Source organism: Psittacula echo (genome assembly GCF_963264785.1).
Source record: "Psittacula echo genome assembly, chromosome: Z".
NCBI classification, from domain to species: Eukaryota; Metazoa; Chordata; class Aves; order Psittaciformes; family Psittacidae; genus Psittacula; species Psittacula echo.
This window is the reverse complement of record NC_137742.1, coordinates 82,399,398-82,687,755: the sequence shown is the minus strand read 5'-3', so window position 1 is coordinate 82,687,755 and position 288,358 is coordinate 82,399,398. Positions and strand designations below refer to the sequence as shown.

General features: G+C 46.6%; 2 protein-coding genes across 10 annotated transcripts in view; one reads left to right on the top strand and one right to left on the bottom strand.

The window, feature by feature from the left end:
• Positions 1 to 36,588, bottom strand: part of ZCCHC7 (zinc finger CCHC-type containing 7) — a gene marked incomplete at its 3' end in the record, with an annotated part of 119,778 nt that extends 83,190 nt beyond the window's left edge. Inside the window, exons 1-2 of the mRNA XM_080638352.1 lie at positions 36,584 to 36,588; positions 32,551 to 33,255 (exon numbers count right to left, since the gene is read on the bottom strand). Of these exons, the coding sequence (XP_080494478.1) occupies positions 32,551 to 33,238 (688 nt within the window). The 5' untranslated portion in view covers positions 33,239 to 33,255; positions 36,584 to 36,588. The remainder of the gene's footprint in view (positions 1 to 32,550; positions 33,256 to 36,583) is intronic.
• Positions 36,589 to 71,715: 35,127 nt separating this feature from the next.
• Positions 71,716 to 211,229, top strand: PAX5 (paired box 5; the record flags this gene model as incomplete). 9 transcript variants are annotated; one of them, XM_080638016.1, is made up of 11 exons in its annotated part: positions 71,716 to 72,159; positions 79,007 to 79,172; positions 83,699 to 83,896; positions 87,924 to 87,988; positions 89,999 to 90,127; positions 127,621 to 127,796; positions 145,274 to 145,330; positions 148,857 to 148,986; positions 178,164 to 178,265; positions 202,984 to 203,070; positions 211,153 to 211,229. In XM_080638016.1, the coding sequence occupies exons 1-11, from the start codon at positions 72,114 to 72,116 to the stop codon at positions 211,227 to 211,229; spliced, it is 1,233 nt and encodes a 410-aa protein (XP_080494142.1). In that variant the 5' UTR covers positions 71,716 to 72,113. The 9 variants fall into 9 exon arrangements, with proteins under 9 accessions (XP_080494142.1, XP_080494143.1, XP_080494148.1 ...); XM_080638017.1 differs by lacking the exon at positions 145,274 to 145,330; XM_080638022.1 differs by lacking the exons at positions 89,999 to 90,127; positions 145,274 to 145,330.
• Between the last annotated feature and the right edge of the window lie 77,129 nt (positions 211,230 to 288,358).

Sequence of the window (288,358 nt, the reverse complement as noted above, 5' to 3'; positions counted from 1 at the left end):
AAATACTAATATTCCATGGTCTGACTTCCAATCCAATGGCTGCAGAAGTTGGTTGCATGACTGACAGATAAGTGGATCCACATTTGGCTCTGTTTATTTGGTGCCACTTACTTTAGCATTTTAACCTTCAGGTCCCATTTTATGGCTCTGTGACTGGTCAAATAACTGTTCATCCCACACATTTTCTTTATCAGCTACCCTAACAACATTCTAGGGTGGGACCAGCAATATTTTTGCTGGTCTGATTTGCTTTTTTTCTCTTTTATAATTAAGTCTTACTGGCAGCTTTATGCAGCATGTAGTTAGATTCTAGGTCCTTGAAAAAATCAAAAGCAATGACATCTACAGAGCATCCTCTCTTCCATGCACTATGAACAGGCTAAAGCTTTCAATTAAAAATGGTGGTAAAATGATGTTCTTCCAGTCACCATTAGAGACAGATGACATTTCTCAGTTACCCACAAACAGCTCAAGTTGACCTTGCATGGCTGCTTCTGCAGAAATGTCCCGTTGCCTTCCATCACTGGCATGTGGTTCAAAGCACTGTGTGAAGTCTTGTCTCAGGTAAACTTGTCTCTCGCTAGGTTACAAAAACACAGTAAATCCAGAGGAAACTCTGATGAACACATCTCTGGAGCTCCTTAACACTGATGCCTGACCCACATGTTCACTGAGCAGTGCAGACACCCGCTAGGGAAGAGGACTTGGTCCTCTGCTGACCCCCACACTGGGAGCCCAGCACGCTTCACAGACCAGCTGTGGCAGAGGTGGTCTGGTTGGCTGCTGGGTGAAGCTGAAGTAACAGAATCCGCACTGGAAGCACAACCTGTTGCTGCCCAGCCACAGCTGTAACACAGGCCAGGAGGGCTGTGATGTGAGTGGAAGACCCAAGGATAGCAGGCCCAGCTCTGCTGCACAGAGCTGACACATGGGTAATTTATCCTGTACTTTTGTGTAATCTTAACACAGCTGTGCTATGACAGCCAGTTTTTCACCCCTTCTTCCAAAAAAAGGACTGTGTGACAGCAGGGAGGACTGATGGAAACCAGCATAGCCATTATCTTCTTCACTTCTCCAGCTGGGCTCTGTTTGCTTCCCAAAGCTGTATATTTTTCATGGAAGCATGAGGCCATCCTCAAGGTTCTTTACGTTTCTCTGGGGCTTCTTCATGGCAATAGTGGGAATCATCCAGTTCAACACCCTGCCATGGGCAGGGACACCTTCCACTAGAGCAGGTTGCTCTAAGCCCTGTCCAACCCAGCCTTGAACACTGCCAGGAATAGGGCAGCCACAGCTCCTCTGGGCAAACTGTGCCAATGGCTCACCACCCTCATACTGAAATTATTTTTCCTAATATTCAATCTCAATTTCCCCTCTGGCAGGTTAAAGCCATTCCCCTTTGTCCTGTCCCTACATGCTCTTGTAAAAGGCCATCTCCAGATTTCTTCTAGGCCCCCTTTAGGCACTTTTTAGTACCCCTTTAGGTACTGCAAGACTGTTCTGACATGGTACGGCAGCTGGCAGGTGCCTGCAAGGCACTGTGACCACCAGCACTCACTGAGTTTTCCATGTGACCTGTAGGCAGCTCGAACCTGCAACCAGGGGCGGCAGGACCTGCCATGCACCTCAGCAATCACAACACTGTTGGTGGTGAGGACTTCCCACATGGATCAAGCAGAAGAATAAGCAAGGAGTAAGACTCCGCCAAAAGATAGTTTCACTGGTTTTTAACTAGTGTTAACTGAAAAAGGAAGCAAACACATTTCAAAAAATTATAACTGAACCCCAAACACTAACTGAAGACTAATTATGGATTGTATGAGGCTGCTTGAAGTTTTTAACATCATCAATAAAATATAAACACTATTACAAAAATAAATAGTGAAGCAGCAAACTTTGTAATTTTTTTTTTTTCAGTGTTAAGCATACAAAGTACAACATAGATGTATTTGTTTAACTTTGACTTTATGACTTATGCAAAGCATCACCTATTATTCCAGTGCAAGTCTCCTTAAACAAACTTTTCTAAGACATTGTGAAAATGGAGGTTGTGGATTAGCGAGCAGGGAAAGATGAGGTCATCTAGGCCTATTGAAACTGTGTTTTGAGACCTAACGGACCAACAATAGCGGAACTTCAACAAATCCTCTGAAGTACACCCCCTTGTTTTCCACGCAGCCTGGATTAGTTCTGAGCTTCTAGATCTGAAAATACAATAACCCTTTCACTCATATATAATAAAGAGAAATAGACTATACCAGGAAAAAAAACCAAATGGTTTATTTACATGCCCAGCACATAGAATTCTTCTTTATTTACAATATAGCCACCAAAACAATACAAAACAAATGGTAATTTAAAAGAAAAAAAAAAGTGTTTGGGTTTTTTCTTTCCCCAAGCTGTTTGGATGTGGTTTGCCACTTTCACAGTGGTGTCAAATAAGAGGCATTCATGTCTGGAACTGACAAATGCATAGGCCTCTACTACTATGAAGACTGTATCTTAACAAACCTAATTTTTATGAGAACACATTAGTCTAAGAATAAACAAATTCACATGTGCAATTAGGTCCACCAAAAATTCCTGAACTAATGCAGGAGAAGGTGAACAACAAGGGCTGCTCTCCCAATTACAGGTTACTTTTACCAGAAAGAGAGGTGTGCCTGGAGGCATATCCCGCAAGTGGGGAAGGAAGAATTTTGCTACCGATCTCAGTGACAGGAATGTCAAGCTTGTAACAGATCGTGATTTTTATACAAATGCGTATTTGACATTTCAAAGCCACTGGAAAAAAATCAAACCTAAGACTTGAGTTTTCCAAGGTGCTCTGGCAACAGGAATAAAAGGAAAATAACTCCACAGGTAAGTTATTATATAAGTTAATATATTATATGTAACTTCTAAGTATGTAAGTTATTATATTATTATACTATATATGACACTCAGTTTGTGCCATTGAAGAGGACAAGGGGCTCCACTGAGCACAAGAAAACATGACGGTAAGGCATTTCGCACCACATACAGACCTTTACTTTACAATTTTAGCACTTGATTCCTTTGCATTGTTGTCATAACTTTATGCTGTGGGAACAATGTAATGGGGTCTTCAAAGGCTGGGAATACCCAGCCTGGCTAAGAATAAGTGGGGAAAAAAACCTGCATTACTGCTTTCTATGTCAGCTGCCCTTAGCCTTGAACAAAAAAGAGGAGGGAACATGGAGAAAAGAGTAGATTACCACTGTATTTATTTATTGCCACAATAAATAGCCCGCTACAGGCTTTATAGCAAACTCACCAGTTTTAAATCACACCATGGCTGAAAACCAGGGGCCACAAGCACCATCTCACGGATGCCATCTAGATGTAACAGGATGGCCTTGTGTACTGTTTGGTTTCAGTTAGACAAGACAAAAACGTTACAGTATTTTCTTCAGCTACCTTACTATGAAAATAATTTAAATACATCTTGATTATTCATAGAATAAAAGTATTTTTTCATAGTTTTAGGACAGAAGCAAGATGAAATAACTGTAGATCTTCCATAATATATCATTTCTGCATTAAGAAAAAAAAAAAAAAAAGCCAAAAACCAAAACAAACCCCACAAACCCAAACCCAAACCTGAAGAAACTGTCCTTTTACCAGTAAAACCAAAACAATGTACATGGGCTTTGCAACTCTGGGCTTTGTTAGAGGTTGGGAAATGGGCCTGGGCTCACGGAGAAATCAGTCTCACAAACCAGCACTATCTCAGCTTTTGCAATTCTCCATATTGGCCCAGGTACCATTTTGGGGGTGGAATTTGCATGCAGCTCTCTTTTTCTGAGAAAGAACAGGTGCTGGCTAAGGAACAACCATCCCAAGCCAGAAGGCAGCTGCACAGCAGCAGCATTCTGACCCCCATTTTCAGTCCTGAACACCTATCACATACATAGGGACCCAGATCTGCTCCTACCCTTCAAAGCTGCAGCATTCACGTTCCAGCATCTCTCCTGGAGGTGTGAAGGCACTGCTGGTGTGGTGCATGGCGGCAGCGCATTCCAGGAGCAAGGGGCTTGCCAAAGAGCAGGCACAGAAGGCTGGGCAGAGCTGTGGCCAGTGGCTGGGACAGGCTAGAGGTGGCTGGGACTAACACAGCCAGCACCTGGAAAATCTGTGTGGAAATGGATGCCTTTCCAGCTGGAAGGAGCTTCCTTGGTTTTGCTTGGCAGCATAAACAAGCATCACTTCATGAGAAACAGCCACAGAATTGCCCTTCTGTTTCTTGGACACCCACCTCCCTCTATGTCCCACTGGGCTCATGCCAAGCTTGAGCCTCCCTTTGGCGCGATTACAATGAAAGTTGGAAGTCAAAAATCCTGGAAATCTGTTCTCTTCTGCAAAGCACTTATCACTTAGAGGTAAATTCCTCTTGTGTATGCCAAGAAGGAAAACCTTTTTCTATGTTGCTGGCAAAACTGTCAATCACCTTGATGAGCAGCAAATAAATTAATGCCCAATGATGGGATTCTATATTATCCTTAAAAAAGAAATCCATCACATAAACATCAACAGGTAAATGCTTATACCCGACAGCCATCAATTTCAGCTATCCATGCAAAGAGACAGGTGAGCTGGACTGGTAAACCTCGAAATTAGAGAGGTATTAATCATCTGCTCCCAGCCAATATAAACAGATGTTATTTTTAAACAGGCAAAATCATCTCTTCCTCTGAAATTTATTTGCAACAGATAATGTTCTGTTACATTTTTAATCAAGCAGATGAAGTTACATTTAAATTGAAAATCTGCTGCACTCAACTAATCAGGCAAGTAAAATTCTGAGATGATTGAATGGCTGTACAGAGCACACTATTACAGAAGGTAAATTGTGAAATTTACCTGTCACACCACACAGCTTATTGTTCAGCCACGGCACCTGCAAGTTAGGAGCAAAGAACTAAGGCAAACAAAAGAAAGGCATGTTAAACATATTTATAAATCCATCATGTTTTAGGAAAACACCATTAACAGGGACAGGAGAAAAAACAAGCTCCACCTCTTTCCTACAAAAAAGCCAATAAAAATTTACACAGGTTGCTCCTATCTGCTTCATACTAGTCTAAACTGCATGTCTGGATATGCTGAGATCAAGTCACATCATGAAAAACCTCTCATATTTTTCTCATAATAAATAAAAATCAAGGCAAAAGAAAAACAAAAATTCTAAAATATCTTACAGAAGAAGCACTGTGATTTTTCTGTTAATATATTTCCCAGCTCTCCTACAGACGTGTTGGTAAGCTCTGTTCCACCACCCAACTTCTTTGTACCTTAGCTCACCACTATTAAAAACTGGTATCCATGTCCTTACTTGGCACAGACCATAGAATCCTAGGTGGTTTGCATTGGAGAGGACTTTAAGGATCACCTAAATCCAACCCCTTGTCCTTGGGCATGATACACTTATTTATGTAAATGCATTTATATACATTTGTTTATGTAAATAAATAAAATGGTACACTTATTTATGTAAATGCTGGTCTGATAGAAGCAGCACTCATCTAAATAGATGAAATTAGTTCAGCTACTTACTCTCTACAGAAATGCTCTAAGATACTTAGTTACAAGAAAGTGCCATAAACCAGTAGCTTTCGTCTTTATTTTAAAATGAGAGCCGTATAGTCTCATGCATGACATTTATAAACTAAGCATAGCTACCATATTTTTTTTTTTTACAGGATGAATAGAAACTGACAGCAGACATCCGGAAGATTGTCAATTACTACAGTTTTAAAGCACCCACAACTTTTAGCTGATTGCAGATGTAAACATACAGACACTGAGGAGCAGCATCTAGTGCCTGGGCGCTCAAACCCCACACCCTTCTGCGAATAAAACATTGCTACTAAAAACCAAAACAAACCAGATAGTAAATCTAATAATCATGTTAATCTGTCTCTGTGAGTAGCAACAATTACTGTGTGGTACTGGAGTACACACACGTGGCATAAAGTCTTCAGTGCGCAGCTCTGCAGCACATTTCCACATCCTCAGCCATACTATGCCAGTGCTTCCCAGGCTGCAGCTAAAATTTGCTATTCTTTTTAAGAACACGCTATTTTTGAAACCTGAAAATGACACAGAGACCCTAATGTGCCAGGGTAAGTGCTGACTATATGTGAAAGACCATAAGAAAGTCAGGTTTAAAAGCAGAACACTTGTGAATTTGTTTCACTTCTGTTACTATTAATAAAATGGTAATTAAGAAACATGTCTCCCTTTTTTCCTCTAGGAATTCACAAAGTGTATAAAAATAATACAGTTTACATTTGTTAAACAGCTGCTCCTAGAACAACAGAAAGTTTAATGGTTAGTTCAGCATGGGGTATTCGTGCAAGGGTTACACCCTGCAGTTTAGAATCCAGGAAAGCTAAAGTTGTTTTAAAAAAAGATCAGTATGTTAACTGTACATTGCCATATTTTAAACAATGCAATAGCTTAGGTAGTGCAGCATCTTTAAAACTAAAAACCTTTAATTAAGACCTTTAATTTCAAGTTAGAGTATACAACCATGAATTCTGAAGGTCTCATGATTAAAGTTTGGTTCATCATGGACCAGGAACACGTGGCAACATCACTGCAATTACCTACAGCACTTACACAGGAGAGATTGCTGCCCTGTTTCGGATAGGGCAAGGTCCATCTACAAGCATCTGAAGGGACATGGCTGGGACTTCTCACAAATGGGACTCAGCCTGTCTCCTGCATGAGGATCACATGTTTGCACAGGTGTGCTAGATCGGAAGAGCAACATACAGCAGGAATTGCAGAAGGAAGGTGCTGCTGCCTTCACCAATGCTACCAGCTGCATTTACAAAGTAATGCATGCACGTCTGTGTCAGATGGGAATTTATATTCTCTTTTTCCAGTATTTTCCACAGCTTCACTCTAAAGTCACAGGATCTCTGCCTGCTGGGGAACTGGCTTATTGTTATTAGAGGAGAATGTCCTGCAAGGCTGCGGAGAATGTTCATAATCTCTTGTGCAACCTTCTTCAGCAGCAGCTGGAAATCAAAGATTTACTTCCCATGCTGCTGACATTCAGGCAGCAATCTAACATGGACAAAAGAGCAGAGTATTTAGATTTCCTTTAACTCTCGGTGAAAAGCTGATAAAAATGTGATTTTTCTTAAGTGAGGAAAGTAATTCTTCACTGACCAGGTGAAAGATTTCTGTCCAAATTTTTGAAAGAACTGTGCTTATGTGTCTTCAAGAGGTAAGGCAAGATACATCACCCAAGACAGAAATGGTTTGGAAAAGACAGAAAAATTACAATACAGTTTCTGATTTCACTAATACCACTCTGTATCAACTATACCAAGCAGTGAAAAGAAAACAAATATTATCAAGACAGTAGTATGGCCTGGATCCTATTAATACAATTCGTCCAGTGTAAAAAAGGAAGCATAATACCTTAATGCTGACTAAGCAGCTGCCCTAGAATGTGGTCCTATGCTGCATGGAAGAGTTTTTGATAGTTAGTGCTAATCAAAACCAGAGCACCTCACCTTTATCTATTCTATGATCTGGGTGAGATTTTTCTTTATTTTTTTTTTAGAATATCTTATCTGACCCCCCTAGAAGCTATAGATGAATGCTACATTAGAATTTAAAACAGGCCATCAAAAGCCAAGATCCCCCAAAACCTGAGCCTGCCCATCTGGCTGTCACCTTGCTGCCTTATGCAGCACACAAGGACATGCAGTTTCCCATGATACGGCTGACACAGTGGCATCTGGACATTTGCAGGCCTGCAGCAAATACTCTCCTTGAAAATTACTGCCCCATGCTCTTTTGCTCATACATGGTTCACTACGAACCAAAGTATTCCTTGTTGCAGTGATACGTGCCCCTCTGATAACTCAAAGCCAGCTCTGGGAGTGCCAGCCAGTGTGTGCCCATAAGCAAGGCTGAATGCCCCGGCCACCACCTGGTGAAGATTTAAGCTGTGCTTAGCTTTAAATGAGAATAATCCTAAATCTAGAGGACATAAGCATGCATTTGACGTTAAGCACATGTTTGAGTGTTTTGCTGAACCAAAGCTTTCCTGCATATTTCCGTCTCATTCACTGCACACTGTTCAAATTATTAATTAAATGCCTGGGCAATTTTAACATTGGGTTTTATTGTTCTAAGTAGTTCAATTTTTCTCTTTAGAGCTAGTTATTTCTGTGATTTTTCCCAGGATTTAAAAAAACACTCTATCATGTTAAAACTGTATAGCAACTATATAAAGCTATACACTGAAATGGATCATGGAAAAAAAAAATCCTTTTCATAACTGCCCTACATCCAGTCTTTAAACCAGATTTTATGTTGAGTTGAGACGTAAGATATAAACACAGTCCAAAACAAAGTAGTGCTTGAATTTTAAATATACATAGTACAGACTGAATCATTGATAGCACTGTAGTATTGCATTGCAAGTAAAAAAGTCTGTAATTGTCCAAATCTAGATTTTCATCCAACGAATACTGTTCCATCAGCCTTATTCAGGAATCCAAAATTCCTCCATGGTTTGAAACAGAGGTGTCTGTTCACTGAGTGTCCCTGAGGACCTCACTGCAGTCAGACAGTACCAGGCACCGAGACCCTTGCGGAGCTCAGCTCTTCTGGGTTCAGACTCGCTTCTAGCCCCTGACTTCAAATACTGCATTCACGTTAAACCCACCTAAGATCACAGTTTTCACACCACCAAGTTTCCCTTCCCACCCAGACAGCTTTTAGAATTGAGACTTGGAAAATATCCAAGTCTGAAACAAGGAACACTATGCGCTAATGCTTATTTTAAAGGTTTTTTAGAAGTAACTTGCAACAGAATATAGTGATACATTATTTAAAACTAATATATTATTAAAGATGAGCATTTAATGTTATAACTGCACTGCCTAACTTCTAAATACTTGATCCTTCAACCTTTTCTATATTAAAAGATTATTTTTGCACATAATTTCCCCTTTAAAGGAAACAGAATTATTGATAACACCTTCATATATTAGAAAGCTAAAAATTCAGATGCTGTAAGCCCATGTAGTCAATAAAACTAAAAATTTCTTTCAAATGATATGCAATTAATTTATAATCTTTCACACATCTGCAAGTATTGCAATATTGCACTAATTAAATGTTGCATATATTCTAGTTTCTTTCGTATTTAATGTGTCTTAAAATTGGTTTCTTCTCAAAAGCTGGAAATAGTCTTTGAAAAAAACAGTACAGCATTATAGTGACACAAACAGAAAAACTTTTATTAACATCAAAGTTAAATAAAAGCAACTGGCAACAAATTTTACAATTCATTTATTTAAATGAAGTCCTCTGTCTTCGCAGTGATGCTTCCTCAACTGAGTATTTGACTGAAAGAGACCACTGTGCAGGAGCTGCTCTGATTTCATTTATATTCCCATGCAGTAAACAAGAACTTTGTCTTTTTCTTAAACTGGGCAGGAATAGGGAAATGGGCCTGAGTTGCCCAAGCTCAGAAACACTGCCCAAATTGCAGAAGGCCACAGCAGGGGCTAGATCTCAATTGCAGCAGTCACAGTTTAGAAAAACTCTTCCTGCTCAAAATGAGTTTGATGTGTTTCTGGAAAACTGGGAAGCACACGGCCTGCCCAGGGCTTTCGCATCTATACCTCGTTCTCAGAAATGCAGCACTTGTTCAGAAAAGCGTTTTGGATGCCAGCTAAAACCACCCACACCCTTCTATCCTGCGCTTCCTTTCTATCAGTCTGCTCCACTCAGAAGAACACAAAACCAAGAGGGAGGTATGGTACTTTTGCTCTGGCTGTGACCTAGAAATTATACACATGGAGTAACATCGAGAGCAAGCAGCATGTGCTGTGTAGTACAGGTGCACTTACACCTCTATGCCAACAACTGGTGTAAATCAGCAGACCATGTAAGACATGCTACAGAGCTTTCCCGTCCCCTTTTTTAAGTAAAGGAAAGCCGCCATGTTGAAGACAGGCAACTTACTGTAATTAAGGCTTCTAGAATCTGTTCTTGACTATCATAATACAGCAGAAAATGGTTTCCTAAGATTTTGAAGGTCAGTTTTGCATAGTATGTGACTGTTTGACTTCACAGTTACAGCTGAGGCTGAAAGAGCATCACTCCATGCAAGCTGTTCATCAAAACCTGTACATCGTCTGCTGTGCAGGCCTTTCCTGAGCTCCTCTCATCCTTTCCATCACACAAAGTGTTTTCTTTCCATAAAGCAGCATAGTACTTTTACTTCCTAAATCCAACAGTATCTGCTGAGTTTAAGGGGATCTCTGCAATAGAGAACTATATAATAAAAACTTCACTCAGTTCTCTGATTTAATAGTTCATGCCATCATTGGACCCTGCTGTTACCTGAATAAACTATTCTGGTTTTTAATTGTGCATTTTTTACTTATCTATATGGTCACACTTCAAGCATGGTAGCCAGGATTTCAGAAATAATAGCAAATATAACAGAAAAAAGATACACACTGAAGTTTTTTGCACTAGATTTTCCTCTTGCAGGGGTAACAGAAGCCAAGAGAAGAATTCAAATAAATGTTACAATGAAAACCTGAATCTAACTCTGCTCCTCAGATTACTACCTTTTCCATTTCAGGGACAAGTTTGTTTTCAACATTTTTAGTAATGCACTGAAGATTATAAAGTCAAATTGTGCTTTGAGTAAACAGTGCAACTTGGGAAACAATCCAACAGGTCCTGTATGTGAGCAATAAAGAAATTACACTATTTACACCAATAAAAATGGTGCACTTTATAATCTGTAACTTCCCCTCCACTTCCAAAAGCAGCAAATGATTGCTATCTCTTAGCCTCTAGCTATGGAAACAGTGGCCTATCCTGGCTTTGCTGGATAGCTGCACACCCAGCCTCAAGAGCAGAGCACCTGCTGCTGCTGGACCACCAGGGCTCTATCCTCAGCCCACTTAAATGACTCATAAGATTGAGACGACATGATGGATCAAATGGCATATGAGTTATTACCATGACTGCATCATAAATGGGGCTTATGATTGCATGAACTCGCTATCAGGGATTTATAAAGTGCCAGAAACTTTTGGCCTTTGTAATTTCTGTCACTAAAATTAATCACATTAAGACTTACTTACTATGAAAAGCTTTTCAACATTTTAGTACTGTTTTGCTAATTTAAAAAAAAAATAGAACTAGCGCATTTAGCTCTGTGTGTTATGTATCTTTGCTAGAATTAAGGAAGCCTTGTTATTAAATAACCAAATTAACTTTTTAAAGCATCATGTAAGCATCATAACCAGCAGCTTGAGGTATCACTGAAACTCACTTCAAACTCAGACAATGAACTCTTGCCCCACAAATTAGAAAGCATACCAAAATACACACACCAGCTCTGCTAGCCTCCAATGAGGACTTCCCCATGCACCATGGCTTGAGGTAGGGCTACGGCATGGCAAGATAAACTTGTGCTCCTGCAGCACTGGTACATGGCCCATGTCTGCTGAAGCTCTGTACCATCACCCTCAAGGTGGTGGCCTGTGCTTAAAACAAAATCTGTAATTCACTGTAACAGCGATGTACTTCCCAAGTAACGCCATGACAGGATTTGAAATGAAACGCAGCTGAGGAAGGGCTGCTGTCAGAAAGGAGACAGAAAGGACAAGGGCTGTGGGACCCTTCTCCCAGCAGCCCCTGAGCCACAGTGTCTTTGGTGGCGTATCTGCAATGAGAGACAGAGCACCCACCCTACTTGTGGTCCTCCTTCGGGGCAGGCTAGTGGGTGACCTGGGCCACATCGGGTGCTGCTAAGCCCCTGGAGTGCAGAGCTGAAGCTCTGCCAGGTGCTGGCTCTGCCTCCTCCAGGGTGGGATTGCGGGGTGAGCCAAGAGCTGGAGGTGAAAGCTCTTCATCAGATCTGCTGCTTTCTCCTCTCCTCAGATCAAGTGATGCTGACATCTTTTCTTCTGGCTATCTGGCCACTAGCTCATGGTGAAACACAGGTCTTTCTCCTCACTCCTCCTCACCACCCTGTGCAGTACTGCTACCCAGGCAGCAGCCCTCTCCAGGTTGTGCCCAATGTCCTCCCCATGCCCTCCTTACACAGTGCACTTCTCCCTCCCTGCCTCCCTCCCTCCACACAGATAGAGGAATTGTCCAAACCCTCAGCATTCCCATCTGTCAGACAGCTCCTCTTCTGACCTTGCCACACCTGGTCTGTTATCTCCACCTTCTATGCTTCTGCCCAGGTAACTTTCCCATGCCATAACTGCGCATCTTGCATGTGTCTCTTTGTGTCACCAGCTGTGGGTTCCCAGAGGGTGAAGCCTCTCTGCTTTTCTCCACAGACTTCTAACAGTTCATTTCTGGCAAGGAACAGGTAGTGTGGGAAGAGGGTGGACGGCTGTGCAAAGGATGAACGAAGCATGCACACATCACACCAGCCATTTTGGAAGATGGTGACGACTCTGCGTGCCATGGGGAGGAACAGTGGGCCACCACAACATGGAGAGCTATGTCAGCAAGGGCTTAGCTCAAGCGGTGCAAAATGTACCCATCATGATCACAGGCAAATTAGAAGTTGCCCAACTTTACCCAACATTCTCACTATGCTTCTTTACCAGAAGATTTACCATACATGCAATGTTGGCTGTACTGAAGTCAGGACTCCAGCAATATTTCTTACAAGAAAAAAACAGAAAGGTGCAAGTGAGACAGGCTGAGGTACCATCTTAAATAAAGTGATTGCATATACAGAAGACAGCTGGAAGATAATGCTGTGGAAAGTGGTTTCCTAAAAATTAAAAAACGGTGACATAGATTTTACTAACATCCATGAAATGCAGATGTTGTGAACAGACTGACCTCACCACTCTAACTGCACAGGTTAGGCTGTTCCATGAAGGATAACAAATATTAGCATGTATGCAACCAAAATGCCCCTGAGAATACTCCAAATTCCTATTTAAATGTAGGACTTGTTGACAGAATGCAGTATCTCAATCACATTCTTACTTAAAGTTCATCCTGTAAAAAAATGTGAGTAAGATAACACATTCTATTTCTCTCTGACTTTACTACAAAGTTTTTCTTCTGGGTAGTGCATGTCTTCTCTCCACAAGTCTTAAATGCCACCACAGTTTCTGTATGAGCCTCCATGCTGCTCCAGTGATGCTCACCACAAATGCACCATGAAGTTTTGCACTGTAGGATATTAATTACTGAGGTAATAGAATCCTCAAATTTCTTTGAATTACAATCCTGGAACCTTAAAATCCCACCTACTCTGCAGGGATTTCCTACATTGCAGGCTCATCTCCATTTAATAACAAGACACCCCAGCCAAATGCTCTTCCTTTCTAAGATGTGTGAGATTACTGACTTGGATTTCTGCTTTTCCAAACATAAATGAATGCAAGAAATTTGATGCGGTCTAAGCCTCTTGTGTTCAAAATCTGAGCCTGATAACAAAACCTCTTGAGCTGCTGCCTTTGTTTACTTGACCAAATGCTGTAATGGCTGGTGGCAGGAAATTCTCCAATTCATAATTTTACAAAGGTATGAAGTTTAGATATCTTCTTATTTATCCCACTTTTGTTCTTAAGCATGACCCATTAGCAACCCACATATGCAATGCACACTAAAATAAAAAAAACCTAGGCTAAATTGGTTAACACTGAAGACCCCCAAGATTCAATTTCAAGTCACAGCTGCTTGCATCATCCGGAGGCTGGGGAATAGCCTGTCTGTCTCCACATGGTCAGACTGTCCACACGGTGGCACTGACCACATAAGCCCGCAGAAGACCACATGGCTGCAAGCAGCTAGACATTTGTCCTCCAAGCCCAGTGGGAGGAGAGCCCCATGCAGAATGAGGCAGCGCAAATGACAACTGCCAAAGACAGGGCTTGACACTGTTATGAATCCTGTGCCTAAGCACAAGTTAGCTGCCACTTACCACCAGACCCCTTCCTCTGGCCAGGAACTAATCCCATCAGAAGTGTGGGTACACACATCGAGCCACCAAAGCTCAGGATTGCCAAGGTTTATTCAGGTTGGGCACAAGACTATGCAATCACCCAAGCCACTATGTCCATTTCAGGCCATCATAAAGTGTGGTACCCCAGCAGCATATGTTGGTTGACACAGAGGCACTGGGATGCTTCTCTCCTGCTGCATGCCAGCTGCTGGAGGGCTCACCTCTCTTGCTGGCTCAAGCACTTGTGTACACTTGCACTCTGAGCAGGCAGTCATCTTAAACCCAGATCTCCAAGGAGCATGGCATAGAGACACAAGTAGCTCAGAGGCCAGTGTGGCTCTGGCACGTCTACAGACTTCTGCCAGAGCTCATGAATCCCGCAGGGACTGAGCTATATTTCAGAGGCCATGGGCTGGCACTTAAGTTTCCAAAACATCTTGTAGTATGTGACCATCTGGCTTTTCTGCTGATTTGGTTACCTCATTTCTTACCTAATGCAAAATAAATGAGCATCATCACACACACCTATCTGTGCTCACATGGGTAAGAAAAGGCACTACCTGTGAAAACCTTTCAACTCTCTGGATTGCCATGCTTGCCATTGCCAGATAACCCTTGCTTTAGAGCAGTGATAGGATCTTCTCCTTCCCATCTGAGGTTATTCCTTCTGCAGCCAGCCTTCAGACTATCTGATGGTTGGCATAGGGTCTCCCAGGAAGATAAAGAAAAGCCTTGCTTGTGGTGCTGGTTGCAAATGCCTCCAATCTTCTAACTTCATACTTGCTGACTTTAACTGCCTGTTGCAGGGGGGATTGAAAGAGGCAGAGTGGCAAAGCAAACCCAACTCAGCTGCTAGCACGCACAGATGTCTAAGTTTCTGCCTCCTACCCCAACACCAAATTCAGTTCTGTTCTCATCTTCCACCTCATTCTCCATAAGGAGGGTGTAAAAAAAATCTATAGATAAGGTGAGCAGAATTCAGAATTATTTGAAGAGTGGTAGCATTTTGTTGGCTGGGGGTCTCTTTAAATCCTGTATAATAACGAAATGACCAGCACAGACTAACACTAAGATGACAGTCTAGACAGAAACACTACTCAGCGAGCATCAAGAACCAAGCCCAATGCACCACTAGTGTCAGCATTCAGACATTCAATGCCACCTCATAAATTCACATAAGTCAGAAGATTCTCTTTCCTAAGCCATGGAAATTATCCTATGCCTGTAAAACAGCATTTAACAGCTGTTTTTTCTGTCTTTTGTTTGGTGTGGTAACTAAGATATACTTTAAGGCCACTATACAGCTGTTTGGTTTCTAGCTCTCATCATAGTTTTCAAAATGTATGAATAGTTTAAAAATACAACATTGACGGTATTCCAATTAAATAAAAATTTGACAGTATCTTTCAAACTATTGTACGTGCCATCAAAAATATTATCTGTGTAATTCCAAAGATGAGTTCCTTACTATTGAAATTATGTCAAGGGATTACTTTGGAGTCAGGGAAGTATAGGGCAAAAAGGCCAAGAAGGGTAATCTGAATTCTCAAAGATGGCAATGCAGAGTTATTGGCAAGACAACAACAGGCCCTTCTTCTGTACTTCAGATGATACTGTAACTTGCTGGTGGAACCTGGAAGAGGTGCATAAATTATTAATCAGAAAAATAGTGGGAAAAGGAGCACACTAGAGAAACAGTAATATTTTGTCTCTTTTAGGATCAAAAATAAGTGTTCCACATTTATGAGGAGGCAGTAAGACTGATTGTGTCCCACTGTGTCTGCCAGTCAGCAGTCCTTACACCTGTAATGCTGCTCATATGTGTCCAAGCTCTAGCACATGACGAAAGATGCACATCTTGTATTAATCAAACAGTTCAATCTAAGACTCATGTTTAGAGAAGAATAATTAAAACATGACAGATGTGCAAGGTATCTGTTAGAAAGCAGCATTCAGGAAAAAAACAAGCTTCGGCAACTGAAGAGCTTGCTGCTTGGAGGAACTGATAGTGGCAGAGGAGCACCACGAGAAAAGATGCTGTTTGGGCAATGTTCGGTGCAGCACGCCTGTCCTTTCTGGCCCACAGAATACTTCATCAGTGAAAACCAAGTAAACTAAAAGCATACCTGTTATCAATACTTACTATAAGAGGAAGCACACAAGTTAGACTAAGGGAGATCAGTGACCCAGGTTACCATTTTGCATCTCTTGACACACATGGCAAAATTTACCCTGAGTTCTCTTTAAAGCAGCCTTGGCTTTTTGTGGGGAAGATGATCAGGGATTAAAGCAATCAGAATCCAGGCAACAAACTGGTTAAAATGCCACCCTTGAAAAGGCATTAAAAAAGCAACAGTAATCTCACTTTAAAGGAAGTCAGAGAGAACAGAATGCTTTGTAAGGGTTCAGGAAATTGCAAACGAAAACATGAACCGTGGCAGGAATTCAGTCCAACAGGATGGTGTGCTTACAAACCCCCTTGTGTCTGAGTAAGGAGAGCCTACTTTACTGCCCCTGGAAGCCAGCCGTTGTTTGCTTGATATCTAAAGCAGATTCTTCTCCATCCCTTAAACACACCCCTGCCCTACAACCTCTCATCTGGCAGTGACATTAGGCCTTTAACATTTGGATTTAGTACATCCCATTCAAGGCACAGAAATCTTCAAGAAAAAGTAACCTGCCTACAGAACCCAGTAACTTTTACTATTCTTTCTTTCCCTCAGCTTGTTTATTTACTTTCAAACACAAAGATAAAGCACTGCAGTATCAAAATGAAGAAAGCAGTTATCTTGATACCACACGTTAACACTAAAGTATCTTTCCAAAGGTAAATCTTGCTACTGCACTAAAAAGGACTGTAAAATTAAATTTCTCCAATATAGAGTAGACATATTAGAATTTATTTTTCAGCTTTCAAAATACTTGTGCTAATGTGAATTATTCACTAATTTATTACTTGTTATCCTCCCCTCCACAAAAGGAGAGTCTTGTGTTACAGATAGAAACCACTACCACGAGTGTTTTTTACGACTTGAAATCAAACAAGGTTTTTTTCTGTTTCCTTCCAACTTATTTATAAAGATATATTTATATCTTTAAAAAGATCATCATATACTGTAAGGAATCTCTCCCTTTCTCTCTCAAAAATAAAAGGAGTTAAACTGAAGAAGAAATAGCAAATGTTACTTTAAAAGTTGTGCTACAGTAGTTGCCATGCAGTCACATTCTGATTTCTGCAAAGCTTCTGCAAGGTCACTATCTCCTACAGCATAAAGATTAGCTTTGAAGGAGCAGCTTTCAATAGACAAGTGTTAAAGGTGAAAAAATCCAAAATGCAGCTATTTCAGCTGTGAATCACAGCTGTATTCCCACCCTATAACAACATTTCCTTCATAGACTCATCTTTCTGCCTCAGAAAACAGGAATGAAATAAATTTGGAAATAATATTTCTATATTTTTGCTGGTTTAAGAAGATTATTTAAATGCAAGAAGCTTATTATTTTGCAAATTCATTTCATCTGTTTTTCTTATGCATTTCAGAAATTGATATTGAGGGTCCAGGACAGAACACAACAGAAGTTACTAGTGCTAATATTTTATTAGCAGTCTCTGGCATTAGCAACTTAGCACAACTGTAGGATTTTTTTTTAATTGTTATTAGCTATTGTACATTTAAATTTCAGAAATAACTAATACGTATCTCTTCACAGATACTCCATCCAAAAATGTTTTATTTAACATTTGTGTAATTAGAGATACTATATGTACATAAATGTAATAAAAATACAGCAATGGGTTTTGTTAAATAGAATTTGTGTGTACAGAGCTGAAATGCATATAGGTAGTGTATTTGTTTCTGGAAAGATACAATGAAAGTTTATTTTGAAGCTCTATCTTTATACTACATTTTGCATAAATGTTTCAGAAATTGCCCTATTAACCAAACACAAACCAAAACAGTCTTCAGAAAACTCCATGCTAAAATGTAAATGAGTCAGGACCATGCCTTTCTGGCTGCTGTAAGATGAGCCATTGCCCCCTTTTCTCTGATGTCTCTTTCAGACCACTCCCCCCTCAGTTCTACAAGGGTAAAATAACCTTAACTTCTAAATTAAACACATATTCTTAAATCACTGATTGTTTCACATTTACTTCCCCAGATACCTTGCAACATTCTTTATTCTGTGACGTGCAGTGCCTAGGACACAATGCATTCTGCACAAATCACTGAGAGAAGAGCAATAGCAGTGATTTTAATTACTGTCGTATCTCATACAGTACTTGTGAAAACATTGTACTATATTGCTGTAATTGTTCCACTGCTTATAAAATATAATAGAAAATAGAGGACTAACTATTTTTATCTCAAAAACCCCTGTATTCCACTGCTTAGAGCAAAAAGCTGAGAAATCATGGGGTTTTTTAATCAAGATGCATATGTGGGGTTAGGATGCTTGCACTATGCAGCTGAATATGGAGGTTCAGCACTGTCACTTGTATACTAATTTAATTAAACAAGTCATTAGTCAACTGTTTTCAGCCCTAAGCAACAGTAGTATTTATGCTCGGGTCACTTGTCCTAATTTCTTCTCACTGAACCACAGTGACATTGTCGTAATTAAACTGTAGAATTTTAAGTGTGGGGGCAGCTGAAGAAATGGCATCTGCTATTGATTTCTTGATGTCATTTTAATTTTTCCTCCTTCTTTTATCCTTTTTTCTTTTCTTTGATGAGAATTGTTTGCACAGACTGATTTTTTATTCATTCCATACAGAATTGTGTCCTATATGGCATTTCAGTTTATTAATAAACTTCAAAATCACAATAATAGTTAAATTTTGGAAAACAAACTGAAAATAACTTGCTGACCATCTAAATCACAATTCAGACCAGAAGAACATTTTTTATTCTTCTGCTCATTCTTGAATTAGCTGACAGTAACAATAATTTTCATGTTTTTCTCATTAAGTATATAACTTTTTTTAAAAAAACAGCTATTATATTAATAGTTAACATAACTACTGTATTAAACCAGCTATCCATTTCCTCTAGAACAGAAGAGCCACTTAGACCTCAGTCATTTCCCAGTCTGGTTTATTCTGGAAACTCCTGATCAGCCCACCGTGGTCAGTCCTATCAGGAGGAGATGGCAAGAAGCCAATTCCAGTCAGGGTGACCGTCAGATTTAACGCTAACACTAGATGTTAGCAATCCTGTCCAGCCTCTCCTTTGGATTTCAAGTGGCACACCCAAAGTTATAGCCAACATAATTACCAAAGAGTAAGATGAATTACAAAAAACATCCCACTTATGACGGTTAACCTTAAAAACATAAACCCCCATGACTTTACTGCAGCATGCTTCCCACTGTTTGTACTGGGAAAGCACAGTTTTTGATACCTGTGCTGTGTTCAAGCTGCTGTGTACAATGGAGTTCTGCACTGGAAAACCTACAGTTTCCACAGTGGGGACATTCAGGTTTTTGCTGTGTGATTGCAGGGCATCTGAGCAGCTGTGCTCTCTGGCAAGGGTACTGCCGATATTATAATCCACCTGCGCTGGGAAACTATCATGTTTCCTTCATGTACTTACATTCTCAGAGAACCTAGAGAGAGCTACATCAGAATTAAAAATTGTTCCTGCAACTGTAACATTTCTGAACTACTGATAATGATTTTTTTTTTCGGGTGTATTTTTCATTTATGCCTATTTTAAGAGTAGATGTCCTCTGATACAAACTGGAATGGTCATACAGGAACATCAACTGGGAAAAGGTCTCAGTTTTACTGATTAAAAAAAAAATCAGATATTTGCCAAGTTGAAAATAAATAAAAGTTTCAATGAAGTTATCCTGAATAACCATTATTTTTCTGATGCTTTTTATAACACCAAAGTAAGGCTACAAAAAATCTCTTTCGGGAAGAATTCAGTTCCCAAAGAGCCTGCTTGCTCCTTCAAAGTCCCACAGATTTTTAGCTTCACAAAGCAACTCCAGACTAATCAAGCTTTGACATGGCTTTGAAGGTGCATTCTCTGTGGTGATGAATTGGTATACTAAACAAACTGAGTAGGCTTTAAATTAACTAAATATGTTACACGAAGTGACTTACAGGCTCAACAGCGCAAGTACCACTATCTCATCAATAAGGGCAGTCACTCCAATTTCAAGGCAGTCCTATTTTTCTGTTCATGTGAGCAGCCTCAGGTCCAAGCAACTGCTGTTTTCCACCCTGTGACAGAGCGCTATGTGGCTGCTGGCAGACAGCTGCCAGGCTTCCTCATCTCTGTTTATTTTCCTTTTCAGTGCTAAAAACACAGGCTGAAAAGCAGTTACAGCCAGGTTTTAGTTTCTTTCCATTTTGATGCCATTGTGTTTCTCTGCCTCACCAAGTACCTGGAACATTTTCACACGGTCCTTTTAATTATTTGAGTCTGCTAAAAAATGTATTTCAAATGTGTATTTGCATACAAGGGAAAGTACTATCCAGCTTTTGTTCCTCAGAGATTGCACATGTGTGCCATAAAAAATTACATCAGTGACAAACGTCACTGAAGTGTCATTCATGTTTAAAAACACACTGCACTTTGGACATGAAGACTAAGACACATAACTAAAGTGCAAACTCCCCACTTAAGACCTGAGGGAAAGAGAGATTACATAAAGCCTGCCAAAAAGGACTTTTGCTATTTTACAGTTTCTTGAAGTTGGTAACCTTATGGCTGTTAAAAAAAAAAAAAAAAAAAAAATTACAAAAGAAAATCACAAATATTTGGGTTCAGACTGGCCCACAGCTACTGTAAAAGCGGGCAAGGAGACAACAGCGGGCTGGGTTCCAGAAATGCTTCCCTCCACTCCCCACAAATGTAGTCAAACAGTGAAAAAATATGACAACGAGAGACAAAAGCCATCACGAACCTCTCCGATGAGAAACTAATTGGTGCTAAACACACAACGCCTTACATTTAATCCCGTTAATCACCAGACACGGAAAGAAGCGGGATACTCGCTCTTCGCCACAGCCCTGGCCAGCCGGGCTGAGGGGGTGACCGCGGCTGCCCCTGACATTGACCCAATCCCTGCGATGCGGCTCGCTCGCCCCGCCCACGGCGAAGCCCCTTCTCCCCGCGCACCGGTGGCCTTGGCTCCCGCCCATCTACCGCTGACCGACGCTCCCCTCGCGGCGGCCTGGCCGTCGAGGACGAGGGCGGGCCCGAGAGCAGCGGCGGACCGTCCAGCCGTGAGGGGAACGGCGGGAGGGGAAAGAACGGCGGCGTCCGGCGATCTCTGCGCGGGCTCCCCTCAGAGCTGCAGCGAAAGAAGCTGGAGCCCTGTGGACCGTGACCGTACCTCATTACCTCACCCGTTCGCCGGGGAGTTATGAGGGAAATGGCATCGTTCCCCTGCACAGAGTGCTTGGAAAGAAACATACAAAAACATGGGTGAAGGCCCGAGTCCTGGGTGTGGGGCTTCACTTTGACAAACGAGTGTAGCACTGGGTCATTTTAAATACCAGGGTTTGCTCTCTGGATAGCCAAAAGTTTCCAAAACTTTTTTTTCTTTTTTAAGAAGAGTATATCAAAAATTAAATTACATAAAAGCATACAAACTAAACCCACTACTGCATGAAAAGCAAAGGTAGCACGGACATATCTCACAAAAACACTTCAGGGAACAAACTGCTTTCATCACTGCCCTAGAGAAACCCCATGGAACCATGCACGGGAGGCGTAGGACTAAGCCCTACACACCACGAGTGCCTCTGCTCTGACTGCTTTCCTAAACTGCTGACAGATTTCCTAAACTGATCCTCTTTTTAAATATTATGCCAAAACATATCTGTAGCCATTAAAAGGTTGGATGAGGCAGTCCCTCCAACACATGCCCACTCCACCTTAGCTGCACCAGCAGCAAAAGTATGGTTAAATGACACAGAAATTGTATACACCCTGAAAAGCATGTCTCGGGGAGCAGTTCTGTTTCATGCTGAGCCCATCACACAGACTTCAGCCATTCCAGCAGCAGGTGAAGGCCAGAAACACTGCTGCCCCTCTCATATTTTGGAATGTCAGAAATCCCTATTTGAAGTTGTCCACTTGCTTCACTTTAGTTTTCTTTGTGACACTGCGTGCCAGAAATCCTGCCTGAACACAGTGCAAGTGGAAAAGCTGAACCCTCGCATACGCATCTGTAAACAGACATATAAACACATATATGTGCATATGCTGACATGGCATGCATATGCACATCCTTACACATGCTTACAAGCAGTCCTTAACAGGGAGGGAGCCCCTCACATCACGGATTGGCAGCCGGATGCCCCCACAGCTCCCGGAGGAGGGGGAAGTCCCCACACCTCTGCAGCTAAAGTTTTAAACCTACAAGGTGCAGTTACCGGCTCAGTGCTTACCTTCAAGCAGTGTCTAGACCGGGAAGTGCGCACAACAAGAACGCAATTCCTGTCACCACAGAGGTTTTGCTGCCTCCGCTTAGAAGGGCAGAGAAAACTCTGGTGTTTCACCATGCATAGAGAGTTTCAAAAAGAGACTGAAGAAAGCATCTGGCAGCCTCCCCCATTCCCCCTCCCCCCCTTTGGTTGTTGGGGCTTTAAAGGAGTTGATGAAGGGAGATTTATCCACTACTGAGGGTGTCTGGTTCAGACCTTGCTGCTTCTGGCACTTCAGGACTCTGAGGAAGGACAAGCACAACACAACAGCCTGTGCACTGATAAAGGAAGTGAAAGCAAGGGCAGGATTCAGTCAGCCTAGGACACCTGGACAGTGGCTGAAGGACCAGCGAACAACTCCAGGTCTACACTGACACCGCGAGCTTCTTGCCTGCGTATGCCACAGTTCTCGCCTGGCAAGCCTCTGAAATAAAATCACAAAAGGCGCACAATACTTTGATAAGGAAGAGCTCTGGAAATATCAGTTATATACACTAGCAGAGTACAAAGGCAACCATTATAAGCATGCCAGGACTCGTTAGCTTGTGTTACAGATACTGTCTGTGTACATCTGCATATGCACAGACACTACAAAGTCCAAGGATCTATTTTTGTATCTCCTCTAGATTAGAAAATTACCACTGAATACCAGCTGTCACAAGATTAATGGTCACTGTGGTGGTATCACACTACACATTTTCCATGCTTTTCAGTGAGAAACCTACACATTACCTAATGTGCTGCATGTGTCCCCATTCTGACAACACAGCAGTTCAACCCACTTGCAGCTCAAACTTTCACAGCAAATCCCATCCATACCAGAAGGTAACAGAGTGAGCTCTCTGCAGTGGAAGAGACCAAATTTGTCATTTCTTCGTGAGAAGGATAGCACATACATACTCTACATTGCTCTGAATGTCAATTTTGCCCACAGCTTTGAAGCACAAAACCACTTCTGCTAGGTGCTCCTATGAATAGGAAGGCACAAAATACAGCATTAACAAGCCATCTTATTCCTCCTATAAGTCCTCCTCTAGGTTTTTGTTCTAAAATCCACTAATAAAAACTTTTTCCTTTGTGCTTATTCATGCACGTATCTGCATGATTTATATTCCTTTGTAGCAGAACCCAAACTTTATTTTTTCCCTTTTTAAACCCTTAAGTCATTTATTTCCAGGATATTACCTGCTGTGTTTTTTAATTACTTAAAAATCTTGAGCTTCTCCTTCAGAAGAGTTAAATTAGTTTCCCACCAGTGTTCAAAAATTCAACTGCAATATGAGTTTTTCCCCACCTGTAAGAAACCCAAAGAAATAGGGGCAAGGAAGAAAGATCAAACTGGTGACAGAAGTGAAAAAAAAAGTCCCCTTGTAACAATCAACAGAATAGCAAAAAAAAAAAAAAAAAAAAAAAAAGGAGAAAGTGAAAAAGTCACCCAGAATATATGACCATGTAAGCATGGGCACTCTTGCAGAAAACCTAGTCAGCAATCCAGAGCCATAGGAAATTTAAATTAGAGCTAAGGTACACAATAGCAGAGAAATCTGTGCAGATAAAAGACCTGCTCAGGTTGCAGGTATACTTAGTCTAGATCTCTTCAGCTTTGCAAAGGAACTTTATTAGTTTTATTAATTTTTTTCTTAAATAATTAAGAGATTCGAGAGTATCCACACTACATGGTAAAGAAGATTAAGTTTTTTTCATTAATCAAACTATCCATATGCATATGCTGTATCTTCCAAATGGTAGGTGTACTTCCACTGCTTATTACCGCCCCGGGGTGCATTCTGCTATAGTAACTCATACACAAAATTCTCCTGCTACATTTAAGGAACATTAAGGCTGTAGCAGAAACAAGCAAGAACCCCCTGCATTGCAGTAAAAGCCCAAGTGTTTAGCCAGGGCAGTTCTGAGGACCATATGCTGATAAAGGGTTTCAGCAAACACACAAACTTTGTGCTTGGTGACATCAACCTCCACTTTCTGTGCAGCTGGCCTGACCAGGCACCACTCTGTTGGTTCATCCTTCTGAGTGGGCACAAGCAGGCAACCCCCAGCCCCACATGCCTGGCACTGCTTGGGAGGAGGGATGGGACTAGGAAGCACAGGCAGGGCCCTAGCATGGGTGCGGGCACAGCCTGGGCAGGAGCACTGTGGGCCATGGGCTTGCACCCTCTTCCAGAAGCCCCTCAATCTCTAGGCTTCGGAGCAGGTGACGGACAGCACGGCTCCATGTGCATGGCTTACCAGCCCGCATGAACACAATTTCCAATACTGGCTATTTCCAAACACACATTAATTTTACACTGAGACATCTTTTCCGCCAGCCAACCCCTCCAGCTGCTCAGCACCCCACGCTCGGCCTCCCCGAGGAGATGCCGTGCTCCAGGTAGCACAGCAGCTTTGCTGGGGACAAGGAAACCCCTCGAAAGGGGACGCAGAGCCACCAATGGTGTGACATGGCTGCAGCAGCAACGTGAAGCGTCCCAGTGGCCTCCCCCCCCTCAAGAAGAGGCAGATGCAAGAGGAGAAGCTGCCATTTGTATGCGGCAGCGTGCAGACATGAACAGCCAAGACATAAAACCTGGCTTTGCAGGGAGGGTGTCTGTTACACAGAAATTTGTGCATGAACTACACTAATAAGTCTTGCTGCTTTAAAGAAATGCACTAGATACCATTAGGTATTAATAATAAAAAATATTTAAATTGCTAAACTGATTTTCACCAAGAAGTTGTGGGGTTTTTTTGTTTGGTTGTTTTTTGTGGGGTTTTTTTTGTATGTTTTTTTTGTGGGTTTTTTTTTTTTTTTTACTTTTAAAAGCAGCTTTTGCTGAAATTGAATTCAGCAATTCCACAACCTAGGCATCCAAAAAGTACATGGAAGTATGGCTCTTTAAATAGTTCTTCTGTGGCCTAACACAATGAAAAATGTCTTTTAAATATTTTCGTAGACAAACTAACTTGGTGCTACAAATATCAAGATTCTAGCACAAAAACATACGATCTCGTACAAAGGTTGTGTTCAAAAATAGCTGTCAAGGGAAAAAGTAAAGAAGTGTGACTAAGTATTTTTTTGTAATTTTAGAAATAATGCTTTTCATTGTTTAAAAATACACAAATGGATTTCAGTAACACAGAGCACAGAAAGAAAAAGAAATACAGATGCTGTCAGATTTTTTAATAGTTTCTGTGGTACCCCACATAGATAAGAAAAGAGTAAGTCACGCATCTAGAAGAAGCCATTTAAAACACTGATACTTAACAAAGGGTATTTCCTTTTTGAGCATGGCTGACACAGATAAAACAATAAGCTGAATTTATCAGACTGCTATTTTCATTTTGACTCTATAAGCTGTAGTTACTGCTGCTGAACAGAAAATTCCTTCCTCCACTGTTTTTTTAGGGAAAAGGCAAAATTAAAATGCTTTCAAATTATTTTTTTTTTTCATTTTTTAGACATTTTTTAAAATGGTTTTATTCACTAAATATTCAAATTATTTTCTTCAGCTCTTTTTCATTCGCAGGTGTATTTCTGTTATGGTTTCTTTGACTACATGAGAAAACTTGATTACTAAGGCTATAAGCCAGTATACAAAAAGACCTCTAAACTTGGAAAACAAGATTGAAATGGGTGGTAAAGTGGAAGAAAAAACTGCTTTGGAAATACTAGCTTGCATTTTGTTTATGTCTTTTTGTACAGGGCAGTTTTACAAGACACTAAGAGCAGAATCATAGAATCAAAGAATGGTTTGGGTTGGAAAGGACCTTAAGATCATCTAGTTCCAACGCCCTTGCCATGGGTCTAAAATCCTGTGCTTCAAGTGAAATGATTTACCCCTTGATGCTAGCTTCCTTTCATTACTACTGTCCACACAGGAGATTTAAAATAGTTGTATTTTACCAACTTCAGTAAGTCAGTCTGATAGGAAACACAACAATTACTTCATCTCTTCAGATAGCTAGAAGATCATGTGATAAACAGATTTAAAAATGCCTCCCAAGACCCCTAAAGCCCCAGCTGAGCTTTGCACTTTCTGCTCACAGTCTACTGCTCTTCGTCTGCATGTGATCACCACTACAGGCAAAACTACACCAAGAACGGCTTCTATGCAGTTAAAAAAATTTCTGACATCAGAGCACAGCGTCATCCTTAGTATGGAGCTTCTCTGTGCCCCAGGCTGGAGTGAACATCCACTGAAAAGGCACTGCACCTGAGCAGAAGCTAAGTTGGTCCTTGGTTTGGGGGCTCTGCTGCGGAGGGCAGGACCCCTGGGACACCAGTGCTGCAGCTGTGCCCAGCAGCACACATGGGAACTGTTCAAACCGTCGCATGTCTGAACATGTCATGAAAACACAGCCAGAGCTGTGAAGGAAGCCATGTCAGGGCTTCTGATGAGGCTCACAGTTTCCAGAGCAAGGACCATGAAGGGCATCTGAACACAACACTTTACTAGGGGAAGCCAATACCCAGTGACAGTTACTTCTAAGGGCAACTTCTTCTGCCAGAAATAATGTCTCTAGTGATGCTCTTGGAAAAACCTCACTTCTGTGTTAGTAAGATAAAAATCAGAGCAGAGATGAAAACCACCATCCTCTCTCTGGGGCCCCAGCAGAGTACATATGTGCTGTTTAATAGAAACTTTGGATTCAAAACCAAACACACTCACCACACTCCACAAACCTGCCAAACCAAGAGTGTGGCCACCTTAGCCTGTTGTCTCTGAGGGAAGTACTAGGTGGGCAGAGGATGGAACAGGAAGATAAATCAGTTTCTGTACCCCTTAGGGGCTGGGCATCAATGCTGCAGCTTTGAAAGCTGTCTTTCCAAAAGTCACAAGATAAGAAAAAAACAGACATTAGGATTGCAGCTATATGTGGGCGAGCAAATATGTTAAAAGGTAGCTTTTAATGAAGAAATGGATGAAAGACTTTCAATGACAGGAGATTAACATTCTTATCATATATACTCTTACTGGAAAGCAGAGAAGAGTGGAGAATCCTTGAAGGATCTGGAAATGCTCCGACACTAAAAATTAATTCACTACATTTAGTACACAGTACAGTTTGTAATGATTCTCTTTACACACCTTCTTCTGTACTCTAAATGTTTTAAAAATCAGGTAAATCCTACCAAAGACCCAGATCTGTTAAATTACCCATTTCTGAAACACAACGTGAAGCAGGCAGGAAGGACCCTTTTTGCAAAATAACAAGCAGCAGCAACAGCATGCACTTTTCCAAATGCCACACAAGGAAACCCACCGATGGCCAGGTGGGGCAAGTAACACACGCAGGGATGTGGTCGCCATTTTTCCGATTAGCCAGCCCATCTATAGGTCAAGTGCCTGCTTCACTTCCAAGTCATGCACAGTCTCACACAGAAAAACAAAGTCAGGATAAGGAGGGACACAGTCACTACAGACACACAGAGTGCTTTCCCTGATATCCCGCTATGTGAAACAAGAAAGTCAATGCCCATTTTCATACCCCAGTTAATGAAAGGCTGTCAACCAGCTCTGTGTGCTTAGAAACCAGCAGACGCATGATGAAAAGTTGTATTTTACAGAAATATGGGCACAAGTATGGTGTTGCTTAATGTGGTGTTACAGAAGCAGAAATAAGAAGTGCAAGGCATCCAAAGCCACTTGAAAAGAGGGCAGAAAAGGGAGGAAAGGTTTTCAACTGTGTACTGAACAGCAGGGTTTGTGGACCAGCTATAACTTTCAAGATGCCAGCTGGAGGAAGAAGGGTACAGGTGATTCTTTGTTTACCATCAGGAACTAGAGGTCATTTCCCAAGGCAAATGGACATCTCTTCCTGTCACATATGGTGGTGACTGAAGCTTTCTGGCTGTATGGGGAGAGGATGCTCTGAGCATTGGAGGCACTAAGAAAGCATTATTTGTTTATACAGAATATTAAAAATTATAAGTCTGCTAGAGAAAAGCAGGCAAGTAAGATGTACAAGAGTTACCAGAATAAGAGGATACACTTAATTCCTTTCCTTGAGGAGTTATTTCTGACTCCAGTGGAACCTCAGCATCTCTATTTCAGGGCCTCAGACATGAAAACTCAATGAAGACTCATCCAACAACTGACACAAACAGCTACTCTTAGCGTCAGAGAATTGTTCACATTTCAGTTCCCTTTTTAACGTGTAGCAAACTGGACACTAAGCACACCATGACACTGTCACGGGAGATCTATCCCACTTACATAGTCACTGGCAGTGCTGGGGGAGAAAAGTCTTCACCAGTCACTACACTTTCTGTCCAGCCTTTCTGATACTACAAGCCCTAAAATAGTAATTTACATACTGTGCACTCACCTAAATACGCTATCTCGTTCTTTAGAAATCCTGAAAACAGAACTGTGTTTGTCTCAAAATAATTTAAATGAATTAGCAGATAATATCTTCGAGAGGATAATTTGCTAACACACATTTTTAAAGTGCATTTCTTCCTTCAGATTTAATAGGTTTATGTTTCAGCAAAGGAGTCCTTTATAGTCTATAGAACTGGAGATACAATGCTGCATGAGCTTAGTGAACAAATTATGATTACATTAAAAAGATTTATGGTGTTTGTTCTCTAAAACTATTCTGATGCTGCTTCAGCTTTTCATTACATACACACACATGTACAACACCAATTTATTTTAAGCCTGTGCTTTGCATCCCTATCACCATACATAAGAGAAACAGAGCAGCTGAAACAAACTTTTGCATGCCAGAGTCACCAAGTAACAATTGCTGGAATTTGGAATGTGACAGAGCCACAGGGGTTTGGTCAAAACTCAGCCCTGCAGTGCCCTCAGGTGATCCCTGTACCAGAGCCAGCACCAGGGCATAAGGGTTCTGCTCTGCTCACTGCATACACATCAAATGGATCATCATCAGCTTGTTCATAGTCAGAGGAAATGCGTCAAGGTGAGGTTTTCTGCTATGTCTTATATACATAGAAAGGCAAAAGCTAAAGTGAAAAGGAAGATGTGTGTGTACAACAGCACTTGCTGCCTGTGCCTGATGCATGTTGCATACATCTCACATTGCCAGGTACAAGGCTGCTGCTGGCAAAACCACTACTGATGTGAGGCAAGGTGCAAGAACGGGTTTTGAAAAAGTTCTGACGTAGCTTGAGAATAATAATCAGAGTAAGACAAGAACAACTATATTTACTAGCCTCTAGTGTGGCTGTCTGACTTCCCATTCCAGCATCTCAAAACATACCTATATTGCCTACATTTAATGAAACAACTTTAATTCTGAACAGTTGCACAAGCTATAAAGCACAGGAAAATTCTGTTCATTACCTGCTTTGAATGTGGCTTGCTTATTGTCAGCATCTATGAATATATGTATATATGAATAAGAAAAATTACTACACTTGTTACAAAAACATAACGTAAGTTAGCACAATTAATTTTTAAAAGCCTCTCTTGATTAGCACTATCACACCTTCATAAAATATCATGAAGAATGAAGAAATGAATTTTCATTTTCATGTTACACCTAGTAAGCATAATTACTCTGATAAATTAATTACAGAATGTTTCCCAAAATGTGTATGTGTAATTTTGAAATAAGCTTAAAGTCTTAAGCAGTGTTTCTTCTGAGGGTTTTTGGGTAATCTTTAGCACTACCATCAGCAATTTTGGTACATAAATCCAAGGAGATACACAGAGTAAACTGAGCAAAAGAAACCTAGATCCAAGATATTTGCCTGCCCAGCAGTTATAAGAAAAATAGCCACTACCCAGAAAACATATTAACTGTGCTATGTGGTCACCACACAACACCAAACATTTGCTCCCCAAGAAGCATAGTAACTTAAGAAGGACAAGCTAATTAGCCCTAGAAAGGCTTCAAAGAAAAGGGCAGTATATGAAAATACAAAAAAGAAAGAGAATGAAATTTAGCTACTTCAAGTTAATTCTTAGAAACTGCATTTGAAGAGATCTATACAGAGCAGAAAATCACATTAATTCCTAATATAATATGGCTATCTGGGGCTCTGACATGGCAACTGAATGTTCTGCCACTTTTCTGGCATGGCACTGGGAATAGGGAAAGCCTTTCTTAGATCTCTGAAGCTTGGGCAAGCACACTGGCATCATTAATCAATATGCAAAGTGGATAGCTGTGCAAAAACAAACAGGAACAATCCTAAGAAAAAATTATTGGACACTTACAGGTGAGAAGCAGGCATTTTACCAGAAAAGAAGGCAAAGACTATTTCTCGGCTTGCCCCTCACAAACAGCTTAGTAGCAGCATATGAACAGTAGCCCTGTTTAAACAGCCACCCTGACAAAAAACTTCACTGGTGTCAGCCTGGAAGTCAGCGCTGCAGAACTCTCCATTTCCCTGAAACCAAAACCACCTCATTTACATGCTCACCAAGTAAAACTGTTGTATGAAAAATTATGTAATTGAAAAATTCAATTAAAATTTTTACTAAAAATAAAACCAAGCAATAAAAATCTTGCCCAAGGTCCCCAGTGATGTAGCTGGCCAGGCTAGCCCTGTTACCACAGCAGCCAATCTTCCAGTAACATTTTCTCTCAGACTGGCAGGGGACGCTGTTTCTGGAAATGATCTTTGTGCTTCGTGGAAACCAGTGGGCAAGAAAAATGCATGACTGATCATCTAACAACATTTTTAGTTGCTCGTGACAAGGTATGTATTACCTAGTGTGTTTATTACAAACACACATCTAAAATCTCATCTGAAAACTGTCTTGCTAACCACCACATTTACTAACTTTCTGCACCATAAAGTGGAAGATTAATTTACAGAATACCAAAGTGTTACATGTTAAATCTTAGCAGCTGATAATCTCTCTGAGAAACCATACAAGAAGTTACAGTCAAGTTTAGGTCAACAACCCGAACTGCCAGACCCTGAATGAGCAGTTGCAGAACCTGCTTCAGCAGAGGGAACCAGCTCAGGTCTCCCTCTGTTCTTGGCCTCTGTCCTGAGTTCAGCTGCAACAGTTATTTTTCTCCTTCCTAGTAGGTGATGCAGTGCTGTGTTTTGGCTTTAGTCCAAGAACAGTGATGGTAACACACGGATGTTTTAGTTTTGCTCAGTAGCACTTACCCTGATCAAGGACTTTTCAGTCTCATGCTCTGCCAGTGAGGAGGGGCGCAAGAAGCCGGGAGGAAGCAGAAACAGGACACCTCACCTAAACTAGCCAAAGGGGTATTCCATACCACAGCACATCATGCTGCTCTGGTCAGGCTGGGTATTGGTTTGCCGGTGGTGGGCAATTGCATTGGGCCTCACTTGTGTTTATTGGTTTTTTCCCTTTCCCTTTTTAGTTTTATATTCTCTTCCCTTGTAATTTCCCTTATAATTATTATTAGTAATAGTAGTAGTTTTGTATTATACTTTAGTTACTGAACTGCTCTTATGCCAGCCCATGGGGTTTACATTCTTTCAGTTCTCCTCCCCATCCCACCCGGAGGGGGAGGGGAAAAAAAGGGGGTGTGAGTGAATGGCTACAACAAGCAAGGGTGTTTGCACCGAAGTGAGGCAGAACGGACAGGGGGCAGAAATCTTCTCACACAGAAACAGGAATGAGACTGCTTTCTGGATTATGAGCACTAATTACTTTCCTATCCTGCAGCACTTTTCAGCAAACTTTTTATTGTTACACACTTCCTAATCTTCCACACTTCTGATCTTCCTTATGTCTTTAGTTCTCAGACTGTTTGGAAGTTTTTTTTCTGCTTACTTTGTTTACAGTAAGAAACCATTGTACTCCCTCTTTATTTCGCTCCCTCTTCCCCTTGCTCCCCTTAACTTCTTATATGCTTTTAGGAATACTAAATATATGGGAAAGTTCGAAAGTTGACAGGAGTTACTCTGATATTGCTTCTAAATTTCTACCAGCAAAAATAATGTCTTTCCATACATGATACGACTGGAATAATGGTATTGAAGTGGTATAAATAAATGGCTATTTCTTTCATCATAGTTCCATACCCATCATTACACACTTCCATTTGCTTTCTGTTTATCTTTCTTTTCAGACATTGACATTAGTATTGTTGCAGACAAATCCTCATGCATACAGAAAAACAAGGGATTAAATAAAGTACTAACCTTCACTGACAGGACTTGCACAGTCTTCAAGGTTCAACAATATGTTTTCATCTCTGTCATCTGCACCTGCTCCCAGAAGCATCCAGCTCTCGACGTTATCACTTTCAGATGCCAAACTCTCCTCTGAGCTATCATCTATTACCAGCACTTCTTGGACGGCATGAGCTCCAGGAGAACTAACTGGGTTATGCTTCCCACTAGTGCTTTTCATTTGCCTTGAAATGTCTATGCCTGACCCAGCAGGATACAAGGTATTACGTCCAGCAGCTTTGGCATGATACAGCATGGAAGATCTTGGATGCGTATGTATTTCACCTTGCGCTACAAAACTTCTTGACTTCGTTGCTTTGCTTTTGTAAACACTGTCTTCATCTGATGTATCAGACAAGACAATGATCTCAGAGTCATCTGAAACTTGAATACAAGGCACAGACTCAGTGATGTTCTTGTTTGCATGCTGTTTGTCAGTTAGAACTGAACTATGACCAGTAACTCCTGAAGGTCCTGAAACTTCAGCTTCCTCATCCATTTCCATCGTGCCGATTTCCTCAAGATTCTGGGAATAGTGGATCTGGCTGTAGAGATGAAATTCCACCTCACTGTCAATGCCATCACTGGATGACTCCTCGTGATAAAGTTCATCTTCATACATTTTAATAGCCTCAGCATCTTCATATCCGACAAACATTCTGGAAGGTGAATAGTCTGTATCCACAAAAATCACAAAGGTTATATCAGAATGATCACAAATGTATGCCCAAAACCCTATTTCAAATTATACCTTTCTGAAATTGCTACAGTTAGTCATAGAGTTCTGCATACAGAACATAAAACTGAGCAGATTTAACAGCTACAACAATCAACGCTCAAATTCATAATAGCAAAAGCTACTTAAGGGTGCATCTGCTTTAATCTTAGCTATTGCTTTAAACTCAACTACTTTGTCTTCTAAAAGTTGCCCCTGATATGTTCTCAGCCTCCAGAGTTTCTCTCCGTCCTGTGTTCAAAACCAGGGTACCTTCATGGATTGGGAGCCAAATGAGTGTCTGAATCAGAATTTTGATTGTTCCACCAACTAGTATTAATTCTGAGTACTTCACAACTCCATAACTTACTTACTTTGTAAGTAAGGTCTTATACACATACCTGAAAGACAGAGAAGGAACAGTCAGCAGTATTTGGCAGAAGCAACTTGGAGCCTACCTACACCTGGGCTGTGGATTCACACGTATACTTCAGGATTTATTCCTATGATGAGAAGTGCTAGGGCTATGATACAGAAACACCCAGACACACTCTACATAAGCTCAGGTGTGAATATAGCATAAAGAAAAAAAAAAGGATAGTAAAGACAGTATGGAAATCTGCAGCCTTCATACTGACAACCATGTCACACTGTCCCATCATGACTTAAGAACTGAGTTACAATGCCATGAAAATTCAATTACAATTCTTTTAGAACTGGGGAAAGTAAACCTGCAAACAGCATTTGCCCAGCACAGCATTAGCTATGACATCTCTGTGCTGCTACCAGTTAAGCAATAATTATCTAGAACCTTTAAAGGCCCTGGTGTATCTAGGACTAAAGCCCCTGTTTCCCTGCTCAGGTATGCAGCAAGACTCCTTTTTAAACACATGCACTTTAAGAGCTGGCTGATGGGACAAAGTTCACCCTCAGCAAGTTTGCAGATGATGCAAAACTGTCAGGAGCAGCTGATGCACCAGATGGTTGTGCTGCCATTCAGAGGTTCATTAGAAGGCTGGAGAGGTGAGCAGAGAGGGTCCTCATGGAGGCCAACAAAGGTAAATGTAAAGTCATACAAACTGCTGCCAGGAGAGCAGGTTTGTAAAAAAAGACATGGAGATGGGGCAAGTTGACCAGAAGCCAGTACATTTCTGGGACAAAAAGCATCCTGGGCCCTTGAAGAACATTGCAAGCAGAGTGAGGGAAGTTATCTTTCTGCCCTAGTCAGTGCTCGTGGGACCACATCTGAAGTGCTGTGTACAGCTCTGGGCACTCCAGTGCTAGAAAAGATGGACATACTGGAGTGTGGCAAGGGACTATTAAAACCATCAAGAAACTGGACAATCAGTCATATGAGGCCATGCTTCTGCTGGACTGTTCAACTGTTCATCCTCAAGAAGAGGAGGCTCAGGAAGATCTTATCAATGTACATAAATACCTGGGGAGGGGGCGTAAATAAGACAGAGCCAGGGCCTTCTGAGCAGTGTCCAGCAACATGATGAAAGGCAACAAACCAAAAAAAAAAAAAAAAAGGAAATTCCATTTACACATAAGAAAACCCCTTTTAACTCTGCTGCACAAAAAGACTGTGGAGCCTCTGCCCTTAAAGATGTTCAAACCTTAGCTGGATACGGCCCTCAACACTCAGCTCTAGGTCACCTCGCTTTGAGTCAAGGGGGTTGGATGAGACAACTGCTAGAGGTTCCTTCCAATCTCAGCTATCCTGTGATCCCAACCAAATGGCGAATGTCTCTAGAGTTCGCTCCCTGCTCCCTAGCAAGAAAGGCAATCCGGGGACATTCTAAAGTTACTGTGTCTAATTCACAGGATACCTTATTTCATTGCCATGATCACATCATGCATGGAGGAGACAAAAGGAAATACTTTCTCTGAAAAGCCTATCTTTATTTCTGTATTACAGTTACTCCTAGGGAAGCCAACAAGCTTTTTTAGAAAGGAAAATTATCAGATGGAAGTTCAGTTTTTTAGTTGTAGAAGTAAGTTGTGTGGTATTGTTTAAATTCACATACTGATACACAAGTACGAAGACCCAGATTCAGGAGCTTCGTATAGAAGTAATTTGTGTGATGATGGTATTTAAAGAACCCAGAAGCTGTTATTGACAGCTTTCTGTGCACACCCTGCAAAAGGCCTTCCCTGATCTTGATGGATTTAACGTCATTTGTATTTCTGTTATACCAGCAGTCAAACTAAAGAGGAAAACACTTCTCCCAAGGAAATAAACAAAGCAAAACCACATAAAACATGAGCATGCAAGCAGGAAAATACAATGCCAGCCATATGCTGTACTCTTTTCTGTTTAGGCTTCCAGTAGGTCAGCATACCTCATTCAATCTCACCTGCCCAGCTAAAGAAGTCACTCTCGTAATCACTGGTTTGAGACCACATCTAAAGACCATCAGAACCCTAGTCATCCATGCACATGCTTAGCTCTGCTATCTCCTAATACACTCAAACTGGTTTCTAACCTACAAACACAGTCCTAAAAGTGGAGGTTACAGAATCTGTTTTAAAAGCTCTCCTATCCACAGAGCAACTGTAACCTGAAAACTTTTGCACTTGCCAACACAGAATTCAGCAACAACATGGGGATAAAGTGGATAGATCTTTATTTGCTAGACTCTTTTCCAGAGTTTTTATTTGTTCTTAGATAAATATAATATCTATTATGCCAAATAAAATACAAAAGAATGAGGTCAGACCTTTATGGTAATAGACACAACAAACCTATTTTATACCAGTACTTAGGTTTAGACAGTGTAGATAAGAGGAAAAGCTAAAACACTGGTCAGCTGAATGATTGTACATAGTTAAAAATAAACAAGACAGAAAAGCATCTGACAGACCAAAGCACCCATATTTAAAAATTTCTCTCAACTTTAGGTGGGATCACTCATTCAAACAGGTCTTGGCCTATTCCCACCCATGGGGTGAGAATAAAAGCAGAGATGGCTCCAATCAAACACATTTACAAAATAAAAAGAGAGAAAAGAGACCTTTAGTAATGTAGGAATTTAAAGAATCCCCCTGAAGCATTCTGCAGTTTCAGTGATACTCAAAAAGCCAAGTTCATTTAAGCACTCCTTCCTTACCATTCTGTCACCCACTGGATAAAGTTACACAAAGTAGGTACATGACAATGACTGAAAACATGCAGCTAAACAAGACTGCTGGATCACAAGTGTCAAAGAGCCCCCGAGGAGCTGACTCACAGACACTTCACAGCAAAGACAAGAGTAAGAAGAAGCAGCATGGCACTACACTCACTTTGATCTATCCTCCCCAGAAGCTCAGGTCAAACAATGGCTCCTCCTCTCAGGTCCATGTACATCTGGAATGACGAAGGGCTCCTCCTCTTGCTCAGTAGGTATGGCAGGCCACTGGAAACAGGAATAATCAAACCATCAGCATCACAACGCAGTCTGTTGAGAGAGTTCCACTATTCACCAGCCTCAGACCTGGGCAATAGCTATTCCCTATCTCTTCATCACAGAGTGAGAAACACCTTTTTCAGGTGTCTGGCACCAAAGCAGACAAAAACACTGCCTCTAGGAAAGGAAGAGGAGCTTGACAGACAAAGGTTTGCTGTTTTCAGACTGTCAAACTGAAACGGTCCCTTACTGTATTCCTGCTGATACTCAGAGAGAGAAAGATGTATGTGACTGTCAGTCTTCAGCAATTCAGACTTCCTTTCACCAGTGAAAGGCTTAGACTATGGGCAACTGCCATCTTTGCTACCAGTCAGACTATAGCAAAGATATTCCTCATATCTGAGTGTTAAAACCACATTAAAAATAATAGTCCTGCACATACTAGCCAATCTGATAGGTAATACAGGCTGCAGGGAGCGTAACAAACTGATGCATCATAGTTTGGAATTGGCCTGCCTTACTTTCAAACAAGTCCCAAAATTTCAAATCCTAGGTGATGGGAGACCTACATCCCTTCATCAAGAGAAATCTCATTCCTATATGAACCCAGAGCACAACTTTCCTCAGACGTACCTGACTGTTTCTCTGGTAGGCCATAAGTAAGAACAGTTTAGATAAGGTGCTACTCTTATTAAAATAAAATTAAAAAAACACAGCTACCTGAGTTTCTTTTAACCATTTCTGAACAAAACACCATATGGCTATAGGTGGAAATAGCAGGAGATAATTTTCCCAGATCATATACAAAGACTTCTTGCCAGCACTTCTCATCTAGTCCCTTAAAACAACAATATCCCACAGTTGGATAAAGTAACCAAAGTTGGCAAAGCACAACGCAATCAGAAGGGAGGTGTGGATGGCAACTTGCAGGCAGGGAGAAAATGCACAGACAAGTTAATCAGTACAACAATTTACAAGTTGCATGTGGGCAGCTACATCCTCAACCAAAACCTCAGTGCAGTTTGGGATACTCAGATGTAACCTACATGCAGAAGGGCCTTGGCATAAGAGGCAGTGAGATGCCCAGGCCAGTCTTTCCCATGCCATTCCTGCTTCACAACCTTTGTTTCTCCCTTCTCACTCCTCTTTGCTGCTGCTTAACTTCTTTGCTTCTGTTGACGTTATTTTTCAACTCTTACGATCTGTCAGAGCTTAAAAGAAAAAGATTACTTTTTCATCCTTTGCAAATATGACTTTTCAGACAAGAGTACTATTCTCATCACAAGTCATCAGTGAATTCCAAATATTTCTCATTTTTCTTGCTCTCTGCTTGATCTTTGCAGTAATGTAAAATCTAACACTTCATGACATAGGCTACATAGAAAATACAGTAACAAATATACTCTCTGCTGTCTTAGGCGGTAAAAAGACAAACAAACATCAGACTTTGTAACAGGCAGGAACAACAGTAAAATGGAAAAGAAAGCCATTTTAAAGGAATCACCATCAGCTTCCTAAACCCACAAGCATCTACCAGAGCAGAGGTTCACACACCAGAACAGCAGGACACATCAAAAGACTTCAGAGCGGTGTGCAGACTAGACCTTTTCTTTTTAGTCCTATTTATGATACATTAACTGCCCAGTGCTTGCTTCAGACTGTTAGAATACTGCACAGGTTCAACCAACAGGAAACTGATAAAGAACTTTAATGTTCAAATGCAGTTAAAGGAAATCTTTCATGTCAGCTGCTGTAACTGCTTTTGCACCCTTCATCAGAAATGGCATAGTTGTACTTTGTGAGAGACAAGCAATCAAAACTATTAATTGTTATGAAGCGCAGCACCAAAATGAAAATCACATCTTTGTTCTTCTTGCTATCATAGGAACATATACAAATGTCAAATGTGAATGCATTAAAAAAAAAAACAAAAACAAACCAAAAACCAAAACAAAAACAAAAAACAAACAAACCAAAGACCAAAAACCACAACAATATATTTTCATTATCAAAGGTCAATGTCCAGAGACAGTTTTTGCCTTCACCTGTGTTGCACTTCTGGACCGAACTCAAAGCACATGAGAAAGTAGCAGTTTTTATGTGCTACCCGAGGCCAGACATGCAGTCATCAGAAACCTAGAGCTACTCCCTGCACTTATGTGCTCTACCTACAGCATCACTCTCACAGTGAAACATTTTAACATGTCATGAAGAAGATTCAGGGCAGGCACACCCTCGGTTTTCACACAGAAAACCCTGACAAGTATGTACAGTAACCATCACCTCAGCTTCAAGTAACCAGAAAAAGGCAGGGAGCACCATAAAGCTGATCTAATGGTGACATTTGCTGTTAGTTAATTTTGGCTAAACTTTGTTACTTGTTTCTTCCAAGGATAACTTGTCTGGATAAGTTAGTTATCCTTGTCAAGGACAAACTGACACACAAAACTCATTTTCATGTCAAATTGCTGTGTGTTTGAGAAAATGTTTCTTTTTTGTATTCTCTTTAAATACAGAGCAAGTAAGTGTAAAGGAAAGCAAAGCTTTGAAGAAGAGGTTAGTGTTTTTCTAGTGACAAGTTATACCTTCAGGAGATCACGGGAAAAAATCTTCTACGCCCAAACCCTGGAAAATAACAAAATATTGCAAGTTTATTTCAAGCATTTTGGGAGATTTTCTCCCCTGTAGCGATTTTAAAGGTAGCTGCGCAAACATCCTCAAGTTAACAAGTTCGCTTTTCCTTAGACCAGCACCGAGTTTAGTCTGGTGTCCTAGACGCATCTGTGCCAGTGGAAAACACCGACCCCGAGTACCCGGAACTGTGAGCGGGACAAAATGAGGACCCGGCTCACGCCGCTGCCGTCCTGCCCCGAACAGGTCTGGACGGCACCGTTCCGCTGTCGGACGCAGGGCCTTCACCTGCCACCGAGGGCCGGGACACGCTATACCGAAGAGACACGACACTAACGCAGTGGCTCTCACATATCTTTAATGGCACGGAGGTTCCGGACACCGAGCCGAGCAGGCGGGCGGGCACGGACCTGCACCCCGTGGAGAGGCGGAACCAGGGGCGGCACAGGCCGCGAGTAGGCCGCATCGGCGGCGGGACGGGCACCGTGCTGAGAGGCGGCGGGAGCAGAGCGGCCCTCACAGAAGCGCGGCGCGGGCGGGCTCGGCAGGCGCTCGGGCAGCAGCACTCCCGGCCGCGCAGGATGGCGGGGAAAAGCTTAGGGGAAAGGGGCAGTGGCCGGGAGGGGGGCCGGCAGGGCACCGCGAAGCAGCAGGAACGGGGTTAGGGAGGGAGGAGGTGGCAGCCGCCGCGGCAGCCCGGGGGCCGGCCGGGCAGACCCGGCACCGATCACTTACTGCCTGCCGCACCCAGACACGCCGCGCAGGAACCCGTGGCTCTGCGCTCCGCCAGCCAGCCGCGTGCTTCCGGCCACGCCCCGGGAAAAGGGGCGGGACTAGCATCTGGACCGGGGTCTGCGGCGAGCTGCCAGTGGCCTAGCGCACAGGCCGGGCCTCACTGTACCACCTGCGTGGGACTTGGTTCGGGCGAACGTGGCCGGGTGTGGCCCGGCCGCGGCACACCCTGCCTGAGCGGCCGCGCGGTACCTAGTCCTGCCTGGCTTCTCATGGAGGGCGAGAGGGGAGCGGGGCTGGGTCTCGGTGGGGACAGCATGACACTGAGGAGGATTCACGGTGAATTGGGTGCGTTACAGTTCCCCACGTGGTCGGAGGGGCTTCCACTGGTCCCTCCTTGTACTTGAGCTCCGGTCTCTTGAAGGCCTGTGGGGAGCCCCATCGATGGACAGGAGAGAGTGAGGACAAGGGAGGAATCTCACAGGTGGGGAAAACAACGGAGCACGCAGTGTCACTTCTTGCGGTTTCCTGCTAGTAAACAACCCCTGGCCCAGCTGGCTTCATCACCACCATGCTGTGCCACCACCTGCTTCTACACCTTTATTTCTGTTCCCTGCATGTGACTGTGTGGACTACAGGTCCATCGCAAGCAGGAATGGGGTCCTTGCACACTTCCATGTGCTTGCACCATGGCAGATGCACCAGGAGGAGTTGGTGAGGAAGATGAGGTGTCTTTGAGGCCAACCAGGGAAAGGAATTGCACTCAGGCACGACTGCCTGGGGGAAACAGAAGGCTGGTTCTAATAAATGGTTTTGAATGTCATAGAATCAGCCAGGTTGGAAAAGACCTTTAAGATCAAGTCCAACCATTACCCCAGCACTGCCAAGGCCACCACTGAACCAACCATGTCACTGAGGGCCTCATCTACATGTTTTCTGAACACTTCCAGGGATGGTGATTCAACCACTTCCTTGAGAAGCCTGTTCCAATGCGTGACCACCCTGTCTGTGAAGAAAATTTTCCTAGTCTCCAGCCTAAATATACCAGGCACAGCTTGAGTCTGTTTCCTCTTGTCCTATCACTTGTTGCTTGTGAAAAGAGACCAGCCATCTCCTGGCTCCATCCTCCTTTCAGGTAGTTGTAGAGAGAGATAAGGTTGCCCCTGAGCCTTCTCCAGACTAAACAACACCAGTTCCTCCAGTTGTTCCTCATCAAACTTGTGCCCCAGGCACTTCACCAGCTCCGTTGTCCTTCTCTGGGCCCCCTCCAGCACCTCAATGTCTCTCTTGTACTGAGGGGCCCAGAACTGAACACAGGATTCGAGGTGTGGCCTCACCAGTGCTCAGTCCAGGGGGGTCATCACTGCCCTGGCCCTGCCGGCCACTCTATTGCTGATACAGACCAGGATGCTGTTGGCCTTCTTGGCTGCCTGGGCACAAGCTGGCTCATGTTCAGTTCTGTCAATCAGCAGCCCCAGGTCCTTTTCCATGAGCAGCTTTGCAGTCACTCTTTCCCAAGCCTGGAGTGTTGTATGGGGTTGTTGTGGACCAAGTGTAGGACCCGGCACTTTGCCGTGTTAAACCTCATAACACTCGCCACAGCCCATCGATCCAGCTTGTCCAGATCCCTCTGCAGAGCGTTCCTATCCTCCAGCAGATAGTTTCATAAAAATACTCTGTAATCTGAATTTCTGCACAGGACTTCTTTACCTGCTGCTGTGATGGTGGTAGTTGAAAGGTTCTTCTGTGCAGCTTACTGCACAAGATGAATAAAAATGGATGTAAATAAAAACTCCTAAGGGTGCTAAAGTCAACATCTGAGGTAAAAATTCTGTCTGTGTAAAAGCAGACATCTTGTTTCAGGAACAAAATCCAAATGATTGCTAGAAATTCTCAGTAATGCCCTAGTACTCATGTGGAGTCTATTCAGAAATTTAACAAGTTTTCTTTTAATTGTGTTTTGATTTCTTGTTCCAATACAATGACTAGGGAAAATAAGCAGTTTTCACATTGATTCGGAGAAAACTCCAGGAACTCGCCAACAAAGTTTTAAGTTGACAAGCAGGTATTCTTTATTGCGGTGCCGGGAGACATGGGGGATAGCTCCTCCAAGCGTGTCTCTCCCAGGCATCAACCAGGCTATGATTGTATTGTCCTTAAACATACATATTCATTAGATTACGTACATTACATCATACTTTATTAGAGAATGCCTGCTGTATGCATACAAAAATATGGTAGTGGGTTTTCGGACCCCTGGTGGTTATTTCTTCATCACTTTGTTTTAGAATCGTTGTCATATCAGTAACCACCAGGTGGTTCTGGCAAAGCTTATCTTAGTAATTTCCTTTTCTCTATAGTGGCTAAAAAAGCCTAACATTCTTGAAGTTACTTATTTACAACCCTGTTCTTCAATCAACCCCATTCTTCAACATGAACAACAAATTGTTTAATGCACCATGGATTTCCAATAACTATCTTTTTCCTTTTTCTCTTGAAAGCAAAACTCTATAGATATCATGATGATGATGAATAATTTGGTAAAAATATTACCATGGAAATCTTCTTGGTTTTACCAAGAACTGCTCTTGTTATTCACTTTATCAAATCATAGAATCATAGAATAGTTAAGGTTGAAACAGACATTAGAGGTGATCAGTTCCAACCTCCCTGCCATGGCCAGGGACGCCTTCCACTAGACCAGGTTGCTCTAAGCCGCATCCAGCCTGGCCTGGAATACTGCCAGGGATGGGGCAGCCACAGCTTCTCTGGGCAACCTGTGCCAGGGCCTCACCACCCTCACAGGGAAGAACTTCTGCCTAAAATCTCATCTCAATCTCTCCTCTGTCAGGTTAAAACCATTCCTCGTTATGCTGTCACTCTAGCCCTTGTAATAGCCCTTGTAAAAGCCTCTCTCTAGATTTCTTATAGGCTCCCTTCAGGTACTGGAATTCTCTTAAAAGGTCTTGATGCAGTGCTGGAGGGGACTGTGTTTTGCTCAGTGGCCCAGCTGCAGTTGCCAGTGGCTCTGGGCTGGTTCATGCTGTGTAGAGCAGAGCTCGCTGACAGGCATCTCTTCTGTGATTAGGAATGCGATGACAGCAAAGGCCTTGGAAGATACAGGCACTGGTTGGGAGTGGATACCCCGGAGACCAGTAAAGATAGTGTACCAGTGGTCAATTGCCAGTCTTTGGAAAAGCACAAGCTCGAAAGCTGGAAAGCCTGCTCTGGCTTTGCGGGAAGAGGCAACAGCTAAGCAGGGGAAGAAATATGTCAAGCGGCCACATGTCCCATGGAGTCAGCTGTCTGCCTGTCAGCACCCTGCAGCATCCAGTTCCCACAGGCTGTGCATGGACATGGTCCCAGGCTGCTGGGAAAGGGAAGATGCCCAGCTTGGCTCTAGGCTTGTCTCCGGGAGTGGCCTGCTCACTTCTGCTGCTGCAGTCAGACCTGGCAAGCTCCGGCCCTGCTGCCTCCTGCACTCACAAGACTGTGAAGGGCTGGCTGCCTTGAACACATAGTGGTTCAGCACCAGCTACAAGCATAAGGGTGATGTTAATGAGTATGTGCTGCTAATGAACATCAGTCATGTTCTAAAGTTCAAACTAGCCTGATTTTTTGTTCTGAATGCCCTCATCACAGTGATCTCCAGTTCCCTCATACACACACCTATATGTGCATTCAGTTGCAGCACTGCTCCTCTTGCTTGTGCAAAAGCCATCTGACCTCGCATAGCAGCAGGTGGCTGCTCCTTCTTGACCCTTGGTGGAAACCCCAGCATGCTCTGAGGGTGCATTGTCACTACTCTGTAACACTGGGTGCCCAAGTCTTCTGTTCTGCTTGCTGGCCAGCACAGCCTTAGGTTTGGTAGTGGTTGCCCTTGCTGGCATGCAACACACAGGAGGGATGCACCTGCAGGATGAAGCTCCTCTGGCCAGCTCCATGACCTCCACACAAAGATGTGCACACAGCATAGAAAGCCCCTTAACCTGGGAAAAGTTGTCCCATTTAATATTGTCAAACAAGCTCCTATTTGAGCCTGCATATCATGCTTCTGTTCTCATGAGCATAACAAACCTGATTTGCTACAGCAGCTAGTAGCAGGGTGTCTTGCAGGGCACCAGAGAAGTGGGAGAGGTGAGCAGGAACAAGCAAGTAGATGCAGGGAGCCGTGAGAGACACAAGACAGACATCTGCTGCAGGAATAGTTGTGTGCCCGGTAACCCTGCAGCTGTGGAGCATCTCCTGCATCCTGCCCTGGGACCTGTGCCCGCACAGGTCCCTTGAGGCAGGCAGCACTGCAGACCCTGCATGAAGGGTGCATGGAGACATGTATATGTTGGCTACAGAAGTGCCTCTCGAAGGGCAAAATGATCTGATTCTCTGATCTTCTAGGCTTTGATCTTGTAGGTCAAGAAAGAAGTGAACAAAAAATTATGCACAAGTATGAAAGTTTTATGTTCTAGCACACAGCAAGCATACTCTGGCAAGAGTCAGAAACACAGCCATGACACCTAATACTTGCAACAGGTACTTTGGTCTAATCGTGGTACCATTCAAAACAAAAATGTTTTTACTGTCTCTGGATATCACAAAACTTTCTCAAGTGTATCAGATAATTAATTGTTGTAAAACACATGCAGTTGTTATGATTAAAGGATGAACTAGAATTGAAAAATTTTACATAACTGTTAGGGCTCTGAGGACTGTATTGACCTGGAGCTGTGTCTGACCACAGTTCTGCTCTCCAGATGTGGTTCTGACCCCTACCTGCAGGCTGCCATCCAGTCCCAGCCTTGGTTTGACACAGTCCTTGCCTTGGTTTGACACAGTCCCCATGGACGTGCCTGATGCCTGGAACTGGGGCTGCCTCCATGACCCCCACCTATCCTGCTCCTGGCTGGGGTGGTGGGGTGAACACTGGCCACCAGGCCTGCCCTGTCAGCCTCTGCTGGGACACCAAATGAAATGGTGTAAAATACAAGTTTGAAGAGAGACCTCAGTACCTTTCCTCACAGTATTTCCAGGAAAGAAAATTCCATATTTCTAGAATAAGCAGCAGAAAGATTCAAGGATTTGGGTTTAGCATTGACTACAGTAGTATTTTATGCTTGCAAGAGCTTATTCTTGCCAAATTTGACCTTGAAAGGAAGTTTCCTTTTGGTGGCCTCATTGTGGAAAAGTCAGCAATGGCTTCTGATGCACCCTACACACAGTCACCTGTTCCCACAGGCTGTGCTTTCCTGCAGCACACTGGGGCCACCACTGCTCTGGGACACAGGGGGAGCGGACAGCCACCTCCTCAGCCCACCAGTGACTAGTTCTCCTCCTTACTGTTAGTTCATGAGCCCAGTCTGGGCCATAGGTATATATATGGGTCTACCTTGTGATGAATGCTTGAAGGTAGGTCTTCATATGGTCTGTATTGCTCTGGTTTGCATCAGTGTAGATGGGTGCAAACAAACCAGTGTAACTTCTTCCACCAAATGCATGCCAACTGCATTCACTATTAGCCTTACCCAGAAAGAACTGGTGTCCTCTGCAGCTTCTCTAGTCCAGCCAGTTCAGGGTGCAGATAAGGTTGTCAGGGGCCAGAATGTCTTCCATTAGGCCTGACTTGAAAGCAGTCACCACTTTAGGAGAGCGCCAAAGCATACTGGTTGAGGTATAGCACTGAATTTCTGAATGTGGTAGGAAATGGCATAGGAAAAGCAAAGCCACATGTTTGCCATCATCTTGTTTGTCTCTCCTTGAAGAAACTGCCCTGTCAGAGCTTTTAGTTCATATTGTTCAAGTGCATCCATCCTAGGTGGGGAAGTGACATGGCTCTTATTTAGTTGTGCTACAGGGTACTTTGCTTGCTGCAGAGAAGCAGACTAGAGTTTCCAGCATTCAGAGCAATGGTGCTTTTGTGACACCTTTTGTATGATCCTCAGGCACTGGTGTTTTCACACTTGCACTCCCTCTCTGGAGAAAGTCCTCTCTTCCTCCACAGCTTGTGGCTTTCCAAGCTGTTCAAGGTGGAAAGAGGTATCTTTCTGCTTCCCAGAACTGGGTTCTAAGGCTGCAGAGAGTAGCAGGGTTGAAAACAACCCTTTCTCCTTCCCACCCAACACCACCTGCTGCAGCTGACTGCTCAAGGCGTCTCTTGCAAAGGCAGTGTGACACAGCCCAGCCTGTCCAGGCTGTGCCTGCAGCACAGGATGGGCATCCTCCACAGTGAGCCCCAGCCAGCGGATTACCCTGCAGGAAAGGAGGTGATGGTGTTTTGGCTGCCACAGTGCCATCTTCCTGCTGCTATTTTCCCAGAGCCCTCCAGAAGTCACCATCTGTGCGGGGAAAGGAGCATCCCTTCTCCCATGACCACAGTACTGCCCTGCACCCCTGCAGTGGCCTTCCCCTCCTCACCTGCCTGCACTTTGAGAGCAGCCAAATGACTGCACAAGCCCAGCAAGAAGAGACAGGCATGCCAGTGTCTGTAGAAAAATCTGTGTGGGTTGCAGAGAGGGAGGTTCTGCCGCATCTCCAGCTGCTTCGGGATGGTCTGGGTCCCCCTGAGTCTTCCAGATTGCAGGAGTCCAATGGAGACCGTCGTTCTTCCACCATAACCTGACTACATAATTATGCCTACAAAAGAAAAGGGACGAAAGGATATTTTTCCGTCTATCTAAACTTTCAATTTACAGTCCCAATGCCAGTAGGTGGCACCCAAGAATGTGCAGCATTGTTCGTAGCCTTTGTGGAAGCCTCGCGGCTTGCTCACCAGGGAGGTCTTCAGCAGCCACTCTCCTCAGAACTCCGGGGAAGCCTCTGGCACAAGTGGGCAGCTCTCCAAAAGGACCCCGGGCAAGAGAAACCTAGATTTTCCTTTCGCTCCTTTTCATAGTATGTTTCTGAGTGCTGTTTGAAACAGCCTGTAGGAATTCAGAATTAGTCTTAGCGGCACTACTTGGCAATAAGGTGTCCATGTCAGGATGCTGGTTTCTGTTGCTTGAAACTTTGCTATGTAGCCTCGTAGAAGTGCTGTTTCACCTGGCATTCCTTTGAGAATTTACAGCTGGAAGGAGCTACCTTGTCCAAGAGCATCCCTGAAGAAAGTCATAGCAGTCTTGGCCACATTGTCAACTTGGTGTTATGTTTCTTCTGGTCTGGAGCAATGTTGGAATGTGACTGAAGAATGCAAGGAGGTCAATTAAATGTGTGCAGGCAATCATCTCCTCATTTTTAAGAGATTAATTTTGCAATCTTGTAGAATATTATTTTTACCTGGACTCGTTGAATGAGATGGTCTCTACTTGGTTTTGGTTACCTGTGCTAAGGGAGGTTGCCTCTGACCTAGAGTAGGCCGTTTCCTGACAGTCACAACGTTTCCAGTCAGTAGCTGCAACCAGTGGTATTTTTTGTATTGTGTATCTGGGCATATGGACTCCACCTTATCTGTCCTGATCCAGTTAAATATGTAAACGTTGAGGTGATGAACCATTCCTCCTCCTTGAAGTGAATCTGCCCTGATGTGCCAGGCAGGAGGAGGCAGCCATGTCTGCACCAGCTTCACACAGAAGCTGTCAGGTTACAGCTGCAGGAGGTCTGAAATTGTTCATGAAATGCTGGGCAAGGAGGCAGGGAAAGGCAAGGCAGAGGAGGGAGACAGAGAAGAGGAACAGCTAAGAAAGAACAGGGAAGAGGAGGGAGACATCTGACATTGCAGTTGCTGTTTTCCCACCTTGCCTCCCATTTCAGCATCTGAAAGCTGCATTGCCAAGGTCACAGGAATGGTGCTTTCAAAAGGCTTTGCACTGAAATAGTATGAAAATCATAGATGCTGAACCCTGACAGACCTCAGGGTACTCACTGGCCTGCCCTGGCAGGGCCCCACTTAGAAGACCTTAGTAACAGCATGCCTCCTACTGCCACTGCCTATGGGTGCAGACCACAGGGACATTTATCACTACACTGCATTTGAACCTGTGCAACCTCTTGAGCTGCAGCCCAGCCAAGTGTAGCAGGGACAGGAGCACTCAAGAAGTTAATTAAATTCCCACACACACACCCCCCTGCCCCGATCTGCTCCTCCTCTTCCCAGTGCTCCACTTTGCTGCTTCGAACTGAGCAGTGGGAGAAGGGAGGGAGCATAATTATTTAGCTCCTTAGAGCGAACTCTACAGTGCTTCATAGCTTCTTAATTACAGTTTCAGCTGTGCTAGTCAGTGGAGAACAAGAAGAACATGTGGGGGGGTGGGCATGGGTAGAGGGATGGGAGGGACTTGGTGAAATTGGGAAGAAGGCTCAAGGGCTAACAGCCAGAGTGAAATGGGGGAGTGGGCCAAGGGTGCTGGCAGCTAGGAACCTGGGCAAGAGCAGCAGGGAATGAGAAGCAGCTGGGAAGCAGAGGGACATGGAGAAAAGAGGAGAAATATAGAGCTGTGGAGGGGTAGCAGTGTGGTTTATGTGTGGAGGGTGATGGGAACACAGGTTAGGCACCAAGGGGTGCAGCGCACTGGCATCACTGAAGCATGTCCTTCATGCCCACCTGCCTTCTCTAGCAAAGCAGATAAATGCCCAGGCTCTAAGTCCAAATACTGCTAGTGACCACCCTGCAGTGGTCCCCAAGTGGGTGGTGATTGGTTTCTGGAGGACAGAATGGCTTTCACTACATATTGACCCTTGCCTGAGAAAGTATTTCATTTCCTCAAGCATCCTAATTTTCTCACTAATTGAGCAAAATAATTGCAACAATGCTCTCTCCCAATTCCAGCAAGTAAGAATCCTCAGCATTTCAAGGGCCAAAAAACCTAACATCTGTCCTTCAGTAAAGAGCTGAAGCTCTCTGAGGGACATGGAGGGGAGCCCAGTCTGCTTGGTGCATGCAGCACTGCCAGCACTGCAGAGCCTCTGCCAGCTGCCAAACGCCAGAGCTCAGGCAGGAACTGTGGACAAGCAAGGCAGCTGCTTTCCTGCTGTATGCGAGGTTGGTGGTGGGGTGCCATGGCATGCTGCGGGGTGAGCCGTGCCCTCAGAGCGGGCAGAAGCAGAGTGGCTCTGGCATGTGCTGTGCTGAGGGCTGCTTTGTAAGCCTTGGGAAGGCAGGTCCTGTTGTCCTGTCAGAGGGGACATGGACCAAACAAGTGAGAACATGGCTGTCCGTGCACTCCCGTTGCCCCTGGGGCTGCTGTCTAACACAGAACAGTGTTTCTGCTGCTGCCCCGTGCTCTGAGGTTCCTGGGCTTAAGGGAAAAAATTGCCTTTCTGGACATCCACAGTTTCAAAAACCAGGTTATTTAAAAGAATGTGGTGGAGGGAAGAACGTGCAGGTCCTCTGCGGAAAACCATTTGGGGTTAATCTACAGCTTCTGAAATGAGCACATGTGAATATCCTCTTTTGACAGAAGTAAAAGGACAGTTCAGAGCCAGAAAAGACCTGGTGCTCAAAGACTTGGTGCTGCACTGCTGTTAGTTTTTAACTCCTAATTCATTATTTCCATTTGTTCTGGCAGTTCCCGGTCTCTGTTTCTTTCCGTTTTCTGGAGGATTTCCCTTAAGGAACCAATGATGGCCCAGAAGACAGTGTGCGAATGTTTTGACATTTGGCATTCCCATGGTATTATCCCCATTATTCCTCATCAATGCAGAATAAGTTGTCAGAGCATGAAATTGGTATTTTTACATATTCTTAATGTACAGATGTCAATCTGAAAGCCATGCACAAGTAGTACGATTAAATTCTCTATTTCACACTCTGCCTATGCAAGAATCTTTTTGGAAGATTTCTTTCCTTTTGGAGAGTTACAGGGAAAAGACACAACCCTAAAAAGTAATAATTCTACTTAATAGCACTATTAAAAGGTGAAAGCTAAGTTTAAGACATTGCGTAGTGCATGCAGTGTAAACTCCTAAATCCTGAGCAATAGTGTTCAGATTTTAGCACCTGTGTTCCTGGCATGGTAGCAAGAAGTGAACAACAAGTACCAGATGCATGGAGGGAATATAATCAGTGACCCAGTTTCTGGTGCCAAATATATCAACATGTTCCAAATCAAATCTGCTCACAGTTTACAAGTTTGTTATTCTATGTTAATTACCATGTAAGAATGGCAGACCCTTATGGGAGGATTTATATGCCTAAACATAATGTACATGGAGAAAGAGGAAGAAGGGGACAACTGAGGATCCACCTAGGCTCCAAATTGCTTGTTTTGGCTTGTTTAATGACAAATAAAGAAGGGGGGTTCTTGATAGTCACCTGTTTGGAAACAGATCAGCTGCTCCACCCTCTGCTGTCAGCCACTGCCTCAAGGGTCTGTTCTGTAACAGAAGGCAATATTGATGCAAAATTATATGGGAGACCATACAGTATCTATTGTTGGGAGCTTACAAGACCAGGCTGGGTGGAGCCCAGAGCATCCTGATCTTGTTACATAGCTGACCCCACTGCAAGCAGAGGGTTGAACTATAGAGACCCTGAGGTCTTTTGCAGCCTGAATTGTCCCATGATCCCATTCTCTGTCAGGCAGAAGGTTAGAGCAAGAGGATTTCCAGCTCTTGCATGGCAGACCTTCCTGCTGGAGTTCTTAGTGTTTGTTCAAACAGCTTTTGAGGTTTTGCAGACCTGCATCCTGGAGCTGCTGTTCGCTGTGCTTTGATGTGTGTCAAGAGTCCACGAGCATCCACAGGGTTATAGCAGAAGCCTACCTGCCCAGCCAGGATTCCAGTCTACAGTGAAATCAGGAGTGACACCAAAGGCCCAACTTCTCTTCACGTATACCAGAAAACAGCCTAGGGGGTAGATTTAGCTGGATTTCCCTACAAATGAGCACCTGTTGTACTCTTGACAAGCATTGTCTGAGTTTCACATCTGCTGTAAGCTGTGTCTTCTATAGAGACACTCACAGGAAATGAATACTTTTCTTAAGGGAAGGGCTCATATAACAATGGGGGAGAAGGCAATCACTGGACAGTGACAGAAAATTAAATATCAGTCAGTCCTTTGTTCAGGAACAGTACCCTGGGTGAAGCAGGGATCCCACCACCAACATGGGTTTGTATAATTAACTACCTGGAGAAGAGAAGGCTCTGGGGAGGCTTTAGAGCAGCTTTCAGTGCCTAAAAGGGCGATAATAAAGCTGGAGAGAGGCTTTTGACAAGGATCTGTAGGGATAGGACGAGGGGGAATGGCTTCAAGCTGAAAGAGGCGAGATTTAGTTTAGATCTTAGGCAGAAGCTCTTCCCTGTGAGGGTGCTGAGGCCCTGGCACAGGTTGCCCAGAGAAGCTGTGGCTGCCCCATCCCTGGCAGTGTTCAAGGCCAGGTTGGACGGGGCTTGGAGCAACCTGGCCTAGGGAAGGTATCCCTGCCCATGGCAGGGGGTTGGAACTGGATAATGTGTAATATCCCTTCCAAACCAAACCATTCTATGAATCTATGATTCTGAAGGATTGAACATGGATTTTCAAGGGAAGTCTCGTGGATGACTGAAGAGGCATTACCCAAGGAAAGCCACTTTTTCACCCCAAAGTGAATGTGTTTGTCTTCTTACTTCCTCTGCTCAGCTTCCTGCCTGAACATCAGTCTGACTGGGAAACAGAGCAACCAGGAATTCAGGTTACTACTGTCAAGTCCATGGAGTTCACCAGACTGCATCCAGCCAGAGTCCTTTGAGCAGATGGTGTGCCTCTAGTGGTACCTGCCATCAGAAGTGTTGTAAGCAGAGGAGAATAATCTGCATGCCAGTATCTTCACTTTGTTGCTGAAGCCAGTCTCATATGGAATATCTGAATGAGGCCCTTCTGGGAAGTGAACCAAAGCCAACTAGTTTCAGCCATGCTTAAGCAATGCTCCGAGGCTGTGGCAAGACCACTGTCTTGCACATTTGCTCCAGGAAGCAATGGGCAAGACAGTCTTTGACTATAAGCATGAGTTACAGTGATCTGTTGTATAACCCTTGAGGTTCTCCTCGACTGCACTCCACAATGCAGCAGGTCTTCACTAGGTCCAGAAAAAAATGTGAAACAGATTGTTTTGCCTAAAAAAGAAAGACACCTTGGAACTTCTGCATGAAGTGGGCTATCATTGCAAGGACATCAGGGCCTTGTTACCAATGAGTCTGTACATTCAGATATGAATATGTGCTTTGTCACTAGGAGCAGGCCAGCAGAGGATAGAATAATACATGCAGTGACTGTAAAATGATATCCCAAGCTAGTGGGCAACTTCCATTTACTGAAGAAAATGTTTGTTTTCCCAAACAGGGGTATGAAGTTAATCCTCAAAAGGAGAAATCTAAGTCCTGTGCTACTCTCTGCAGCATTTCTCCTACTTCATTAAATTCTGACATCTCAGAGGGCAAATCCGCATTGTCACATGTCGCTTGTGCTTGAAAAAAAGTGTGTGTATCAATGCTTAATACAAGCTTATTTTTCCTTCTTATTTTGCAAGTGTAATTGTGTAGTAAATCGAACTGCAGTCTTTTATTTACTTGTTAGCATTAAGTGTGTGTCAGGCCATATGTAAACAAGGGAATTAGCACAGATCTGGAGTAGCGTCAGCCTGTGGCAGCTGAAGATGTCGTCCATGTCTCTTTGCTTTACCAGGAGGGTTTGAGGGAAAGGCAACCAGAAGGAGCAATGACTTCACCTTGGGTTGATAGACTGGTAAATGCCCTTATTCGCAAAGACAGTTGTATAATATTCCTGGCTGGCTATTTCACCACAGAGATTTTAGTCTAATCTAACATTGCTTTTCCTGCAAATCTTCTGTCCAGGCTGATGAAATATTCTAATGCTTGTGCGAACAAAATTTCCAGGAGGTCTCTGAAGTGTGACTCCTTGCTGCAAGGTGAGAGGAGGCAAACACTGGAAACCTGGGAAGTACCAGGACTGCAGCCTGTGGCAGGGGAACAGGCTGCTCCTCAGATGCTGCCCCACAGAACAGATTTCTGTTCCTAGCTGCCTGAGAATTGACCTGAAATGCTTTCTTCTATTCCTGGGGGATCCTCATAGACCTCATTTTGGTATTTACAAATTTGGTATTTACAAATGTGGGAAGAGAGTGTATCTCATGAGCAGGAGACAGCACAGACCGTGCAATGTCCCTAAATGGTTTTGTGGTGGCAACTGATGAAAACACCCTATTTGGGTAAAAATGTAGCACACAACAAAATCAATCTTCCTGTAACATTTTCCATCACTACTCAGTAAATCATCATGGTGTTGTTCAAAACTGTATGCCTGATTTCCAGTCTGGGTTTATCTGGCATCTGCTCCAGAGGCCAGGCTGTGCTCTGAGCTCATCTTCTGCACCCAGCAGCCTCCTCTGTCAGATTTCTTCTTCCCTTACAGATAGTGCTCACAATCTCCTTTATAACTGATAAAGCCTGCACAGCCTGGCCCCACATCATTTCCAATCCCTTCACCTTGTGTGCTTCCTTCCTGTACCCCTTCTGTACCCCTTCCCCCAAGTTTCTGTCCTTGAACACTGCCAGGGAGGGAGCGTTCACCACTTCTCTGGGCAATCTGTTCCAGTGCCTCACCACCCTCACAGTAAAGAACTTCTTCCTAATATTTAATCTGAACTTCTCCTGTTTAAGTTTGAACCCATTAACCCTTGTCCTATCATTACAGTCCCTGATGAAGAGTCCCTCTCTGGCATCCTTGTAGGCCCCCTTCAGATATTGGAGGGCTGCTCTGAGATCTGCACACAGCTTCTCTACTCCAGACTTAGCAACCCAAATTTTCTCAGCCTGTCTTTGTATGGGAGGTGCTCCAGCGCCCTGATCACCCTTGTGGCCTCCTCTGGACTTGCTGCAGCAGCTCCATGTCCAATGGTTCTTCCTTTTTTCCCTTGCACCATGACCTGCACTCCTCACCCTAGAGCAACTTTGGCTGTACCACAAGCTTTGTTGCTCGCTCACACACAATTTACCAAGCATACTCTCTGCCTTTCTACCAGACATTCATGACTGTTCACCTCACTCCCATTATGGGATCAGCTTCAGCAGAGATTTTACCTGTTCTGTCACAAAACTGTCACGTCTCTGCAGAGATGAAGGTTTTCTTGTAGTCCAGCTTAACTTCTTTCTGTGTACAAGGATTTCCAGTACAGCAAGTTTTCCAGCTTATTCCATAGCTGCTTTTGCAACAAGGTGAACCCCTCTTCTGTTTCCCATATCCCCCACTTTGGCAGTGGGGTCTGGCTAAGCCAAGAGGTGTGGCTGTGAAGGAACACACCATGTCCAGCCCTCAGTGGATACTGCAGCCTCTGCAAGGAACTGGCAGTGAAGAGAAGGGTGGTGATAAAGGGGCTCTAAGTTGGGGGTTGTTCAGAACAGCCAGACCTCACCAGGCAGAACTCAGGGAAGGAAACACATTTGCAGCAGACCAGGGCAGAAAACCACTTGTCCCATTCTATGCAACTCCAGAACCTGCTCCCAGCACCACATTTCTTTTTGGTGGCCTTCATGGTGCTTATTCATGGGAAGAAGATCCCACCAGAGAACTACTCATCATTCTCTGAGGATAGGTGGACCAGAAGAGATGATTCTGGGAGTTAGGGAAGGCAGACCTAGCTCTCAGGTTCTCACTCACATGCCCATTTCTGCAGATGTTCAACACTCCAGGGTGCTCTCTGCCCTGCAGCCACAGGCAGAATAGCAGTTCATACAGAGCCACCTGGGCAAAACAGCTTGACCCCAGAGCATACAGCACACAGCATGTGAAATGCTGCAGTGTGGATGCACCAGAATCCTGATAAAAACCTGGGGCTACACTGTGCTGGCCTCTGAGCTGCAGGTCAGCACTACTGAACGTCGCAGGAGTTGCTGAGGTCAGTATTGCCAGGCTGTGTGTTTCTCTAGGTGTGCTTTGCAGACTTGCCCATCGTCTTTCCCCATGCACAGGGTTTACAGAGCACAGAGCCCTGCCAGGAAGTGCCACTTCAGCCCTGACCCCTTGCAGCACCCTGCAGAGCTCAGCTACCATTCCCTTGGGCATTGTGAAGTGATGTTTGATTTGAATGGCATTCAGGAGAAGCTGGCTGTTGACAGTGCCAAGCCCCAGGTGTCTCACACGAGGGGTACAGCAGATAGGGGTAACACAGCCAGTGAGGCAAATGCAGAGGTAAGACAAGCCCAAAGTAGTCTGAGCAGTGCTGCATACAAATGTGACAGCCAACGCACTGCCAGAGCCACCAGCTGCTAATGCAGATGCAGCAACTTTAACCACAAGGCCACTGCACAGCCCTCTCCCTTTAATTTTTGTTTCAGGAGGATAGAACGGAGCAGGAACTCTGTCATTAAAAGTGTCCAGTCAGCCTTAGCCACACTTCATTCCTTCTGCCTTAGGCTACAGAGGTGGCCTTTCAGGAGAGCTACAGCTTGTCACCAGCTGCAAGGATGGACGTCCCACAGGGGCAGCCCACAGGATGTTTCCAGGCTTGATACTTGGGCATAGTCTTTGGCATTCATGACCACAGATTGCTGTCTGTGCCAACTATGGATGTGAAAAGCTGGCATGCAAGTGTGTTTTCTGTGCATAAAGAATAAACTTTCTATGGTAGTGAGGTGTCCATGTGAGAGCAGTTGTGGCTGCCTTGGGGTGTTTGCTCTCTGCTACAGAGGCCATAGAGGCAAATCCCCAGGGACACTGCAGGAGCAAAACACCATGTCTCCTGTGAAGGCACATGGGTCATACTAAGCCTAGGCAAAGCAGGCAGTTGCTCAGGGTAGCATGTGGCTGGGGAGGCAAAACTCTGTTCTTCGCCAGGGCAATGGGAAGGCAGCCAGTGATGGCTGATGCGAGGTATCAGGGAGCACAGGCTGGAGCCACGCCTTACCTGGTGGGAAGAGCAGAACATCTTGGTCATAATGATGTATGTAGAGCTATTTTCAATACTGCAATTTTAGCTAATTCCATTGCTGAAATAAGTAGTGGATACCTAGTCAACGTCCTGTTGTGCATTCTGTTGAGCAGCTCCTTCTTTCAGCTGCTTTTTCAGAATTAGCTGAAATTGCTGATCTCTTCATCCACCAAGCCTGTCTGGGTATTGCAAGTTGATAAGAGCAGGGTGGTCCAGAATAGCACAAATGGAAGGGTTTCATACAGCAGCACTGGAGCAAGGTGATGGAGAGGAGATCACAGTATCACAGTATCACAGTATGTTAGAGATTGGAAGGGACCTCAAAAGATCATCTAGTCCAATCCCCCTGCCGGAGCAGGAACACCTAGATAAGGTTACAAATGTAAATGTCTCTACTCAATGATCTTCAAGGTGTTTTCCAACCTAAATCATTCTATGATTCTTGGAGCAGCTGGAGGAAGCAAATAGTGGGGCTGTTGAGTTGAATCCCCTGCATTGAGTAGACAAGAAATGTCTCTGAAAGCTTCTTAGGCATGTCTTTCCTTGTGCTGGAGAGACAGACTGGCTGCTCGCTAATGGGCAGACAGGCTACACTGAGTGTAACTAACATGACAGCCTGTTTTGGGTTCAGCTGTAACAGTTATTTTTCTCCTTATTAGTAGCTGGTGCCATGCTATGTTTTTTACTTTAGTCTGAGAATAATGCTGATAACACATCGATGTTTTCAGTTGTTGCTAAGTAATACTTACTTTGATCAAGGACTTTTCAGTCTCATGTTCTGCCAGTGAGGAGGGGCACAGGGAATGGGGAGAAAGCAGACAGGACACCTGACCCAAATTAGCCAAAGGGGTATTCTATACCACAGCACAACATGCCCAGTGTATAAACTGGAGGGAGTTACTCAGAAGGCCAGATCGCTGCTCTGGCTAGGCTGGGTATTGGTCAGTGGGTGGTGAGCAATTGTATTGTGCATCACTTGTGGTTGTTTTCTTTTCCTTTTCCCCTTTCAGTTTTATATTCTCTTCCCTTTTTTTTCCCTTATCATTATTATTATTGGTGGTAGCAGCAGTGATTTGTGTTATACCTTAGTTACTGGACTGTTCTTATCTCAACCCATGGGAGTTACATTCTTTTGATTCTCCTCCCCATCCCTCTTGGAGCAGGGGGATGAGAAAAGGAGGGGAGTGAGTGAGCGGCTGCGTGGTTCTGAGTCACTGGCTGGGCTTAAACCGGAACAGTCCTGATGTCATGTTCTTTAGGAAGGGTGTTTAGGAAAAGACCCAAATTCTGGTGATGTGCTGAATCTCCCTTCTTGGCCTAGGAGGCCAAAGCCAAGGCTGAAGGGAAAGGCTTTCCCAGAATGCCGTGCTCAGACCAGGCTGAAACAGACTACTCACTGACCTTATGAAACCAACGCATGGCTGGGCCAGGGAGAGGAAGTAAGCAAAAGGAAGACAAGATGCCGCTCAATGTAGATGGAAATTGTGTGTTTGAGCAGCCAGTTGCTGATTATATACAAGCCAGCAGTTTACAGTGTCCTCAAGTATGTATGGCTTTCTGCAGGGAAAAGCAGATGTGTAAGCCTGAAGAATTCCCTACTGCAAAAGTGTGATGTTCTCATGGTAAAAAAAGGTCAAAGTAGTGCTCCAAAGCAAATAATTCTGGGGAAAAAAAACCAAAGTGGTATGAATACAGCAGTGATTGCTATATTAGTAAGAAATGGTTACTTTTTACCAAAACTTTTTCAGAAAAAAAAAAAACCCAAGACCAAACACACACAAAACAAAAAACAAAACCAACCAACCAACCAAAAACAAACAATAAAACAAAAAAAAAACCCCAAAACAACAACAACCCCCCAGAAAAAGAACAAACCACAAACCCAAATCAAAACCAAGGCACAGCTGGAGTCAAATACATGATGTGGAAAACTTCAGCCCTAACTCTTAAAATCCAGTGAAGGTGTAAGCAACTGAAGGTCTTATGGGAAGTGATGGCCACACTCAGTTAGGCAGTGAACCTTGAATCACCCATAATTAGGCAAAGAACCATGTGTGTATACCGGAAACTATACAAACAGGCTATTAATAGCTGCTTTATTTTCACCATTCTCCAGTCACCAGTTAGGGCCAGACTGGTCTGGGAGATGCTGGCGATGCTCAGGCTGGCCCCTGCTGTGGGGCACAGCCACCCTCAGACCCTGCCCTGCTGTGGTTGCAAGGAGTCTCTCTTCGTTCTCACCAGTTCCTGCAGTCACGTGGCATTTCTCCATGCAGCCGAGAACCAGAGGCTTTCTGTGGATGGCAGAAAGGAAGCAGACATAGGGACACTGAGCACTGTTTCCCATAGTAAAGCAGATGTCCAAAGGAGCCTGTAACCCAGTATTTTCCCTAGGTGATGCATCCCTTCCATTTTGGCTTCCCCAGCAGCCTCAAAATCATGGCCAAGGTAGGACAGCCTGCTGCAAAAGGCTTGCTCTGGAATTTTGACCCAGATGTTGATAACCCATTACCCATACGGAAAGGCCAGGAGATATTTGTGGTTGTGAGTGGCTTGAGTCTGCTTTGCTATGATGCTTCTTGTGGATCCTCCAAATTCATGTGAGCTGAATTATGTCAGTTCCCAAGCAATGGGAGTTGGGAGAGAGAGCTGCCATCTCTGCCTCCCATGTGCTGGGCATCAGGCAGGCAAAGATCTTGCCAGGTCTGGGATCATTCACTGGACCTCCTGCCTACCTCCATGACCAAATCTGGTCCAAGGTTAGCATGAAGAGAGCTTTGATAAAAATATGTTCATCAAATATCAGCATGTCCCAAGGAATAACAGAAGGAAAGGCAAGAAGTCTGCAGTGTGGGGAGCTGGAGGGCCATCATCAGGGCCTAGGACAGACCTGCCTGTGTGTAGGGACTGGTGTAGTCCCATGTCTGCAGGGACATCCCCAGGGAGGCGGAAAATGCAACTGGTGCTGATGGTGGATTCAGTCACTCCTGTGCAGGACCTATCCTGTTTGCAGGACCCAGGATGCAGGTCTTCGGTGGCACATGACACCCGCAGGTTTCGGTTCTCTCAGTTCTCTCTCTGCTTCAGCTGCAGCTACATCAAGTATCCACGGCTTCCTAGTGGGCCCATAGTCTGCCTCTGGGCAGGGGCTCTCCTGCACCCAGCACAAGTAGCCCACCTCTGCAACAGCACCACAGTCACACTCAGGGCACAGGAGGGAAGAGGCTGCACATTAGGGATGAGAACCAAGGAGGAGAGAGGGATGCGTTTGTAGATCACATAGGATGTAAAGGATAAAGGACAAAATCCTTGACACTGGCTGGAAAAATATCTTCCTTTGCTGTTCAGTGGAGATGCAATCAGAGAAACTTCTTTATAAGAAACCCTCATCTCGCCTTTCTGAACAGCTCCTGGGGGGTGTGAGGAGATGCCAGAAGTTTTGTCTGAGTTAACTATGAAGAAACATGCCCTGCTGCGGTAGTGTTGAATAAAGTGTCTTCACTCTATGCAAGAATCCTGCCCCAGGAAGATGCAAGGGGTTTGCCTAGTAATAGAGGACATCATTTATGTTCAACAGATTTAGAGGCATCTCCTGCCCTGTATCGCAACACACAGTGCATGGCTTCCTAGAATATAAAACATGGCGGAGACCTGCTGCTGCTTTGGTACCAAGTTCCCTATAGCGGAAAGGCAGATGGACGCCCCGAAGTGTTAGTACATAAATGGTCAAGTAAAATTACTCATTCACATGCTTTGCAGAAATACATCCGTCACCTTGTTACTGAGAGGCACAGGCTTAAGTGGGAGTCCTGGAAAAAGGACTGTTAGGATAAATCCTGGAGGTTTAGGTCCAGAGAGTCACTACAGTGAATTTTAGCACTATCTCTTCAGTGAATATCAATTTCTAGAAAGAACTGAAAATCTCTCTAATCTTTTTCTTAGTTAGGATTCATTGATTTCTGCTAGTGTTTAAACATTTTCCTTTAAAAGGCAAATTTTACAGCCCTATTGACAAAAAGAAGCTTCTTTGATATATGCCTGTTTTATGAGTGGATCTTTTAAAATAGAGCATTTAAGAATTATTTTGAAATCAAGCTGTGCTTGATGTCAGCTTTCTCTGTGTGAAGAATTCATGCAGTGTGGCCTCCTATTTAGTATATTGTATCTGTTGAAACACCCTATAGTTTCCAAGATGTTTTCTAAGGTATTTAAATTTATTTCAATGTTTACAATGTATTTGTTGTTCATTAAACATATTTACTCAGGCTAACCCAACATGAAAGAAATAATCTTATTTACAGTGGAATCTTGACAAAAATACATGCAGGAAAGATAGACAAACACACATAAACCTGGACTGCTGAGTGGAACATTGATTTGCTGCCACTTCCAATTTTTCTCATTAGAACTTATTTTATTTGAACATAACTCAGTACCCCGTGTAAATGTGAAGTTGTTAATCTTATTACTAGACAGAAAACAAATTAATTATTATGCATGATATTGGCAATGGGTTGTTAGGTTGGCATTGGGAAGATTAGAAAAATACACTCATTACTTCAAATGGTATCTGATATATATATGTACAACTCTGTTTTTTAAAATAATTTGCAATACTTGGATAGCAAATACAGCAGGTGGAAAAGCCCTTCCTCTGTGTGATTGTAAAATTTCATGCCCGTGTTATTAAGGTTGGATTAAAGACTGTATTTTGCAGTTAGACTTTCACATTTCAAAATGCCACTGTTGAGCCAGAGCAAATGAAGTTGTTAGATTGAATTTCATCCAGCTGCAATCATACATCACTATGTTGATATAATTAACTACTATAAGATCCAGGTGGATTACCTAGACAGTACAAAGATCTGCATTTCAGGTCTGCTATCTCACCATGACTGCTTCTTACAAACACTTGGATGTAGATGGAGGAGGCCCACTAGTGATACTCTTGTTTTAACAAATAGTTAACACTAGGAGTAGGAAAGGGAGCTTGTATGTATGGTGCCTTAGTTGTGAAGCTTGCGTAGCTGCTGGTGTAATGGGGACCCAGGCTGCGGTCTAGAACTCTAGTTACATGGTAGTAATAGTGTTTGCTAGTTAGCAATTGTGTGAGTGAGGAGGTTTGGGCTGGAGGTGAAGCTGTCCTGCTCATATTCTGTCTGTCTGGAGCATCTAATTTTCTTGCTGTCAAGGCAGTGAGAATGGCTTGGGTGACATGTCTCCTCCAAGTGGTGCTGGTGGTGCCAGCCTCCTGGCTGAGTGGTGAAGAGCATGGGCACGAACAGACAAGACTCACACCACCCTGAAAGGCTCCTGTGCTCCCTCCCGAAATCTCTAGTCACAGTAGACTTCACAACATTTGTTGTGCTTTAAGTGCCACTCCTGCGGATAAGGTGGTACCAACAACCCTCAGCAATCAAAACTGTCAGGTCATGAGAATGGTAACATAGTGGGCAAAATAGTAAGTTTTTTACTTTTAACATGGAGCCTTCGTACTCGCTGTTAGCTTTGTGTGTCCTGGAGGTGCCTCTTGCAGCTTCATCTCAACCTTGCATTGCAAAAATCTTGGTTTTTTCCAAGGACAGCCATGAGCCCAGGGAGTTTCACATGAACCCAAGTGGTGGAGCTTTCAGCAAAAAACGTATGTCAAAAGAGCAAGATAACAGCAGTGGAGAGTTTCCACAGGTCTTTGTCTTGCTCATCACCTGGATTCCTGCTGCAGCCTTTTTTCCCTTATCACATAGATCTTGCAGATCCTAAGACACATCAAGCTGTGCCCTCCAATACAAATGCCCATCCACGTACCACTGTTGAAAGGTTATGCTGGAGCCTCTTCATTTTTCAGACTGAGTCCTTTCTTCTCCCTGTAGAATTCTCTCATTGCCCATCTACTTCCCTTCTCAGGCTTGGGCAGACCATCTTTTCATGCATCCTTTAATCTCTCTGCTGGGCCAGATGGTGGGACAGAAACACAGGGAATTACCTGCTGATCACCCATGCCAAGCAGCAAAGCATAAACCCAGCTGGGTTAACAACCCTCCTGACCAGATTATGACAGTCATCAACAGAGCTGCTGGCATCTTCCTCCACAGCGGTGACAGGTTCCACCCTGGGGGTGACAAGTTCCAAACTGGGATGAGGTTGGGCTATGAGATAAGGTGGTATTTTTAACTCCTAAAGCTAAGGAGGGGACTAGAGAAAGGCAGCCCTGTCAAAGAGCAAAATCTTTGTCACACCTTGAGTGTCGAGGGGTGTAACCAACAGCACGCCCTCAAGAAGCAAAGGTTTAACAAAGTCCCATGTGCCTTGCTGCAGAACTTCTGAAAAACTGAGCTGAAATCCATTGCTATACACAAAATAATGCATATCGTACAGGGCAAGAAATAGAGACAGAACTAAAATAGCAGCATTAATGAGTGAAGTAAGTATCAGAGCAGAGCTGTAAAAGCAGTGAATTCCCCTGAAGAATGTTTTGTTCCGCTTTAGCAGCTCTAGATACGAGTGTTTGTCTTCCCCATCTCCGTCATCCTGGAGGCTGACAGGAGCACATGCTGTGTGAGCAGGAGGGTTGTTTCCCCGAACCCACATGCCTGGGCTCAGCCGGGCACTCATCAGACACCATTTTATCCCTGGAGCCACAGCTCCACCAAATAATATGCTAGGATCTTTAACCCGAGAAAAGAGAGAGGCTAGATGTTAGCAGAAAACGAGCCTTTTCTTTCCGTTTGAGCTGCTGAGCGAGCAATGACGCTGTGCTCCCTGGGGAGCATCGTGCAGCAGGCAGAGCTGGCGCTGCCCCTTGGGACATCAGAGAGTGCCTGCCCACAGCCGATCCCTTCCTGATCAGGCAGGTGGATCTCCCGGCAGCTCACTTCGAGGCATGTCCAGGCCTACAGCCAGCGTCTGCTGTGTGAGCGTGGTTTTGCACACGATTTCTGCCTGTGGGGTGGCAGAGTAGCCCTGCTGCTCAGCTGGGACCACCAGAGTTTTGTCCTTTTGGTGGTGCATCCTGCATTTTTGCTGGCACATGTTGCCTCATCTTGTGCTTAACTGAAATACAGTGTTTTAAAGCAATCAAGGAAACTCTTCAGTTTTTCTTCCTGCAGAATGTATCACTGGGTAAATTGCTTTTCATGGTGGTTATAGCTGTATATTAAGCAAACAGGGTGTTATCAAACCACTCTTCTTTAATTTTCTTCTTACTGATTTCAAAATTTAACTAAATAAGTTTCAATTACAAGACAACCTTTTTATATTTCACACTTAGTAATTCTCATACAGCTGTATAATTGGAGGTAAGCAGTATCTGGAGTTAATGAAATAGATTTCTGTATTGTTCTTAAAGTCTCCAGTTAACTACAATTCGCTGCGTGATGATAAAGAGCAAAGCTCTTTGTCATCTGCTCTAAACACAGCTCCTGGCCTGCAGAACTGAAGTGAATGCAAATAAAGAATAAGAAATTACACCAAAAATACCTAAGGAGAGGAAAAAAAAAACCCCCTGTCTCTTGTGGTAATTGTTCTCAATGGAACACAAGGACTGAAAACAGCCATGATGTGTTGGTGTATATATATGAAACAGTACACATTGCTCACATCCCACATGGACCATTCTTTTGCAGCTCCTCTGTGTGATAGGTTCCACCCAAGATCAGTATGTATGGCACTGGGGAGCAGTTGATGGGGGGAGGTGAATGAAACTCCCAGCTTTGGAAACAGCAGAGGTGAAAGAAAGGATCCCTGGGTCAGCCAGGGTTTGCTCACACAGCACTGGACCCACAGCAGCTTGAGGCTGCTGCTGCCTTTTTGAGCATTTTTTTAAGCCTGGTGGTTTGAAACACTGCCCAAGAGCATATCCAGGGGAAAAAAAAATGTTTTATTTTATGTAAGTTATGAGGAGGCTAGTGGTTCGCGTGCAGGCAAAATGCATTGAGAGCAAAAGGAGAGAAGTTGATTCTTGAAATAAAAAGGCAAGAAACATTCCTGACCTTTTTAACTAAAATAACTGATAAAGTACAGATAGCAAATGTGGTAAAACTTTTTTGGTTTTATGTTTTTTTCCTTGCTGGGCAATGGACTTTTTTCTCAGCCTGCTGTTAGGCAGAGAGCACCACAGAGTGCTGCACCGTACAGCCCAGAGGGTGAGGGGCAGTATTTTTGCCAAAAGTGGGAGAGCAGAGACAACGAGGAGCAGGAGGCAGCTGTTCCAGCCTGTGAGTATGCTGGCAGAAGCCAAAACAAGAGAAATGGTCCCTGGAAAAATACCTGTGCTGAGCAGAGGTGGTGTTGCAGTGAGAAGCAGTCGGCAGGCTGGCATTACTGCAGACCAAACCATCCACTGGCCAACTATCGTGGAGTCATCTTGACGATGGTGCAATTCACAGGGCCCGTCCTGCTGCCACAGTATGGACATTTCCAGTTGGCCAGCTTATCCAGCTGGATCCAAGGAGGATGTGGTGATGGAAACCCTGAGCAGCAAAACAGAGGAAGGAGAGCAGAGCTGGCAAGAGACATAATTACCTTTTTGAGCACCACAGCCAGAACATGTGACCTCGGCATGGGCCCAGCCAATATCATTTGCTCTTTCCTGGCATCTGAGTGAGCCTGGCTGCAGGTGCTGCACAGGGAAGCCCCAGATTGCCCCTGTGAGCTGCTCTGCTACAGCCCTGCATGGCTCATCACTGCCAACAGATAGCCCCCTCCACCCTTCCCCAGACCCCCTCCCTAGCCATGTGCCCCTGTGTTTTCCCTTCCAACAGTATTTGTATTTGTCCAGTGCAGCATGGGCAAGTTAAGGGGGTTATTGCACAGGGCAGGCTTTCCAGGATGGGTATAAATGATATGTCTTCTGACAGTTCAGCTCCCTGGAGACCACTGCAGTGCAGAGGTGATGGGACAGAAGGGTGCAAGACCTGCTTTTTTTGCTGCATCTCATTCCTGAATGTGCATGGCCATGACGTGCAACTGTGCATGTGAAAGGCAGACCCACTGTGAGAAAACTTACTCTGCCATGCAGGGGCCTATGGAAGTGTGTTTGGGTATACATATGAACAGAGATAAACAGCAAGAGAGGTTCAGCCTCTCTCTCAAAAAGGTGTCAAAAAGACATCTGCTTGTTCACAGTAATGGGGGGAGCATCTGAGTTACTCTTGGTGATGCTCTGCAATACTGAAATCTGGCAAATTGCTGTGGATAAATCATAGAGTCATACAATCATACAATAGTTAGAGTTGGAAAGGACCTTAAGATCATCTAGTTCCAACTCCCCTGCCATGGGCAGGGATGCCTCACACTAAACCATGTCACTCAAGGCTCTGTCCAGCCCAGCTCTGAACACCACCAGGGATGGAGCATTCACAGCTTCCTTGGGCAACCCATTCCAGTGCCTCACCACCCTCACAGTAAAGAATTTCTTCCTTATATCCAATCTAAACTTCCCCTGTTTAAGTTTGAACCCGTTACCCCTTGTCCTATCACTACAGTCCCTAATGAAGAGTCCCTCCCCAGCATCCTTGTAGGCCCCCTTCAGATACTGGAAGGCTGCTCTGAGGTCTCCACGCAGCCTTCTCTTCTCCAGGCTGAACAGCCCCAACTTTCTCAGCCTGTCTTCATACAGGAGGTGCTCCAGTCCCCTGATCATCCTTGTGGCCCTCCTCTGGACTTGTTCCAACAGTTCCATGTCCTTTTTATGTTGAGGACACCAGAACTGCACCCAATACTCCAAGTGAGGTCTCACGAGAGCAGAGTAGAGGGGCAGGATCACCTCCTTTGACCTGCTGGTCACGCTTCTTTTGATGAAGCCCAGGATACGGTTGGCTTTCTGGGCTGCGAGCGCACACTGAAGCTGGCTCATGTTCATTTTCTCATCGACCAAGTCCTTCTCCGCAGGGCTGCTCTGAATCTCTTCTCTGCCCAATCTGTAGCTGTGAAGGTTGTCTTGTGCTTGTCCCAGGTCCTGGTCACAGCACTCAGTTAAGAGATAAGTCCAGTACCCCAGGGTGTGCATCCCACCTTGCTCTGCACAAACCCTCCCCAGCCTATGTGTCTAACCAGGGTTTTACCCAGAGCTGCTGTGAATGAAAAACTTCCTGGGCTGTAATTGCATGGCCTGTGGCTTGAAAGTGTACAAACAATTTCATCCAAGCTAGTGCACTGTTGCTTTGAATATCTGCTCTGAGTGTATAGTCCTTGCTGCACAAGGGCTCTGGTGAATAGCATGATAAAATGCATATTCAAATGCTCCTGCATTTTTCAGTCATGGTTCCTAAAACTATGGAAGGAAACCTCTCCACCAGCCATTGAAAGGTGGTGGTGAAAACACCTACCTGAAGCACATGCTATGATGTATCTAATAAATATTCAAGGGAAAATTTGAAATCTCTTTAGAAGCAAAGTATGTTAAGACAAAAAGTCTTTTGGCAGCTGGGATTTACAGTGGCATCTATTTATGTACATGGCAGCATGTTGACTGAGAGATTTACTTAACAATCAACCAGCTAGCCAAGGAGGAGCAGGAGAATATTATACTGTTTCTGTAGGTTTTAAACACCCAACCTAGAGAGATTCTGGACAGAGCGGGACTCTGAATGCTGTCCAGTTTCTTATTTTGGCCATTTACTTGAGCAGAGTTAATTATGTGTTTGGGGGCTGTGATCCAATACCCTTTTTTTAATCAATAGGGGAGAAATGGGTTATTAACATGAAATCTAATCTAGGAAAGATAACAGGTAATATCCTGGTTATGTCTCCTTTTGAGCTTTTGATTTCTTAACCTCCTATTTTCTGCTTGCAGTTTCTGGACACTTTTATGTCTAGCAAAGGGCTCTCTTAATCAGCTGTATTTTCCTCTTCGCTGGCAGTTGTTGGAAGAAGACTATTCAGTGATTTAACTTCTATCCTCCAATCTACAACTTCTCCCAGCAGTTTCTCAAGGCAAAGGGATCAATTTGACCTTTGTCAATGTTTTAATAGCAGGAAACACAAAAGTTACAGCACAGGATGAACTTGGGTTGAAATTTTTATTCTTGGCTTTCTCAAGAGAAGCTGGAAAAGCAAGCATTGCATAGTAGAGTCAATTGCTTTCCAGCTAGAGCTCCCATTAAAGAATACTCGTTCTTGGTGATTTTATTTATTTGTGGCATAGACAAAATGGACCCCTCTTTTCAAAATATCCATGGGAGGATGCATTCAGAGAGAGGGAAGCGAGGCTTGTACCTGAGCAAGCTGTTCCTTCAAGCAGAGCAGTAGCCTGTAGCAAGCTTCTCCACTGCGCTCCATGCAGAAGTTAGGTTACAACCTGCCCCTGAGGGCATCTCATTTGCCAGGTACCCAGGGGCACTGTTAAAGTTCAAGCTCAGCGACAAAGGGTGGACTTTGAGGGTGCTTTTTCACAAAAGGTCATTACTACAGCTGCAAAGGTCTGATTCCTGCTCCGTGCTCTGCACAGACCTGTGCATTCCCTGGGCGCACTGCTGCACCTCCCCATACCTCCCATGTGGCAAAAGGGCTCAGCAACCCTTCCCTTACCCCACTTTCCCCTGGCTCGGCTGTGGTCTCCAAATTAGGTAGGAGATTCCACTGCATCTGAAACAAGCGCTTTGCCTTCCCAATGAGGCTACTGGGATGCCTTGCAGGCTGGAGGATGCCAGCTTTGCTGCTGACAACAGATCACACTCTTCCGCTGGATTCAAATGAGGAGCCATCATGCAGGAGCCGAAGAAGCTCTACAGCCCAGCATGCTGCACCCCCAGGAGGCCAGGCCTCTGCTCTACCATGTCACTGCAGTAATCTCAGATGATACAGTGGGGTTTCTCACAGAGCTCTTAGGAAGAGGCAGAAGCTAGCATCTGGTGTGGGTTGGCCTCTCTCAGATGCTGGTTCATTTTCAGCTGTGCACATAAGCGTGTCACCAGGCAGAAAGTTCTGCAAAGTTGACTCTTAAAACCATGTCTTTTTAACTATCAAAATAACCGCACTCCAGATCAGTGAAAGTGACTGAGAGAAGGGACTGAAACATTCACTGTGGCCCTGAACCCTTCCACACTAGACCGATAAAACAGGTTTAGGCTATTCATTGCTTTGATAAACCAGGATGGTCTTCTGCTTTGACATAAATTCATTGCTGAAAACACAAGCCCTGGTCACTGTATGGCTGTGGGCTGGAGGAAAAAAGTGCCGGAGGCACAGCAGCAGGGTGGTGAGGAGCTGTCCTCAGAGTGTGGGACAGCAGAGCTGTAGCTGCTCTTTCAGAAAAGCCTTTCATCCCACGTGGTGCTCCCTGCTGCAGCACAGCAGCAGTTCTCCCTGCTGAATACACCCAGCAAGGCCCTCCAGCATGCTGCTCACCACCATGTACCACCGGCAGCATTTTTGAGTCAGCAGTTAGTGGTAGGTGAGGGGAGAGCAAAAGCTGTAATGCATACTGACTGAAAAAGAGAAGTCTCTCTGCATTTCCTGCCCTCTCATGTTCTCAAAAATACAACCCCCTGGTTTTGTCAGCTCTGCCACTTTTGCTCTGCCCCCTCACTGGACTGACCAGACAGGGATACAGAGTGCTGACAAGACTGTCAGCATCTCTCCCCATTAATCTCCAGTTGCTAGATTGTCATCTTGAGGGAACAGAGCACATCTTCCATGTGGGCCATCAAGCAAACTCCGCTGCTGATGGGACACCTCTTCTCCACACTATCATCTTTCAAGCTTTATTTTCTGACGCCTTCCCAGCGACAGCTCTCTAAAGATTGGTATTACATGATGCTACCCCAAGTGCTCTCAACTTTACAGGACTGCTCATCTAACATCTTTTAAATTACTTCAGTCTAATTAGCACACCCATCTGAGAGCTCTCTTTTACCTTTGGGAACATACTGGGCCGCATCGTCACTAGATCTCCCACACTGTGAATTTAAAATGTCAGACCTCGGAGGAGCAGCAGACTGTGGCACTGAAGAGAATCAGCGGCTATTTCTAAAACAGAAATCCCCCTCTCCTGTAATCCTGCAGAGACTGAGTGGCAGATCATCACTTGTAGCAGTGCTCCCCCTCTTCCACATTTGGCACTGGCATGTCATAAAGAAATGTGAGAAAACGCAAAAAACTTTAAAGGTAGCAGGAGGCTGCAGATGCTCTGTGCTCCTCTCTGCCTTTCCACTTCCCCCAGATCACGATTAACAGGGCCTCGGGAAACAGAGGCTGTCCAAGAGCAGACAGGTTGTCGGGGTCAAGGAAACTCCCAGGCAGTGCTTCGGTGCTTTGGCTGTTGGGCCGAGCCTCGAGCCATGCCTGGCTTTGCAATACACACCTTTGGGGGTTATCCTTCTCTGTCCCAAAGGGATGCGTTGGAGATAAAAGGACAAAAGGTTAGGCCGTATTCACGATCCCCTGATCACTTTTGAGAACGCAGGCAACAACAGCAGCCCTTGGAAAACTCCAAAGAGATTGCTGCTGCCCCCACCGTTTCTCTCCACTCAGCTTTCATCTCCCTTCGCGGTTCCGAAGGCGGAGCACTACTTCGGAACACAGTCTGGGACGCGCCGGGCCCGGGGTCTCTCTGGTTGCCGCCGTGCTGGGTGGTGGTATTCCCCCTCCTGCGTCCTCCCTCCGGGGGTCCCGACGCGACGTTGCACAACGCGGAGACCCGCCTGAGCATCCCGGCAGCATCCCGGCTGCGTGGGGTTAGCGGGGGGCTTTTCCCGGACGTCCGTGGGGCGCAGGTTTTTCATGTCCAGTCTTAAATCACACCTCGGTGTCGGGGTAGGGGTGGCAGGACGAGCACCGGCGCCCCGCGGAGTCGCTCCGCGGCCCCTGTGCTGCGGGAATGCTGCAGTCCGGAGTCCCGCTCCCGGGAAGGGGCGCCGGGCTGGGCCCGGGAAAGTCTCATCGCCGGCGTTGCACGCCGGGACGGGCCTCCGTAGCTGCCCGCGGCAGCCTTAGCTCTGTTTTCGTTAAAGCGATCGCGGGGATGTCCGATTTGCCCCGGGACCGAGTCCCTGCAGCCGGGGAGCGGCCTGGAGTCAGAGCCCTCACAGCCCTCAGGGCAACGTGCCGCCGCCGAGTCGGGGCAGCACCGGAGCGGGAGAGGATCCCGCGGAGCCCACCTGAGTCGGCGCCGTGCACGGCCCTGGCACGCGCGTAGAGCTAGGCTGGGCACCGCAGCAGCCCCTCGACCCCTCTCCCCGCGCTTCTCCTCTGGCCAGGGCCAGCGGGAGGGTCCGCTGCCGAGGCGGGAGCCCCGCGGCCTGTTTTTAGGATAATAAAGTGGTTTTCGTTCATTTCTTTGAGTGAGGGCGGAGAACTCCCGGCTCCTCTCTGCTCCGGGGCTGGCATGGCCAGGAGAGGCTAGGAGCGGGCAGCGTGCGGAGGGACAGGGGTTGCTGCTCATTCCCCCGGTTTGGGGAGCTGTCCTCTGGCCAAGGAGCAGGGCCGGGCCGTCCCAGGCGGCTGTTCTCACGGCGCTCCGCAGTTGGGGCAATACCGGCGCAAAGCGGACCCCGGCCGCTGGCTATTTCTGTGTAAGCAAATAACTGTGGAGAAAAGTTGGCGAAAAAGGAAGCAGAAGGGAGAGAAGCAGGAGCCGGGCTCCCTCCAGTAGGGCGGGCGGTATTCCGGTGGGCGAAAGAGCTGCCCGGAGCAGCCGTGCCGCAGGTCCTCAGATGCGACGGAGTTCGAAGAGGAGGGATGAACAGAAAGGAAAAGGAAGGTTTTAAAGACAGTCGCGCCCATGTCAGCTCTCGGGGATCGCGGGAAGAGGCGGCCGGGAGAGCCGTTACAGGCCCCACGCCCGCAAATCCGGCCCCGTCCCACCGTCCTGGCAGGGCCAGGGCCGAGATGACCCGCCCCCACCCGCCTTGTCTGCCCGCAGCCGTGGTCCCCCCTCAAGCTGCCGCCGCTCGCCCCTGCCGCGGCCACTCCGGTAAGGGAGAGAACCCACCCGCGTCCCCGACGGCGGCCTCCTTGTGTGCGCGGGATCCGTGGGAGAGGGGCGGGGCGGTGGCTTGGAAGGCCGCGGGTGCGGTGGGTGCACATCTGCGGGCAGAGGAGGGCGAGGGGCGCAGCGCGGGCAGGGAGCCGCCGGCGGGACCTCCCGCCGGTCGCGATTCACGGGAGGCGCCACGGGGCCGGTTTGTTTTGTCCTTTGGGAAGGGGAGCGCCGTTAGTTTTTCCTCGAGTGCTTTACTGAAAAATAAATCTGTGAGCGATCGAGGCCTCGTGAATTCTCCCCTTTCCCTCTCCCCGCCCTCACCGGAGCCTCCGAGGTCCGCAGTACGCGGCCGTGGGTCCGCCGCGGGGAGGTTACCGGCTGGAGGCCTGTGCGCAAAAGGGAGGTACAGCGGGAGCCCGAGCTGACGCCCCCCGCACCTGCTCCTGGGTCGGGAAAGAGCCGTTGCGGCCCCTCAACACCCCCGTTGGGCCGCTGGCCCCGGCCATTGAGCTCCGCTTCGGCCCGAAGGCTGTCCGTCAGGCGGGGGTCTGCTCTCCGCCGCCCCCCCCCCCGTCACTGGCGGCCAAGTCACTATCCCGCCCAGGCGGGGAGCGCGGCCTCGCGGCTGCGGCGCCACCCCGGCCCGGGAAGAGGAAGTAGGTTCCGCTGAAAAGTTGGTGACGGGCTGTGGCTGGCGGGTCAGAGCGGGCAAGTGCGGCTGCCGCAGCAGGTGCTATCGCTGCCGGTGCTGCCGCTCTGCAGCAGCCGGCGGAGAGCTCGGGGGGCGGCTGGCTGCGAGCAAACTTTGGTTCCTGCTACAACAGATGTCAGAGTTTTCTTGGATTTTGGCTGCGTCTGGGGACATCTTGTGATGTTTTAGAGAACAGGACATGATCTCACATGGCGAGGAGCTCTTTAGTTTCTTAATCATTTCACGGTTCCTTCAGAGGCTGTTTTCCACCTAAAACGTTTAGTTTCAGCTCAGTGATCAGCTGCAAAAGCTCGGCGGGGAGCGGAAGAGTTGAATTATTCCAACCTGCGAAAGACCCTAAAAAAAAAAAAAAAAAAAAAGGAGTGGGGGGAAGGAAAAAAAAAAGGGGAAGAAAAAAAGAGAAAATAAAGAAGGAGAAGAAGAAAAAAGAGCAAATAAAGAAGAAAAGAAGAAAAAAGGAAAAGAAAAATAGAAGAGAAAACAAAACAAGAAAAGAGAAGGGGTAAAAGGCAAAAGGAAGACGATAGTAACACGACGTGGGAACTTTTCTCCCTGTCCGCCTCCCAAGTCCTGAAAAGCCGGGATGGATTTGGAGAAAACCTACGCGACCTCCCGGGCCGGCCGCACAGGTGGGACTCGGGGGCTCCAGGGGCTCCGCGACACGGGGGACGCCTATACCCGGCGCGGCCCGTCACGCGGGAGCCGCGCCACGGGACCCGGTTGGGTGCGGCGGGGCCAGGGTCGGGCCGGGTCCGGGGAGGGCGGATGGGCCGGTGCCCTGTGGGGAGCTGCCGAGATACTCCTCGATCTCCGCGGGGCCTCTCGGTGTCTGCCTGGCACCGGGACTGGAGAGCGGCCGCGAGAGACCCATTTTGGCGGACCCGCGAGGAACGCGGCTGTGGCGTGCCCGCGAGGCCGGCGGCGGGCGCCGTGGCGGCCTGGCGGCGCGGTGGCGGAATGCGATTTCGAAGCGATCGATGGGGCCTTTTATTGGTTAAATCACCTGAATAATCGTTTAATCGATAAAGCATTTTATGGTTGCGCAGCGTACGCCCCGTGCGGCGGGGCGGCCGGGAGGGATGCCCGCGGTGGCAGCTCTGCCCAGGTGGGGCAGCGCGGGGCCGTGAGGGCTCTCTCGCCGCTGGCAGCGGTCACCGCCGGCGCCACCGCACCCCTGCGGGTGTCGGGCCGGGAGAACTTCACCCGCGGTACCCCACGAGGGAGGAGGGGCGGATGGAAGGATGAGGACACGGTCGAAGACCAACAGGGAGCGGTGTCTACCCTGCCCGTCCTCGCTTGCCCTTCCCTCAACTGCTGAGGCCGGCGCGTCCTCTCCAGTCCTTGTCCCCACCAACCTCGGGGTGACTCCCCCCGGACCAAGGTCCGAGCGGCGCCGGGGCCGAACGGCCGGACAGTCCCTTGCTGCGCTGTGGGGCTACAGAGGAAACCCCGCTGGCCACCTCCGGCCCCGCTCTCCGCGCCCCCGGAATGGCCGGATTACCCTGTCCTGGCCCCGCCGTGGCTGCTCTACCGCAGCGGCGGGAGTTTCGCCTTCAACGAAAACTCGCTGGCGGCTGCAGCTACCGCCATCCCCCGTCGCCGACGGGGGGGCCGTTCGGCCTCCGAGAGCGCGGCGGGGGACTGGCCCGGGGAGGGCGGGCAGAGTTCTCTCTGCGCCCCCTTCCAGCGGCGGCTGTGGGCCCATAGCCGGGTGCCGGACGCTCCCGGCGGTGTGGCAGCCAGAGGGTATGGACGAAGGCGGGGGCTCGGCTCCGTGGACTTCCCCGCGCCCCTATGATCACCCGCAGTGGCGCGGGTGCGGCCCGCGGAGACCAGCCAGACCTGGAACTCGGTCTAGAGGCCGCGTCACCGGGGCCGGGAGCTGTATCTCGGCGGCCGGAGCGGGAACCCGTCGGCCTAGGACGCGGTGGACCCCGCCCTCCTGCGCGACCTTTCCCGGGGCCGCCGCGCTCCACCGCTACCGCGGACAGCGCGGCAGGGGAGACCTCGGCCCGCCTCCTTCGCGCCTTCACGCAGTATTCAGGCTCCCGGGCCGGCGGCGACCCACGGCCCCGTGCCGCGCCGTCCGGCCGCCGGGGAGACTGGCGGTCCCGGTAACCTCCGTCAGGACGTGGGGAAACCGACGCCCTTCGAGGGTCCCGTGGAGCCGATATACGCCGCGCGCCCGTCGGTCGTACCGCGGCTGAGGCGGCCGTCGGAGGTGCCGGGCCACACCTCCCCCACCCCCGACCCCTAACCAGGATCCCGCACGCACACGGTCTCGCGTGGCTGCGGCCCCGCCCTCAATGGCTTGCGGCCACGCCCTCCACCGCGATTGGCCCGGTGCCCGCCAATCGGGCTTGGCACCGCCCGGCGGCCAATGAGGGGCGCCGGCAAGTTAACTTTTGCGATTGGCCGCTGCTGTGAGTGACGGCCGATCCCCGCCCGCCGCCGCCCGCCGCTGTCCTCCCGCGCGGTGCTGAAGCACCGCCCTCCGCAGCTCCTCCGCGGGCCGCGCGCGGAGGGCCGGAGGCGCGGGCGCGGTCCCGGAGGCGGGGCCTGCGGCTGCACAGAAGCCCCGCCCCGCCCCGCGCGCCCCCGCTTGGCCCGCCCCTGCCCCCGCCCCGCCGCCCGCCACAACCCCCGCCGCCCGCGGAGGGCCGGCAGCGCGCCGGGCGCAGCGCCCGAGCCGGGCAGAGCCGCGCCGCCCGAGACCCGCTGCCCTCGGCGGCGGCAGGGGGCGGCGGCGGCGGGCCGGCGGGGGCGATGGCCGCGCTGCGCCAGCGCCCCAGGTCGAACGGCGGCCGCTGACGGGGCGCCCTGGTCCCGCGGGGCCGCTGTGAGGCGAGGCGAGCCCGGCCCCCGCCCCGCTCCCCGCCCTCTCGCACACCTTCCCCCGCCGCTGCCCTCGCCCACCGCCGCCCCTCCTGGCTCCGCGAGTTGCTGCGAGCGGCGCGGCGGGGGGCGGCACAGCTGGAGCGCGCCGCCGCCCCGGGACCGAGCCCTTCCGACGGACGGACCGACGGACAGACGGGGCGCCCGCCGCCACCCACCCGCCCGCCAGCTCGCCCGCCCCGGCCGCCGCCGCGCAGCCGCCGGCGCAACCAGCACAAAGAGCCGTCGGGCAGGCAGCGCTGGGATCCCGCTGCCGAACCGAGACGCTTGCCCGCCCCGCGCCGCCCCGGAGCCAGGTGCCGCGATTCGGCGGTCGCCCGGAGAGCGGCCGGGGGTAAACGCGCAGCCATAGGCTGAGGGTGCTGTCTGCCCCCGACGGAGTGGCTGGACGCTGCGGGCGGCGCGGGGAGCCGCTCTGTCAGATACCGGGCCCCGCTCGGGGCGGGACTCGATTATTTTTTTTTTTCTTATCCTTTTTGGGTTGAGTGATTTTTGCGGTGTTTTTTTTTTTTTTTTTTTTTTTTATTTTATTTTATTTTTATTTTATTTTTTCTTTTTTTTTCTTTTCTTATTTTTGTGTTGGTTGGTTTTATTTTTCGTCGCCTCGGCTGTTTCCTGGGCTTCCCTCTCCAGCCCGCGAGCCGGTGGCGAATCGGGACTTACTCGGCGAAGCAGCCCCGCTCGGACCGCCCCGATGGAAATTCACTGTAAGCACGACCCGTTCGCAGCGATGCACAGTAAGTGGCCGCCACTCCAACTTCACCAACACGCCGCGACGGGCCCTGCGAGATCGCGGACAGCGCTGCCGCGCCGGGGTTTTGGTTCATTGCTGTCCGCGGGGCGGACCAAGATTCGCAGCAGCCGTGCTCCGTGGGGAGGGCGGCTGTGTGTGTGGGCACTTTGCTGATGGACGGACAGCGGTGGGATGCGGCATGACCACGCACTCCCATTTAGACCGTTTAGTACTCTCAGTTGTAGCCGCCACCGAAATGTGCTTGTGCACGGAGACGGATGTACACACGCATTTGCGTGTCCGTCTGCGGTGTCCACGCGCGTTCGTTTCTATCGATAAGCGTGTGTATTTATGTAGTTTTTTCCGTCCTAAATCGAATCTCCGGGAAAAAAGTCGCCCGGTGTTACCGACGAACGGAAAAGTTTTGTCTATGATACTCTCCCTCTATGTCGACATTTTGCTATTCGTTAATTCAAACTAACGAAACAAAAACCAATTATAATAGTAATGAAAATAAAGAAGCAAACAGGCACCACAAAGGGCGCGCAGCGTCGCTGGAGGGAGGTTTTTGTTCCGTGTTACCGGTACATCATGGGTAGGCGCAGCGGCTTCGCGGAGCTCGGCCGCGGAGGAGCGGACGGGAAGACGCGGCTGAGGTAACAGGTCGCGGACTGCCGAGATGCGTCGTGCTTGAGAGGTCGGGCAAGACTTGTCCATTAGCACAGTGTTATGTGAAATGACATCTTCTCTCACGGTGAGTTAAACGCTGCATTACGGCTGCAGATGGCGAGGGAATTTAAGGTAGAACTAATCTCATTTCCTGGTGCACCGCACCCCTGGAGTTAAAATAAATTTGTTTGCAGGATAAACCACCCAGCCGCAGGGCTGGAGATCTCCCTCCCTCCGTCTTCCTCCGTTGGTCTCTCCGCGCCCCTGTGCCTCTGCCCGCCGTTTCAGAGGGTGCCTGGGCGATAACGGGCTGCGGCAGTCCTCGAGTAAACGGATTGTCCTTCCCGCGGCATGCGGTGCGTCCCTCCCAGCATCTACCCGAATTTCGTTTTTTACAGCAAACTTTACGGATGGGGAGCCCGCGGGGGGGGAGGGCGGGGGGGGGGAGCCTCTGCCCGCCCCGCCGCGGGGCCCGCGGACTGCAACCCACGGAGGACAGGGTACCCAGGCGGGAGAAGCCGCGGCGCGTTTCGCCGCCGCTTCCGTCATCCGCAGCCCTGGAAAATCGATGCCCGTCGCTGGAATTTAGGAGCAAAACAGAAGTCAAGTCACCGCCACCCCTCCACTCCCCCACCCTCTATCACGTTCCGGACCCCGGCAGAATGGGGAGAGAGCCCAGGGCCGTTCGCCGCCTAGGGACCCCCGGACCCGCGGCTCCCCAAGGCAGGGACGGGGCATAACGCCAGTGGAAGAGGAGCGGGGAGCCGGGCATCGGGGAGGGCTGCCGCCGGCGGGGAACCAGAGCTGGCGGCCAGGAACGGACCGTCCCGGGCTAGACCTCGGCCTCTCCTAGCGCCGGCATGGTCCCCGCGGCTTCGCCCCCGCGCGTGAATAGAGCCCGGGCCCGGGGGGCAGCTCCCGGGGATCGGCCGCCCCTCAGACCAGCTCGTCCGCTGCCCCGAGGCTCCCGCCACCACGACGGATTGTGGGTAGTCCCGGCCTGCGGAGCGGGAAGCGGAGCCACGCATCTGCCCCGCTCCCTCTTCCACGACCCGGGCCGGGGCCCAGGGCCCAGAGCCCAGTGCCCGCCGCTTTCCGCAGCCCACTGGCCCGACGGGGCCCCCGGTGCCCGCCCGCAGCCGTGCTGGGAGCGCCGCGGCCAGCTGAGCGGGACCCGGCGCAGGTAGGGAAATGCTCTTGGCGCCGGAGCCGATTCTCGAAGCAGTGGCAGGTTTGGGGAGCGGTCCCTCGGCGCGGCTGGGAAGAGGCGGCGGTCCCAGCCTTTGTTTCCCCAGAGCTGGAGGGTCGGTGTGTCGCCTTGGGCAGACCCGGGCTCTGCCGGCCTCCTTGGGCTGGAAACAGCCTACGGCGAGAAAATCAGCCTTTTCCCTAAGGAAACGCATGCCTCAATGCTCCCTTTTCTTTATTTCTCCCCCTCCCCCCCTTCTTTTTGTCTGTCTTTCTCTCTTTCCTTTCTCTCTTCGTCTCTTTCTCCCAGCGAGTTTCTCTGTTCTACTTTCCTTTCGTTCCTTTCCTTCCTCTCCTTCCTCCCTTCCTTCTCCTCTTGCTTCCTTTCCTCTCTTGCTTCCTTTCCTCTTCTGCTGCCTTTACTCTCGTGCTTCCTTCCGCTCTTCCTTCGTCTCTTCTCCCATTTTCCCTTTCCCTTTCCATCTCCTTTCCCCTCCGCCCCCCCATCATCGCCCGTTCCCTGACCACCACCACTGGATCTTCCCAGTCATATTGGATGCACAGTGTGTGATTTTGCACAGCTAAAGCCGCTGATGGGTGACAGTTCGCCACAGCCTTAAGGAGTTGTTCCCCTACACCGTCTTCTTGTCCCCGTTCTGGCCGCGGCATAATCACAGCCCCGGTGTGATCTTACCGCTGCCGGCATTTCCCCGGCCCTCACCGGGGTCTGCTCCCCTGCCCGGGGCTGCAGGAGGGGCGCACCAGCCCAAGGCCAACTCTGTCTGTCTCTTGCAGCGATGCAGGCAGAGCAGACACTTGTCGGCTCTCCACAGGCTGAAGCTACCTTTAGCAATCACATATTTCATGTGGATTCATTATGTGTCCTGACAGTTTTAGAAGGTGTTTGCAAAGTTTGACAGCAGTTTATCAACGGTAAAATAACTAGATTTAAATAAAAATAGCCTATATATATATATTTTTTTTTTTTTTTTGTAACACCAAGGCATTTGGCTTGTCATCTTATTCAGTACCATTCAAGCCCTGTGCAAATAGAGTTTTTGTATTATTTTTATTCCAGAATTGGCATCTGTACTGCCTCTGTTGCTTGTTTTCAGCTTCTCTACTCCCCTGTAATCAAAGTAGTTTGGATGATAAACAACACGAAGTTTAATTGTATTACTTCACTTGGTACATGGGATTATTACATGTTCCTGAGTTTTACGCAGTTTCATTGCTTACTTCCTTCCGTGTTAATCCAAGTGGGTCCTGTTTCCCACAAGATACATGGTTCACTTTGTTAAAAGTGAACAGTGAAAATCTGCTTGAAAAGGAATAGTATACTGGGCTTGCCTGAATGTTCATGTTTCGTTTGTGGGATCATAGTATCTGCCAGGACTGCTGTAAATTATAAGAGCAGAAATCATGCTCTGACATATTTATTTCCTTTTTTTTTCTCTTGATTGAGTCAAGGTACCTGGGAAAAAAAAAAAACCCAACAAAAAACCCATGTATGTAATTTAAGGTATCGCCTTCTGTGCTTAGATACAGTGTACTTGCTGAGCGATCACCCAGGTGTGTTTTCAGCTGGTTTCCTAGCCTCAGACTTATGAGCTGCCTCTTCTCCATGGGGCAGCACTGGGCTTGCCCCCAGAGTTGCGGTCGGGTGAACGTGGCAGCTGGCATTGGGAGGAGGGTGGTGGATGTCCAGAGAGCTGGGCACCTCTGCGTGTGGCTTTCTGGGGCCATTTTCCTACAAGGGACCTGACCTGCATTCTGGCGGGAGAGTCCTCTGTCTGGCGAGTGACATTACGGCAATGCAGACTGCTGCCTCCATGCTTCATGTCCGGGGAAGATCGGCTGGACAGATGCTGGGGAGGTGATACCGAGTGCTGGGCGGTGCTGGGGGTGGGAAGTCTGGCCTGCAGAAACGTCTGAAACACTCACATAGCTCTTTTTCTCATGCCCTTCTCCCCCTTCCCTGTGTGTTTCAGGACATGGAGGCGTGAATCAGCTGGGGGGTGTTTTTGTGAATGGCCGCCCCCTCCCAGATGTTGTTCGCCAAAGGATCGTGGAGCTCGCCCACCAAGGGGTCCGACCGTGTGACATCTCCCGGCAGCTCCGTGTCAGCCACGGCTGCGTCAGCAAAATACTTGGCAGGTAAAGGGGGGACTACGAGTCTGCTGTGTCCATCAAAAGTGTTAGTGCCGGTCTCTGAACTGAAGGCTGCAGGCAAATGGAGAACAGTAGAAACCTCAGGAAACCAGCCCAGTGAGTCGAGGGGCTTCCTGACCACTGGTGGTTTTTACGTACCTGATGTGAAGGGAAAGTGATACTCTTCATATGTGTGGTTTGCCCCTTCCACAGTTTCTTATAGGTAATTCTACAGCAAAGCACAAAATGCTATGTGATGTGTATTCACTGTATATACAGCATGTATCCTTTGTCTGTCTGTTCTGAATGAGTAGAGACATCTGGGAGTCATCCTCAAAAAATGCAAAAAAGAAATAGAAGTTGTGGAAATCACTTGTTTTACTTTCTGAAGACAACTCTCTTTTAACAGTAATACTATGTATTACTTCAACATTGCAGGGTGTTCATTCACACAGGCTATTTGGCAATCTGTCCCACTGTTTAGTTCAACATCTTTTTCTACTTTTGTGCTGGACTATGTTCTTAATCAGAGCACAGAATACCATAAGTAACTATTAACCATCTTATTTTTGGCTATTTTGGGAGTAGTGCTCTGATCAGGCTGGAGCCGTTCGAACCACTGAGGCAACAAGAAATGAAAACTCTGATTTTGTATGATTTCCTGATTTTGTTTTAAAATTTGACATAGATACAGGTCAAAAATACCGTTATTTCTTCCCTGTATCTCATGGAAAAATCTGAACATAGTCTGTATAAACTACAGTGTTAAAATGGTTTTGGGCACCAGGTATTCTGAGGTACTTGGGCATCTAAAAAAATATTTTGTTGTTAGAACATGTTTTTTTGATAATCTGGAAAGTTAATTCCTGAACTATTTGCTAAACTTTCACAGTTCATTGTTTAGAATTTTACTGTTTTATTTTTACCTTTTGCTTCTCCAATTTTTAGAGAACTTGCTTTTCAGGATATAGCATAGCTGCAAAGACTGTTAAAGCAAATTTTTTTGTTGTATCATGCGGAGGATCTGCTTGGATTAGCAGCATTTACGGTCTCTCAAAGGCCATTTAAGTGTTCGGGATCAGACTGACTTGCCATAGTCATAGGCCCGTGATTTTGTAGCTGTTGGCACTCTTTTCCCCACAGCCCCTTCTCATCTCTACTCACACGGAGCCTTCACAGCCCTGCATGGCGCACTTTGAGAGAGCTGTGTGAGCCCTTGTGCAGGTTACACTCAGCATCCCTGCTTTTTCCCTCCTGCTTCCATTGCAAGGAGGTATGTTCCCCTGCAAGCTATGTGTGTGCCTGCCAGTGTAGTTTTAAGGTCATTGATGCCTTTGCTATTCTAGAGAGAAAAACTTTCCATGGGCTTTACGTGAGACCGACCTGCCCATCATGGGCTGTTTAACTCAGTTACTGGTTTACATCTGCTGCCGGCACATTGCTGGCGTGGTTCGGCTGGTGATGCTCTCTGCTGCAGCAGAATCACCTGAATTTCCCGCCAGGATCAGTGCACAACTAAGAAGCAGACAATTTATTTACTTACCAGGCAAATGTCCAATTATTTCACTTTTGATAGTTTGAATAGATCTACCACTAGATGTATTTGTACTATATAGCTAAGAGTGAGGCTCCAGAGCTTTGTCATTAAAGTTGTCAACAATAAATTGGAATTTCATAGCTCATTATTTTCATAACTAATAATTACAGTGGATAAAATGTCACTGTAATTGCAGCTCTCTGTGTGTGTGTGTGTGTGTGTGTGTGTGTGTGAAAGATGGGGATCCTTGTGATGATAAATCCCCACATTTAGGATTCTATAGTCAGAATTTGTCAGTCCTTGACAGAGTCTTGAAAAACCTCCAGAGGCAGGGAACTAGCAGGTGCAGGGCAAGTGAAACTCCCACCCTCATAGAAGGGTACCGCAGGGTGCTCATTTTTCCCCTGCATTGGCAGCTTGCTGGGAGCAAAGGGCCTGGACCTGATGTGCGTAAAATGAAGCCAACTACGACCATCCTTGCCTTTAAGATGGAGATGGGAGTCAGGGATGTCCATGCTGTGCATCCTTGCAGGCCTTCTGAATGTACCCAGGTGCATTGTTCAGGTGGAGGGAGGTGTCAATGGCACCACTGGGTGAGAGTTGTCCCCTGTTGCAGGGAGCTCTCCTGACTGCCTAGGGAGAAGGGCTTGGGCCTGATCCGGCACCCTCCCTAGCGAGGCAGGTCTTTTCTGCTGATGTGCGAGTGCCTTTGCAGGGCTGAGGTGGGGAGGGCTGGCAGGTGGGCAGTGATTTCAGGATTTGGGAGTGGAACCCCTGCTGTCCAGAGGGCACCAGAGCTTTGTCCCCTGGTGAGCTCACCGCTGCCACAGTATTGTGTCGGTGAGGGCCTTTGCCGTTGTGGCGTTACCTACCAGGGTGAGTCAGCTGCGGGAAATGCCGTTTCACCTGTGCAGCCATGGCTTCCCGAACTGCTGCTCTACTCTGCTGGGCTGCCCTGCATTGTGGGGTAGTTACCAGAGGTACCATGCCATGGGGCAGTAGGGCACTGTTGGAGAAAACACTAAAGAACATTTGTATAACATCCATCGTTTTTGACCAGAACTAAGAAAATTGCAAGATATTGTTTGGAAGCATTCATGGTATTTTCTGGCTTCCTTTAACACCATCCTGAAAGGAGAAACAACAGCAGGAAAGATTTTGAAGCCAGAGGTGTGAGGTTTTAATAGGTTTCTTCTAGTATATTTACATTTCATAGGTTTATGTTCAGTAGATCTGTGCTTGCCACCATGTTGTCATGTCCTCAGGAAGCACAGGGGGAGCTGAATTTTACCCCTTCTGCTCTAAAGCTCACTACCAGGCTGTGTTTAGAGGCACCAGGAGGGTTATAATCCATCTCTGACACTTGACGCTTTCCCTTGCTATTACTGGTTAAATGTATTAAAACTGGTGTTAAAACTGGTTAAGATGGCTCATGGATACAGGTAGATCTGAGTCCACATCTGCATCCAGAATATTTGAAAACATGTACAAACAATGCAGTGTCAGTCTCTTTCAAGGAATTTTAGGCCCTGCACACAGAGTCCTCCCCGAAAAATTGAAAACAGGTAGCCTGGCAAGTAGCCTGGCAATTTGATGAACATGGTTGTGTGTTACAGTGAGACAGACACTGGCTGTGCAGCCTGTTTGTGTTCTGCTCATGTTGGACCGATTGGAGAATTTTATTTTTTTTTTCATATGATGGGCATGTCAAGTAGCTGCAGAGAAAACACATTAATCGGCACTCTTTAGTTTCTTACTTCGGGGGTCTTTTCTGCGCTCCCTACTAGAAATACAGGCATAGAGCACTGAGTGGACACATTTAGGCTGCTGAAAGTGTGTGGCTTGGTGGGCGCCTGGTTGAAAGTCTCATGGATCCATGTCCTGCTCTGTGCAGAAGGGATGTGCCAGATCGGTGGGGCAGTTGCTGCAGGTAGGCACAGGGTTTATTTATTTCTTGTTTGCTCGTGAGAAAATTCACAAGATGCAAAGATGATGCATGTCAGAGAGAGCGCCTTATGCACTGTGCTCCCTGGCAGCACAGCACAGAGGAGCACGATCTCACTCTTGGTCTCCATTCCAGCCTTCAGTGGGTAAGATATGCTGCTCTTAGCAGCATGTTCAAGGCCTCGTTTATTAAAAGGAAATACTTGTGGGGCTGGAGATCTCAGCTGCAATTTAGTGTTCTTTCAGTGCTTTCAAAAGCACTGTGTGATTTACATGTGAACAAATACGGCAGATTTCTGTCAGTGGGGGGGTCCAGTCTTCTGCCTTCCCCAGCATGGCATCAACAGAGCTGCTTGTGTGGGTAAAGATGCTAAACCTGAGGAAAGGCTGCAGGACTGGTCACAGAAACCAACCCACATCAAAGCGGGGACAGCTCTCTTTTCCTTGAAGTTTGCAACTGAATCTACTGAAAACATAATGTTAAAAAGAATGCATTTTAAATATGTCAACTATTAAAACCATAACATGCATGTTAAAACCATAAAATAGGGAAGAGATATGCTGGCATATTTATTCTGGAGATGCATATAAAATACAATACCTGGCCTTCATTTCACTATGAAATGATAACAAACTGTAGACGTTAATGACAGAGAATTTTTGTATAAACTGTAATTTACTACAAAAGAGTCCACCACAGAAAGTGGTCTTGGGGGAGATTTGTTTCTATTATTGTGAGTACCACTGATTAATAACATACATTTTCAGTTAATTTTGGATTCTGGCATGCCCTTTAATCTTGCATTGTTTCTTTTGTCTTGCTGTTACAGAAAAATATATATTGTAATCCGAGGGCCCAGTTCCAATTAATATAAGTTAATCTATTAGGTGATAAAGCGCTACATAGGCAGAAAATATGTGTGTGAAAGTGAAGATGTATCTCAGGATTTACTGGGGTTTGGTTACCTTGAAATTATGTTCTGTGTAAATTGCAAGGCATGTTCTTTGCCTGTCTGTGATAACTAAAGCTTTGTTTTGGATATTGTCCCAGGTATTATGAAACCGGGAGTATTAAGCCTGGAGTGATTGGAGGATCAAAACCAAAGGTCGCCACACCCAAAGTTGTCGAAAAAATTGCGGAGTACAAGCGCCAAAATCCCACCATGTTTGCCTGGGAGATCAGGGATAGACTCCTTGCTGAGCGAGTGTGTGACAATGACACTGTGCCCAGCGTCAGTTCAATTAACAGGTAAAGATCTGTCTGGTCCTGGAGAGGGACGCTCCTCAAAGTGCTGCCACTGTATACTCATTTAGTTAGGAGGACTGGGTGTTTGGGCTGTTTGCAAGACAGCAAACATTAGCTGCGTTAGCCCTCCTGTGTTCTCCTGATGTGTTTGATGCTGGGGAGCAGCTATGGGCTCACTTCAGCAGCCAAAGCATCACAGATTACAAGCATTTGCTAGGAGTGGGCAGGTTCTGTTGCAGGCCTTTGCTTCTTTCCCGTCCTTTCTCCAGTCTGTGAGTTGCAGTCCTCACTGGTAATGATCCTGTGTGTTTGCTCCAAATGAGTCTCCAGTTCTGCTTGATGGCGTGGGGGTTTGTCAGGATGTGCTTTTCGGGGGGGAAGCTGAGACGGCCATTGAGAGAGGTGGCAGTAACCTGGAAAAAGGGGGTGCCCAGTGCCTGGAAGAGGGTACCAATGGTATGTGCCTGAGGTACCACTTCTGTCTTTCTGATGTCTGCTTAGTGTTGCTGAAGTTGGCCCAGAAACATGCTGGCTGCTGCCTGCTACTGTCAGTGTGGTATTGCTGAGGCAATTTGGTCAGTAGCTTTCAAGTGACTTGGCCGTCTGCTTGTTACATGGAAGCACTTAAGTGGCCTTGAGTTCGTTTTCTAAAAATGCAGGAGAATCTCATTTGGAGCCTCAGTCCTGCCTTTGGCAGTTTTTCCATGACCTTGCTCAGCAGGACTGGGCTCACAGAGAGGTCTGGAGCTGCACTAACCTGCTGCCATCTCAGTTACACCTTCTGTACTCACTCGCTTCCTTCTGAGTTGAACGATGCCTAAAGCTGGTGCTGGAAAAACACTGAAATACTCTGTGATGTCTCCACCCCTGACAGGCCGATAATAAGGGATTAATACTTGGAAGCAGGAGCGCTTGGGCAGTCTCATGCAGACCCACACCCTTGGCAAGTAGTGTCCTTCCATTTTTGCTCAGAGGTGTGCCCTATGCTGGGCTCCGTCCTCTCCACGCTGGTGAGATGGTTTTCACTTGCGTGATTGCATGCAAATTCTTTGAATGCAGCTAGCCATAAAGTCCCATTTGTGTCCATGTACGTGAAATAAATTCATGTAATATTCTTTTATTGGCTATCCCAACCTGATTTGCATTCATGGAGTTGCTGCTTGGATAGCTGGAGTGGCTTCTCCAGTGTCAGCAGAGAGCAGTGTCTCTGCTTTGCTGAACTGAACGTAGAGTCATCCATTCACATGTTCAAGAGCAAAAATGGGTCAGTTAACATGCAGCTGCTGCCTGGGAGCTCCTGACTTTCTGAGGTTCCAGAGAAGCATTCTGTAACCCTACAGACATGGCATTTTTGGTTTTAGAAAGGATTTGGAAAAATAATGTAGATACCAGGGAAACTGAAGGAAAACACCACTCTGCCTGACCTCAAATAACTGAGGGCAAGCTCTGCTTCCATTAAAGCCAGTGCACATCCGGCCATGTGAGAATCATTGCTGCTGTGAGCAGTCCTGTGTTTGTGTATTAGGGCTTTCATCATCTTCCAAAAAAAAAACCTACCAAAAAGACCATTGTAGCACTAGGAAAAAGGGAGATTAAGTGGCTTCCAGTCATGTTTCGAGCCAATTTCCATATTCTACCTCTTGCTGTGTTCTTGTGTGTTTCCACATGGACAGTGTCCACACTCCCGCTGCCATTGCATCAGAAACCCATTTTGTGATCTGGCACAAAAGTTTTTTGGCTGGAAATCTCATTCTTTCTCATATGCTTGTGATGGTGCTTAAGATCTTTTCCTTTTTTTGAGGGTGCGCAGTCCTTTTTTTAGAAATACACACAATCTCTTTGAATCAGTCTGTTTAGCTGGAGAATTGTTTTTGGCCAGCCTAGGAGCTCATCTTGAAAACTCAAACCAAACTATCATGATAAGAAACCTGGAATTCACATCAAAATACTTGGCTTTAATATTAAGTCCTCCCAGTTCCATGATGTAGCGTGTGGATTTTATCCTTCAATTTAAAATCAGGCGTATGCTTCCAAGGCTTCGCCAGTAGGGATGTTACACACCAAGGATGCAGACCCTTATGATGCCCTTATAAGGTCATGATGCCCTTATTCACCACTGACATGCAAATCAGGAGCTGCACTGTTGTTGCAGACCTGAGCCCATTTGAAATGGCACAGTGAGGTTCCTGTCCTGCTGCAGGTAGGGTGAAGCCAAGCAATAGGCATTCCTGCACGGGGAGATGCGGAGCCGCCACACTGCTCCCCTAGTTTCTGCCTCTCATTGGAGAAGGGGGATCCCCTGGGGCCATACTATTCCCTTCAGGGGAATGTCTACTGCTGGAGAATGTCGGGGCTACTGGGACAGACTGCACTCAGCACATCCCTGCTGCTGCGCATGGCTTTTCGCAGATGAATTTGAGCTGCTGCTTTATAGTGAGTGAATAATAACTATTATTATTAATTAATAAAATGAATTAATAATAGGCCACTCTTCCGCAACAGGGGCAAGTCTGTGTGATTAAGGCTTAATTAATCGTTGTGATTAGTTTTGCTCAAATAAGCTGAGAAATGCTCAGCTGCTTCGAAGTGCTCCAGTCCTCCGTCCATCCAGAGATGAAGATGTTTATGTGTCAGAAGGCCCTGGGCATCCTTCCCTTGCCGCAGTGCAGGGAGGCCTTGTGCAGGTGCTCATGCAGGGTCCCAGGTCCTTGGCTGTGCTCCTACATTGAAACTCTCCCTGACCCCTGCACCAGGCTGGCTGCTTCAGTCCTTGGCTGGGAATTTTGCTGCTGAGGACCCATCCATCAAAGAGGTGTAACACCCAGCAGCTTTGCTTTGGGGCTGGCTGCCAAAAAGGTGGCTTACTAACATACCAAGCTCCTGCCAGCCTCCATCAGACCCTGCAGATGGATGGTAGGGGAAGAGGATGGCAGTGTGTCCTGGAATGGGGACAGGCGTCACCAGTGGTGGTTCCCATACCAGCTCATGGGGTGACTTTCCATCAGGCAACTGATGCTTGTTCCCATGAATGCAGTGCCAGCTGTCTCTCACCTCCCCTCTGCTCCCCACTTCCAAATTCATGGCAGGCAGAAATGGGGGAAGACTTTGTTAGGTAAAGAGGAGAAACACAGCATTACTGCCGTGTAAACAGCATGTCGGGCTAAGAGATGTGCTGTGGGTGAGCAGCGTGCCTCCCTCAAGCCTGTTTCAATTCTGCTGCAGTCGGTGGCAGACCTGTGTTATCTCCAGGGGTGTTCCAGACCCTGTCTTTCTTTTTTCAGTGTGTCAGCAGGTGAAATCTTGGTGTAGCATCTCCTCATTCTTCTTAGGAGCTGCTCTCTGCCCTGCAACGTGACCCATGCCTTCTTCTTTATCTGCATCCCTGATTTTTACCAGATCGACATCATTATAAGTCAGATCAGTGGCTGTCTCCAGTGATGACAATGTAGTTATTCAGCTCATTACGTTAGCATTTAATCCAACAAATTTTTGTTTTAATATTAATTTGACTGAGCAGGTCCTTTGCTGAGGTGCCCAAGTTCTCTAGCTGTGTGAGTGCTGTACCCAGTAAAGTGTAGACTAGGGTACAGTCTGGTCTAGTGTGGCCTTGCAGATGTGTCCCAGCACCCAAGGGCGCAGATCACAGCCTGCTGGGATGTCTAGACTCAGAAGTGTCCAGCTCCCTGAGGAGGAGGAGGTGTTGGGTGCTGCACCCAACAGGTGCCAAAATAGCAATGGGTATCCTTTGCCTAGGCAGCAAGGACTAGGTCCTCAAGGCACTGAAGCTGCAGCACCCTGACGAGGGTGTTTTGAGTCAGTCACCTGAAAGTTCCTAGTGACAGGGGCTGGAGGCAAAAACACGGTCCTGAACCCACCTACCAAACTTTGATCTTTCAGCGAGTGCCAAAGGGATAATACACAGAAAGGCATTTTTGTATTGTATTGTGTGTGTCCTGAACTGAAAAAAACAGTGCTTGGTGCCCCCTGCAATCGTGTGCTTAATATTAAGTAGTCTTTTCTATTCATGCAGGATCATTCGGACGAAGGTGCAGCAGCCACCCAACCAGCAGGTCCCAGCTTCCAGTCACAGCATAGGTAAGGAAAACTCTTAAAAAAAAAAAAAATTAAAAAATAGCATAATGGATAACAAATATTCTAAAGAACTTTTAATCATTCTTATGGACAGATAATTCTGCATAAAACACTTCAGCACATGTGCTAATGCACCTTCTTTGTCATTCTCCAAGGGCTGAACATAGTAAATGAATTTTATAAATACTGCTAAAAGGTTTTGAATTTTACTGATTATTATGATAAATAGCTTTCACCATGAGACAGAAAATTGAAATCTAAACCAAAAAAACCCCACTAATGGGGGTCTATAGAATGTCAGATAATTAAAGTAATAAATCAAGAAAGGGATACTTATTCATAACATTTTCTGCATCATTAGTCAGTAAGTAGTTTTGAATGTGTTTTTTTCATCTATCAGCCATCCCTTCCACAATTCTTTGTGCACTTGCAGTCTTGAGTGGAGAGGTGGGAAAACTTTCTGAAACTTTAATTCAACCACAGACCAATGATGCTGTGCCCTGAGGCGGGCAGAGCGGATCCCAGGGAGGGTGGCCTGGCTCCTGGGGCATCCTCAGCCCTTCCTGAGGCTGACGGTAGCCACTCTGTCATGCCACAACAGGGATGGAGCAGCTCAGTCAGGGCTCAGGGCTCCTTTCTTGATGTCCTTGTTCCCTGAAAGCCATGGGGGCATGGGTATGTCCTTGCTCTGTAAGCAGAAGGGAGTGGGATGGTGGCTCTGGTTCCTCTCTGTCTTTATGGTGTCACCTCTGAAATGGGAAAATGCTTGCTGTCCCTGCCTTGGCAGAGTGGGCTGGCACTGTGACACTCGAGTGTGAGTGCAGAGCTATGTGGTCTCTTTGGTCTTGTCAAAAATGTCACACTGCAGAACTGTGTCCTGAGCCTTTCTCTCCAGGAAATGCCAAGACAATCTCAAGAGGAGGAAAAGCATCCCTCATTTTGCTATTGTAGCTTACGAGCTGTCTCCCCCTGAGGAAAGCAAGAGCAGAGAAGGCAAATCTTGTTTCTCAGGGCTTGGGGTTGATAAAGGCAGCAGGTTTTGACACAGGTTTGCTGTGTGTGGGCTGGGGCTCTTCACTGTGGTCCTGCAGTGGACCCCCTGTGCTTGAGGGCTGCATGGTGATTTCTGGGATTGCGTGCCAGCACAGGCTCAGCTTGTGAGCTGATGGAGGTTACAGCGGTGCTCCCTCCTCTGCTTGCTTCTATACAGCTTCGACTCCCACAGCATCACACAAACACAGTGTCTGCATCCCTGGCGGGCATCTCCAGGCTTTTGTTGGCTGTGATGAATGAACCCCTCCCTGAGCTGAATGTAGCTATCACCCTTTCCTGAGGGCTCTGCCAAAGCAAACTTGATTTAATTGATACTTTGGAGAGCCTTGGGACCTTTCAGCCACGTGGCGCACAGCTGGCTGTCCTTGGGTCCCTGGGCAGTACCAGCCTCTCTGGGCTCTTCACTGACTGGAAGCTGGTGGCTTGTGCCAGCGGGATGTTGGCAGCAAACCCAGAACGGTGAGCACAGGCTGCTGTGCTCCCATGAGGTTCCTGAGCCAGGAGGCTGGCAGCCTGCCCTGAGACCTCGCTGGGGAGCCAGTTTGGGGAGGGTCCTCTCTCTGCATGGCTGTGTTCCCAGCAGCTCCATCCACCTGACTGGTGACATGGCCTGTTGTGGCCTGATGGCATCTGCTGACCCGAGAAATGTGCCTTCCCACTGTGCCTCACTTGGGATGGAGCATTTGAATGCTTAAGAAAAGCATCCTCCATCCAGCAGCATGTGGCTTCGTCCCCTCATGGTGGGGCAAGGGGTGACCATGTCACTGCTCCCACCCTCACACAGGGCTCTAGTGGCACACTGATGGGCAGGGGTCCTTCCCAAGTCAGGAGGGGTCCCAGGGGCCAGCAGATCCCCAGCTCTGTGGCCAGCCAGCCATGGTCATGCCACAGAGGCTGGTGGCTTCTGAGTAGGCTGGCACTCGTGACACTGTGTGCTAACCTCCTGGCCTTGCCTTGCAGCCTCCACGGGGTCTGTGACCCAGGTGTCCTCGGTCAGCACTGACACTGCCGGCTCATCTTACTCCATCAGTGGGATCCTGGGAATCACCTCCCCTGGCACTGAGAGCAACAAGCGCAAGCGGGATGAAGGTAGCGGGAGCTGTTTTCTAGGCGGGGGGTGTGCACTGATGCATGACCTGGAAAGATGGTACAGGGATGGGGTGGATGCTGTGTGCCTGTGGCATGATGGAGCTGCAGAGATATCCCATTGCTGTCTGCTGCGGTGGGGTTTGGTCCTGTTTCATCAGGCCTTTGCCAAGGTCCCAGCCAAGCTGGAGACCTTTGGTGTGACCTGGTGGCCAGAGGCAAGATTTTTTTGAAGAGTAGGGGTTTGTCTAGGTGTTCCAGAACGCGCTGGCGGGGTGTCACAGGTTTAACCAGAACCTCCTCCTGACCGAGAAACAATCCCCTCCTGCCACTGAAAAGAGAAAGAGTGGCCATCATCTTAATCATCTGGCCACCTGAAATGAAAGGTGTCAGAGGGGTGTCCCCATCCACAGAAACACACAGAGTTAATGGCAGAGCTGTTTGCCATACTGTATCTCTGCAGGTCCCCCCAGCACTGAAAGGCTTTTGTTGGTCTGGGAGGTGGAAACAAGCATGATCTGGTTATGGCTGGATATTGCCAGTGCTCCTCAGACCCATTGTAGGGTTTATGGTCCTGTTTCATTCTGTGTCCTTGGCATTTTTGTAATGAAAACACTGCTATGAAGAGAAGGACATGAGGAATAGAGTGGAACGGAAAAGATGGGAAATTCTTTGTTGGTGTCTTATAAAAGCATCTTTAGTCTAGAGCATCCCTTTTGTTTAGTAAGAGCTTGCAGAGAGGGGTTGGGGCCAAGATTGTGGACACGTGTGGTAATGGAGGGGACATGAGAGCTTCAGTGGGGATGCTGCAGCTGAGGCTGTGGAGAGCACTGAGAAGATGTGTGGCTGCCCACCTCACAGCAGCACTGGTGGGCTAGGGGTCCCTTTTGCTCTTGGAGGGGATGAAACCCTCTCCTGCCTGCCAGGTCAGGCTCCTGCCCTGTGCTGTGGAGCACCCATGGTCCCCGGCTCTTGTGCTGCTGGTGTGGGTCCAGTGGGGCCCTGCATCCGTGTACCCCACAGGAATAGAGAGTGGGGCGAGCAGATGGGGGGAAGCCATAGTAACATTAACCAAACCTGTGGGAAAACCCAGCTGAAACTGAATGAGCAGCCTGGTGCCTGAGCTGTGCAGACAGAGTTGGGCTGGAAATGCCGAGTCAGGTTGCAGAGCAGTGCTTGGTTTACTGAAACGGGAGAAAACTATGAGAAGTTTGTCAGGCCAAAGTAGCCACGCAGGGACTAGTCCAATGGTGGGAGTGTAAAACTCCTTGTACTTGCTGAATATGCCATTGTTAGTTAACTCTGCTTCATACATCTGATACTTTTTTCCAAGTCAAGGCCACAGGTGCATAGATGCATAAATGCATTAAAGAAGGTAGGGTAGAAATTTTGTATTTTACCAGCCAGGTCAGGAGACAGGCCACCTGTAGTGAAGGCACTCTGATCTGTTATAGCCCTGTCCTGATGGCCTAGTTCTTGGGTGCCTTGGTCACAGAAGCCTTTGGTTTAATTGTAGAGAAAATAATTAAATGTTTCCTTGACAAGATCAGAAGCAGAGCTGAGAAATTCCCCAGCTTTTGCCAGTTCACGTTTGGAAGAGAGCATGAGATTTCTAAAACAACCCCCATTGTTGTGGCAGGATGAGTTACGATTTTCCAGCTCCTAAGCTGGACAGTAATGCTGTCCTCAGAAGGCCATTTAAGCTGCTTTTGTAATAGGCTCAGGGCTGCAGATTTGGAGAGATATAAACAGGTACTTCAACATCTCTGTCTGTTTGAGGGGATCCCTGGGATCGTCTGTAACCTGTCTCTGTCCTACACAGCACAAGGCCCCTCTGCATGGGTAGGTACGAGGTGCCCATGGAAGTGTCCCAAGGCTTCATGCTGCAGGTGACAGGGAGGTGGGTCATATATGTTAGCCTCTAATGTGAAGAAGAGAAGCATGTCATCTAATTATGGCCTGTATCATGATGCAGTTGCACAAGGGGGCAGAGTTAACTTTGTCATTTCTCGACTTCAGGGAGCCAGAGAGCGGCTACTTATGCAGCAAGCCGCTTGCACCGTGTCTTTGCCATGTCGTGCTGTTTCTCACTAGCTGTTGTAAGGTGTGTGCCTGCTGCTGTACCTCCCCACTTACGTCTCCTGGAGCCACAGGCTGTGCACCTCATACCTAGTGGTCCTGGCTCCCCTTGGCCAAGGGAGTGAAGTGGGGTGGGCTTGCCCCTCTGGCTTCCAGCTGCATTGAGCGCTCCACCTGATTCATTACTTTATTTTGTTCCACTCACTCTTGACATTTTTTTAGCAGATGTCACCAGTCTTTAACCCAGTGGGGAGCTTCCTGGGTAGCAACAGGGGCAAACCAAATCAGACATTCTTTATTGGTTTATATAGCTGAAGGTGTCATTTTTTTCACTGCTGCAATATGGCCTTGAAGCAGATGTGCCTTCGTGGGGGATCGGTTGCTTTCACTTGTGGTTAAAGGACATGCTAGTGACACAAGAAACAGGCTGTTCTTTAACAAGGCAGAGAGATACAGCCAATGCCAAAGCCTCAAGTAGCGGGGGTTCCTGGGCAGCAGGCTCGCTGTTTGGCTTGCAGATCACCTCCTTCGAGTTCTGTGGCTGCACATTTGCCTGTCCCCGCAGCTCAGGACAAAGTGTAGAGGTGCAGGGGGGTGGCAGAGATATGCAGAATGATCTTGCTGAAGCTGCCTGCTAGTGAATTGGATGTGTTTTAGGGAAGCCAAAGGTGGGCAGTGAGACCCTGAGTCAGGGTGGGCTGAGTGCTCTGTCCTGTGCTTGCAGCTAGTGGCAGTGCAGGCACGGGTTTCACTGTACTGCTGACAGCTGCTGGCTGGTGATGGTCCCATAACGGGCACCTGACAGGGTCTGCGTTTTGGGAAGTGCTGACATCCTCTGCCTGGGAGTCAGAGCTGTCGGAAATGGTATTAAATAATCCTTGAGGAGTAGTAAGAGAAAGGCAAAAGAGAGCTGTGTCCCCAGGCAGGTGTGCACACTAGAGATGGGATGGCAGAGGTCGCTGGGCTGTGAGCGCTCTGGAAGAGGATCTGAGGATCTTAAGATAGGTCAGGAAGGAAGGGCCAAAGCACAGCCAGGTAGAGAGCCCACCCTTCCTTCTCCCTTCACTCCTTTTGTCCAGCCTTGGTTTCCAGCCTGAGTGCTGCAGAGCTCTGCAGGTATGGGAGAGCCAGCAGAAGGGCTTAAGACAAACAGAGCAATGCTTCTGTCATGTTTGAGCTGTCCTGGCTGAGAGGGATTGTGAAGCAGGCACACGGCCAATGGCATGGGATGTGGCTCTTGCCTGAGATCTCGGGAGCTGGTGCTGTCCCTTCGAGAGTGGCATCCCTCCATCAAAGCAAGGCAAAGTCCAGGGCTCCTGCTTTCACAAGAGCCCTGCACTCTGTACGAGGCACTCTGTGTCTGCTGCTCATTTCTAAGCATGTTCACTTCCTGTGTGTTCTCCTCCCCAAGATGAGGGAAGCGCATGGGGTGATGCTGGCTGTCACAGGGATAAGCTGCACCTTGTGCAGAGAACTCTGCTTGCTAGCCAGTGGGGAGCTCGAGCCGCTTGGTCTGAGCACATCCTGCCTGTACACGAATTTTCCCTCTGTCACGGGCAGCTGCTGCTGTGCTCTGCTCCAGCCAGCGTCGCTGTCAGGGCTGGCCTATGGGCGGGGGGGGAGGCTTGGTTCTGTATCCACAGAGAGAGATGCAACTGTCTCCCAGTGGATTTACGAACAGGGATTGGAAGAGTTATGTGAATCTCTGTTCCCATGGCTTTTCCCTGCTTTATGTCATCATGGTTTAAGCCCAGCCAGTAACTCAGCACCGTGCAGCCACTTGGTCCCTTGCCTCTTTTTCCCCCTTTCCAGGCAGGATGAGGGGGAGAATCGAAAGGATGTAAACCCCATGGGCTGAGATAAGAACAGTTTAAGTAAAGTACAACATACTACCAGTGATGATAAGGGGAATAACAAGGGGAGAGAATATAAAACTAAAAAGGGGAAAGAAAAACACTAACCAGCAGTGATGCCCAATACAATTGCTCAAGACCCACTGACCAATACCCAGCCCAACTTGAGCAGCAATTGGTCCCTTCTGGGGAACTTGCCCCAGTTTATGTACCAAGAGCAGTGTGCTGTGGTATGGAATATCCCTTTGGCTAGTTTAGGTCAGGTGTCCTGTCTCTGCTCCCTTCTAGCTTTTTCTGCCTCTCCTCACTGGCAGAGCAGGAGACTGGAAAGTCCTTGATCAGGATAAGCGCTACTTAGCAACAACTGAAATACTGGTGTGTTATCAGCATTGTTCTCACACTAAAGAGGGGGTCTCACACTAACCTGGGGGTCCTAGTGGACGGCAGGATGACCATGAGCCAACGCTGTGCCCTTGTGGCCAAGAAGGCCAATGGCATCCTGGGGTGTATTAGAAGGGGGGTGGTGAGTAGGTCGAGAGAGGTCCTCCTTCCTCTCTACTCTGCCCTGGTGAGACCGCATCTGGAATATTGTGTCCAGTTCTGGGCCCCTCAGTTCAAGAAGGACAGGGACCTGCTGGAGAGAGTCCAGCGCAGGGCGACTAAGATGATTAAGGGAGTGGAGCATCTCCCTTATGAGGAAAGGCTGAGGGAGCTGGGTCTCTATAGTTTGGAGAAGAGGAGACTGAGGGGTGACCTTATTAGTGTATATAAATATATAAAGGGGGAGTGTCATGAGGATGGAGCCAGGGTCTTCTCAGTGGCAAACAATGATAGGACAAGGGGTAATGGGTACAAACTGGAACACAAGAGGTTCCACTTAAACTTGAGAAGAAAGTTCTTCTCAGTGAGGGTGACAGAACACTGGAACAGGCTGCCCAGGGGGGTTGTGGAGTCTCCTTCTCTGGAGACATTCAAAACCCGTGTGGACACATTCCTGTGTAACCTCATCTAGGTGTTCCTGCTCTGGCAGGGGGATTGGACTGGATGGTCTTTTGAGGTCCCTTCCAATCTCTAACATACTGTGATACTGTGTAAAGCCAAAATGTACTGTACCAGCTACTAGGAAGAAAATTAACTCTATCCCAGCCAAAACCAGAACATATGCAAAATGCAAACCGTTTTGCTACATGAGAATGATGACTGTTAGGCCAAATGCTGCATATTTTGTTGAGCAGCTACATGTCTAGTTGTGAGTCTTCTACCTGATTCTCCAGCCTGGGACATTTACACGCTTTTAGCATCTTAGCCCAGTCCAGGACCCACAGCCTGACTGATGCAGAAGTATGCTTCTGACTTCTTTGTCACTTCTGACACAGAAATGTGCAGAAACCTCTGATACTGCAGGCAATAAGGGCAGTGTATGAACACAAGCAGGCGAAATATTTGCATACAGTAGTTGCTCCGTAAGTCCAGCATGCCTGTTGTGTCAGTGACACTACTTCTGTGCTGTTGAACTACAGACTGTTGGTGTGGAGGCACAGACGTGGGCTGGGCTATCCTGCTATGGTTTGCACTATCCTGGCATGGTTTTGGTGTGTGCAAGCCAGTGTCCCCTCAGCCAGTGCCTGCTAATGCAAGGGTCCACACAGGGTGGACATTACTCTGCCATACGGCTTGAGTGCAGCGGTGGTGACACAGAGGATCAGAGAGTTTCCTGTCAGCATCACAGGCTGTGCTAGACCAGTCAGCCTGTTTTCTTCGAGTAGATGCAGGTGGTTAAAGCAAAAGGCTACGTGCAGCAATGAGCATCTCACTGCAAACTTTAGCCCAGCCCTGGTCCCCCCAGGAAACGCAGTCAGAAGCAAATTGAGCAGGGCACTCCTGACAAAGCACTGTGCAGGATGCGAGTGTCTGCTACCCAGATTTAAATATCTATACCAAACAGCTGCACAGGCTGTATTTTACATTCACTGGTGTAGAGTCTTCTCAGCACTGAAGGCATCTGGGGAATTGAAACCAGCATAGCAGGAGACCTTCACTCATGTGAGTGGTTTTCTTTCTATTCTCACCAACCATAATCCTGTGTTACTGTCAGCATCTGGTGTGATGATACTGGTGCTCGTGCTTTATCTCAACTGAACTCTTGGAAAAAAGTCTTGCCTTAAGATGTTTGGGTCACAGCCTTCTCTCCATGAGGATAAGCCTCCAAAAGACTGAATTCCCATTCGCTCATGGGAATGAAAAGGAACTGGGGGTGGGTCAGTCCAGTGTCTTATAAAACCACCTGATGCTCTAATCACTGCATTTTTACACAGGGATACCCCAGGTCTGGGCATCCAAGCAGCACCAACTGGTGCAGCCATCTGAAACTGCTGGGCACGTTTCTGATGGTGCCACTACTGCAGCGGCTGTGGGAGACACCTACATTTGAGAAGTGCTTTGCACTGGCAAAAGCGTGAGCTTTCCAAGTCAGTTACACTTCTCAGGGGAGAGAGACCGAGAAAGTAAAGTAAGCGTGACTAAACGTGAGTGAGGACTAATAATACAGGCATTGTTTCTGCATTTGGTGTCTTTCTTCCATACCAGGTTTTTCTGTCACCTCATCATGTGGCTAACGGACAATGCAGCTTCCATGGCATCTCCTCCAGGAGGCTGCTGGGACTGCTTGTAAAGTGTTTTTTCCACTTTGGTTTAGCTTCACTTTAAAGGTTGAACACCAGAACCACAGCTAGTGGTTCAGCTCTGCTGAGTGGGGTGAGGTGTGGCATCCATGGCTCTGTCCTCGTGGGAGGTCTGCCCCATGACCTGCAGCGTGTTTGTGCAGCATGTGAATCGTGCTCAGGGGCACGCTGCTGCTCTGTTTTCTTATGGCAAAGACAAACATCTGCCATTCTGCCCTCTTGGTCCCTCTGTCCTGCCCATGCACTCCGTATGTCTTGCCAGCAGAGAGCTCCCACCTCATCACTGAGCACTGCGCCACAGGGATGTCCCAGCTGGGCTGAAGACCTGCGTGGTGAGAGCTGCTGCGTCAGCCTGTGGCTTACCTGAGTGGTCACAGGTTGAACCCTCCCAACCACGGAGTTAGCATGTAAATCCCCCTTTCCAGCCATGGCTTTCCAAGTCTTCACAAAAGCAAAGCAGATATCATTGTATGTACCCTGGCAATGGATGATCTCTATTCTTCTGTCTTAGAGGGCTGGAATTTGGGATTCCTCTGTCCACCCATGGGCCCCTCTTCCTGGCAGTCAGTGCTGGCGGAGGACCTGGGTCCTGGCTTTGCAAGTGCTCTCAGGGAACTGCTCATTTTGGAACACCTCTGGTGAAACAGTGCTCCAGCTCAAAAGCCCTCTCCTCTCCTGGTAGCAATTGGGATCTCCTCCCACTCCAAACTTACTCCTTGGAGTTTCCCAAATGGGTTTAGGTAATTTTGGCCTGGGGGTTTAAGCATCCCTATCAGGGAGGGCTTGCTGAATGAGGGGTCACAGCACTGTCAGGGTCCGTGGGGGGCAGTCACTGGCGTGGGGGTGCAGGAGGTGGAGGAGCCCACAGACATGCTCTGGAGCATCAGCAGGAGGAAAACATGAGTTACAAACAGTGGGAGATGGAGTTCAGTGCAGAAATTAACCACTGGTGACATCCTGTGTTGACAGAATTCCTCATAACTCCTTTTACCCCAGCTAAGGACCTGAGCCTGACAGTACGTGGTAGGGATTGATATTGTCCTCTCCAGCTCTTCCTTGTGGTCTTTGGCACCATGTAAGTGATGTGTGAAGGGCTAAAGCCTTGGGGGATCTAGACTGTAAGAGAAATAGTAAAAACCAGAAAGACTCTGAGGGAAAAAAGTAGGAGTTATGGAAAACAAAAAACCACTTAATAATAGAAACTTGAACTTCATGATGCCAAAGTGCTGAACTGTAAGTCTGGGCAATGTTGAGCAGGGAAGTGGGGGACAGTGGGACTGCAAAGCGAGTGGAGAGGGGAATGGCTGTACCACGTGACTGTACCGTGCTGTGAGGGTGATGCCTGCCTGGAGCATGGTGGGATCTGAATGCAGACTCCACTGCTGAGTCAGCGATGGACAGAAAAAGGTGGTGGAAAACAGCAGAAAAAACAAGGAACTCTAGTGCGGGTGGTCAGGTGAAACAGATGGAGTTAGTCAAGTCCATGCAGAGGTTAAAGAGAAAGAAACCCTCTCTGGAGTCCCAAGGAGTGCTGAAGTTTACTTTAATAATTTCTAGGCTCACTTCAGCATTGCTTACTTGCTGGAGTTGTCATTACTCCTGGGGATAACTGCAGTGACTATAATGAGATGAAGCCTTTGAAGGGAATGAGGTTTCGCAGGGTCAGCAAGTACTGATTTGAATTTCTCCTGCTGATGCAGATGGTCCTTTGCGTTCAGGGATCCTTTCCTGGTGCTGCATAGTGGGGTGAGCTGTGTGTCCTATCTACTCGTTAGCTCCTTGAAAGAAATGGTTTTCCCTCACCACACCAACATCAAAATCATCCTTTTAAATAGAGTTTGATCTGAACTTCACCTTGCAGTGATTGCTTCATCTGTGCTATATCCACTACAACTTATGGATTAGTGAAGGTTTTTTTTTTTTTTTTTTAGTGTCGTTGAAAGCTTTTTTCTGAGTTCTCGGATATGATTTCCCACAATACTGGAGCTTTTGTTTCACTTTTTGCACTTACCTTTTGTGTATCTTACACAGAGCATTCTGAATGTGCTGAAGCGTCCACAGCCTCTGGCTATGCTGGTGGTTTGACAGCAGCACTGACAGTGTTACCTGTGGATGATAGTGGTTTGACACAAGTAGTGATGATGTCACCCATGGATGGTGGTGGTTTGACATGAGTAGTGATGGTGTCACTTATGGATGGTGGTGGATGTTTGGAAGAGGAGTTTGACTCCTCCAGGGTATGTGAAATTAAAACCCTTGGGTGTTCCCAAGAGCCATCCTCTGTCCATGGGGTTATTGGTGCTGAGCCAGTCACCCCAAATGTTAAGAAGTGGAGCTCAGCTGGCGCAGGTTTCCTCTTTGAAAGAAAAGAATAATATTTTGATATTCCTCATGAAATTCTTGGGAATAAAAGAAGAAATGTGGGTCAGTTCAGATCTCAGCTATGGCATCGTTAAAATGGTGTAGTCTGGGCTTTTGAGAAAGTTCTGCATGTCTAAATGAAACAAAGGGCATTTCAGCATTCAAACTGAGATGTTCCTATGTTTGAGGATGATGAGCTCCCATGAGCGCTGCAGAGGCACGACAGCTGTATAGGCAGTGGAGCGTCCCATGCTTTTAGCCGTTCATGTGCTTCTGAGCTTCCCTATAACAGCCTGAGCTGCTGAACACCTAGGGCTGCCTGTATCCCTGTACTCTGGGGTACCGGTGCCAGCAGATGACCTCTTCAGAATCCCTGTGGACGTGGGGCATAGCCAGGCTGACGGTGGTGGCTGCCAGGCAGCCATCCTCGGGGGTGGATATCCTCATGCCCTTGTGCCTGAAGGGCTTAGAGGGATGGGCTGGCTCTGCCACAGCTGCGAGTGATGCTCGCCCATGGGTGGTTTTGCGTGTTCACAGCTCGATGCAGGAAAACTCCCTGCCAGTGCAGCTGCCCTTTCCGAGTGAGTGGGTTACCAGCTGTCTTGTGCGCACGTCAAGCATGTTTGTCACTTTTCTCTTAATGCGGTCCCAGGGGGCCCTATTTTCTAGAGAGCTCTCCTCCAGCTCTGAGGTGAAGCCCTGCTGGTTTGCCACCAGCTTCCACGGAGCAGGGATTTTCCCGGAGCTATGTTAATGAAAAGCTCAGACTTCCACCAGCCCTTACAGCCCTGCTGTAGCTCCAGCTGTTCTCATCAGGAGCTGTCGAGTGCTAGATGCTTTTCAAGGAATAACCTCTTCATATAGGTTTAGCTAAAATCCAGTTTAGGGATAGATGTCTTGTCAGATCATCCTGACAGTGCCTGTACCGGGGCTGGCCAGGATTCTTTTGTGGGAATGCATTTTCCAAAGAAAAAGCAGTTTAGTGGAAAAGCAGGACTTGTCAATTTTGATGGATGTTTGTTTTGAATGTTAATATAAAGTAAGATAGAAATGTCATGAGCAAGATGAATCTCTCTGATTTTATTGAGAAATTGGTAGAACCCAGAGAGGAGGAAATACTAAGGTGCAGTTACAGCGTGTGTATGTACCCGTGTATTTATACAGAACACATATGTATGTACCTCTAACATATCTATCACTTAGAGATATATATATACACACATATAGAGAGAGGTGATAAAAGTTTTGTCTTAGGATGGATATCTTATATTATTTGCAGACTTTCACAATTAGTTTTCCATGTCATAAAGACGATAGTGATTTTTTAGAGGACTGAAAAATAAAATCAAGAAGACTAAATATTGTTTGGGGTTTTATTGGTGCACCCAGTTATTTTTGTGACTTTCTTTCTAATGACATGGCTTGAGCAAGGTGTTTCTGTGAGAGGAGGGTCATGCACCTGGTGTGACACTCGATTTCTCCCTTTATTTCCCTGTGTGTAGATCCATGTCACTTGGGTCTGTCAGAAAATGTCCATGCTGTTAGAATAAATGCTTCAATTTCAAGCATGTAAGGGGAACTCTGGGAGGCAGCGGCAGCTCAGCCTGCACTGACCCTGAAGGTTTGGCCAGTAGCAGACGGTGCTTGGAAAGACACAGGGGCTATTTCCTCATGAAAGATCCAGTGCCAAAGCATTAAATAAATGATTTGGCACCTCCGTAGTAACAGGAACTATCCGAGTACCACGTATTTCCATGTCAGGCTCCCTCTGTGCCCCCTGGAAATGGTAATGGCTTTCCCATTGCCTTTTCCCGTGTTCAGTCTGCATGCTGTGGTGACTGCCCTTGCAGGGGCACAAGCTGGCCAGGGTCTTCATCCCACCTCCTGAGTCCGCTCTTCTTCCTGTGGGAACAGTAACTGTCCATGAGTAATGGCATGTTAGTTGTCTTCTGTGTTGTATAAAACACACTGCAGGTACCAGGATTATCATGGAGCACTGAAATCTGCTTCTGTTGCAGTTGGTGTGAGGTTTGATTTGAGCTCATTAGGATTTTGAGGTCAGAATTATTTTCTTGGCTGAAATGACAAATTCCTGAAATCCGGAACGATAGTGGAAAACCACTTTTTCTGTTGGTGTTTTGGGAAGAGCCAGAGTTGATATTTCAAACTGTAACTGTTCTTGTTGCCAACTGGGAAGTTTCTTGTAAGCAGACAGCACAAAAACAGTGAGACACAGAAAATGGAGGTGTCCTAAGTCTGGAGGTTTTCTCCAGTTCAGATTTTGTCTGCCAAGGCCTTTGTGTGTAAGCTTTGCACCAAGGGTTATTTTTTGCTAGAGGTAGTTGTGCCATATGGACTGAATCCTGCCAATTTTGGCCTCTCCTAGACCTTGCAGAATAGTCCCATTATTTACAAATCTATCCCATAATGAACGAACTTTGGAAGGAAATGCAAGACATCCTATGGGATTATTTGTGCCAGACTTGGTGACTGCATTTTGCACTTCTCATGATTTTAGCTAATTATCATAGAATTGTAGAACCTGGCCTTGAACACTGCCAGTGGTGGGGCAGCCACAGCTTCTCTGGGCAACCTGTGCCAGGGCCTCACCACCCTCACAGGGAAGAACTTCTGCCTAACATTTAATCTGAATCTCCCCCTTTCAGTTTAAAACCATTCCCCCCTATTGCATGGTCATACCGAGTTTGCAGAAGTCTTGGGTTCGTACCTGTAGACTGTCTATATTGTCTAGATATACCTAAGTCAAGAAGAGCACCTTTACAAATTTGTCATGGTGTAGTGACCAAGATACAGCAGAGCTTGGAAAGGAACGGAGGACTCATGAAGGACAGCAGTTTACTTGCTGTGTGCCATGCTGGAGCACAAAGCCCTTCAGCAGAGCTTGTTATGCTGTGAAACTGTAGATGGAAATGGGGGAAGGTGCATTTTGCAGTGTGTGTGCAGTGGTTCTGGTGTTGGGCTTTGTGTGTGCCCTGCACCTCCCAGCGCACAGGCACGCCCAGTGGCTCTCTGGCATCCCAGATATCCAGCAGCACAGGAAGAGCGCCAGCACCAGCTGTCATCAGTAGTCAGCAGGAGCTTTGAGCAGACCACAGGACATCCAGATGTGGTGCACAGATAGACAAATCCCTTTTTTTTTTTTTTTTTTTTTTTTTTTTTTTTTTGGTGGAGCTTGCGCAGACTTTACGGGTGGAAAAAGAAGACACATGCCGCTACCAACCCAGTAACACATATATACGTCTGATAGATGAAGTATTCCATAGAATCATAAAATCATAGAACCGTTTGTGTTGTAAAGGACCTTAAGATCATCTTGTTCCAACTCCTCTGCCATGGGCATGGATGCCTCACACTAGATCATGTTGCTCAAGGCCCATCCGATCTGGCCTCGAACATTGCCAAGGATGGAGCATTCACCACTTCTCTGGGCAGCCTGTTCAAGTGCCTCACCATCCTCACAGTAAAGAACTTCTTTATATCTCATCTAAATCTCCCCTGTTTAAGTTTTAACCCATCACCCCTTGTCCTGTTACTACAGTTCCTGATGAAGAGTCCCTCTCTGGCATCCTTGTAGGCCCCTTCAGATACTGGAAGGTTGCTCTGAGGTCTCCACACAGCTTCTCTTCTCCAGGCTGAACAGCCCCAGCTTCCTGAGCCTGTCTTCGTACAGGAGGTGTGCCTGCCCCTTGCCATTCTTGTTATCGTCATTTCACTGATGTTTTGCTGAACTTCCAGAAAAAGACAAATGTCAACCATTTTCTCAACTTCATATTCAGCTAGGCTTGTTTTCTGTCTGTACCTCTGGATAGCTGCCCCAGGTGGCCTGAGGTTTGTTTCCCTGTATTCAGCTCTTCTGTTGTGACAGGAGCGAGCATAGCATTCACACTTATGCACCCCAACAATAACTTTGGAGCAACTTCGCATAAGCTTCTGCTTGGAGTCAGTTTCAGAGCCATGGTCTTTGCTTTCTCTGTTTTCTTCATGAAACACAGCTGTGGAGACTGGCCTGTGCTTGGAGGTGTCTGCACAGCTGCTTCCTTTTTTTGTGGTAGTTCTTAGTCCTCGAGCAGTGACCATACACCTAATGAAGCCTGTGATTCAGAGATGGAAATAGCAGTCAAAGTGCTTGGACTTCTAAAAGCACTTTGAAAGTGCTTTTCGAAATCTTTTCAAAACCAAAGTCTTTTCTTCTGGCAGGTGCTTAGGAAACTGGAATGAGGAATTTCCCTATGTTTTATCTCCTCTGAGAATCTGCAAAGAGGTATTTGTAATTGGAGTATAATTATGGTAATTACTTTAAGGTTATGGCTCTAGAAGAAGACTGATTTTCCTTTGCTGTTGCAGTTCTACATTACAGGTGGAGGTTAGAAACCAAGGATTTTGAGCTGAGGTGCTTCGTGTTGAAAGGAAATCCAGTTAAAATAGTCTATCAACTGGGCACTGATCTGTCTGATTTGTAGCATGGCAAAAGAGGTGTCTACAGCAGAGGTCAGGAAAATCTGTCAGAAAATCTGTTGGAAATCTGTCAGGGACTAACATCGGCAAAATGCAACAGCTTTCTGGTCACATGGATGCTCCATCTTCACGAAACAGCTTCTCAGTAGCCATGTTCCAGGGTGCTGAAGCAGTGAAACACCTGAAGGCTGTGTTTGCTGCTCTCTGAATTTCTTTGGTCACAGGCTGGGTAAAGATGCATGGCTGTTGCTAGGACTTTTTTTGTTCAGAAGCTTTCTGCAGCCCTGTTACTGTCGTACTCCCAACATCTTCCAAACAGGCACAAAGCTGGAGAAAAGATGACCCTTGTAGGACTTCAGGGATACTTATAAGCAGAGCAGGCCAAGTGCTGTAGGAATGATGCTCTTGTAGGAATGAGGGAATCACTGAGGGAAGGTGCTTTTTCAGATGCTTTGCACAAGTTTACGTCAACTGTTAGTCAAAAAGTAAAGAAAGCAAACCTGAGTGAGGAGACATCTGGAAGAACAGCTTTGGTTGAGTAGTGGCTATCTCACACAGCAAAGCTTTGCTTTGGCCTGTTGCAGCAGTAACTGGTGGGTGCTGGGTTTTGCCTGGTGAATGTTGTGTTGACCTGCAGGAGTGAGCAGCGCTTCTGATGGCTGGGATACGTCTCTTCCTCGTCCATACTGGGGTGTCATGAGAGAAGGTGCAGCCCCAAGGGAGAGGCTGTGAGACAGTACACAAGTGTGTGCATTAGACGCTTCATGGTGGCTGAACATTTCAGGTGAAGATGCCATAATGTCTTATATTGATTAAACAAGCTTCAGCTCTCCCCTCCCCTGCTACAGTTCTGAGCAATTACTGTTGGACTTTGTGGTGAAGGTATTCTTTCTGGTTTCTCTTTCCTCACAATATAATTTTCTGTAGCTGCTGTCTGTGGGCTGATTGCATGTCAGATAATTCTTTGGAAGTTCTCATAAAAAGCAGTTATCATAGGACATGGTGTGCTGCAGCTGCCTCACCACCTTGAGTACAGTTCCTTTAAGTTAGACAGATTCTGTGGTGGAGGCTTTAAAAAATTCAGATCCTTCAAACGTGATACTGATTTCTTGACAGTCTGATGTAAGGGCTCAAAGTGAGTGCCTGGACGCAGGCAGTTGGTACAGTATCTTGGGTATTAAGTGGAAACCTTCAAGTGATGCCTGCTGATTTGGGGTTGGAGCCTAGCAGTATGGGGATGGGTGGGTTCCTGATCCCTCTGCTTGGCCTGTCTTTGTGTGGAGGCAAAGGTAAGCCCCCAAACCATCCAGCTCAGAGACCATTTGCTGGCTTCTGTGGTTGGAGAGAGCTCAGGAGCCTCCTGCCATGCCAGTGGGGCTCTTCTGCATTTCCTCCCATCCGCCTGTAATGGATTTTACACCTGAGCGGTTATTTTTCGTGGTACAATTCCTACGTGTCCCAAATGGGACATTTTGTCTCTCTTTACAATTCACACAGCTAGATGGGGCTTCTGGTTTCATGCTGTGCAGCATCAACATGATGCCTTTGTAAATATTACTGTCAGCAGTGGCAATTCCATCTCTATTGTCCCAATAAGATTTCATGCTTGACAGTGCCTGACTTTTTTTTTCTTTTCTTTTTTTTTTTTTTTCCTTTCGTAAGTCAACTAATAAGAAATAGTCATGTAGCAGGTTTTTCCTTCTCTAATTCCTTGGTTTTCCAGTTGCTTCCCTGAGAACTGGCACCCAGCCATTCTCTCCCATTCTTGCCCAGTTTTCCTTCAGGCAGGAGGATGCAGGAGGTGGCATATTTGGAAGAGCTGTTCTTCAACACTGTTGCTGTCTTCTCCTGTGTAGCCCTGTAGACTGTCACAGGGACAGTCCTCATCCATTGTTACCGTGACTGGCAATTGGGGAGTGGCCAAGGCCTGGCACGGGTGGTCCAGAATGGGAGGAACATAATTGTGAATGTGCCTGAATCCAAGGAATTTTATTTGGAACTGTTTAGGAATGTGGGTTTGAGTTTTGAATTTGTGTAACTCCTCAGTTTACCCATTCTCTCCCCCTTGTATCCATGCAGTCCCTGTTGCAGAAACTTTCGAAGTCTGAAAGTTTGATCACCACAGCACCTTAGTGAATCAGTTTAAGGGGAAGTCAGGGTGTGGGCATGCTGAGAGATGTGGTCCTTGGGACATGTGTGTTTAGCACGTGAAATCAGAGTAAACCTCTGGAACCTCTTGGTCTTGTTTCCGTTTGCCTGGTCACCCTTCCAGAGCCTCCTGACAGCTGAGATGTTCCTGAGTATGTTCCCTGGTAGGATGCCATGGATGAAAATGGAGCTGTTGAGTCAGTGACTTGGCTCTGGAGTATGAAACTCCACCACTTTGTGAGTGGAAGGTTTGTTTGACATTGAGGTATCCACACATGGTTCCCCTGGCCACTGCTGGGTTGGGAGTCCCCAGCCAGTGGTGGCCACCAAAGATGAGTTCTCATTGAGCTTCCCAAGATACTCATGTCCACTGCACTGCCCACAGGCCCCCTCCTGCAGACCAACATTCCCCCCTGCACAGTGGGGGCTGTGGAGCTGGTGTGGTGGCAGTGGTGGACAGGGGAAGGTTAGCAGACCCACAGTAGATTTGGCACTAGTGGAGGCTGCCCTTGGCACATTGCTGCTGTGCAGAGTGGGTCCCTTGGATAGCGGTGGAAGTGGTGGCTGCCGGCCAAACCGGTCTCACGCTGCCGAAGCAGCCAGTGCTGTCCTCACTTCAGGAGCAACACAAACCTTTCTGTGCAGGCTGTGAGCTCCAGCATCGCCTTGCACCACCAGCAGCTGTGGCACCACACCTGCTGTGAATCCGTTTGTCACCTTGGAGAGAAAGCCAAGGCCAAATTGTAAATCTCTGTTCTGTCCTGTGGTTCACCGAGCCAGAAGGCTTTCCTTGCCTCTGATACTTAAAGTAATAGTGCTGCTTGAATTTGCTTACTGATGCCCATGCTGAGTTTGGAAGCTGGTCACATCTAACCAGTTACCACAAAATTGATTCTGGAGCCTTCCATTTAGAAACCTGCAAGGTGCATCCCAGGCAACCATGCCATCTCCATCAGGCACTGAATGAACCAGTCAATAACCGCACTGCAAAGGGCGCAGAGGTCTTCTCTATTACCCTTGGTATTTTTTTATGGGCATCTCTACATAGGGAATAGCTATATGAATGGACAGATGGATGGTCACAATGCATGCTTATACATAAAGTATGTATGTGTATATATGCGTAGAGATAGCTTTAGGTATGTATGCTCACACTGGTGTATTCCTCATAGCTTGTTTTCTTGCTTTCTGAATATGTCATTCAAGTACATGGACCCAGATTGTTAAACCAGCCTTAGCTAAACCCAGACAGATTCTGCCCAAAACCTTGTTGTGAAGATCATAGAATCATAGGTACAGGTTGGATATTAGGAAGAAATTTTTCACAGAAAGAATAATAAAATATTGGAACGGTCTGCCCAGGGTGGTGGTGGAGTCGCCATCCCTGGATGTGTTTAAAAAGAGATTGGATGTGGCACTTGGTGACATGGTTTAGTCGAGGTGTAGGGAGGGCATGGGTTGGACTCGATGATCTTGAAGGTCCCTTCCAACCTGGTAATTCTGATAGAATGATTTAGGTTGGAAAGGACCTTAAGATCATCTAGTTCCAACCCCCCTGCCATGGGCAGGGACACCTCACACTAGATCAAGTTGCTGAAGGCCATCCATCCTGGCCTTGCTCGCTGCAGGAATGGCGCAGCCACAGCTTCTCTGGTCAACCTGTTCCAGTGCCTCACCACCTGTACAGTAAAAAACTTCTTCCTTACATCTAACCTGAACTTCCCCTGTTTAAGTTTAAACCCATTACTCCTTGACCTATCACTACAGTCCCTGATGAAGAGTTCGTTTCCAGCATCCTTCAGATACTGGAAAGTTGCTATGAGGTCTCCACGCAGCCTTCTCTCCTCCAGGCTGAACAGCCCCAACAGCCCCAGCCTCCTCTGGACTTGCTCTGACAGCTCCGTGCCTTTTTTATGTTGAGGACACCAGAACTGCACACAATACTCCAAGTGAGGTCTCACAAGAGCAGAGTAGAGGGGCAGGATCACCTCCTTCAACCTGCTGGTCACGCTCCTTTTGATGCAGCCCAAGATACAGCTGGCTTTCTGGGCTGCAAGTACACACTGAAGCCGGCTCATGTTCAGTTTCTCTTTGATCAATGCTCCCAAGTCCTTCTCCTCAGGCTGCTCTGAATGTCTTTTCTGCCCAACCTGTATCTGTGCCTGGGATTGCTCTGAGCCAGGTATAGGACCTTGCACTTTGCTTTGTTGAACTTCATGAAGTCGGCATTGGCCCACCTTGCAAGCCTCTCAGGGTCAACTACAAACACTGTTGACAATCATCCTGGTAGATGGCAAGCACAGTATAAACACATCTGCTTGTTTCTGAATTGGTGAAGAATTTTTGTATGCAGTACAGACAATTTACGACAGGTGGGACTTTGCTGATAGGAGATCTTTACTAATTACAATGTGTTCGGTTAGAATGTCCTCACTTCACCAGTGGGGAAACTGAGGCACTCCAACAAGTCTTGCTACAGGGTGCCAGCACTGTGGAAGAGGCAGGGCTTGGAGTCAGGTTTGTGGAGACCCAGCTCATGGGTGCCCTTGGGAGCCCTGTGCCATGCTGGTTTGTCTCCATGTGACCCAGGGAGTCCCTCCTGCCCTCAGAGAAGGTGTTGTCCAAGGCAGGCACAGTTGAACCTCTTGTGTCTGCTCACAGAAGGGGCATCCTCACTGACACATCCCTGCACAAAAGGGAAGCGATGGCTTGTGTTTGTTTTCAGGTTGATACGCTCTGTTCCCTTTCGGTGGGAGTTCTGCTATGCTTAGCTGTGGGAAGGTGCTTGTCGGGGGGTGTTTTTCCTTGTGTTCCATCTCTGTATGTCCTGTGCTCCGCACCCACTCATGAACTGAGCATGTGTGCACAGCACAGGGAGTGATAGAGATACCTGTGTAAGGGCTTCCCCTGCATCCAGAGAGATTGTAACTGATTTTCCATGGCGTTGTGCTCTCCCTGTCTTTTCCCTAGATGATCCCACATGCTCTGTGGGAAGCCAAAGGCAGCGTGGGCAGGTGGGTTTTGGTCCTGTGCTTTGCCCATGGGTTGGGTGTGCTGTGCCTCTGAGAGACTTCACCTCTGTTGCTGATTAGCATTTGCCTGTTCATTCTGATTGCACTTTTGCTCCGCTTACCTTTCTGGTCACCCTGCAGATCCACTGCAGATGTGCTGGGGATGCTCATGTTTATCACTGGTGCTCATCTGCCAGCCATCCCTGTTTGTGTGACTCGGTCTTATCCCCTTTCCCTCTCCCTGAGGGCACAGGCAGAGGTGCTCTGCAGTAGGACATTGTGAAAGGGTGTTGGTTTGCTTGTGAAGTGGGATGTTTTGGGGTCTTGTGCTGGCAGTCATCACTGGTTCTGGAATGTCACAGCAGCAAGGGGAAGGTTTCTTAGACACTGCTTTGGTACATAAATGCCAGCTTGTGCCATGTCTTGGTTAGACCTTGGTTAGACCTGACCCTGAGTCAGAGGAGACCAAGTGCTGTTGTGGCAGTGAAGGGGTGATGAGCGTGCACAGGTGCAGCATGTCCCCATTGCAAGGCAGGGATTGCTCACATGCAGCTGCCACATGGGCTCCCACATGGGCTCCAGCTCCCTGTGCTCACCACATGCCAAAGCTTGTGCATACCGCAGTTTGTCACTGGAACAGCTTATAACCTCCAGCAGCTTTGTCCACCCCATTGCCTCCTGCAATACAGCTGTTAGGGAGCTAACAAGGGTCTCTGCTGATGGGATGAGTGAAGATCTCTGCCAGCAGCTGATGAGCATCCCAGGAGAGGAGGTGGCCACTGTGGGAGGGAATGGGGTGGGCACACTGTGTGAGAATTGAAACCTGGCTGTCTGGTGGGTACTGGCAGCTATTAAAACCAAATCATAAATGGCAATACCAAATACAATTGCATTGAGATAGCAGCGGTCCTGAGGAGTCCTGATGGGCTGCCGATAGTTGGTTGAAACAAATTGCCAAGTGCTGTGATACCTCAGCTCCTAATAACAGAGGGCAAATGGCCTTCCAGGGGGAGATATAGATTTTCCTTTGAGATATGGAAAGGAAAATAAATTAAATTATGTTTGAACATTGGGTGCTCTCTCTCTAACAAAAAGAAGAGGAGAGAGAAAGAAGGAAGGGAAATGGGGGGAAAGAGAGACAGAAAATAAGCTTCAGCAAGCGTTTGCAATTTAATTGCTATTTGGTGGCAGGAAGCCAATCAGAGTAAGTAAATTGACGTTATAAGATAAAAATAATTGCCTAATGGGGTGCCATCCCCCACGGCTGTGGCAGGCCAAATAAATACAGCATTGCATGTTCCTGAACATAGCTTGCTGCTGCTGCACTGGTAGGGCTTGGCGTGGGCTGCGGATCATTTTTATGGCATCTGTCTCCGCTCCCTGAGAGCAGGCAATGAGGGGTTGCACACTGATTGCCGCTCCAGCCAACAGTGGCTCAGGGAGAGACTGTAATTAATGGCTTTATTTGCTGGAGCATTGCTGAGAACAATCGAGTGTGTTATGGTAACAACCGGTGCTGCGTTCCGGCAGCATGGGGAGGTGTCGGAGCCTGGCAGGCAGCCCCCCGGATGTGGGGTGCCTTCCCGAGGCCTGGGCGCAGGTTGTGATGGCAGATAGGAGTTGGTGCGGGCGGGTAGTGAGAAGATGCAAGGTGCAGGGTGCCAGTGGTGTGCTCCCAGTTCACCCCAGTGATGGTAGCTGGGCAGACCCTGGGTCATCAATCTGTCTGCAGCTATGGCCAGAGCTGCCATGCCATCTTTGAGGAAGGGGAAATCAGCAATGGGTGCTTGTGCACTGGTGAAGGGACTCCTTGTTTCCTGTTGGAATGGCCTTGCTGCTTGAACCCCCTGCTTTGCACCTACAACCAGCCACTGTCCTTTTGCCTGCTGTGCAGTGGTAGCAGAGTTAGCTACACATATTACAAGTGTGTCCTCCTTTTTTCTCTTTTCCCTTTTTCCCTTTCCCCTTTTCCCTTCTCCCTTCTCCCTTCCTTTCCCTTCCCTTCCCTTTGGTTTGCTCTCCCTCTCCCCTCCTTTTCTTCCCTTTTCTTCCCTTTCCTCTTCCCTTCCTCTCTTCCTTTCTTTTCTCTCTTTTCCCTCCTTTTTTTTCTTTCTTTTCTTTTTTTTTTTCTTTCTTTCTTGATTTCACTTGGAAGCAGAGTGGTGCAAACTAGTTGTTTCTGTGAACTGTGCATGGTTTCATCTTGTCAGCACTAGCTCTACCTGGGGTATAGGAAAGTATCTGTGGCTTTGCAGAGCAGGGCTACATGATGTTGTTTATGTATACACAGGTGTATGTATGTGAAGAAGAAAAATTCTAGGCAGCACACATCCTGAGTGGGCTTCATTTCTTGTTAAAAGGAATCAAATTAAGACAGTTGGGGAAATAAAACCATAAAAGGTTTTAATGAACCACTCTTAAAGATTCTGTAAATATTCTAAAGGAGAAGTGCTTGTCTTTTACTCAGCCATTTGTTGTTCATCACAAAGTACAAAGTTGGAGATATTTTCAGTTTTTCATTAACTAAAACTAATTTATCTTAAAAAGAATTCCAACTACCCCTAAAAATTTTATGTTTTTATTTCCTGTTTTGGAAAGCATTTTAGGCAAAAGCTACAATGATGAATAATCGTGCCTTGAATGAGTCATAGAAAATAATCTGAAGAGCTTGCTTACACCTGAAGCACTGATATTTTTAAAACATTTGTTCTGTTGCCCTGGTTGTGCAGATTTATTATCCAGTCCATTGGGTTATGTACATGCCTTAGAAAGCATCCTGCACTCCATGTGATGTGCTGCACCACCAGCACAGACGGCAATACAGTACACTGTAAGAAAGGCTGATGCACTGGGATGAAACCCACCTGGCCCAGGGGATGGGTCACGTAGTGGAGAGGAAGAGCTGGTGCCTGGATTTGGTCAGTCATGAGGAATGAAGGCTTATTTAATTTATAATACGTCTACATATAGATATATAGACATATATCATATATAGACACACACATATCTATATAGATACATAGATAGATGATAGGACAAAACAGCCTCCAGTTGTGCCAGGGGAAGTTTAGATTGGATATTAGGAAAAATTTCTTCCCCAAAAGGATTGTAAATCATTGGAACAGGCTGCCCAGGGAGGTGGTGGAGTCACCATTCCTGGAGGGATTTAAAAGACATGGGGATGTGGTGCTTAGGGACATGGTTTAGTGATGGAATTGGCAGTGCTGGGTTAACAGTTGGTCTTGATGATCTTAAGGGCCTTTTCCAACCTCAATTATTCTATGATTCTATATGAGATCATTACTGTTTATTTAAACACTAAAATGATTTTGAACTGGAAATCTAAACCAACTTTGATTTCAAAATTTAAGTTTTTTAACTCTTGACATGTTCAGGGTTTTCCCCAGTAGGGCTTTGTGTCATGCAGCTGTTCAGAAATGATCCCACTAGTGAACAAGGTTCAGTTTCAGTCAAGCAGTGGTTTCCTATGGAAGTCTCAAAAATTTCCCCATTGCTGCAGGTTTGCAAAGCAGTCAAAATCACATCCCCTGCTAGAGCACTGAGCAAACTCAGAGAGGCAAGACCTGTGTTTGCCACTCTGGGTGTTCGCTCTCAGACCACGATTATTGAGTCATAGAAAGTATTGGTTTGCCAACAGCTGACTGTTGGGACAGAGAGGGAACACTCAGATACATCAGTCTTCAGAAATTATTTGCCAAGCTCTAGCCATATATATGTATATATTTTTTAAGGTTATTTATTTATTAATTAATTAATTTATTTTCTTCCATGAAGGATTTATCCCTTTAGCTGGGAGGGGAATTAGTGAGCTTAGGAAAACAGGTGCAGACATGAGCAAGAGTGCAGCCTCAGCTGGTGGCTTGGTGGGGCTGTTTCCAGCGTGCTTATCTCAAGTGAAGCTGCAAGAACAGGCTTGCCACTTTAGAGGTTGCTGGTAGAATTCCTGTGATGCAGCCGAAAAAGTGACCTGCTTGGCCTCTCCCTGAATGAAAGCAGCCTTTGAAATTACAGAAGTACATGCAAGTGAGATTCTCCCATACATGCTTAGTAAGGGCATCTGTGTGATAAGCATGGTGTTGAGGGAGTTGTACCGTAGACTGCTGAGTTTACTGCGGGATAAATAATTACTGTTTAGATGACACTAGTTAATTATGATAACTAGCGAAGAGCTACAGTTTTTTTCCTTAAAAATAAAACCTTGGCTGATGAATTTTGTTCTGTGTCCAGTGCATCAGAACATTTAAGGCAGAACCACAAAATATGAACATATGCAGGGAGACATTTTCATTGAGTCACTGTCTGCCTTTCTCATAGAATCATAGAATCATGGAATTCTAGAAGAGATCTCAAGGATCCTCTGGTCCAATCTTTTTTGACAAAGCATAACCCAGACTAGATGACAAAGCATAACCTAGTCCCAGCACCCTGTCCAGCCAAATCTTAACAGTGTCCAACACTGGGGAATCCACCACTTCTCCAAGCAGATTATTCCAGTGGCTGGTTGTTCTCATTGTGAAAAAATTTCCTCTTGTGTCCATCCGGAATGTCCCCAGGAGTAACTTGTACCCATCACTGCTCATCTTTTCCATGGGACTCATAGTAAAAAGGGAGTCTCTGCCTTCTCTGTAGCCACCCTTTAAATACTAGAACATGGTAATAAGGTCTCCTCTGAGCCTTCTTTTCTCCAGGCTGAAAGCCCAGCTCTCTGAGCCTTTCCTCACATGCCTTCCCAATCCTGGGATCACCTTTCCTTCTCTGGACCCTCTCCAGCCCTTCTACAACTTCTTTGTACAACAGGGACCAAAACTGAACACAGTATTCCTCGTGTGGCCTAACATTAGAGTAGGACAGTGGCATCTTTATCTCTGCTGCTGATGTCCTTGTTGATGTTCCCCAGCCTCCTGATAGCTTTCTTTGCTGCAACTGCATGCTGTTCACTGCTATTGAGCTTGTGTCCCCCAGGACCACCAGGTCCCTTTCCACAGAGCTGCTCCCAGCTGGTAAGATCTCAGCCTGTGTTGCACTCTTGGATTGGGTTTTTCTAGGTGCAAGACTTTACACTTGTCCTTGTTGAACTCCATAAGGTTGTTGTCAGCCCACTCTTCCAGCCTGTCCAGCTCATCCTGCAGAGTGGCTCTCCCTTCCAAAGTGTCCACTTCCCCCTTGGTTTGGTATCATGAGCAAAGTTCGTCATGGTACGTTTGATCCCAGATCACTTATGAAGACATGGAACTAGGCACTGGGCCCAAAAATAATACCTAGGGTACCCCCAACTGGTGACAGGTTGCCAGCTGGAAAAGGAGCTGTTCACCACCACCCTTGAGGTGTGGCCAGTCACTAGTCCCCCCCACCACTGCACAGACCACTCATCAAGACCATAACGTGACAGTTTCCCTAGGATGAGGTTGTGGGAAATCCAGGTAGACAAAGTTCACTGCTCACCCCACATCAACTGAGCAGGTTACTTTGTGGTAGAAGGTTATGAGGTTTCTCAAACACTATTTGCCCTTGGCAGATCCCTGTTTTTTCCCAATCATGTGCTTCATTTGACTTGTGGTATCTCCTAGGAGGATCTGTTCCATAACTTTTCCAGGGGCTGAAGTAAGACTGATGGGCCTATAATTTCCTGGGTTGCCCTTTGGGCCCTTCTTGTAGATTGGGGTGATGTAGCCTTCTTCCAGTCTTCTACAAAATCAGGAACTGTAGTCTCAAGCCTGCAAATGTGCACTCTTAAAATGAAGCAAGGAAATGTCTCAACTGAATGCAGCATAATGCTTACACACAAAATGCAAGTAAAACATAATTATAAAATATAATATGCACCTACAAATTTTTGCAAGTTACACGAAGTCTAAGATGAACAGTATTTTTATGTATTTTATCCATGTGCATTAGTCAGAAGAAATTAAGTTTTGGAGATCCTCTACAGCTGTGTAATGTGGATATTTGCACCTCAAAAATTTTCTTCAAGCATCCTCTGCAGTCTTTTCTCTCTCTTTTCCATGCAGTAGATCCAGCCTTGTCATGGGTTGATTGGTGGTACAATTTGAATGTGTTGCTAGGAATTTGCAATTTAAGAGTAGCATTGCTGCTTAGGAGTCCTCTGTGCTTTGCCAAGGCTTTTGGCAGTGCAGTGGTTTGCCATCGGTCACCTGTGGGGATACAGCAGTGCTCTTGGTGCTTTGAAGTTTGGCTCATAGAGTGGGTGAGATGTGGATGAGCTCTTAACTGCTTCTGTTTTGTCTGGGTAAGTTCCCCAATTAAGTGCTTTGAGAAGAATCCAAGGTGTTAGGTGGGAATTTTGATTTGCTGTTTCAAGCTTGCATGGAAAGGTAAGTTTTGACTGGTGACAGTTGAATAGCCTGTATTTTCCCCATCAACTGTCAGTTCCTTGGACTGGCAGAAGTTTGATTGTCTCTGTTGGGTCCACACAGGCTGTAGGTGTTCTGGGGCGTGCAGTGCTCATGGTGTGCAAACTCCTGCAGGTCAATTTTCTGTGCCAGTGTCTGTGGTGTTTCACTCCACCAGCGTAACAGATGCCCCAGAGTTACTGTGTTGAGTGTTCACTCCTCTTTGCACAGACCCAGCTGGGCTGCATTTTCGTGTCCTATCACTGCATTTCCTTTGGCTGTCAGATTCTGCTCTCCTAGTATTTTTGAGAGCTGTAAATCCTCTCACAGTTGATCATAATCAAAGACCAGTTTGACATTTCCAAAGCTATGCAAAGCACAGTTTCATCTTCAACTTGCTTTAGTCTGTGTTGCCCAAGCATAACTAGAAATGATTTTTTGGAAACAAATGATGAAAGGATGTGTTCTTCATACAGAAGTAGGTATAAACTATGTTAAAATTGCTTCAATAAGCTTTTAACAACCATTTAAAAATACACTTTGAGCTGGGAGTACATGATATCAAGTGCACATCTCCACAGCTTGTGGCTGAGCACAGCTTCAAAAAATGGATAAGGAAAAGAAGTAGTTTATCGCAATCATTTGTTAATAAAATTGCCATGACTTATTTTATATATATAGTACCTGCAGTTATATCTCCCTTTAAATAGTATAAAAGTTACAGAAATGTAAGCCCATTCCTACGGTATGCTGCAGCTGGCCGAGGGGTCCTGCTGCCCTGGGGGTTTGTTCAGGTCCCCACAGTTCCCTGAGGCCCCAGGAGACATGAGGGGATTGCATATGCCCACTGTGTGTGAGCTGGGCTCAGGCATACATGCCATCTTGCTCAGTCTCTTCCTTTTAACCTTTGTCCCTGCATTTCTGAATTCCCTGCTGAGGGGCCAGGGGTATCACTTCATTATGTTTGCCATTTTTTAAACATAAAACTTCAGCGGAAGAGCAATCAGAAACCCCACAGAAGCTCCATCACTCCCTCAAGTCACTGATCTCAGATGATTTGAGGTCAATTGCTGAGGTGAATAGCTCGGGAGAGGACGCCTTCAACACCAGAGCCTTCAACACCAGAGCTGGGAGGAGATCAGCGTTCAGGATCCTCAACTCAGAGCGCCCAGAGCCACCGAGGGAGCCTCAAGTCCTCGACAGGACTTGCCCAGGAGCCGGCAGCTCCGCTGACGCGAGCAGGGACTCACAGGGGGCGGGGCCAGGAGGAGAGGCACCAGCTGTGACTGAGTAAAAACCTGACCCTGGGAGAACGAGTGACCAGGAGCGTGGCAAATAGGGTGGGTTGAGGTAGTTTGCACAGGCAAGTGAGTGGAATGCTGAGCACTCACCTGATGACCAGGGCCCGGTCTGGGAGCTCTGCTCTGGCTGCCCCTGCGGTGGCCAGCGTAGGCACCCAGACAGAGCTGATGAGAGGGGAGGCTGCAGTGCAATGCTGAGAGTGTAGAGAGTGCCTGCACTGGTCTTGTGAGGGAACAGTGCCCAATGGGCAGGGCTGCACTCGGTGCTCCCTGGTGGAGGTTCTCCTGCAGGAGGTGACTGAGCTGCGGGACACTGTCAACAGGCTGAGAGATGTCAGGAAACCTGAGAGGAAGCAGGACTGCTTGCTCCAGGCCCAAACTGTGCGGGGGCCTCAAGCGTCCCCTGTAGCTCATGGAGGAAGGAAGGAGGCCATCAACCCAGGAAGCTGGGAAACAGTAACAAAAAAAACCAACAGAAAAAGAAAAAGAAGGAAAAGGACAATTAAAAGCAAGGGGCTTCCTCCTAAAGCTGTTGTCCCCACCCAGAACCACTTTGCTGTCCTGCAGGGGGATAAGGAGGAAACACACTTGTGCCAGAAACAACCAGCTGATGCACTGGTAAAGAAGATCTCTACTGGTGCTGTGAGGAAGAAGTGACGGGTCATAGTGGTAGGGGACTCTACTTTGAAAGGAACAGAAGCACTCATCTGTCGGCCTGACCCAGTCTCAAGGGAGGTGTGTTGCCTACCTGCGGCACGGATGAGGGATGTTGCAGAGAGGCTGCCTGCTCTAGTGAGTCCAATGGACAATTACCTGCTTCTAGTGATCCATGTGGGTGCTAGTGATACAGATAGGAGTAGCCCAGGGAACATAAAGAAGGACTACAGAGCCCTGGGAGAGGTGGTTAGGGGCTCTGGAGCTCAGATTGTCTTTTCATCAATTCTCCAGGGCAAAGGGAGGACCTTAAAAGGCCAGGAGGATTTACCAGGTTAACAAATAGTTAGAATGGTGGTGCCATAGGCAGGGGTTTGGGTATCTGTAACATGGGACTCAATTTAGGAGGCCAGGTCTACTAGGGGCTGGTGGAGCTGGTCTGATAAGGGGAAGAGTGGTTTTGGTAGGAGGCTTGCCAGGCTGGTCAAGGTTGCTTTAAACTAGATGTGTTGGGGGAGGAGGCATCATTCCATCCCAACACACCCACTCAGTTGCCAGCACCTACAATAAATGCTCGGAGCAATGTAGAGATATTCCAGCCGCTCCAGCCAATGAGCCAGCTTCATTTGGAGCTCTGCTCAGATGCCTCTATGCAAACGCCTGTAGCACGGGGAACAAACAAGAGGAATTAGAGATGTGTGCACGACTACGGGAGTATGATATAATAGGCATCACAGAAACATGGTGGGATGGCTCCTACAACTGGAGTGTTGGAATGGAAGGTTACAGGCTCTTTAGAAAAGACAAGCCTGGCAGGCGGGGAGGGGGAGTTGCTATTTATGTTAGGGATAGGCTGGAGAGTATGGAACTCTGTCTGGGGATGGGTGAGCAGTCAGCAGAGAGGTTGTGGGTCAGGGTTAAAGGGAGAACAGCGATGGGGGACATTACTGTGGGGATCTGTTACAGACTGCCTGATCAAGACGAATCTGTGGATGAAGCACTCTACAGACAGATAGGAAAAGCCTCACGCTCACAGGCCCTTGTTCTCATGGGGGACTTCAACCACCCTGACATCTGTTGAAACGACGGTACGGCTCGGCACAAGCAATCCAGGAGGTTCCTCGATTGTGTGGAAGACAACTTCCTTCTGCAAGTAATAGAGGAGCCGACAAGGAGAGGTGCCATGCTTGACCTTGTGCTCACCAACAGGGAAGGGCTGGTTGAAAATGTGACGCTCCAGGGCAGCCTTGGTTGCAGCGACCACGAGATGGTCGAATTCAAGATCCTCAGGACACTGAAAAGAGTGTGGAGCAAGCTCACTGCCCTGGACTTCAAGAGAGCAGGCCTCTTCAGGAACCTGCTTAGTAAGGTTCCATGGGATATAGCCCTAGAGGGCAGGGGGGCCCAAGACTGTTGGTTGATATTCAAGGATCACCTGCTACAAGCTCAGGAGTGTTGCATCCCAACTAGAAGGAAGTGCAGCAGGAGGGCCAGGAGACCTCCTTGGATGGATAAGGAGCTGCTCAGGAAAATTCAAAGGAAAAAAGAGGCTTATAGAAGGTGGAAGCAAGGACAGGCGGCCTGGGAAGAATACAGGGATGTTGTCCGGGAAGCTAGGGACCAGGTTAGGAAACCTAAGGCCCAGTTAGAATTGAACTTGGCTAAGGATGTTAAGGATAACAGGAAGGGATTCTATAGGTATGTAGCGAATAAAAGATAGACTAGGGACAGCGTAGGCCCCCTCTGGAAGCTATCGGAGAACTGGCTAGACTGGATTTGGAGAAGGCTGAGGTTCTTAATGACTTCTTTGCCTCAATCTTCACTGGCAAAGGCTCTGACCACACCACCCAAGTCTTGGAAGGCAGATGCAGGGACTGTGAGAATGAAGACCCTGGGCCCACTGTAGGAGAGGATCTGGTTTGAGACTATCTTAAAAAAACTAAACATACACAAGTCCATGGGACCTGATGAAATCCATCCACAGGTCCTGATTGAATGAAGTTTGGCAAATGAAGTTGCTAAGCCACTGGCCATCATATTTGAAAAATCATGGCAGTCAGGTGAAGTTCCTGACGACTGGAAAAAGGGAAAGATAACCCCCATTTTCAAGAAGGGGAAAATGGATGACCCGGGGAATTACAGACCTGTCAGTCTCACCTCTGTGCATGTCAAAATCTTGGAACAGATTCTCCTGGCAGGCATGCTAAGGCACATGAAAAACAAGGAGGTGGTTGGTGACAGCCAGCATGGCTTCACTAAGGGCAAATCCTGCCTGACCAATTTGGTGGCCTTCTATGATGGGGCTACGAAACTGATGGACAGGGGCAGAGCAGTTGACGTCATCTACCTGGACTTGTGCAAAGCCTTTGACACTGTCCCACATGACATCCTTGTCTCTAAATTGGAGAGACATCAGTTTGATAGGTGGACCAGTCGGTGGATAAAGAACTGGCTCGGTGGCTGCATGCAAAGAGCTGTGGTCAATGGCTCGATGTCCGGCTGGAGACCAGTAACGAGTGGTGTCCCTCAGGGATCGGTGTTGGGACCGGTCTTGGTCAACATCTTTGTCGGTGACATGGACAGTGGGATTGAGTGCGCCCTCAGCAAGTTTGCCGATGACACCAAGCTATGTGGTTCGGTTGATACGCTGGAGGGAAGGAATGCCATCCAGAGGGACCTCGACACACTTGTGAGGTGGGGTAATGCCAACCTTATGAAGTTTAACCATGACAAGTGCAAGGTCCTACACCTGGGTCAGAGCAATCCCAGGCACAGGTTGGGCAGAGAAGAGATTCAGAGCAGGCCTGCGGAAAAGGCCTTGGGGGTGTTGGTCAATGAGAAGATGAACATGAGCCGGCTTCAGTGTGCGCTCGCAGCCCAGAAAGCCAACCGTTTCCTGGGCTGCATCAAAAGGAGTGTGACCAGCAGGTCGAAGGAGGTGATCCTGCCCCTCTACTCTGCTCTCGTGAGACCTCACTTGCAGTGTTGCGTACAGTTCTGGTGTCCTCAACATAAAAAGGACATGGAACTGTTGGAACAAGTCCAGAGGAGGGCCACGAGGATGATCAGGGGACTGGAGCACCTCCCGTATGAAGACAGGCTGGGAAAGTTGGGGCTGTTCAGCCTGGAGAAGAGAAGGCTGCGTGGGGACCTCATAGCAGCCTTCCAGTATCTGAAGGGAGGCTATAGGGATGATGGGGAAGGACTCTTCATTAGGGGCTGTAGTGACAGGACAAGGGGTAATGGGTTAAAACTTAAACAGGGGAAGTTTAGATTGGATCTAAGGAATAAGTTCTTTACTGTGAGGGTGGTGAAGCACTGGAATGGGTTGCCCAGGGAAGTTGTGAATGCTCCATCCCTGGTGGTGTTCAAGGCCAGGTTGGAAAGCCTTGGGTGGGATGGTTTAGTGTGAGGTGTCCCTGCTGATGGCAGGGGGGTTGGAACTAGATGATCTTAAGGTCCTTTCCAACCCTAATTATTCTATGATTCTATCTCTGCCCCTTGATGGGCCTGGTTGCTGTGGACGTGACCTCGAGGTGCTTTGTGGAGGCTGACAACCCATGCTGCTCAGCAGATTGCTGTCTCCTGTGTGCTCAGACCACTGCTGGGGTGGGCAAGACTGTGCAGTGAGCTTTACTGCTGCTCTGGAGCACCACAGGGGACTGTCCAGAGAGCCCCAGAGCACCTGTCGCCCCTCTGCCTCCACAATCTTCCCTGCAGCTGCTGGGCAAAAGAGAAAGCCCAGGCCTGCCTGGGATACTCTGACCCAGCTAGAAGCCCTGCAGTAACCATCAGCCCACCTGCACACGGTGCCATGGGCAGCAGTGACAAAGCTGCATCCTATGCATGCAAAGCTTGTGGTGTGATCAAAATCCATCCTGTGGACAGCCCTTGCAGGTTCACAAGCAGTCTGGCTCCATTCAGTGGCACTATCTGCGCCTGTTCAGATGGATGAGCTGTCAGGTTCATTAATGTTAATGCTGCCAAGGTGCCAGGTCCCACCACGCTTATGCTGACTGCTCCAGAGGGAATTATGGGATGGAGTAACTGCAGGCCTTTCCTAGCACAAACTAGGAGATTGGTAATAAAATTTCTGTGTGCCTACTGCAGGATTAAAATCACCGTAAGAGGAGATGAGCTTTAAACTCATGGGAAATCTGTTCTGATAAATAAAACCCCCTTTTTTTTTTGGTGATTCCCACAACCAGCTCAGTGGTGCAGCTTTGCAGCTGTGGAATTGCACCGTGGGTGTGCAACAATGCTGTTGGGTGGCACCTTGTAGGTGTACAAGCACAGCTTCAGCTAGTACATATTGTCGGTCTACAGCATGGCTCCATCAAATACACCAGGGAGGACCTCCTAGACAGCAAGTGTTCTCACAGTGGAGAGGAGCTCCATCACTTCTCCAGAGGTGGCTGTTTGATAATAAAAGTGCTGATCGCTGTGCTGCTGAGTATTTTAGGAAAAAGCAGCACTGACAGGCAAATAATGCAGCTTATCTACTTTGGTCTTTCTTCTTCCTTTTCCTGGTGTCAGTGCAAACGCAGCGCTGGGTATATAGGCACTGGGCAGCTGCCTGCCAGATGTGCTCAGCATGGCACGTGGGTGCTGCCAGGAGCAGTGTGCTGCAGTGGGGTTTCACTGCTGGGAGTGGGGAGGTGCAGCCTGATTCATGGACCATGTACGGGGTGAAGGCAGCCTGCCAAGAGCTGGTACTCACCTTGCTGTTGCCTGGGGTGAGGGCAGCTGAGACCAGGATGGTCACAAGAGTTCAAATAGCTATTGGCTGGATGGCTCCTTGGGGGACTGGGGAGAAGCAAAGGACAGGAGGGTGGCCAGGCCAGGGGTAAGCGGGGTGGCCATGCATTTAAACACTTAAACATAAAAAGAGGTGGGACATCACTCCTAAAGAGCCCTGGCTATCCAGTGCATGGTGACTGCTGGCCAGCCCTGCTCCTGTGGGGTCTACACATGTGCTGAGCAGTGTCCAGCCAGCTCTGTCCCCCGAGGCAGTGTGTGTATGTATTGATGGTGTGTGCAGAGGCCAGTTTGCAGCTTCTGTTTTACCCGAAGGCTGGAGCGCAGGTGTGCCACAAAGCTGGTACTTTCCCTGCTTTTCCCAGTGCGGGACAGCATGGGGTGGGACCAGAGAGAGGCTCTGTCCACTGGGGCTCCTCATGTTCTCACACACATCCCAACTGCAAAAGTGGTAAAATACATGTAAAAACAGAATACAAAGGTGGGAGTGCTCAGCAACTCCAGAATTTTTCCAAGTGTGGAGGCAGGGCAGTGTTCTGCCGTCGGCAGATGCTGGTCTCTGTGTCTCCAGGAGGAGCAGGGCTGGTACAAGTATATCTAACAGGTCAAGCCTTGAAATGGAGAAGCAATAAGCCACTGAAATGGTACTATCACCGAAACATGATTGATCAATTGAATTCTATCAGAGACAGTGGGCAGTGAGATTAACTCAGGCCTGATGGGTTCAATGAGTTAAAGCATGATGTTCATTTCAGCTTCATTTCACCAGTCTTTGCTTGTGAAATTGATCAATCAATAGAGGTTGAAGATCATATATATATATTGGTGACCGTCTTATAAGGAATATAATCTAGCGTAGTCAGCTCCTGACTCTGCCTTCAGTGGGTAATGGAGACGGAGCAGAGACTCTATCAGTGCCATCGAAATGGCCTGATATCTTCTCCAAATGAAAAGTATTTTTGGATCTCTGATGATTTCTCTTCCCCCCCCTTCCTCACTCTGATCTATGGCAAAACCCATACCTGTCTTTGTGAAATACAGTGATTTCTTTTGAAAATATTTATGCAATGATCAGCTTTATACACTTCAAAATATAAAGCTTCTTTTTTGTGATACTGTCCTTTGAAAAAATAAGTAACAGTGCTTATAAAACTCAAATAATGTAAATGCAAAGATCTTTCACTACATATGTGGCCCTGAAACTAACACTTTACTGGGAAGAGCATGGGACTGCTGTCTGCCAAACAGTCCCAAGAAGGTGGCATGAAAATTCAGTTTATGTTTTAAACAAAGCCTTCCATATGGTAATTAAACAAAGTCTTTATCTTCTGTAGACTAATTTGCAGGCATGCTACAAGGAAACAAATCACCTTTTTGCCTCTTGGTAATATTTCATTTGCTTCATCATGTTTTAAATATGGTGAATAACATCCTTCCTCATTAGCCTGCATTTCCCTATAAGGTGGAGTAATTAGGTATGATACCAGGTAATGAAGTTGGACAGAACAAATCAGGGACAGAAACCATGTCCTTTATGAATTGGGCTGTTCATGGTGCTAGCATGGTACTTCCTTGATTAACCCTTTAAAACCACGTTATTCAAAGAAAGAAAGTAATCTAAGAATCTGAAACCAGAAGATTCTCTTTTTCTTCAGAAGAACACTGCACACAGTCTCTGAAATGTATAAGCAAAACACTTTTAAATCAAGTGAGTTATAGGGTGAGTATCACTAAAAGTCTGGTTTAGGCATATTTAGCAATTTAAAATATTCTCCTGCTGTTTCAGAAAACATGGCGTGGACAAATATTTAGAGTATGCTAAAAAAAGGTCAGAATTTGTCAAATTCTTTAAACTGGTCTTGCAATTTGATTAGGTCCTTAGAAAAAACTTGCTCTTAATTGACATAGTATTTCTGGATGATATCCACACCATTTAGGCAGCCTTTTGTCAGCAAGACTCTGCATGGTACCTCTTCTCAGAGGTTCATCTGTTCTGTGTCACTGGGGCTCTGTCCCTTCAGAGGTTGTACCTGACACAGCAAGTCGTTCAGCTGCACATGCAGAGACGTGCACACCAAAGAGGAGCAGAGCTGGTGTCCAGAGTGGGGCTGTGTGCCTGGGAGGAACCAGGATCAGGCTGGTGGGAGTCACTGGAGCAGGTCTAGCACATGCTGTGGCTTAGTACTGGCAGAGTGGGAGGCAGGGGCTCTCCTTGGGGCATCAGGGCAGGTCTGGGTGCAGGGACTGACAGACAGTCCCAGGTGGGACGGCACTTTTGGGCTTGTGCTGTGTGGGAAGAGCTCTGCATTCCAGGTAGTTCAGAAAGTTGTGGTCTAGCAGCACCATTTTGCCTGCTTGTGTGGTCTGCTAGAGATGAGGGATGAAACACTTGTCTGAGAATGTCCTCTTTTGCATTAAGGAGAGTATTTAATCTGTACTCTTCATTAGCATTTCTGCAAAGCTGCCACTGGACTGGGAACTAATTGTGCAGAGTAGGTAGGTACACACATAGTGCTACTGTCAACAAAACATAACCCTCCTAGGTAGATGCATTGATTATATGAAAAATGTTTTTACCACTCCCTGAAGCCTAGTTATAAAACAAACTGTTTCAAACCTGCCAACAGTATTTTAATTATCGAAGATATTGTAGTGTATTTAAACAATGCATAATGCTAATGGTAATTATCTCACATTTATATAATGTCTAACAGCCAAATGCATCCCGAAGACCTTTATAAACTTTTGGATATCATGAACAGTGTATAAAAAGCCTTTTACTTGTGCAGCAAAATCCAGCACTTCCCTGGAATTAGCTCAAGTTTGGCAAACACTGGGAAAGAACAAGCTGTTCCTTCATTCATGGGATGTGGAGAGGGAGCGGTAATAAGGGCAGGTGATGTTTGGGTGGCTCCCAGACTTCTCTCACACAGGTACTGGATCCTCTGGACAGTGACAGCCATACTGTGGTCCCAGCCTGCCCCATTCCTCCCAACTCCGTCCCTGGCAGTAGCTCTGCATGTGGTGTTCCTTCCTCTCTGTGCAGCCTGGCAGTGCATGGAAGCGTGTCTCAGAAACTGATCCTATTTCAGGTGCTTGGGATGGCAAGTGACAGCCACAGCAAACTGAGCTGTGTGGATGGTGTGAGGAGGCAGCCCTCTATGGCTGGCTGTGCAGGGAATGCTTCCAGCACTGTACCAAATGTTAGCCTTGAGACCAAGTCCCTCCAGAGCTGCACCACCATCTCAGTGTGATTTCATCCCCCACATATTGTCCAGCACTGTGCAGCAAGGCATTTCATCTGTCGGCTCCCTCCCAGGTTTCTTTGGTACAATGTTGGTTTGAATTTCCCTTGCAGAGAGAGATCTTCTCCTCTTCCTTGTATTTCTTGGGATGTTTGGCAGCAGGCATGCAGGGTGGTCCCCTGCCTCGCCTCCCTTGGAAGGAGGGGAGTGAGAGATGGATGTGGCCAAGCTGGTGCAAATGCTACTTGGTGGTGTCTCCATATGGGCCTGTCCTGAGCCTCTCTGGACATTGTGCTCCTGGATCTGGGGCAGGAGCCAAGCTCCCAGGACAACTCTGCTGCCCACCAGGCCCCAGGGCCTGTCTCTGGCTAAGGCTGCTGCACCACGCTTTGCTTTCATCTGGCTTCTCTTCTCCAAGACGTTCACACCCAGAAATCCAGAGCTGTGCCCTGTAATGAACATGCTGCTGATCAAACGCCGCTCGGCTGCTCTGCATTTAAATATGATCGGGTCTCATTATACACCTAATATCTGGGTGTATAAACAATGCACAGACTGTACTGGCATTGCCAAGAACATTTTCCAGGTCATGCCATGTCTTGGGTCATTTCACTCCTTTTCATCACCCCCTTTAGACCAAAAATGCATAAAGCTTTAACTTTGATGCCAAATTGTAAATAACATTAGTTTAACCTGAAATTTAAAGCCAGCGTTTCATGCTCCAGAGGCAGGGTCTCCCTGGCCCTTTGCTACCATGCAGCTAGCAGCAAGGATTTTAATCTTATAAGCTATGGTTGACTAAACTCGTATCAGGTCTATTAGATATTATTTGATTTAGAGCAGTAAAAAAATTATACATATACTGCTTTCCTATATCCCCTTGTATTTATTCACAGCTCTTTACACATGCTTAGACTTTGTATTCAGAGGACAGTTTCAGAGGTTTTTTTTCTGTGTGGAAGAAACTGATCCTTGCACTTCATAAAAGCCAACACTGTCTGTCTACTTGTGATTTAAGTTGGGTGACTTCATGTAAACAGGTAAAAACAAAGCTGTGGTTACCTAAATTGCTGAACTACAGTTTAGGAGGAAGTTTCCAGCATTAATTGCTAACATCAAATGTAAACGGTTTGTTACAGAGAGTAAGCTAGGTTGAAAAAATACTTCATGTGGTGTTCCCAGTTTGAGACCTCTGCGTTGAAGTGGCCTGGTTTTGTGGATATACGTGGTTTTCTACAAAATCCAGCTGTGCTGAAGGGTGATCTCAAATCAGTAGTCCTTTGTGAAAAGTCTTGTCCACTGGGCACCACCTGTGCTTCACACACGTCTGCAGACAAAACTGTTGTCTACAGCAGCAGGGTGTCTTTGCACAGATCTCCTCATACTTGCTGTCAAAAACTTGATGCAGAATCTACCAGAGAAGTCCTGAGTGATGTTATTCCTCTGCAGGCTCCTTGGACAGTAAGCCACTGCAACACTCATGAAAATCGTGTTGTTCAGGGTGCATTTGAATTCTGCTCCTCAGAACTATCTTGGCAGAGAGTTTCTATTTTTAAAATATTTCCTTCCTCTGTCTAGTGCAGTGTTGCCGTCTGGAGAAGAAATCTGATATTTACTGTTGTTCTTGGAGTTCCACCTCCTGGAGTCCTGGCAATACTGCAGACCTCAGCTTTCAGTGCATAAAAGATACATTTCTAGCACTGACAGGTGAAGGAAGACTAGAAAACCACTGTGAATCTCCAAAAAGCAAATTGAAACAAGCCCCTGTATTGCAGGAGTCTTTTTGAACTGCCAATCTAAACATTTTTTCAAACTTGTCTCATGGCTTTTCAGCCATGGGCAGTCGCTTATGACTTCTGCTAAAAATCTCTGCCAAAGGGGAGAGAGACATAAACATGCTGTGGAGGCCAGGCTTTCGTCATACTGGTAAGTTTAAGAAATACAAAGTGGAACTGCCGTGCCAAGAGAGTGCATCGCATCAGGCCTTGCTGAGAGTGTTGTGGTGGTGACTCGGCCTCAGAACATCCTGTCTCATATGGTGGGAGGTGGGGCTGGATGGAGAGTCCCCGGTTCTCAGCAAGGGGCACATCATAGCTCAGTGCTTGGCACAGAATAGAGCTCAGCAAGACTTGCTGGTATCACAGGAAGGGGTGAAGTGCTTTGCATACCTGGGCAAAATAGATCTGCTGGAGCTGACCCAAGTTGACTGTGACTGTAGCATAGGTGGCGTACATGATTATCCTGTGTCCTCTGGTATCCAGACCGCAAACCAGACGTTCTCAGGTGGTGCAGTAAAAGTCATGCGAGCAAGGATGTGACCATTATCCTGCTTTTGTCCTGCATTTAAATCATGTGTAAAATTGTTAATGGTAAATTGTGTTGAGAGTTGGCTGTAATGGAGGACTGGTTAGTGTGTTTTGCTTGTGACCTCCTCTCAAAAGTGTCTTTGTGGTGTCACCATACTGGTACCTACATGTATTCAAGGGATTAAATTAGACACTCATATCTAGGTCTCACCATTGTGATGACTACTTAGTCTCCTCTCTTCTCTTTGAAAGGTATTCAGGAATCTCCAATACCAAATGGCCATTCTCTCCCAGGCAGAGATTTTCTTCGGAAACAGATGAGAGGAGACCTTTTCACCCAGCAGCAGCTAGAAGTGTTGGATCGAGTCTTCGAGAGGCAACATTATTCTGACATTTTCACAACATCTGAGCCCATCAAACCAGAGCAGGTACTACTGCAAATGTTCAACATTTTCCAGATACACATTTTCCTGGCAGAGGTCTGTTTGGTGGGCATCACCAAATATGTCTCAAGAGTGTCAGTAGAAGAACATGGATAAACATGTGTCGTGTCAAGATCTTCTGAGCTAAGCTCCTCTCAGCTGAGTGCACATTAAACATAAATACTGAGTTTTAAAAAATGAAGGAAAACACTTGTTGTGTAAACATTAGCAAGAATTTGGATATGAAATTACACCTGATCTGGACCAGTTACATTAAGTGAGTCCTTAAAGAATATCACATCTTCTGATGCTTTTGTTAAATCAAAAGCAGGCTCTGCAGGTAGCAAGGAGAAGACGTGCAAATCCCAATGTCTAATTTTGGTTCATAGTTACCATGATTGTGCACGCAAATTAGATTTTTATATCCAGAAATGGCTTATTATGTATGTAATTGGCCATTTGCTGAGAGAAACAGCCAATTAATATTGAAGGTAAATTAGTTGCACCTACAGATTAGCAGTGTGTTTGCGAAGGACTTGGGACTAATTTTTTGGAAAGTTCCATTTTTGCAGGAGCAATACAGAAGCACATGCAAAACCTGATGAGCTATGACTCTCTGTGTTCTCCTTGGGCAGCAGCCTTTAATTTAGCTGCTGAGAAGGAGGTAGAAATGAATATATTGCTGTCAGCACCAGTACAGGTCTAGCTGGCTACTTAATGAGATATCTGGTCATTAATCTTCAGTGTTAATATTAGACCTGCTTTTTAGCAAGGTGGATGGACTTCCTAAACTGCAACCACTGATTTCTCTTGGAGGAACCTGTACATTTGAGGGCCACTGGAGATTATCTCATGGCAGCCAGCTACTATCATGGCTTCAGTTAAGGAATAGGTATTGGTATCAATTTAAAAAAAAAAAATACTTATGCTGAAAGTCGTATGGTAGAATAGAAATTCCTCATGCCTTTAAGCTCACATTCGTCACTTGTTATTTCATTCATAGAGCCATTTGCTTTTCACCAGCTTCTGCTGGTTTTGTAGTTTCCCTCTTTTATATTTGCTAAGAAACTCTGCAGAGCTGAACTCAAGATGGAAAAAGATAGGAGAGTTGCTGAGGTTAATTTGGGGTTTTTTGGTTAGGAAAGCCAAACACTCATTGTCTCTGAAAGGTGAAATGGCCTCCACATACCACTAGATGGTGGTTATCCCATCCGAACACGGGTGATAGTGGAGAGGACTGGCACTGCACTCACTCCTGCACTTGGAAGTTGTGTGGTGTTAGATCTGTCCCTGTGAAACTTTTACATGCCAAAAATATCCTTGCAAAGAGAGCAGTGATAGAAGAGGATCGTTTATTCTTTTCTATTTGTTTCTGTGAAGTCTCTGAGTGACGCAGGACTGTCGTTCAGGCCATCAGTGAGTGAACATTTATGCAGATAAGCTTTTACTGGTTTAACAGGAAGAATGGGAGAACTGAATGAGGATGTTGCTGAAATATCATCCCGATTGTCAAATTCAGGATATTCAGCTGTTGGTGGAGCAAGAAGCTTCCTGGGTGCATATAGGAAGCTGTGACAAGAATGCCTGTGCAGCCAGATCATTAGGATTGGAGATACACAGCTACTAATTTGATTAACAGGGTACTCTCCGTATGTTCTAGGAAGTCAGATGCTGAGAAATGTGATACTATGATCTACTAAGGTGTTGAGCAGAACTGCCTTGCCTGGTTAAGGGCTCATGACTGTTTGGGGTTGGCTTCTGCTTTTCGGTGACATGTAAAGCTTTCAACCAGCTCTGGTTCACAATAATGTGATATGAACTCCACCCCTTACTTGGAGCAGTTGTGTTTTACTTCTTTCGTGAGTTAAGCAAAGCTGTCACAATGCTAAACCACAGTGAAGAAGCTGTCTGGATCAATTAGTAAGGCCAAAGAAATCAATGAGAAAGAAAACACTGAGCACATTAATGATGTGATTTGGAAAACCAGTTTTGTCCCTGCAATAGATTGTTGTAGTAAACCGAGACTTCCAGAGTGCTGCTGAACCCAGAAGTGGTGCTTTAGGAGCTAAGTGAGCGGTGTGGAGTCCTGAGCTATTTCTGTAGAAGAAAATAAAGAAAAGATGATCTTCCCCATAAAGATGAGATGTGGTGAGAAGTCTAGTAGGAGCTTTTGACCTACTGCTTATCTGCTTTCTTAGAAATTTGGTCCAGTAGTAGCCAGGTGAATTATTGATAATTTTACTTGGGCACAAAAATTTGATGCCCCTGTGCTGTTCATCTGAGGAGGCTCCAGATAGTTTATTGGAAGAATTGCCATTCTCTAGACAAGGAAGTTCCTTTTTCTCCCTGTTTGGCATTTCTTTTCTAAGTCTTCCACCTTGCTTGTGTGCTGGGAACAGTCCCTTGGCAATGGTGAGTTGTGGGAAGGAAGGACAGGTCCCTCCTGCATAGCGAAGAATTTGCAGCCTCAGCATGCTTGGCCCCTGGCTGAAGGTTAGCCCCAAAGTCCTCCTGATGCATTTTCTGGGCAAAATTTGGGCTTGGAAACTGTGCTGTTGGAAAGCGTACATTGACCCTCATATAGGTAGACAAGTTTGATGTGTTGTGTGGGACTGCCAAACCTTTTACTTTAAGGGCTTCCAATCTATTTCCTTTACTTTTCCATTTTCACTGTTTCCTTCAGTTCACCTGCATGAAATGGAGACTCATGAGTTTTTTCTCATCTCAAAATGTGTTGTGCTCTTGGAAAGCATCATCTGAGTTTTCATATCTGCTGTAAACTGTGCTTTCTATAGAAGGACTCACAGGGAATGAATACTTGTCTTAGGGGAAGGGCTCATATAACAATGGGGGAGAAGGCAATCACTGGACAGTGACAGAAAATTAAATATCAGACAGTTGTTTGTTCAGAAACAGTGCCCATTGCATGCACTGGGTGAGGCAGGGATCCCACCACCAACATGGGTTTGTATAATTAACTACCTGGAGAAGGCTCTGGGGAGGCTTTAGAGCAGCTTTCAGTGCCTAAAAGGATGATAACAAAGCTGGAGAGGGGCTTTTGACAAGGGTCTGTAGGAATAGGATGAGGGGGAATGGCTTCAAGCTGAAAGAAGGGAGATTTAGTTTAGATCTTGGGAAGAAGTTCTTCCCTGTGAGGGTGGTGAGGCCCTGGCACAGGTTGCCCAGAGAAGCTGTGGCTGCCCCATCCCTGGCAGTGTTCAAGGCCAGGTTGGATGGGGCTTGGAGCAACCTGGTCTAGTGGAAGGTGTCCCTGTCTGTGGCAGAGGATTGGAACTGAATGAGCTGTAAGGTCTCTTCCAACCCAAACCAGTCTGGGATTCTATGATTCTACAACTGTGTGTTGGGGGGGGCAAGTAAGGCATCTCCCATTATGTACCTCATTTTGTAACCTGGAACCCAGCGGTGCAGCTGTGCGTGCATGGGTATGCACTCTGCGGCATGGATGTGAGATACCTGTGCTTGTAGAGCGCAAGAAACATTGGACGGCAGGTGAAGTCCCGCAGCTGGGAGCTGGGGAGCCTGAGGGCTGGCTGCACAAATGTAGTCAAGCCCTCTCATGTCTGTATGTTCTGGGCAAGTAACCAAGGCATAAAGTCAGTACTCTAAAAGCACCCTGGCCTCCTTTTCCCTGACAGAACTCTGCTATAAGCATGAATTCTTGTGTAAAATGAATGCCTTTCCCTCACGTTTGTGTGCTTTTGTGCTCATTTTTTTGCAAACAGCCCATGATTGATTTGTCCTGGCTGCAAATGCTCATGGAAAGCTGATTTTATGTATTTGTGGGCGTGGGTTTGGAAATGCACATAGCAGTGTGTTTACAACACCACTGTTGTACCGCATTTCTGCTCATGGCTTCTGGCCACCAGCACCGTGCAGTTCTTTCATCAGCTGGAGCGAAGTCTATGTCTTCAATGTCACATAATCCTCAGGTCTTGGAGAAGGAAAGCCTTCACAGCATCTGCCTCCTGGGCTGGCAGCAGTTTCCATTCTCCTCTCCATGCCTCTTGGGGTGTGTTTAAATGGATCCTGCTGCTCCCTGTTTTGTTGGCTTCAGTGCAGTCCTCCTGCCCACATGAAGTGCTGTTTGTGCTAGCACAAATGTGCTACAGCCAGCACATTCCACATCCAGGCTTCCCTCAGAGCAAAGCTCTGACACAAAAAGCCTGCCCTGGTGTTGTGCTGTATGGCTACGTCCATGGCAGACAAGGTACTTCAGCCTGGCCCCTGTTATAGGCAAAATCCCACTGTCTGTGATCACTGCACCAACAATTCAGATTTTATCTAGAATTGGCACTCATCCTGTGCCTTTCCTATGTACAGAGCTGCTACATTGAGTGGGCTGATCTTCCAGTGCATAGTCCATTAGGAGAATCCAGCTGGCGGAACCAGAGGTGCCGGCTGTACCCAGCAAATCAAGGGTTTGCATGGCTGAGGCTGATTGTCCTTTGGCAGCTTCCCACAATCCAGCCAGAAGGATGGAGGATGGAGCTCCCTGAGGAAGAGGTTCTGGGCAGGCCCAGCCCCATAGCATTAGCAGTGTGAACTGTGAAATCAAATGCATTCACCAGCTAAAGCACGAGCAGGAGATGTGCCTGAATATTGAGACCCAGAAAACAGCTGTGATCTGGACAGTAGACTTCAGGCCTGGGAGGGTGGATAGGTGCATTAAAGCCCCATGAAAGCAGGCAGGGGTGAAGCCTGGGCTTGCAAACCAGCGTGCTTTTTGTCACTGTGGGAGAGTGGGACTAATGCCTCTAAGGGAAGACTGGGATGAAGGATCTACAGAAGGATCAGCTCAACAGGAGAAGCAGTACATTAATTTCTCCAGAATAAAGAAGAGAATTATCTATGCTGGATTTCTGTCCACAACAGAAATGGATTCTCTTGTATTTTCAGCTTCACACATGGGCCCAATTGAATACTCACTGAAGCCAAAAGGAATATTTCTATTGACTTCAACAGACTTTAGATCAGGGCCACAATGAGGCATAACATGATGTGACCAGATTCAACACTATGTAGGTCACTGACTTAAAAGAGAGCTGCTTGCCGCTAATAGCAGGTAATTCCCAGGCGCTTGCTCATGCTTTCCCATTACTTTTAGCTAGAACTAAACTGAATACCTGTTCTCAGATTAATTTCTGGATAAAATGTCAATATTCTGGGCTGAGGTAGAAACCAGTAACCTGGCAAACATACAATAGTATATGTATTCTTGGCATGCAGTGTAGATAAGTCTGAATCTGAAGCATAGGCAAGTGAAATTTGGATAGCTAATGAACTCCGCAAATTTCCAATAAATTGGAAAAATTGCAGGAAGTTGAAACCTGATTGTCCTCAGTTTCAGAGATAGTTACAGTGAAGGTCTTCTCTGAACTGACTGAGAGAGAGGCTTAAATTCTGTTTGGACATCTTCAGGTTTTACTTCCTGTCCAAGTATGCTTCAGCTTTGAAAGAGGAATATTGATTTTTCACTGTAAGGAGCTGTGTTGGATGGTGTGTTTGCAGGAGTGCTGCTCCTGAGAGCTCAGAAGTGCACAGCCCTCCTAACAATATTGGGGTTTGATCTTCAGGAATAACAGGGAAAGCCCTAGTTAAAGCCAGTGTGACCCATCTGTCTGTTTTAAATGTGCAAAGGGTACTCTCAAAATGGAGTTACTGGAGAAGCAAAAGGAAGGAATAAACTGCAGAACCATATGATTGGTCCAGGTTGCTGAAGTGTGGATAATACAGTTATTCCTGAAGAACGCAACCTTTGAGTGGACAAAGGCTGCTGAGCATCTTCAAATAATCTGACACTTGCAATGAGAGATGCAGAGTTGATACTTGCTTGTGTTTACCCAAAACTTTATGTTGTCCAGTAACAAAATTATGCAACTGACTCATGGCCATATTTGAATGTGCAGAGTCTTGATCTCCCACCTGCAGAAGTGATTTGAGCATGTAAATGCAAGTTCTTAACCATGGCTTGTGTGACAGGTGAAAGAAGAGAAAGGTAAAAAAGAAAACAAAACAACAGCGCATGGCTTGACAAATGGACATGAATGCTAAAACTGAGAAAGATAAGCAAGAAAAGGAAGAGGCAAAGTGGAGTTCATTGACCTGCCAGCTCTGCAGACAGCTCCCTGAATGCAGGCAGGAGTCCGGGAGGCAGACCTGGGCTCAGTACCCCAAGCCGTGCCAAATGTACCTGCATACCCTCTAGGGTGGCGAGGGGGTGTATGTGGCGATCAGGGTACTGAGCCCAGGAGAGGCAGGTCTTCCTGCCTGACTGCCTGAACGACCACCCTTGCTCCAGTGCTGGGAGCCCCTCTACCTGCAGAAATAGGCAGGGAAGGGCAAGTGTCAGCAGTGCAATGAGGAGCAGAGAGCAAGGGTGTTCCTGTGGTTTTAACAGCTGTGCTTCTTCCAACTGAAACATCCTCCGGTCCAGTGTGTGGCTTTATTGGTGAGAGGAAAAAAAAATCCAACTCTAAAATCCAGCCTAAGAGAGCATATCAGGAGAGGAAAAACCTTCTCATATTTACTCTCAGTAGACTATTAAACAACAGCAGGCTATTAATTTGGCTTTTGAGTCTTCACTAAAGCCTGTAAAAGCGCACAGTTGTCAAATGGAGTTCATTTTAATTTCCTTTCAATCACAGTAAATTATTCAGGTGATAAATCAGCTGGGGCAGCCTCCTGGCTGTAATAGAAACCCTAATTCCTGGCTAATTATCCAGCCCATTGCTGCCAGCAGATCAATACCCCTACCAAATGGAAAGGGCACGGGGTCTGGGCAGGCAGGGTGGTGGAGGGACGGCAGCTGGGAGTATGGGTGCCCGTGACCCCTGCCCTGCGTGGGGGCTGTGGAGGGGTTAGGCTGTGCAGAGATCCCTCCTTCCCACACTGCTGCAAGGGAATGCACCCCCTCCAGGACAGCAACCTGGGTGAGGGCAGCCATGATGCGGCCGCCTTTGCTGCGGGCTTTGCAGAGTGGGAGCGGAGTGTGGGTGCCTGCTGGGGGCTGGAGGTGGTTTTGGAGCTGTCACCCTCTGGGGTGACCCTGCTGTGCTCTGCCACTTGGTGGGATGCAGCCCTGGCCTTTTGCTGCAATTTTTCTGTTGATTCCTGAGTGCGGGACTTTGCTGCTCATGGGCAAGATCAGCCACGGCGGGGTGATTGGGTGGTAGGAATGGGCTGCTGGCCTCCTAGGGAACAGGCATGTGTGCCTTGGAGAGGGACTTGCTCCTCGTGCTGCCCACCTCTGCCAGCTGGTGGGCAAAACTGGGGAAGACTGTTAAGAGTCTCCTCTCAGGGAGTCAGAGGCTACTCAGAAGGGCATCTTATGCTGGTGATATTTTTTCTTCCTGAGTAAAATTTCAAGAGGTGTAAGAAAGACTGAAGAGGACCAGTGCTGAGCTGTAACACAGGGCATTTCACTGGCAAGGAGCAGCAGCTCTTTGGAGGTGACAGTTGCACTTACCCCCATCTCCCTACGTGGGGTGGATCAAGAGCTGCTCTGTGCACAAAGACCTTCAAGCCCTGAGACGATGCTGCTGACCACAGCTTCTGGTTCACAGGGAGCCATCAGCTCTCAGTGAGATAGCAGATTATTCTGCAGGGGTGTTAGATAGAGCTTCTCCATCTGCCAGGACCCGCTGGATGTTCTGGAGAGCTCAGAGCTCTGACTTGCCATTGGCTTCTTGAAGCTGAGCCTTCAGCATGTAAGACTTCGTGCAGGATAGCTGTTCCTGTTCACCTTCACCAAGATTGTCACTTATTTGCACTATGATGGTAGCAGGAGACAGCACAGGGCTAAAAGCATTGTGCAGTGTCAAGGGGAGAGCAGTGTCTCCAAAGGTCATGCTGTTCTGGATGGAGAATGCAAGTAATTGCTGGGAAGAGGAAAGCAGTTTCCAGTGCACTGCAGATCAAGTTAGAGCAGCTGTGTTTAGTGACTTGTCCCTGGTGCTGCAGAGGCTGAAGCCTCCTCAGGACAGCCTCTTCTCTGAGCCTCCATCATGCTGCTGGGGCTGGAGGGTGTGTGCACTACCTTCTTCTTTGGCTCTAATCTGTGTTAGGGTCAAGAAGGAGAAAAGAAGCTTGCCATGGTGTTTCTTCCTGCTGAAAATCAACTTTTACAAGTAGAGAGGTTTTTCTGTTAGAATAGCAGCAGAAAGCACAGTTGCTTGGGCCAGTGCCTCCCATTTGCATCCTTGCTGCTCTGCCTCCCTTACAAGTGGTTCTTTGTGCATGAGCTCCTGAAGACTGCACAAAATTCCCTGTGTGTGCCGCCTTGTTGTGGCATGTCATGTTGGGCGGTGACAGTCACAGCAGACTCTGTTGTATGACACGTGGTATTGTGTGTGACAGTAGGGCTGTGGTGGAGAGGAGTTTTCTGGGGAAATAGCATGACAGGAGCCATGTATCCTGCTAACATCTCCCAGCATCAGCATCATCTTTGCAAAGAGCACCCTGCAGCTTGCATGGACATCCTGGCGGTCTGCTTGAGCAGGGGCTGAAATTGAAATGTCTGGTCTTTGAGGAAGCAGAAGTGATGGGAAGAAGCCCAGGTGGGATAATGCAAGGCATGCCAGCCCTCAAGTCCAAACAGCGTGGGGACACCCTGCACCCCTGCCTGAGCTCTGTGCCCTTCCTGTGGGTCCCTCCCCATGGGAGCAGGTGGCCGCTGGTCTTACCACTTTATCTGGAAGCAGCAGGCAGCCCTGTGTCACAGTTTCTCCTGCAAACTTTTCCAGAAGGCAATAGGGAATGTTTCAGGGGTCTGCATGCCCAGCTTGCAAAGCCGCGGCAGTGATGCCCTGCCACAGAGCAGCTGCTGCTGGAGGACAGAGCTGGGGTTTCACTGCACTGACCCTGCTGTGCTGGCAAAGCGTGGAGGTACTTGTTGTGTAAGGAAACCCACAGGCTGTTTCTTTACCTTCTGGGTCTCTCTGTGTCAACTAGCCTGCACTGTGTCAGAGCCTGATGAAATGGACCAAAACCCAAACAAAACAGAGCCACTGGGCTGTGCCTGGTTCTTCCCTCTCCTCCCAGCAGCGTATGGCCCAATCAGTGCAATGAGACCAAGTTGGAGGAGAGGAGCAGTGCATGACTTCAAGGGTATTTTTGAAAGACTAGAGCTCTCCCAGTGTCTGTTAGGTTGTTGGAGAAGCCCCAGTGATGGCCTTGGTTTATGCTGATGCTGCTTCCCTCCAAGTTTGCTGTGCTGAGCTTCCTGGGGCTTGTATCTCTGCTCATGTGGCATTGTCTGGGGACCACATCTGGCTCCAGTCGAGCAGACCATGGGTCCATTTCCACACACCCAGAAGAGTGTTTGTCACCACCTCCCCTTGTGCCAGCAGAGAGGGGAATCTCAAAATACAGAAGAGACAATGCCTTCAGGAATTGCAGTGCACTCCTGGTTTGTAACTCCCTCTTTTTTCCTCCTGACTGCTCTCAGATATGATAACATGTAAAAATACAAATTCCTGAGTTAGAGGACAGGCCAGCCTTGCTGTGTCTGGAGCTCTTTGTCCTGGTCTCTTTGCTCTGTATGGATGCAGTGGCTGATGTTTTTAGCCCTGAGCAGGCTCCCCAGGTTGTGCACAGGCTTATGTGGAGAGGGTGTCACCGAATTTCATCTCACACCAGCTTTAGACCCAAACCTTAGTGTCATGAAACAAAGTGCTGCAAAGGCAGTCAGTGATCATCAGAAGACTTGCCACAGCTTCTGTAAGTGTGATATAGAGGTGAGAAATTTAAGAAAAGCTTACACCTCTTGCTGTCTTGCCAGATATGTCCACATTTCCTTGCAGTTTGGGAGCTTTGAGTACTTCTGTCTCTTTGTTCATCATGTGTTTTGTGAATAAATGGATGTTGTTTGTTGTTTTTTTTTTTAGTTTAGAGACATAAGCCAATTCTATCACATCAACATGTTTTAAATAAAACCCCACATCTTTGTTTTCAGACAGCTAATGGACATCCTGTCATTACAGAAAAAGTCACAGACAGTAGCCACTCGAAACAGTGGGCTATTCCTGAGCTGAAGGATAGCAGTGATTTACTAGCCACCCATCAGTTTTTCAATATCACATTGAAGTGTAATATATGAGTGAGATGGCTACAATTATAATTGCTCATGTAGTGTTTTTCTCTTTGAAAAATAATAGGGAAGTCATTCATGCACTTTACAGTGTGTGTGTATGTGATACTCCACTTGCATAGGAAAAGAGATCTGGAATTGTCCCCAAGCTGGTTTTCTCTGTAGAAAAAGACAACGTTGTGTTGTGGTACTAGTTGGCCAAGATTATGTCATAGCAAAACTGACCAACATCCTTATGTCTGTGTTAGCCCTGCAAGAGAGGGAAAGATAAATCTATGAGTAAGCACACTTGCCCATAGATGTGTTTAAAGCCTGGCCTGCTCACACGATATTTGAGGGGAAGGGTTTGCACCAGCGTTTTAAGAATGGAACAAGATTTCTCTTCTTAGTGCCCAGTAGATGTCTGGATCCTGCAGGCTTTGAATAGTTTCAAATACAATTTCTACCCTTTTGCTTGGAAATAACCACTGGTTTACACTCATTCTGTAGGCTTTCTCTCAATCTGTACATGACTTTAGTGGACAAAGATGGGTTTCTCAGAGATCCTCCCTACGTAGGTTGTAAATATCTAGATGTGCTAAGGCATCTTTGAAGAAGACAAACTTCTCATGGAGGTGCATGGTGGGAGTACGAGAGACACAGTCGTGAGCTGACTCAGGAGAGGCTCTGCAGGGTCCAAGGGAACCCTTTTTCCCTCAAGGACAGTTGGGCAGGGAAGCGGTTGCCCTCAGAAGTTGTTCTGTCTCCATCCATTGTGGTTTTCAAGACCCAGCTGTGTAAAGCCTTGAGTGGCCTGGCCTGGTCCCATTGCTGGCCCTGCTATGAGGGAGCTCTGGAACTTCCTTTTAACTGGGATTATCCAACAACCCTGATGTCCAGATGTCTGCCATTCATTCCAGTTCTTATTATGTGAGTTAGGGAAACTTCAATACAGTTGCAGTTGAAAAAGCGGAAAGTGTGGTTGGGAGAGCAGCCCCCTGTTCTCACAGTATGTGTGATGAGATGGAGAGCTGCCTGGGATGAAACATCAAGGAGCCTCAGTAATGTGTTCAGCGCAGATGCTTTGTTTTCAGAAGAATGCCATAGTTTTTGGTTGCCATTTGTTTAGGAAGGGATTGAGTGAAACAATCTACAGAAATGGTTTTATGATGACAAAAAGCATTTGTGGAGCTAAGCTGCTTCCAGAAAAAAAGGCTAGTTTCAAAATTCCTCTTTTCTGATATGAATAGTGGCTGCTTAAAAATCTGGTGGCAGCAGAATTTGCTGAAATGAAAAGAAAAAATTAAATCTGAAAGGAGCAGCTTAGCACATAGTTGGATGGTTTCAGCCCTGCTTCTCTCATGTTGAAAATATAATTGAATAAGGGCAACCTCACAGAGCGGGGGTTTCTTGTGCTCATTCCTGGTGCTGCAGAACCCCCCTTCAGGCTCACAGCTGACCAAGGTATAAGGGCCTCTCTGAGTAATTAAACTACATGATTAAATATCAGGTAAAGTCAAGGAACACAAGAAATTGTCATCAGATTGTGTGCCCAATTTTCCAGCAGTGCCAAGTTGTGAGGCTTTACACCAGAGGGAGTTACTGTTGAAGGCACAGAGCCTGTGGCCACATGTTCATTCAGGCAAATGGTTGATCTCTAGTTCTTGTGACTGTAGAGAAATGTATCAAAATATAACCCTAAACACACATCTGGCACAAGAACTGGGGTGGCTGTTGTCGTGGTTTAAGCCCAGGCCGTAAATTAGAACCACACAGTCTACTTCTCCCCCCACCTTTCTTCCCTCTGCTCCTGGAGGGACGAGGAGGAGAGTCGAAAGACTGCAACTCCCACGGGTTGAGATAAGAACAGTTTAATGACTAAGGTATAACGCAAATCACTACTGCTACCACTAATAATAATAATGATAAAGAAAATAACAAGGGAAGAGAATACAGCTGCTCACCGACCGGTACCTCGCCCCCAACGCGCAGCATTCCAGTCCTTCTGGGCGACTCTCAGTTCTACATCCTGGGCATGACGTGCTGTGGTATGGAATACCTCTTTGTCTAGTTTGGGTCAGGTGTCCTGTCTCTGCTTCCTCCCGGCTTCTCCTCCTCCCTGGCAGAGCATGAGACTCACAAAGTCCTTGGTCAGGGTAAACATTCTGACCAGTAACTGAAAACATTGGCTTTATCAGTACTGTCCCAGGCCGAAAGTCAAAACCACAGCGCTGCACCAACTACGAAGAAGGAGAAAAGTGACTGCTGCTGCTGAACCCAGGACAGCTGTCAAGGTGGGAGAGATGCTGAGACGGCAGACTTCCCATAGAATCACCATCCCTGGAAGTGTTCACAAACTGCATAGATGAGGCCCTTAGTGATGTGGTTTAGGAGTGACCTTGGCAGTGCTGGGGAACAGTTGAACTTGATGATCTTAAAGGACTTTTCCAACCTAGCTTATCCTGTGATTCTATGCTTGGGTTGTACCATCAGTGAGTTCCAAGCTTCTTGTCTGATGCTGTTTTCTTGTTGTGAAGTTTCACTGTGCGTGCAGTGCTCAGGTGTCCCCAGCACAGCTGACTTTCTAGCAGCAAAATGATGATTATTACAACTGCAGTGTGTATGGCTGAAACTGTCTTTCCAACAGAGAATATTCGATAAAAACTGAAGTGTTTCAAGGAAACCTGTCATTGGTGATTTTTTCTCATAGAAGGTCCCTGGCTGGAGCCTTTCATGACAGTGGGGAAGTGCAGAGCCTCCAGCAGCGTCAGGCTGTGGGTGTCAGCAGAGAAAGTCTCTTTACCTGGAACCAGCACTCCATAGGTACCCTATAGGTACCACACTAGCTGATCAGCCTGGCTCTCTTCTGCTTCTTTTTCTATATCTGTGTGCAGACAGTTTGTGATGTTTCTGGACGGGTCCTGAGGCTGAGGAGCCTGTTCCCTGCACTGCAGGCAAGCAGGGTGGACAGGGTGTTTCCGAGGTATGTGATGCTGTCCTGCCCTGCTCCACTGTCTTGTCCCAAAGCCTTCACATTCTGCAACTGCTGCTGTTGGGTTTGGATGTAAGCAGATCTCAGCTAGTTACTGAAGGGCAAAACCAGCTGAAGATTTACCCTAGGAGATGAATGGGGTTCAGTGTCCATTAATCCTTAGGAAATGTCACATCAAAGAAACCACCACATATTCCCCAGATTGTCCCCTGCCCAGGATTTCCCTCCATATGAAGCATGCCTGCAGCACGTGGAAAGGAAAGGAGGGTTTCTACATCTCTGCATCCCCCAAAGCCCTTCCTGGTACATCTTGGCTGCACAATGTACACTGGTTAAGGGATCCAAGCTGGGGAGGAGATGACTGAGATGCAGCAGCCAGGATGGGCACGCAACACTGGCACCAGGAGAAAGCTGCTGCAAAACTTGTCATCCTATTTCTGCATTCCTCAGTAAACCTATCTGGGAGGTTCTGGCATGGAAAATGGTGGGGAAGAGCCCCTGCAGGGGTGGGCAGTGCTGGTGAGGGCAAGTGGGAGCTGGGGTGAGCCGTCCTTTCGTCTCATCTCCTGAAGGAAACAGAATGGTTATACTGTCAGAGGAAGGAGCTGTTGAGAATAAATGTGTGACGATGAAGTATGCAAATCCTGGCAAAAGCAAAGGTCAGCTCTTACCACCGTTTTGCTGTCTCTGTTCATCTTGCTGCTTGCTAGTGGCCTGGTGAGGCTTAAATTCAGAAAGCCACATCACCTCCCTTGAGCTCTCCTTAGCATGATTCCTATGGAGAGTGCTTAGAAACCAGAGGAAGATAAGTCCACTGGCTTCCTCTGCTCCAGACGGGTGACTGGGAAATGGCCTGTGCAAGGCGTGGTTGGAGAACATGTCTGCAGGTGTGTGCTGGCTTCCTACCAGACCTTCAAGGTTCAAGGACCTTCAAGAGGTTCAAGGGCTGTGGGTGGGAGGGACAGCCAGGTGGATTTTGGCAGACTTATGGGTCCATTGTCCCTGCATATGCATGCCCAGACACCACGCACACTCTTCAGACCTTGCTTTCATTTAGTCTGCTAGCTCTGACTAAGAAACAATAATAATAGTAATAATAATGATAATAATAAAAAGGATGATTTCAGCAGCAAGTGCCGGCTGCTTTCTGTGCTGCGGTTTGGTGGGGTTTTGTTGTTTACCACGGGCAGCCTTGCTGGAGCGTGCGTGTGTGTGCGCACGGGTGATTTACTGGCCTGTGCAATGCCACATGTCTTTAAAATTACAGTGCCCATTTCCTGCTGAAATAATTTCTACAAAGAGAGGCTCCTATTACAGCAAGAGGAGCGTGGACGTCATGATTTATTATTATTTATGGTCCCAGGGCCTTGTTTATGCACGATGGGTTAGGTGCTCGGGGTAGAAATGCCATTATGCAAATGACATTGAATGTCCTTACTGAGCCTAAATAATTTTTGTGTTGGACGATTAAACCTCATCTGTTATTGATATGGGCTGCAGTCGGGCTATTAAAGAGTCCCAACAGTACTTACTCCCAGTAATGGGAAAATTGAGAGGAAGAGGCTAAACAATTGCCTCAAGTGTGCTGTGATTGTCTGGTAGGAGTGGAATATAACGAACCCCCTGAATGGAAATCGTGTTTACTACTTAGGGATAAATAAAAAGGGAGAACCATACAATAAATTACGCTTTGTGATGTGAATTGGCACACCAGAGAATTTCTGTACTTTCAATTTTTGTTTTTCTTGTTTTATTTTTTTGGGGGGGAGGGGGGTGAAAGGGGAGTCAGATGTAGCTGTAGATGCCGGGAGTAGCCAGTGCGTGGCTACTGTGCATGCCCCTGGCTGAGTGGCTAGGGAGAGCCATCCTCCTTGGGTGCCGCACAGCCACCATGCTGGCTGCCTTGACGCAGCTGTGCGGTCACATTCTGATCAGTGTTGATAGCTTATGAATTCCAAAATTGACAAAATTTACAGAAAAATGAGGATAATCCATCTTCCTTAGCAGCCTGTCAGGAGCTGGCTATACTTCATAATCTTCAATTACAGATGCTATTTTCAGACGTTTACATGCAGATATTAGAACAAAATGAAAATGAGAAACAAAGAGCGAATGGAAATGCGGCTATTTATATGTATAGAAGAAAAACAACAGGTAAATTCTAGGCATTTAGATTGGATTTGGGGGTCCTTTCAGCAAATCTGAGGACGACTGTGTCTACTTACGGATTGCGCTGTGGAAATGTAAAATGTAGCATGTCATTTCCCACATGCAGATAATCTGAAGATTGGGTCAAAACCAGGTCAGTTATTCTGAAGTATGAGGGTAAATGTGTTCATGGCAGGGTGCACTAGCTAGCTAATTCCCACTGTCTTCGGAGGAATCTCTGGGGATGTGCAAAGTCCTAATTGGATTTGGGCTAAAATGAAACACGGATGTTAATTTTTTTAAAATGTATGGTTTTTTGAAAGGGAGATTCAGAAGTATTCCACATAAACTGAGGGAAAAAGCTTGTACTATTGAAATCAAACTTCCATGCCCGGTGAGACAGCAAAGAGCCCAACAGTGCTGAAAACAAAGAGAAACTGTGGTTTGGCCCAATTAGCTGTGTAAATAGCTTTTACTTCAAAGCAGAATTGGTTTCGATGGCTGCGGAGGGCAACACAGGGAATGTCATGTAAATTAGAAGTGGAGGGGTGGCTGGCAGACAGCAGTGGTGAGATTTTGATATATAGGTTTTCAGATGCCTTTCCTGTCTGGATCTGAGGCAGCTGAGGAGGAGGGCGTTAGGATGGATTTTCCATTCCTGTAAAATCTCAGGCAGAGCAGCACCTGTGCCTGTGCAGCTGTGAGTGGCGCTGAGTTTCTGAAAGCCTAGGGAGATTAACTAGAGCTGTTAAGCTCTCCAAACCGTATCTAACGTTACAAATTTCTTCTCTTTGTCAGGCTGAGGCAGGGGGTTCTGTGGACAGCCTGCCTGGTGGAATTTATTTATTTATTTATTATTTATATTTGTTTATATTTCTGTATTAGTTTTAAAGTAGTACAATGTGATGACTTGGAGGTGTCAGCTATGGGGTCTGGCTTGGTGCTGCTATGAGGTGTGAGCAGGGGCTTTAGTTGTCGACCTGGGGGACAGTACTGTGTCTTTTGGAGACCTTGGATTAATGCCTGGTTTAAAAGAGGAGGAGCATTGTTTTTGGCAAGAAGGCAGTCTGTATACCCTGTCTATTGGGAGGGAGGACAGCACATGTAATCAGAGCAGGGGCAGACCCAAGTCCCAGAGCCCCAAGCTGACATATTGCTCTGGTAGTCTGAGCCCTTGTTGAGCTGCTGCTGCTGCATCCGGGGCAGTGCCATGAGCCCAAGGGCAGCCTTGCCAGCAGCAGAGGGGAACCATAGGTGTCTCATCAAGTCTGCCCGGAGTTCTGCAGGTGTGATGTGGAAAACAGCAGCTGCAAGAAGCAACACGTGAGAGTCCCAGTGGGTGCCGGCTGGGTCCTCTCAATGGCTGCTTGCCCTGTACAGCAGGAAACTCTTTTCTGTCTATGCTTGGTGCAGTCTCTTGAAAAGGGTGCAGGGTCTGTGCCCCACAAAAAGGATGGGGCAGGAGGGGGATGCATTTGCCTCATGCTGCCTAGGTTGCAGCAGTGCCACAGGGCTCATCCCAGCCCATGCGACCTCCCTGAGTTTACTGTGCTGGCACCTCAGAACCAGGCTGTTTCAGGAAGCACCCACTGTGTGTCCATCTTTGCCTGGCCCTTTGGGATAAAATTCAAGGAAAATCTCAAAGAGAAAACTGCTGTACGTGTAGGTTAGGTTGACCTTTCAGTATGTTATGCTCAGGCATCTTCACTAGGAAAACACAGGGTGAAGCCTGTGGCGGGCTGTCTGCCACTTCACTGTAGTGTATCAGTACACAACAGACCCTTTCTCCTTACACACTGTGTTAATTGTTTGAAAATGGTACCAAAACACTGCTGCACCTCTTTTCTCTCCACCTGCTCGTCACCTTCCCCGCTTTCTATAGTCAGAAATAAGGTTTTTGCAGTGGAGGTGCATGTGAAATTTCACCCAGCACAGAAACCTTCCTGTTTACACTCTGCAGCAAAGGCTGGCAGGGAAGGACCCTGTAAGGGTAGGTGTGCTGCTGCCCATGAGCATGCAGGGACCACCGCTGTCCTTGCCACCCATTTGCTCTCCACTGGGTGCCATGCCTGATGGGGGACCCTGCCCCAGCTCCCTGCCAGGCACCCAGGTCCCATCTGCCTGGGCTGAGCAGGATAGGGTAGGGAGAGCACATGAAACCCTGCCTTGCCCCTCCTTTTGGTTTGTCCTTCTCGATCTCTCCTTTATGTATTCGTTTCATGTGTCTTGTGTTTTCTCTCCTCCATGCTATGGCAGTGGTGCTCCATGCTGATGAGACAGTGCGTGGTACAACCGCAGGCAGTCATTTTTCAGGTAATTTCTAGGGTACTGAACACCCGCCTCTTGCTTTTTCACCTACTGTGCAGCAGCAGGTCAGGCTTCCTGCTGTGTAAGGAGGGACCCTTGGCCATGCCTGGCCATTCCGGGCGGCTCCTTGCCAGTGACACTTCCAGCTCACCAGTGGAAGACCTAAATCTAAGACCCCTTCTGCTGCCTGTCCGAGTGGCCTGGAGAGTCTCCTGGGGAGGGTTGGCAGGATGGTCTTAACTGGGACTGTGAGGTGCTGCTCCATGGGCGCTGCCTGTGCCTGGGATTTCACCTCCTGTCTGGACAGCGTGTCTGGAAGGACAAACTCAGCCTGAAGAGAGTGGGAAGAAGGGACACTGCTGTGCCCCTTGTGAGTGGGTGAACAGCCGGTGCTGTGAACCCCCAGCACCAGCGAGGCTTGCTACTTCTTAAGGAGGGGGGCAAGGAGGGCTGCAGATGGCTGTGACTGCAGAGGTGGGCGTGATACAGAGGCTCACTCCTCCACCAGCACTGTTGGAGGAGTTGGGAAGTCAGCTGGGAGCAGTGATGGTGGTAGATGAATGCTCAGTGTGGCTCAGTGTGGCTGCTGGTGGATCTGAGGAGACATGCTGGCGCCATTTTGCCATGGGAAGAGGGAAGTGGCTCAAAAATCCCTGAAAACCCCACTATTTTTACCATGGGAGAAGTTACTGGAGGCGCACTTCCAGTCTGCAGCAAGCTGCTGGGACCAAAAGTGGGAGGGACCCCAAGACTCCATTTCTCACACCTCCATCTTCTGGAGCTCTGCAGCAATACTGCCCAGCTGTAAGCTCTCCATCCGAGCCATGCTGAGCAGCGTAACACTTCCAGGCCTTCCAGTCTGCAGAAGCGATTGCATGGTTTGCGACTGTGCTGCTGCAGGCTGGTGAGATGGGCAACTCTGCCTGAAGGAGGACTCTGCCGCTGCACAACCCTCCAGCTCTCTGTGGTGGGGTGACATGGATGAGCATGGGTTACCATCGCCCTTGCCCCCAGTGGAGTGTGCTGCACCCTGATAGTTGCATGCTTCTGAGTGAAACAGGTCAATGCCTCCGAGCTTGAAGGGCCATGCGCCTGGTTTGTTGACATTGTGCTTCCTGATCATTAACTGAAGAGGTGAGGCCTGGTCCCACTTTCTCCTAAGTCAGTTCATCAGACTCCAGAAGGGAAGCAAACAGTGTTGTTTCAGTATCTGCTCTGGACTCCATTGTCTGTGGTTCGCAGGCAGGGGCTCAGTCTGGTCCTGGTTGGGTTTGTGTGAGGAGCGGTAGCCCCAAGATCTGGTTTTGGCAATGACATTTGGATGTGCACCCCCTGCCCTGGCCCTGTGTGTGACCCAGCCTGTGGCATAGCTAGATGCTTCCTCCCAAATGACAAGTGGTCTGCTCCCCATTTGTAACCTGGAAGTCACATTCACACCCTGCCTGTGCGGAGTGGTGCGTTGGTGTGCCATGGGAAGATAGTCTGGTTATGTGTGGTTATGGCTTTCTTAGAGCAGCGCAGGTGAAATAAGCAGGGCTTTTCCTTCAGTGCCTTTTCAGATTAGGGAGTGAAAAAAACCCATGGTGCCGTCACACGTGCACATACCCAGTGGAAGGGGAAAGTGGGGTTGCAAATGTAGGACATCATGGAGTGACATGGGAAGGCTGAAGAACACATTTTGGTAGATCCTGGAATGAGAAGGAGTTTTGGTTGCACCTGCAGGAAGGAGGAAGGCTGGGACCATTGCTGACATCCTCTTCAGAGGAGGGATGCTCAAGGGGCTGTCCTCTCCAGAGTGCAGAAGTGAGGCTGAAGCAGAGGTGTGGTTGCATGTGTCTTTGAGGTAGTGGTGGTAGAGAAAAAGGGTCTGGGTGCATGAAGGTAAGGGAAATGTGAGGACATGGAGAGTGTTGAAGGAGGAATAAAATGAAAGGGCTGAGAAGCAGGACAAGTTTAATGAGAAGGTTAGGGGTGACCATAGGAGACAGCTTTCTGGGCAGCCTTCAGCCCAGAAGACCCTGACTTGCTGATCCATGGGCCAAGTGAAGAAACAGGGTGGCCAGCCACTATCAATGATAAAATGTATGTGACACGTTTACCTGCAAGAGGTTTGCTTGGGGGATCCTTCAGGGTGACAAAGCATACTCATGCCTCACACAAATTGCTTGCACAGAAGAAACATGTAGTAACAGAGACCTGCTAATATGGGGTTATCCTTGTAAATTAACTTCTGTTTGAGGGAGAACTGAGCATCAGAGACACAAACAAATATATCTGATCCAAAGTCATGAGCTTGTGGCAAATACCAGAGTGTGTGCTGGCTTCTTGGACATGTCTGAGAAACTCTCAAGTGGGAGAAAGATGTGTTCACTCAAATCAGCTTCTGTTTTCTTAAAAACAACCAAAAAAAAAAACAAAAAAAGGAAAAGCCTTAACTTTTTTATTTGGTCACTCAAAAAAATCACACAGTTCTGGGTTCCCCTGTGTTGCTTAAGTTCTGCACAGCTTCTGCATTGACTTAGTCTGCAAAAATACAGCAGGGATCAGCCTTGGAGTGTTGTTCTTCAGTTAATCTGTTTCTGTTGCTGTTCTTCACTTGAAGTTGTCATCCTCTGGTTGTTACGGGCATGAATTACAATCTCATGAATAAAGGTTAAAACTTAGAGTGCAAATAACAGCAAGGAAGGGGGAACTTTGAAAAGAAACTTCCCACTTCCATGTGAATGATCTCGACGATAAGAAATAATTAAAAAAGGCAAATGGAGGTAATCTTTCTGTGGAGTACATGTAAGTCCTTCTGAATGTGTGGATCGGCCTCACCTGCTGTAGATTGCCATGGCTACATGGACTTCTACTGGTTTATAGGACAGAAACAGTCTGACTTCTGAGGATCTGCACTTATTTCCTATAACTTTTCCTATAGCTTTAATGAGATTAAAAAGTTCCCATGAGATGAGAAAGCATCTTTAAAACAGTCAGGTGATTTATTTTCAAATAATTTGGATTTAGAAACAGTCCTTCCTCTAAGCAGACACTTTTATTTACGTGCATTTTATTTCTTGTGAGATGATGAGACACAGCATTCCCAAGAGAAGAGGGGAAATGGGATGCCCCGTTCCCACCTGCTCATCGACGTGTGTCTCTTCAGGTGACACCACTGAAATACGGGTTAACTGGCACTGGCATGAGCATTTTTCTCTAACAAGCAAGTAACTTGCACTCCACAGTTACAGCCCCCAGTTACTCTACAAAATTTCTTCTGTAAGGAAAGCCTTGCTACATATTGATCAGTTTCGCTTTGGTTTGATAAAGAAAGCCCATTTTGCTGTTCTTCGAGAGCATCGGTGATAAGCACAGAACCACTTAGTGAACACTTTGAAGGCTTAACAGCCCCGTGTAAATGGGTGTTGCCTTTAAAACTGACTGACCAAAGGATTTTTGAGTTGCATTGCATCTACTTTTTGTTATACAGGCAAGAGTTCCTGAATAGTACATTTATTATCACTAAAATGCCTTTTGTTTCTTTTTCCAGGCAACTGAATATTCAGCCATGGCATCATTAGCTGGTGGATTAGATGACATGAAAGCCAATATAACCAGCCCTACTTCTGCAGATCTGGGAGCAAATGTTCCCGGGCCTCAGTCATACCCTATTGTTACAGGTAAGCGATTTCCCAACACCAGTAAGTGATGTGGAGTGTGTGCACATTGCACGGTGGTGCCCTTCATGGAGTAGTTGTGTCAGATGTGGAGACGTTTGCTCAGAAATCTCTTTTAAAGTATGATTTCATAGCAGTTCTGTTGAAAGTCAAGTGCGTGGTTTGTATGAATCAGTACTGTTCACTGAGAGCCAACAGATGAAGCATCCATCCGTCTTGTCTAAGAAGAGATGTGCACCTCCACCCCAAACCTGCATGCTGAAAAGCAGAGTACTTGCCTCCGCTGTTGGGCTTTGTTGATCATTTTTTGTAAAGGTGCCTGGTATGTTTGACTGGATAGGGTTTTTATGGCAGTTCAGACTAGCCTGAATTTTAAATGCTTTTGATTCCTGTGAATGCTTGTGTTTTATACCATGTTTGGAATTGCAGTTTTGCAGTAAGGCTGAGTATTTAAATGAAAAGCAAAATTGTTTGTTCAGAGAATGCAGCATCATCTGCATTTATTTAGCAGGCATAGGGTGAAAGTTAAGGAACAGATAGAATTTGATAAATTCTTTGGTCACCTAGTTATTTGGGACTGACTACATTGTTTGGAAGGAAACTGCCCAAATGGTAAGAAAATTATGAAATTGTATCCTAAATGAATTGTAGGAATTCAGAGAAAAGGGATTTTGAAATGTAAGGCTCTATGTTTCATGTGTGTGTTACCTCTGTATGTTACTTCTGTCCTTGTGTCTACTCTGTGCAGATTTCGTCATTGGATTTTCTCTGTTTTGCCAAGGAATGGATTTACTTCTTTATTTTGTTGCTGAAGGGAAGGCGATGCTGGTTTTAGTATAGTTTTATTGTATCTTGAAAGTGCTACAATCTCATCTAGCAGGAGAGCAGTTCTGAAAACTAATGTTGTCACAGAACTAATGTTTTAATGGCATCAGTCTTTGGCTCTTCTTGCCAAAAGTTCAGGAATATTCTAAAGAAGTTAGAGGATTCCTTAAGGAAATCTGTGTTTACCTTGATGTGGAAGAGGAGGGACTTGTTGATATAACTGGTACTGAGTGGGTGATTTGAGCGTCGGACTCATAGGTAAGGAAGGTGTTTAGGAACGGGTGGATGGACAGAAAGGGATTTCTGGACATGTGTGGCTTATAACAGGTAGGGAAATAGGGCATGGATAGATAGATATAGAATCATAGAGTAGAGGGAATCTAAAACTAATATGAAAGAAGGTACATGAATCATCATCTTTGGGGTAATAAGCCACCTCTACAGTGTATGAAAGTTAGAAAGAAATATCTCCTAAGGCAAATTATTCTGTAATTGTTTGCTGCAGAAATTTCTTCATCTTAAAAGCCTAAAGTCCTGCTTATTACAAAAGACATGGGCCATCTTGGCACATCATGGGTGTCCTGTTGCCCTTTGTTGATCTTCTGGGTGGTTGTCTCTTGCTTGTCCAAGTCGGTGTCCCTGTGACAAGCCTGATGCCCCGTCAGAGGTGTCTGTGCTCTGCTGGTGAGGACAGCCCGCAGCATCTTGGACTGCACAGGTGGGTGCTGTGTGCATCGCTATCTCTCCTCTTGTCTTCTTCTGAGGAACTGCCTGTCCAAGTTCTGCACCTGGTCAAAGGAAGCTCAGCCTAGAGCTCTTGTTTTGATTTAATACTTCAGCAGCACACATTCTTTCACACTGGTTTAAGTAATTCTCATGCTTCATATGTTACTACTTCCTTAGATTTTGGTGAGCTGACTGATGGTGTTTGTTAGAGCAAAACTGACCACAGAAGTGATGCTGCAGAGCTCAATATAGATTTTGTGTAGGTTTTCCCTGTGACGTTAGCTACACATGAGCAGAAGTTTCAAAGGTTAAATTTACTAGTTCTCATAAAAATGTGGAGCAGGATTTATGAGTATCAAGTCTAGAAAAATATCCTGCCATTGGTCTTAAATGTGACATGGTGAGAGCTGTAACAGCTGTAACATTTTTCAAATCACTAGCTATTTATATCTTTAATTTGATATTGTGTAGTTTTCTAACACCTGCATTCATAAAACTTAGATTTACACGAGTATATTATCTTAATAAAAATGACATGCTTTTAAAACCTTCTAAAACCTTTAATTTTCAACATATTTTTGGAGGAGAATGTCTGTTATCCTCCTTTTTCTTTTTGTTACACCTACAGTAGCTCTTTTGTGCTGTTTGTGCTCTGGGAGTGCCCAGAAGCTTGGGCAGCATCTGGGCCCTGTAGTTCTGGACACGTACTGTATGTTGAAGTTGTGCTCTCTGCCTTGAGGCCTTCCTTAGGAGTCAACAGGATGTGAAGGCTTTTGGGAGCAGGAAGATTTAAGCAGCAAGCCATACTTTGTAATGTGCAAAGCATGTAAGTTGCAGCACACTTGGTGACTCATTTCTTACCACAGGTCTGGACAGACTTCTCCATTTTCTCCCTAGAATTAACCCATTTTTTCAGTCTTGGCTCTTTCTGCAGCCCATTTCCTTGGTGGGACAGGGGATTAATTTGTTGACCTTTTTTCCCGTGTAGAGAAAAGCTGCAGATTGCTATGGGCCTTTCATCTGTTGCAGATATCAGTGAAAATCAGGAGGAACTGGGCAGTGATACATAGCAGTGGTTATGAGTGTGCGGTCAAATAAATGGTTGTTAACACATCATGTACTCTCCCTTCTGGGAACTTTGTTGTCTGTGGTCTGACCAAAGTTATGATAAAATTCAGCAGTTAGATATTCCTAAACTGGGGTTGCGTTGGGTGTGTGTGAGTAGGTGAGAGATAAGGCATGCAACCCCTGGAAGATTGTTAGCTTTGTATAATCCCTCTTTGGTGGTCTGACACTGGCTCATGAGAGGAGTCCTGTCAGCGCTAGTTCCTGGCCCCTTGTTCACCAGGCAAGAGCCTGAGACTTGGAGATCGTGATGGCATTTCTCCTGCGAACTGCTCCCTGTTAGAGGAGGAATGGCTAACCCGAACTCCAGTCTTTTCCTAAGATTCAGGAAGTTGGGTTGCTTTTATTTGCTACATCCTTTTCTGCATGTTTTCACTCTTTCTTGCTCCAGACAGGCTGTATTGTGGTGTATCAAGCAAACTCAGCAGGAAACTGAAAGCTTTCGGGCACAACTTGATTCAGTCATGCTAGATAGTGTGTTTTCAGCTGTAAAAGTGACGGGTGGCTGGTTAAAGGTCCACAAAATTCCGGTGGTGCTAATGGCTTGAGAGGTTGATCTCACTTTTCAACTGTCCAGATTATAAACACTTTTGTAACAGCTTCACTGTCATGAGACCAAGAGCTGCTGGAATGTGAGTTGTAGTATCCAGAACAGTCTGTTGGTGGGACGTGCTGTTTGTAGAAGGGGCTCTTCTGGTGTGTGGAAGCAGAGCTGTGAATGTGTGATTGCCTGATGCTTCCGCACTGAGTGGGGCTATTGGTGGGCATGGGGCTGAAAAGCCACATTTTTGTGGATAAAGAACTTGAAATATGACATACAGGATTTTGATCCAGGAACACTTATGTCCTTTAGATGGCTGGTATCTGCCATTCAAGCTTAATCAGTTTTTATGAGCAAGTCTGGAGACTTTCTGGGGTGCTGTATGTGGACAAACTTAAGTCTAGTTTGTCTTGTCAATCTGTAAGACAGACTGTAGAAGAAGTTAATGCAAATAAAGCTGAGGATGGATGTTTTAAGTAACATCACAGTCTTCCATTGTTCTTGTTGCCTGGCTGTAGTATGGGCAGCAAAACAATGTTGAGTGTTGAGATGCAAAAGATCCTCTGTGCAGTTGTTGGTAGAAAATGTAAAATTTCTGTTTCTTAGCAAGCTGGTAAATCAGAGTATTTGGGATATTTCATGAAGATGAAAGATGAATTGGCATTCGTGCCACTACTTGCTAACAGAATATGTCTAAGGAAAAATTCAGTGACAATTCTCAGTACTGCTTCATCCACTAACTCTGTTGTGTTATGGACCACCAGCCAAGCCTTTGATTAGAGAACCACTCAATTTCTCTTCATCTTTTTTAAATGCCACATTAAATATGAAGTCTAAAACAAGCCATCCTTCTCTTACTGTTTGCTGCCATGGTCCATAAGTGCTCTCTCCATTTACAAGCCAATGACATGTGCCCAGCTCATTAATGCTGTAGTCAGCAGTTTCCAAGCAGCCTGTGATTGTTACTAATTACCTGCAGATGCATTTTCTCTGCTCCGGCTTGCTCATTTCAGCATGGTCGGTATCACTTTGGGAGGACAAAGATGTGCTAACCTGACACCTTCACCTGGCAGATAGACAGACCTGCAGGCAGCCCTGGCTGCAAAGGCAGTTTGCATTAGCAAAGCCAGAAGCTACTGTTGGCCAGCCTCACTCTGCGGCCAGGGAAGCATGTTTCCCTGTAGTGGCAACATCGTGAGCTCTGTATCGCTCATTAAAAGAAGCAACACAGAGCAAAGCGTTGGCAGGGGACTTCTTTCATGTTCCACACAACCAGCAGATGTTGGAGATGAGGAGCCTGGTCTTCTGCTATGCCAGGACATCTCCATCACCCTTTGCTCGCCTGCTCTTCCTTATCAAAGCCAGGGTGCTCTCCAATATGGTGGCTTCCAGCCTGATTTGCACATCCCATTGCAGCTGTGCTGATGAGCAAGTTGCGGTGCCTTCTGCAGCTTGCACACCCATACAGGGAGAGACTGAGATTCTGCCAGATACAGACAGGCTGTTCCTTGTAGCCACACCACACAAGGAATATAATCGTATGTGCTCCTTTGTGGGATCTGTCTTGGGAACAATGGCCCCATAAAGTCAAATGTGTTGGTTTTCCTGTATGTTTCATATGCACATCAAAAGGTGAGAAGAAAGAAAGGTGAGCAGAGTCAGTTTGTCATCTGGAGGGATGGGGAAGGAGAGACATTCTCAAGGGCTATCATCTCAGTTACCTGGCTGGCATTGCTGGACTAAGTCACCAGACATAAATAATCTGAGACTGAACTGAATGTAGAGCAACTGGGGCAAATGCTGAGCAGACTCCTTCACTCCTGGAATTATCAGCTTGACTTTTTCCTTAGTGTGGATGCATCCAGCACCTTAGGTGTAGTACAGTTTGCTAGCATATTATTCATAAGTGGCACAGGTCTGTGGTTAATGCAGGTAACAGGGTTATGTTTAACCATCCATAAACCTGTGTATTTTGTCAGTTTTTTTGTAGTTAGGAAAGGAAAATGCTAAGATGGGATAAATGCATGTAAAAAAATGAGCTGTTTCTCGCTACTGTTCCACTGCAACATATAGTCCTCATCTGGCCTCCCAGCATGTTTTTCCTTAGGAGTGCTCAGTTGTATAGGAAAAGTCTTTCCTGAGTCTTTATCCTGCTCCATTCATCGCATCATGCTGTCACTGCAATTTATGAGCCACTGTTTCTCCAGGCTTGGCTGAATGGCAGATGTTGTTGGTAATTTTGGAAGCTAGGCCCAACAATGTGGCACTGCAGTTAGAGAGGAGACTTTGCCAAAAATGGATGGTCCCTTAGGAGTTTGGAGTTGCAGTCAGTGTGGAGATGCTGGTGCCTTCAAAAGAAGGAAGAGAGCCACTCCTCCAAAATCCCAGGCCAAGTTTAAACTCTTGCCAAGTTTAAACACTGATAATACTGCATTTAGATCAGTGCAATCCGAAAGGGCTTCCTGTTTTTTTAACAAGAAAACAAGTGGCACGTAGAATGCAGATCACTTCCCGAAGAACAGCACAGATACTTCTCAGCCTATGGATGGAGGATTCATATGAGCAACCTCAGACACCAGCTTCTGAGTGGAGGAGTGTGGAGACACCTTCCTCTCTGCACAGGCTAGAGCTTAGGCGTTGAGTTTGGACGAGACATCTACCTTTTGCATCACCCAATTTAGGGAGTCTTGTAACACTTGGTCATGATACTCCTGATCAAAGGGTGCTTTGAGCTTTGATCTCCAGCTGGCTCCTCATTAGGGAGGATCAAGCCCTTTTTGAGCTAGTGCTGAGGAGGGGTCCTATGCAAGTGACAGGGCCGGAGTGCACCTAACAGCCAGAGTGGGAGCAGCTAGCAAATGGAGCAGAAGGATGCAGAGAAGGGGGCCAAAAACTTTGTATGCATGCTTAGAAGTGGTATGGTGTGCCCACCTAGAGATGAGTGTTTGCACTTGGGAAGGGGAGGCTTGCAGAGGGAGCCTTCCCTGTTTGCATTAATACTTGATAGAGGGTGAGAAAAGCAAATTCTTCTCAGTGATGCCCAGTAATGGGGCAGGAGGCCACATGCACAAACTGAAACACGGGAAACTCCTCTTGCACATGAGAAGAAATCTTTCTGCCATGAGGTTGGTCAAATGCTGGCACAGGTTGCTCAGAGAGAAAGTGGAGTATCCATCATTGGAGATGTTCAAAACCCAATTTGACATGGTCTTGGGCTGCCTGCTTGAAGTGACCCTGCTCCAAGCAAGATTGTTGGACAAGATGAACTCCAGAGGTACTTTCTGATCTTGGCTGATTTCCGTTTCTGTGGTAGGCAGAGTGCTTCCACATTGCTGGGTAGGAGCTGGGTGTTTACTTGGATGGGATTGTGCCCAGGGCAGTCTGCGATCTTGGAGCCAGGACTACCAGTACCTTCTGAGGGTCTGCCTGTACTGGGATGTGCCTGGGAATGAAGTAGGTAGGTAAGGAAGCTTTCTCACACATTTGTTTTGCTCTGTTTGTACATGTGTTTAAAGGAACATTCTTTAGATAGCAAAAAACATGGATGTTTTGCTTTCACATATTTCATTTGTTTTTCTTTTTTTCTATTCTTGCTCATCCTTGGCTCTCTGTCCATCCATCCAGCAAAGATACCAGCTCTCACAGACATTCCCTGGGATTCTTGACCAGACTGAAGCTCTCCAATGAATACCATAAAGGCTATGTCCCTCTGGAAATGGCTGGAAGAGTGTCAGGAGAAGAGGGGCCATTGAGGTAGTTTAAGCAGCTTGGAATATGGCCTATTCCTTTTTATGACTTTGGAAATTAGGTATCTTAGGCATATGCTAGAGAAATCAAAAGTTTAGTCTGAGTGAGAAGCTGCAGGAGTGGTGTGTGGTGAGGTGTGCACATCTAGGTAGAGTATTTAAACAGTATGTGATCTGAGACAACCAAGTACTTTTTGTGTCCCACAGAAACAATAATGAGTCGCTTAGAAGCAAAAATAAAGGTCCCAATGCATGCCTTTGAGGAATACGTAGTGGAATAGGACTTTTCACTCTTTCTTGCACACTTGATGTTCATAGTGAAAACAACCGTTATTTTAGAGATACAAAAATACAGTACAGAGTCAATATTTCATTGATGTGAAGTCCAAATGTGCCTTAGTAATGCTGGGAAATGCATTGTGAAATCTGTTCTTTGTGATTCTTGGGGGAAAAAGAGGATATTTATTCTAATTTGTCTATTGCTGTTTTAAAAAAAAGAAAAATCCCCCTGAAAAAACAACCTCCAAAATCTTCCATCTAGTTAATTCTGCTGTTGTAGTTTATTGATGTGAATTTAGGTTGAAATCTGTGTCTTGCTGACCACAATGAAACAACCTGGTTTCATTAGGAAACACTGTTTGTTCCTTAAATGTATTTGCTACTTTGCATTTTGGGAGTGATGTAGCAGAGGACTCTCTTCACTGATTTCTCACGATTTAGGAGGTCAGTGGCTCGTCATCTCTGTAGCAAAACCTCCTGTAGCAAGGAGAAAGCATCTGCAGAAGGTGAGTTATCCCATGCATTTTTAGATACCAAATTAAGGATCCTCATCAAAGGGTGCCTGTTTCTTTCAAATGACTACTGAGGGAATGAGGAACACTTAGCTTACACTATCCCTGCATGGGTGGGATGGTCCTGCCTCACAGAGAGGAGGGAGGATTCCTGAGGGAAATCATTGCAGTTGATGTTTTCTGAAATATTGCTAAGTGGCAGTTTTACCGCTGTGTTTTCACTAGTGAAATGAAAGTATTTTGAATATTTTAACTTACAATTTAAAAATATTTGCAATTTGTTAATGGAAAGTAATTTCAAAGTGAACAATTTATATGTCCCACTGCAACTCTCTGAAATAAAAAGAGTAATGCAACATTTTTGCAATTCCTTCTTCCCTTTTTCTTTCCCCCTAAAATCAATAGTTTTGAAGAAAGTAAAGAAAAGGTTTGGTTTTGTTGAAATTGCTTTTTCTTATGGAAAAATGCCTTGTTAATTTTTTTGTTGGCTAATTGTAATAGGAATAATAAAAAGTCTTCTTTTGAGGCCATTATGTTTTGGTCACATAATCTGTCTGCACACAAAAATGTTGATCAGTGTTTAAACATCATCACCAAATTACACTTTAATTTCTGTGGGACTGTTTTGAAGTGCAAATTGGTGTTGGTAGATGACTGGTTTCTAGTACAGCATAATGCTAGATTTACAGCTAAATGTCTACATTTAATAGATAAAAGTGCAGATGCATTTTCCAATAATCTATTCGTCATTCCCAATAGGGCCTGTCATGTTAAAGACTTGAAAAAAGACCACATAAACTCCCATGGAAAGGCAGCCAATCTGAAAAACAAAAGTGTCATTTTTAATGACAGGACAGAGTCTGACTGGAACCCTGTTGAACTTTTCAATTTTTATGAATTCTTATCTTGCCATTAAGAAAGAACAAGTGCATTTGAGAAAGCAAATGAGGCCACTTGTACCCTACTAAGACCTAGGCTATTAACTGTCTCTTTTGATGATGTACAGCCTCACTCTGTTGGGAGTTTGGCTGTGGATTTAAATATAGAATTTAACTATGGTAAACATGTTTTGGTGCAAAGCATGTATAATAACAATTTGCATTTACATAGCATCTTTTACTTAAGGATTCTGCAATCTCTAATTAATTAAATCTGTTTCCCCCTGCCCCTGGTACCGCTGTGGTATGGATAATAAATGCAATTTTAAATCGAGCAGCCATGGTAGGAGGATTAAGACAAGAGGGTTCTGGTGCCCCTGCACTAGTCCTGATTGCACTGGGGCTGGGGCTCAATCTGGAAACATGCTGAGCTGCCTTGTCTCATGCTCACCCTCGTCCAAAATGCGCTGGAGAAAAATGGGAATCAAACTGGCTCCTCACAGGTGGGAAGAAAATAGGAAAATGCCAACCATCCACAGCGCCTTCTGCTGGTGTTTGGGTCTTGGCGTGAGGACACCAGGTCTTCAGGTGCAGAGAGCTGGCAGAGCAGCTTGCCACCTTGCTGCTTTAGGGCATCAAAGGACAATACAGTCCACAGACGGCATTTTTCACTGCCAAAGAACTGCTGTAAATCTGTCATAGATCTCCAAATTGGAAATAAAAAAATGGCAAACACTCAAGTTAGCATAAATGCTTCACTAAATTGCTTTTTTTGGCTTGCAAAAATAGTGGAACATTTCAGAATGTCTGTGCAAGCCAGCAAAATGATATTTCCAGGTGGGCAGAGGGATGTGTTGGCATCTGCCTGTATGCATGGTGCAAAAATAAAGTCTAGTGTTAGTCTGTGTCAGGCCACAGATACCGTTTCTAGGATGAAGTAATTGTTTTGGTTGAAGACACCTCCAAACTTGCTATACCACCAGTGATAGGTGGCCTTAGTTGGCCAAATATGTTACTTCTCTTCTGATACCTGACCAGTTATGGAATTCTGTGTATTTACACAAGGGAGAGTGAGTTGTCAGACAGGCAGTTTGGGAAGTGAATAGAGAGAATGGTAAACCAGAGACAATTCAAGGTCTGTGCTCGCCGCTGAGTGATGGATAGCATGCCAGGAAGATGCTTGCTATCTGCCATCGGCTTGTGCTGCCATACCGTCACTTAGGAATGGGAACATGCCTTTGTAATCTATGAGAAATCTAGGAGAAACTTAGGAGGACTTGAGAAAGAAAAGTTGCAAAATGTGAAGTGTTCAAAGTTGCATTGGCGGGTGATGCTGCCTCCAGGTGCTGAGCAGTGTTGGTGTTTCCGAAAGGCTTAGCTCTGAAAAGCCCTGTGGTCCTCAGGGGGATTGGCTCCCCAGCTACATGCCATGGTGTCCAGGAGGTCAGCGGAGATGGCTTTGGCACAGAGCAAGGATCTTGTGTGAGCTGATGGAGCTGTGGCAGCTCCATGCCACTGACACTCCTTGCTCTTTCCTATTGGGAACAGGCAGAAGTGCTTATTGCTGGCCCAAGGAAGAGAAAGCCAAAGGATTCAGATATTGCAGCACATCTGGGGAGAAGGGCAGCATCTTGTGTTGCAGAGTAGGAAGGAAAACTCTTGCTTATTTTCCCTACTGTCTTCTTTGAAAGAACTCTTAATGTAGTTCTTGCCCTGGAAAACACTGTGTATATATGAATAGAGATTTTATAAACCCACTTTGGGCTTTTCTGTAGTGGACTGTGGTTTCTTTAGGACTTCATATTACATCAGGCAAAAAACGTGTGAATTTCAGGTTTTGATGCCATTTCTGATGAAAATGTTGAACTGTAATAATAACAAAAAAAAAAAAAAAAAAAGAAAATCCAAAAAGCAAAATGCAGTTGTAAAAACGAAATGTCACTGGCATTTCTTTGAAATACAAGTTGCCTAGTTTTGAGCTGCCTGTTGAAACTGGCACTACTCCCAACAATGGGGAATACTGGCTGTGGAAATCCCATGAGAATCAGCAGGGGCAGGGACTGCCAGTACTGCCATAGACTTGACAAATGGCTTGGGATTTTTATAAAGGTGTGGCTGAAAAGTGAATTCAGTGAGGGCATGAAAGGATTACGGGGGTACCACTGGAGTTTTCCTTCTTTTCATTGTGCATTCTTTGCTGCAATCTAAATTACTCGAGCTTAGCCTTGTGATGACACTGTAAATTTTTGAGCACTAACTCTTCAAAAAAAAGGCTTGTGCATTAACAATATCCCTCTAAAGAGGGGACATACGTATGTAATCCCCTCTCTGGTAGGTATATTTTCTGGCAGTTGTGGGTTCAAACATGGTAGCTTCCTCAGAGGTGAGCACCCTCAGTGGGAAAGCTGGTCTTGGACCATTGAGGCTTGGGGATCTGCAGGAGGATGGGGAGTTTGGAAGAGCGTAGTGGAAGGCAGCAGATACTGCTACAGTAATTGCAAAGTCCATAACAGGTGTGAAATATTGTGGAAGGTGGGTGAGACACCCTATGTCAGAAAATCTGTTTTTTTGGTAATAAACAGAAGGCTTGCTTTTGCTCCTTCTGTCTTTGTTAATATTGTAATAAAGATGGAGAATAGACACAAGCTGTTCTCAGGGACTGATGTGCTCTTGAATGGGTGTAGTAGGTGTACACTGCCAAGCAGAATCATGTCCTGCGCTTCCTGAACTGCCTACCCTAGCCAGCAAAGGCAGACCTAAACTTCTCCTGATTCAGCTTAGTCCTGTGCTGGCACAGAGGTAGCCAGACTGGTGGGATGCACAGTGGACCAGAAGAAAATGTGACTGGATCTTGCCTATCCAGGACTTCAACCAGCCGAGCCCGTGTGACAGAGCCTCAGTGTGACCCTGTGCTGTCTGGAGAGCCTATGGCTCCTGGAAATGGACTCATCAGCTGTTCCCGGTCAGTATGTGGTCAGCAGTAGTGCCTGTCCATGTGTTTTGCCCTTTGGGGTGGTGCAAAGCCGATGCTCTGGTGCATCAAGTCACCCAAAGGTTCATAGACTTCACGGTTGCCTCCATGCTTCCCTCTGCAAGGCTCTTTCTTCAGACCTTTATTGAAGTGTTCTCTTTGTGTGGTGGCCACTCCAAGGTCCCCTGGCTGCAGCATAGAATCATAGACTGGTTTGAGCTGGAAGGGACCTTAAAGCTCATCTAGTTCCAACCCCCCTGCCATGGGCAGGTGCACCTTCCACTAGACCCTCGAAGCCCTTTCCAGCCTGGACTTCACAGAATCACAGAATCGTTAGTGTTGGAATGGACTTCTGGAGATCATGCAGTCCATCCCCCTGCCAAGGCAGGGCCACCCAGAGCAGGTGACACAGGAACGTGTCCAGGCAGGTTTTGCATGTCTTCAGACAGGGAGACGCCACAACCCCAAGGAGCCCAGAACTGGACACAATTCTCCAGATATGGCCTCTTCAGAGCAGAGTCGAAGAGGAGGTTCACCTCCCTTGACTGCTAGCCGCACTCCTGCCAATGCACCCCCGGGTACTCTTGTCGCTCCTGGCTCAAGGGCATGCTCCAGTTCATAATTAACTTACCATCTACCAACAGTTCCAGGTCCTTCTCAGCTGAACTGCTCCCTAGTAGGTCGGGCCCCAGCCTGTGATAGTACTTGGGGTTCTAACTGCTCAGGTGCAAGATCCTGCACTTGCCCTTTTTGAACCTCATTAGGTTTCTCTCCAGCCTATTGAGGTCCCACTGAATGACAGCACAGACTTCAGTTTGTCAGCTGCTGCCCCCGCTCCATTTCATCAGCAAACTTGGTGTTGTGGACACTTGCTGAGGGTGCACTCCAGCCCTTCATTCAGGTCATTGATAAACAAGTTGAATAAGACTCGACTCAGTATTGATCCCTGGGAAACACCACTGACTACAGGCCTCCAATTGGATTCTAGTGACCACAATCCTCTGAACTCTTCCATTCAGCCAGTTCTCAATCCACCTCACTGTCCATTCATCTAACCCACATTTCCTAAGCTTACCTTTGAGGATGTTGTGGGAAGCAGTGTCAACAGCCTTCTGAAGTCAAGGTAGATAACATCCATTGCTCTCCCCTAGTCGACCCATCTTGCCATGTCATCATAAAAGGCCATTGAATTGATCTAACAAGATTTACTCTTGGTGAATCCATGATGATTACTCCTGATGACCTTCTTTTCTTTCACATGCTTGGTCATAACCTCCAGAATGACCTGTTCCATCCACTTTCCAGGGGTGGAGATGAGGATGACTGGCTGGTAGTTTTGCAGATCCTTCTTCTTGCCCTTTTTGTAGATGGGAGTGACATTTGCCTTCTTCCAGTCATTGCATACCTCACCCGTTCTCCATGATTTTTCAAAGATGGTGGAGAGTGGAAAGGCAGCAACATCTGCTAGCTCCTTCAGTACCCTTGGGTGCATCCCATTAGGGCCCATGGATTTCTGGGTATAAGTCTATCTAGCTTATCCCTAACCCAGCTCTCTTTGACCAGTGGGGAGTCTTCCTTTCTCTGGCCTTCATTTCTAACCTCCAAGGTCTGGGACTCCAGAGGTTCGTTCTTAGCAGTAAAGACTGATGTAAAGAAAGCATTCAGTATTCTTCCTTCTCTGTGTCTTCTGCTACCAGGACACCCTTCTGATTCAGCAGTGGCCCCATATTTTCCCTTATCTTTTGCTGCTGATATGCCTGTAGAAGCTTTTCTTGTCCTAGATGTCCTTTGCTAGGCTCAATTCTAAGTGGGCTTTGGCCTTCCTTGTCACATCCCCTCATACCCTGATGATGTTCCTATAGTCCTCTCACTTGGGAGAGAGGACTATACTGTCCCTTTTTCCACCTCCCATAAATTTTCTTCTTGAGATTAAGGTTTACTAGAAGCTCCCAGCTCATCCATGCAGGTCTTCTGCCCCCTTTGCCTGATTTCTTCATGGTGGGGATGCATTGGTCTTGGGCTTGGAGGAAGTGGTGCTTAAAAATGACCAGTTCTCTTGGACTCCCTTGTATTCTACAGCCCTATCCAATGGGCTTCGAACACTTTCAGGCATGTGGCATCCACAGCTCTCTGGGCACCCTGTGCCAGCGCCTCACCACTCTCACAGGGAAGGACTTCTTAATATCTAGTCTAAATCGCCTCCCTGTCAGGTTAAAGCCATTCCCCCTTGTCCTGTCACTACTTGTGAAAAGCTCCTCTCCAGCTTCTTGCAGGCCCCCTTTAGGTATTGAAGACTGCTCTAAAGCTTCTCCTCTCCAGGCTGAACAAGCCCAGCTCTCTCAGCCTGTCTCCAGAGCAGAGCTGCTCCAGCCCTCGCAGCATCTCTGTGGCCTCCTCTGGACTCACTCCAACAGCTCCACGTCCCTCATGTTGTTGCCCCAGAGCTGGACACAGGACTGCAGGGGGGGTCTCCGCAGAGTGCAGCAGAGGGAGAGAATCCCCTTCCTGACCTATTGCTCATGCTATGGGGATGCAGCCCAGCATGTGGGTTTCTGGGCTCAGGTGCACACTGAAGCTGGGTCATGGGGAGCTTCTTATCAACCAACACCCCCAAGTCCTTCTCATGGCTGTTCTGAATCACTTCTCTGCCCAACCTGTAGCTGTGGCTGGGATTGCCCCAACCCTGGTGCAGGACGTTGCACTTTTCTTTGGTGAACTTCGTAAGGTGGGCATTGGCCCACCCCTCAAGCCTTTCCAGGCCCTTCTGAATCCCATCCATTCCCTCCAGCATGTTGACTGTACCACACATCTTGGTGTTACTGGCAAACTTGCTGAAGGTGCTGTCCATGTTGCTGACAAAGATGTTGAACAGGATCAGTTCCAATACCAACCCTTGAGGATAACCACTCATCAGTGATGTCCACTTGGACACTTAGCCATTAAATGCAACTCTTGACTGTGACCATCCAGCTAATTCCTTATCACTGTGTGGTCCATCCATCATATTCATGGCTGTCCACTTTAGAGACAAGGATGTCCACTTTAGAGACAAGGATGCAGGACAGTGCCAAATACCTTGCAGACCTCTGAGGAGCCTGAGCATCAGCCCCCTCCTGCCTGGAGGACACAATGAGCATGCAGCCTCCATGGTGGGGAAGGCACCACCATTGCTGCAGAAATGATGCTTCAGGGCAGCATCAGTTGCCTGCGCTCACTGCCCTTCCTCTGGCCCAGCTCTGGACCTTGCACATCAGCAGCACAAAGGCGTGCAGGCAGCAGGGACTGTGAAGGGTTGTAGGGCTGGCTAGGGATGGGGAGGCAGCGTGGCATTTGGTCACCCTTCCAGGACACAGTCCTGGCTTCTTCTTCCCCATGGACCTCTCAGTTTGCTAGAGGTGCCTTGGAGCTTTGCTTAGCATCACACATGCACTGTGGAGAGCAGGGCAGCTCTGCCCTTATAATCAGATACACTATCCTGAAGGGACTCTTTTTTCTGACCTTTGTAATTATTCCTGTCTAAAATCTTCTTTCATGTTTTAACTATTATTCCCTTTCTTCTCTCCCTTTCTTTTTTTCCCCCTAAAACTCCTCCTCTCCACTGGATTAAGGATGTGAGTGAAATTGATGCCTGGAACGTCTCAAGTCTTTATGATGATGAATGACTTTCACTGCCAAAGCTTTTATTGTCTGTGATTTGGGAAGAAAGGGAGCTGATTTATTGTGGCTGACTGTCATGCCATTTAATACAGTTATAAATCCTGACACCATGATGGGCACCGTGGGCTGGGGACCTACTCTGGCCCCTCTCCCACCTCCCTTTTGTGTCCCCACTCACCATCCTTGGCTGTGCTCCTTGCAGGGAAGCAGGCAGGGGGAATTCGAACCAGGAGCTCTCACATGTAGGGTGATGGCCAAGGCTGGATAAGCCCCAAGCATCTCATCCAGCCCCTGGCAGGCTGTGCAGCTCTTGGGGTGGGTTTGGGTGCCCCACAGACCAGCCCCAGGCACCACTCTGGCATCCCTCAGTCCTAGCAGTAACACTGGTGGGGCTGTTCTGGTCCTGCTTGAATGTGACAGAAGGAGAATCCTCCACTGTGGCTTGGGAGCAAAATCCCATTGCCTACTTTTTCATGCATGAACCCTCATTGGTTAATTGGTTAATGTCTAAATATCCTAATTGCATTTTTAAACTGCATTTTAGTGGCCCTGGTGTAATGAGGCAGGGCACCTGCAGGTTTTGCAGGCAGGAGCAACATGGTGCTGCCTCCTGTGACTGATGCTGCCATCAGCTGGCAAAGCTTTTCCTTCCCCAGGTGCCAGGGAGGGACAAGTGGCTGGTGGCAGAGCACAGGCAGAGCTGGATCATTGCCTGCATTGCTTACTTGTGTTCAGTTGCGAACCCCAGGCTAACCAGTGTTGGCACAAAAGACATCTGTTGGTGGTCGCATTCAGTGTTGGACCTGATCTGTTGGGGAAGTGCAAATACACAGAACCACAAAACATCATCAGAGCCACAACGCTGTTTAACATCCATGCATCAGGCTCTGCATGCGCAGGGCATGAGGCATGAGCTGTGCTGCAAAGAAGGGGAAGGGCAGCAGAGGGGCTGCACGCTTCCATGGGAGGCCAGAGTTTTTTGAGAGAAAAATCATATTGGAGCATTTTTGGTCAACCCAATACTCTTGTGGGCAGAGATGAAGAATGTTCAGCACAGTATTAAGGCTTTTTCCATGTTTCATGCTATATGGGAGTCACAGTTCCACATCTCCTTCTGTCTCTGGTCTGAACTCACTGGAGGACACTTTCCATAAAGTAATCTGCACATCTGTTATTTTCTGAACTTCCTGGTGCATCAGTTGAGCTACTTTTGGCTACATTATGTCTACCCACTACATACTGTCTATCCACTGCGCAGCTAGGAAAGAGATGGGACTTGGAAATGTGAACTTGGTCCTGGTGCTTCACAGGGCAGATGAATATTGCAATTTTGTCTTAAAGTGATTTCAAATGAAGTGTTTGAGGTTCTTTCAACCAAAAAGAATAAAATATTTCAATTTTGACAATTAAATATTTTTTGATGGAAAAATACTGAAACCGAAGTATGTCAACATTTCCATAGCTTTGCTTTCTTCATCACAGAATCCAGCTAAATTGCCTGATTTCAGCTTTTCATCATACTACAGGAGAAAAATAACATTTCTGAAATATCAGAAAAATCATACTTGCTTTGTTGATCTGAACTTTGTTGAGCCCTAATTAAGACATTAAAATCAAGGGTGTAAATATTTTTCCGTTAGGAGCAGAAAACTGCTGATGACATTAGCAATGATCCTTGGATTGGAAATGTCTCTATCTGAGATTAATTCCAGATGCAGATCATACATATTGACTCTTATGAGATGTCAGCATGGGTTTAACATCTCTGCAAAACAGACTGGTGGAAGCTGTTGATTTTATTTTCTGTCTGTGTTTATCTAGCAAGCTGAACAACTGATTGCCAATATACTCTCTTCTTCCTGCTCATAAATGCTCTGATGGGCTGCAGGGTGCTGCCTCCTGTGTTGGTGCTTGCAGGGCTCCCATGCACTGGGAGGTGTGTGTCTGCAAGGGAGTGGGTGGAACAGTGAAGCCCTGGATTGTCTGGGTCTCAATGAGCTTTGGCAGCCCCTGGTACTCCACCACCATCCAGTGCTCCTGGCTGCAGAGTGCTCCAAGCCAGGCTGGATGTGCCGTGGCTGTGAGCAGTACCACACTCCACTGGCGCATCGTCAGTCTTTGGGGTGGGCATTGGTGAAGAGTTTCAAGGGTCCAGCTTGAGGCTGGCGAGATTCACATTGAGGCAGGTTTGCATGGCTCCTGGGCTTCTCCTCCTGCTCTCACTGCTCCCAAAAGCCCTCTGGATGTCACTGCTGTCCTTTGCAAGGCAACTGGAAACCCACATTGTCCTCTTTTGCCGGGTTGCCTTACTGGGTCTCTCCGGACAGCTGCCAAACTGATCACCGGCTGTCCTGTACCCAGCTGGGGAGCATGAAGTCCCTTCCCACCAGCACCACCCCAGCCCTGTGTGTCTTGGCAGGGACCCAGGGCTTGGCAGCCCACCAGCACAGGCTTGCCTGGCTTCTGGGACCCTCCACAGGTCCCCCATGGGCTGCAGATGCTGATGGAGGACCATCACCATGCCTTTCCTCAGGCACTGCTGGTGCCCCCGTGCACTGCTATGGGGGTGTGTCTGTGGACAGCAAGGCCTTTTGACCAGGTCTCCAAAGTAAATCTTGCGGGTCTTAGCCCTAATGAAGGATGCTCTCCCTTGTGAGCAGCTGCTCTGTCCCAAGGGCAGCTCCTGGCCTCAGCAAAGACTTTGGACCTGAGGAGTGAATCAGAGAACGAGGGGTGTATGGGACCACCTGCCCTTCTCAGGGCTGGCTTTGAGATGTATGTCCCTTTTGTTCACTGCTAAATGCGTTGAATGTATGGGGCTGAAAACATGCTGGATTTTAATTTCTCTAAGAGAGAGAAGTTGAAAGCCATCCACCTCTGCCCATGGTTTTGCATTCATGGCTCCACAGTAAAATGCTACCAGTGATCTCATTTTCATCCTGTAGCTCGTAGCAGTTTTTTTTCTTACAGCTCCGGTGCCTAGAATCCAGTTACAGTGTGAGGAGTCTGTAATTCTTCATAAACTGTTACTAGCATTTTTAATCTCCTTGGTAGCAAAGATAGGTTAGAAAATAACTTCTGGATGTATGCAAAAATTAAAACACTGGAAAAGAAACAAAAGGAAAAAATATTTTATTTAAACATCTTGTGATAACTCAGTTGCTCTTGTGACTTTTGTAGTATATTGAGTAGCTGGCTCTGCATTTGCAGGAACAGGGATTCCTGGACCACAAACTTTCTGAGCTGCTGATCCTCTTGGTCATCCTACAGCTTTCCAGCAGCACAGTGATTACTGTAGAAACAGTCTCACAAAGCCTACTGTGCCGCTCTTACTAGAAGTATTGCTGTGCTGCAGAAAGGAAACAACAATAAAGGGAATATGTTGCTTCTGCATGCGCTAAGAGCACTGATCAAACCACATGAGATCCCATTTCAGACATAATGTGCATTGGAGGGCAAAATTAGATTGAGAAGTAAATGGAGCCTAAAATTTCCATAGCTTTCTTCGTCAGAAAGCTGTTTTCATTGCATGGTTTAATTCTCCCAGTTCTTTCATTCATTGCTTGTAGTGTGCTTGCTGAAGTACATTTTAGAAATAATGGGATGAAAAAAAACCTTCTTTAATTTGGCAGTGGCTGGGAAGTGTGTAAGGGCTGTTCAGACCTGAGATGTGAGGGAATATGAAATGCAGAAGCATGTTGCGCAGCAGCAGAAAACCAGCCAGAATCGCACTTTCTGTATTTTATCAGGAAGACGTATTTTGTCTGTGGATTTTAATTTTTGTTTTGGTTTATTTTACATTTGTTTAAGTTCTGAAATATTTGAACCTGGTCTTATTATTTCTATTTTAAAGTTTTATTTCATTGCTGCTTGTAAAATAGACTGCACAATGAACTGCACTTGTGCCAAAAATTAGTATTTTCTAGGCTAAGATCTTCCTGCTATTTTTTATGTGATATTTGTTTTCTCTCCCCTTTTATCATGTCTGCTTGACAGGGGGAGGCTAACTGGTCTCTCAGATAAGTAGACACATGGGGTTTTTTGCCTTTGAAGGCGACACTTGATGTCATTTCCAAACTAACGCAGATTGCGGAGCAGAGCACTTGATGTAAAGCAAATCCCTTTTGAAACAGTGAAAACTGCAGATTGGTATAATTGGCACCAGTGGTATGACCAGAGGTGGAGGAGGAGCCTGTACATGTCTCTGTCCTGTGTGCACCTTTGTGCGTCTGTGTGTCCAGGCTGCAGTTTTCTTCCCGGAGCCCGTGGAAGCTGGCTTAGCTGCCCTCCTACTGCTTCATCAAGTCATACATGCTGATTGTCTCTTCCTGTCTTGCATCATGAGCTGCAGAAATGTAAACAGGAAGTCGTGCCCATTTCAGGCTGTTTTCAGCAAAGTTTCCTGAAATGTGGTGTCTGGGGAGATGCTTCTCCACACTGATGGAGAGACTGGGACCTGGACCAAGAGCCAGTGAGGGCTTAGTTGAGCTCTGGTTGTTGGGTCCTTGTACCCCAAGAGCCCTTTCTGGGGTCTCCATCTTGGGGTGAGCACATGCAGGGTCCAGCTTCCCTTGGCTGTGGCAGAGCCCTGCAGACCCTCAAGTTCCCAGTGTGCTGAGCTGTGCTCTGAAACAAGACTTGGAGAAATGTGTTTTCCTGCCCTGTGAAAATATTTAAGATTTTGGCTTTTTTAGGTCTATTTCCTATTAAAAAACCCACCAGATCTGAGGGAAATTTAACAACTCAAAGTTAAACAAGACAAAACCAGCCCATAGTAGTGTGCGCCACTTGTTTTTGGACTGCTTTTTAAATCTGTCTTCAGTAGCTTACATTTTGTATAGCAAAATCATTCCAAACTTGAAAAATATGTTTTTGGGGTTTTTTTAAATTACTTTAGCATAATTTTTTTAAACAGGGAAATGAAATGTTCTCACATCTTTAAAGCTTTTCCCACAATCTTTCAGACTTAAGTGAACAGCCTCTCTGCTTGCATAAACTCCAAGGTTCCACAATTCCAGTTTTTTTTTGGGGGGGGTTCTGTCTCTTTATGAAAGGGTCTCATTAAAAAAGGTCTTGGCCAGTCTCAGCATAAAGGCAAACCTGACAGCTGTGGTCTGCCTTGTCCTCCTCACTGTTTGCTGGAAGATGTCGCAGTGCCTGCCCAGCACGTGCCAGTCCGAAGCTTGTCTGCCTGCCCATGCTTGCTTTGCTTTCCTCTTCTTTTCTCTTCCCCTAATTTTATTTAATGAGCCAATGTTTCCGACATTGAATCAAGAGAGCTGGAAGTACTGGCTAGAGCCCTTGGGGGCTGCAGCAGCAAGTGCGCACACACACCACTGATGGAATGGGACAGTGCTGGGTGAGACACCCTTGCCAGGACCCCACTTAGTGCTACACTCAGCTCCTCTGTTGGTCCCATGCCTGCCATCACACCCTCAACTTGGAGATCATGGCTTGGCAACTTAAGGAAGCAATGCACTTGCCCAGCGCTGCTGAGACCTCTTTTTCTGCATTGATATGGTATTAGAGCATGCTTTTGCCATTCACCACCATGCTTGAGCAAATGCTGGGTGCTGGCAGTAGGGCAACCCTGGTTGCGAACGGGGTTTCCCAGAACTTGCCTGTTTGTCCCCTCCTTTGGGAATAAACTGTGCTTGTCAGTAACAAAAACGTGTTCGCAGTTTTAAGCATGCAGGACTTGTGCACAGGGGAGCACCTGTGTGGGACTTGCAGACTGTGCAAGGCAGACTGCAGCATCCCACAGAGGACCCTCTCCTGTGGGGAGCTGCTCTGGCTGCAGCAGCATGTGTTCATGCAGCTCCCCTTCTTCAGGCAGGTTTAGGAGTGGAATGATCTCACAGAAGGGATTTAATGGGTGTGTTGATGAAATGTCTCCAGATAACTGTGTATCCTCCCACAAAGTTTCATCCTTCTTGTTCTCAACTCCATCCATCCTTCATTCCCTTCAGTGCTCCCTTGATAGATGAAGCGCCAGTGATAGATAGTTGTCCTCTCTGAGGCTGGTGGCGTAGCGCCACTGTCCCACTGTCCCACTGGAGAGCAGTGGGACCCTCTTCATCTGTCTGGCACACATGCTTATGCATTCCGTATCCCTCTACATCTGGTGCTGTGCACCTGAAACCTACCCAAGCTATGCCTTTCTATACCCAGACCATCAGTTGCCTGCTAGCCCTGCATTGAGCTGAACAAAGAGAAAGCTTGCAAGGCATAAAGGTTTCATTTACTGGGGGAGAGGGAGAAGTTAAATTCTGCTTATGCATTGTAGTACGTGGCTTCATGTAGTTCGCCATTGTAGTACGTTGGCTATGCAAGAATTAGAGTAGGGGTAGGTTCTTGCAGAGTCATTATCCACCTACGATATCTCTTCCTAGTCTCCATACAGACATCCCCTCCAATACTTTGTGTGCATGTACGTTAGATGAGGGGTCAAGCTGGGGCATTCTAATTTTGCATGTGTTACGAGAGGTGAAAGGGACCCATGTAGACTTTGGAGGTCACAGTTGGTGACAGTGCAGCTCAGCTCAAGTCAGACTTCTCACACTAGCAACATAAAATACATTTTAATGTACATGGAAAGCTGGACTGTTATGTTGTTCATAGGGTGCAAGAGCTCCATGGCTGTAAGGAAGAGGGGAAAGGAGTTTTACGCAGCAGCAGCTGAAAGAGATTGTCTAACAGAGGCGAGGGTGAGGGCAAAGCACACTGCAGCTTCAGGACTGGTGTTTAGAAATTGCAGAGAAAATAGACTGGAGTATTCATCTGTACATCTCCACTGCTTTTTTGCTTTACCAGAAAGTACCATTTTTCCTTAATTTTTCTTTTTCTTGTCCTGCCTTTTCTTTGAAAGTGTAGTTGTGTTGATAGGAAGAGCAGCAGAGACACCTGCTATAAAGGGAAGCTCTGAAGCAGCAAATATCTGCTGCTGCCTTGCAGATGAGAAGGAAAATAGACCCATATCTTCAATCCCTGTTTCAGTGCAGTGTGCTTAATCTGAATTTTATGGCTTTGATAGCAGATTACAGTGCCGCTGTCACAAGCCCTTGCAACCCCAGTCACGGTGGACACTGTGCATTTCAAAACCTCCTCCACTAATCTTTCCCCCACTGCTCCCATTCCCTAGCTGCTAATTTCATGCAGGCACTTAAACATGATGGATAATTGTGTTCTGCTTATCAATGTTTAATTTAAGGGCTGTTCCATCTGACCTGGATGCCCTCTGCAAGAGCTATGCCTCATTATTGATTTCATGGTCACACCTGTGACATTACCTGCTTTGTAGGAAGTAGACTTTGACATTCCTGTGAGGCTTTGGCAGCCAGAGCTAATTGTCAGAAGAATAATCGAGTCAGCAAAATCATTACAGGTGATCTGTGTGTTACCACTGTTCTATCTGCCTCTAATTAGGTGCAGGAGAGGTAACTCATTGCAGTAAGCATGCCGCACTAGGTTTGATGTTCACAAATAGAGAGTTAGATTAGCACAGGAGGGAAGTTATTCATTCACAGCAGCATTTCAATGTCTTGGGGTCCTGTACCATTGGCATCTCTTTTCCTGGTGTAATGGGGAGAGATGCAATCCCGTGGGCATCAGTGGGATGTAAAGTCTGAGCCATGTTCGGACAGGACCGAACAGCAGGGCATGTGTGCAGCAGCTCTGAACCTGAGGCAGTAACAATGGAGACACCATGCTGCTGTTGTGCTGAGCATGGAGCAGTGTTTTGTGCACAATAAAATGAGCTCATCTTTTTAAGACATATTCATCTGTGGTTTGGGGTGCTCTGCTGCCCTGTGTTGCTGGCCCCGGCAGACCCTGGGTGCAATATGTGAGTCCCCAGGCTGCAGGGGTGGCAGGACCAGGTGATAGCACTGGTCAGGTCCTTCTCTTAATGGGATTTCACATTTGGCAAAAACATTTTATTTAGGATAATGATTTAAACAACAGCGTTAACATTGTCAAAATCTTTATTGGGTAAGGGAAGAGCTTTTCTAAGTGGGAGCTGAATTTGCAGAAGAAAAGTCAGTTCTGGTAACAGGTTTAACTGAAATAGGCTGGAAATTTGGGTTTGCTTCCCAGAGATCAAGTGATTCCCAAAATACCATCTCTGCCATTACTTTGTTTTGTTTTCTCTGGTGTTAAACTAGTGCATCCATGGCTGTTAAGTCACTCCCTCAGTTCTGGGGTGGTCGATGCTTGGTATGGTGGGAATGCTGCCAAAGCCCATTGATAGAGCAATGCATGCTGACTCCTGGAAGCAGCGGGATGGTCCTGGTCATCCTGGTGGCAGAGCAGCACCAGTGCAGGTCCCTTTGTGTGCTACCAATGCTTGAGATCACTTGATGAAGGTGGTGCCATCTGTCAGGGCCAGGAACTGGATCTCAGGGGCAGGCGCCGTCCTTCTCCCCTCGTGCTGTGGGATCTTGTGAAGTCACTTTGGAGTGAACACAGCCCAAAGCCAAGACTCATCCATCCAACTCCTTTTGGAAGGGGTTTGCCCATTCTGCTGGTGTACTGCTGTCATTTGTTATGCAGCATCCCTGCATGAAACCAAGTGTTGGGATTTCTTGTGTGCAGAGGCTGCTGGCCAAGGGTCAGGTCACAGTGTGGTGGCATCTCTTCATCTCCACTTCACTTAGCATGAATCTGTATTTCTAAAAATTGTTTTCTGGCAAGACAGGAAGGGTCAGGCGAGGCAGCAGCCTCTGCATGGAGCCATGGGGGCTGTGCTCTGCCCAGGTGGGCAAGGCTAGAAGTGGGGGGCTGCTTTCAGAAGGGTGAGGGCATATGAGATGGACCCTGGGGACATGCTGGTCTGTGGTGGAGTGCCCTGGTCCTAGGCATGACCTTGGCTGGCTGGTTCAGATGGGTCAGCACGTTGGGATGAGAGTGAGCACACTTGGGGATTTGCTGGGACTGCCAGGCTGGCTTTCCCAATCCTGCTGACCTGTTGGCTTTAAACATTTGTCTCTGGAGAGGTGGGCTTACTCCATTAACCTAGTGCACTGCCTAATCATTGACCATGCTCCTGAGTTGATTTCACATCTGCTGTAAGCATCGAGCGGTGGGGGAAGGCTCAGTTTCTCTTGGTGCAGCCCACAGTGTGTCTCAGAGAAGAAAATAACTGGCCTTGCTATTGCAGAGGATGTTTCTGAGTCAGTGACAAAAGAGGCTGTGTAGGACCCCTCCCTACCACCTGAACCTCTGCATTTTCTAATGTATCCTTTTCAATAATTAATTACTTGTCCAGTGGGTATTTCTTTCATACTGTTACTGGCAATCTGTTAGATAAAGTGAAAAAAACATGTTGGTGCCCTGTGGTATTGAAAGTGAAGGGTTTTCACACTGTCAGGGTAATGAATTCTGTAAGGGTTTGAAGCACCTGAGCTTGGGGAAGTCCTTGTGTCATGTGTCTGGGAGTGACAACCCCCAGTGGTTAATTACTGCCATGAATGAAAGCTGGGCTGATAGCAAAATGAGATAATTCCATTAATAATTATATTTGAAGTTAATTGGATTCACGTTTACACACAGTAGTATAAAAAGACACACTCGGAAATGCTCTTTGCTGACTTTTGATTTTTTTTTCCCAAAGGTGGGTGAACTGAGGAATGCTCCTGAACTACTCCCTCAGGTGTTTTTCACCATGGTTTGGAGACAGGAGAGTCCTTTGCTGCTGCTTGCTGCTGCTTTGCCCCAGTCAGCCTTGGGCAGCTTGTCCTGCAGTGGAGACGTTTGCTTGTGCCTGAGAGCTACTTGCTATGTCTGCTCAGCGGGGTGTTGCTAACCTCTCCTTTTTTTGCTGGTTGCAAAATAATTTCTTTTATGGAAGAAAATTACTTATTTGCACTTCTCTTGAGAAATGATAATTTGCTGTCAGTGCAAGAGCACTGCCAGCTTCTGGTAAACGGAGGGATGGACATTTATTGCATATCTTCTGTGTGCAGAGCCAAGCACTTTGACATGTGTCTGTGACCTCTGGTCCCACAGCACCAGTTGATGCTGTTATTATTTGGCATCGTCATATTCTGGGTTTTGGAGTAATGCGGGATGAATTCTGGCAGGAGTATGTCTAAGACTGGAAAAGAGATGCAACTTTTCATCCCCTTAGCAAGTTCATGACAGTTGTGTGTGTACTGGATCATTTGTAACAGAGGCATTTGCTCTGCTCCCCCTGAAGCCAGCTAGGGTGCTGGTGCTCCCTATCCCATGGGGTGCTTTTGATGTCCAGCAGCGTGGTCCCCAGCCCCTCTCCCGATGGGTCTAGCTGGCATGGTACCAGGCATTTTCAGGTGGATGTGGTCCCTCAGCCTGGCGCCTGTTTGCAGGCAACTCCTCCATGCTTGGACACCCTGGCATGCTCTCCTGTGTTGGTCATGGACTGGGAGGCGCCAGAGGAATGCCTGATCCCAGCAGCTCCCTGGGAGTGGCAGTGCCGATGCCCATGCCCATGTCTGTGTCCATGCAATCCCCTCCTGTGCAGATCCACACCGTCACAAGGCAGTGCTGATAACCAGTTGCTGCTACCTGCTTGCCTAAGGGTCTGCTTGGCCAGTCTGTCCTTGTAGCACACTTGGATGGAAAATGTGTTTGAAATGCTATGTTGCTTACCATGCTGCAGTGCTTTCAATCCCTCAGACCAGCTGCAGCTCAGTGGTAAACTTTCTTCTTCACTGAAGAAATGGAAAGGCTGAGAGATGGATAGGGAAATTTATCTGGATGGAGTTCATCTCCAGGATGGAGTCTTCTCCAGTCATCTTGACCTCAGGTCTCTTCTGCTCTGCATCTTTGATTTTCAGAGAGGGGTTAATTGCCTGTATCCGTATGATGCTGTGGCAAGGGTTGTGGAGTGCAGGTAGTGTGTACAGGCAAGACTCAGCAAGGTGTTTGGGTGTCTGAATCTTCAGGCAGTGGCCTTATAGCGTTGGTACAAGTTGTTGATAGAAAATCCTTCTGGGTTCTGCTTCAGTCCATCTCCTCCATGTGCTGGAGCTGCAGCTGAGCTGCTCTGTCCTGTGTGACACCAGCCCAGTGAGGCAAGGAAGGAGAGGAGGGAGGCAGCTCTGCCTGCAGCCACTTGTGCCTCATCTCCAACTTTAGGCATCTAAAACAACCTTAAAGAAGCTACCCCAAAGGTTTTTAAGAGTATGTGTCTTGAAGGACCTCAGTCTTTATGTCTCCATGGCCCAGTGCTAAAATGGAGATGTTAATTTCCTCTTGGTTGCTTTGCCTACAGTAGTAGGGTGAGAACACCTTGGGGTGTAGCCTGCTTCTTATCCTGTCTTTGAGGCCTCGATCACCTCTTGCCAGCCTTGTCTTGGTTGCCTCCCAGCCTCTGCTCGAGGCCTGGCTGCAGTGACCGTGCTGTAAAGATTTTTCAGCAGATGCCAGAATGTGTAATTTGGAAATGAGATGTGGTGGAAACCATACCAGACCCCCAGAACAGGCCATCAGTGATACTGGCTTGATTTACGGAGAAGCTGAGTTCCTGCTTCTCTTGGTGTCTCCATGGTGGCTACATTGCTCAGTGCCCTTGATCCTGATTGTGCTGGGTGTGACAGTGGCTTTTGGAGAAAGTGAAAAATACTGTGATACTGCATTGCTGAGGAAGAGAAGAGCTGCGGTGCCCATTCCTTGGTCTGCGGAGGGCTCCAGGATGCCAGTGTGGAGCTCAGGCTGTGAGATGCTCTTCTGCATTAGACAGCTGACAGTCAAGGGCCAGTGCTCCCTGCCAGCAGTGGGGGGAACTTTGTTTCTGCAACCAAATTTAAGTAGATTGCAGATCCTTTTCCCTTCTCTAGGCTGTAGAGATGATGTAATCAGAGTTAAATTTTGTGCAGGAGAGAAGGAAGCAGGGCAGTAACAAGGGGAGAATATTTTAATCTGAAAGAGCCATTTTCTGCCTGCCTTGCATAATTAGAATTCATGATGCCCTTCCGTAAGGGATCTGGCTTCCCCCTAGAACTGGAGAGCAAATTAATCAGTTGTTTGGAACCTTAAATTCTTTCAGGGTGTGGATGCACCATAAATATTCTGTAGGAAAGTCCTGAGAGGAGCAGCACACATCCCGATTTGTGGATGCAGAGAGCCAAGGAAAGTGGGGCATGTGCTGAGAGATCACTGTAGCAATGCCTACGTGCCTGGTGCTGACATAGCATTGTAGCATGGACCCCTTTGTCTGATGGGGTGGTGAGGGAAGCGGCCTTCATGGCCATGACCTGGGGGTGGTGAGCTGCAATTTGCAATAACCATGTTTCCATTTCTTGTCTCATCCGATGAGGTCTCATTTCTTTAAAGATAACCAAAAAAAAAAAATTATTTTTAGATCAGTTGGAAATGAAATTTTGCGAACCAAAAAAGTTTAAAAATTGTTGTGCCTTATAGGAAATTATTCAGTTTCAACCTCTCCAAGTCTCTGAAGACTTGAAAAAAACCCCAACCCCAACAATTTGAACATGAGAATCCATACATTTCTTGTTGTTAGTGGCACTAAAATTGGCAAAGTCACCTAGCTTTTCTTGTTGATGTAACATGCCATATTTTTATGAAGGAACCTGCGCTCATGGTGATTTTTGCACAGCTAATGAGCTGGTTTGAGCCAACAGCATCTTGGAGTTTGCTAGGGCCTGGACAGTCTCCTGCTGGTCTCCTTGCCGCTTGGCAGGATGGCCCAGGTGCTGTCAGTGCCGCTCCGTGCTAGGGTGGTGGATCAGGCACATCCCCATAGCAGAGCAGTGTCTTGAACAGTGTGTATGGTGCTACCAGGAGAGGATAGCAGCATCTTCATCCAGCCGCAGACCCAGCTGTGGCATCCCAGGGTAGATGCTAACAGCACCTGAGCACTCTGTGAAAGCAATGTATCCTTGGATAACTTATTCAAGGATGCTGTGGGAGTCCAGCAGACCATGAATGGGCTCCTCATGATCATCCTCTCTGGTGGGGTTTCAGGAGCATCCCTTTAGTCTCCTGGCAGACCACCTGTGGCCACAACAGTATTTCCCTGAAATCCATCACTTTGTGATGCACTTTCTGTCGTCATTCTGCGGACAGCAACATGTGGGAGCTGTGCCTGGAGCAGGAAGGGGACTCTGGCCCCCAGGTCCAGGGGAGGAGGGAGATGAGGGACACCCCACTGCCTGCTTTCTGTGAGGTTCCATTTCCATGGAAGACCTGTGGGTATGTGAATAAAGATACGTTTCTGCAGTCTAAGTAAAAAGCAGTACATCAGGCTGTGTCTGTGAATCTTACCCTTCTTCTGGCACCACAGCAAACTATATTTTAAACTGTCTTCATGTCTCAATGTCTTGTGTTTGAGTTTTGGCTTTTTTTCTTTTTTTTTTTTCTTTTTTTTTTTTTTTTTTTTGTGGTGGTTGTTTTTTTTTTGTTGTTGTTGTTGGCTGTTGGGTTTGTGAGGGGGGTTTTTTGGATTTTTTGGTTTTTTTTTTTTTTTTTTTTTAACTGGCTTTAATAAGAGATAATGTCATGCATTGTATTTAGATCTCTGCAAACCTTCAGCCAGTGCACTGTGATTTTCTGGAGAGTTTTCTGGGAAAGTGTCATTAAGATCAGTGTTATTTCACATTTTGCTGTTTGTGACTTTACAAATCTGAGCTTTAGAGGAACTTGGGAATAGGGGTGAGCAGCCAGAGTTCAGGCAGGCACATTCCTTTCCCTGCAGAGCTCTGCTCTTCCCTTTCCCATCTCTCACTTCATCAGAGCTTTGTGGCAGCTTATAGAGAAAGCACAACTGTGCCTGCCCTCCCTGCCAGGCTGGAAATCCCACACTGTTCCTTTACTGAGCAGTGATGACAAATGCATGGCTGTGTTTTCGGCATTTGGGGAGATGTAAAACTGTGTCCACTCGTCACGATGCTCACGTGGTGATTTGTTGGTTTGATTCCTCAGGTCGTGAACTGGCAAGCACAACGCTCCCAGGATACCCTCCGCATGTCCCTCCTGCAGGACAGGGCAGCTATTCTGCTCCAGCACTGACAGGAATGGTGCCTGGTGAGTGTTCAAAGTGGAGGGGGATGGGTGTGAGGGAAATAAAAGGAGAGGAAAAAGAGAGCATTTCAGGAGGAGAGTGTGGCACTCTGTGGATGCTCTGGGCTGAGGAGAGCATGAGGCAGAAGCCACAGGGCTGGAGGGGAAGGCTAGGTGTGAAGCAGTCCTGAGTGTTGGAACTAGATGATCTTAAGGTCCTTTCCAACCCTAACTATTCTATGGTTCTATGATTCTAAGGAAGACCAGGCACCCCAGTGCAGGAGGTGATTCAGCTGGTGGTCTGCTCAAACAAATAATTTACACTGGCTGAAAGAACCGCCAGCCTCCCTTCTGTGGAGCCTGGGAATCGCTCCATTTTGGACCATGCCAGGCACTTACCCTTTGACACAGGTTTTACTGTCCACCTGTTTCCTCTGAACACGCTGTGTCCCTCCTTGCTGCCCTACTGCTGAGGCTGCTGGGTTGGACATGTCCTGACCTCCGCTTTTCTCTGCGCAAATCTGTGCTCATCTGACTGCCTCCCAGGGGATGCTGAGTTATCCTCAGGACATTGTATGTCTGTAATTTCCTAATCATTTGGAGCTGTGCAGTGAGAAAGGATGTGTAGCATGAGCCAGCTGGTTGCCAGCACTTGCCTGTGTGGCCAGTGGGAGTGGAGGGGTGGGCAGAGCAGGGTCTGCAGGCATATAACATCATGGGTGCAGCCATCAGCCGCTGTTGGATGTGTCGGCGTGTGACAAAGGGTAGGACATCAGGGTGCTGGCAGTGCCCAGTGGTGGGAGCACAGGGCTTCCTCCTGCCCCAGTGCTGGAGCCTGTCATATACTGCAAGAAATGAGCACATTTATTTCAGCTTGAAAGAACTGCTGGGATTTCTGCCCAAGCTGTGCCACTTTTGGTCCGGATGTGACAGACACTGCTGGCTATGAGGGAAAGCCCAAATATATATGTTAAAAGTCATTAATTTGGCCCCTAAGGATCATATGATTTGAGAAGTGGTGATAAATTGGGGATTCTTTCTCTTTCCCTGTTGCTTTCCAAGCTCTTCAGGTCATTTGAGCCAGCTTATGGTCAAATTGTTACTTGTAATCACATGATTCCAGGAAGTAGTGATTTGTTAAAAAATCCTTGTAATAGGAAAGTGAGAGTTGGTGACTGAATTGATGTCCAGGCTCTTTCAGGATTAGTCTTTGTTACCAGCTTTGATTATGTTCTGCAATTTGGGTTCTACCAGATCATTACAGAGTTAAGAAAAAAATCAGCCATTTATGTTTGTATTAGAGTTAGAAATTGTCTGCGGAAGGTAGATCATAGGTTGTTTAGAAGCCAGTTTTTACACATGAAGTATCCTCAGAAAGAGCTGCTGAGAAAGTGTCAGATGCAGTTTGTGAGGTGAGAATAAAAAGTGAACACCTGAAAGCAAGTCTTGTTTGAAAAGAATATGAGGTTTCGTCTTTGTTTCATGCCATTTTTCATGGACACACACACACAGACACTGTATTGGTATGTCTCGTCTAGTCTCAGCCAGGCCTGCATGACTGCGATGGCACAGCTGGCTGTTCAAGCTGGGTGAAGATAAGAACTTGCATCAACTCTTCAGCACAACCGCAAGCTCAGCTGGTTGTGCCCATGCTGGAGGGGCACACATCCTGCCTTGCCGCTCCCCTTTTTCTCCCATCCGGTCTCTCCTGGACTGGTTCTTCACCGATGCCCTGAGTTCCACCTCGCTCCAGGAGCATCATCCTGCTGAGAGTGAGCATTTGAAAGCCTCTGTGCATTGGATGCCGTCATTCATGGCAAAGGTGGAAATTTAGAAGCTTTTAGAAACATTAAGGGAATCTATAGGCTTCTTTCAGAGCACCTTTCACTGAAAACCCAGCTATGAGCCCTAGACCCTCTTGCTTAATTTTTTGGGAGCTACCAGCTCTTAAGGAGCAGCTGCCAGGGATGGCAAAAGGGCTTGGTGCTGCTCAGCCGGAGAAGGTGCAGTGAGGGTTTTGTGATATAGAGTCATCTGAACCCATTTTCCGTGGTAATAGATTTTATTTTTAACTACACATAGGCTTGTGTGACCCATTATATTGAATAACTGCACTGTTCCTCTCTCTGGTTCCTTTAATAACAACCTTCTGCTCCAGCTAGTGTGAAGGTCAGCTGCAATTCCTGTAGGTTCTCCGTCTTATGTAAGTGAGAATTTGCTAACTAGCATCCGAAATACCTTCTCAATCCTTCTTTGACTCCTGTCCTTTGCAGGATCAGTTTCAGAGCCTTCCTAGGGAAAGCACTACAGCCCCCAAGGGGTTGACCAGGAAGCAGATGATGGATCCTGTCTGGTGCTGTAGGCACATTCCTGCTTGTTCCAAAATAGACAAATCTCCATGCCTGAGCAAGGGTGCATGTTTGGTATACCAGTCTCAGGGATTCATTTCACGACCTGCCACTGCTTTGTTGTAGTTTTAGGACCCTCTGCTAGAAATGCGCTTCCTTGATAAGATTTTTAATTGTTAGCCATGAATTTCTACTCATAATTAGGTAATTGTGTGCGTTAAGTGCTTAGAGATGTTGGAGAAATGTATACATGATAAGACATAGATGGTGTTTTGTTGCATGCTTGTTGCCACTGCCATTGCTTGTGCTGCTCTGAACGAACCTGTCCTTTGATGCACTGCTGGTGTTTGTCCTGCATCTGCTGGGGTCTGTGGCATGCCTGTGGGGCTGGAGAGACCATCCAGCTCTCTGACATTTCAAGGTGGAAGCAGGAGCTGTGTGGATTAGGCTTCTTGCTTTGTGCTTTTTTCTCCTCCGGCTTCCCTGCTGTTCATCCAGCTTCTTTCCCTGACATCCGTGGGTCCTTCTTTGCCTGTTCCAGAGACAAGGATGCACACAGGAACCTGTCTCCACTGCGTTTCCATGCCCGACACAAACACCTAGTCCGTGCTCTCAGATCTCCTCTCTTCTTTCCCTACGAAAACAGGGACTTACATTATCAACAGGGTATTTCCTTCTTTATGTGGTTTGTGAATGTTTATGGTGGCCCAGAGAATAAATTCCTCTAAAGGAAGCAAACAAGTGAACATATGGTTTCAGTTTCAGCCCAGAGCTTTATGATCTGAGCGCTACATCACTTGAGGCTCCCATAAATGTGGTGCCTCTGCACATCACTGGCCCAGCCATGCTTCTCCTGCCTTTTGGTGGCTGTCACCCCATAGAGGTGACCAGAGAGGCAGTGCCGATCTAGTAGACCACAGTGCTCTGGCAGTACAGGGTACAGTGAAGTGCTGCAGCATGGACACATGGGCAGATAGATGGGAAAACAGCTCACTGGATGGTCAAGCTTAAAGGTGGTGGTTAATGCCACAACACCACCGTGCTACAGGATATGGCCAGGGGTCTGCCCTGGTCAGCATCTTCATCCACAACAAGGGGGGAGCACACCTTGTCAGGTTTTCAGATGATGCCAAACTGGAGAAAGCTGTCAGTGTCCTCCAGGGTAGGGCTGTCACATGGAGTCTGGAAGGAGCATAAAATTCAACCAGGGCAAACATAAAATCCTGCACCAGGGAAGGGAGGACTGCAACAAAACTGGCTGCCAAAAGGACTCTGGGGATGTGGGCAGATTGGGAGCTGAGCAGTGTGCCCTGGTGATGAAGACAACCAGCAGTATCCTAGCAAGGATTACGCCCCTCATTGGCACACTTAGACTCACAATGAGAATAGTGCTGGTTTGGGCCCCCTAGCACAAAGACACAATAGCCATGAAGTTGAAACAAGCAAGATGCAAATTGGGTGTGAGGAAAAGCTTCCAACTGTTCCACCATCAAGAGGGTCCAGGGGTGGAAGAAGTTGCTCAGAGAGACTGTACAGTCTCCATCCTTGAGGGTTTTTCAAGGACAGCCTGGCTGAACCCGTGAGCATCCTGGTCTAGCCTCATTGCTGGTCCCGCTGTGATCAGGGTCTAGAGACCTCCCAAAGTCCCTTCCATCCTGAAATGCCCCATCATCCTATGACTCAATGTTTTGATTATGGCATTGCTGAAAACATGCTGCAGAACCAGAAATTTGTATGCTTCTGCCTGGTACTGTATCAAAGAGGGACCTGGTTCTCCTGTTAGCTTATTGATTCTGGTCACTGCAGCCCTACAGCATGGGCTCCTAGCGCAGGATCCTCCATCTGCCTGTACTCCGTGACCAGCCGCCCAGCTTGCCTCGTGTCCAGGCATGGAAGGGGGAAGGCAGCTAGACCTCGTGTAAAATGGGTGACTATTGATGAATATTCCTGGACATGTTGGGAGTAGGCAGGAGATGGACAACATTGTATGGCATCTGTCATAGGAAGCCATGGGGTCCTGAAACAGCTATTGCCTGCCCACTGACCTCACCTGCCTGCTGCTGGGGCAAGGGACGCAGCAGCTCCTGGAGCAGCTTGACCAAAGTGGACACTTGTCTTTAATCCTCATCATCTAGTGGCTTATGCCTTGAAGCATGAGAGTTTATATCCCTTGTAAATGTTTATTTTGTCTAGTGTAGCTCTCTGTATGTTCTCATTATCTATTTAAAAGTTTAATCTATTGATTCCTACTAGATTTGTGGTCTCAGTACCACCTCAGAGCACAGGATCCCACAGGTTAATGAGATACTATCTGCAGAAATTATCTCCAATAATTTGGTGTTATTTGTTCACACTGTGACTGTATCCCTAATGTGCTGTTGCTTTAGAAACATTGAGTAGTATTTTCCCAGCAGCCTTACCCTTGTCTCCTGGGAAAAGCAGGCAAGAACAAACTACATCTCCATCCCATCCAGTATCACAGTATCACAGTATCACAGTATGCTAGAGATTGGAAGGGACCTCAAAAGATCATCTAGTCCAATCCCCCTGCCGGAGCAGGAACACCTAGATAAGGTTACACAGGAATGTGTCCAGGCGGGTTTTGAATGTCTCCAGAGTAGGAGACTCCACAACCCCCCTGGGCAGCCTGTTCCAGTGTTCTGTCACCCTCACTGAGAAGAAGTTTCTTCTCAAGTTTAAGTGGAACCTCTTGTGTTCCAGTTTGTGTCCATTACCCCTTGTCCTATCATTGTTTGCCACTGAGAAGAGCCTGGCTCCATCCTCGTGACACTCCCCCTTTATATATTTATATACACTAATAAGGTCACCCCTCAGTCTCCTCTTCTCCAAACTAAAGAGACCCAGCTCCCTCAGCCTTTCCTCATAAGGGAGATGCTGCACTCCCTTAATCATCTTAGTTGCTGGACTCTCTCCAGCAGGTCCCTGTCCTTCTTGAACTGAGGGGCCCAGAACTGGACACAATATTCCAGATGCGGTCTCACCAGGGCAGAGTAGAAGGGAAGGAGGACCTCTCTCGACCTACTGACCACTCCCCTTCTAATACACCCCAGGATGCCATTGGCCTTCTTGGCCGCAAGGGCAGTACTTCCTAGTACCTCCTAGCTTTGCTTACTTGTTTCCGAAGAGGCAGTCAGTCTCTGGGCTGTTTTGTTGTTCTGGTAGAACTGGTGCTGTCATCTGCTTGCAGCTTCTGCTGTCTTTTCTCCCTTTACTACTTCACATCTGCAGATTTGCCTTTAGGAGCACAGCAGCAGCTAGTTGGAAGCACATCACTGGAAAATGCAATGATGGCAGGGATTTTACTCTGTGACTTGTGTGGGTGTCCCAGAACCTTTTTTGAAGTGAAGTGTCTGAAAGAGGGCACAGATTCTACGTGCAATGGTCTGCTGGTTATGGACTGTTACTGTTCCCTTGCCTCCAGGAAGCTGGACCTTCCTCCAGCACTGCTGCTCCTCCTGCATGGACAATAGTGCACTCTCATCTGGGGCTGGCATGGTGATGGCAGCCAGCACTGCTTGCCTAGGGTCTTTTATTGGTTGTCTCTTCCTCCACACACTACCAGCCTGTTTCCAGCACGGGATCAGATCTGTCTTTATGGATTACTGCTTGTATATGTGGAACTGCTCCCAAGACATGTCTGTGGAGGACAGTGGCCATTGGGAAGGGGACAGAGTGGAAGACAGGAGCATTGCCAGAGCTGCAGCTTGGGTGCCTGCCTTGAAGACCATGATCCCTAGAGCTGTGTCCATTTGAGTCCTGGCTGGAGCCAGGACAGGGGTCTTATGGCAGTTCTCACTGCCAGGACAGCAAGGGCTTGGCAGGGGTCTTGGGCAAATCATATCGGTGTCCAGTTTCAGCATCTGCTTGCCCTCACCGTCAGGTTCATGGTGCTGTAGCTGAGCTGGGGAAAGGTCATCCTCAAAGAGCCATTGTTGTTCCTTAAATACTTATTCCAGTTCTTGTGTTAGAAGTGTTGGGACAGCAGCCCCTGCTGCCCCTTGGTTTCTGTTTCCCCCTGTTCTTTCTCCTCATCTCCAGGCATGGACATGCCGCCTCCCGCCCATCTTCCCCTCCCTGGGACTGTCATTCACCCTGTCGCCTGCTGTCTTGCCAGGCCCTGAGCACTGGGTGACAGGAAAGGGTAGACTGTCCAGAACAGTGATGCTGAAAATATAGTCATTAATGGGACTCTCGAAACCCAGATGTCCTTTCTGAACACCAGTAATTTGTTTTTAATGAAAAACCGTGCAGTGACCCTGAACAAATGAATTTCCTTTATATGAAGTCTATCTGCAATTACCTGACTAAAGGCACCTGAAAACAGTGACATTCAAAACTGAGCTTTGAAAAGAAAAGCATAAAAAATAGCAATGGTGCCATTATCAATCTCTTAGCTAGGAGAAGTTCCTAGTTTTAACGTGTGAAGCAGAAGGAGATGATGCTAGGAAACAAAACGTGGTTTTCAAATGCATTTTTTCTTGTGGCTAGCAGGTATTAGTGTGTAGAAGAAGTGAGGTTATGTGACCGCTCCCTGTTGGGGCTCTTTCTCCTACCTGAGACTACAAAGAACAGTGCTGTCACTCAGCTGCTTGAGCCCAGCCTGCAGCGAGGGGTGCAAGGGAGCTGGAATGTGAGCTTTGTGGATGGGAGGCAGCAGTTAGGATATTGCATCTCCGGAATCAAACCTGTAGGAATTGATGAGGTTTTCGTCCCCTAGCACACTGAAGACTTAATTCACAGTTATTTTCATGCATTTGTTATTAGCTCTGGCTCTGCCTTTGCCAAAGTTTCAACATAGCCTTTTGTAATCTTCTGACATGCAGCAGTAAATATTTGAAAGCAAAGCAGCTGGGAGGTAAAACACTTAAAAATGGGAAGACAAAGCAAATTACAGTATGTAGGATGACAGAGAGCATTGGTGGCACAGCTTGAACTGGGTTCTCCTCTGATTTTTTACAGCACAAAGCTGAAACTGCTTGGTTAAATGGGCAGTGATGCTGTTGTGGCCTGTGAGAGTGAAAGGAGAATCAGGCCCCTCATGCTAGAAGGACTGAAAGCAAATGCAGAATAAACCTTAGCATTTCTTTGATGAAGCGGAAAGTTTGCGAGTTATCTCCTTGGATTCTGGAGGTGACTCCTAAGTCCATTTACCATCTGCTCCACCTGCTTCATGCTGGCATTACAGCGGGGATGTTTATCTCTGTGTGGATTATGGGCACTTAATTTTTTTGTGCTGGTATCACCACTTACTGCAGCCCATGTAGCTCAATCCCAGCCATCACCCGGTATGCCCCAAAGCACCTTAACCCCCTGCAGGTGCACACAAGAGCACCCTGGACTTCCACCTCCACAGCTGGAAAACTGCTGCCGCAAGCCAGAAGTGCTGAAAGTTGGCATCCTCTGGTTAAGTGAATTTACTATTTTTCTTCAAGTCTAGTGCTGATCCACAAAGATGCCTCCCCACCCTCATGTAATCTGGAGGACAAAGCCTGGAGAAGTTTCATCACATACAATGAAGCAAGTGATATGCCGTCACAAATATCTTGGGGCAATACCAGATTGCAAATAAACTGACAAATGGTTCCCTTAATCAATAATGAAGCAGTTAAGAAAATGGTATGTGTTTATCCGCTGCTTGTGTACACTTTGAGTGAGGGTCTGTGAGCACCTTGGAAGCCTGGAGAAATGTTCTGGCGTTCATCTCGCAGAAATGTAATTACCATGCTTGCACAGAATATAGATAAAATTTATATTGTTTTCAATATGATGTTGTCAGATATTATTTCATAAATTGATTTAGAAATTACACTGGAGAGGGCAAGAAGGTGAAATACTGGGAAGCTAATAGCCTCTGGATCTGCTGTTCCCAAACCCACCTTCCCCTTACGGACCTGATCTTCAGCTGAGGTCAGTTAGTTGTGACCATGGGCCACCAAGGCTCTCTGCTGCTTCACACCAGCTGAGGATAAGGTCCCAAGTGTCCCACGCTCTGCAGAGCTGGTCCTGTCTGCTCTGGGGGCTCCCTCTGCTCTGGCTGTAATTTCTGCCTCCTCCTATCAAGGTGAGATGCTGTGCATATCTAAACATAAGTAAGCAAGGGGAAGTGTGTATAAACAAAAGGGTCTGTATTTTAGGAGTGAGGAGGAGGAGAGAAAACATATTGTATTGCTCCACTCTTTGGAAACGTCTATGCATTTGTAATAACAAAATTACCATAATTTGCTCGTTAACGCAGCTAGATCAGTCAAGCATTGTTCCAAACATGCAGAGGCTGCTTCCCGCTCTAGGTCTGCCAGTGAGTTAAGCAGGGTAGAAATTAGCATGCAAATAGCCCTAATTCGGCCGAGCTGTCAGATACGCATTCAGCTGCTTGTTTCCTTTGAAATCCCTGACAGAAGCAGCTCAGGCAAGCCCACCCTCAAATAGATTCAGCCGGAAGAGGTACCAAGGGGCACCTCCTGAGTGACAGTTTGGCTACCTTCAGTCAAATCTATCTGTCGTGTCAGCTGGCTGCGGTGTGGGCGACACTGAGGGGGCTGCGGTGTGGCGGGTACTTCTCAGCAAAACCTTGATGCCAAAATCATCCCTTCTTCACCCCAGCCGGCATCTGGGGCTCCTGCAGTTGAGCAGTGGCCATGGGATAGGGCAGGGTTGTGTTCAGATGGTGATTTTCAAGTTAAGCCATTGTTTGCAGCAAAAAGTGTCACTACTGGGGGGTTTTAGGGCTGATGGATGGAAGCCGCAGTCTGTGGTCATTTCTTCTGGAGCCCTGCTGAGGACTCCTGGCACAGGTTGGCTGTGCTTACGGAACTCATCGAGCATCAATGTGGAGGATGCTATGCTGCGCAAAGTAGTGTGCAGCTGACATCAGAGAGATGCTGCCTGCAGCACCATGGCCTCCTGCCACCCCTATGGATGGTGAGGACAAGACTGGAGGCTTTAAGCTGCTGGCACAGGTCTCCATCCTGCATCCCCGGGGGGGAACCATGGGACATAACAGCTCATGTCACTGACAACATGAGGTACGCACAAGGAAAATGGTGGCTGTTCCCTGTTGATGGTTCGTTCAGTTTTATGATGTGCTGCCTTCCTTTAAGAAATGTTGGTGATTATAAAAGAAACAGTGAGAATTTAAAGGCTTTTTCTTTCTGTTTTGGGGTTTGGTTTTGGTGTTTTTGTTTGTTGGGGGGTTTTTTGGTTGGTTTTTTTTTTTTTTTTTTTTTTTAATTTATTATGTTACTGAAACTTTTTCTGTCCCCTGCAAGCTCCATTGTGCTGGCAGCTACAACAAACATGAGCCTGAGCTAAAATACCTGGAAATTTAAAGATAAGGCACTTGCAGATGACATGTGAAAAGCTTGCCCTCTGCTCATTAATTGCATTAGCCCTGTAGGATCTGGCATGGGGCTGGTTGGCAGAGCTTGCCTTCCGCAATTCAGCTTCTCTGAGGCAGCTCTGGAGTCTCCCCTGGGCATCAAGGACATCCGCTTTGCATGCAGGGGCTGCATGGTGCACTGCTGTCCTCCCCTCTGGGAACACAGGAACAGCTTTACTAAGAGTTTGTGTCGTGGTTTAAGCCAGTCGTCAAGTTAGCCATGCAGTTTCTACTCCCCTCCCACCATTCCCCGGAGGGATGGGGAGGAGAATTGAAAAAATGTAACTTCCACAGGTTGAGATAAGAACAGTCCAGTAACTAAGGTATAACACAAATCACTACTGCTACCACCAATAATAATAATGATAAGAGAAATAACAAGGGAAGGGAATATGATACCACCCACCGAAAACAAGCCTGACAGAGCAGAGCATGCCCTTCTGGGTACTCTCAGTTCTACATCCTGGGCATGATGTGCTGTGGTATGGAATACCTCTTTGACTAGTTTGGGTCAGGTGTCCTGTCTCTGCTTCCTCCCGGCTTCCCCTCCTCTCTGGCAGAGCATGAGACTCACAAAGTCCTTGGTCAGACCAAACATTGGTGTTACCAACTCTGTTCCCAGGCCAAAAGTCAAAACCACAGCGCTGCACCAGCTACTAAGAAGGAGAAAAGATGACTGCTACTGCTAAACCAGGACAGTTTGCTAAAGGGTCGTTGTCCTCTAGCTCTCAAAATCAGTGGCTCCTCAGGCAGTGCATCCCTGATGTGCTGGCAGTGAAAGCTCAGTGGCCAGCCACAGGTGAGGTATGCTGCTGCATCTTCTGCTGTCCACAGGTCCTCTCCTGTTTGCTCTGTGTTTGTCATTATTGACAGATGTCCCTTGTTGGAAACACATTAAGAAAAAGTGAACTGTAATTAGAAAGCCACGAAGTCTAAACTAGCTCTGATTCTGGGAAATTGTGGTTTGAATTAGTGAAGAAGAGCACCAAAAAGCCAGTCAAAGTGCCTGGTATCCTGAGCTGTGCCTCCGAGGCAATGCCTCACATTGCTTCCAAGGCTGAAAAGCATGACTGGAGCTGACCTGGACTACTTTGTGCTCACAGGGCTGAACCCAACCCCGTTGCTCATGATGAGGTTTCTCAGAGCAGAGCAACAGTCATATGAGAGCACAGAAAACGCATCATCATTCTGAGCATTCAGCTTTTTTATGTTTGCGTCTTCTTGTCTTATGTCAGTACCCAGAGTTTAAAACAACTGGAGATTACAAAAGCATCATGGTTACAAACAGCAAGTTGCCAGAGGTTTTTCACCGCAGCATGCCCAGCATCTGTCACAGCTGCCATCAGTGGTTCAGGCACTGAAGTGGTTCTGTGCCTTATGTGCTGGGTGCACACGGGAGCCAGACCCATCCACCAAAATCCATCAGGCTGTTTTCTGACAAACTGTGCTCTATTATGAGCAAGTGCTGAGATCTCTGCAAGAAGTGGAGTGAAAAGCACTTCATGGCCTGCTGTGCCCATGGGCAGGAGTGTGATGTGGCCGGTGCGTTCCTGCAGCACTGTGTCATGCAAGGAGTGCACAGTGTCGCCTCGAAGGCAGCAGCCAGTAGCAGGGATGGGAGAGCAGAGTCTCTGTTCCCATCACATCTGAACTCTGCAGCCCACATGTCCAGAGCTTTGTTGTGTGGTAGGTGCTGTGGAGGATGCAGTTTCTTTCCTCCTGGGTGTTAGACCCTGTCTACCTTGTCTGCACCCCATGAAAGAGCAGCTTCTCATGCGCTGCCCCAAGCCCATGTTTCTGTGTGTGCTGAAAGATACGTCTGTCTCTGGGTAACAGCCTGAGGGGTCCAGTGTCTGCCCTACTTTGTGGTGTAAGGAAGCACTTTCCAAGTTGTCCTTCAATGAACTAATGTCTCCTGCTTCCAGCATTTGCTGCTGTCCGATGACCCTTGCAGAAGTTTTGGGGGGTTTTGTAGCCAATCTGTCTCCTGCAAAACATCATTTATGAGTTAATCCTTTTTACCACTTGCTGGACTTGCTTTCAAAGACTGTAGGCTTGATTTCTGTGTGATGATTATTGTAGGGGGTTTGCTTGCAGTTAGGTCTGAACGCAGAACATCTGCCCTAAGGTAACCTCCACTGTTCAGAACTGATGTCTATGGCACAAATAGAAATAGAATATTTTGAGAATTAAATATTCTCTTTCCATGAGTTTCTCAACACATTGATACTTTATCGAAACAAGTACAAATGCCAAAAGATTACAGTAGATTGCAATGCAGTATGATGCAATATAGTACGATCAGAGCAAAAAACCTCAAAATTAAAAGTAAACCAAATTAAATGAAAAATTTTAAGCAAAATGGCATGCCTTAGTAACAAGAAGGGAAGGTGCTCCAAGGACAGCCTTATTTCCATGGCAGAGCTTTCCTCGGAGAATAGATTTTGAAGTGGAGGCTGTCAAACTGTAGGGAGCAGGGTTTGTGTTGGAAAACTGCCATGTGTGCATCCGGGCAGGTGTAAACCCTTGCATAGGGTGTGCAGGTGGAAAGAGCCTGAGGACATGTCTCTCACATGCCCTGCTCATGGACTGTCTGGCTGTGCTGGGAGAAGAGGGACAGCCTGGATGGGGAAGTGGGGAAGTCTCTAGAAAGAAGGATGTTTGCTTATTTCTGGCATCAAATATAGCACTGGGGCACTTTGATTATGAGTCATCTGTCACCTGTGACTCCAGTAGATTTGGGATCAAGCTCTGCACGGACTGCAGAGTAAACCAGGAAATTTAAATGTAACCTACTTAATTCCTACACAAAAAGACTTAACAGCATTCTGGTCCCGCCTCAATGTCTGTTTAGCAGCAGTTGCACTGAATCCTGTCAGTCTCGGGTAGCAGCAGCAGAGGTTGCCTTGTAACATGGACTCTTTGTCATAGGATAGATAACTTCCAAGTATACACAGATATTTTGCTTGCATGAAGAGGGCTGTCATGGACTCCACAGTGGGGGATGAGCAGTGCCCAGGCAAGAGAAGGGCTGCTTGCTGTGTTGGGGAGAGGTGTGGGCATAGGGTGATGATGCTGCCCCATCTTCTTTTCTTCCTACCAGCCTCCTGCAGCACAAAGGAGCCACCTCAACCCAGGCTTTGTAGTCTTCAGTCTTGCATGTTTATTAAAGTCAGAAAACATAATGCCAGCCCTCAGCGAGGACTGTGGTCCCATGGAGAGTGGCCTGGGCTGCTGGGACATATGAGGAGCCATATGTCCCCCGGGGGATGTGCCATGGCAGCCATGGTGTCCTCAAGCATCAGTCTGCTACATGTGGGAAGAGAAACCCCATCTGTCATCCTTTTCTCACCACATGCTCTCTTCCTCAGCGCAACTTCTGGCTAAGTTAGCTGGATCAGGCCATCAGCTGCAGACAGTACTTGGAAATGGCTTTGGCTACAGAGTGTTTGCCAGCAGGGCGTCTGTCCTGCTGGAGGACCAAGCTGCTGCACTCCTAGAGATTGACCTGAGATAGGCTGACATGTTTTTCTCTGCATTAAAAAGATGACTGTAACGTGGATGTGGTGTAAAACCAAAGCAGTGCTGTGAAAATCAAGTGAGAAATTATCTGTCTTCTGTCACTCAGGCATTCATTTGCATTGTGTTTGGTGTCAGAAAGAGAAACTTGACATCCCTGCTGAGGCCATGTCTCTGTATTTCAGAACTCGCCCAGCCTCCTTGTGATGACAGAAAGAACCAGAGGGGGAAAACAGACCCTGCTGATGTGCTAATGCTCCAGTTCAGGGGTGGCTGAAGCCTGGAGTCCAGCTGAAGGAAGCAGGCAGAAGGGCTAGGATGCTGAGGTTTTGAGTGGTTCAGCTGGGAGTGCTCATCCATGCAGGAGGCTTGCATAAGGACAAGAGACTTCTGCCCATCAAAGGTGCTGCCACCTTGGCAGAAAGGGCAGGATGTGGCCTGATACAGCTGGAGTTGCTGGGCTGGTCCCAGCATGAGCCATGACTGGACCCTGGCATGGTCTGACATGGTCACTGAGGCTGGGGACAGTGGTGAGATGCCTGAGAAAATGCTGGTGTGGGAGGATGCTCCCTCAAACATGCAAACACTTTCCTGCCGCCACTAACACCTGTGTTTGCAGGTAATTGAAGACTGCTTCCGTGTCAGCAGCAGCATAAATTTATCAGGCTACCAAAATGATGAATTTCCAGACTTCACCATTTCCACACTGCTGCTGTGTTATTATGACTTGTAACATTATATCTGCTTCTGCTACTAGCTAAATTACTTGTGTAATTCCTGGAAGTAACTACTCATTACATTATCATTATGAAGGCTGAAATTGTAAAACAGGCTAAAGTCAGGATGACGCATGAAGTGGAATATTCTCATCTGAACCAAAGGCAACATTTCCATTTACATAGTTTAGAGAATTTCATCCCATGAGAGAATTCTTGGTACTTTCTGTACCAATTTAGGACGAAACCCAGAAAGCCTGATACTTTCTGCAAGACTGAAGTTTTCCTTTTCATCCCACCTGCTCTACCAGCTTGTCAGTCCTGAGCAGAGAAGGTCCATCCTGCATGGATGGAGGACACTCTATGCCCCTCATCCACTCCATGCCCCTTGTCTGCTCTGTGCTCCTTGCCTTTCCTGGAAGCAGGGAATGGGGCTTTGTGAAGGATGCAGGCAGCCCTGCACCGCAGGCATGAGGATAGCCATGAGCTGATCTGAGGCGAGCAGCTGCAGCAACCAGCACAGAGTGGCACTGCATCCCTGGCCTCATGTCTGGCAGCGGTGGTGCCAAGGCTCTGTGAACCAAGTGTGGCTCGCAGGGCTTGGTATTGCCAGTGTTGCAGCTCTGTGTATCTGGGCCCACCTGGAGTCCCAACAGGTTGTGTGCTGATGGCTGGTATACAACTGGTGGGAGGCAAATTCCTCATCATCATTAATTGCAGTGCCATCTTCTACGCAGGTGAGTTGGGCAGCTGTCCTCCTGGTACAGGGAGATAAATCTCTCCTAATGCAGTTCCAATATGGTTGCTCTGTGGCACCACACACCTTTGTTGTATTAAAGTTAAATACCTTTGTGTACAAAAGTTTAAAGTGAATAGCTAAAACCTATGTGGTTGCAGTAATTGTGGCTGTAAATCTTTTTGTCATCCTGCAAAGACTAGGTGAGGTATTTCATAAATATGTCAGAAGCAGCATTAAAATTTTATGGCAGGCAGCACAGGTCGAGAATAGTACAGTGACTTCACAGCAAGGTATGTCCACCTTAACCCACAACTCATTAGTCATTGATGGGATTTTTGTGCCTTGTAGCTTCTTGGAAATGAGGTAGTGTTACAAAAATCTGCATGTTACTGTTATCTTAAAATATGACATCCTACTCAAAACCATTAAAATTGTACATCTTTGAGCAGGTGCTAGTTAATATAAAGCTAATATAAGGGGGAAACACTGTCCAATATGTATGATCATAAAATTATATACGACCTGCATTAGAAGTTAATTGGCAGTCTTGATGGGGCTGAGAACTTTGGAGGGACTGCCTGTATGTGACCAAGTGCCTTCCAGCCACAACTGCAATAAACTTCTGCTTGGCTGATATGCAGGAAAAATTAACCAGTGTACAGGCTAATTTAATTTTGAAATCACATATATAAACGTTTGGGTGGTGGTTGCACCTAGACTGTTCTTTGAAGGGTTGATCAATGATTACAAGATGTTATAGACACAAGGGGGATGTGCTTTTTAGGAGTGTAGATGTACTGGTGGAAGGGGTCATAGATGATAATAAGTGATCTATTGATCCACTGGATTCTTACATTGGATTTACCACTGGATTTACAAGCCTGTTTTTCTTTACATGTGTAAAGAGCATACACATACCTGTGAACATGCATTAACAGATTTCTGTGGATGTGTCTGACTGTACCAGTGGGCTGCATTTCTGCATGTGCACCCTTGGTGCTTCCAGGAGGAAGCTGCTGCTGACGGCATGGTCCCCAGCACCCCTGGAAAACACTGCTTGAGCTTGCTGATGGTGGCAGGCTCCCCAGTACCCTAGCTGGTGGATCCAAGCACAGTGCCCCACCTGCTAATGGAGCAGACACCATGCCTGGATTGTGCCTCCAGCACCACTTTGGCCATCCGGGCAGATTGCTGTGGTGGTGTCTGTAGGTAACTGAACAGAAAGGGTATAGGAAACAGTTTGTGGTTCCAGCCATTTGTTCCTTCCGCTGTTAGGAGAGAAATGTGTTTCAACCTGCAAAATTTCACTGTTCATTCAGATTTGTTGGAGGAGGGTGCTGCAGGTGCTCAGCCACAGAAGCAGAGTGCTGCTTACACTGCTGGCCGTGGTGATTAACAGTTACCACCACATTTCCTGGCTGTTCTTTCAGTGTTATAGACACTCTCTAATTAATTCTGTGGCATTAATAGCACCGCCTGGGATGTCATGAATGCCTGGGTACTTGTGGTTGGCTGGACTTTTGCAGCTCCAAGGGCTCTATCTTGGCTACAGCTGGATGAAAGTTTTGGCATAATTTTATTACTCTGTGTTTAAACAGTAAGTGTAGAGGGCTTAGTGGCTTAGTGCTCTAAGAACTTGCTGTTTGTCAGGGTTGTTTTTTTTTTTTTTTTTTAAATTTTAAACCAAGAAGTGAAGATTTTGTTCCGTTTAAGGAAACATATTGAAATATATTTGTGAGGGCTGTTCTTTTGCTTAAAACTTTCACTTTCAATTCCATCCTCATAAAAAAAGAGGAAATATTAATTGTACAGAAAACATTTCTCCTTTTCCCTTTATTAGTGCTTTATTCACTTTTTTCTGTGGGAACAGATAAATTGCTGGACACAAAGCCAGGTAAGCAAGGGTCCACAGATGGGGAGCAGCTTTCATTTTGATGTGGAGGATATCAGGCACAGCAAAGAGCAGCTTTCTTTTTTCAGAACAGCTCATTGAAGAGGTTTTCCAAACTGGAATTTTTCAGTTCCCTTGGGAAATGTTTCTTTTTCATTAAAGCTCCTTCCAACCAGAAACCATGCTGGCCGCGGCACTGTGCCAACTCAGGGGCTCGTGGTGCTGAGCCTCCTCCTATCATAGAATCAGCCAGGTTGGAAAAGACCTTTAAGATCATCAAGTCCAACCTTTACCCCAGCACTGCCAAGGCCACCACTAAACTATGTCACTGAGGGCCTCGTCTACACGGTTTGTGAACACTTTCGGGGATGGTGACTCCACCACTGCCCTGGGCAGCCTGTTCCAGTGCCTGAGCACCCTCTCAGCGATTTTTCCTAATATCCAGTCCAATACACCCCCTCCTCCCTCCTCCCATCGGTGCAGCTTGAGACCTTTACCTTTCATCCTATCATTTGTTACCTGAGAGAAGAGACCAGCCACCTCCTGGATCCGTCCTCCTTTCAGGTCATTGTAGGGAGCAATATGGTCCTCTCTGAGCCTTCTCTTCTCCAGACTAAACCCCCCAGTTCCCTCAGCCGTTCCTCATCACATTTGTGCTCCAGGCCCCTCACCAGTTCAGTTGCCCTTCTCTGGACCCGAAAAAAATTTTTTTCATCCCTCAGAAAGCTTCTAACACTATGTCTTCCCCTGCTCCTCTCAGAGCACCAGCATCACCGCTCACACACACACACGCTCTCCCTCATGGGACCAAAAGGCCTCCAAGCAGAGAGTGAGGTCCCTGAAGTGACCACGGGCCTTGGGGGCTGGGGGGGTTCCCAGCGTGCAGCACATCTCACCAGAGTTGTGCGGCACGAACTGGGCATCCTCTGCCAGCCGCCAGTGCGGCCCGGGGCCTGCAGAGCCCTGAGTGCCAGGAAGGTGCTGAGCTCCAGGATGGAAGAAATATCCCAGGGACTCCCGCCAGCCTGCAGGAGCGTGGCTGCTGTCCTGGAATGGAAGGCAGCAGCAGACAGCAAGATTCAGCTGCGGGTATGTCTTAGGGAAGCAACAAAAGCATGGTGCCTGCTCTGTGCTCTCACCTTCTTCTCACCTTCACTTCTCAGTGAGAGTGACAGAACACTGGAACAGGCTGCCCAGGGGGGTTGTGGAGTCTCCTTCTCTGGAGACATTCAAGGCCTGCCTGGGGACACATTCCTGTGTAACCTCATCTAGGTGTTCCTGCTCCGGCAGGGGGACTGGACTGGATGGTCTTTTGAGGTCCCTTCCAATCTCTAACATACTGTGATACTGTGATACCTTGCTGGGCGGGCAAGAGGACATGATGGGGCTGCTGTCACTGCCTCGCTCGGCCCGATGCAGGGGTACATCTCTTTGGGGTGCTGGACACAAGAGTGGCATCAACACCTGAAATGTGTGTCTGGCCCCCTGGCCTAGTCTGCCATTCCTTTCTAGAACGATGCTGCAGCAGTGATCACCGTCACATGTTGGACCTGAAATCTGTCCTGGCACAGTTTCTGATAATCCAATCCTGAGAAAATTTCTGAAGCCTGCCCTTCAAAGACTTCCCTATGAATCCAGCTTACTTTTCCTGAGATTTTTTGCTGGTTGTCACGCTGGGCATTTTCATCGAAATAAATTGGGTAGAACATGGCAGGGTTTTGCTAAATATAGTGTATTTTCCTGCTCAGGCTCTTCCTGGGGGGGAATGTTGTTTCTAATACATGTTTTGTTTCAGTAAGGTTCTAGTTCAGTAATTTTTCCTTTTTTTGTGGGTCTGTCGTTTGCAGAGTGTAGACTACTTGGTCTGAGCAGGCAGATTAAATGGCCAAGCATGCTTGGTCCATGGAGCAGAAGGCTGTTGTCAATGTCCTTCCTCCTGTGGGACTTCCATGAGCAAACAAAACGTGAGGGACCAGGAGAAGACATGCCAGATTACTGCTGGTCCACCCAAAGTGTGCCCTGGGGTTTCTAGTACCCCATCTTGAATGCAGCTGATACTTACATAGATATTTACAGATAAGAGCAGTATAAATCACTGATCCTGTTGTTTACTGATGAATGTTAGAACTGGGAGAAATTCCAATGTTTAATCAAAACAAAAAACAACAATAAAAATTACTTGGGACTTCAAAGATACAGTTTGTTTTCCAGTTAAGATTTTTGGAAATACTATTTATTAGCCTGTGTGAACTCAATTTGAAAACTTAACAGCTCTCTGAATTTGAAAGAGAAAGAAAAAAATTATTTGGAAAAAATCTGACTTAAAAATAAAAAACCAACCCCACAACAAATCCGGAGCTTTTTTTACTGAAGGATTTTGTGAAAATTGTCACAGATTTGCGCAAGCATGTTAGTGATGTGAAACTACATTTTTGCATGAAAGGAAATTTTAACTGAAAGATATTTCCCAGCTCTCCTGTACATGAGGAAAACTTGTAAGTAGTGAGTTTTGAGGGCCAGTTTTGTGAGGCTGCAGACCTCTTCCTCTCTCATGCTGAGACACTATGATGGCTTGGTGTGGAAAAGCAAATTTGCTTTACCGTGGGGAAAATCGCTATTGTTCTCTGCAACAGAGGCCAGATCATTTTCCTTCTTTTCTAAGGTCTCACACAGCTGTTTGTTGCTCTGACTTTATGTGGAATGCTGTGCAGGGCTCCTGGATTATGAAGCCGTCTTGGGCAGTGTTGGCATACGGTGACTTCTATGTAATAGATTTCAAGGGTACATTTAGATAGCTGCTATTTCACGGTGTTGGTCAGTGATGTTCAGGCTTCTTCTGTGTGTTCGTGTGGCTGTGTGCAACATTTAGCCCTGCTCCCCATGCAGTCAAGCATATCTTAGCTACCAAGGTAATGATTATTATTGGAATTCACTGAAGAAATTTATGATCCATGTGATTACTTCCATGAAAGAAAATAATAGAAAACAAGTAAGTCATGAGAATGTTAATTTAAAAAAGTTACAATAAGGTCTTTTGCCCCAAGGGAAAGGTGGAGGCACCTATATTCACTGTTGGGATGTCAGGCTAGAGGGGGAGAGGGGTTCATCTGCAGGAGCCCAACTTGAGGACAAGTACAGCAAATTGTTTTTAAACTTACTCAGGACCCCAACAAGGAATGGGCAAGGTGTAGCTGTTTGTGGCCAGACTCTGATATTTGTCCTACAGCCTTCCATTCTTGCCCCTTATGCAACTGCATTTATTGAACACCATTTTACTGTTTCAGTTTAATTTTCTGCCAAAGGGAAAGGCTAAATAAGACACTGTCCTACACCTGGAGCTTGGATAGCAAAAAGACCTCATTAATGGGGACTGGTGACCCACACTGTGATGAGTCTGGTTGAAGGGACACCACAGCCACAGGGTTGTGGTTGCTATCCCCATCTGCCTGCTGGTATTCGCTGGAAGCTGTTGCGTGGTGATCACTGGGAGGAAGGTGTGTTGTATCAATTGCATGTGGTATCATTGTACAAATGTACACTGTACAATAGTGCCACATGTTGTACATCATATTGTTTCCAGCAGCCATCATATGGATAAAACTGCTCAGCTCCGTGGTCCTGAGGACCTCACCCCATCCCAATTGCACGTACAAAATCCTGAGAAAATGCAGCGAAGATTGTCTGAACACGAGTCTGCCTTCACATGGCTTGCTCTGGTTGAGCTGTGCAGGATCTGGAGCTTCTGATTCATGGGTCTTCTGAGACTCTGGGCACCAAAGCAACACATGAACTTGGAAGTGACATATAAAACTTTGCTGAGTACTGGTTCAGATTTTGTGTTTCAGTCCAAAGGTACCAGCTGAGTAACAAGCATGTTCTGTGTTTGAGTAGGCTGCTGGTTTCTGCTGGTGTTAAGTGCCACATGCTCTTAAGAAGACAAGGCTAAAGACACATACCTTACTGCTGTGCTACGTAATATGACTGCAGTGGGTGCTCTGCATGGCAAGCAGTGGTAGTGCAGTGACAGTAGTCTGGCTCTCTCCATACTAGATTTCCACACCTTGGCTGGACATGGCCTATGCCAAAGCTGTCCCTGCTTTGAGCACCTGCCCCATCCTTCTGCCTTTCAGTGGGGGAGGAAAGTTCCAGCACCCTCCAGCCCCAGTCCAGCACCAGTGCATAGAGGTGCCAGCATCTTCCTCCAGAGGCAGTGCACTAAAGCCTTGGCAATTTGAAAGATGCTGTAAAATCTCTTTCTTCATCTCTTGGTTCTTCAGATTTTAAGCTCATGTTTTTCAGTTTCTCTGCCCATCATAATGGAAATTTGCAGGGAGCTTACTTTAAAACCAAGCAGGCTAGTAAACATGAGTTCATAATCCCTGGAGAAGATGCTGCAGAATGGACAATGCGATGCTGCAGAATGGAAAATACTGTTTTGCCTGCAGCAGTGGGTCCATGACCCACATAAATGGTTTTGCAGCCACCGTTGGGGCTCACCCCATAAGCACAGGGGCTGTACCGCTGTCCCATGGTCTCAGGAATCATTCTCCCCACTCCCTGCACCTCTGGGAGTGAAAGATGGGTCTGACCCTTTTTGGGGATGTAGCCAACTAAAGCACTGTGGCAATGTGGAGTCAGGTCCGAGCAAGATGTGGGCTGGCTCTGGCAGAAGTGCTTGGTTTTGTGTGTGTGTCAGTGAATTATTGTAAGGACCAGGCTTAACATTTCACATGAAGGAGGGATGTGTCCCACTGCTACCCTTTCCTTGTGGTGTGGGCAGGCGTCATGCACGTGTGTGTCCCTGGGTAGCTGATCATTGTGTTTTTGTATGGGGCAAGGTACGGCTACGAGGCACTGCTGTCAGTAAGTGTAGCTGATGGACCTTGGAATATCTGGTGGAAATCATGAGGCATGAACATTCATTCATCTAGCTTAGTTTCACTTACGGTTGTACCATTTGACTGCCCAAGTGCTGCAATAGTAGTAGCAGGGCTTAAGACACTTTTCCTTTTCCCCTCCCCTCCCTTGTATTTCTTTTCTCATTTTCCTTCCTGCTCCCCCCTCCCCCCTTCCCCCCCCCCCCTTCTTTCTCACTCTTTTTTTTCCCCTGGAAGGCTGATGGATATGCAGAGTATGTTAAGAAGCAAGTGATACTGTCACCGAGCTGATGGTGCTCAGTGACTCCTCAAGCTCCTGGCTGGTCTGTACTGCAGGAGCTTGACACCCTGACCACTGAGGCATAAAAAACAGAGAATTGGAAGACTCAGCCTGACAGGCACCAGAGCATCCCCCAGAGAGGGTCCACCATGTGTGTCTGTGTGTGAGTGTGGGGAGGAGGGCAGTGGGGATGGTGGGGGAGGAGATCAAGGCAGGAGAGGATGAAACAATGAAATGTCATCCCATTCCCACCCGCAGCCCTGCTGCAGCACTGATGGAAACAGCTACTTCCTCAGCGGCGTGCGTAGCGTCAGCACAGGACAGTCTGGATCTGTGCAACCTTGGGTGAATGGAGAGAGGAGCAATGGGTGCAAAGGGGAAGGGGAATTGTGGAGCAGCAGAAATGAAGGGTTGTCCTGTCCTCGATGGATATTTGTGTGCTCTCCCTTGGGGCGCAGGCGTATGCAGCTTGCCATAAGCTTTGTTTGAAGCCTGGGGTGCTTCTGGTGCACAGAGATGCTGGGCGGACTTCTCTGCACACCCTGTGCAAACAGTCTACAGAGCGGATTGGGCTCTGTCCTGCTGTCCTGACTGCCCTTTCCCTCTGCCTGTGCACTGTGCAGCTCCAGGAGTGGACATGGCAGAGGCTTGCTCCCATCAGTGTTTGCGTGTCGTGTTGGTCAGGCAGCACAAATGTTCTGTGCAACTAAAACAGGAGTAAATTTCTGCGCTTCTCCCTGCCCTATAGAAAGGAAGAAATGAAACCAGTGGGGAAAGGGGTATACAAGCTCCTCCTCATACAAGAGACGCCCACAGGATGAAGGGATTTGTGTGTGATGCACACAGGATGGAGGAACTGATTGAACTTTTAAGAACTGAGAAAAGATTGTGTCACTCACCCATGAAGTTACCAGCCAGTTTGCTGCCCAAGTGCCTTGCAGTCTTGAGCAAACAGTTGTTTGCTGGAAACCAAGGGGCTTTGGGAATGAGGCAAGCAAGGAGGGCTCTGACTGAGCAGGAAGCCTCAGGTGTGGCAGTAAGGAACCAGAAGAAGGGACCAGAGAGGAGCTGCTGTGTCCTGCACAAGGGAACTTGCTCCCTCGCTGGCTGAAGGCAATGGAAACGCCGTTGCCAGTGGCTCTGGAACCTCAGGAGGCTCCATGGCACCCCTTCTGGCTTTGCGGTCTCACTCTTTTAGAGTGAGCACTATGGGGAAGGTAGCCTTCAGGTGCTAAAGTCATCTATCATCCATAAGTACAAGGAGTAGAAAGGAAATGTAGATACAATGTACTTCACTGAGAAGAAAGTTTTGGAGGCCCGTTTTCTGTGGCTTATGGTGAATTAGTGCCACTACTTAGAGGCAGTAATGGATCTACTCTGAGCTTGTGGTGAAATGTGGTCAACAAAGCAAGGCATGCTGAGCATGCTGCACTTGCTGCTGCTGGCTTCAGACCTTGTCTCGTTGCCCTGGACTGTCCATGGGTGCTGGTCAGGATGGAGAGAGCCAGTTGAGCCTGGTGGGTGCAGTCCTATGGGTCTGAAAGGCTATGAAAAACAGAGAAAGGTGTTGGTAGAGACCCCCTGGGGTAGAACAGTGATGGGCGGCTCTTGTTGTCATCACATTCAGCGTATCTACTGGCATCCTTTGGCGTAGGCTGAGAGGCAGCTTGTTTTTTACCAAAGCAGCATCATGTGGAGATCGAGCTACCCTGGATCTGACCTCTATTTTGACACCAACCTGTGCTACTTCTGTATTGGCAGAAAATACCTTTGCAGGTGGCTGCAGTGGCTGCCAGTACTGCATGGCTATCGCAGCTCACCATGCTGCTCAGCCGAGAGCTCCCCCTGACAGGCAGCACAACTCCACCAGTCACCAGAGCATCATCCCCTCTCCCCTGGGTCAGCAACTAGCCTAAACTGTGTCCTGAACTGAAGAGCCTGCGACATGGTCTCCAAGGAGGGTCTGGGGATCTTACCAGGCCCATGTGCTGATCCTAGGGAGCTGGAGATGTGATATCAGGAGTCTGCCACTCAGGTGGGGTGAAGGCAGCCCCTGGGAAGCAAGCATCTTCCAGTGCACCCTGGCAGCCATCTCCTCTTGCCTACTCTTTCTCCTGCCTTGCTGTGTTGTGAGTGCATGTATTTGTGTATGGAAGAGTGCGGAGAAGAGGAAGAAAGGAGGAGAGCAGAAAACTGTCATTTGTGGAAAATTTCCCAATAAATCAACAACACTGTTGGCATTTGCATGGTGGTGGAGCCGGGTGCCCTGCGCAGGATCAGAGCCCCGTGGTGCAAGGCTCTGTCGTGGAGAGCTTGCAGCTGAAATATGAAACAGGAAATGATGTGAAAGAGAACAGACAGATGGGGGGAGCAGGAGCTGGTGAGGAGATAAATAGCTGGAACTCTCTGAGCCTTACTTGTGCCTTTGTCTGGAGGGTTTCAAAATCTGAAACTCATGCAAGGATTCCTTTCCTTGGGCTGCAGTGATGCATAGATGTCTGGAACCAAGACCATGTTCTCCTGGAGAGCCTGGAAGAGTACCTAGTATCTAGAGGATTATCTGGTTTATCATCTCTTGCCAGCAGAGTCTGTCTGAGCACTCCTGTCTTTGTGTTGTGTTTCTGACTTCAAGTGCTATAGGGCTGTAGAGGCAGGGGCCAGCCCTGTCAGTGTGCCCCAGGGTCCTCTTCAGCTTTCCTCACTGTCTTGCTCCTGAAGCATGCGTTACTTGAGAAAATCCCACCAGCTCAGCAGGCCTGGGCTACAGCACGAGAAGGATGTGCAAAAGATGGCTGTACCCATTTATTTAATAATTCTCCCACTCATATTGTCCTTCCTCAAAGAGGGTGGCCAGGAGTACTTTTACTAAGGCTGTCACTGGAGCGCAGCATGCAGTGCAGAGTTCCTTTCCCACACTACAGTAACTGCGGTCTAAAATCAAATCATCTTTCGTTTGTCTTTTTCTCTTTAACTTAGGGAGTGAGTTTTCTGGGAGCCCATACAGCCACCCACAATATTCAACATACAATGACTCCTGGAGGTTTCCCAACCCTGGACTCCTAGGTAAGTGCCGTTCCTGCCTTGGAGGCTCTGTGCAAGCTGTGAGTCATTTGCAACTTGGCAGTGATTGTCCACCAATAAGGTGGGCAGGATATATGTCCTGACGTGGTCCTGAGTCTCCACACTTGGCTCCCATGCAGGAATGCCAGTCTCCAGGGAAGCACAAATACTCTTCGTTCCTTTTGCCAGCAAGAAGCCTCTGCCCAAACCTCTTGTCTTCCTGTTTCTGCCCTGTAAAATACTTTCCAAGGCACAGGGTGTTGCAGGAAGACAGGATCCCCATTTTTTTGAGGGTAAGGGATCCTGTTCAGACAAAACGTGGGGTGGCAGGTGTTTACAGCTGAATGTGAGCCTCATCGCTCCCCACACTGTTGTTTCTTGCATGTTGAAGCACTTTGCATTTCTCCCTGACCTCGCACTGCGTTTGCTCCCCAGTTGTGTGTTTGCCCGATCCGTCCCTCCTCTGCCAGGGACCGCTGTGCCTGCGCAGCCTCACTGGCGCCAGCACAGTCCCTACAAGCAGAGGGAGGCAGGAGCCCCGTGGTGCATGCAAGGATCATAGCCCTCATGTGAAGGATAAACATAATCCATTTTACACCACTGTCAAATGCTGGCCCACTTTGACCTTATATACGTGTAGCAGGCAGTAATTAGAATTTTTCCCTGCATAATTTGCATGGATGAGGTAAGTAAAATACCAATTAATTGTCATCTCTCAACACAGGAGTAGCATGCCTTAGAGATTTCCAGATTTATGGATGACAGGGCTGTTATATGTGACCTCCAGCAGCGAAATAATTTTGAATTTTCGTCATACTTTTTTCATCCAGTTTCTTTGTTTTAAGTAATTGAGTCCCCATGTAATTGAACCACCCAGGCTGTATTCATCATGGTTCTTGTCCTTAAACAAATCCTTGGGGAGTAATAGACAGCCTCTGCCTCTCATGCCATGGTGCTGGTATAATGCTGCTATTTGCTGTGCCACATTTAAGGGTTTGTTAGCACTTCCATCATAAATCAGCAGATAGATCTCCAGCTAATATGGATGGGCATAGCTGCACAAAGCCTGTGCTTAAATGCGCAGTTTCCATGGCCACAGCCGGCAGCACCTGCAGGATTTTGGCTTGGCTGTATGGGGAAGATGCTTTAGCCAGGGGGAAGAGTGCACACCATGCTTTCTTCATTTCTGATTTTGCAGCTCCTTTGGAAGCTGCTGAAGCAGCACTCTGCTGCATGGACAGGCCTGGGAAGCCAGGCTTTGGATGGCTTTTTAGATTTTACTTGCAAACCGCTAAAGAAACTGGAATGATATGAAAAATAAATGAAGACCCAGACCCAACCCTGCCCATGGGGAGAGGGCTTTTGTTGAAGCTCCTGAGCTGCAGACCATGCTCCTGCCTGTGAGTGCACCCTTCCACAGAGAAGGATGTGCTCACCGAGGCTGTACCAGAGTCACCAGCCTGGGCCATCCTGGAGCTCCATGCTGCCCGATAGGGACAGACACTTCAACTTCCACAGCAGCAGGTTGTGCCCACAACCTGCTTGGCTTTTCATTTGAAACAGTGGTCTTGGACAGAGTGTGATGGCCAGGATGCAGGTCAGGGTACATCCCCATGGTGCCTTGAAGCTGGTGAAGATGGGTCAGGAGAAGACTGTAAAACAGAGGCTGATCAGGAGTCAGTCACTTGCTGCCAGGACACCTTTTACCTGTTTCATTCGCTTTATTCCCTATTCTTCCTCTGTTTTTACCCCCTTTCCTATTCTTCTTGGATGATACATTCTGGGGGCAAATTCCTTTTCCCCTTCGACTGTGTGAGAGGTTTGCAATATGAGCACATCTGAAAGGGGGCGCGCTCCCACAGGCAAGGCTGATGTCTCAGGCTGGTCAGGATTTCTACAGCTGTATTTACTCAACAGCATGCTGTGAACATGTATCTAAATGAGGCACGGGCAAAAAGATTTGGATGCTACCATTTTCCTTCAGAAACTGCAGCTTTATTGAAATTGAAATGTTTCATAGGATAATGACAACAATGCTGGCATTTTTTTGCTAGTGGGTGTTGTTAAAATGTATAATCTTGGCTTCCTTGTTTGTATCCTCTTCAAAATACTTTGTTTGGTATTTTCAAAATCTTGTATTTCAATAAACACAGAGTCAGTTGCCGTGCAGGTAACATTGTGTTGCTTTGTGTGTGCAATGACACGCTGATCTGGAGTTAGTAGACTGGAAGTTTTGATGCATCGGACAGGAAAAGAAATGGGTATTTTTGTTCTGCAGCAAGTCCTAAGGATGAACTTACCATTGCAGTTCAGCCTGGTCACAAAACTGGGAGTGCTGGAGTTAATGGAAGGGAAATCCCCGTGTCTGACCACCGATAGTTTTGTAATACATGTTCTGCTCTGTTCCTGTCATTGCTGGGCTGTTTGAGAGCTGGTGTGGCCTGTGCCTCCCTGTGCTGCTTGAATTGCCCCATGGGCATCCTGTAAGAGCTGGGCAGTGAGGTCTTAGTGGGCAGAACCTTGGAATTCCATCTGGTTTCAGGCCCGTCAGTCAGAAGAGCACCAAAAGCAAAACGGTGATTGGTTTGGAAAGACATTTGTTAGGAGTCCACATCATACCCCACAGGGCATCGCAAAGGTCTGTGACCCTCCACCTCGGTGGGGAAGTGCAATCTGCTTGATCATGGTACACAGCGGTGGGGGGCAAAGCTTCTCAGCTGGTGCTTCAAGAGACACTGCATTGTCTTGAGTACAGCTGTAAGATCGAAGTGCACATGTCCCATTGTGTGGCCTTAAACTGCAGGTCGGACACATCTCTTGTGCCCTGCAGAGATCCTGCTTATCCATAGCTCTGGCTTTGTCCGAGGAGCCTAATCCTGCACTTCCTTCTCCCTGGGTGCCCACTAATCCCATTCAGGGCAAGTAGGAATCTGTAGCAGTGTCTCAAAAACCTACTCCAAGTATCCTTGCACACCCAGAAAGCCCAGTGTGACAAGCCTGAGCACCTGCAGTGGAGAGGAGGTTAATTTATACTATATCCAACATGATTCCACTCTTCTCAGGAGTATACGTGAGTACGTTCAATAATTCCCTCCTGAAAGCAAGCTCTGGCAGTATCAGCCTTAAAGCACAAACCTTGACAAAATTAATCAGGACTGATACATGGACTGACAGGGTTTGTTTTACTAAGTCCCGTTCCCTTCACTTAGAAGAAAGTGTAATACTGTAAGCATTTAACAGTGCCTATATTCAATTAATTCCCTGTACTGGCAAGGAAGAATTGCGGCACAGCAGTCACATGAGGGTGAGACCTGTGAAAGAGGAGCTAAAATGGGAGATGCCACGATTTGCAAGTGTCAGGAAGAAAGGATACTTGGGTAAAATGTGGGGTTTTGAGGGAATAAAAAGAAAGTAAAAGAGATGAGAAAGGTGAAAAAGCTTTGCTCATTAGTCCCCAGTCTTTGTCCCGTGAGTGTGCAGCAGCTGTGAGAGGCAAGAGACACTGTCTCCACAGGACCATGCTCTTGGCGTGGAAGGGATGGGAAGCAACTCCCAGGCCCCAGCAGAGCACTGACTGCCCTCTGTTGCCCATGCCTGACTCTGCCTTGCTGTGATGTTTTCCACTCCTTTGCCCCAATCGGAACACCTGCATCTGCCCCAACTGGCATGGGAGCTGATGCAAATAGGTGACAACGCTCCCTCCTCTCCGGGACAGTCCTGAATGCTGTGCCCTGTAGCTCTTGTGGAAGGTGAGACAATCAAGCTACAGTCCTCCGAAGTGGGCAACAGAATCTGTGCAGAATTACAGAATCATAGAATGGTTCGGATGGGAAGGGACCTTAAAGCTCATACAGTTCTAGCCCCTGCTAAGGGCAGGGACACTTTCCACTAGACCAGGTTGCTCCAAGCCCTGCCCAGGCTGGCTTTGAACACTGCCAGGGATGGGGCAGCCACAGTTTCTCTGAGCAACCTGTGCCAGGGCCTCATCACCCTCACAGGGAGGAGCTTCTTCCTAAGATCTCATCTCAGTCTCCCCTCTGGCAGGTTAAAGCCTATCCTGTCGCTACAGGCCCCTGTAAAAAGTCCTTCTCCAGCTTTTTTGTGGGCCCCTTTAGGCACTGGGAGCTGCTCTAAGGTCTCCCTGGAGCCTTCTCTTCTCCAAGCTGAACAAGAAATTGAACAAGAAGAATAAGAAAAAGTGGGTTGTCTGCTGGAGGTCTGCCAGGTCTTCCTGCTCTCCTGTCTGTTTTTTCAGCCCCAGTGGCTACCACACACAGCTCTGTAGCAGGGGCATGACAGCCTCAGTCCCACTGACTGCAGCTGGACTGAGGACAGACCCCGAGTTTCCATGGGGGTGTGCTGGGAAAAGGACACAAACCCTGGCTGCTTGTGTGTCATCTGGTTCGGTGACTGCAGCTGATGTCCTCATCTCTAAGCCTGAAGAGGTGGACAAAGGGGGATCTTTTTCCTTTTTTTATTTTTTCCTTCCCACTGTGAAAGATCTTCAAGTGGTACAGTAGAGGAATGTACATGGAGGTGCATGCACAAGTGCATGGGAAGCAAGCGTGTGTGCACATGGGGCTTCGTCCCTAACTGTCAACGTGTCCTGGCACTCGCTGTCAGAGTCAGCTCAACACATGCATGCTAAGAGCAGGTAACAGATGAAGAAAAATGATTCAATTTTGTGATGACTTGTTGCAATAACTTTTTTACCATTTTTGCTCATTGCATTTGGTTTGATGCTGCTCATGGTGGGTTTCTTATCCCTGCGTGCTGACTGAGAGGGTTTGCCTGTGCCATTCCAGTGCCAGCATGGCATTGTGCAAGGGAAGAGCTTGAAGCTGGTTGATTAGGGTTAGGTTCAGTTCTTCTGTGGAAAGATGAGAGAACAAGTAGGCATCAGAAATGACCGTGTCAAGAAATAAATTAATGGTAGTATGAATTAGAAAGGAAAAATGACAGAAAGACAAATCAGGCCTGTTCTGGATGGGGGCATAGTGACAGGAAGAGTGAACGCTTTGTGATGTGATGTTTTCATTTTTCACTTTAAATACAAGCTTTTGTGATTTTACTGCTGAAAGGCAAACTGGAAAAATCAAGCTTGAGAGACGTGGAAGACCTTTGGAAAACACGAGAGAAATATTGGGCTTTGGCACTGAGTCAGAACAGCAGTGGAGGAAGAGGGAGAGGGAAAGCCTAACCCCCAAAAGATCCCTTTTACCACAAAACCTTAGCAAGTGCTGCATTTGGCTCTGGTGGGACCCATGAGTTGCACTGCATCAGGCTGAAAATTTTGGTGCCACTGGATCCCTTCCCTGGATTTTCTACCGCTCTGCCTAAGCTGAGCTGCCATGGCCTTTGCCAGTGCTGGTGTGGACTTGAGTGTCTGCTGAGTGTCTCCCTCTGTTCCCCATCAACCTCCTCATGCTGTGGTGGGTGAGGACAGCTAACCTTTCTTGAGCCTGCAAGGTGTTACACCCCAAAGTACTGTCTGCCCTGCAGTGCAAAATGATTCCTAAGGACTCACAGGCAGCAGGAGTGGCTGTTAATGGGCATGAAGTGACAAACTGGGCTCTCCAGAACGCACAGCCCCAAGTTCTGATGCAGAAGCCATGTTCCTGTAGCCAAACCCCCTAATTTTCTGACCCATCCAGGTTGCAGCAGCAGGTAGGACTCTGATCATGAGAAGGAAGTTTGTTCTCCATGGCTGTGCCAAGGAATGCATTTCACATGGTGTGCCAAGGAGTGTGACAGCACATCTTGACTGAGCATTGTTTTTCAGGTGCACTGGGCTTGTGCTCCCTTGGAAACAAGCAGTAGGACACTGGTGATGAAGCCTGAGCTGATTTCTTGACATGGCGCTCAGGACAAAAGCAACTTAGAAGCAGTAGGTGGGCTTGCCTGTGAGATGGATCCTAGTGGGCCCACTGCAATGAGGCAGGGTGGAAGAGCCCATCCTTTCAGGAGATGTTTCAGCTGATGCTGCTGTCTCCTTGGGATGTTATCTCAGGCAGCATGGCTTTATTTCACCAGCCCTGGAAACTGCTCCAGGCAGCTGGTTTGGGGGGAAGGTGAAGAAAGCCCTACATGTTGCAATTACACCATCACCCTGAGCCAGTGGTTAAAAGTAAATGTCCATGGGCTTCCTCTTGGAGACTGGCTATGTAATTTTCACTCTATTGCTTGGGCTTTTGAACCAGCAGCCCTGGGGTAATCACTCAGGTAGTTTTAAGGTGAACAGCAAAGCCTTCAGTTGGAGTCTGTGCACGAGGAGGGAAGGCCAGGAGGTTCTTCAGCTTCCTGCCCTAGGCTCCGTCACTCACTGGAGAGCAGGCAACAAGTGTCACAGGGCATGTTGGCTGGGTTCTCCTTCCTGCTCCAAAGTCTGTGCCGGGGCCATGGTGGTGGAGCAGCCAGGACACTAGTCAGCACGGAAGTGCAGGGCAGCCATTGGACCTGCCAGAACAGGGTTTGCTATAGTCTGAGATGGGAAGCAAATGGCTGAAAATGCACCTTTAGCTGCACTGCCACCCATGATTTGCTGAGGGGCCCACATGCCCTACTGAGGTCTAATGGCATCACCTTCTCCTGGAGGGGCCAGCTCCTCTGCCTCAATGGAGCTGCAGAAATTACCCTCTCTGTGACAAGTCATGTCCCTGGCTGTGAAAACCTTCAACCATGTCTGACAGACTGCTGTTCCAAGTGAGATGAAGGCAGGGAGTTTAGGATGGCCGGTGGCTCTCAGACGAGCTCATTTGTGAAACCAGACCCTACAGCCCAGTCTTTCCCAGAGCTATTCCTTTTGCTGGCTCCTTGTTGCTCACCCAAACACGTCTAGGAGTGTCAGATTCACATGTCCAAGTGCAGGTCTTTCCAGGGGGCTTATTCCATGCTGTGGCATGCTTTGTATCTCATGCATGTGAGTTTGCTGGTGACTTGGAGACCCGACTGGTAGCACCTTCAAAATTTTTTTTACATGACTCTTTTCTCACACTGAATCAGAGTTCATTTCCTTGCAGTTGCACTTTGAAGGTTTTTAGTAGCTGGTGTTATCTGGACAGATAGGTATCTGTTCGTGTACATCTGAAGTCAAAGATTCTTCTTCATTCAAGCAAATGGTCCAGGTTCCAAGTGATCCTTTGGTGATCACCCAGTCTACTCATACTTAGCCCTGCATGACAGAAAAGGGTCGCTGATATTTTTCAGGCTTCTTCTTAGTAAATGAGTGCTTCAGCATTTACCAATCTGTGAAGCTTTAATCTTAGCCCATATAGTTCATTCAAATGCGTTAACACATGTATTCAAATGAAGAAACAGCACAAATTTGATCAGTTCAAGGTTTAAGTGTCCATTTAAACTTCTGTAATCTGGAGCATCAGATACTTCACCAGATGAGGCATTATTCACTGGAGGTGGTTTGTGAACCACTTTCTGAGCTCGGATTCATTACTGAGTGAAAGTCATCTATGTTTTCTAAAGACAATTTCAGCTCAGCAAATGATGTACTGGATGCTGAAGGGCTTTCCCTGGCCAGGCAGAGGCTGGTACAATAGGGTGATCCCAAAGCAGATCTAGTAGCACAAGCTCCAAGATCACTGTCAAAGCTAAGCAGAATTGGGGGGGGGGGGGGGGGGGGGGGGGCTATTCCCTGATAGAAGTAGTTTGAGAAAAAGGGGAATTACTGTTGAGTCCAGTGAAATGTGTTGGATGTTTTGGGGTTCAACCTCCTACTTCTTCCAAAAGGAGGGGGAAAAAATTAGAGAAGTCTGAGTGTGGTGATGTGTTTGGGCTGGTTTTTTTTCTCCTTCCATTCTGTAAACTTAATTCACTGTTTTGGTGAAGTGAATGAAAGTAATGTTTTGAGTGGAGGAATGAAGCAGATATGCTACAGCCAGCAGAGATGCAAAGCAATGGTAGCACTGTTATCACGCAGAATGCATGAATGTGATTTTTATACTAATTACTTGGCCCTTATTGCTGTGGGTCTGAACTCGGGCTGGAGAGCTCTCTGCCGCCCATGGCGGCACGCTGCAAGCTGGCACTTTTCCACTTTTGTCTTCTTTATGGTCGTCTTGTCTCTTCCAGGCTCCCCGTACTACTACAGTGCTGCAGCCCGTGGGGCAGCCCCACCAGCAGCTGCTGCAGCCTATGACCGCCACTGATGCCGAGCCTGGGGCACCAGTACTGACTGCACGAACTACCCAGGACCACCACAATGACCACCTTGCTGCAGCTGTGCCAGCCATGCTGCAAAGGAAGGAGAAAGTACCTAGTAGGCACATGCTAATTGAAATTTAGTTCTTTAAACTTGGTGAACTGATCATTGTTGCATTACTTAAGATGGTCATGTTGTCTGGGTCTCAAATCAAACAAAGAAATGGGAGGAAGTGGTTCTCCTGACACCCTGTGTGATCAGAAATGTGCAGTGGCTTCATGTTTTTTGCAGCTGTATGGCTACTGCTTTCATCGCCTGTGGGTGCCACGGCTATATCTGGGGATAAGGAAGAGGTGTGAGCAGCTCCCTTTGGGGAAGCTTCCTCTTGCTGCACACTGAAACAGGCTGTGAGACTCAAGGCAATTTTTTTTTTTTCTTTTTTTTACTTGCTTGCGAAGAAAAAAACCGGTCAGCTCAATTTTACACAAGCACCACTGTAAATACCTGCTTGTTTGTATTACTATAAGAATGGCTTAAGCATAAGCAGCAACATTGTACAACTATGAACTCAAAACTCATCTGAAAATGTGTTTTGAAACTGGTGCACTGATTCGAAGAATTCAGTAAGCTTTAAGCAACTTTGAACCAGGTTAACACTCATGGTGGCTGTATTTTGGGCCAATGTTATTTCAGTATACAGCATCCTATCTGATAGTTGCATGTGATCATGCTGTATGCTGATATCAAACACATGGGCAACTGAAAGACCTGAGCAGTTTCGTGACACTTTACTGCTTAATATTAATTTATGTTCATTTGTCATCATAACAAGCACTGAAACAAATTCATTGCTGGTTTCAAGTAAAGTGGCATCCAAGAAGGAATTCCTGAGTAATAGTTGACACTTTATGTACATCTCAATAGGTTGTGTGCTAAAACCCAATTATGAATGCCCTGAGAGGAAGGGGAAGGAATACCACGGTAATGATTTTGGTTAAATGGACATACTGAGTGTGGCACATCAAGCACAAGAGCAACCACATGTGAATTTGAAGGCAAACTGGAGGGGAGGGTGCTCCTTTGGGGGTCTGTGCATTTCAGTGAAGACATTTCAAATTCAAGCTGCCCTACTCCAGACATGCGCCGGGGAAGTTTTGCCCTGTTAATTCCACGTTTCTTCCCTCCCCCTTGGAGATGGACCACTAAATGTGACATGGCCTTCAATGTGTGGCTTCCTGGGACCAATGAAGAGAGAAGAGCGGCTACAAACGACCCACTAAGCAGCTGCACCAATCACTGCCACTTCATGGAGCCAGGAGAACTGCTGATGTCTCCCTGCAGCATCCCCCTGCCCCAGGCGGAGGAGCAGCCAATCTCAGTCTGGATGTATGGATGACAGGCATGACCTCATCTGCTCCTCCTGAGAGCAGCAGAGAAACTCCCTGTCTCCTGTGAGTCCTGTTGGTGTTTGCCTGTGTGTGCCCCAAGGCTGAAGAAGGATTGTTGGTGTTGAACCTGAAATGCTTTCCTCTGGATGAACATTGAAGTACAAATACTTGCTTCTGGCAGTGCAAGCATTTCTCTGGAATGGTAGCTCCTGAATTAACACTCTTTTCTCTCCTCCCTCTCCACCTTATGTTTTATGCTGCATGTCTGGTGTCCTTACTGGCCAGTGACCCGTTGAGAATCTCTCTCTCCAACTCCGTTGGTGTCTACTCACACCATGGAAATGCAGCCATCTCTTCCAAGTTTCCAGGGCAGATGTGTTTAGATCGTCAAAAGCCATGGGGACACCCAGGTCCCACTGGCTCAGTGATATGTCAGTGAGATGTTCACGGAGCCCATCAGGAATTTTGGCCAGAGTCCTTCAAACTGTGTCCCTGACTGAGGAGTAAGTTTTGTACAAACTTACCAGTGAGGAAAGTTCTGATTTTAATCTTCCAGCAATTAATAGCTGATACACACCTAGTTTTAACTGACGACAAATAACAGCATGGACAATTTACACAGAGAACCTTCTGAAGCATTGCTTCGGTGTTGCTTTCTGACCACTCCATGATTGCTTGCACGCTGGCAACAAAGCTGCAAAGGACATTTCTGTCACTGGATGCTGGTCGCATGAGGATTCCACATAAGCTCCTGGCTGACAGGTGCATGTTGTCTGCACCCTGAACACACACACACAAACACACGCACACATACACACACACACACATCTCTGTGAGCTCAGGAAGGGATAAGGCCATCCAGAGCCTTGGCTGAAAAGGAAAGAAACAAAGGTTTAACTGCAGGCAGTGAGGGTGCAGGTGATGGCTCTGTAGCCAACTGGGCTGAACTATGCCAGCTATGGAGGGAGACACCACCGATTGGTGCCTGGACTGGGATAAAATGACTCTTTTCTGTCTGTCCAGTGAGAGTGAACTGCCCTGCAAACATGTTTCTTTTATTTGTTTCCTCAGTGGCATGGCTGATGTGGCATGTGCTTATTCAGATAACACTGAGAAGACAAACCCCAAAACTTCAGCAGATACTGGCACCCTCGAGCCAGTGGTGCTTGTAGTTGGGCTGAGGACTTAGGAAGGGCACAGCAGGTGTAGTTGCTCTGCAGTATGGATGGGTGCCGTTGGATGAAGTGACCTGAGGTGCTCAGGCCTAGCTGGCCCTCAGACTTTCATCAGGACTCTCTTGGGCAGAGCCACCAGTGCCGTCCCACTAGCCAGGTGTACAGGCTGCACCATGGGCAGTGTGTGTGTCCTGGTCAGGGCTGCAGAGGGGAAACCTCAAACTTGTCCCCTTGTATGTGCAAGGCAGGTGGGTGTGCCTGGCCAGCTTCCCAAACCATGGCAGCCACGGCTTGTTATACCTGCTGGAACTGCTTCCCAGTGAGAATGGGCAGTGAGAGTTGGCCCGTTGAGTATGCATGCCGTACTGCTGGAAAAGACACTTCTTGACAGTTCTTTCCGGTTTTTGAGGATATTTCACCTGGGGTTTACAAACTACTTTCCTCAGGAGGTCTGGACTTTCTGTCTATAGTCTTCATTGAGGAAATTCTTCTCCTTGGGGAGCATTTTTAAAAGCATCGCTGGCAGCAGGTGATCGTCTGGGGATGATAGAGTTGCCTGCTGCTGTCCCCTCTCTGCAACCCCTCCATTTCATGGGAGGTCACTGAGTGAGGGGGAAGGAAATGACCCTTTGGAGCTACAAGGAGGGAAGAGAGCAAGACCAGCATGGAGCTTTGGGGTGTCCTGCCCACCCTTTGCTCAGGTGAGATGCCCTTTAGTGCATCATATCATTACTAGACCCTTGCAGATACCAGTCCCATGAAGTGCTTCAGTCAGTTACAGCACTGAACTCTGTAATGTAATGTAGCACTCAGCTAGATGGAGGGTTTTCCAGTAGTATGCATTTTAGCAGTGAATTTATCAAGTACGCTGCTGACACACACAGGCTGAGAAACGAAATCTGAGAGATGGAGGGGGAGAACACTGCCATAAGACTCAACAAATGCAGGCTGTGAGGCAGGATTACATGAACTGACTTGTTGAGGAAACCCTCAGTCAAACTGTGACAGTGACCATAAAGAAGACATAAAAGGCTGTAGGCATTGAGTTTGCTTAGCATCTGTGTCCAAAGGTGCAGCTACAGAGGCATTATCATTAGGCAGCTCCACTGACTGCAGAGCTCTGGATGTCTCAAGACCAGATCCACAGAAGGCTTTCTTTATTTGCTGTCAAATCATAAAAATGCTCTGGGCTCTGGGAATATGGGGCCAGAGAATGTGTGTTCATTCAGAGACACAAAGGCATCCAGGCAGTGCTCTGATCCATGCAGAGACTGCAGGTATTGGGGCAGCATTGGTACATGAGGCACTTGGGAAGGAGGCAGTGAGGGAAGAAGCAGCATCAGGTAAAGAAAAAAAGAAAAAGGAGAAAAACAAGCAGGCTGAGAAGAGATTTTTGAAAGAAAGCCTTTCTGTCCAGGGAGGGATGGTTAGGGGAGCTCACAACAGTGGAGTGCTGGGGCACCCATTCCTCCTCCTCGGCTCCCTGTGGCCGATTCCTTTCAGTCCTGTGGTGCGAGGGCAGCACTGTGGGCTCGCTGTGTTGGCTGATGGCAGTCACTGGCAGTTGGTAAATGCTGTGCTGTGCCTGGTCTTAATTGATGAAGTTGTGTTCCTGTCTTATTTTCTGTAATTTTCCTATTCTACAGCATGGAGGAGAGAGGAAGTGGTGTTACAGTGTTGCTTATTTCCAGCCGCAAGTACTATAGCTTCAAAGGGCCATGGCCCATAGCAGAGTTAACTTCTGTGGCTGCCATTGTGGCTGTGACCCATTGTCTTCCCCAGTGCTGTGCTCTTTCCTGCATGCATGTGTGCCACCAGGACATAGGAGGCCACAGCCACGACAGGTAGCATGGTATTAAGCTGACCCACCCTGTGACTGTCCCAGCAGACGTTGGCAAAAGCTTTTTTTCCTTCTGGATTCACTAAGACGATGATGTGAGGGTTAGCAGCTCTTGGGTAAAGTGCCCTGCAGCATCTCACCAGAGCATGCAGGCGATGGTCCTGTATGGGCATAATCAGCCAGAGCCGGTTGGGTGCCTTGCACCTGCGCGGGGTCTGGGCACATGTCCCAAGCCATGGCCATCACAGCTCTGTGCCAGAGGCAGAGCGCTCAGTTGCGGCACAAGGCTAGGGACACCAGCTGGGGACCCCTGTTGTGTCCCTCAGACTGAAACTCACACCTGTCATGGGTACACATTGCCACAGCACAAGACACAAGAAGATTCAAAAGGATCCAAAACCAGTTAGTAATGCTTTTCTGGTGGAGCTAATGAGAGTTGACGTGCAAACACTTGAGTGAAAAGTGTGTCAGAAGGGTGCCTGGTGCCAGGACTGCTCACCTCGGTGTAGGTGTCAGCTCCACTGTGACCTCCGCTTGCTGGTCCTGTCAGAGGGCTTGCACAGCAAAGCAGCTCCAGGGCAAGAGCCAGGCCCAAGGGGCTTTGCAGGACCCCACCGCAGCACTGCAGTGTGGGTGGGCACGTGTGTAGGTAATGCTGTGCACACACATATGTGTGTGTGGGCATGCCTGAGTCTCTCAGACCCTTGCAGAGAGCATGGCGGAGTGGACCTGAGTCCTGCAGTAGCCCTGGCCACCACCTGGCTAGACCTCTGTGTCCAGGGACTCCTGCTCTGCAGTTAGACCTGCCTTCTGCTTCTCTCAGCCTCCTGTGGAAAGGATCCTTGTACTGGTTTTTCACTTTCTAGTGGCCTTTGTACGTTCTGAAATTGCAGAAACTCTTTTCATTGCAAATGGAATTAATTTCCAGGAAAAAAAAGTAAAGAAAGAACAGGCTTTTTTTTTTTTTTTTTTTTTTTGTAGAAACAAACTACTTGGTATTAGGGACTCCTAGCATCAAAGAAATATGTATCTGTTGTATCCACCAAAGTCTGCAATGCCTGCATTGAAGCTTACTTCTTTAAAAAGGAGAGGAAAAAGAAAAGAGAGGGAGAGAAATAAAAGCCTCCTCCCCTTGAAAAACTCATACATTAAAAAAGAATACTCGTAAAAATAACTGTTGAATTGCCTTTGAAAGTAGGGGATAACATCTGTTGCCAAACAGATGAAAATGCTTCTTAAAATGTGTATGTTTTGTATTCTTTTTTTCTAGTAGGAAAAGAACAGACTTGAAATCTTGGTGTTTTTTCCTTAGTGCTTGTGTGTTGCTTTTGTGTGTTATAATATTTGAATGTAATTACAGCAGTGCCAATTTGCCAAAGATGTCAAACATTATTTTGGGGATTTTGTTCTGGGTTTTGTTTTCGGGAGCAAAAAGGGAGGTGGGCTGGGGATCAGGGATGATAAGGCATGGGTCAAAAGGGGAGGGAGGGCATTTGAAGATTTATTTCCTTTATTTGTTTGGGGTTTTTTTTCTCAACTCTTTCTTGTCAATACTGAAATTTGTGATTTTATTCTAAGTTAAATGGTTGATTGCAACATTTTTATTTTTAGATTAGTTGAAGAAACATGCAATAAGATCGGTGTAGTTCAATATCTGTGTGTCTTTTCATGAGAGTGACTGTTACTTGTGGACATTTGGTTTTATGTAACCTTTATGTGAGATAATTATTTGTAAATATTTACCATAATTTTATTTGTTCCTAAAATAAAAGTAATTTTTTTAAGTTCAAGACGCCTGATTTCACTCTTGTTTTCTTCCTGTATCCTGGACCCTGAGTGACCATGCAAATGGTAAGGTTTGTGCTAGTAAGGCATGTCCAAGTCCTCAGATATCCTCAGTCCTGCAGGTGGGCTGATGTCCTGATGAGGCAGAGACAACTTCCACGCTAACCCCACATGCAAACTGGAATGATTTGGTAGCTGCAGGATTAATCTTGCTAACTACTATACTATAAAACCCCTCATTAAAACAAGCTATAGCTAATGACTGATGAATTATGTGTTCTCAATGAGTTACATGCAAATGCATCTACATTTGGATGCAAAGGCATATGTCGGGCTTCTTTTTGGTGCTAGTGATGTTTCTTCAAGCTGACCTTTGTCTTCATTTGCCACCTCATGCAGCAGTTCTGTGCTCCTCCAAGTGCATGCATGTGCTTGGGACTGCTGTCTGGTGTGCATGACCAGAGACAAACCTCTTGTGTAGCCTTGAGTTGTGAGAAGTTCACTTGGATCATCATCACATGTGTTCTGGTGTGTTGGCCAGTGTGGATGCAGCAAGGCAAACACCCAAGCATTGGGTTTGTGAAACAATGGTGAGGGAATATTCATTTGAATTGACACGAGCATCTCTTTGGACTGAACTCCCATATTCTCTGTCTTCATTTTAACAGTATTTTAGCAACTTGAGGTTGCTAGAAGTTGCGAATTTTAATTGACTTGAAACAAATAACGGTGAATGTGTCCAGAACTTATGCTCTCATCTGCTTTGAATTCCTAGTGTTTTACTAATGATGCTTGTACTTAGTCTGGCTGGGATGGCATTAGTTCTCTTCATAGTAGCCGTTATTTAGCCACAAATATAGAGCTGCCATGGTCTATATTTGTGGCTAAAACAGTGCTTAGAACACACTGATGTTTAGTTCTTGCTGGGCAGGCTTGCACATCATCACATCTTTGCTTCTTTCTCAGAAAGCAGGCTCAGGGTGCACAATAGGCTGTCGTGGCACACAGCCGGAGGGCTGAACCCAAATGACTGAAGGGATGTCTGCGCTATTCAGTGGTGTGCTCAGCAGTAAAACTGTGCAAAGGACATACTCCTAAGCAGCTGTTGCTCAGGGTCTGTCTGGGCACCATCAGCCTATTTGTGGGAGTTGGTGAGCAGCTGACTTTGCATCACTTGGTTTTGGTTTCCCCTGTCCTTCACTCAGTAAATGGTATTTGTCTCAACCCCTGAATTATTCTCACTTTTTCTCTTCCTATTATCTCCCCCACCCAATTGTGGGGGGGAAGGAGTGGGTGGCTGGGTATATGCTGAGCTGTTACCCACATTAAACCCACCACAGCAACATACTCATAATGAACATTAACATCAGTTCTGACAGTTGAAGTCCAGGGAGCTGGGGAGAATGGTGCAAATCCATATTATTTCTGTGTCCCCATACCATACATTTTAGTCTTAAACCTGAGAAACAGAACTCATGGAACTTTCCACAATTCAACAAGTAATTGTAGATAAATAAAATCGCAGTCTAATCACAGACAATAGGCAGACAGAGGCAGAATTTAGTTGACCAGTAGTTTGCATCCACTATTTACTTGAGCCCCAGCAGACTTCAGCTTTGGAAGAGGCCTGTACTCTGCTCTGGCAGCACAAAGTGGGGATGCTTTCATGCAATAGCATTTCAGAATGGAGTGGGTGTTCTTGCGCTGAGCCTGCAGAATCATGGAGTGGACTTGAGAACAAGTACTCAAAAATCAGTTTTCTGTAATGGTCAGGTTCATCCAGCAGTGCTTGCCCAGCCAGGCTGTATGTACTGTTTGACTCGAGTGTTCCCTGCTCTGTCCCCAGATTTCTCTCCTGCCATAGGTCAGCTGCTCACCTTGAAGCCCTTTGGAAAACAGGGCTTTTGGGGACAGCCCTTCATGTTCAGTGCCCTGTGTAGGCAGAAGTGGCACTGCCCACCTCATCACTCCAGGCAGGTGTTTGCTGTCCTCCAGTCTCCATCAAGGCATTGGTGCCCTGAGCAACCTGGTGTCACCGAAGGTGATGAGAACCCCCTGCGCTCCCTCTGAGCTCTGAGAGACTCAGCTTCTCATAGGCAACATCTGCTGGTGGTGATGCCTCCCGGGGAGGGAAGAAAGCAAGCCCTCAGCCCTTCAGAGCCCACTGCGTTGAAATGGATGGCTTACTTCACAGGCTGGTGCTCAGAGACCACACTCGTTGAAAGTCCTACAGCAGGGAATGTTTCAGTGCAGCTCCAAGTGCTTCATGAGGAGGGGAGAAGGTGGATGAACCCAACCACCTTTCACTCCCAGGGCCTGTGGCAATCCCTGGGCAGCCTTAAGGAGAGATTTATGACACTGCAGCGAAGGGACTTTGCAGAATGGTCAGGTGGTCACACCAGGAGCCACACTGTGGCAGTCCTCATCTTGCAACAATGTGCTAATGGTAGGGATTGCCATTCCTGGGTCTGTATTTTTATACTTTCTGTGTTTCTGCAGTCTTTCAGCCATGCTAGGTGAAGAGAGAAGCAAATTGTCTGTCCTGCAGCAGGCAGGCAGTGCCCGCTACTCATTATGCCCTCCCACGTCTGTATGTGAAATGCCACGTCAGCCTGCTGGCAGTAGAACAGTGGGATTAGACCTGACAAAATTACAGTGAGAGGCGCAGGATCTTTCTGTCTCTCCAGGTGTGAGGCCCCATACTGCTTCATTCAGCAAGAATGCCCTTCAAGGATGCAAATACAGATTTAGCTCAAGCCTCCATACAAATGGCCATTGTTTAAGATGCCTGGCAATTGTCATTTAAACTTTTAAAGAATAGGAAATGAAAACCCTTGGTTGAGCAAAGGAACCTCTCTGTATTGTAATAGGATTTGCAAACAAGGGGAATATGCAGTCCAACCAGGAAAGTCAGAAGTAGAGATAGTGGATACACAGGAGCTGGTACAAAGAGATCAAAGTGACAGACCCTTTGCCAGGATTCCTGCAGTGGGCCATGACGGCAATGAGCAGGAACATCTGGAAAAAATGTCATAGACAGCTGGTGAGAAATTGTGGCTTATGTCTCAGGATTTCGTGACCTATTTTCATTCTCAAATAAAGCCCAAAATCTTGAAATGCCCTAGGGAGAAAGAAAATTCTTTGGCTGTGTATATACTGTCTTGGAGCTATTATAAAGCATCCTTTAGGGCAGTGTTTCCAAAACAGTGGGGCTACTGACAACACCCAGATTGTGAATTGAAAAGTGTGCTCCAGCAGTCACCCAGCTAAATTGACGTCTTCCTGCCTGCAGGCTCGTGGTGTTTCTCACTGTCCTGTGTTCAGCAACCAGGACACTCACCCATTCACCTCTACAAAGGCTGTACTGGACAAGAGGCTTTGAGCATACCTGATACTGGATCTCATGCCCTTGCTTCAAACTGAGCAGTAGGCATTGAAAGTGTAGCCAGAACTGCAGAGCTAAAGCTTGTCACCATGTGCACAAGAAACTGGCCCACTCACCTCAGAACAGGATTGAGGGAAGATGAAGATCATTTTTCCTTTGGACATTTGTAGGGGGTCCACAGTGTTAGAGCATGGTAAGGAGCAAGACCCTTGAAAGTAAAGCAGTAAAAAATACTGCTTTTTGAGTCAGGAGGACCTTATTTTGAGGAAGATACTAGAAAGCTGAGGGGGACCAAGAGTGTTTTGCCAACACTCAGTAGCAGGGAAGCGACTGCACCAAGAAACACACTCCATAGAGTAGAACTGGGAGCAGGTGGGAGAAGAGGAACCAGAACTTGATCTTTAAGGTCCCTTTGCACCCAAACTATTCTATGATTCTATGAACTTGGATACATACCAAATGGATTCTGGTACCACTGATGCGAGAGCCTCCTCTCTGGCCATAGTCCCAGATTCTGCTCTCGGTGTGGTGGGATGAGCTTGCCACCACCTAAGCTCCCACCCAGTCACTTGCTCATGATTCCTGCAGCGGAATGAAGGAAGGAATCAGAAGGGAAAAAGTAAGAAAAATTTGTGAGCTGTGATGGTGACAGCTTAATAAGAAAATCAAAGCTGTGCACAAAAGCAAAGCACAGCAAGGAGTTCATGCCCTGCTCCCCAGTGGGAGGCAGACACTTAGTCACTCCCAGAAAGCAGAGCCTCAACACACATAGGCGTGTTTGGGAAGAGCAATGACATAATCCTGAACATCCTCTTTTCCTCCTTCTTTCCTTGAGGTTTTATGAGGAGCATGACATTGTCTGGTGTGGGATATTGTCCAACCCTGGCCCATTTGCTTGTGGGGAAGAGTGAGAACCTGAGAAGCCACTAACATGACGCAAGCATTGCTCAGCCATAGCTGCTTCTGGACTCCCAGCCACCCTTCTGATGTACCTAAGAGCCTCTGCCACCTCATAGTGCTGGGAAAGTCACACCTGGTAGGAGACTGCTAAATTCTGGCTCCTAACTCTATTAAATCCACTGTAAACAGTCCCTGATAGCACTTTAAAATAACGGTCCATTCCAGCAGCAATGCTTAATTAGAGTGGAACTGACAAATGGAGTCATCATGATTAATGTTATTATAATGAATACATCTGCAATTTGGTATAACACACATAAATGTCTGGCTTCCCAGGAAACCCTCAGATACAGAGAGTGTCTTTTATATTCATAGAGATATAATAATTCCTCTGAAGGAATTTCATCGTAATTTAGCACGAATTAATGTCCATTTATCACACTGTGTTACCCAGTGCAGCAATTTATCTAATTCCTATACATGCAGTGTAGACTCTTGTCTAAGAACACTGATAATAGAGAAATCCTTTGAAGAAATACATTTGCTGTAGGTCATTAATGCTCTGTGTGCTAAATAGCCTTTAAATTAAACTAAGTTAAATAAACTCTTCTTTAATATACCAGTGTAACTTTTTCATTAACAAACACGTTAAAGCCTTTTTCCTTTACGTACAGCTGATGCAAGCATATGATACTAAAGCGTTCAATTAGCAGAGCAAAATATAATTCAGAGTGTCTATATGGTAAGAAAATGCAAGAGAAGGCAGGGGTTTGACACACTAACCTCCTACCTTTGGGTAACTGTGCATTGGTCCACCAGGAACTTCACAGAACGATAGAATCCTAGAATCCAAAGTTGGAAGGGACCTCAAGGATGCTTTGGCTCAACCTTTCTAGGCAAGCGTAACCTAGCCTAGATGTCCAGCACCATTTTAACAGTGTCCAGCACTGGGGAGTCCACCACTTTCCCAAGCAGATTATTCCAGTGGCTGGTTGTTCTCATAGTAAAAAAATCTGCTCTTGTGTCCACCCAGAATCTCCCCAGGAGTAACTTGTACCCATCACCACTCACCTTTTCCATTGGACTCCTTGTAAAAAGGGAGTCTCTGCCTTCTCTGTAGCCATCCTTTAAATACTGGAACATGGTGATAAGGTCTCCTCTGAACCTTCTTTTCTCAGGGCTGAACAAGCCCAGGTCTCTTAGCCTTTCTTCACATTGCTGCCCAGTGCTTGGATTGTCTTTGTGGCCCTTCTTTGGACCCTCTCCAGCTTGTCCACAACTTTTTTGTACAACAGGGACCAAAACTGCACACAGTATTCCTCATGTGGCCTGACGGGCATTAAGTAGAATGGGGCAGTGACATCTTTATCTCTGCTGGTGATGCCCTTTTTGGTGTTCCCCATCCTCCTACTGGCTTTTTTTGCCACAGCTGCACACTGGTCACTCCTATTGAGCTTGTGTCCCCCAGGACCACCAGATCTCTTTCCACAGAGCTGCTGTCAGATGGGAAGATCCCAGCCTGTGCTGTGCTCTTGTAGAACTTGCAGTAGGTTTGTCTATATAGCCTGGCTCTGGGGTTTGCCAGAGAGGTTGTTCTGGGGCAACAGCTGCCAGGAAGGGGAAAACCCCACAGAGGAGGTTGCAGGCTGTCCTGGGGGCACACAATTTTCTATATCGGCTGAAGTTGTCCAAGCTGCTGTGCTTGCCTCCCTTCACACACTCCCTGAAACAACATGACTTGCCATGGGTGCTTCTCATCAAGGCAGCCTATGCCACACACATTGGTGCTTTAGTTCAGTTTGCAAGCTGATTTTAAAGTGGCTCCACTCCCTTCCTGGGAAGGGGAACTGGAACTGCACACCCAGCACACTCCAGCCCTGATGGGATATGGACATCATGGTAGAGAAGGACTGTGGTCACACGCGGGGCAGTCCCACCACCAGCCCTTTCCACTCCCAGTGAGGAGCACTTATGTTGGCATGGGGGTTCCTGCCTGTGTGCCAGCCCCATTCCTCATGCAAGGACTGTGGGGAACCCTGGCAGCAGAGCCCTGAGGGTCAGAGGCAGAGCAGGTCTCCTCAATCTGTGTAACAAGTCACAGCAGCGCATTGCTGGTGTCTCCCTCACAAACGGCTTGCAAGATGCTCTTGAAATAGACTCCAACAAAGCTTCTACAAGGGTGTTTTTCTTGATCCTCATGTTCAAATTATAGTTCTACAACATTTCTGTGGTGGCTGTAATCTTCTTCACTAGGAGTTTTTAAGGAAAATAAGAAAACTTTTCATACAGGTGGAGGAATAATCTGCCTTCATTCCTGCCACCTGCCTTCCATTTACATGTGTGTAATCAAGAGAAATGATGGATGTTCTTGGCTGGAGGAGAAACCTCAGTTAGTTAGTGATCCTTTTCTGGGAGTGACTGGCTGGTGCATCAGTGGGAAATGGAATAACGCATGCAAAGATGTAGATACAATCATGGAATCATAGAATGGTTGAGGTTGGAAGAGACATTAAAGATCATCCAGTTCCAACCCCCTGCCATGAGCAGGGACACCTTCCACTAGATGGCCCTATGCAGCATAGTGACTGAAAAAAACAAGGAATGTATCCCAGCATTTGGAGCCATATGATTATTACACCTTAGGCTTGAAAAATATCTGATATAAAAGGAAGAGAGTAGCCTGTTCTGTGTGAATCTTAGTGGACAATCCTAATGGTTAAAGAGGAGCTCCATGCCTGTTTAATTGGCTTTTGTGAAAATGGCAGTGCACAGATATCCCTGTTTGCCTTATAAAAGCCCAGTTTAATACTTTACTTTCTTTATGCAGAATTCTTTAAAAATCTTTCATCTTGCTTATCACAATGCGCTCTGCATGTGCTAATTTGAGAGGCTGTTAAATAAACCAGAAGGTTCAGGATTGTTTGGCTCAGAGACTGACTTCAGGACCCTGGGTTTAAATTCATTGCCTGAAAAAATCACACTGATTACCAGGCTATAAAAGGTGTAAAATGAAACACCCTTAGTGTACCCGCTCAGGGGCAAAGGGAGGAGCAAAAGCTTTTGAATATCAACCAGAGAATCCAACACATAAAACAAGAGGAGGATAAAACTTCCAGAAAGTGGAGTGTTCAGAGCAGAAAAAAAGAAAAAGGAGTAAGATTTTTATATCTGAGTTTCTTTACAGCAAACAAATGGTGACGGTGTTGGGTGCTGTCCTCTGAGAACACCCAACTGAAATGCCTGCATGAAGAACATATATTCTGCTTGTTTCTTGGCTATTAGGTCACAGATACTGAAAAGAAAATCTTTACTAGATACATGCTGCCAACTCTCCCACTAGCACCAATGCAAAATGTGCTGGCACACACATTTTCCATTGCTTAGAAGTATCTTGCTTCTAAGAACAGCTTCACTTCGTCCTTCCAGTTTGCCACCAGCCAGCACATGCATGAAGAGAAGGAGAAGGTGGAGGAGAAGGAAAATGAAAAGGAGGAGGAAGAGAAGAAGGAGAGACGAGTTTCTTGTGGCAGAGGTTCCGTGGTTGGTGACTGTGCGGGTCTTGTCCGGTGGACCCTGCTGTTCACTGGACTCTGAGACAAGGCTACAAAATGAGCTTGGTCCCTTGGTGGGGTTTTTTTTGGGAAATGGTAGGTTGGCTAGTTGGTTGATTGGCAGACATTTTTTGCAACACATTGGCCTCTCATAGATGAATTCTAGCACTTAGGGAAGTGAGGTGGCTTATCTTACTATGTGTGTTAAACACAGCAAAGCTTTTGTAAGCAATATAGGAACTACGTAAACCATCAACTCCCAGCAACTGGGAAGTTGCATGGCTGAAAGATTGCTCTGAACACCCCTTTGTCTTTTAGTCCTTCCTTCATTATCCAATGCCAGCTGCTGCATAGATGGGGTACAACTCAGTGCAGAGGTTTAATCAATATGGCACTGTTAACCCTGTGCAACCATAGAATCATGGAATAGTTTAGGTTGTAAAGGATCTTAAGATCAACTAGTTCTAGCCCCCCTGCCATTGGCAGGGGTGTGTCTCACACTTGATCAAGTTGCTCAAAGCCCATCCAAACCTAGCCTTGAACACTGCCAGAGATTGGGCAGCCACAGCTTCTTTGGGCAACATGTTTCAGTGCCTCACCACCTTCACAGTAAAAAACTTCTTCCTTAGATCTAACCTGAACTTCCCCTGTTTAAGTTTAAACCTATCACCCCTTGTCTTATTGCTCCAGTTGATGACGAAGAGTACCTCTCCAGCATCCTTGTAGGTCCCCTTCAGATACTGGAAGGCTGCTATAAGGTCTCCATGCATCTTCTGTTCTCCAGGCTGAACAGCCCCAACTTTCTCAGCCTGTCTTTGTACAGGTGGTGCTCCAGCCCCTTGATCATCCTTGTGGCCTCCTCTAGGCTTGCTCCAACAGTTCCATGTCTTTCTTATGTTGAGGACACCAGAACTGTACACAGAGCTCTAAGTGAGGTCTCACGAGGGCAGAGTAGAGGGGCAGGATCACCTCCTTCGACCTGCTGGTCACGTTCCTTTTGATGCAGCCCAGGATACGGTTGGCTTTCTGAGCTGCAAGCACACACTGCCAGCTCATGTTCAGTTTCTCATCATCTATTTAATTTCCTTCATGTGGTACTAATAGCAATCAAACTTCATGGGTTGTTCTCACCCTCCTCTGGAAACAAGTGCCTCTGTGTACCCAATCCAGAAGAGGTCATCCTAGAATTAAACTTCAGGCAGAGGACATGGCATTTCCAAGGGGATGGAGGGAAACAGCAAGCAGCTTTAAACTTTCATGCTCACTCCATCAGTCTTTCAAGCACAGGATAGAAAAGTGCAGCAAACTGGAACCAATATGAGTTGTGCAAACATTGCAGTCTGGGAGAGAAGCAAGACAGGCAGGAAGACATCTTGCTGGATTGCCCTCAGGTTGTCATTGCGTAACAGATTTAATCTGAAACAGAAGCATCTCTGAGGAACGGAGGCAATATTGACCCACAGTTCTAAAGACACTAAAAACACAATGGAGATTTATCATTTCTTTCTAAGCATAATTTGAGTAAGCAAAGCAGGGATGACAAAATACCTCCTCAGTCATCCAAGCCATAGTACACATTCCAGATACTAGCAGAGGTTCAGTTCAGGTCAGGACATTCCTCCTACTGCTGATATCGAGAAAGGGTTCCTACAGGCCAGCAGCTGTAGCATGGAGCAGGGCAGAAAAGTCAGGAGTATGGCCCTTGGGAATCAGCAAACTAAGGCTAATTGTGTGCAGGTTGATGCCATCATCCCTAACTGAAGTGATGCTATTTGTGTTGATATATGACAGATAAGGATTTGGTCTATGTTAACCAGTCCTTGTTGCTGGCTGGAAGATAAAGTTTTTCCAGGTGAAAGAACAAGGGACGATTAAGATAAAAACTAATGTGACGCTGAGGGCAAATAGCATTTTTTTTGATTCAGACAAGGACCAAGAGCAAGGACCAGACATGAGAGGACCAGACAAGACAGGACCAGAGCACCTGAGCAGCTCAGATATGTGACAGGTCTTCATTTTATTCTGATCCCTTTCTTACTATTAGGAGAACTGAGGTCTACAAGAATCTACTGAATTCAATGACCGCTATATTCAGTAAAGCACCAAACAGTTCAGATTCCCTGCTGTCCAGGGCTGTTTTCTTGTAACTACATGGCCAAAAGCAAAAAGATACTGCCAAAGAAGTGGCTAGTAGGTGCCCGGTGGATGATGGTACTGGGGCTCTGGAGGCACACAGATGATGCTCTGAGATACTCTGACCTATAGATCAGCACCACTACAGCAACATTAACATCAGTACCTCTGATAGATGGGCTGAATGTGGCTCTTATGTCTGTCCTGTGGCTGTGTGGAACCATGGCAACCACAGACTAAGCTAATGCTCTTGAGCATCACTATAAGACTAGATGACAGGAGAAAGGCCGAAAACAGATGAGCGATTCATAGAATCATAGAATCAGCTAGGTTGGAAAAGACCTTTACAATCATCAAGTCCAACCATTACTCCAGAACTGCCGAGACCACCATTAAACCATATCACTGAAGGCCTCGTCTAAACCTGATTTTTCAGTATGCTATCACTTCTTCATATAACCAATAAAAATATGAATGAGAAGATCTCAGCTGATTCTTTGCATTTTATTATACCCAGTCACCAATATTTACAACCTTATAAAATTAAGTATTTTAGGACACAACCACAGCATAATAGCATTTGAAAGATGCTTTCTGCCTTATTTTTTTGTTGTTGTTGTTGTTAATGATGATGTGATTTGTGTGTTTTTAAATACTCATCTTGCAGTTTTCTGTATCTTGCCATGCATTTCACAAATAGCTTGCAAGCTGCCTTAGTTGTATGTCCTTCCTTGCTGCATTACAGCCAGTTCTCACTAGCTCATACCGCTTCTTTGGATAGAAAGTGTTATACTCCCAGCTAACAAAATTCTCTACTATATTCATCTATTTCACAATTATAAATGGAAGTCTCAAAGCCATGTGCATTGCTTACTAATCCAGAACTAATGCGACCAATATGAAACCCTGACTTTGTGTATTCACATACTGTCATTGGAAGAGTAGCACTGTGCATGCAGTGGAGGTTTTATACTGTACAGGGAAAAAAAACCCGTAAATAAAACAATCAGCTCCAGGGTAACAACTAAAATAAGTTTTAATTGTTTTCCCTTCACTTATATTTTCTGCTTGGCCGACTCTGCTTATGGCTTCTGGAAAGGCCAGCTCATCAGTTTTTGTTTTAATCAAGAACAGTAATTGTGTAAGTTATAAAAACACAAGATGATTCTTTGCTGAATAGGATAACAACTTCCAGAAAATGCAAAGTAGTTTTTTAAACATTTTCTGATCAGTAATTTGTAACACAGGTATGTGAGTAAACAAGGTCCCCTAGAGGCGCTGGGAATCCAGGCTCTAGGAAGGGTTTGTTCCCCATGTTCCTGGGTGCAGTGGATGCATTTTCAGAGGCATGTCTGTCATTGGGTACTGCTGGCTCAGGGCACTGCAGCTACTGCAGTTCTGCCTCTGTTCAGGATCAGAATGAGCATGATGAGAGTAGCACAGACACCCCTCAGAAGGTGCTGTTGGTCCTTGGATGCTGGGGCAGGAAGTGAGGGCACATCACAGGTCCAGCTTACTTGAAACATTAATTCCCAGCTTGACCTCGAGCATGTGACCCATAGCCCACTGCTCACCTTCCTCAGGCACAGCACCAGGGCCAGCCCCGTATGCTTTGCCCTCTTTACAGAAAAAAATTTGGGTGGCAGGACATGCCAAAACACTAGAGACTAACTGCTGGGGTATAGGGAGGGGGCATCTTTTGGGGGAGATTTGCACCAAGGTGTTCAGCTTCCCATGGAAACGGGTGAGGACTGCTTCACAAACCACTGCTGCACTGGCTGCTTCCTGCAGCATCACAGCAGCTCACAGCCACCCTCATTTGAAGGGGTTTTGTGGTGTTTGGTGGGTCAAGAGGCTTATTCAGCCCCTCTCCAGACAGAGATGAGGATGAGCAAACCCTGACATCAGTAACAGTGCATGCCTTGCTACCGTCACCCTTGCCCTTAAGAATCCATCTCTGTGAGCAAACTCATTCCTCCATGGTCTTTCCACTTGGTGGGGAAGCATTTGCATGTGTGCATGGTTTTCTTGTCCAGGTGGGGCAGAAAAGGGCCCTGAAAAGGAGAAGGCTGGGAGCACATGAAGAGGGGACAGAGGATAGTGATGGAGAAAAGAGGAGGAAGCACCCTGCGGTGGTGCCAGGAGCTGGGCTGCAGTGCAGCTGAGGGGACACAGACCAAGGTGGGACAAGGGCAAAACCTGACTACTGAGATGACTACTTTTTGTACCAATTTATGCTTAAAGCCTTTCTATTGTGAGCTTGATCTGCAGCACCAATCACATACTTTTGCAAAGCAGTTTGTCAAGAAATGAAATGCAAGAATCAGTGGCTGATTTCAAGAAGAACAACATTTGACAAGGAACAGCTAAGAGAAAACTCTGGAGGAGCTTTTGGCAGGGTAAGTGCAGCTACGAACTGCATTAAAAAAAAAAAAAGAAATTTCAAACAAGAATTCAACGCAAAGACTTAAAATTGTTGGAGCAATCCCGGGCACAGCTACAGGTTGGGCAGAGAAGAGATTCAGAGCAGCCCTGCAGAGAAGGACTTGGGGGTGTTGGTCGATGAGAAACTTAACGTGAGCTGGCTTCAGTGTGCGCTCGCAGCCCAGAAAGCCAACCGTATCCTGGGCTGCATCAAGAGGAGCGTGACCAGCAGGTCGAAGGAGGTGATCCTGCCCCTCTACTCTACTCTCGTGAGACCTCACTTGGAGTATTGTGTACAGTTCTGGTGTCCTCAACATAAAAAGGACATGGAACTGTTGGAACAAGTCCAGAGGAGGGCCACGAGGATGATCAGGGGACTGGAGCACCTCCCGTATGAAGACAGGCTGGGAAAGTTGGGGCTGTTCCGCCTGGAGAATAGAAGGCTGCGTGGAGACCTCATAGCAGCCTTCCAGTATCTGAAGGGGGGCTATAGGGATACTGGGGATGGACTATTCATTAGGGACTGTAGTGACAGGACAAGGGGTAACGGGTTAAAACTTAAACAGGGGGAGTTTAAATTGGATATAAGGAAGAAATTCTTTCCTGTGAAGGTGCTGAAGCACTGGAATGGGTTGCCCAGGGAAGTTGTGAATGCTCCATCCCTGGTGGTGTTCAAGGCCATGTTGAACAGAGCCTTGGGTGACATGGTTTAGTGTGGGGTGTCCCTGTGCATGGTGGAGGGCTTGGAACTAGATGATTTTAAGGTCCTTTCCAACCCTGACTATTCTATGATTCTACGATTCTGTAAACTCTTGAACAAAGTGGAATGGAACAGTCTACCTCACTCTAAATATCATGTCTGATTTCAATTTCATTATTAGCAGTGATTTGAATATCTAACCAGAAACTTTGAGAGAGACGATGGCTGGATATTTTTTAACACAGCTAGTTAAGTACTGCTGTATCCTGAAATCCTTTTGTTGTATATCTACTGAGTTATGAAATAGATTTAAGTGGATGAACTCTGGTGCAGGCTGCTCAGCAATGCATGAAGAAAAGAGTTGAAGGTGTAAAAGAAGTCAAATAGCTTTCTTATATGCATTAAACTATTAATAAAGATAAAATTATCTTTATGTTTTCAGTTTACAATGTCTTTCTTATGAAAGTAAGAGGTGTCATCAATTCACAATCCATTGATTTTACTGCTTTGTATCATTAGCAGGAACACATCAGGAACTGCACCCAGGGCAGGCACTAAGTTAAGAGGAAAGGTGGGAAACAGGAGAAGAAGTTTCTGGTTTTGCAACCAGAATGTTGCTTCTGCAGGGCTCTCCCTGCTCTACAGGTGGCCTAGTGCACAGGACAGAGAGGGGACTGCCGCTGGGTGGAAATTCGCAGAGCCAAAGTGCAGGAAGCTCATGGCATTCCTGGGGCTCAGTTGCACCATGGCTGTGATGGCATTTGTAGACTTTGGAAACAGTGTTGAACAGATTTATTAAACAGGGAAGATATTAATGGAGTTTCTTCATATCCATTTCTAACTTGTAATTAAGGTACCCTGAAGTGTCAGAAGAATGGGAACCGGGACGGCAAAATATTGTACCCCAGGTCTCATGCCCCCAGTGAGTGGCCTGTTTTCTGTAAATCTGAGCACATGGAAAAGTCATGGAGTAAAGTGTCATTAAAGCAAGCCTTGTGCACTCTCTGAATGCAGACAGGAGCTTAAATTTTGAAAGTCTGAAGGCGCAGCTTCAAATGTCAGGCACAGACCAAACCCATCTCAAAGGAAGTGTTCAAATCCCCTCACCTAGCTTTGGTCTTGACATAGCTGCAAGTACTGGGGTGGTGGCAGTAGGAACTCTGGTCTGGTCTCTGGTGCCCGTCAGAGAGCCACCTCCACAAGCCCAGAATAGGACGGTGGCACAGGAGCAGTTGGGAACACAAACGAGGGACTCAGGGGAAGAGACATCACATCCGGACCCACCTGAGGGCAGTCCCAAAAAAGGCTCAGGGACTCAGGGGCAGCTAGTGGGCAGAGCCCATGCCCAAGTGCAGGAGGAATGTATATATATTCCTGAAAGGATGTATACATATATTCCTGCTGGTAGACCTCTGTCCTACTCAGCAGGTGAAGGAGTAGGATGAAGCCACTGATGCTGTTTGTGCTCATGTGTGTGTTCAGTGTGTCTGTGTCACCCTGTGTGGCTGTCCGTGCTCACATGTATATATGTGGTACATACACGTGTATGCCACCCTCCTTCACTGCCTACCAACTTGTGAATCACATCCCATATTTCATTGAAACAGTGATTCATGCCCAAGATGTGTGACCCCCTCCACAGCAACACTTCCCTCCAACGTGCAGGGGTGCAAAATTTGCATCTGCATCATTTGTCTTGCCTAGTGCTAAAACCAGAACATAGTCAATTTTGTCACTGCTGGCAGCAAGTTGGACCAGCTCCAACACAGGCAGCTCTTCAGGAGGTTTATGTCCCTCATGCAGCAGTTTTCAGGGTTGTGTTTGAAAAGCAGTGCTCCTCAGACTTATGTGACCTACATTTGTGTTAGATGTATTAAATACACTTATGTATGTGTATAGGAATGTACCCCTGCTGTGAGGTGAGGCAGTTGTCCTCACTTCACGAGGAATGGAGGATCCCAGGCATCGGCCAAGTCTGCAAGGAACACCTGCCATGGAGTGAAGATTTCAGATCATGCTTTCCACGTCCTACACTAACATTGTAACTACCACATCCTCATGTGCCATGTGGTGCTGGCAGCTCTCTTTCTGCCTGCTATACAGAAATGCATGTATTAAACACTTACCTTAACTTCAACATATTAACTAACCTAAAATAATTATAGAGCTAAAACAACAAATAGTGTGGTTCAATGTTGCTAGATAGAGGTAGAGGTGGCCAAGCTAATTTTCTAACCTCTCTTGTCTGTGCAGAATCATTGCAATAATTCACTGTTTGTGCTTGAAAAACTTCCACTTTTCCAACAGATTTTACTGTCCTGCACTTGTCTTGTGGCTAAAGGGGACTGCAGAGAACAAACATCTGGTACCTTCAAAATAAAACTTCTCATACGGCTGAGAAAATGGGGCATCAATTCACTCTGTTCATCTAGGGTCTAACTGGGGTGCCCTGACATCCATCGCACTGGACAGAGGGCAGTAGCTGCTCACTGAAACTTCTTCCACTGCCAAATACAAATGGCTTATTTTCAGACTATCAAATCCATTTGACAGGAAGGTGAAATATGCAATTAGTATCATAGAAACAAGCTTCAGTTCATGATACATCTTAATTAGCTATGTAATTGTATTTATGTTCTATTTGTAAAGTCCAGTCTTGTAATTACTGCTTGAACACTGAGTGAAGTTTAGATAGTAGATACATGCTCCTCCCCTTCTCAAATGTCTGTGGATTATGTATTGGCTTTTGGCCCTCAAATCTGATAGTTAAACAAACTGAAAACCATGACCAGTTAAAAAAGCCATTCTGGTAGGATTTGTTCACATTTCATCATTTCTGGCAGGAGCTATTCACATTCTATCTCAGGGAAAAAGGAGGCGACAGACACCAGCCTTTATTTCTCCTCTATCAGTCCTGCTTTCCGGGCCAGGATTATTGTCTACAGGAAAATCTGTTTCTCAAGATGGGAAATCACATGATCACTCATGTTTATCTACAATCCCTCAGGAGGCATGATGCTTGAAACACTGCTGTTTGGTGAGGAAAACTCCTTTCCAGATGCATTTATTTCTCTAACATTTTCATACTTATTCAAAATAGCTATCCACTGATAAACACCTGGTAAATGAACCACTCTTGCTGGAGCATCCCCATGGTTGATCATGGATTTTTTGGATTGGATTTGACATCAGCAACATGCTATCCTAAGCAGACCTCAGACACCCATAAATTAAGATCCTCAAATACCCCTAATGGGACATTTGCTGTAGGTGAGCACATGCAAAACCTGGGGCTAAAAACCAGATGCTAAGCCCTGGAGGAGGTACAGTATTTCAGAGTAGAAGAGGAAGGGTCCTGCCTGCAGAGGAGGTGAGTGTTGGTAGCACTGGTGGATCACACAGAATCACTGTTTGACAAGTATGCAAGGGCAGTGCTCAGCTCACCCTCTGCAATCCAGCTGTATGCTGGCTTGGAGAGAAGTGAAGGAGCTACATAGGAACCATGGGATGCAATTCAGAGGCATCATTGGCTCTTGACAGGCTGAAAAACTTACCCAGAGTTTTTTGAATTTCATAGAGAACCAGTATATCATGACTCAGTAGCCTTTTTTAAAGAAAAGAAGTCACCAAAGAGAGTCAGTGTGTAACGCTGGGGCTTATTCCCCATCTTTGCAAGGCACATGTCATGCTGCTGCAGCTTTCCAATATCTAAGGGGGGCCTACAGGAGTGCTGGAGAGGGACTCTTCTTCAGAGACTGTAGCAATAGGACAAGGGGTAATGGGTTTAAACTTAAACAGGGGAAGTTCAGGTTAAATATAAGGAAGTTCTTTACTGTTAGGGTGGTGAGGCACTGGAACAGGTTGCCCAGAGAAGTGGTGAATGCTTCATGCCTGGCAGTGTTCAAGGCCAGGTTGAACAGGGCCTTGGGCAACATGATCTAGTGTGAGGTGTCCCTGCCCATGGCAGGGGGTAGGAACTAGATGATCTTAAGGCCCTTTCCAATCCTGACTATTCTGTGATTCTATGATTTTATTCAGAGTCTTTTATATATTAGACTGTAGCACTTTCTTTTAAAAAAGCTGTCTTGCAAAATTAGTGAGCATATAAAGCCTTCTAAAACTACTCATGGTTACTTAATAGCTAATTAATAATTAACTGATAGCTTATAATTAGTTATGAAAAGGACAACAATTCCTAGTTCTCCTGTGATGCAGAAGGGCCAGATTAGATGAGGCAAGTGTCTGCAAAACCAGAACCAAATGGTGATGTCTCTGATCCAGCTCCTTAGCTCTCCACATGAGCTGCAAATGGCCCTCTCCTGGACTACAAGTACATCCTGGAAATGCAACAGAAAGTTGCTGGGAATTGGAACTTCAAGAGCTTCAGACTTGTCTGGTGAGTCATGGGGAGCAGGACGATTGTCAGAAAAATAACTCCCATCCTGAGGTACTGGCTATATGCTAGCAAAGCTAACCTTCTCACAGGATCCAGTCACTATTATCAAGGCTCCCAGGCATGTCTTGGGATATACTGGTGCCCAGGAACTTCATGGTTCCTAATAGACAGTACTGGGGAACTTTCTGAAAAGAAGAGACCACTACATGGACAATGGCACTGGTGCCTTGGAAGGTCCATTTTACACTGTATGCCACCAAAAGTGGGCTTTAAAAGAGTGATTATGAAACCACCTTGTCAAGACTGTTCTGTGGCCAAAATAGTTCTGTGGAACATAGGAGACAGGCCATTTCTCCCCTGCTCCCTGACTCCCATCAGACGTCTTGGGCATGGGCTGGGAGGGAAGGATGGTTTTTGAATGTTGACAGAAACCACAGGAGCTTGGGTGTTTCACTGGTGGTTGGCTGCAGCATGCCTGTCTTGTGCGGTGTGGCTTCAAATCAGTTATTATTTCCATGCATTTAGTAATGAAGGGATGAAGCTGTCAGATGGTCCAGCCTGAGAGCAGAAAGACACTCACTGGCTGAGGAAGCAGCTGGAGGAAGCATCTCTCTGCCTGAGGGGACAAGAAGGCCAGAGGAACTGAAATGAGCATGTTTGCTTCTGCTCTCTGAAGACCATAGCTCTGAGCTCTGAGAACAGCCTGGGGCTGAGCCATTCCAGCAGAGCAGGAGCCTACAGCTGCCTGAGGACTCTCTTTAAGATCCAGCTCAGCCAGGAAGCCCAGAGATGTCCCTGCTATTGCAGAGTGGTGATTCTCCAAGCTCAGACAGGGGTGGGGAGCACCTGTTAATCACTCACATTGCCTGTTCCACCCCACTCCCCACTCCATTTCTCTCCTGATATTTTCCCTGGAGTAATTCCTCATCCCAGTGACCCTGCCTCTCCTGAAGAATCCCCTGCATTACAGGAAGAGCTGGTCTCCTTCTGCATCCCCTGAGCTCTGTGGGAGTGGAATAGGCAGAGAGGAGGAGAAATCACAAATAGGCTTTGCAGAATCAACTCAGAGGTACAAGCCTGAGATTCCTACCAGTCAAGCCATGACCTTCCTCTTTGTCCCATCCACGCCAGTATGGGAGAGGAAAAATAGCTAGGTGCTGCTCCCTGGCTTGTTGTTGACGGAAGAAAATCAGCTGCCTTTGATCTGATCTTCCACTAGGCTTGACACGGACCTGTGAGCCGTTTTCATTAAGAGAAGACACCAGCTGCTGAAGCCCTCAGGAGAGTCCCAGGGATGCAGAGGAGGGAGGGGTAAATGAATTGTGTCACTTTGCAGTGGCTTGGAAAGAGATAACAACATCACAAGCTGCACCTTGGAGATCTTACTGTGCTAACAGGGGAAGAGACTGAAGATGAATAAAGCCATGGTGATGCCAGTGATCTCATGCAAAACCAGAGCTGCCAGCATGTTTCTTGCAAGAGAGACACCACCATAATTGCCATTCCAGAGAAAAACATCAGACCCACATCTTACTCCAGGGAATTTAGGCACCTTCTGAATTTTCTTCATCCTGCTTCATCCTGCTCCAGTGCAGTCAGGAGCCCTGAGTGACCATAATTCCCCCAGAGGAGAATTTCTAAATTCCCCTTAGCTCTATGAGGGAGTGGGTAAAAAATCCCTAGCCCACACTGGTAAAGTGTGCAGATACCGCATGTTAGTGGAGTGCCTGGTTTGGTAGATCACTCAAATCTGCAAAGTGTGCTGGTTTTCCTTAAACAAACGCATCTTTCACAAGATGAAACACAAGGTCTGGCATGTACAAGCATTTAATGTTGTCAGATTTATAGGAAGGAGGGATGTAGTGGAGTCACCATTCCTGAAGATATTTAACAGACATGTATATGTGGTACTTAGGGACATGGTGTAGTTGTGGATTTGGCAGTGCTGGGCTAACAGTTGGGCTTGACATGAGGGTGGAGGTTCAAAACTGATTGACCAAGAATTCCTAGGGGCTGGTTGTGGCTGACAGATTATGGAGGGACCAGGAAGTAGGGATGACAGGATAGACAGGAACACTGTTCTTGAGTACTGCACTAGTCACAGCAAAGTAAAGCATCTCTGGGTCCGAAAAGATGTAAGCAAACTGGTTATGGCTAAAAGGAAGTCTCCAAGAATGACTTGGGGCCTGGAAACCTTAATTGTAGTGAGAGACCAAAGAAGGAGCAATGCCCTTGTTTGGTCCACAAGACAGTTAAGAGAGACTTAACCTGTGTGGTCTACAGGCAGGAACTTTGAGCACAAAGCTGTAATCTGACAGAGGAAAGCTCCTACACTGGGCGGAGAAAATCAGAACAGGAGTCAAGAACTGCATCAGACAAATGCAGAATATAGCAAGAACATTTAAGTTAGGGAAACAGCTGAGCACTGGACCATATTCCTTTGAGATAAAATGGGTTTGTCACTGTTGACATCTCTAGATGTAGTTTAAAAAAAATAAACTCATTGCTTGTTTTAGGCTTGCTGGGAAAGGATGATGGTATCAAAGCATCTCATATCGGGAGCCAGGGCAGGCGAGGTTGTGTTCCCTTCTGGCTTCCCCACATCTGGTGCTATGTGTTGGCTTTCAGCCAGAGCATAATGACCTGTGAATGTTTGGGATGTACCCTTGGGACACAAGTGGCAGAACACACTTTTCTCTGAACACTGGAGCCATTGATCTGCTTTGACTCGTACAGTGCAAAACCACCATGGTGGGTAGAAGCCTTTGAAACAGAAGCTGATTAGATTTGCCATGTCAGCCTACCACAACACCTTAGATGGCTTGTGCCACAGGGAACAGACCTGGGCTGAGAAGGTCCAGCTTCAGAATCCATAAGTGTATCTGGCTGGAAAAGAGTGACTCCCAGCAGGTACTAGGGAAAGGGCAGGGTGTGCATAGACCTCAAACCCCTGTACACCTGTATAATTGCTTTAAACCTCTTTTTTGGGTCAATAAATCCCACCAACTATTTTCTAAGAAGGGCATACACTAGTGACAAACTGCTTACAATAGAATTAATGTGAATATTAAGTTAATCAAAGCACTCACATTGAAATGGATTAAAAGAGGGAAGAAAAAAAACCCCAACCTAAAACCAAACAAAAACCCCAGCTCGTAACAAGCAATCCATGTCACTTTTTTTCCCTCCTGTGTACTCTTGCTCTGTCCCATTTGTCTAGCAGTAATCTACATTTCAAATGATTACATGGGAAGCTGAAGTGGTAGTGACAGGGATAAACGAAGCTTGTTAAACTAATAGCTGCACTAATGCCCAAATATGTGAACTTCCAGAGTTAGGCAGCATCCAAGGCTGCTGGAGCTGTCAGCCCTGCTCCCCCTGGGCTCGTCCGCCAGCCGCTGCCACATGATGAATGGCCCTGTCGAGTAAATTCATCCGGGGCCCAATTAAATAGGCAGAAATGAACTAGAGCCGTCAACCAGGGAGAGAGAGAAGGAGAGGGAACAAGAGAGGGAGGAAGAAAAGGAGAAGATTAACAAAAAAAAAAAAGGATGGGAGAAGGGGAGAAATATTCCTCACACAGTCAAGGAAGCGCTGGCACAGTGAAGTCATTCTGTCAGAAAATGGCCATTTAATGCTTTGCCGAGCCCACGACAGATAAGTCATTTGAGGAAGCTTTAGTGGAGTCCCAGGGCATTTTGTTTATTAATTACCAGCTTTGAGCAGGGCTTGCAGCCACCCTCTCCCTCCTTCCCATCCCTTTTTCTCTGCCGAGTGCTGTCAGCACCTCTCCTCCTCCCTGTCAGGTGGGAGGGCAGCCATGCAGTGGCAGGTAAGCTGGGCACATGGCGGCAGACACAGTGAGGAGAAGGAGTTGTGAGTTTTGGTACACCCTTCTTCACCTTCCTCAAAAATTCCCTGCCATGGTCCTTCATCACCTCTTCTCACTGAGCCCCAAAGCCCCCCATTTCCCTGGAAGGGATCAGCTGGACCCTGTACAGAGTGGACTGGCCTGCCTCACCACATCCCCTCCCAACCCCCCATTCCACCTCCTCATGATGAGCCAAGCCCTGAGGAGCGGTCCCCCATGCTACAGGCAGGTGGGATCTGGCGAGGGATGAAACAGCTATTGGAGGCCATGTTTTCCCTCTGGAAGCCCAAAGGTGAGTCATGCAACTTTGGATGAGAGCTTTTCCTGCTACATACAACCTGCATTGCCCAGTTCTCACTTCATCCCACGCAGTGCTTCTCCCACCTGAGTCTGCTGTCTTGCTGCTGCTCCCTGCCCAAGGAGATGCACAGTGTGTGCCATCACCAGGAGGAGTGGGTAGAACCATGGTGAGTGAAGGCAGGCAAGGCAGAGCTGCTGAGCAGGGTGAGCCCTCAGCCTCTTCTCTTTGGTGGGCACTGGCACAGTCGGTAGCAACCAACAGAGCTCACAGCCAGTGTCTATTGCTGGAAAAGGACAGATCCCCTCCTTGCCTTTGCACTGCACAGAGTACGACCTGACCTGGAAATGTCGGCAAGCAGAAGGTAAATGCCTGCTGATGGGAAGGAAAATAGAAGAAGGGGTGCCAACTGCAGCACCCAAGGCAGAAGAGCACAGGGGCTACTGGACTCCAAGGGTGAGAAGGAGGTTGCAAGTGGACCCAAGTATGAAGACAAGGAATTGACTGTGATTGACTTCCATGGGACATCAGAAGAACCAAGAATCGTGTCATGGTTCTGCTGATCAGGGCTGATTTCTCCTCTCTCCTTCTTGCTGCCTGAGACACCAACACTTCATGAGAAAGGCTGCCTAAGGCAGCACTAACCACCCGGTCAGGCTCAGGCACCCACTGGCAAGGAATGGGCATCTACGATAGTCTTCCTGGTGCCTTCTCCAAAACCTAGGTTCCTCTCCTTCCTCCACACAGAGATCACCAGGCACAACTCAAGGAAAAGCTGGCACTGCTTTTGGTGAAGCAGACCCTTTTCCCAGCCCCAGCCCAGCTATGGTATGAGTTCTTGCTAAAGTACTAGACTGGTAAAACTGAAAGCTGTTATTCAGTGCTGCTGCTTCCACACCACAGACCAGTCACTCCATCTCTTCTTTATTTAGCCCCACTCTTACAGTAATTTATAAAGATGATAGAGAATTTTATGGGTTTTTATGCAAAGGACATGATGTGTTGTTCAGCTAAAGCACCTGGAGAAGTGCAAGAGCTCTTTCCCAAACCCTCAGAGTGAGGTTTACCTAGCAAGAAGCTGTAAAAATATGTTTCAGTTCACAGTGCTTATATATGGTGGGATACATGAAGGATGCACCGCACCAGGGTGGTGCTGTAGAGTGGCTGACAGCCTGTTTGGGCTGTGGCTGCACCCGTGCTAACTCCTGATCGTGGTCCCTCAGCCTTTGGGGCTGAGACACCATGACTGTTCAGTTCTTAAGAGTATTACAGCTCAGTGCTAAGCTCGGCATTTGTTCTGCTTCATTCAGCAGTTCCCCCCATGTGGGGACAATCTGCATAGCACTATAATTTTTTCTCACCTGTCAGGTCTTCCTGGTCCTGCAGATGTAAGCCAGGGGCATCAACCAGCCATGGGGCACCTGAAACCTTCCTTTCCCTTTTCCCATTCCGTTTTCCCCTTCCCTTTTTTCTTTCTCTTCTCTTCTCTTCTCTTCTCTTCTCTTCTCTTCTCTTCTCTTCTCTTCTCTTCTCTTCTCTTCTCTTCTCTTCTCTTCTCTTCTCTTCTCTTCTCTTCTCTTCTTTTCTCTTTTTCCCTTCCCTTTTTCCCTTGCCTTGCGTTGCGTTGCCCTTGCCTTGCCTTCCTTCCTTCTCTTTTTCCCTTCCCTTTTTCCCTTGCCTTGCCTTGCGTTGCCCTTGCCTTGCCTTCCTTCCTCTTCCCTTCGCTTGTTGTGACTCAAGTGCAGGACCTGACACTTCACCTTGTTGCACCTCATACAATAGGACTCAGCCGATTGATCCAGCCTGTCCAGATCCATCTGAAGAACCTTCCTATCCTCAAACATGAAATGACCAAAGCTTTCTGTGCTGTCTGTGCCCTGGTGTGTAACTTTCCTGTAGTGTCCCTAATTAGGGGTCCCATTCTCTAGTCTACTGATGCAGCAGCCAGTGCTAACAGTCGCAGTGCAATGGCATTGGCACAGCTCAGCAGCTGTGAGGTCCACCAGAAATGCTGGTGTGCCGTCCGCACCGGGAACCCACCTTCTGTTTCATCCCAGGCACAGCAGAAGACATATCTCACAGTGTAGTAATACAGAAATGGCAGTGTAAAGTTTTGGCATTGTGGCAGCATTTGTTACCTAACTCCCTTCCTGAAACACAAAAGGATTATTCGCTATGGCACCCAGCTCCTGAAGTATAGCTAAAGAAGTTATTTAAAGAGAAGCTCTGTTTGCACTAAAAATGTCAGGTTCTTTATTTCACAGGGCAAAGATTTTTCTTATCAAAAATCTATTCACTAAAATGCTAATGATAGTCACTGATTAGAAACTGCTGCTCAAGTTTTGAAAGTTCCCAGTGGGTTTCGTAGACACGGCATGTAGCTTGTCAGTTCAGGAAATGCTTTTAACAAATCAAACTTCAGGGTATCCAGTTCTGAAAAATATTTCATTTCCTTAATGCTTCACTGTGCTAAAGCCAATAGGGACTTTAGAGTTAAGTGCAGAAGACCGCATTATTAGTTGCAAGTCAGTTCTGATAGAAGTGTCTCATGGCAAGATGTTCTCAGATAGGCATAGACGAACTGATATCAAATGTGTGTAATGTTTATCTAAATTAAAAAGAATAATTGTTTTATTAAAAAGAACTATGGACTTCTTTTTATTTCTTAGTGTGGGATAAGTTCTCTGCCAACCAGACGAAAGTGTTCCAACAAGAAACTTTGAGACTCACAGGTCTCAGCTTCCTCCAACTCCAGTAGGAGTCAGGCAGACAAATTTGGTGGCAGACAACATCATATTAATCCTTATTAATGCCAGAACCTGGCATTGAGGGTAGAATGTTAAGATCTGGCTGAGGAGCCTTTGGAGATTTCCAAAGCACTGATCCTGCTGCTGCTGTGGGTTTAGAGAAGAGCAACTGGTAAGTCTGCATCCTGGACCCAGCATGCACGCTCTCCTGGGGTGCCCTGTTACCCAAGGAGGAGCACTCCTCCATCTTGTTTCAGGGCTGTTTCGCAGGCCCTCTTCTGGAAGAAACTGGTTTAAGCTTGTAGCCCAATTTTCATGGAAAAGTTGCAATTAGATTAGGTCATTCCCCAGGTACCTGGGAAATTATGGAGTGCCAAGGTATTGTTTTCCAGTGAAAGAGGGGCCCAGCTAAAAGCACATGCAATGGCTTCTGTCAAGTAAGCCACATACAAAATGGATGAACATGTTTGTGTCTTGTGGCAGAACTACTTGACGTCTCCTTGAAGGGAGTCTGTTGAACAGTGCCAGCTGCTGAACCAAAGAAGTTCTGCCTGTGCACACTTGTTTTCCAGTGTGGTTGCCCCATGGTACAAAGCTCTGCAAAGGACTGGTCCCAAGACTAATCTAGCTTTATAAATCCAGCCTTCATGAGAAGACTGATATGACCACAATGGTCCTCTTCATTGCTTGCCAAGCAAAGGGAAGAAGCACCACACACTCATTTAATTCTCATTAGATAGCAGCAGTGCATAGACCAAAGAACTGCTGAGGGTATGAAGGTTAGTCAGCTGATGAAGAGCTGGAGACCATCTCCTGGGTGCAACACAAGTCCCCCTTTTTGTACAGGGCTTGCAGATCAGGGGACACTGGCCAGCTCTTGACAGAGTTCAAAGGATGGAAATTAAAGTGAATGAATTTTTTTGATGCCTTTTTTGTTTCTCAAGTCTGCTCCATCTCCTTCACCAAATCAAGCAAGGTGAAGGGTTTAAAAACGGGGTGGGGTGGGGGGTGGGGTGGGAGGGGCGGAGCAGGGCTGATTAAGACTACTTTGCTGATTAAGGAGGAACAAACCCAACGTATTTTGTAAGAAGTGGATTATATTGCTTATTAATCACCCCAGATTTTAAGTACAGACTATTGCAGAAATATAATAATTAGCAGGGATGGGGGTGTGAGTTGAAGGCTTTCTTTGCCACTGTAAAGCAGTTATGAGGAGCAGCAGAGAAGTTAGGTGATAAGGTGGTGTGTCTGTATAGATGTGTACATACACACCTCTGTAGATATGTACATACACACCTCCACAGATGAGCCTACCCCACACGCAGCAGAGGTCCAGCGCTCGTGGGATTGGTCCAGAAGATGTGTCCTCACCTCGAAGTCCCAATCTCCACTTTCCTGCTGGTCCTAGGATGACCAGGTCCTTGTCCACCCAGTGGCACACTGCCCCTTTGTTGGCTCCCATCCCCATACATGCTCCCACAGTGTCCATCACTCTTCCAGATCAGACCAGCCTTCTCCCGTTGTGAGGCTTTACACCACACTGTAAAGAGTGCTTTTAACGTCTGACAACCCATCATTTTAGTGTCTTGAGTGTCCCTGGGGGCTGGGGGAGAAGAAGAGGAGCGTCAGCATGAGACCCTGCCTGTACAGGTACTTTGTTTGAATGGTTGATGGCCTTTTAAGAAAACGAAAACAAACAAATAGTAGATAGGTATACTGAAAAGCCTTTCCCAGCCATCCGTACCATGCAAGTGTCCTTTACTGGATAAGATGTTCTCTGAAATTCATCATCCTGGTTGAGATCAAAAGAAATGTTCGGAATCAGGGGGAAAGAGCGATGTGTAATGTCAGACAGGGTGAAGGGGAGCTGTTGCCTCCTCTGCATCCCTGCAGAGCTGGCTGGCTTGATCACTGTCTGCATCTGCCTATCGCTGCTCTGCAAAAGAACTGTCACACCAACCCCACTGGAGCCTCTGCACACCATCTCTGGAGAAATGGAGGAAAAATGTAGATGACAATGCTTGAAATGAAACTGAAGGAGGAAGAAGAACAGGCTGGTTACAGACAGTGATCTGTTTGATACAATACCCTCCAACAACTGTCAGGAAAGGGGCTTTCCAACACTGGAAGAGATTTTCTGGGTTAGTCGAAAGCCGTATATCTAAAACTGACTAAAATCAAAGATTTAACATTACAGATAAAGTAAAAAATTAAAATTATTATGTACTTTTTTCTGTAAATATTAAAAAGCTTAATAAAAAAAAAGGGTTTGGAGGAAGAACTGAAGGACTTTACCAATAAGGCTTAAATGAACCTATCTACTATTTTTAAGTAACTTTTTTAAATTATTTGATACACAGCTGATAAAACTCTTCAAAAACTTTAAAATTAAACTTAAATAGAAAGGCTAAAATAAGGCAGAAGTTTTTATTTTTGCTTAGTTTCTCATAGACAGAGCATATGGTTTTGTAGACTATCCCGCGGCTTCTGGGCAATCTGCTTTAAAATAAAGCCAAAGCCTGACATTTCATAAGGATTTGGGATACTGAATTTTCCTGCTTTGCTGGGGAAACTGAACTATACGTAAAGCCACTGAACTGCAAGAACGGGGAAGTAAACAGCTGTGAGTGAATCTCTTCGTGGCTGAACATCAGAAGTTGCGTATTCTGTTTCTAATTTTCAGCAAAAGGAATAACAGAGATCACACAACCCAGCAACGAGGCATTCACACAGCTGGAGAGCAGGAGCACCCTCATTGGTCTGAGGAAGGACAGTGAAAATCTGGGCCAACAGACAGGATCACATCTTGCGTCAGGAGATGGGTAACGTGCCTCAGCTGCATCAGATTGGTCCCGCTGCAGATTCATTGATGGGGTGGGACCTGGAAGCCCCCAGAGTCTCTGGGTTTAAGACATCTTAGGATGTGGCTACTCCCTCCCATGCACATGAACTAAAGGATGGATGGGCAAGCTCAACAAAGCCAATGTGGGCCATTTCACTATTTGCCAGCCCACTGCTGCATGCAGTACCTAAATCGCATTTTCCTTTGCAAGCTCTCCAGCACAGATCTTTTTCCTGTGCTATCAAAACCAGCAAATTTAAGCAAATGCCAATAATTCCATTTTGTCCCTAAATTTATTTTATCATCATCATTGAACTTGGCTTGCTAATGATTTCTTAGAGTTTCAGCTTGAATAGGCATCCATAGATTTTCCTTCTTTTTAGGTTAAACCTGGAGTTATCACTGAGCATGTTTCTGTCAGCTTGCCCACTGCCAAGCCACTGCATAAATCTGAGGATATAGAAGGGACCCAGTGGGGAAGGGAAAGGGCATTATATCAAGGCCATATAGTTGCATGCATTGTGCTGCAGCACCACAGCACTTCATCAAGTAATAGTTACACCTGGTTGACAAATTCCTAGCCCTTTCAACTGGAGATAGAGTGTCTTTGACTGAGTCCATCGGGGCTCGTAATTTTTGATTGTTGAGTTTGCCAGTTGTCTGCTCATACTCATTTCCGCCCCCTACTAAACCCAACTTTTGCACAGCTGCAAGCCTGGTTTCATTTACTTTATGTACAGGTCCCCTAAGAGGCAGAGAAGTGAATTATATTCTCCCTATCAGTCTCATGCAGTTACTAAATTACGTTTTTAGCACCTGAAATTAACAGCTAACTGGAGGTAGGCTAGGGAGAAAGTAAAGTTAATGAAATGACTAAATATGATAGCAGAAGAAAGAAAAGGGCTATGTTTCTTCTACCTGTTTTTCCACATTTTACTGAAGCAAGAAACCAGCAATTGCATGTAAGTCCCGGCGTGTCTGTGAACCAAATGAGCTAAAGAGCCCGCCACAAGTGTTGATACTCCTGTCACCACACGGGTGTGGTGTCACTAGGGTGATTTTGGGAAACAAGATGCCTTTGAGCTGGCCAGCCCTTGTGCTGGTGGCGGGTGGACTGAGCAGGTGCTGCTGTGCCCACTGGGGCTGGTGGGACCTCCAGACTGGCAGCAGCTTTCCTCAGCCCTGTGCCTTCCCCAGTACCGGTCAGGACTAGGTCAACAGTGCTGTCTAGGGAGGAGGGTTATGCAGCATGCACAAAAGGCTGCAGGTCAAGCTCAGACTGATTTTGTTTTTCCACTCCATGTGCCCAGCAGATCAGAGTTACCAGCTGCCCTGAGGAAAAGTCTCTTGGGCTTCAAGCAGAAAGCACAAGAAACTTGTACTGACACATTTCATTTCAGGCTCTTAGAAGGGTGCATAACAGTTCAGCTGACTGAAAGCTGTCTGTCTTTATTTTCTCCTCTATCTGTTTTTTTCCCCCACTGTGCACAAGTCACATCTTTTTTTTCCCCACTGTGCCTCAGCCAGAGCTCCACACCTGAGCTCTGTAGGATTGCTCTTGGCTGGATCTCCTTCCACAGTTGGCCCCACACTGCTGGCAGCCCTGTGTCCTGCAAAAACTCGGCTCTTCCCATGCCCAAACATCCCTGCCCTCAGGGCAGTGGGCATTGCAAACCTGGTCACTGGCTGCATGTGTGACATGCCAACCGGAGATGGGGACCCACTGGAGACGGATGCTTTCTGTGAGGGGTATAAGAGTGACAGTTCCAGGGACAGATAGATTTGTGGGTCCCTGCCCAGCTCAGGATGGCAGAGCTGGGCTTTGGCTGTGAGCATCTCCACATTGGTGCATCTCATAGAATCACAGGATAGAATCCCATAATGGTTAAGGTTGGAAGGGACCTTAAAACTCATCCAGTTCCAATCCCCTGCCATGGGCAGAGACACCTTCCACTAGATCAGGTTGCTTCAAGCCCTGCCCAAGCTGGCCTTGAACACTGCCAGGGATGGGGCAGCCACAGCTTCTCTGGGCACCCTGTGCCAGGGCCCCAACACCCTCACAGGGAAAAACTTCTGCCTAAGAGCTCATCTCCATCTCCGCTCTGTCAGGTTAAAGCCGTTCCCCTTGTCCTGTCCCTACAGGCCCTTGTCCAAAGCCCCTCTCCAGGTTTCCTGCAGCCCCTTTAGGCACTGGCGGCTGCTCTAAGGTCTCCCCTTAAGGAGCCTTCTGTTCTCCAGGCTGAACCAGCCCAGCTCTCTCAGGCTGTCTCCAGAGCAGAGCTGCTCCAGCCCTTGCAGCACCTCCGTGACCTTCTCTTGACTCACCCCACCAGCTCCACGTCCATTTTGTGTTGTTGCCACAGAGCTGGATGCAGAACTGTGGAGGGGGGTTCTCCCCAGAGCACAGTAGACGGGGAGAATCCCCTCCTTCAACCTGCTGCTTATGCTCTGGGGATGCAGCCCAGTACAAGGAACTGGCTCTGGGCTCAGGTGTATACTGAAGCTTGATCATGGGGAGCTTGGGAAACTCTTCTCCCCCCAGCCTGTAGCTGTGCCTGGAATTACCCCAGCCCAGGTGCAGGACTTTGCACTTTGCATTGTTGAACTTCATGAGGTTGGCATTGGCCACCTTTCAAGAATGTCCAGGTGCCTCTGGATCCCATCCCTTCCCTTCAGTGTATCAGCTTTCATCTTGGTGTCCTCAACAAACTTGATCAGGGTGCACTCAATCCCACTGTCCATGTCTCTAACAAAGTTAGTAAACAACGCCAGTCCCAATGCAATCTCTGAGGAGCACCACTCGTCCCTGGTTTCTACACAAACAATTGTGCTGACCACAGCTCTTTGAGGGTGACCATCCAGCCAGTTCCTTATCCATTGAGTGTCCAAATCCATGTCTGCATTTTGAAAAAGATAATACCTACATGAATCCTTCCAAAAATAATAAATTTAATATTTTCAGTTACAGTATTTCTTTCTGGACTGGAATTGTATGCCAAGCATTTCTGTCTAGTAGTCTGATATCTTGTGACATCTGATATCTGATATCTTGTGATAACAAGACTGACTGAAGCACCCTGTGAACAGGAAAGCAGTGTAATTTGAAGCAAACAGCCCCAAACCAGCATGGAGCATCCTGCTGCACATTCAAGGTTGCTTAGCAGAGGACTGGGAATCAGCTGGGTATCCTGAATTGGGGCTCACAGTAGCAGCAAGGGGCTGCGATAGAGCAACGCTTTAAAAGAGAAAACCTTGAGACAACATAAGAAAACATGGAAATCTAAATGATAAAGTGACAATTTTCTTTAGAGTGGCAAAAACATTTTCTTGAGCAGCCCCTTGCCAGCTCCTTCTTGATGGTGAAGGTGGTAATTTGCATTGTTAATGCAAATAAACTTCCTAGCAGGTGGAGCATGGCAAAATCTAGAACTTCTGATTTAAGGGAAACATTGGGGTTTCAAAACATGTCATCCTCCGACTCAGAGTGAAATTTAATTATTTCTAGAGGTGCCATGTGGAACTAGCATTCATGGAAGTGACATTTCATGGGGGAACTGAAACCCTTTCAAATATGACTATTTTGTATTTCTTGATATCACTTCACAAAACCTTGTGAGCTTACCTGGCAAGCATGAAGATAATGGAAGTAGGGGGAACACCACCACCACTACTAGCCCCCCCTAAAAAAAAAAAAAAAGAAAATCTCAGACTGGCACTCTGAAATGTTTTAAAATGAAGATTCCAAAACTGCAAATATGTTTTGGAAGTTTCTCATGCAGAAGACTTTGAATTTTTCAAAACTAACACATATTATAAGGGCTTGCCCCTCTTTTGTTAAAAAAAAAAGCTGTGACTCGCAGTCACCGTATGTGTGCCGGGCAGCTTTGACATGACTGACAGTGTCGTGATGCTGTAAGCACCCAGCTACAAAGGATTTATACAATTAACTTGTGTTGGAATTCATCTTGTTAGCCCTGCATGGTGCTTATGTCTTTAGAAAATCTGAAGATGAAAAACAGAAAAAAACCCACCAGCTACAGCAATCTCTGGTTATGACAGCATATTTTGGGGTAGCAGAAATGGCAGTGAGGGAAACCAGCAATCCCTAGAACAAGTGTGTGGCTAGGAAACTGGCCACTCAAGCCATGGGATATGGGTGCAACCATGGGTCTCCAGAAGTGAACACTTGTCAGCTGTGCACAGCTTCCTCACTATGTCAGTGTGTGAAATCTCTCCAGCTTTGGATCAGGCATGGTGTGTGAATGGCTTAACAAAAGAAGTTCAACCATCACTAGTCACAAGGTAGGGAAAGGGGAATATGGTTAATCACATGCACACTCGTTTGCTGCCTGTCCCTGGAAAGGGACTCGCTGGCTTCAAACTCTGTGGAGCTGAAGGGAATGTGGCTGCTAGAATGACTCCATGGCCAAACTGCCTGAAAATCTCTTCAAACTTTCCTGTGGGCAGATTCAGCTAAACACTACTGATCCAGATGTGCAGCGATCTTGTTAGAAATATGTCCTGTAGCTCTGGAAGGACATGTGTCTTCATACCTGTTGTGGTTTAAGCCCAGCAGTATGTTAGCACCATGCAGCCGCTCACCCACCCTCCATGTTCCCCCTCCCCAGGTAGGATGAGGAGGAAAATCAGGAGAATGTAAAACCACGTGTTGAGATAAGACTAGTTAACTAAAGTACAACATACTATTACTAAGAATAATAATGGTAAGGGAAGTAACAAGGGTAGAGAATATAAAAATGAAGGGGAAAGGAAAAAAACCAACAGCAGTGAAGCCTAATACAATGTCTCACCACCTGCTGACCAATACCCAGCCCGACCTGAGCAGCAATTGGTCCCTTCTGGATGACTACCCCCAGTCTATATACTGGGCATGACATGTTGTGGTATGAAATACCGCTTTGGCTAGTTTGGGTCAGGTGTCCTATCTCTGCTTCCTCACGACTTCTTGTGCCCCTCCCCACCAGCAGAGCATGAGAAACTGGAAAGTCCTTGATTAGGGTAAGTGCTGCTGAGCAACAACTAAAACATTGGTATGGTATCAGCATTGTTCTCAGTCTGAATCCAAAACACAGCACCACACCAGCGACTAGAAGAAAATTAACCTTATTCCAGCTGAAACCATGACAACAGCTTGGCATAATTTACTAGATTGAATTTTCACATACAGCTTGGAATTTTTTATGAACAGTCATACTTCTGGGAAAAAAAATTATATAGAGTCAATTTGTAGCAAACTCATTTTACTTTTCATACACTTTTTATTTCGAAATTTCAAAACTATTTTTTCAATGTATTTTGCAGTTGGGTGCAAAAGAGTTTGTTTCTTGTTACGTCTGTAAAATATTGTCTAGCTGATCCAATCAAAGAAAAAGTATTAATTCTCACTTTGGCAGTAATACTTTTACTCTTTGGAAAAGCAGCATGTCCTTACTCAACAGTCCTTTATTATATACTGTCCCCAGTATGTCACTCATTACATACTGTGTTTTATTACATACTTGCCAGGTGTAAGTGCTGTCTTTGCAGTTGAGAATGGGGTGGTCAGCCTGGCTTGGACACAGCCCTGAGCTCTGTAGCAAAGAACACTCTGACATCTGTTGACTGGACATAATTTCTCCAGCCCGCTGCCAAAGCTCTTCATGCAGCTGAAGTGACTAAGGTATGGGAACTGAAACAGAAAGGATCACAGCTCTTATTTGTCATCAAGAAGGGCTTTATTAGGGAACACTCGTACCTTTCTGGTGCTCCGATTGTGATTGCAAAGCTTATTAAAAGGACATTAATGAGCTGCTTGTAACTTAGAAAGATCTCTTGCTTTTGAATGTTTAGGGTTACATTTTGCTGGCAGTAGAATTTACTTCTGAATTGCTCAATTAGATTAAGACCTTACTCTGCAAGGCTCTAAAAAACACTTTAAAATGCCTTCTGTTTCAAAATATTTGCAGAATCTGAGGTTTTGTTGACTGTCCCAACCCTTGGACAATCCCACAGTCCATGAAGGAAGAAAGTGATATATTTACCTCCCATAAAGGCAGAGGCAATTTCCAAAACCAAGAACTGTAAAATGTACCAAGATTCAGCTTTATTCAGAAGCAGGGAAGCTGAAGTGAAGTGCTGAGCTGGGAAACAGCCCTGAGCCTGCGTGCCTTTGCCACTTCTCTGGAAAAGTTACAGAAAAAGTGCAGATGTCCTTCCTGACTTTCTGCAGGCTCTGGATCTGTCAATGAGGATGGGCCTGGGATGCACAAAGCCACAGCTTTTTGCTGTCAAGAAAAACCCACTTGATACATTGGAGAGGGTTCTGTAATACCAACATTGACTTGAGATTGAGGAAGTGACACTTCAGATCCCTAAAGGGAAAGTAAGAGGTTAAAAAAAAGAGGTTAAAGTTGAAATGAGAGGACTTGGGAAAAGGGGTCGAGACATCCTGCTGTGGGATTGGGAAGCCTGACCTCCCACATCTTCTTCAAGCAACGTCCTGTCTTACATAACGAACTATGTATTTGCAGATGCAGAACAAATCCTTTAATCTGAAAAAATTAAGTTCTTTGATCTGGTCCTTGCTTTCAGGGAGTTTCTTCCATGCTGGCTTCCTGTCATTTTGGCTCCAGGTATTAATGAGTGGGGTGTAGAAAGCTAAAAGTATGTTTTTTGGAAAACGGAGATGTAAAAAAAGTGACATGACCTTACTGTAATTAGAACTGAACAGTTAATTTTCCATCACGAAGAATTTCACAAAGTGCTTTGATGTGTCTGCAGTGTTTAAACCCAGAGCTTTATTAAAAAAAAAAAAAAAAGAGAATATATATTTGTCTCTACTAGCTCCTGCAAGAGCAAACACCTCTGTAGCCCTCTGAGAGTTAGTAGGTCCATCAAGGCACCCGGCTACCATCAAACTATCACTTTTCAAGTAACTTTAAAGAAACCAAAGGTTGATATTGGAAAAGAAATGTAGATATTCATCTTACTTATCATGACCTCTCTCAGGGTAAGTTTGAATTACACTCCAGCTCGGCATGGGAAATCTTTCATGTCTCTCGCTCCATTAGTTGGTACACTTAGCGAAGGCTGGGTAATAACCAGACATACTCTTCTCGTCATGAACAAGACATGGCTACATGCTCGCTTTGGTAATTTCTGCGATATCCCCTTCTCTGGGAGACCAGCATCATCCAGTTCAGTCCTTGCCTGCACAGCCCCATGCAGACAGAGGCAGCCTGGCTGTAGCCTTGAGGTCCAGCAACGCTTCCAGTTCTCCAATCACTTCCAGCAGTGTGAAATAGGAGTTTCTTCTCGGGAGTGCCCTACCATCACCTCGGAGGGCAAAGCTAGGATGTCCTTAACAGCCAGAAGTAGGAATTGATAGATCTGAGAAGAGCACTCAGGCAGCAGCTATAGAGTCACTGAAAGAAATTCCTTCCTTCCTCTTGCAATGAAAGGATTAGAAAACGCGTTGCTTAAACGGCATCAGCAATACCCTTTAGTGTTTTTTATTGCCCTTTAGTGTTTTGAGTGTTTTCCTAAAATTCGTATGTTAGTATTTTCTGTAAACTTGTATGTCCTAGAATAAAGGGCAAAATGGAAACATTAGTTTTCACTAACAGGTTAAGGGAGAAAGTCTTCCTCCCATACAGCAAAGAATATTTCTAGGACTAGAAGGCAAACCAAGAGAACGCAGTAAACTGGTTTGCTTTTACAAAACTGTGTACACAGTGCAGTGCCTCAGTGATGGAGTGGTGATTAGAGGTGATTAGAAACAGGCATTGGCAGCTGCTGCTGGATGTTTCGTTTGTAATCATTGCAGAGCTGGGCAGAAAGAGACAGAAAAGCAGGAGCCTCCCTTAGGACACTGTCCCAGTTCAGGTAATCTGGGAGAAAACTTGATGCAGGTACCCACAGCAGTAGGTCCGTAGGAGTACTGTTCAAAGTGTCGCTTTTTGTTAATGACTTGGGCATACAGTCCTAATCCCTCACTACAGAGGCGTCCTCCTTTGACACTGAAAGACACCGTCATCAGTCTGGCAGCTCTGTGGAACAAGGATTCCCCTGCTTCACAGCCAGCCCTGGTGTGAGCCCAGCTACCTGCTCTACCCTAGGTCGTTGCATTCCCCCCAAAGGTCCTTGACAGATGCTACTCTGAGCACCTTCTCATGGGGAACCAGCATGATAAAAACTTGCATTTCAGCTTGCTGCATTACCAGCTCCACTGAGCAGAAAAGGACTGTGGTTCATGTGCTGATACAGGCTCTAGCTGCCAAAGTCAGGGACAGAGTGGAAAGGATGCTCCCTTTGCATGGCCTCCTGCCACTCACCACGGAGAAGGAAGGCACTCAGTTTAGGAACAACAGCTTTGCCTGGGCACTATGTTTTTAGGCAGCTGGAGGCTGGTGAGGTGAAACCCCTTCCAAGTGTGCATTGTCTCTGGCATTTAATTTACACATTAATTTTTTCCTTAAAAGCCGTGAAAATGTCTGGGGTAAAGGCCAGCACATGCTTGTAAAGCATCTTCACAGAGAAGCAAAGATGACTTTTCTTAAACTTCGTCATTTCAGCCTAATTGTTGTAACATTTAAACTAAACGAACTCCATAGACCTGCTCTTGTAAGAATGATCTGCTCACCATGTGTGGGAACAGCAGCATCTGACCCCAAACCAGCAAAAAATTAAAGCAAGGATGAAGAAGATAAGTAAAGCCAAATAACTCAAGGAGAGCAATTTAAACTCATATTGGCAATAATAATGTGCACTGGTCCACATCTGGTCTTAAGCTATTTCTAAATTACACAGAGATAATCAAAAAGAAAGAGGATCTGCTACACATTCATGTGCAGAACAAGACTCTGCAATTAGAAAGCCAAGGTCTATGGTTGATCAGTAGTGACCCTCCCTGGGAACTCTGGGTGTTTTTACCAGGGAAAGGTCATTTCTGCTATTCCAGCTGTACAGAGAAGAGGACAAGAAAGGCTTTATCCTGTCCGTCCTGGCCATTTCTGGAGAATGACTGTGCCCAGAAGGATTTTTCCTGAAGTTCCAGTCTTATGGCGTTGGGGCCAGCAGGATGTAGGCTTGAGGGGTCAGGTCTTCTGTCAGCTGGTTTTGAGGAATAACCCAGGATTGTAGAGTGACTGAGGTTCGCAGGGACCTCTGGAGGTCATTTTATCCATACCCCTAGGCTCAATGCAGGGTTGAATGTATCTTCCATGACCTCTCTGAGCAACATGTTTCAGTGTTTGACCACCCTCAGAATGAAAAAAAAATAAAATACTTAAATGAAATTCCTTTTCTTTCACCTTCTGCCCATTGTCTCCCATCTGTTCACTGGACACCACTGACAAATGCCTGGATCTGGCTTCTTTTGTCCTTCCTATCAGATATTTATACAGGTTGAGAAGATCCTAACTGAACCTCACTTTCTCCAGCTGAAGAGTCCCAGCTCTCTTAGCCTCTCCTCATATGACATATATGCTCCAGTGTCTTCACTATTTCAGTATCTCTGCACTGGATTTGCTTTAGTAAGTCCGTGTCTTCTATACTGAGGAGTTCAGAGCTGGACCCTGCACTCCAAATGTGTTTCACCAGTGCTGAGCAGAGGAAAGGATCACCTCCCTCTACCCACTGGCGACAAGTCTCCTAACACAGACCAGGGACCCTCAGCCTTCTCTGCTGCTAAGACATGCTGCTGTCTCACATTCAGCTTCTGCCCACCAGGATAATGATCACCTGCTCTGCAAAGCTGCATTCTGGCCTATTGGTCCACAGGCTGTCTTGGTGGTTGGGATATTCCTCTCCAGATGGTGGGCTTCATGTTTCCATTAGTCAAACTTAATGAGATACCTCTCTGCCCAATTCTCCAGCCTGTCCAGATCCCTCAAAAAGAGAGGACATCCATGTGCTCTATCACTCACACCTCCGACTTCTGTATCACCTGAGAACTTGCTGAGGATGAGTTTCCCAGAAAGTGTATAAGAGCTTTCCACAACTCTTTCTGGTAAAGCCTTCATTCTTTCTATGGATACCCTTGTGGTGGACCCCCCTTGCCCCTCTTTTGTTGATGACAGGCTCCCTCCAGTTCATTTTACCGTGTGCCCTTTGTTTGCTACCCTGGTCTACCACTTCCTCACCTGGTTTTGGTGATCCTCTCCTCATCCTGCATATCCCAGTTTAAAGCTCACCACACCAGTCTGGACAGCCTGTTCTGGACAGGCAAAGATCCTTTTGCCATGCTTGGTCAGATGGATCCCATCTTTTCCAAAGCAACCCTTAGGCCTTCAAAGGGGTCTCATGTTCATAACACCAAAACCTCGTTGTCAATAAAAGAACCATAAACAGTTGTTGACCTGCAAGATCTACCTACTCCTCCTCCAGTCCTTGCCCTTCACTGACAGGATAAAGGAGAAAACCTTTTTTTTACTCATGTCCCCACTGACCGTCAGCCCAGAGCCACATAAGTCACCCATGACACTGTCCAGGTCACCCTGGAAGTAACCTTGGTGCTAGTTTCATATCTGATCTGGAGTGGGTGGTTGATGAATAAGAGTCAAGCTGCCCACAAAGATGAGCTGGGACAGGAGAGCTCCCATGGGGCTGAGGAACACTCACGCACAGCTGTGTGTCCAGGGGACTTTATACTCAGTAGCACTAGATAGCCTGCACACTGCTGTAGCCATGGACTGTTCTTCTGGAAGACTAATTTTTCAATCCAAACAATTTCTAAACATTCTTATAACTTTTTCTTTAATTTAGAGCACATAAAAGGGGGCTTTCTGAAAGTTTCAGGATTCTGGATAGGAGATGTCAACCAGAAAATGCAATTGTTCCAGCACCAAAATATATTACAGAGCTGATCCATTCTAAAATAAGACAAAATAAAACCAAAATCAAAACCCAACCAAAAAAACCTCATCAAGCACTGCTTATAAAAAGGCAGAGAGAATTGAACTGAAGCAACTGGATTACGTCATTCAAAGGAGGTAAAAATGATTTGTTTTCACTTCCTCAGTTTCAAACATTGTCCAGGTTTTCTTCTGTTAAGCCACTTACAGTCCTCTTTTGCAACTTTCTGATAAAATCATAGAATCATAGAATAGTTCAGGTTAGGAGGAACCTTTAAAGGTCACATAGTCCAACACCTCTTCAGTTAGCAGGACATCTTCAACAAGATACTATTGGACTTCCGCAGAGTTTAAGATGGATTTTTTTTCTTTTTTCATCAAAGTTGTAACTTGTATTTCATTCTTTAGAAAGAAAACAAAATCAAAAATCACAGCAAACCAGAAATCCTCATCCCAGTTTGCCTCACCTTTTTTTTTCCCCCCAAGATGTCAGAGGAACACATCCACACAGACAGGGAGTTTGTGAGCACAAGTCTATTGGTCTGTCTCAAGTTAAGAGCAATAATGCCAAACCTTGTTTATACCCCTGGACTGAGACTGCAGTTTTGGCTTTATGGCAATAAATACCGAGCAGTAGTGACTGACTAGATGTGACGTAGCTCATCTGTCAGCATTCACCGTGGGAGTACATGATAGACAGATAAATGTTTGCAACAGAGAGGGAGCTTTGCAGTATAAAGTCAGCATAGACCTGCCCAGCTGGTCTACATGCAATGTATTGCAGTTGCAAGAAATAAGAGAAGAAGCTGCAGTTTAGAGATAGAAGAGCAGTTTTCCACATTAACATTGGGGAAAAACCCCAATTTATCCACAAAAAGACGGAGAAGGCACCATCTGCCCTGAGGAGCTTCACTTCTCAAAAACTCTTATTTCAGTGTCTGTAGTAGAGGGCAGGTGTAGAGCATGACTGCAGCCCTCTGGCCAACACAGGGGCCAAAGGGACGAGGCTGCGGCCCCACAGTTCTAACAGCAGAGCTCAGATAGAGTTTGAAGCCGAAGCTTTCAAAGCCACAGCAGGAAGCCTTGCCGCTACATGAGGGTAACAAACCAGTGTGAGCACACACAGCCTCTGATACAGCCATGTGCACCAGCCGCATCCACAGTAAGCCTTCTATTCCGTGTGCTGGTTCCGTCATATTAACTCGTCCTGAGTAGCCATGGCAACATGTGCAAAAAACACACTGTTGGCTGGTCCGGATCCATTGCTTGCAGACCCTGGCACCACTAAGCTTGACCCTTGTGTGTGTGATGCCTGGGGAGCAAACCATTAACAGTGCCCCTTGATTTTGTTGATCAGGAACACCTCTGCTCACAGACTGTCAGCTTGAGAGGTCTTGAAAAAAATCCATAGAACCAAGGGGAAAAGGCAAAAAAGTAAGCTGAAGTCTTCAGCCAAATAGCAAGATGTCGGGTGAGCATCAAACTGCTTCATTATCTGCAAGGAGGGGGCACTGGTGCTGTGTGGCTGCCAGGTTTGCGGCTTGAGAGCATCCAACGCTTGTGTTTGTAATCAGTGAAATGCCCCTTTCTGGGCAGGGACCCATGACAATGCTCTCCAGCAGTACCCTCTGGAGCCCAAGTGTGCCTGAAGTGCCTTGGTGCCCCGGATGAGACTCTCCGGGGAGCCAGTGGCAGAGAAGGGAGAATGATCTGACAGGAGGCATGACTTAAAATTAAAAAGGCAACACTGGTGGCAGCAAGACTGTGGGAAGAGGGCAGGGAGCATAGGGAAAGCACAAAATCCATCAAGCCCATATTTGTCTCATTAAAAATATTTTTAATTTATGATGTCCTGGAATGTAGTTGTCACCCAGCTGTGCAGACATCACTATGCTGCCTCTCACTTTTTTTCCAGCTCCTCTCTCTCACCTCACTGGGAATGCCATCAATTTCTTCCCATCAGCAGCAGCTACAGTAAATAGATTCATTCGCAGGCAATGGAAGCTGAGAGACAAAGGTGACAATATAATTAAGGTTTTTAATTCTATGCCTGAACAGTTAAGTCCAGAGCTTATGATAATTAGCTGGCTGCAATGAAAGATCTTTAGTTGTTATCTTCCCTTTGTTTCATCTAATTGTTCACTTTGGTCAGTTACATTTGTCCTTTAATCTGAATCCCTGCTCAATGAACTCTGCCTTCCCTTTTATTCCCTGGGACTACAGGAAGTGCATTAGTAGTGCAAGAATGTGTGACTGGTGAACATGGACACTAGGTAGCATCCCTGGCCACACAACGCAGCTGGTGGGTCTTGCACACATGCAGGGAAAGGAGCACTGCCAGAACAAGGTGGCCACATTGCTGGAGTGGCTGGGGAGTGAGAGGATGGAGAAACAGGGAAGAAGGAAGAAGGGAGGGCTCCTGATACCACAGCACCTAAAACAAAGCAGGTGCTGATTTCAACACCATGGACCTGCATTTGCCTAGCTTGTAGCCCTCAGCTGCTTTGGTACTCATAGAGAAATGATTATCACAAAGTGTCAGACATACCTCCTCACTTTATTGTTTTTCCTTTAAAATACTAACAGAAGTGGTACTTGCCTGGTTAGCCTGCTAGCTGGTTTTATGCATTTGCATTCCATAACACAAACAATATATGTGGTTGAGCCACCATACTGCATGTACAAAGCAGCCTCATCAGTGCTGATGCCATGAGAAGTCTGTTTTTGAAGGCAAGGAGGTCAAAAACAATATCTCCATTAAAAGGAAGAAGGTTCTTGGGTACGGGGCTAGAGGACTTATTTTGTGTGCCGCCCGCTTCGGGAATATGGCGATGCTGAAGGCCGTGTGCGTGATGAAGGGGGACGGCCCCATGCAGGGCGTCATCCACTTCCAGCAGCAGGGTAACGGACCAGTGAAAGTTACCTTTTTTTTTTTTTCAGGGCAACTAAGATGATTAAGGGAGTGGAGCATCTCCCTTATGAGGAAAGGCTGAGGGAGCTGGGTCTCTATAGTTTGGAGAAGAGGAGACTGAGGGGTGACCTTATTAGTGTATATAAATATATAAAGGGGGAGTGTCATGAGGATGGAGCCAGGCTCTTCTCAGTGGCAAACAACGATAGGACAAGGGGTAATGGGTACAAACAGGAGCACAAGAGGTTCCACTTAAACTTGAGAAGAAACTTCTTCTCAGTGAGGGTGACGGAACACTGGAACAGGCTGCCCAGGGGGGTTGTGGAGTCTCCTTCTCTGGAGACATTCAAAACCCACCTGGACACATTCCTGTGTAACCTTATCTAGGTGTTCCTGCTCCGGCAGGGGGATTGGATTAGATGATCTTTTGAGGTCCCTTCCAATCTCTAACATACTGTGTGATACTGTGATACTGTGAGGAAATGTCCAAAGTATGATTTTTAATACTGGGTAATAAAGATCTCTCAAGGCCTGCCTCCTCCTCACTGGTTACACCATTGAGTCCTAGCGCTGCCCACAGAAAACCTTCATGCCTGTCTTCGACATTGCAGAACCAGACTGCAAGGGCTACCACCACACACTGGATCGACCTTCATCCAGGATAAATCAGCCCAGAGGCCTGCAGCATGGTACTTACAAATGCGCAGGGGTATTCCCCAACACCTTCACTTTTAGTCTTGGCTTTTTGGTGTATGGGATCTGCACCTGTGGGAGACCTTACTCTTTTTCCCCCAGTCAAGACCTAAGCACATGCCCTGCATTGAGAATTCCTGAGTAGAGTACTGCAGGCTCCAGACTTCAAGGTCTTTTGCTCAGTATTAGTCAAAATATCTCATTCTTTTTAGGTGTTTAAGAGTTAGTTTTTCCTTATCCACAGATCTAAAGAGCCATATATTCAGTGAGTGTAAGCAAGACCCTCTTCTACTGAACCTGTGTTTAATCACAAATCAGAGGAGTATCAAGTGAAAGCAGGCATGTGTTGGGAGGAAACAGGAAAAAGAAGCAGGAATCAGTGAGCAAAAGCTAACATGCATTTGGAAAGTTTCAGCAGAAATAAGACAGCAGTGGCACTGCAGTAAGTGAATCACTGTATGCGCTGCAGAAGCAGTTACAAGAAGTACTGGGAGAATGTTATGCAACGCTAACTTTGACTTATCACATAACTTAGCACATAACACCAATAAGACCCTGCAGAGAGACTATTTTGGCAAGTAATTTGCCCTCTCTGACCTGCCTGTAATCCGTGATAGCACTCTCATTGCTTTAGCGCTGAGTGGACTGGAAAAGAGACAGAAAAAAAATGTCTTCTGAAAAAAAGAAAAAGGGAAAAGTCAGCCCTACAAAGGAAAATCAAACACTGACAAGTCACATAATGAGTAAGTAGAAATGTTTGTGTCTACCTGCTCCTTTGTTATCTCTGGGTATGGCTTTCCCCCTGGACCTCTGTGCACCAATTCCTTTGCTTTTGGGTAAAGTTTCAGCCAGGGGCACTGAGCAGTGTTTCAGAGGAGTTTCTGGTTTGGTTACCTCCTTGTCCTAGGGGCTGTGCAAAGGTTTTCCTGAACCTCGGAAGCGTGTCTTGCATGAGCTGGACAATATCTGGCACATAAGGGCAGGTGTGGCACTTAGGGACCTAATTTCACACAGTCATGCCAAAAACCAGTTCAGACCTATGCTGACTATGGAGAAAGTGAGCTGCCTAGGAATAAGAATATTGCTTTCTGTGAGAAGGAATATTTAAATATGGAGAATTAGCTCCTGGCGACTAGTCTGGTCATGTCTGTAGCTTTGTGTGCTACTCAGAGGTTGTCTTTGAAGAGGAAAAACCTGAGGAATCTGAGCAACTCCAGCTTTCCACACCAAAACAACCTTTAAAATCTGTAAAGGTCTGTCTCAACGTGCCAAAATTATAATTTTAGTCCTCATCTCACTTCTTCCCTCTCCTCAGTAGCATTTTTAGGGAAGAAAGCATCTCCTAGGGAAGTGTGTGCTCTTGTTAAGAGAAATTTGTCCTGGTTCAGAGGCTCAGCCCAGCTTTTGTGACAGATCTCACCTCAAATCAGTGCAACTTATTCTTCTAAGATGGGATGGCACATTTGCCCATGGATTTTGAGCCTTTGGACTGACTGTGGCCAGTACTTGGGCCAGCAATTTCTTTCCCATTAAGTTTTTATCAGGGGAACCTCACAAGCTCTACACAGGCAACATTTTGTTGAGACACAGAACAGTGAGCTGAAGTCTTTGATCAATCTGAAAAGGAGGGTGACACAAGAGGAACTGCAGAAAGCTTTCCTCCCTGCACTTTATGAACCACTCAGACCACTGGCAGCAGCCAAATACATTGCATGCAGCTCTGGCACACAGCTTGCCTCCTGGTTGCTGAGATGGGTTTCAATTCCCCATACGGTGTTGCATCCACAAAGGCAAGGTTTCTAACACCGTATGAATTAGCAGTGGCTGGTGTGTAGTTTGGACACTTACCAAGCAGTAGCACAGAACACATGCTGCACACGCTATTTCTAGAGGAATTTCCCTGTTTTGGTTGCTGTCATTCTGCTCCTCGCCTCTGCCAGGTATTCCTCTGCCCCAACTGCTGTCTGCCAGCCCTTGTAGGGCTGGGATATGTTCCCAGACCAGTATTTCAAACCCCTGATGCTCAGAAGACACAGGCATGTGCACACCCTCTCCTTAGAGTTTTCATCTCAAATGCTTGCTTATGCCTTCCCTTTTTCCCATCTCCTGGGCCCATTCTTGAAACCTGCAGCAGGAGCTCATGTACGCGTTCCCGTGCCCTTGAATCCATTAACTGTAGCAAAGTGATTAATTATTTTAGCCTCTTTATGGCATCACTGTTAACTTACTGCACGTTGATACTTCCAGTCATATAAATGATAATCTTCAAATAAGGAGGACATGTTATTGAACTATTTATAACCGGAGCTGCATGGAGCAGAAAAAGATCCAAATGGGCATAAGAAAGCAACAAAAATTAATGATTCAGAGATAAAATACTATGTTTTAATCTACAGGGTGTGTGACAAATCCAAGTAATTAAAAGCTAAAAGGGTACATGTCCAAGGCAAGAGCCTCAGGACATGCCTTCAAATGCTGTAAAATTAGCGCTGTCTCAGAGGGAGCTTTTCTATAGCTGAAACACACAAGTGAAAATGCAAAGGCTCACTCTGCCCATGCCCACAGCACTTATCTTCACAGGAGTCTCAGGGTGGGGGGGATGAGGAGATAGCTGCCCCTGCAGCTGAGAAGGGGCATGCCTGCCCAGGGGTCCTCCCTACCCAGCCATGGAGCTGGGGATGCCCCACAGGCCTCAACGCCCCAGGTGGAGTGCCGATTAATTCAGTCCTTGAGGGCTGTGCCTTGGCCAGGGGCTTTCCTCCTGGTCCTACAAGCTGTCAGGTTAACCTGTGGGGGTTTTCTTCCCCCCTTCTGTCTCCACCTGTCTACACTGAACTTGATGGCAATGAAGGTCATACATACAAAATAATTATATATACTCTGTGCACCTTTCCACTGGCACATCTTCCTCCTGCACAATGTTACTGAACACTCATACAAGGAGGTCTCCTAGAAACCCGCACATCCTCTCCTTACCTGTAACCATGTCTGCTTCTCTCCACAAATTGCTTAGACCAGGACCTTCTCTGCCACATTGGCATATAGCTGTAGTGGGACACTTCTGTGTGAAGACTCCAGGACCAGAGGCCGCACGTGCAATCCTCCTGCCATGTTCACCCCATCCCCTCCTTGTATTCTGAGTTTGGGAACCATCCGTATGCAGACAACCATCCAGCTGCTCAACTCTTCACTGCTCACAGCTGGGTAGGGGTCAGTGGGTGAGCTCTGTGCTGTGGAACCCACAATGGCACAATGCAAAAGTCAAGCAAACACGGGCACATTTAGAAAAGATGGTTCAGAGGTTTTCACCCTGTGATTCATTCAGCCTTATTCAGGTTATTTCCACTCAGAAATGAGAGGGAAATGAGGGTAAGGACTGAGAACAACTAAAGCTTGAGCAGCTGTAAAGTGTTAAACACTAAGAGCAAGATATCTGCTTTTTTTTCAGTAATTAATTTCTAATTTTAAAATGTTGATTTCACGAAAATGAACGTAACAGAACGGAATAGCATAGACAAGGCTAGGCTAGACTAGACCAGACCAGACCAGACTAGAAAAGAACAACAGAACAAACAGAACAAGCAGAACAGAACACTACTTTTTACCAACACTGCACTGTGACTAAGTGACATTTATTTAATTGCCTTCTTTTACTCTCAATGTAGCTGAACCACTTCAGGGCATTGTAAGGTGAAATATATCTGGATCTCTTAGTTTGTGTCTTCTCAACTAATGGAAAAATATTCATTTCTCTTTTTTTTTTCTTTCTCTGGACTCCACTTAAAAATGAAGTTCTGTAATACAATTGTCAATTGCAGGTAGACAGTAAGAAATGAGTTGTACTTTATATGTAGTACATGATATAACCAATGAAAAATTAATTACTGGAGTAAAATTAATGAGTATTCTTCCACACAAAACACAGGTCTTGGGCTGCACACAGACAGGCACTGCTAATAAAGGTCTCTCCAGGTCCTCCAAGGCAGCACTAGGTCTTTATATGTGGGGGTCTTGCAGCATGGGTGGGTAAGCTCCTCCCTAGGAGGGTGGTGGCACGGCTCATGCCATGCAGTGAGGATGTTTGCCACCAGAATCCTGAAAGTGCTGGTTTTTCCCACAAGGGGTTGGTGAAAGGAGTAAACACAAGGCAAGGAGGAGGAAAAAGAGTAAGGAAGAGGAGAGAAAGGAGTGTTGTGTGTTGAGTTAGCTGAGTTCCTTTAACTGAGCTTTTTGACTGGGTGGTTTTGCTTGGCATGAAGAGTGGCTGAGCATGGGAAGATGAAACTGCTGGAGCCTTAGGCTAGCCAAGCAGCTAGCTCCCACCTAGATAAAGCAGCAATATCTTGCCACAGTGCAGCAGCCCAGATGGGTTTACCTCTGCGTTGCCAGTTGCTCTGCTTCCATTGCTGCAATCACCCCCACAGGGCATTTGCCACCATCCATGAGTCAGTACAGAGATAAAATACTGGCCACTTTTCTCGTTCAGCAATGTCCAGGGCCAGCTGGATGGCTTTCACCTCAGCAAACTGACTCGAGTCACCCTCTCCTGCAGCAGTTTCTGCAACTTGTCGTTGAGGACTCCATACGGCTGCCTTCCATCTCCGATGCTTTCCTATGATACAGCAGGACCCATCAGTAAACAAGGCATACTGCTTTTCACTTTCTGACAGTTTATTATATGGTGGGGCCTCTTCAGCACGCATCACCTCCTCCTCTGGTGACATTCCAAAATCTTTGCCCTCTGGCCAGTCCATGATGACTTCTAGAATGCCTGGATGACTGGGATTTCCTATTCGAGCTCGTTGTGTAATTAGTGCAGCCCATTTACTCCATGTTGCATCGGTTGTATGATGTGTAGAGGAGCCCCTGCCTTTGAACATCCAGCCCAGCACAGGCAACCAGGGTGCCAGGAGGAGCTGTGCTTCAGTGCCAATCACCTCTGAAGCAGCTCAAACCTCTTCATAGGCTGCCAATATCTCTTTCTCAGTTGGGGTATAGCTGGCCTCAGATCCTTTGTATCCTCGACTCCAAAAGCCAAGGGGTCGACCTCGAGTCTCCCCTGGAGCTTTCTGCCAGAGGCTCCAGGTAGGACCATTCTCCCCAGCTGCAGTGTACAGTACATTTTTTACATCTGGCCCAGTTTGGACTGGTCCAAGGGCCACTGCATGAACTATCTCACGTTTAATTTGCTCAAAGGCTTGTTGTTGCTCAGGGCCCCATTTAAATCATTCTTCTTCCGGGTCACATGATAGAGAGGGCTTACAACCAAACTGTAATTTGGGATGTGAATTCTCCAGAACCCCACAGCACCCAAGAAAGCTTGTGTTTCTTTCTTATTAGTTGGTGGAGACATTGCTGTTACTTTGTTGATCACATCTGTGGGGATCTGGCGACGTCCATCTTGCCATTTTATTCCCAAAAATTGAATCTCCTGTGCAGGTCCCTTGACCTTACTCCGTTTTATGGCAAAACCAGCTTTCAGCAGGATTTGGATTATTTTCCTCCCTTTCTCAAAGAGTTCTTCCGCTGTATCACCCCACACAATAATGTCATCAATGTATTGCAGGTGTTCTGGAGCTTGCCCCTGTTCCAGTGCATTCTGGATCAGTCCATGGCAGATGGTAGGGCTGTGTTTCCACCCCTGGGGCAGTCGGTTCCAAGTGTACTGGACACCCCTCCAAGTAAAAGCAAACTGTGGCCTGCACTCTGCTGCCAAAGGAATTGAGAAGAATGCATTGGCAATATCAGTCGTGGCATACCACTTGGCTGCCTTTGACTCCAGTTCATACTGAAGTTCTAGCATGTCCGATACGGCAGCACTCAATGGTGGTGTGACTTCAGTCAGGCCACGATAGTCTACTGTTAGTCTCCACTCTCCGTTAGACTTTTGACAAGCTGATGAGCAATTAATGCACAAGTCAAAAGACACATTTTTGTCATAAAAAGTATCTATGAGTCTACAAACATCCTAACCTTTGCACAGCGAAATAATGTTCCCTTAATTGTCTTGAAACATCAGCTCCATAATTAGAGCAGAGGAACAACATGTGCAACAGGAAAGTACTAACTAGTGTGTATGAGGTGTTTAGGGTTTAGGTGTGCACACAGTTGCTCCAGTGCAAGGTGGTGCAGAGCTGCAGCACAGACACTTAACCTCACACATAGGCAGCTCAACATCCTTGCACCACAGCAAGGTGCTCTGCATCACGCACCAAACTGCAGAGCATACCACCAACACTCTGGGGTGCATGGGAAACAACCCCATGTAGGTCCAAGCTGCACATCCTATACAACCCCACAAGCACCACCTGCACCCCTGTACAATCCCAACAGAACACACCTAACTGTAATGTACACAAATGTGAGAGGAGTAAAGTCTTGCAAAGTCTGCCAAACATTGCAAGGCCACTTATCTAAGCCCTTTCTGCAAGAGGTAGGCACAAACAGAAAATGGGATCTGAGGGAGCAGAAGCAAGACGATACTGGCTGGCTTACACTGTGCAGGTCCATGCTCTCTAAATCTCAGAGTTGTGAAAAGAGTACTCCTGGGCTTCTACTGTAAATCACGGTTTCTAGATATCGCTCAAATCCTTCAGAATTGAATTTTCATTTGATATTAGTTGAACTTCCCATCAGTCTGCCTGTACTTTGAATTTTGTCGCTTGCAGTGCTGGTGAGTTTGTTGTTCGCACTTCATTTAGTTGGAAGTCCTATTAATCCGACGCTCATTACTGTTTTCTGAGATTTATATTGCTACCTTGGTCAAGTGTATTACTTGAACAATCACCCAGTACTAGCACAAGATTCACTCTTGTTGTGAGCACAGGAGATCAGATCAGGAATGTACTCCAAGAAGTTGCTTTCTGTTGTTGCAGCAACCATGACAAGGTTCTGTATAAACTTCAGACGTAAATCACAGGCAAACCATGTTCTTGTAATCAGCATGTGCATCACATCATAAAACTTTCAAAAAGTGCAGTGATGCTGCTTTCAAGAACAGTTCAAACAGAAAAATCTTTTCAGTGTAAACAGAAATATAATCCAGTCATGATAAATATTGTCCCCTTGATCAAAAGATGGAACTGGCCACTAGAAGGAGAAAGAGCAATATCATAGTTTGTTCCTGGCAGGTTCTCTAGCAAATGGAGAGAAAAGAGTTATTAATCCTGTTTAATATTGTAGGAGTCATATGCACATACACATATTATCAAGAACCACTCGCATTTTTCTTTAAAGGACCAGGAAGCAAAACATTGGAAATAGTCATTCCAAAATGAAATAACTATTTCATTGGTCATTATTGGCACATATTGGGCTTCTGACCTATTCAGTAAGATAACAAGTTCATGCATTTGGTTTGTGATTATTGAGCAGAAATTGTGTAAAGTGATGCAGGTTTTGGATTTATTTTAAGGAACATTTTGGTTTTATTTCAACGAAAGCAATTTTATTTTTTCTGAGTTATGTAATATTTTTTAGGCAGATGTTTCTATTCTACATAATTTGTACCCCAGATTTATCTACTGGACACAGTAAAATTGCATACGTGATGTCCTGTCTACCCAGTCATAGCTAATAAATATCTCTTATTTGAATACTTAACAGACATAGAGGGCAAGAGAGCAAGACAGTTCCTGGTTTTCAGGGTATAACAGAAGTACCTTGCTCAGATTTCCCCTAGCTTGCAGCAGGGCTGGGAACAGTGATTTCTGCAACCTCAGGTCACAGTCTCTTTCCAGCCTCCTCCCTTTGCACAGGCACTTACTTGCAGCTATTGCATGTTCGGTCTCAGGTGGATACTGTGAAAACATAAAAGGATAAAACAAATTTGTGACAGAGACATGCATCACATACAAAGGAAAAGTATGAAATCAGCATGGTTTAATTTGTTTGGTTTAATGATTCTATTTCCTTTTAGAGTGGTTGAGGTCACCTCTTTCTGTTCAAAGCCTGATCCCTGTCCTCTCTGCTGCTCAGAGCAGGTCCTGGTTTGCTCCCCTGGTGCTGCCTGTCCTGCCCACTGGAGGAAGCCAGGCAAGGAGCTGGCGGCAGGGCCGGCTGTCGATACTATGGGGCTGTGGGGCTCCGGGGGCAGCAGGTGATTTCGAGGTGCACAGCAAGCACACAGCAGCTATCACAGTTGCCGCTGGAGGGACACAGGGACTTCCTTTGCCCCGAGACAGCACGGCGCTGGGTGCCCTGTCCCTTAGGGCTGCTCTTGCCCCCTGGTGCTCACATGTGCCTGGTGTGCCCCAGCCTTTCACAAGCATAAATCCTCCCAGAGTGCTCAGTTCGTACAGCTTCAGAGCATCCATGCTGCAGTCCAGCCCCCACCGACAGGTAACTGATTGGATTAGGAGTCCTGGCTGACAGCATGTCTGCTCAGCTGTGTGGGCTCATCAACCTCCCCATCCTGCCTGCTAATAAATCTGACATCAGGGACCATTCTGCTTGATGATCTATCCTTGGGGAGTTTTTAAGGCTTTGCTCCGAGAAAACCACTTGGAGTCTATTAAAATTGAAACTCTGCTGTTGTCACGTTGTCCCAGAGAGTCACAGGAGGTGCCTGTCACCCAGGTGGAGGTAGCTATTACCTATTCAAGTGAAAAAAATAGGCCCTGCTTTTGGAAGACAGGCATCCCCACCAGCAAACGGAATGAGAGAATCCATGCTCATCTACCAGCCTGTTCCGCTAAGGCATGAGCCTGAGGAAAGAACACATAATGCTGTATTACAGACGCTGCACCATGGCTCTGCTGCTGAAGACACTTGCAATGCCTTTGCTAAAAGGATTAAACAAAAGGGTCACTATCATACCTGAGCTCTGGGTCATCAGCACAGCTTTGCCATTTATGCTCCTCAGATATGCATATTGCCAGAGAGCTTTCCAGGCTGTAGGAACCCAACCTACTTCCCCAACCTACTACAGGCCGTGCCTTCACTAAGGCTTCATGATTCAACCGTGCCAGAGTTTGCATTGCTCTGCTTGCAGGGTGGGCTTCTGCTTTAATACATCTATTTTCAATCAGCTTGTAAAGGACACTGCCTGAATGAATAGGAAGACAGCAGTTGTGGCATCTATAATATCTGTACAGAAGATGTATAAATAAATTGGAGTTTTAATTCTTTTCTCAGACTCGCTTTTGGAGAGCTAAAGGGAAGCAGCCTGAGAAGGGCTGAATGCAGCAAGACGGTGGAAAATCTTCCAGGTTGTTAAGCTGCTGCGGTTTTTGACTCAACCTCCACATCAAAGTTCCGTAAAACCCAATTTCCTTTGTTGTTTAAAGTTAATGAATGCAGAGTCACAGGCTGAGTTGTTGCAAAATATCACTGTGAGGTTTTAGCATTTGTTTTCACTGAGTAGCCTGCAGAGGCAAAGTCTGAATCCATGACAGGCTTGGGAGAACCTTACAGCATCCCTGTATCAATGACACACCAGAAGCATTCAGGCTATTCAAATATCTGGCACATTGGTAGTGCACTTGCAAATGACTCAGAAGGAATGAAAAGCACATCTGATTAACCAGATTAGATTATATGAATACCAAATAATCTAAAATGATGGACAAACAGTCTTAACAACTAGAGAGAACTGTTCTTACCTGAGCAAAGATCCCTCTATTTCTTTCCGAAACTGAGCCACCCTCACGGAGGTTGCCTCAAATGCATGGTGCTGTCTAGAAATTTGGATTTGTGCCTGAATGCTGTTCCCATGTCTCCCTTTGAAGAGAGGCTTCAATACTGGGGCTGTAGAAGGTTCTAAGCATTGGGTGGGGACCCAAAGCAAGGGAAGCTGGTCTTTCTGAACACCTTGATAGACGATTTGTGCCTATAGCTAGGAGGAATGGAAAAATGAGAAGCAGTAGAGATGTTTTCTGTATCTGCAGAGCTTCTCTCCATGCTTGGAAAAAAAATGCTTTCCATACTTGGGAAAACTGGGTCTTTTCCACTGGTAGGCCCTCTGCTGTTCTACTGTAGGTTTTTTCCTACGTTCTTCTATTTTGGCAGATAGAAAGTGAAAGCCCTTTTATTTATCAAGATGCCAATAACAGCCCTGCACACTGCAGTTTAAATTCCTGTGGATGCTCATGACAGCTATTACCTCCACAACACAGGTATCTGTCTTTCAGAGTGCTTGGTGTGCTGAATGAAAACTCACTTTCTCTTAGTTTACTACAGTGGCAGAAAGAAGTCCCAGAAAGGGTCCATGCTGTTGAGTTTTAGAAGTTTTGGAACAGCAACGGAAAACAACAAATATATGATAAGTTTTTTGCATGTCACTTTATAATCTTCTTCTTCAACTACTTCAGATACTTAAAACAGAAATCCAAAATCCAAGGAGTGTCTGTCGTTGCATTATTTCAAGTTTTCATCAGTTCAGCTGGGAGGAGCATACTAAGCTCAGCCTCCTTGCAGTATGGGTGCAAATCTTCTGTGCTCACTGTGCATAGCTCAGTCTGAATTTAAAGTTCAGGTCTTTTTGCATGTTGCAGCCTGTCCCAGGTAGAGCTGAATCTGGCCAGGAATGTCAAAGACAACAAGAAGGGCTTCTGTAAGTACGTAGGAGACAAAAGACAGACTAGGGAAAGTGTGGGCCCATTGCTCAGTGATATGGGAGACCTGGTTACACAGACATGGAAAAGGCTGAGGCACTGAATGCCTTCTTTGCCTCAGCCTTTACTAGCAAGACCAGCCTTCAGGAATTCCAGATCCCAGAAACCTCGTCAGGGTACAATCAGGGAATACTTCAGCAGACTGGACGTACATAAGTCAAGTGCTGATTTGCTCTGGTGTGGAGGGAGCTGGCAGATGTTATTGCAAGGCCACCCTCTATAATCTTTGTCAATCGTGGAGATGGGGAACATTGCTGTGGAGACTAGAGGAGTGCAAATGTCACTCCTGTCTTCAAGAAGTACGACCCAGGGAACCACGGGCTGATCAGCCTTACACTGATCCCTGGGAAAGTGATGGAGCAACTAACTTTGGAACATTGGACATTACAGGCAAAAAACCTCATCAGGAGTAGTCAGCATGGCTTCACCAAGGGAAGAAGAAGTGATTGGCTTGGTAGATAAATGGAGAGCAGTGGCTATTGTCTACCTGGACTTCAGTAAGGGCCGTGACACTGTTTCCAATAAGAAGTGTCAAAAGTTTGCCTTTTCTCTAAGGCAAACTTTTGAAGCATGAGCTGGCTAAGCAGTGTGTAGGGTTGAAAACTGGCTGACAGGCCAGGTCCAAAGGGTGGTAATCAATGGCACAAAATCTACTTGGAGGGCATTAAGTAACAGTCTACCCAGGGGCCGATACTGGGTCTGCTCACTCCTGGTTAACATCTTCATTAGTGGTTTGGATGAGGGGGCAGAGTGTATTCTCAGCAAGTTTGCAAATGACACCAAACTTGTGAGGAGCAGCTGATTTGGCATTAGGTCATGCTGTCATCCAGAGGAACCTCAACAGGCTGGAAAAATGGGCACTCAAAAACCATGAAGTTCAGCAAGGGGAAGTGCAAAGTCCTGCACCTGAGGAGTAACATTTGCAGCCATTTGAATGGTGGGCACCTGCCTGGCGATGATTCCAGCAGGGAGGCAAGTGATCCACTGTGTATGCAGACATGTCATACTTAACGATCTGAAGACTCAGGTGAAGATTGTATTGGGCAGGAAGAACCAAGATGCTGCAAGAGGAGAACAATTTTATGAAGTTTTGATGGAAAATTTTGGATCAGAGAAGCAGATTTGGGAGTAACAGGAAAGGGACCTGTGTGCGGTCCTTGGCATCTTCTTCATTTGAACACTCAGATACCTCAGGGAGGCACCAGAAGCTCAACAGGAGGGTGCTCTCCAACAGGTTGCAGAGACATCCCTTGTGTTTCATGGCTTTTGTTGCACTGGTGTCTCCAGAGTGGGCACAAGACAGTCAGGGCTGACCCTTCATTCCCCATGCCACCTGTGCTCTGCCTTCTTCTCTGGATTCAGCCTGTGATGGTCCATCTCAGCCTGCTCAGCACTGGGGTGGCTGGAGTCCCCTTTTCCTCCTTGGCACCCTTTGTGGCAGTTGGCAGGCTGCATACCAGCGGGATGCTGACTTCAGGGTGCAGGCAAGCTGCTAACGCTAGAGCACTTTTGAGGTGCTTCAGCATAAGAAAGAGCTTCAGCCTCAGCCCAGGCACTGCTCAGTGCTTTACACAAGGCTGTTGGGTGCACACACACACATTCCCCATGTGCATTCCTACCCAATGCCTTGTGACAGCATGTGACAGCTGAACCCACAGAGAGATGCTCATAGCTGTGGTTGCAGGCAGGTGATGCCCACAGCATACATCCCATGCTGTGGCTGAAGTGGCTTGAGAGGGTAACTCAGGCGGTGATGGACAAGCTGAGATGCCAGCCTACGCAAGACAGTCACCATGCCTTCTGAGCAGGACAAAGGAGAGAAGGAAATTCCCAAACACAGCACCTGAACAGAGGATGAGGCTGTTTGAATCTGGAACTGGAGTGCTTGCTTAATGTATGTGTATAGTGATCAACCAATTAAAAATGCATGCTGATGAATGGTAACTGATAGGGAAAAAACTGGTGCCTTCTATGAAGCTTTGAATCAGCTACTCACAGGGGTGAGGACAGCTGGGACTCTGCATCCAGGAGGCTGAAAAGCTGTTCCTCAGACTGCTGTCTGCTAACCCACAAACTCCTTGCTTCTTTTCCCAGCACCCTGTGGGTAGGTAGGAGTAAAGGATATCTTAGTGAAAACCCAATGTCAGATCAGATTATGTGAATATACATGCCTGGTCAGGTGAGAGGAAGGCTGGAAAAGGCACAGGGGCTTTTTTGGGGATTTGGTTTGGGGGGATTTTGCCAGTAGGTTTCCTGCTACACCCTTGGAGGTGGTATCTGATAGCATCCTGGAGAGGCAGGCGCTGATGGGAAGAAACACACTTGGGGCTGTGTTTCAAAGGCCTCACTATAAGAGAAATAAATTGCACAACATTTCAATGTGAGAGGTGTAGAAAGACTGTTGGGCATTTTGGATGCCCCACAGAAAAAGCAAACCATCTGCTGGTGCGCAGATTGGTATGGGAACATTCCCTGGCTGCTCTGGCTCTGGCTTGCCAAAGGCAGCTCCACCAGCCTGTTACACCCAAGCTGACCTGAATATGTGCAGATGCCTCCATAAACATGTTGTGTCATCAGCACAAGTCACTTAACTAGTTTCTAATGGGTACCAGATATAAGTCTGGTAGTGGTTTTAATTACTAAGTACATAAAAGCTTCAGATGGAAACAGCATTCCTGAAAGACTAAAATGAATTGTTTCACAGCTGAACACACACCAGCTACTTGGCAGCAATCTGAGCAGAAGATGCAAGTAGAACTGCATTTTTTATTTCGTGAAGACCTCTGCAGTAGCATCTGGTGCCTTATTACTAGGGGTGCACTTTACGAACAGCCTGGGCAGGACGGGCACAGCAATGTCCGCATCCTGTTCTTCCCCTGTTATGAGCAGCAGCAGCGTGGGCACTCTGTGCTGCTGAGCACAGTGAGAGGTGGGTGGCTGATGGGGAACCACTGCCTTTGCCATGTGCTGTCACAACAGGCTGCCCAGACCACATGTCCTGTGGTGTGCCCTGGTGAGTGGTAACAGCGTGCACCTTTGACAGCAGCACTGTGCTTGGGGCTTGCATAATCCCTTCCTGATTTCATGGCTGCAGGTCCAGTGCAGCAGCAGCAGCTCCACGCCTTGCGTCCATGGGGACTTGGTGCCTTGCTGTCCCTCCATAATGCTGAGACTCCACTGGCCTGGAATGAGGACCTATTTCAGACTGGAAAGTTACACTGCGTATTCTGCTAACCTGAACTTGCATATCCTGGATCCTGAAAGGAACTGAGCCTTTCACAGAAGGAGCTTTGCAAAATTTATTTCTAAGGCCAGTATTTTAGAGGAAGGTGAGAGGAGTTTCCATCTTTCGGTGCTGCTGTGTGGAGGTCCCAGGAAAGAAGCTCGTCGTTGTGCCGGGTTGCTGGGTTTGCTGAAAATGGGCATTAATTTTTGCAAAAGTTGCAGCTTTCTTCAAACCCACCAGCATCTCTGATATGTTTAAAGAGGAGCATGTAGTGACCGAAGTCAGGACATGAATGGTAGATGCCATGGTTGAGTGCAGGGTGCCCTGCCTCACTCAGGCTTCAAAGAAGAAAAATGCCCCTTCACACTTGTCCTGTCTAAGCCACCTGAGGAGATGATGCTGCCATTTGCTGCTGGTGGCAGCGCTCAGTTTCCATAGTTGCTGTTGGGGACATGATGAGGGTCATGCAGCACAAGACCAGCATGCAGAGGATGCATGGACAGACTTGGTACAGTGCTGTCCATCACTCTTTAGCTTATTGGAGCAGGAAGGAAAAGGTGGCTTAATTTCATACCATTTCCCTCCCTGGAGTAATGAAGTCCAGCATTAAAAGGAAACCTGAGTATTATCAAGTGAACCTGAGACGTGGAGCAAGTAAAACTCTGCCTCTGCCCATTGCTTTTCTTGGCTTTGGACCAGAGGCAGGGGAGAGCCAACATCAGTATAAGATACCCTGAGAATGAAAAGGTGTGTGTTCCGAATCATAGGATCATAGAGTGATTTGGGTTGGAGAGGACCTTAAGATCATCAAGTTCCAACTCCCCTGCCATGGGCAAGGACACCTCACACTAGAACATGTTGCCCAAGGCCTTGTCCAGGCTGGCCTTGAACACTGGCAGGGGCGGAGCATTCACCACTTCCTTTGGCAGCCTGTTCCAGTGCCTCACCACCCTCACAGTACAGAATTTTTTCATTATATCTAACCTAAATCTCCCCTGATTAAGTTTGAACCCATTGCCACTTGTTTAATAGCTCAGTGCATACTTGTGTTGGCCTGCTTATGTCCGAGGGGCCCTCTTCTGGAGAACCAAGTATGTCTAGGTGCTGCAGAGGAAGAACAAAGTGAAAACTTTCTGCGCTTGGCTATTACAGTAAAGTCTTTCTCCTCTCTGCAGTTGATAAGCCTGTACTGGGTCAGGGGAGAGGAAAGGGAAAGGCTTGGAGAGGAAGGGGGTCTCCTGGATGTGCTGGATCTTCTGTTGATCACTGGAAACAAGTTGGGGTACTTAATATCAGACTGCAGCTTCCAGTGTTTAGCATTGAAGTTATGCAGGCAGGTCAGTGCTCAGCTTGCAGTGCTAGGCAGATAGTTACTGAGATTTATATCTGAAGAAGAATACGTACAAGTGTTTCTTCCCTTGCTATAATGCTGATCAGGATCAGATCTCATCCCTTTATATTTCCTCACCTATCCTGAAGCTTAAACCATCGCTGGAATAAAGCTGATGTATTTTCTTTGCGAAGTACCTTGGGAATGGAGGAGGTGTCTCCCATGTCTTTTTCAGTGCATGTGTTAGCAGTTTTTCTCCAAGGAGAAAACATTGGAAATCTGTCCTGTCAAAGCTGTCAGTGATACAGGTGAGTACCTGCAGACCTCATGGCTGTCAGGTTGGCCTTGCCCTGTTCTCCTCCCTTCTCCCTTTTCCTGCAGGATGCTCAGGACTCACCTCCTGCCCTTGCGGCTGGCCAGGCACAGAAGACCACTGGCTCTACTGCCACAGTCTGTGCCACACCTGGGTGCTCAGCAGGTCACCCTCAAGTGCATGTTCCGCTGTGCCTTGTACAACCTTTCTGCCCTACTCTTAAACAAATCACTTATCTTCATTTACTCTTTCCATGCTGATACCCATTTTGCTGATTTTCCCCCCTAAATTTGTCATTATGGCACAAATGGCTCTGGCACGCTGCAACTCCCTTTTGGGCTCTTTCCCCAGAGGGGAGATCCCCCTGCCACCCTTGCACTCTCCATGATGCCCGCCAGTTTCTCCTGGTTTTGCCTTGCTAGTTTAGCCTCTGGCTGGTGCAGGACGACCTTTCCCGCTTCCACTGTCTGCAAAGTCCAGTGGTTTCTTGCAGTGTCACCTAGTTTAATCTCAGGCTTCATGTGAAAAGAAGCATGGGAGAGAAAGTTACAAGACCCCTAACCAGGTACTTGCTATTTAACATAAATATTTATGGTTTATAAATATATAATGTATGCTACTAGAATATCAAATACATAAACATACATTTATATAAATGTTTGTATTTTAATATTTTTGTGTGTGTGTTTTCTAGTGCAGATACTATATGCATTCTCCTTTTGTTAACATTATTTTGATAATCAGTAGCCTATGCTGTTCTTGTTTCATACAACAAAAATTTCTATTGCACTCGCTGCTGGTTAAAAACCCCTGGAACTGGTAGTGCATGCCGCCCTGTCTACCTGCATTTGCTGTCCCTCAGTCTGCCACAGGCAGAGATAAGTTGCCTACAGGGCAGCTCTTAGAAGGCACTTCAGCAACCTCTATAGGGCTTTGGAGCAAGTTCAGACCTCTGCTACATCTGGGAAAAAGGTTCCTCGCTGCTTAGACCTGACTGTATGCTCTGTTCATCCATGGTGACAAATCCTGATCCAGCCACAGCTCACTGCTGGGACTGAACCTGACAGGAAAGGGCAGTCTGGGCACATGGAAGAGATTTTGCTGTTAATGAGAGTTGCTGAGGTTGTTCTCCAGGAATGCTGATGGGAGAAGAGGTCTCACAGCAGACTGAGACGGTGGGGAAATTGTTTCTGGGGAACAAAATCTGAATCACCGCAAACAGCCTCCATTCCCTGGAGCCTCTCTGTGTTCCAGTTCCCTGGCCACATCTACTGCCTGCCTCCCTCCTGGTCTGTCTCCAGGCTGGAGGCAGCAGTAGCCACCCTCTCTTCTTCCACCATCCTCTGCAAGGAGTGGGACGTGGCTCCTGGGCTGTGTGGGGGTCCCAAGTACCTGAGGCACACACAGAGGCTCCCGGGGTCCAGCCACCGTTGGAGCTCCTGACCGGTCATCCAGCATGGACCCTCCATGCCAGGAAGCTGCCGGCCTCCGGGGAGCTACCTACTGCCTGCAGGTCTGGAGCTTTTATCATTCACACTAAGAGGAGACATAATCAGTTCCCTAGTTTGCACTTTGCACTGAATACCCGCTTTTTCAGTCTGATAGCAGGACTAAATTAGTTATTTAGCAATGAGAACCTAATTTAAAGTGAGCAACTGCCCTGACAAGGATCATTGTTCAAGGCCATCCCCCCTTTGCTTTCAGATGAGAGGCCCACCAATCCCTGGAAGGTGATAAATAGACAATTAGAAAATAGATATATTTTGTTAGTTCTACAAAGCTCCCTGGTGCTGTCAGGCTCACAATAAAGGGGGCTCCAGTAAATTGGTGGGCAATGAAAGCCAGCTGTATGGTCATCACTCCTACAGACACAAAGCCATATGTGGCCATTTACAGGATGTCCCTGAGAATAGATAGAGCCAGTAAGACCAGAAGGAACTAAAAATACTTGATAAACTTGGCTGCTCTTCATTTAACAAGAATAAAATATCTAATGGAGTGTAATGGAAGCCATCAATCACCCCTGCGTAAAGTGCAGCTTTAATACTCTATTTTTAACTATTAATACAAGTTTTTATTCATCTGTAATAAGTCAGAAATTAGTATCTCCTGTGTGTAGGATGTGATGTTGTTCAAGGGCTCACAAATGGCACTGCTGCAAAGCAAATCCAGACTTAAAAACTGGGATGGAGAACACAAACGAAGAGGACCTAAGGCAAGAGCAGCCAACTCTTCAAAGATAATGAGAGATCCACAAGCCCTGCCTCGGAAATATTCCATTTAGGCTTGCAAGTAAGTTGCCATTTCTTTGTTTTGCTTATCAGGCTCTTTCTAGGCAAGGAGATAGGAGTAAGTGTCAGGCTAAGTCCTTCAATTGCCTGTTTATTAGGAAAAAATATCTGAAGTGCTTCTCCTGAAGGGAAGAATCAGAAAGTTGGAAGCTCCTGGCATGTCCCCAGTTCTGCAAAGTGGGGCTGTAGTGCAGAACTTAGCTCTGGACCTGCACAACATCACGTGGATTTTGAGCATGAAATGGAGCCAGGTCACACCACAGTGTTTGCCTTCAAGCCGTTCATGACACGAGCATACCACTGATTTGGTAATCACAGCTATTTTAAGAAATTAATTCCTAATGTAAGCTATTGTTCAATCAAATGCCAGACTCCATCAAAATAAAACCAAAAGAGCTTTCTTTACATAAAACAGGAAAAATATAAAACAGGACTGATCACTCCATCTCTCATTCTTATAGAATCATAGAATCACAGAATGGTTCAGGTTGGAAAGGACCTTAAGATCATCTAGTTCCAACCCCCCTGCCATGCGCAGGAACACCTCACACTAAACCATGTCACCCAAGGCTCTGTCCAACCTGGCCTTGAACACTGCCAGGGATGGAGCATTTACTGCTTCTTTGGGCAACCTGTTCCAGTCCCTCACCACCTTCACAGTAATACACTTCTTCTTTACATCTAATCTGAACTTCTCCTGCTGAAGTTTAAACCCATTCCCCTTTGTCCTATTGCTACAGTCCCTGAAGCCAGTTCCTGTTCAGTTTTTCATTGACCAACACAGGGCTGCTCCTAATCACTTCTCCACCCAACCTGTAGGTGTGCTTGGGATTGCCCCAGCCCAGGTGCAGGACCTTGCACTTCGCTTTGTTGAACTTCATGAGGTTGGCATTGGCCACCTTTCATGTCAAGGTCTCTCTGGATCCCATTCCTTCCCTCCAGTGTATTGACCAAGCCACACAGCTTAGTATCATCAGCAGACGTTGATTACAACTCTCTGTGTGTGGCCATCCAGCCAAATCTTGTGCAAGAGATAGGCAGACAAAGCTGCTACAAGGTGTGGAAAGTGATATTTATTAAACAAAGAGCTATGGCCCCCTCATGAGACAAAAGTACACATCAGCAAGTCAGAACGCTCTGGCCATACATGAGTGTTCACACTCCCATCCCCATAAAGTCTTTGCTTGCATTTAAAGATGGCATATGCTGCAAGGTAACTGTCTGCTCTCTCTTGCCTATTTTTAGCTGCTTTCACAGGACAAGAATTGTAATTTATTTTGCAGAACACCAAATGTCACATCCTATGAGTACTTTGTTGTACAAAAGGCAATATAGTAGCTGGAGAAAAGTGACCTTCCATAATGGAAGTGTCCTATAGAACTAATAGAAAATGATAACCAATAGGTTTTACCAGATAATTATATCCCTCTTCTTGAACAGTTTAAAAAGCCAAGGACATCTCTCTCCATAACGTTGTACAGTTCGGGCTTTTTTGGTGTGGGCTTTTTTTCACTCTTTCAATTCCATTAGAACTGAATTCATTTAATCTCTGGCCACATCTAAGAAAATCCACACTGGTGCTGTCAGGAGTGCAAGGCTTAACCCTTTGACTCTGATTGACCAGCCCATCCTTTCTGCATGTATCACAAGCTGACAACAACTACACAGTCTTCCAAATCTAGCTTAAACGATCTTAAATTGTTTCTATTTTCATGGGAATTGCTGACCAGGTAACAAGTACAGATTTCTTTATATATGGCTACAGCCACACATGGATGCAGACTGTATCTCCTTTATTGCTGTAGGGTGCCATCCTGAACTGAAGCCTCTTTTGTGAAGTCTTTCTAGTCTGTTTTTCTGACAGATTTTAGTAGCTGCATGTGGTGATGATGCTGACTGAATCCTGACACACGATTACCCATGTCAGAGCAGACTAATAATTTATTCTCCAGGAATGTAAAAAACATTTTTAGGGAAAAACCCACCTTTTAATACACATCCACTATCCAGTCACACTACATCTTACTGAAATAACAAACATGCCTTCTCGTTGCAGCAGAATGAGGACAGAAAAATGAATGCCCTCATGGCATTGTGACAGAAATGGACAATCTTGCTTCAAGAAGTTTAGCTGGGGGATAGAAACAAATTCCCATCTAGACCTCACTGAAAGTGTTTTAACAGCTTCCAAATAAGGGCCAGAATAATAACATGTGTCAACAGTCCAGCACAAATATGCAGATGTCCAAAACATGGAGCAGATCCTGGTTTCTGTCCCAGATTTAAAAGTTTTTCATGATACTTGGTAATGATTTGTTTCAGGAGAAAAAACATTGCTTTCCTATAGCTACCAAGTGCTGTATGGATATGCTTTTGATCAGCAGTCTCAGTCACCCGCAAGCTGCTCTGTTCCTGTCTGAGTCAAGGTTTTTCTATTGCATAAGAAATCCCAGACGTGTTAACACCTTCTTGTGGAAAAAAGTATAAGTTCCTCTAAGCAAGTTGCTCTTTCCATGAAAATCCAGGGCAGGATCTCAGAACACTGGAGGCTGTAAGGAACTCCTGGAGATTGTCCAGTTCAACTACCTGAACAAGCAGGGTCACCCAGAGCTGGTGATAGGACCATGGCCAGTTGGGTTTTGAACATCTCAAAGCATGGAGACTCCACAACCTCCCTGGATCGCTGCTCTGTCACCCTCGGTGTGAAAAAGTGTTTGCTGATGTTCAGGAGGAACCTCTTGTGTTTCCACATGTGTTCATTGCCTGTGGCCTTGTCACTGGCACCACTGAAAATAGCCTGGCTCCCTCATCTTCAGGCCTTCCATCATGTATTTATACACATGGGCAAAGTCTGCCTGAGTCTTCACTTCTCCAGGCTAAATAGTCCCAGTTCTCTCAATATGTCCTCATAGGAGATGCTCCAGTTGCTTCATCACCTCTGCAGTTCTGGGAGACCCTGCATTGGACACAAAACTCCAGATGTGTCTCACCAGGCTGAGTAGAAAGGAAGACTTACCTCCCTCAACCTTCTGGAGACACTCTACCTAGGGTGCTGCTGGCTTTCTTTGCTGGCTCATAGTCAACTTGGCATTTACCAGGACTACCAGGGCTATTGCTGCTACCTCCCTTCCAGATGGGTGGTCACTAGCATATACAGATATTGCTCCTGCAACATCATCATATACTAGTATATACCAGGGTTGCTCCTGCCTGGCAGCAGCGCTTGACACTTATTGAACTTCATGAGATTCTTTTTGTGCAGCTTGTTGACATCTAGACAGAGTGATTAAAAAAAAAAATCTCTAGAGAAGTATTTCATAACTGGACCTTGTGTTTGCAGCAGTCTATAGTGTAATAAGACCACACAGAGATGGTCTAACCTAAGGTGCAACTCTTGTAGGGATGGGACAAGAAATGTCAATTTGCACACACAGAAAAACACACACTGTGCATCTACTTGTATGTGCCTGTATGGACAGCATACAGTAAGAGCCTTCTCACGGCCTGTCGTGGTTTAAGCCCAGGCCGTAAATCAGAGCCACGAAGTCCACTTCCCCCCCCCCCCACCTTTCTTCCCTCTGCTTCTGGAGGGACGGGGAGGAGAATCAAAAGAATGCAACTCCCATGGGTTGAGATAAGAACAGTTTAATAACTAAGGTATAACACAAATCACTACTGCTGCCACTAATAGTAATAATGATAAAGGAAATAACAAGGGAAGAGAATACAACCGATCACCAACCGGTACCTCACCCCCACCCCCCCGTGTTCCAGCCCTTCCGGGCCACTCTCCGTTCTACCTCCTGGGCATGACGTGCTGTGGTATGGAATACCTCTTTGGCTAGTTTGGGTCAGGTGTCCTGTCCCTGCTTCCTCCTGGCTTCCCCTCCTCCCTGGCAGAGCATGAGACTCACAAAGTCCTTGGTCAGGGTAAACATTCTGACCAGCAACTGAAAACATTGGCTTTATCATATTATTCTCAGGTCGAAAGTCAAAACACAGCACTGCACCAGTAGAAAAAATGACTGCTACTGCTAAACCAGGACAGTATCCACCCCTTATTCCATACCATTCACGTCATGCTCAGATCCCACATTTTCAATATACCCTCACTCTCATCTCAGTGCACTCTTATCTTAGTGCACGGACCAATTCCTATAAAGCTGCTGAGTCCATTCGATCCATGATGGTGGGCTCCATCTCTTGTAACAGTCTTTCAGAGCAGGAGAGGCCCATTGCAAAGTCCACCCCTTGATCATGAGTCCATCTCTGTGTTGCATCTCTGCCCTGATGGCCTGAAGTGTCATGGGCCCATCAGGCTCAAAATAATTCACCCTCCCCTGCAGCAGTCTCTGCAACTTGTCGTTGGGGACTCCACACAGCTGCCTTCCATCTCCGACGCTTCCAAAGCACTGGAGGGGCCCAGTGGATTAGATACTCGCCCATACTGTCCCACACACCGTGACACTCATGGCTGTCCAGCCTTGGGGAAAACCTCTCGGTCCCCCTGTATTGTCTAAACCCAGACAAGACCCAAACCTGACTCTGCTTAACTCTCGGGATCAGACAAAATGGCCGTGGGTAGAACACACTCTGTGTATGTGCCAGCATGGTGATCCCCATCACAATCAGCAGGCAGGTTCCAAGGGTACCCAAAGGCCATTCAAAACCTTCAAAACTCTCAAATGATGCTGCTGTGCTTGCCGGCTCTCTCACCACCAGCTTCTCTTTTTCCGAGTCCTGATCTTCCTCCTCTGCCTTGCTGGGAAATGCTGCGGGGTCTCCTGCATCCTCCTGCGGCTCAGGCTCACGGGGCTCGGCAGACGGCTGCTGGGGGATGCTCTCGGCCGCCCCGGGGCTGGGCTCGGCCGTGGGGCTCGGCTCCGCCACCACCTCCTTCCCCTCCTCGGCAGCTGCCTCCTTCCCGGCCTCCGGCCCCGCTCCCGCCGCCGCTTGGTCCCCGGGGCCGCTCTCCCGGGCCGCTTCGGCCGCCGCCGGCTCCTGGGGCCGCTCCCCCTCAGCTCCCCGCAGCCTCACAAAGACGGGGGAGAGGACGAGGGCCAGGACGGTGAAGAGCAGCGGGACGGCCAGGTACAAGTCCACGGCCACGTCCATCCCGCCCTGCTGCCGGAGCCCGCCCGCATTGCAAGCCATTACCATAAAGTACAGTGAAACAAGAACCTTAGCCCAAGGCCCACACTTGATAAACACTAACACAGCAAATACCGGCTCCAAGCAAGCTACGACATACTGAAACTGTGACATCAAGAGAAACAACTTTGAGAGCCAATAAATCAGCATTGTGCCTCAGTCAGATCTGTCGTTATCTCAACCCTTCGTGCCCCACGTTGGGCGCCAAAAAGAACTGTTGTGGTTTAAGCCCAGGCCGTAAATCAGAACCACGAAGTCCACTTCCCCCCCCCCCCCCCACCTTTCTTCCCTCCGCTTCTGGAGGGACAGGGAGGAGAATCAAAAGAATGTAACTCCCACGGGTTGAGATAAGAACAGTTTAATAACTAAGGTATAACACAAATCACTACTGCTGCCACTAATAGTAATAATGATAAAGGAAATAACAAGGAAGAGAATACAACCGCTCACCAACCGGTACCTCACCCCCACCCCCCCGTGTTCCAGCCCTTCCGGGCCACTCTCCGTTCTACCTCCTGGGCATGACGTGCTGTGGTATGGAATACCTCTTTGGCTAGTTTGGGTCAGGTGTCCTGTCTCTGCTTCCTCCTGGCTTCCCCTCCTCCCTGGCAGAGCATGAGACTCACAAAGTCCTTGGTCAGGGTAAACATTCTGACCCACAACTGAAAACATCGGCTTTATCATATTATTCTCAGGTCGAAAGTCAAAACACAGCACTGCACCAGTAGAAAAAATGACTGCTACTGCTAAACCAGGACACGGCCCCTTACTGGGCCCACTGTAGTACCTGCTGTATGCGTAGTGACCTCTACTGAATAGCAACTGAGCCGGACCCGTTCTGTGTCAGGCAGAGGTGGGAGACATTGCTGGATGTGGAGCCAAGGCTGGGGTGTTGGAAGGAGTCCCCCTGATGGCCCAGGACATAAAGCAGAACCCAGGCCTACTCTTCTTGTAAATACATCTACTTGCAGGGTGCGAAACAGGAAGCTTCGGCATTTTTCTACACTTTACACACAGATGGGTCCCAGATCTTTGTGTTTCACAACAACCAGCATGTCTGGAGAAATGGCCTATCCCAAATGGACCTTGGCTGGGGTCTTCATCCACAGACATGGGCTTAAATCCTCTCTGCTTTGCTTGCTTCAAAGCTAAAACGTGGTGCCAGAAAATGCTAAGAAAGTTGGTCTTTCAGGACTGGTCCAAGAGAAGCTGTTACCAGTCCCCAGTAACTATCAGAGGAACAGAGATATGTTTTTTTAAAAAAATAAACATTATAGTCCAAGGGAGTCATTTGCAAAGGAGAAAGGAGTTGCATTGTCTTTCAGATTCTGGGTCCTAGGAGCAAGAGACCATTGCAAGCCCTTCACATAAAGTAAAACTGCATCTTCTGCCCTTCTGACAGCTGTGGGCATTTCCATACCTGCCCCACCAACCTCCAGCCAACACTCAGGAGGGAAGTGGAGACGGGACCTGCCTGGCTCCATGCAAAGGGTGAAATGGGTCGGTGCTCCAGAGAGCTTCCTGCAGCAGCAGAGGGGAGACACCTGTGAGGGAGAGCACTGAGACCAAAGGTGAAAGAAAGGAAAAAAGCAAGATGTAATACAAACAGGAGAAGAGCTCTGAAAGGGAACCTTGGGCACATGTGGTTGTGCACACAGGAAAGCTCAGTGTCAGGGCTCCGAGGGCACTCGCAGTCCTAAGCAGCCCCCCTGAAACTCACCCCAAGCCCTGCCTGTGAACTGAACTCAGCCCCTCGAGCCATCTGCCCCTACCCCAGAGGCCATGTGGTGACCCTCCCTGTGCTGCGCCCTCAGTCCTGGGAGCAATCACAAACCATGGGCTGCTGGGAGATGTTAGAAAAGAGCTAGTGGTGACAGATGTGCTGTCAGGAGGACCACAGACAGGAAGGTGATGAAGGCCTATGGCAGAAGCAGGAGGCATGTGTGGTCACCTCTCATTACCTTGCACATCATGGTGATCCCTAGGTGACCAGGTACTGCTCCAGCCTCAAGCTTTGCCAGGCCCTGCTCAGAGGGGAGAAGGCCATGGTGAAGGACAGGGGTATCTCACACCTCCAAGGCAGTGTGTTCTGACCAGCTATGAAAGGACAGAGCTCATGAAGATGCTGATTTTCTCTTGCTAAAAGTGCAAAACCCTGTGGAAAATGTAAATCCGTCAGAGCTTCAAATGTGACAACGTCTCTTTTCAGCAGAAGGCTCAATGATGATATTAGAGAAGATGCATCCAAAGCAATATTCAGATCACTTGTTGCACAAAATACAACATAGTGCTCAGCATCCTTTGGGGGTAAGTTTTGCACACTGTTGTTAAATGGAGTTCTACTAATTATTTACAGGGCATCTCCTTAAAGATTTGTTCTATTAAATTAACATAAAATGTATTAACACATGAAAATCACTGAACAGGATGTATTTGCAAGGGATTTTTTTTAATTTTATTTACATTCGATAAGACATAAAAAGGCCATCTTGGTGCTAATTGTGTTTCTGCTAGAGACATGATTCAAGAGCACAAACTACCATTGTGAACGAAATTGCCCAGAAAAAGTAATTGCTTTTCAGGATGAGCTTGTGCTCATTTATATGATTATGATTTGTTGATTAACTTTTTTTTTCTTTCTTTCTTTCTGTTCTGTGCATAGTAAGGAGGATCTTCTCCTTTCATAACTCTATCATTTTAATAAACCTTGGCATGTCAGCAGCAACTGAGAGATCACCATGACCTGTGCATCACCACCTGAGCCCTTCTTAATCAATTTAATTAATTTATCTTACACAACCCTTGCTATCAATTTTATTCAATTCCATTTGACACACCGGAAACTCACTGGCCACTTTTGTTGGGGAGTTGCAAAAGCTTTTGAGTTTGTCTTTTTAGCAGAAATTAGGTTGTGGTTTTTGTTTTTTTTTTTTTTTTTGTAAGAAAGACCTTTGCTAAGTGAAACCATGTACATGAAAAGTAGTTAGAACAACCTCTCTCAGCAAAGAAAAAAAATAAAGGCAGCCATTCAGGTCCATTCAGATCACTGGCTGTGACCAGTATAGGACACCCAGGGAAGAGTATAGCAAGATAGCAACCACTTTATTAAGATTTTACCTGAATATTCTTACACTAAGTAATGACTTACAGCTCATGAATCGCAGACACCTCATTTTCAGTGGATTTTCAGTCTAGCTTAGAAACAGGAGAAGGGGGTGGGGTATCCCACTGATCCTCCAGTTTATCATAAATTGGTTGCAGGAAACTTACAGAGAGAGGGAAAAAGCGAAAATAAAAGAAGAAAAGCTGAGTATAGCTGACTGTACAGCTTAAAACCTGGCTGTAACTGCAGAGTCACAGCACACTGGAAAAAGCTACACACAGGGGAATGCAGGACTTGCAAGCAACCTGGACAATCAAGTCACCATCCCTAGGAGCCTGTAACACACTGGCTCCAAAGGTGTCATGGAAGAATCTCCAAGAGGGATGTTGCAGCTCTCCCTGGAGCTGATGCAGTTGCTCTGTTGCAGAGGGAGTTTCTTTAAAATGTTGGGGTGGTTTAACCTGTGTGGGTTTTTAAAATCAGCTGCTGCAGGTGGACTGAAATGACTTCTTTCCCCCTGCTGCTGCATCAGCACCTTTCTGAGGGAGATCTGCCTTGAACTCAAAATATGCATTTTGCTTTAGCTTGAAAAAACATCTCTCCTGACCCTGAAAACAAAGCCAGGAAAAACCATGTTCTGCTTGCACCCAGAATGATGTGCGGTGGCTCCTGGTTAGCTTTTTCTGGGGAAGGGAGACCAGCAGACAAATCTGGTCTCAGATCAGCTGCGTGGAGCTGCTCCTGCTTCCGCGAGGACAGCTGTGCTCTGCAGCAGGGCACAGGGAAAACCCTTGCCAAGGAGTGAGTGCTGGCACCAGAGAAGCCCAGTGATCTGCAAATCTGCTCATATTGCTTGGTCACCCCCCATCCCACCAGAATCCAAGTGACCAGTTTGCAGACACCGTCCCCTGCTGCTGTCACCAACCCCATGATCAGCAGGAGCAGGTCCAAACTCAATGTTGATAACCACCCACCTGACACCTTGCACTAAAGCTTGTCAGCTCTGCCGCTGGCAGCCCATTCATTGGTATGGCCGGGGGTGGCCATGGGCTCGCAGATTTGGGAGCCAAGCGTTTTGGGTTTGGGGATACTGAAAAGAACTACTCAGAACCTTGAGCTCATGTGCAGGTTTTTCCCCAGTCTCCCAATTCACAGGCTGGAGACCCCTCACAATTTGAACATGCGATTTGAACTGAGCCCCAGCCCTGAGGACCACTCATGTAGTGCTGTCCTCAAGTATCACTACTGCCAGCTCTGATCCTGGGCCAGCAGCACCTCTTCTCCTCAGCCCTGGGGACCGTCAGCAGTCCGGCTACGTGCAGGAGCAGCACAAACCTTTTTCTGCTGAGGTAGCACCTGCAATGGAGTAGAGCAGAGGGTCATGCACAGCACCAGCAAGAAGAAAGGCAGGGGCCTCCTTCCAGCTGTGGCGCACCCCCTTTCTCCCTCCACCTTTCCTAAAATGCCTGTCAGCCTCACCACAAAGAGGAAGCCTCCAAAACCCCCTTTTTCTAGCACAAGCTCCCACAATGAGAACATCCCTGCTGCCACCCCTGAGTCCGACATTCCCCGTCAGACCATGTGCCTCACCGCTGTAGCAGCTGCCCTTCAGGGCTCTGCATCTGAGGCTGCTCATCTGACTCTGTGACAACACCCCATCAGGCCCTTTTGTAGTATGGCTTCCCTTTCCTTTCCATAAATACCCAGCAGTCACCTCTCATGGGTCTTTTTTTCTCTAAACCTGAGTATGTGTGCGTAGTGTCATCGCATTGTTGTAGTTGTTTTTGCTTTACAGTTCTGTTAAGTAGGTGTGTAGTGAATAGGATTTTATCCAAGCAGACCAGATCCTAACATTAAACCTCCTTTTAATCGCACAAATTAAACAAAACTGAAAATCTATTACAACATAATTAATTAAAAATAAATGAGTTTCTAACCGCTGAGTTTTTAATTAAAAGAAAGCCTGTATTACCCTGAACATTTGTATTAGGAGGCTGCAAAGTATTGCTGCACAGCTGATACTGAGAGAGTTTGGAAGATTTGACTGCAGATTTCCACTTTTCAAAATGAATATGCTGCTGCCAACAGCAGGAAACCACTTTGCTGTTCCCCATTTGGGAGCTTTGCTTTATTGTATTTAAATCTTCCCTTGCTGGCACTGAAGGCCAACACAGCCAGCAATTCAGTTGTGTTTTCCCAGCTGGCCTGTGAAGCTGTGAAAATGAATACTGGAGCAAGAATGAGTATTTTCTGCTACTTCCTGCCTTCCCAGACAGCTACAGGTCTTCAAGAAAACCAGTTTTGATGGTGAATATGAAATTAAAAATGGAAATTTCCTTTTCACAATTGGTAGCAGCGTTTGCCACAGTAGCTCTCAATCACCTCTCACCCTGAGAAAAGGTACATTGCTTTTCCTTCTGCTGCACTGGCACCTTTACTTACTCATACCAGTCCCTGTGCTTGCTCCTATACTCCTTTTCAAGCTCATGAAATCTCAGAACTTTCCTGGTGTTTTCCAAGCCCTGTGAGCTCCCTGCCTGGTGCTGACAGGCACATTCTTTGAGCCCAAACACAGGATATCCAACATCTGGCCAGATCTTTGCAGGGACACCCAGCTCCTGCACTCCAAGGAAAGGCCTAACACCACTAGGGAGAGATCCCAGTCCCTGAGGTCCCAAACCTGTTGATGTACCTCAGCTCACCAGTTCCACTGGCATTCATCTCCCATGCACATGAGAAAGCTGTGCCATGCCCTGAGACAGACAGCACTGTTCACAAGTAGTGTTGTGAGCATGGTGGCACGTTTCACAAAATAAAGCTTTAATACTGCCCAGCATCAGCAGTGTGGCATGGGAATTGTCTCCTATAGGGAATCTTGGGTATTTGGCTTTCTTTTAGCATCTTCTTTTGACTTACAGCTCTTTACTGTGATGTCTTCTGATGATCTGAAGGTTAAAACTCATCTTGCTGTTAAAGCCAACAGTCTGAGACATCGATTTCTCTTCCTGCCAGCAAGTAATAATGAGATTTTTGCCCTAGAAAGGATGGCCATTATCTCTTTGTATTGTCTTCAGGAAAGGTGGCAATTACTTCAGAGGACTCAAGCCTGGACCAGGGGTGTGGGCAAGAGAGAAGGGGGAGTCCAGGAAACTGAAATCCATGAGGAGCAGCAGAGTACCCAGAAGGGATGTGGGATGTAAGGAGCACCTGGGGAAGG